At 57.7% G+C, this 279,140-nt stretch overlaps 4 protein-coding genes, 1 long non-coding RNA gene and 1 other non-coding gene across 15 annotated transcripts in view; 2 read left to right on the forward strand and 4 right to left on the reverse strand.

The window, feature by feature from the left end:
* Positions 1-19,946: 19,946 nt before the first annotated feature.
* Positions 19,947-20,031, reverse strand: TRNAG-UCC (transfer RNA glycine (anticodon UCC)). Its single transcript is given in 2 exon segments — positions 19,947-19,981; positions 19,995-20,031. It is a non-coding gene; the product is annotated as a tRNA-Gly (tRNA).
* A 9,377-nt stretch (positions 20,032-29,408) lies between these two features.
* Positions 29,409-188,736, reverse strand: ARHGEF10L (Rho guanine nucleotide exchange factor 10 like). 9 transcript variants are annotated; one of them, XM_058718904.1, is made up of 29 exons: positions 188,616-188,736; positions 137,543-137,622; positions 131,673-131,858; positions 130,830-130,881; positions 117,583-117,674; positions 115,509-115,592; positions 111,621-111,790; positions 106,360-106,476; positions 103,382-103,490; positions 100,749-100,855; positions 98,552-98,629; positions 97,333-97,512; positions 96,211-96,327; positions 95,732-95,824; positions 94,963-95,136; positions 91,008-91,153; positions 89,399-89,413; positions 88,989-89,170; positions 85,707-85,822; positions 85,055-85,182; positions 83,545-83,645; positions 75,244-75,365; positions 69,695-69,781; positions 67,885-68,105; positions 67,058-67,212; positions 59,534-59,682; positions 38,737-38,911; positions 31,646-31,768; positions 29,409-30,461 (listed from the first exon to the last, which is right to left on the reverse strand). In XM_058718904.1, the coding sequence occupies exons 2-29, from the start codon at positions 137,577-137,579 to the stop codon at positions 29,929-29,931; spliced, it is 3,849 nt and encodes a 1,282-aa protein (XP_058574887.1). In that variant the 5' UTR covers positions 137,580-137,622; positions 188,616-188,736; the 3' UTR covers positions 29,409-29,928. The 9 variants fall into 9 exon arrangements, with proteins under 9 accessions (XP_058574887.1, XP_058574886.1, XP_058574889.1 ...); XM_058718903.1 differs by lacking the exon at positions 188,616-188,736 and adding an exon at positions 172,501-172,659; XM_058718906.1 differs by lacking the exons at positions 106,360-106,476; positions 188,616-188,736 and adding an exon at positions 172,501-172,658.
* LOC131505395 (uncharacterized) lies at positions 91,161-94,360 on the reverse strand. The gene is made up of 2 exons (XM_058718912.1): positions 92,867-94,360; positions 91,161-92,818 (listed from the first exon to the last, which is right to left on the reverse strand). Exons 1-2 carry the CDS (start codon positions 92,990-92,992, stop codon positions 91,898-91,900), a joined length of 1,047 nt encoding a protein of 348 aa, XP_058574895.1. The 5' UTR covers positions 92,993-94,360; the 3' UTR covers positions 91,161-91,897.
* On the forward strand, positions 103,489-108,142 carry LOC131505396 (uncharacterized). Its single transcript, XR_009258385.1, has 4 exons — positions 103,489-105,591; positions 105,937-106,140; positions 106,456-106,573; positions 107,105-108,142. It is a non-coding gene; the product is annotated as an uncharacterized LOC131505396 (long non-coding RNA).
* Positions 188,737-232,337: 43,601 nt separating the features above from the next.
* On the forward strand, positions 232,338-257,628 carry RCC2 (regulator of chromosome condensation 2). Of its 2 annotated transcripts, none has more exons than XM_058718914.1 (13): positions 232,338-232,430; positions 233,600-233,891; positions 239,484-239,577; positions 242,862-243,005; positions 245,329-245,460; positions 245,890-245,978; positions 247,220-247,334; positions 249,478-249,644; positions 251,331-251,511; positions 251,771-251,876; positions 252,763-252,835; positions 254,459-254,536; positions 255,198-257,628. In XM_058718914.1, the coding sequence occupies exons 2-13, from the start codon at positions 233,607-233,609 to the stop codon at positions 255,300-255,302; spliced, it is 1,569 nt and encodes a 522-aa protein (XP_058574897.1). In that variant the 5' UTR covers positions 232,338-232,430; positions 233,600-233,606; the 3' UTR covers positions 255,303-257,628. The 2 variants fall into 2 exon arrangements, with proteins under 2 accessions (XP_058574897.1, XP_058574896.1); XM_058718913.1 differs by having other exon boundaries at positions 232,370-232,540.
* Positions 257,629-258,731: 1,103 nt separating this feature from the next.
* Positions 258,732-279,140, reverse strand: part of PADI6 (peptidyl arginine deiminase 6) — a 21,137-nt gene continuing 728 nt past the window's right edge. The window contains exons 3-16 of the mRNA XM_058718915.1: positions 277,379-277,451; positions 274,729-274,796; positions 274,134-274,248; positions 272,992-273,117; positions 268,765-268,943; positions 268,398-268,501; positions 265,074-265,185; positions 263,841-263,948; positions 263,472-263,626; positions 262,675-262,831; positions 262,431-262,554; positions 261,288-261,358; positions 260,031-260,192; positions 258,732-259,187 (exon numbers count right to left, since the gene is read on the reverse strand). Of these exons, the coding sequence (XP_058574898.1) occupies positions 258,942-259,187; positions 260,031-260,192; positions 261,288-261,358; positions 262,431-262,554; positions 262,675-262,831; positions 263,472-263,626; positions 263,841-263,948; positions 265,074-265,185; positions 268,398-268,501; positions 268,765-268,943; positions 272,992-273,117; positions 274,134-274,248; positions 274,729-274,796; positions 277,379-277,451 (1,800 nt within the window). The 3' untranslated portion in view covers positions 258,732-258,941. The remainder of the gene's footprint in view (positions 259,188-260,030; positions 260,193-261,287; positions 261,359-262,430; positions 262,555-262,674; positions 262,832-263,471; positions 263,627-263,840; positions 263,949-265,073; positions 265,186-268,397; positions 268,502-268,764; positions 268,944-272,991; positions 273,118-274,133; positions 274,249-274,728; positions 274,797-277,378; positions 277,452-279,140) is intronic.

Below are 279,140 nucleotides of genomic sequence, written 5' to 3' on the forward strand. Positions count from 1 at the left end.
TGTGCCCAGCCCCGAGCCCACTACCTGGCCTGGCCCAGTCTTTACGTCCCATCACTTTGCCAGTTGTGCGCGTGAATAAAGAGACGCTCAGGTGCCCCGGGCGGCTTTGGACCACACTTCGCAACATCGGTGCTGTGAACTGGAACATGAGCTTCACGAAGGCAGGGATCTCGGTCTGTTCCATCCACAAGGGTATGTCCAGGGTCTAAGCAGTGCTCACAGTAGGTGCCAAATACATGTCTGTTGGATGTGGGTGGATGAATGAACAGACCCCATATCAGTGCCAGATCTAGGAGAATGAACAGCCCGGTAGCTCCAAGAGGAAGAAGGTCCCGGGGCTGCCTGGGCCCTGAGTCTGGGGCGGCCCCCAGTGGGAGCGGGGCCCAAGGCTCTCCCCCAAAGCCCCAGATGTGTCTTTGTCTCCCCCCTCTCAGAACAGCTGTGGATGCAGGCTGCTGCTTACTCCCCCCTCCCCCCATGCTCGGCTGAGATCAGCGGTTCTCAGCTCTCGACCGTATGCTGGAGCCCCATAGAGAACTTTTTCTATGCCCTGCCGCCTCCCAGATCAGTTAAGTCAGTTTCTCTGAGTGGGACCCCGGACCTCGGCAGCCGTTTGAAATCTCCGTAGGTGATTCCAAGAGGCAGCCAGGGTCCAGGACCTAGCACCCAAATTCGGGGACAGTGGTGTTCACGCAGTGCGATCCGTGGACCGGGGAGAGCAGTGTCGCCCGGGAACTTGTCAGAAAGGTAAATTCTTGGGCCTTGCCCCAGACATGCTGAGTCTGAAACTCCAGAGGGGGGCCCGGCTGTGTGCTCCAGGAAGCATTTCCGGTGATGACGCTGCAGCTTGGGTGGCAGGGTCGTGCTCTGGGAGTACGGTCTCCAAAGCCCCTCCAGGGAGGAGGTGACTCACAGGGACCCCCGCCGGGCCTGGATGAGCTCCCAGGAAAGTCAGGTTGCTGAGAGCCTGGGGGTGTCAAAGGGCTATTCCTGGGGTGCCAACAATACAGGGAATTAATACTCTGGGAGTCTCAACGCTTCCCGAATAATGGTATTCTTAGATGACTAAAATCATCACAGTCCCCAGAGACTGGGGTTCCGGTGATCCTTAAATATCAGTATTCCCAGGACACTAACTTTCTGGGGTATCAATAATCCAGTATCCACAGAAGGCCAGCAGGATTGGAACAGGCACCTCCTGGGATGGGCTTCCAGTCCCCCTTCCGTATCAGGTCTGGCGACGCCCGTCGCTTATGTCCAGGATACTTCTCTCTACTTCCTGTAGAGATCCCATCAGACGATCCCATCAAAACACTGGCTTCCTGGTGTGGGGGCAGGGTGTCCATCCCGATGACCTCTCGAAGGATTCTCACATGAAGATCAAATAAACTAACGAGCACAAACACACATACAACCACGCCTTTGGCCCAGGCCCGTGATGGGCACTTACACAGACGGACCCCAGTTCTCTCCTCTCCATCACCTCATGACGTATATTCAGCTGTCGGTTCACAGAGGAGGACGTGGGCTCAATGAAGTCAAATCCCTGGTCCCCACACACGGGCTTTAAGTGGCAGAGCCGGGGTGCCACAAGGTCCGTCTGACTCTGGACTCCACGCTCCGGACTGCATCGAGCCACCTGCGTGGGCCTGAGCCCGTGTTAACGTTTGGCTGCTTTTCTCCCTTTCGCATCAGGGCCAAGTGGGTTCCTTTCACAGTGGAAGGGGTCTCCCCCACCTCTCACTGCCGCGGACCCTGACGGCCACCACGGCAGGAGGGAAAAGGAACCAGCCACCAGAGAGGATCCTGGGCGGTCCCGCTTTTCCCTTCACTCACGTCCCGCACCAGGTCCACCACAGGCCCCGGTCTCTGCGGGCGCGAGCTCACAGTCTGGCAGTGGGCCTTGCCCCATCTCACAACCGCCACCCTACACACGGCCAGACAGAGGGCCATCCCTTCCAAGGCAACACGGTCAGTCCCTGCACTCGGGGACAGGGGACTGCACCCAATGACCCCTGCGGCCGATCCAGCCCTGAGATCTCAGACCAGCAACTCACGGGAGGTTTCTGAAGAGAAGGCCCAGGCTTGGGGGAAATCCCCGACAGTGGTCAGGCCCCGGCGGCGGCGGCAGCTGGGGACAGAGCTGGGAAGCGGCCAGCGGGTGAGATCACTGTGCCCTCTCGTCTAGGAGGAAACATCTGAAGGCTGCCCGCAGCCTGATAAAGAAGGCTTCTCTCGCCCGGGCCCAGAGGTGCCGTGGCCCCAGAGTTGGCTGGAGTGCGATAAGGTTATTAATTAGCCACTTGAGCCTTATTCAGTGGTTCTTATCCTTAATTGCAATCAGGCGGGCAGGAGGCCGCATGAAGCAGAGCAGGGAGGGACACCCACAGCACCCGAACTGGCCCCCGTGAAGCAGGCAGCACAGCACAGAGGGCTTTGAGGGTGTCTCCTGACCCTTAGTGGGTGTGGGGAAGGTAGGTGAGCTCGTGGCCAAGCTGGGTCCTGTCCCCATTGTGCAAACACATCCACCATCAGATAAACGGGGTCCCAGTCCCAGCTCTGCCCCCCCCCCCCCGGTCGAGCGGCCACATCAGCCTAAGCTGCCATGCCTTCACCCAAAAGGGGATCATAATAACCCCTCTCCGAGGGTCGTGGAGAGATTAAATGAGATAATCCATCGGACTCACCAGGCGCAGCTCTGCCCTGGGCCCAGGGTCAACAGGCGAGAGCCTGCCATATTTCTGAGTCAAGAACAAAATGAAGGGTGCTGTATTTTTAAATAACCACCTCCACAAAATGCCCATTTGATGGCTCTGAAGGGAGGCTGGTGCCTTTAAGACAGGAATCGATCCAGCCCTTGGCCAGGCCAAGAAAGAATATCAATCCTTGGGCGCATTAGGAGTGGGATTGATGGGGAGCTCAGAGGTGTGATGAACGGAGGCCAGAGGGACCCGGCCCTGACCCCGGCTGGGCCCCCAAGGACTATTCTCTGCAGGAGGCTCCGGAGAGAAACCTATGGGACCATCGGATCTGAACTATGACTCCTGGGCCTTTTCCCAAAGAAGCAGCTGGGATGCAACACCCTTACACACACACACACACACACACACACACACACACCTGCACACTTACACACTCACACACCCATGCCCATGGACAGGTGCAGGCTGGGGGACAGCACCTCCCAAAGCCAGTGGGGTTACATTAGTATTTTCAGAGCACCTGCTGTGTGCCAGGCTCTGGAGCCACGGAAGTGAACGCACCCCCAGAGGCTCACCATCCGGTCTGGGAGACAGGGAATAGAGAATCACTGCCCGGGCGACGAGAGCTCTGAGAGAAGCCAGTCCAGGGCCTGCAGGAGCCCAGAGGAGGGGCACGCACCCAGGCTAAGGCCAGGCTGAGCCCTGGAGGCAGGCATTAGGCAGGGAGGGAAGGAAACGTTCCAAAGGGAGCGGCACGAGAAAGGGCCGGCAGGAAGGAACAGGGCGTGTGTGCAGGGACCAGCAGCCGCCCTTTAGGGACAAGAGGGACCCCCACCCCCCACCATGTTCTCCTGTGAACAGTCAGGAAGCGCTGAGGGTACTTTAAATCCGTTCTAGACCTTCTGTCTGGAATGGGTCCCAGAAGGGAGAGCAGGTAAGGCGGGCTCCAGGGCAACACTGATGAATGCCAGGTTCTCTGGGGCCCCGGGGCCCAGCCCTCGGGAAGCCGCGTGACCTCTGCTGGAAACCCACAGTGCGGAGCACCACCCTGGACCCCCAACACTGTCTCCACAGCTGACCCTCGTCCACAGGACTTGTGTATATGAAAGGGAGGCTCGGCAGAACCCGACTCCTACCCAGGGCAGCTGTGTGACCCAGAGGCTCCCTCTACCCCATGAGTCTTTTGCTCTCATCAGGTAAATCCCCCTCCCTTCGGCTTGACTTTGGCTACAGAAAGGAGGAAGGAGGGGGGAGGGAGAGAGTGAAGGAAATGGACTTACATCCACAAGGTGCCAACTACGGGCCAAGACCCACGCTTCCTTTCTCTGTTGATTCCTAGCAATCTCACTGCCGAACTGGCCGCGTGACCTGGGGCAAGTCACGTCCCCCATCGGGGAATCTATTTCCCCACTTTGCCCCACATGGCCCCAACATTGCCGTGGTTGGTACCGCTTGCCTTCAAGAGTTCACCCAGTGCTCGCGATTTGGGGCGTATAAGGCACCCGCTTCCTGGCTCCTGACTTCCTGGGCTGTGTGACCTCAGGCAAGTCCCCCAACCCCTCTGGGCTCCCCGTGCTTCTGCAGAAGGAGGACAGTAACTCTCCCCAGGCCGCAAGTGGTGGACGTGGAATGAGACAGCGGATGCAAAGCACCCAGCCGGTCCTGGGCACACAGAGGTACCCCCCCCCCCCCCACGACAGTACCTGCCGTTGGTTCTGCCCTGGCCGGGAGGGGGAGCCAAAGCCGCAGCAAAGACCGGGGCGGCAGGAACGCACCCAGGCACCAGCTGTTTGTTCAGCCATTCCGTTTGGAATGAATCTCCTTTCATCCCTGCGAGTGAAGTCTCCAGTGCCGGGCCGCTCGTCCGGCCCCCATTTATCACGCGGCGTTTGATGGAATATTCCTCCTCGAGGAATTGCGCTCCCGGACACTATTCACGCTCGGCCGGGGTCTTTGAAACCGAACAGCAGGTTCTTTAAAGGGACAGGAGAGGCGCGCTGCATCCCGATATGCGGCTTTTGAACACGTCAACATTAATAGAGGTCACTGTTCCAGGGGACGCGGGGCCCTTCCCGAGAATAAATCAACAGCTGGTGCCGCCGGCCAATCGTCCCGTTTTGCTCTCGTTTCCTCTTTGATCTTCGGCTGCTGCTGGACGTTAGGGGGGTGGGGGAGGCAGTCATGTCTGCACACCCGCTTTACCGGGCCTTGCGGGGAGAATCCTGTCTGAACGAGGCCCAGAGAGGTCATCCGTCACCCTGTCCCTTCCCCGGCTGCCAGGATCTCGGAGTTTGACGCAGGATGGCAATGAGCTTTCCAGGGTGGGGGTTTACCAGGAGTCAGGCGTCGGGCTCAGGGGTCTCTGTGCCTCAACTACCTACTACTGCTGGTCGGAAGGGCTTTGGGGTCAGAAATGCAATTCACGGGGAATTCCTGACCTGCAGACCCACTGGTTGCGGTCCCTCGTGGCCTCCTTTTATTTGAGGGAGGAGAGGCAGAAGGCTGGTCCGGCCTTCGGCCCTGGTCCAGCCTCCTCGAGAAAGGCTGCTACAGTATAAAGCCCAGAGGCAGCTTGGCTCCTGAAGTACCCCCTGGGCTTTGCAACCAGTCATGGTTCAAATCTCTGCTCTGTCATGTCCCAGCTGTGTGGCCTTGAGCAAGTGACTTGACCTCTCTGAGCCTCAGTATGAAAACGCAGTCCCTCCAGCAAGGCGTCTGCACAGTCGTGGGAAGGGGGCTAGCGTCTGTGTGACGGTCACCCCTCCCCTTGCCCCAGGACCCCCTGCCTCCTTTTCCCAACACTTCACTGTCTGCGATAAGGCAGGCACAGAGCGGCTTGCCCCGGTGCTGGTCCTGCCACACTTAAAACTCTTAACAAACGCTCAGATGTATGATGTTTTATGTTTCTGTCGTTTCTTGGTTACTGATTGCTTTATCAATACTGCTGCTCATGTGAGTTCCGTGATTTATCTGGTTCTGCCCCCCACCTCCCTGTGTGGCCCTGGGTGAGCCATTCATCCTCCTGGGTCACAGCGCACGGGAGCTGGAGGGAGGGACCTCAGAGGTCATCAATTCAGGCCTTTCACCGGATCCGTAAGAATCGCAGGAATGACCCAAACCACCTCCGAGCCCGTGGTAGACTAGTGCACCCATCCCCCCCCCCCCAACACCACGGCTCTGCTTATTCCGGGTTAGGCCACGTGACTCCTTTTGGCCAGCGGGACGTGAACAAGCATGAGCAAGCCGAAACTCTCTCTACAGGTGCTGGCTCTTTGGGGCTTTTCTCTCGGGACACCCCCTCTTGGAAGGCCACCTTGAGACCCCCCAGGCTGAAAGGAAGCCCGGGCCATGGAGAAGAACCTAGAAACCCCAGCAGAGAACCCCAACTGAGCTCCCAGCCCCCCGCCGGCACCCACTGCCAACCATGTGAGTGAAGCCATCCCGGGCGCCCCAGGTAGGACGTCAAGCCCACTGCCGCCGGCCGCGGCTGCGTGAGTGATACGGGCGGCAGCACTGAGCAGCTCATCTCAGCTCGCCCGCCCGGGACCTTCTGGGTTTCAGCGCAGAGAAGTCCCCCTCCCGGGAACACGTCCCCTGCCTCCCCCACCCTACCAGAAACAGATGGAAAAAAACCCAAAAACCCGGCCTATCAACGCACAGTGTCAAGAGACACAGCAAACAATTACTTTAACCTCTAAGTTGGGGTGTTTGGTAAAGTGGCAACAGACAACTGAAGCAGGGCCCTCGTGTGTGCCAGCCCCCAACGTGAGTTCAGTCTTTGATGAGAGTCCTAATCTTCACAAAAGCCCTTTTGAGACGGTCTCCCAGAAAGAATCTGAGGAACAGATAGGTCAAGGGCAGGTTCAAGATCAGGGGTTAAGAAAGCAGAGTAGTGAAGAATCCTGTGATGAAAAACAATGCAAAGATTTTCAAAGGAAGGGGCTCTGAGAAAAGGGAGGGGATGGGAGGGGAGGAGAGGGAAGGGAAGAGAGAAGGAAGGGGAGGGGAGGGAAGGGGAAGGAAGGGGAGGGGAGGGGAGGGAAGAGCAAAGGGAGGGGAGGGGAGGGAAGGGAAGAGAAAAAGAGTAGGGGAGGGAGGGGAGAGAAGAGGGAGGGGAGAGAAGAGGAGGGGAGGGGAGGGAAGGGAAGAGGGAGGGGAGGGAAGGGGAGGGGAGGGGAGGGAAGGGGAAGGAAGGGGAGGGAAGGGGAGGGAAGAGAAAAGGGAGGGGAGGGGAGGGAAGGGAAGAGAAAAAGAGTAAGGGAGGGAGGGGAGAGAAGAGGGAGGGGAGAGAAGAGGAGGGGAGGGGAGGGAAGGGAAGAGGGAGGGGAGGGAAGAGGGAGGGAAGGGAAGGGGAAGGGAGGAGAAGGGAGGGAAGGGGAGGGGAGGGGAGATAGGGCTTAAACCTCAGTCTAAACCTAAACCTAAGTCCAACATCTAAGCCACAGTTGTCCCCACAAAAGCCCTGATGTCTTTGCTGCCATCTAGCAAACAGGAATGCACAGTTCCGGAAGATGCGACTTCCCCAAAGCCACACCGCAAGCGGGTCCACAGGGCTACCTGTGACATTCTGGGTAAATCACACAAATACCTGCATCACTGACACCTAGTGCCACGGTGCTGCTGCGTGACAAACCACCCCCAAACTCAGCGGCCTAAAACAAACGTTTATTGAGCTCATGAGTCTGTGGGACAGTCGAGAGGCTCTGGGCCGGGCCGGGCTCCCGTGTCTGGGGTTGGCTGGCTGCGGGCCGAGCCAGCGGGGCAGCTCAGCCCCTCTCTGTATGTCTCCCATCCTCGGGCAGCCTAGTCGGGGGGTGGGGGCAGGGGCGAATGCTCTCGCGACAAAGGCAGAAGCGTGGGAGTAACGCACAAGACCTAGACTTGGGACAGGTGCGGTGTCGCCCCCATTTGGCCAAAGCGGATCCCAAAGCCAGACCAGGAACAAGGGAGGGGGTCCAGACCCTGCCTGTTGAGGCAGCTGCAAGGTCTCCTTGCAAAACACGTAGGTACAAGAGAGACTGAAAACTCAGAGTTGTTCATGCGATCGATTTATCACAACAGCCTTCACCATGTCTCAGGTGACGCGCTGAATATTTTACTCTTATTTATTTCTTGAACCATTCTGATCATTTAATCAGGCACGATTCTCAGCCCCCCCCCCCCCCGATCCGGTTAGGGAAGCCAAGTCCTACAGGATGAAGCGGCTAGCCCGAGGCCACACGGCAAGTAAACGGTAGAGCCGGAATCCAAGGCCAGGTCTGCTTTGCTCCCCAACCCTTGCCCTTATCCACTGAGCCACGCAAACACGCCAGCTGCCTGCAGCCGGCCCCAGCCTTGATTTCCCAGAGGACAAGAGGCCGGGGTCCCCGATGCCTCCCGTCGGGGCAGGAGCCAGTTTCGTCCCCGGCCAGAGGTTTCCGCCAGGGCCTCACGTCGCCTGGTCCTCACGTCTCCAAGGGAAAGTCAGGTCTTGGGGCGTCTGGGGCCCGCTGAGCTATTTCCGTGTCTTTTCTTCAAGGAGACTCGGCCGAACACGGTGCTGATCAGCAAACCCCATTTATTACCTCCGCTGCTCCTGGAGCTCCGTTCTCTGAGACAGATAATGCCCCTTATCTCAGCCTGGAGAGCTGGGTGGGGGGAAGGCCCAGAATGACGATCCCTGCTTTAGCGATAAGGATTTGGAAGCGCCAGCCTCCGCAGCCTTGAGCAAACACAGCACCAGGGGCACGCGTGGCATTTGCATAGGGCATTTTACAGAGTGCAGCTGGGGGAGGCTCTGCGGGGGCCCCGGCAGCGTAGAGGGCGCAGAGGACACACAGCGCGGACGCCGTGCAGTCCAGGCCTTGCCTCAGCCACTGCCTCCCCGGGTGACCTTGAGCAAGTCAGGTGACTTCCTGGGCCTCCTTCCCCCCATCTGCTCAAGAAGGGTATGGTTGAGATTAGGGGTTTTCGAAGTGTATTCCTTGGGACCCCAAAGTTCCCCGGAATGGCATCACGGGCATTACTGAAGTGGGGGGAAGGGGGGAGGAGGTGGAGCCGTGACCCTGACCCCCAGCTGCCACCAGACCACTCGCTTTTGTCATCCGCTCGATGAGCTGGAGTCCATGGAGGATGTCATTTCAACAAAGGGCTTCACTCGTTCCAAGGAATCCGTTGAAAGCCTAGACTAGATGAGCCATGAAGCCCCTTCTAGGAGCCTAAGGGGCGAGGGCGGGGGACGGGGAGACGGGATTGAGGGCTGCATGACGGGGAGGGCGTCGGGACTAAGACAGGGTGTGGCCCCCCCTGGCAGCTTCTGGTGTCCACCCACGTCTCCTCCTTCCAGCCCGGTGTCTCCCCCATGGCTTTCTCCCTCGAAAAATCTAGCACCTGCCTGCCACGGAGCAGTCTGGCCCAGCCACAGGGAGGATGGGGACCGGGGAGGAAAGTGGACCCAGAAGGCTGAGCTGCAGGGACAGGGAGTGTGAGCCAGCCGATGGATGGAGGCAACAGCAAAGAGGTCCGGCTGCCAACCCTGACCCCACTCTTCCCGGCTGTGTGATCTGGGGCACGTGCCTTCACCTCTCTAAGCCTCTGTTTCCTCCCCTGTAAAATTGGGGGGGTGGTTTATAATGCCTCCCCCATAGAATTATGAGGACCAAATAAAACGCTCAAATACTTAGCATGGAGCCTGGAACAGAACAGGTGCACATGAAGAGCCACAAAACAATGGAAGCCCAGCTGTGGTCTTGGACTCCCGGCCATTGGCAGAGCAGAGCACCCCTGGGTGCCCCTGGGCCCAGTGAGAGGACAGGGGATGACAAGGCGGGGCAGAGACGGCAGTCCAGAACACCTCTGCAGGGCCTCTGCAGACCCTCCAAGGCCCCTACCCCCAGCCCTTCCAGCAGCTTCGCGCAGGGGCCGCTTCACAGCACTGAGGACGCTGCCCTCTTCTCGCCCCTTCTCTGAGGCTATAGTAGGACTCACATGTCACAAGTGTGGGGGAGCTGACGCCCCTGGGAATAGAGTCTGGCACACAGTAAGTGCTCGATACGTGTTGGCTGTCCTCATTTGGGATTCTAACCAAGGTTCCCCCAGGTCATGCACCAGCACCTGCCCAAACCCCACATCTGGTCCAGGCGACTGTGCTAACTGCCTGGGCTTCTGACATAAGGCTGACGATGTGGAAGCAAGCGGGAGGGGGAAATGCGGGAGGGTCCCCACCAGCTGAGGAGTCTCTGAGCTAAGCACAAGAGTCAGGGAGGCAAGAAGACGCTTAGATTCCGCTGGATCCTCCATAAAAGTATGGGGACCTGAGACAGAGAGGACCGGCTGCCACTCCCAAGGAGGCAAAGAGACTCCAGGTTTGCCACATGGACACAGAACGAGAGCAGGAGAGATGTCTGGCTGCAGGGTCCAGGCAGGAAGCCTGAGCTTACTGTCTACCGGTTCCCTCATCCCCGAGGGAGAATGTTCCCCACGCATCATGGCCACGGGGCTGGGAGAGCCTGTAGGATCAGGCATGGGGGTGGGGTGGGGAGGGGACAGGCAGTGACCAAATGGACCACGAACCAACCACGACACAAGGCCAAGGACACGCCAACGGGGGAAAGAGGCCTGAGCCAATAGACATTAGGCTTCTGCCCCTGGTCGGAAATAGAAACTTGAGATAGAAATTAAGCTCAGTTTTAGAACAATAGAGAGGGCTGCATTTTTTGCACGCTGCCATTGGCATGCAAGGTGTCTACCAAACAAAGACGGATAGGTATAAAAATTTGAGATTACGGTCTTACCGGGTCTCCCCTGCTGCCTGAAACCAGGCCGGGGACAGCTTCCCGTATCGAGGTTGAAGGGTCCTGTCTCCCGTCACGTACGGTTGGGTCCCTGGAAGGAAAACTGCTACGAGTCAAAACACGGACGCACTCTCTTCCAGAAAGCTCGTACCTGTCGCTACTCCACCAGCCAGGGATAAACAGCCTGCCTCACTCCTCACTCCCCAGCTTCGAGGAGCATCATTTGGCCCACCTTTGCCAATGTGATGGGCCAAAACCGAGAGTCTTGCTGTCTCCATTTGCACTCTTCAATTAGCAGAGTGAGGTGCTCCGGTGCGCTTTGGGAAAGCCAGGGTGTTAGGGTTACGTGACCCTTGTTAAGCACGTGCGTGTGCACAGGGTTTTTGATGTAAGACACCCTGGGGACACTCCCTCCCTGGTCAGAGAGCGCCTTCCTGTAGCTGGGCCGCTCTGATCCTCAGTTTCTGCATCCATTAAATGGGGAGAATGATATCTGTCCTGTAGGAAGGAGTAGTGGCCATTTATTTGTCATTTGCTTCCTCGGCAGTCTCTCTCCTCTCCCCTCTCCCACCCACTGCCCTAATTTCCTGGCCGCATGGTTTGGTCACAGGAAGGCTTGACTGACTTAGACCAATCTGTCTTAGACCAATCCTCCTTAGACTTAGACCAATCCTCCTGGCCACAGTGACTGATGCAGGAGTGGGCACATGACCCAAGTGCCCACAGGCCAAATTCTGGGATTTGGATTGAGCTGTAGGGTGATGTGGCCTCTCATTTACTCACAGGTGTGAAGGAGGAAGCGGCTGGTGGCCATCCCAGAGGCAGAAGGGAGGGGCCTGCTGTGAATGGTGCAACACCGAGGACATAGAACCGAGTGGAACGTGCATTGGTGCTATGCCTACCAGAGTACTGAGGCTGGATCAACCCTTGCCTGAAGCAGACATGATCTCTTTTTTAATTCTATAAGCCAGTGAGTTCGCTTTATTTTTTCAGCTCCTTTGAGCCAGGTTTTCTGTCACCTGCAATGCAAATGACAGTACTGAAGATATGCTTCCCTGCAGGGACAGTGCCTGGGTTGGCACACAGAGGGCACTCAGGAGATCACAGCCTTGGGCACAGAAGCTGGCACCCAGACGCGTAGAACAGACCCACAAGGTTTCAAACACAGCTCTGCTTCCTCCGAGCTCTGCTGTGTGACCCAAGCACCTTCACCTCTCTGAGGGCGATAACATCTGCCTTCTCAGGTTGTTGTGAGAATTCAAATAAAGTCCACGAACACGCTTCACAGTTCCCAGCCCATCATTATTATTTGTTAACGGTATTGCCGTAAAGGAAATGTTTATTCCTACCTGTCTCCCAGGCTTGACGCGAGCTCCTTGGGGATAAGGCCGAGTTTGGTCGGCGTCTTAGTTCGACAACCCAACCCATCACTCACGTGTTGATCACCTGTTGCATTTTGCCTCCTGGGGCCTGGTGGCGAGTTCCCTGCAAACAGGGGCTGGGACCCACCTCTGTGCTCCGCGGAGGGTGGACGGACGGGTAAGTCGCGTGTCCCAAATCCCTTGTTGGTGCATAAGAGAATCATGAGACCTGCCGTGTCGAAGGGTTACAACACCTACCAGGAGGTCCTGCCCACGGTGCGCTTTGGGCGGATGATAAGCCGAGGCCGGCCGTGGTGATGGGGAGGCCGAAGGCTCCAGGGCCATGGTGGCAGTGGCAGAACCAGCATTTGAACTTGGATCTGTCTGACTCCTGAACCTGTAGTTGGTGAGACGCACCCTTGGGCCTGTGACACGCCCCGATGGGTAAAGTGGCAAAAGGCCGCCCCGGAGCAGACAGGACTATGGCGTAGAGGCAAACGGTAACACGGAATTCATCAAGGCTGCTCTCGGTGGGTCACATATATAGTGCTAGGTGGTTGTCACAGCTTGAGGAAGAAAACAGAGAAGGCAATGGCCAAGAGTGTTAGCGGGGAGGGGGCTCAGGCAGGCAAGACACAGGGAGCGAGGGCTCAAGGCCTCTTGGTCGGGGGCTCCGGGTCTCTGGCTCCTGGGGAGCAGGGCAGGAGGGTGAGGCCCCTGTGCCCGGGACCTCACTGCCCCCCTTCGAGGCAGCTCCTTCACCCTAACTCTTGGGCAGACACTGTGAAGATGCGGGGTGGGGGAGGGGCTAGGAGGAGACCGAGGGGGACCTGGGAAGTTCCAGAAATGAGACACTGGGGAGGTTCCCTACTGGGACACCAGGAAACAGGCGTCACAACAGCCCTGGCGGCCAAGCACCTATGTCAGAGAAACTGAGGTTCAGAGAGGTCTCGCAGCTGGGCCGTGCCACCCATTAGACAGAGCCGTGCCCACTGCCGACCCCAGGAGCCTCCCTCTCGGGGCCCCTGGTCAGAACCAGAAAACATGGGTAGGCAGGGCCCCACCTCCTCGCTGTCCCTCACGGGCCCTGCCCAGGGGCGCCTGCACCTGTCAGCCCACGTCTGGTTCCCACATCTGTCCCCGAGGCCCGAGACAGGAGATTCTGCCCCCTCGGCAAGGCTGGAGCAGGCCTGAGGGGCCTAAGATGCCCACTGCACAGAGGAGGACACTGAGGCTCAGAGAAGACCACAACTATCCCGGCCACCCAGCGGGCAGGATGCAGCACACATGTTAGAACCCAGTCTGTCCCTGCCCCTGGTCCCTCCTGGGGGACCCCACTCTCTGCCCTCCCCCTGCAAAGGGGAGACAGCGGGCACCTCCCCACAAGGCCTGAGTGTCTGACAAGGTGGTGGGGGCAGGGCGAGCTTCCCTAGATATGGAGGCACCAGAGAGGTAGGCGTGGGGGGGGAGTGAGGCCAGATACTCCCCTTCTTACAACCACCGGGGACACGGGGGACCATCCCTGCAGACACTCAACGTCTCTAAAAGCAATTTGCCTTTACGCCCCTTCCCCTCTCAGGCTTCCTCCGCCTCGTCACAGCCATGGATTCACCCCAGTGCCCTCTGCTCTCCTGGGCAGGACGTCCATCTCTCAGAACGGCTCCCTCATCCGGAACCACAGACGACAAAGCGACACCCACGAGACCGTGGCGAGGACGATTCCCAGCAACAACAACAACAACAACAACAACAAAGCGGCCAAAGGCTCAGGCTCCCCTCCACACAGCAAACCTGTGAGTCCCTCCCCGTCCTCAAGGCGAGGCCCCAGGGACATCCTCGCTGCCCCTTGGCCTCCTGTCCCCCTCGCCCCGCCACCCTCCCAGAACCCAGAGTCAGGGAGGCCCCTTTCCTGGCGGGGGGGGGGGGGGGGGTTAGTCAGGGCTCCAAACGCTCTGCTCAGGTGTCCACTGGGTTAAGAGCGGGACCCGGCCTGTTCGCTGATCTCGGAAGAGTTGTTGACTGACTGACTGACCAACCGGGAAAACCAGGGTCCAGGAGGGAATTGCTCCCCAGAACCCCCTCTCCCCGGAGGATTTCTCTGACCCTCCGCCCAGGCTGAGTTAAGGGCTCCTCACAGGAGCTCCCTCGAAGCCCGGAAACATCCAAGACACGAAAAGGTGTAGGTTCTGCGGTTCAAGCCTCGGCTCTGCACGGACTAGCTGTTTGCCTCCGGGCAAGTGGCCTAACCTCCCCGCAGTTCCCTGTCCTCACCCGTAAAATGAGGGTAGCAGTGTCTGCCGTGGAGAATGTTTGCGAGGCGTCACGAGGCAGGCAGCAACGCAGCATGGCACCCGGGAGGTCCCGAGCTCCCCCAGACCACCACGAGGATCTCGCCATAACGTCTAGGTCACTGATCTTTCGCCACCTGCCTGTGAACTCATCAACACCCGTAGGGACGCCTGTCGGGCATTTTCCCAGAATCCCACAGGGACCTCCTACTGCTTCCTCGAGCCCGCCAACGTCCACACCCGCAGGTCTTACGCAGAGGTGGGGGGCCCCTTAGCCCATGTCTACAGGGAGCCGGGCTGTCCGGGAGTCCCCAACCCCAAGGCTGGCCGTTGGCCAGCGACAGACAGGTCCCCAGCAGGGCCAACTCTGAAGTTAACTTCTAGTCCAGAGTCCCCGTGAGATGCGGCTGAGGCCACCTTCTGTGGGATTTTGCTCGAAGTCATACCCCAGCGTGGCTGCACCGCCCCCCCGCCCCGGGCCCTCCCTCACCCTGCCCTGCACCTGAATCCTCCTCTCCAGCAGCCACAGTGGCAGATGTCACGCTTACCTCTACCCCCCACGCTTAACACAGTGCCCAGACACGGGCCGCTTGGTCCATATGGGTAACTGCTGAACTGAGTGACATGGTCAAGAAAAGGATTGAGGGAGGGGCACCTGGGGTGGCTCAGTCGGCGAAGCGTCCAACTCTGAATCCGGCTCAGGTCACGATCTCACGGTTCCTGAGTTCGAGCCCGGGGTGGGGCTCTGAGCTGACAGCACAGAGCCTGCTTGGGATTCTCTCTCTCCCTCTCTCTGCCCCTCCCCTGCTCCTACGCACAGGTGCTCTCTCTCTGTCCTCCCTAAAATATAGAGAGAAACTTTCAAAAAGAAACAGAAAAAGACTTAACCAAGGCATGACTTCTGAGAGGGAGAATGAGACTGAGAGCCGGCAGGGCTCCCCCAAACCCCCAGCTGCCTCCCTTGCCCACGCTGAGAGCCATTTGCAGCTATAAATGTTCAGTGGAACATGTGGTCTTTAATGCACGGGCTTGAGCTGCGCAAACAAGGTTATAAAATGTCAAGGCAAATCAAGCCGGGATCCCGGGGCGGCCCCCCTGACGTCATAGCTGGGGGCGGGGCTTGCCCGGAACAGGCAGGAGGAGGCTCAGAGCGCACAGAGTGTGGGATGGAAAGAAGGGGCGATCTGGCCCCCACTGATGATTGCTTCGGTTGTTTTGTTGGTAATCCTTTGCTCTGACATGATCAAAGATGGGCAAGCAGGCCCACATCTAGAACGTACCACGGTCAAGGAGCGGGGGGGGGGGGGGGCGGTGTTTCCCCCTCTTTTCCTCCTCCTCTGTGCAGGTACACAAGGGACCCGGCACTCGAAGGTGCTCGATGAGACCCTTGCCCTCCTGGAGATTACATTCTAGAGGGAGAAAAAAAAAGTCAACCAGGAAGGCGTGACAATTTTAGATACTCACCGATGCTATGAAAATCAGTGGGAAGGAAGCCTGCGGTGGCTGGGGGGAGTCCAGTGGGATGATGCCCCAACAGTATCTGTATGAGGACGTGGCAGCAGCCCAGGGCTGGGGCTCCAGCAGCAGGTGGCCCCGGCCGTCTTCCCCTCCCCCCCCTTCCCTCCACTGCAGACCAGGCATCGTTTTGCAGACCACCGTCCTGCTGCCCAGCCTCAGCCGTGGGGATCCCTCACGGGATCCGGGCAAGGGGGTACAGGGAGCCCAGTGGGGCCGCACCACCTCACTCAAGACATGCCACAGAGGGGCTGTGCGTGGCACCCAGGGTGTTCTGGGGGTGTTCAGGCACGCCTGGTGGAAGTTACCACAATTTGTAAGATGAGGGAGAGAGAGAGGGGTCTGAATCCTGGCCTCGGCCACTTAGGGGCGGCGTCACAAAACTGGGCGCTCCCGAAGCCTCAGTGGCACCATCTGTAAAACGAGGCCAAGCCTGGACTCCACCTGTCAGGGCGGCTGCAAGGATTGGATGAGATCCTGGCACAAAGTCAGCCCTCGTTTCGTGGCAGTTGAAATTACAGTGAAGAGTCTCTGATTTTAAGGTTCAATCTTGAACCCCTGGCTCAAGATTTAAAGATTCTGTTCACAAAGTAAAGACTAGACGTTGCTAGAACGTCAGCTCTGGGAGAACGGGGATCTGGTCTGTTTGGTTCATGATTTTATCCCCAGTCACCTGGCACCCAGGGCCTGGCATATAGGTTAGCAATTTGTGTATGTGTGGAATTGTGCGTGTGTGTGCGTGTGTGTGTGTGTGTGTTGGATGAATGAGTGAATGAACGAATGAATGAATGGCCAGGCTGACCGCTCTGTCCAGTTGCCCGAACCAGAATCTAGGATGTGTCCCTGCCCCCCCCCCCCAGGCATCCCGCCTCCTGACCAGCAGCTCTCGGTCAGCCCCTGCAGACAGCCCCTCGCTCACCTAGAGTGACAGCCTCCGAATGGGTTTCTCCTCCCCTCCCATCTCAAAAATCTCATTTCCAGAAAGAAAAGAAGTTCATTAACCAAACCCCGGGCATTCTGCCGCAGGGCTGACCCATCATCAGGCACAAAGGAAAGTCTTAGTCACTTACAAAATTAACCACCAGGAACTTGGGCCCCACAGGCCACAGCACACCCTCCTTCCCAAGGAGCAGGGGGATGCACGGCGGGACCGCTGGTAGTCACCCACAGCCCTGGACTGTGGCGGAGCAGGAACCTCACAGCGGTCAGGTCACACTCGGACACCTCCTCCCCTCCTCACCCAGGACACTGTGAACCTGAGCCCAGCCACTCCTGCCTCATTAAGCAGCCGGCACAGGGCCCTGGGAAACGTCTTAATTAGGTGGCCACACTGGCTTGTGTAAATTAATTTGATAAAGATAATGAAGTTCAGCAGAGCAGAGCTGACCATGTTTCTGAGAGCAGCTGCCCTGAGGCCTGAGCTCTAGGAACCAGGATCTGGGGAGGGGTGGAGGGGTTTGCGGGGCGGCGCCTCCCAGGCTCGCTGCCCCTCCCCTGCCCTCCCACACACACCCCCACACCCCTGCCCAAGCAGTTCAGCCTCTGGAGGCTGAAGGACCCAGGCTGTGGAGGGGGCAGGGCGATATCCTTCTCCACGTGCCACAGGAATCAAATCACCTGACCTCTGAGAGCCTCAGTTTTCTCAGCTATAAAATGGGTATGACAATCCTGCCTCCTAGCGCTGATTAAATGAGGTAGAATATGCAAAGCGATTGGCCCACGCCTGGAGTTTATGGTGGGTCCCCAGTAAATCGTAGCAGTTATTTATATTACCGAAATAAAATAATGGAAGCCGCCCCCCTCCCTGTCCTTGTGTGTCCATGGGGAAAATGGTTCTTTGGGATAAATTATTAAGCCCTGATTTTCCTGAGCCCCTTCTCATTCTGGACTTCCTGCTCCCTTTGGGGTTCAGAGGGCTGAAGAATTTGGTCAAGGTCACACAGCCGGTAAGTGGTAGGTGCAAGATTCAAACCCCGTTTTCCTGGCCCCAAAGCAAAGGAAGGACAGCTGTGTAGACTTACGAGTCTGCAGATAAGTGGGCTGGACTGGTGCCCGAATACATCCGATGCCTCTGTGTTCCCTCTGAGCCGGCTCTGCTTGCCAGTGTAGGCGGCTGCACAGGAGACTTAAACAACACTGAGCACACACTGGCCGTTGGTGGCGGGTGGAAGGACTGTGACATCGGGGAAGGATGTGACCTGGGGCTCAGGCACAGCTCTGCCAAACTATCTATGGCACCTTAGCCAAGTCACGCCCCTTTGGAGACCCTTTCCCCATCAGTAAAGGAGAAGGAAAGTGTCTGACTCGGGACACTTTTCCAGCCCCAGTCATTCCCCAGATCCTCCCCTGAGTCACCTGCTGTTTGGTCTGAGGATGCCTGAAATTTCTCCCCACGCCTTCTGCCTCCTGGCATAGTGCCACCTCACGGGGGGGCTGAGCACACGGAACCACCTGCACCCCATCCCTCCCGAGAGCGGCAAGAAGGACTAAGTATGGACAGCAGGGTTCCCGGACTCTCCACAAGGAAGTATCACGGGGACACGGGATCCTGAACGCAGAAGTTCTCCTCGAGATGCAAAATCCCCAAGCTGGGCTACATGATAACCTCTGATCAGCAAAGAAGAAGGACGATGATAGTGTGAAGGATTTTTTTTTTCCTTTGCTGTAAACGAGAGAGACGCATTGGGCGTCTAATTAGCAAAATATTAGGTAATTGGTGTAATCTGGGACCATTCCCTTTTTGACAGACAGCCTCTACTGTGCTGGCCCATTTCAAGCCTGAGCTGCCGGTAACATCAGCTGATAATTGTAATACTGAAAATGAAAAATCAAATCAGAGTCATCGGAGGCTCCCATTAAATTGATTTAGGACTGGAAAAATTAATGGGATTTCCCCTGCCTCCCCCCCACCCTCCCCCCCACCGCCTTGCCTCCTCCCTGCCTGGTCTCTGCCTCGCTCTGCCGCACAGAGAGAGAGAGGGAGAGAGGCTCGAGGGTGGTTGGGGCTCTGCCGCTCCGCCTCTCACCTGCTGTCTCCCTGCAAGATGGCCAGGAACCACCCCCCTGAAAGCCAGCTGTGGGAGGTCAGTAAGAGAATGGAGGGACGTACGCAGCCTCAGACAGAGCAGGTGCACTTTTCTTCCCCTTTCCCAGGAGCACCGAGCCCCTAAGATGAGGCACAGAGCAGCCTCTGCTATTTCTAAGTTTGATGAAGCAAGGAAATAGAGTCAGTCTGATGTGTGTCCCATCAGTTCCAGTGACAGAAATCAACCCAAACCAGCTTAAAGGGAAGAGAACACGCATTGGCTCATGAAACCGGGAAGTCCGGCGGGAGAGCTTGCCCGGAGACGCCGAGAACCCAAAGGTGTCGCCCCACCTCTTCTGTCCCTGCCTCCCCTCCTCCCCTCCCACCGCGGCTAGGATCGTTCCACACTGAGCTAGTGTAGGGATGGGTGTGTGGAACGTGGCCACAGACAGCTTCCAGGCTTACGTTCTCCCGGGTTAGCAACCCCGGAAGAAACAGAGCTGTCCTCCCCCAGCATCCGCACATAAAGCCCAGGGAAGGGTCCCATTGGTCTTTCTAGAGACACGCACCCTTCTCTGCCCAATCACTGTTGCCCAGGGTGGGGAGGAGACATTATACTGACCGGACCTGGGTCCCAACCCACCCCTGTGACTGAAGGGACAGGGTCTGATCGTGACCTTGCACCCCACGGCGGGAGCAGATGAGGCAGCATCCCCAACAGCATGCTTTGACTACTGGAAGAGGAGGAAGTGTGTGGTCAGGAAACGAACCGCCCCCAAACTTAGCATCTTAAAGCTTTGCTCCGATCTCTCGTGATTCTGCGGGTCGCTGGGAGCGGGTGGTTCTCCTGTAGGACAAGACCGGGTCTGGATCTGTACCTACCTGGGGACTCGACCAGGCGGCGTGTCCAAGATGGATCCACAGCCTGCGTGGCGCCCCCGTGGCCAGGGCTCTCTCTCAGGCCCTGTCTCCACACGTGTGTCCTGTGGTCTCTCCATCAGGGCAGCTGGACCGCTCCCATGGCAACCCAGGGGCTCCCAGAAGCACAAAAGCAGATGCCATCAGGCTGACGGGCAGGGTCACTTTCATCATATTCCCTCGTTAAAGCATAAAGGCCAACCGAGACTCAAGAGGAAGGTACTAAACTCCGCTTCTCCATGGGGGAAGGGACAAAGAGTCTTCACTGTCTTTTGTTGTTCTTTATTTTTTGAGGGGGGGAGGGGCAGAGAGAGAGGGAGACCCAGAATCCGAAGCGGGCTCCAGGCTCCGAGCTGTCAGCACAGAGCCCGACGTGGGGCTCGAACCCACGAACCCTGAGATTCTGACCTGAGCGGAAGTCGGACGCTCAACCGACTGAGCCACCCAGGCGCCCCTAGAAGCTTCACCATTTTTAACCACTCCCCCCGGGAGGGTGGGGCAAAGAGTGGCGAAGTGGGGATACCCATCCCATCTGTGAATGAACTCAGGAAGCGCTCACGGGGACCCTGCTCGGTGTTCGGTCTATGCCAGGGGCTGAAGTTCCTTCCCTCAAAGGGAGACGCATGGTTGTGGTACCTTTGTTGCTATGGGAACCAAGCCATTCTAGAGGCACAGGTGCCCTATGGCTTCCTCCTCAGGAGAAAGTCCACGGAAACACAGGAAAGAAAGAGGAGAGGGCTTCTGTCTGGCAGAGAGAGAGAGAGAGAGAGAGAGAGAGAGATGCTCTTGGAGCTGCCAAAGGCTGGGTTCCTCGCTCTGCCTAACCAGGGCTGGAAGGCTCTGGAAATAAACTGGCCTGTATCTGAGTCTCGGACCTCCAAAGACCAATCATGTGGCTTTGAGGGGGTCACCTCGCCTCTCCAACTTCCATTGCCTTATCTCTAAGAAGGGCGGGATAACAACCCACCTCGTCAGCGTCTAAAGAGAAAATGGGCCAAACTGTGCGAAAAGCCTAGCACGGTGCCCGGCGCAGAATAGGTCCTAAATCATGACAAGGCAGAGGGGTTTTCATCACTGCCCACTGTATGTACCTGTTCGAGGTGCTGCTCTGGGTGGTGGTGGACACTCCGTCCTTTGTACCCAGATGCCCGAAGTTCTCCTCCCCCACGTCAGTCCCGAGTATCCCTAGAGAGAGCTGGCGGGAGGCCCTCCCTGGTAGAACCATCTCCGGGAGACCGCCGGCCCTCTGAGCACCTTCGTCCCAGCCTGTGGGCTTCAGGCCGGCTCGGGGGGAGTCGGGCTCAACATACGTATTTCATTTTACACGCGTTGAGTTTGGGCCCCTTGAATCTCACATCCGGAGAAACATGCAAATGAATGCAAATGATGCCCTGAGTTATGCAAAACAGTATGCAAATGCATGTCCCCGGATTCGCCACACAAGAGGACCCGGTCACCTAATTTAGCTGAAACAGCAGGGGAAGAAGATCGTGTCTGTCCATCGTGTCTTAGTTAGGTTCGGGCTGCAAAGAACTCAGGAGACCTTCTGGAATGGAGCTCAGGGGTCTCCGGCCACACCTGGGCCACCGGCACCCAATCTCTAGGACCAGGAGCCCTCGGGCCCAGTTCTGCCCGCAGACACTGGCTTCGCAGTGTTTGTAAAGCTGGACCTTCCGACCCCCTGACCTTCAGAGGGGAGGGCACTCGTTTTAGGGGCAGTCGTTGGGGCGGGGTGTATGAAGGTCTTAGCTCTCTGACCTTCCGCAGCTCCCTCTGATCCAGGTAGAGGGACCGACATGGCCAGGCTACCGAGGGTAATTGCCGCAGGGCAGTGGCTGGTATCGTGCAGGCCCAGCAATACCCGTGGCAAGGTGACTTTCTCCAGCCGCTCCTGAGCCCAGTGCTCCGTGTAGGCCTCCAGGTGACACCACCCCGCTCCCCCTGCAGCAGAGGACCCTGAGTCTCCCTTCCCTCCAGGCGGGCCCTGAACAGGGTGCTCCCGGCCGCCCCCACCCACATACAGCCACCTGCTCGCTGCTGGTCAGGCCCGACACTGACATCCTTACACTGAGTGAGCAGGCCCCGGGGGCTGAGCACTGCATACACATGGGCTCCTTGACCCGGGATGTCCCATGACCCTGGGACAAGGGCCTCCAAGAACCTCATCTTTTCAAACTTTTGTTGCCCGTTCCGTTGGCCGTGAGGCTGGGGGCTCAGCCCCGGGAAGCCAGGGACCGCGTGGCCTCCTTGGCTGCCCAGGCGCCGGGCCCCGGGGGGAAACTGGCTCGCAGCGGCCAGCAGGAGACGCTTGCGGACGGGCTGAAATCTACTCCGAGGCCGTGCGCGCTCAGACTGAGGCCCCTTTTCTGCAAACGTACACGGTCTCTTTTCCGGACCCATTAAACAGCCCACGACAGGATGTCGACTTATCGGTATGGTGGTTACCGCTCTTCGCCATTGTTTGCCCAAAAAGCTCGATGAGCAGCTCCAGCATTGGGGCCCCCCAAGCCAGCAGAGCTGACAGAAGTTTCTGCACAAACTGCTGTGCTCTTCAAGCCGGCTGGAGCAGAGCTGTGCCTCTCTTTAGAAGGTACTGGAGGCGCCCAGCAGGCCCGGGCATTTACCACTCTAAGGAGGAGCATCTAGGATACAGACACCTGGCAGGGCTCCGGTGTGTGATGATAATGATCAAGTTGATGAGGGCTTCCCATGGGCCAGGAGCTGCTCTGAGTATCCTACGTAAATTAACTCGTTTTATCCTCCAAACCGCCATGCACACAATGCTGTTAAAGTCCCCCACGTGCTAGAAAGAAAGACCAAGGCTAAGGGTTTGCAAACATTCCATGGCTCGGATCGGCACTTGCGCCCCTGTTCTCATCCAGGGTCCTCAGGCGGCAGAGCGGAGGGGTGGGGCCAGGGAATGGGCCCCAATTTACCACCAAGGTTGGGGGGTGGGTAGGGCCGGGTCAAGGGTGTGGGCCTTAAGGCCGTAGCCCTGGGGTCCCCTCCTGTGCTGTGCGACCCTTGGCAAGTGACTTCACCTTCCCGAGCGGCCGTCTTCTCATCCGTAAAGCGGGGGGTTGAGGAAAGAAACCCTCTGGGAGTATTGGTGGTGATCCTGTGTGAGAGAGGGGACAATGCACTTGACACGGCGCCTGGACCCGGAAGAAAGTTTGGCACGCCTGGACTAGTATCGGGCAGGACTTGAGCGCCCAGAGGTGCAGGGACCCGGGAATCCCACGCAAACCAGCGACAGGGCCAAACCTCAAGCCGCGTCTCCTGACTCGAGGCCCGCAGCGCCCTCTCCGCCACGCACCCCGATGCACCTGTCGGGCCTGGCTTACAGGTGCCCCGCGCACCTGTAAGAACCTGTTCCCCGCGGAGGGGGAGGCAGCTGTCGGCCTCGCTGCTCACCGGGAAAGGTTTGTGGTTTCTGTTGATATGAAGGGAAGACAAGAAATAGCTTGGGTAATTATATTAATTTTCCTCAATTTACACATTCTTGCTATTTGCCATTTCCCCAGGAATGTGCAAATGAGGAGTTTAAGTGGTTCAGCAGCGCCGTAATTGGGTCGGCATTGTTGAAAAAAAGTTTCTGTTGTGTGTCTCATCATTAGCTGTCTTCACGGTTGAGGGTCCTGTCTCCCCTCTCGGACTGGGAGCGCTCCGGCCCGGGAGCCTCCACCATCTGACCGGAGAACCTTCCGAGGACAGAAATGTATCTCCCCCGTCAGACGAGGGTCTCCTGCGCAGAAACTCTATCTTTCCCAACAAACTGGCAGGTCCCTGAGGGTGGGGCTGGGTCTCCCCCCTCAGACTAGCAGCTTCCTTATCAACCTAGGTGATAGGGGGCTTTGAGTCCTCCATCAGACTGGGAGTGCCCTGAGAACGAGGACCTCCCTCCCCCATCAGTGGCTCTGTCTCCCCCATCAGGCTAGTAGGGTCAGTGCTGTTAATGTCCCCACAGTGTGTGGCTGAAACTCAGATTCCACCCTTGTGTGACCACTGCCCACGTGAACACACATGCCCATGCTTTGCAATCCAAAGAAAGCACATATCGGGCCCCCAGGAGGCAGGTTTCAGAGGCTGTCGCCCCCACAGAACAAGGGGACAGTCCCTTCTCGTGTATGTGGTGTATTGGGCTTCCACAGGGCTAGGGGCCCGGCAGGGGTCCACAAATCACATCGGTGGCAGGAAGACTGGTCCCTCTTAGGACAAGAAGCCTGTACCCAGTACATCGGTCTGGCCCCAGGGAGGGACAGCCGGGGTCTCCTCTGGCTTCTTTCCAAAGCCTGGACTCCAGAGGGACCCCTGTCCCAGGACAGGGGCAATCTTATCTCCCCAGTGACTCTGGCCGAACGTCGAGCCAGCAAAGCTGGACGCCGTGGGGTGATCCGTTTGTGATAGAAACCTGGGGTTTATTTGCATCCTCTATAAATCTCGATGCGCTGATGGCTCCCTGGTCCCCACCCCACCGAACCGATGCCAGATAGCGTGCGTGTTATGGGCCGAATGTTCGTGCCCCGCCCCCGAGTTCATGTGTGGAAGCCCTAACCCCCGCTGTGATGGTATTCAGAAGTGAGGCCTTTGGGAGGTAATGAGGTCATGAGGGTGGGGCCCCAGGGTGGGATCAGCACCCCTGTAAGAACGGGAAGAGGGACCAGAGCCTCCTGTCTGCCAGCCAGGAAGAGGGCTCTCACCAGACACCAAAGCAGCCAGCACCTTGATCTTGGGACTCTCCGGCACCCAGAACCGGGAGAAACAGATTGTTTAGGCCACCCAGTCTGGGGTATTTCGTTACTGCACCCGGGGCTGACTGAGACAGGGAGGCACAAGCTCAAACAGACAACCAGCTTTGAGTTCCAAGTCTGATACTTCTGTGTCCATAGCAAGACCATCCCCTCGAAAGCCTGGCTTCGCTGGGGAAGAAAACATTTAAAATCATAAAAGCCGCTTCTCCCATACGTTCCCTCTGGCAGTACACACAGTCCTGGGGGTCTCAGGATTCTCTCTCTCTGGCTGGCCTGGAGCGCCAGGAACTAATGCCTCTGGCTGAAGCCTCAGCTGGGGACACCCTGATGGCAGTGGGGGGGGGACAGATGGTGGCCGGGGTGACTCTGAGGCTTGCTCTGTGCTGTCCCCAGAGCCCCCGCTGCAGCTCACCTGATCAGTACTGCACCCTGTTCTGGCTCCCTTCCCTTCCCTGTCCCACACATGTCCCCTCCTGCTGGTCCTTGGCCTCACCTCCCTAATAAAGGATTCGAATCAAAATCCTCGTCTCAGGCTCTGCTTCTGGGGGAAACGCCGAAGCAAGAGCAAAGCTCTGGGAGCACAGAGATACCCACAAGCCACTGAGGCACTCTTCCCCAGCCAGAAATCCCATTTTAGGCAGCAAGTCAGAAACAGGACAGACTGGAGGGGAGAAGCTCGAGCTTGGCCCCACACCTGAGGCCTCACAAGTCCAGGAGGAAGTCAGGAAGCCTGAAGGGAGCCTGGGCACCACGGGCAGGGGGCTGCGTCTCCAATATGCCCACCAGGTGGGAGAGCGGCAGGGACAGCAGGACAGGGGAGGGTCCAGGCCTCCAAGTCCAAGATGGCCCAGCTGGTGAGAGTCCCGCGGATAGGGGTGCAGAAAGGCGGCAGGAGGGGGTGGCAGGCTGGGTTACCCACAGGTGGCGGGGTGGGGGGAGCAAGCGACCTGTCCTCAGCCTGAAATTCCCAACCAGCGGCTGCGCGGATCCCAGCTGGGAGGTGGGTCCGGTGCACCTGCCTCCTGACAACTAGCCCCCACCTGTGCCTGCTCGTCAGGGGTGAAGTAACAGCACTTCTCCTTCTAGGGCAAGGGCAGGGGACAAAGGTGTGCGGCCCACCTGGGCCCCAGACCCCACCCAGGCCCCCTGCTGCCCTCATGCCCAGACCAGTCGGTTCTTTGCCTCCTGTTCCATCTTGAACCCACTGCCATCTGGCTGGTCCCCCACGGCTCGGCCCCCTTCCTCTTGTCAAGGTCACCGATGGCCCCTCTGGGCCTAAATGCAAGGTCACTTCTCTCCACGGCACTGGACACAGAAGATGGCTCCCTCTTCCTTCTGACACTCTCCACACAGCTTCCAGGACGGCAAGCCTTCCTGGTTCTCCGCCTCCCCCGGCTCCCTGGCCCCTCCTGTCCACATCTCAAGCCTCCAACCCTGGCCTCTTCCCCGTGCTCAGGCCCCCACACCTCCCCGCCCTCCTCTGCGCCCTGGAGATCTCCCCGCTCACCCCTGTCTCTCATGCGGACCTCTCCCTAGAGCTCCAAACTCCCAGTCACTGTCCTGCCTGCCCAAGATGCTCGGTGACAACTCAGTGTAACGCCCCAAACCCCCTTCCCAGTCTTCCCGGGAAAAGCCCGCCCCTCCCACACCTTCTGGCAACTCTTTCGAGCATCCCTGATGCCCCTTCTGTCCCCACCCACCCAGCTGCACACCGCGCAGGATCTGACACCTCCTCGCGCCTCCACCGTGGCCACTGGGTCACCGCCACGGCCCCCTCTGTGTGTGCTCTCTGGACTCCCACACTTCTGCCCTTGCCCTCGACGGATCATCCTCAACCTAGCAGCCAAAAGTGATCGTTTGAAAGCACATGACAGATGGTGTCACTCTTCTTCTCCAAACCCTCCCACGACCTCCCGTGTCACAGAGGAAAAGGCCAAGTCCCTCCGTGATCTGACCTGGTAACGCGTGACCATCCCCCCGCGCCCCCCCCCCCACGGCCGCCCGCTCCCTCCACCCCAGCCACCAGCCACACTCCTGCCTCAGCTCCTGGCACTTGCTGTGCCCTCTGCCCAGAATGTTCTATGGCCTGATGTCTGCTGCTCCTTCAGGTCTTGGCCCAGATGTCACCTCCTCGGTGTGGCCTCCCCAGACAACCCTGCTTTTGACATCACAAGCCCCCTCTGCAGCCTTTCTACCTCCCGGCATCTGTGTTCTCTCTCCAGAGCACAAACACCACGTGACGTGTTGTCCTTACTTACTGTCAGTGCCCTCTGTGCCCATCAGCAAAATGGGGGCCGGGCCGTGTGCAGAGTTCACCACACTCTACCCAAGTGCCTACCTGGATCCGGGTCCTGGCACACAGTAGGCTTTCCGTAAATGTGCAATGACTGACAATTCAATTCCCCTGGCCTGGACTGTTCCTATCTCCTCTCTGAGGCACAGAGAGGTTAAGGTGCTCGCCTGACATCACACAGCTGGTGAGCGGGGAAAGCATCGTTGGAACTCTGGTCTGTCTCCAGTTTTTACTCTTGGAGGCAGGGTGGTCTGGGGGCAGGAGTCCGGCCCTGATGCTGCCTTGGGGGAATTACTTCCTGAGCCTCGAGTCCCTCACCAGCGGAGCGGCCACGAGGACACGTGAGTGCTCCCCGAACGCTACGGTTATTGTTACTCTGATCAGCCCCTTAAAGCGAGGGCCTCTCTCCCTCCCATGCCAGGCACGTCCTCGACGTGTTTCCACATCTCTGGAGCTGCCAGACGCCCCCAGCCCACCCTCGCTCTGTTGTCAGAGACTCTGGAGAAGGGCTGTTGACTGATATGATAATTTCGCCGTGGAGCTAAGTCAGTCACTGAGGATCTCCCGGGTCCCCTTCAGCTGAGCGTTCTGTAGGGCTAGGATCTAACAGACCCGCAGAGCTCCCAGACGCCCACTCCTGCACAGAAGGGGGACTTCTTAATAAGACAGTCTGCCTCAAATCGTTTGGAACAAGGCAGGCTGCGGTGATGTAAGGGATAATCGCAACGCTGCTGTTGGAGGATGTCCCGGGTGCTTTCCACGGACTCGTTACCGCTTGTCCTCGGCAATTCCCTGAAGCGTCGCCCCCGGTTTAGAGGTGAGGATTCTGAGGCCTGGAGGCGAAGGGACGGGCTTAAGGACACGCGACAGGCCTTTCATGGAGCGGGACTGGAACACAGGCCTGCCAGATCCTAGCCCCCAGGCTTGGTCACCGGCCCAAGCGGCCGCAACTTACCGGTCGATCGCTGTCCTAGGAAACGTCTCAACCAGCATTTGACTAACGGGATCAAGGCCCCCCCCATGGGAGCCCCACCCGGACGGCATTCAGTAAGCAGCTGAGGCGCAGTGCACCTGATTTCCTCTCCCACCAGCAGGGGACAGGACAGTGGTGAGTCTCCCTTGGATACTAAATGGGAAACTGAGGCTGAGAGAAGATGGGCCTCGTCTGGAACGGAACGTCCGGCGTCCTGAATGGCCAGCGTCCACGGCCACGCTTCCTGCAGACACGGCTCCCCTCTCCCCCTCCTGGGGACCCACACCGGACCGCTTGCCCGTGGGAACAAGCCGACCTCTGCACGCCCACCCTCTGCGCAGGCTGTCCCCTCTTGGAGCCCCCCCCCCCTTTCGCTGCAGCACCCTCGACCTCCCCTACGCCCTCGGCCGCTGGCACTTACGCTTGCCCCCCACCCAACTGCGCACTGCCTGCGGGCGGAGGTGGCTGAGGCTTGCTCACCTCCGCGGCCCCAGCAACTAACACGGTGCCCGAGGATCTAACAGGAGCTCAAGGGGTTTGCGGAAAGGGGTGAGCGAGTGAGTGGCTCCTCCAGTGGGCGAGAGCCCTCCAGGTGGTTAGGGCCCGGCTGCCGTGGCCTCTCCGTGGTGGCTCTTGTCCCCCCGCTTCCCGGGGCGTCCGTGAAAGCCATCGAGCTGCACAGCTGGGTCTGGTTGACAGGTCCGCCTCCCGCCCCCGCTGATCTCTGCTTCCCTCCTCCCCGCCGCCTGGTGCCTGGTGCCGCGAGGCCGGGAAGTGTGAAAGGGAGGACGCACAGGTGGGCGGGTGGTGGGTGGACAGACAGGTGGACAGATGCCAGTGAGGTGGTGGGTGGGGAGACGGAGAAAACACCTCCCTTTCGGGTGGGGGGGATTGGTTTTGTGGCCTTGCCTGCAGGCAGCTCCAGCCATCTGAGGTTGGAGACTGAGCCAGGAGAAGGAAGCCGGGGCCCCAGGCAGCCCCGCCCGCCAGTCGCGCCCCACAGCCTGGGCTCTGCTACCAGCATCTGGAACTCACCCCTTCCTCCCTCGGCCCCCTCCCTGCCTCGCCCCTTGCCCACAGCAATAGCCCCAGACCCCTATCCCGCACGCGGTGAAGCCCTTCGCCTCCCTTCCCTCCCGGGTCGGCAGTGACAGGTGCCAAGGCCGCCTGCCTCCATACCATTCCGGAGCAGGGACGGCAGCCTTGTCTTCAAAAACTGTTCGGAGGGGCCTGGGTGGCTCAGCCGCTTAAGCGTCTGACTTCGGCTCAGGTCACGATCTCGCGGTTCGTGAGTTGGAGCCCCGCGCCGGGCTCTCTGCCGTCAGCACGGAACCCACGTCAGATCCTCTGCCCCCCGCCCCCCGCCCTTCCCCCTGCTCGCTCGCTCTCGCTCAAAATAAATAAATAAACTTTAAAAAGAAACTATTCAGGAAAGAAGCTCCCAAGAGCCCCTTCTCGAGCAAAAGAGAACTTTCCGGGATGATGGAAATAGCTGGACCTGTAGTGCCCAGCGCGGGAGGCACACACCCCGTGGGGCTCTCCAAGACGCTTCTCCAAGACGCCCCACCCCGTGGGGCTTCTCCAAGAAACGTGGCTATGGGACTCAGGACCTGGATTTGTGATTTCATTTCATTTTAATTAATTACACGAATAAAAAGCGACACGTGGCCAATGGCGAGTGCACCGGACGGCTCACTCTAGGGCCTGTGCCACGGCGGGCCCCCCCCACCCCACCCGGTTCCGGAACAGCCCTACCTCCTGCCCTCGTGCCTCCGTCACACCTCAAAAAACAAAAAGTCAGCCCAAGCGCTCACATTCTTCTTGCCTTTTATTCCAGCATCTCCCAGAGCTCCAATATGTACAGACTTCATTTATACACATAATATACACCATATATACGCATTTATATATATATTCACACACCAGCCCACACGCTCTCATACACTCACACGCACACGCCCGTCCAGGAGAGGCGCGTGGCCGTCTCTGAGCCCCGCTCGGCCCAGACAAGAGGTGCTGGGTTTGCCAGGCAGTTGTGAGGTTTTGTGTTTGTTTTTTGCTTTTAAAAAGAAGGCCATTTCCTCCAGAGGTATCCTCTCCCTGCACCCAAACCCCTCCCCCAAAACTCTGAAATATTTTCTTTTTCTTTCTTTCTTTCTTTCCTTCTTTCTTTCTTTTTTAAAAGGAAGAGGTTCTCCTCTGCTCGGCCAAGGTAGTTCCGGGAGACCCAGGCCCATCCCCACGGCCCCTGGAAGGCGATCCGTGCTCCCGGGAGGACCCCGCATGACTGTCGGTCGCCGCGCCCGCGGCTGCGCGCCCCGGGGTGGCGGCTATAGCGTCAAGGGCACCTGCCAGATGAGGAGGGCGCTGTCCGTCTCCCCGCAAGGGGCTGGCCTCCCGCTGCCGCCCGAGGCGCTGCCGAAGTTGCGGTAGCCTTGCCCCCCGGAGATGATGGCCACTGAGCAGATCTCCTTGCGGTGGGCGTCCCGGGCGCAGGGCCGGCCGCGCACCCAGACATCCGGGTCATCGGCCATCTCGTAGATGGAGCCGTCCTCCTCACTGTGCTCCAGGGCCGAGCCGTCGGCGGGCGCGGGCTCCCGCACGGACAGCAGCGGGCCCGGGAGGTGGGCCGTGGAGCGCAGGCGGTACTGAAGGAGGATGCCCTTCTTGCGGGTCAGCTCTCGGCCCACGCGGCTCGCGGGCGGGGGCTCGTGAGCCTGCCCGTCAGGCTTGTCCTCCTCCGCCCGCGGCCCTTCGGCCTCCTCCTGGTCGCTCCGCAGGATGTCGGGGGCCAAGACGCTGGTAGCCACGGCCAGGAAGGCCACGGGCCCGCAGTGACCGTTGAGCGACACCATGCCTTTCCCTGCAAGAGTGGGGCAGGGAGAAGGGGCCCAGAGGCCCAGCTTTAGAGGAGGCACCCAGACCTCTCTTGGAGAACGTTCTGGGTGGTGTTTTGGTTTTACTAACTGCTGTGGATGGTGGAGCCTCCGGGGGAGGGGCTCTCCCACAGCCTAGGGCTATTTTCTGTGGAGGAGCGGGACAGGGGACAGCAGCGACCTTATCAACCACTTGGGGGGGGGGGCATCAGCGTGAAAGCGCCAGCCACACGTCTCCGAGCCGTTGGCTCTGCCCAGAGAACCTTCCCCACCCACCTGCCGCTCCGCCCCATCCCCTAAAGCCCAGCTCGAGCCCCTCCGCAGCACCTCCTTCTTGACCCACCCACAGATTGCTGAGCGCCCGCGTCTCTGTGCCCCGCGGGCCCGGAACACCTGCCGGCATAGCACCCGCCACCCCAGACCTCAGCTGCCTCCACCAGACTGTCAGCGCTGGGGGGCAGGGTCTCTGCCCGATACGTCCTGGCAAACCCAAGGACTGACACCGGGGGGAGCAAAATGATCTCTGTGATGGAAACAGGAGATCTTGGATTTAGGAAGAGACTCTTCCTTAGCAGGGAGGGCGGCTCAAGATCCGGCTGGGCTGGTCTACCCTCAGGGCTTCCCCCCTCCCCCTCCCCACCTCAGCCCTCCGGCAGCAGCTGGAGACTGCTCTGCCACGACTCTCTCGGAGGCCAAGAGGGGCCCGGGGCTCTGGGGTCCTCCCTGACCCCGCCCTTGTTCTCCTGGCCTCGGTGCCACAGGTCCCGGCAGACCTCCCGCTGCTCCACAGGAACACATTTGCACACGGACCCCATCCCCAGAGGCCCTCAGTTATTTCGGTCTCTGGAGCCTGGACATGTTGAAGCTTCTATGGGGAGGGAGCAGGAAGGGGCCCGGCCACTATTCAGGGGTCCCCACGAATCCTGAAGGCACTGGACCAAGACACGCTATTGTGCCCACTGGCCGGATTAGGAAACTGAGACTAACTCAGAAAGCAGGTGGGAGACAGAGAGGGAGGGGAGGACATAATTCCGCCGTGCCACAGCGCCACCTGTGGTGACAGAGGACATTGGAGAATGACGCCTAAACACCTGGGCACGAGACACGCCCTCCCCGGCCACCTGCAGCTGACTGTCCCAGGCCCTGCCCAGACGGGCTCCCAGAGCCTCACCTGTGATCTTGGGGATGCCTTCCAGCCGAGGCACAGGCAGCAGGACGATAACACCCTGGTCGGTGCCCACCCAGAGCAGACCCTGGCAGATCAGGAGGCTGGTGACACACAGGTGCTTTTGGCCTGCGGAGAGAGAAGCCAGCGTGAGCCGCACAGCCTCCCCCGGGGACGGCAGTGGGTTCTGGGGGCTTCGAGGTGAGGAAACGGCTCCTCCTGTGAGACCGGCAGGAAGCTGGATGGAGCTGTGGTCAGGACATGGGCTTGGGAGGCTGACCTGGCTGGATCCCCCAGCTGAGTGCCCCTCTACCCAGCCTGTTTCCACCCGGGGAAAGTGGGACTGCCCGAGGAGGCAAGGGGGTTGAGCCACTGGCCACGGAGCTGGCCCGTGGGGGCCCTCCGTGGCCAGGTGGGGAGCAAAGACAGGGTTTGAGGGCGACGCGGATGTTGGCGTACATGGGATGCCTCGGAAGGGAGCCGGCGTGGACGCAGAAGCGAGGCGAGTCGGCAGTCTGCCGCAGTCCCTCGGTCTCCAGCCCAGGCCTGTCCTTCCGCCCACGCGGGCCCTTCCCCGGGGGGAAGGCACAGCGCACCTGGCAGCCCCTGGCCCGACGTGCCAGGAACCAGCACGTTACTGATGGCGGTCCAGATTAGCGCTTGACCGTCCCCCTGGTGCCGTCTCTTCGTTTCATCAAGAATGCGGTAGCAGGGACAGTGCGGGGGTCCCTCTGCCCTTTACAGGCAGGAAGCGCAGCATGAGCCACGCCCCACAGCGGCCCAGAGCAGGGTCTCCAAGGCCAGGCGCTGGGCTCAAACCCGGGCTCTGCCCCTTCCCAGCTACGTGACCCAGGCCGGTCCCTAAACCCCTCTGTGCCGTGGCTCCCTCACCCGCAAGAGGGGACAATGACGATATTCCACAGCCTCGTCCTGAGGATGAAACGAGTCAACGACTGAGCGGAAATCACCTAACCCAGTGCCCGGCACACGGCACACACAGAAAGGTGCCTTCGGACGCTATTGCTGTTGCCCTGTTGACGACTACGGTCGCCGGAAAAGGGCACGAGGGACAGGCGGCACCGACGCCCCCCTGCCTTCCTAAAGGGCCATCTTGCTTCTTGCCCGACTCATCCTGCCCCCCTGAGAGGGGCCAGCTCTTCCCTAAAAGGAAATTCGAACTCATGCCATGTGCCATGGTGACAACAGTGCCACGCGGTGTGTGAAATGACGCTCAGAGCGCCAGTTCGCGGCCTGGGCGTGTCTCAGCACCAACAGCAGGGCCAGGAGGCCCCCAACTGCATTTCTGGCAAGTACCCGGGTGCCACTGGTGCGTGCTGGTCCAGGGACCGCACTCTGGAGTTTCTAAAGCACACAGAAACCCGGTCTGGTCGGACGTAAGCCTTGCAGCGGCCTGGGACACGTGTGAGACACGGATGTTATGCCTGTTTTCCAGATGAGGACAGGAAGGCCCAACGAGGTCACCCAGCTGGTGAGTGCGGGGCAGGGGCAGGGCTCAGGTCTGCTGGTTGCAGTCTGTGCCTCTGTTGCCTCTCCGCTCTTGAGCACATTACTGCGGTTCCACGCGGGTAAGGGTATGAGCTTCCTGTGCACGGCAAACAGCCTCCGAGCCGAACGGGGTGGCTCCCCAGGGTTACCCTGTCGGGGTTCACGCGGCACCGTCTAACACAATGGACTCTACCATCACTGACCCACTCACTCGGCACTCCAGGACACCCCAAGCACCTACTACGCGCAGGACTCTGCACTCAGTGCTGGAGGCACAGTGGGAGCCACACACGCAAAGTTCTGCTCTTGAGGAGCAAACACTCTAGGACTTTCTGTGATGATGCAAATGTTATGGATCACGCTGTTCGATGCGGCAGCCACTAGCCACAGGTGGCTCGTGGACGCGGGCTATGTAGCTGGTGGGATTAAGGCACTGGATTTTTCATTTCATCCGGTTTTCATCGTCATAGCGGCTACCGTATTCGCACTGTCTAGAGAGCGGAAAGAGGAAGTGAAGACATAAACCAGGAACATAAATACGAGGCAGGGGATTCAGATGGGAGCATGGGGCAGGGAGAGAGTGGGCAGGAAGGTTCCTGAGCTTCCTGATTTACCCCCACATTCTGGAAGGATAGGGAAGCAGGCATGGGGACGTGAGTTTCGAAGGACAAGGAGGAGGCAGCCACCCCGAGCCCCGAGCTAAGGCCTGGGGCACAGCATATGCAAAGGCCCCGTGGCAAGAATAAGAGGGTGGCAGGAGCAGACTACAGCCAGCGCAGCTCGGGGATCGGGGGCGGGGGGGTGGAGCTCAAGACAAGCAGAGAGTGGGTAGGCCAGGGTAAGAGCGGTGACTGTTCATTCTGAAGCTACATTCTGGAAGCTACTGGAAGGTCTGGGCAGAGGCGTGGGTGGCCTGGCTTGGAGGAGCGAGTGCTTTGGCCTCAGTGTGGTGGAGGGCAGGGAGGGAGCAAGCAGACCAGCCAGGCAGAGATGTGGTGGCGAGACGCTGTGGTGGCCTGGAGGACGACAAGAAGCCAGCACGTTCGAGATCCGGTCCGAAGTCGAATGGCAACCCTCTGGCAGACTAGAGCGGGTTGGGAGAGCGGACAGGCGTCGAGGGCAACTCCGAGGTGTTTGGTCTCGAGCAGCCGGGCGCCTGGCAGTGCCTGGGACGCCGACGGGAGGGCGGGCCTGGGGTGGAAGGCCACGCTGCCTCCCGGATACGCGGACGCACGTGGTGGGCCTGGCCACGCGACGCGAATTGAGTCCCACTCGCGGTGCTGATTCAACGCGGGAACGCACACCCCGGGAAGAAGAGCCGGGCCCGTGTCTGGACAATAAGGGCCATTTCACAAACAGGTCTGGGTGTGTGCAAAGCTGGGGCTCCTGCCCACGCCCGCGTCAGCTCAAAACGTGCAGATGCCAACCAGGAGGACGGGCTCCCGGCCGGCGGCGGGTGCTCCCAGCCCCTCCTCACCACCTGGCCCCAGCTCGGCCCTGGTCAGGGTCTCCATCGCCCCATCTCTCTCTCTCTCTCTCTTGCCGCTTGCTTTCGCAGATGGAAGCCTCGTGAGGGCAGCAGCTTATCTGCACACTCAGAGTTGAGTTGATTCCCCAGCTCGCGGCTCAAGTGCCCTCGGCTCGTGAACAAATGAACGAGTGAGAGCAGAATAGCAAAAAAGGACACGGGTGTGGGTGTCACGCGCGGGGCGTGCGAACTGACAAGTCATTTTCTTTCCCTTCTCTATCAGTGAGTATTATAAACCTGCCTCGCTCAGTTTTATGATTATTGGAAATACACGTGTGTCTGTATAATACACACACACAGTTGGGTGCAGCTCTTAGCCCAGAGTGTACAATCAATAAAAGGAGGCCATTAGGATAACGTCTGTGATTATTAAAAGGACCTAGACTCGTGGCTCAAGATCAGCTCCATCAGAGCCATAAACCCACAAAAATAATTAAGCCCAGAGAGCGAGCAGTGGCAAATTTTTCATCTTGCTGCCTCACCTCCTGTTCCAGGGAACCCTGGGGCCGTGAGCCCAGCAAGAGACGGCTCCCCGATGCCCCCGCATCCTCCCGGCCCCCACTGGACAGCTGAGACCCAGCCGACGAGAGGAGGGCAGCAGGAAACCCAAAGAAGTACCACCAGCATTGAGAAATGACTTCATCTGCAGACCTCATTCTAGGGCCCTTCCTCCTCCCCGTCTGCCTCGAGGAAAAGATCAAGACACTTCACAAACAGTCCGAAAGGAAAAAAAAAAAAAATTCTAATGGTGGATAAATATTTTATCACAGAGACTTAATGCAGCAGTGTTCGACTCACCCAAGCCATCTATCTGGAGATATACAACTTTAAAAGGCTCAGGCTCTTGGAGAACATTTTATTAATGACCTGTCTAGTTAGGAGGAGGGGGGGAGTTTAGGTTCAAAAAATGCATTAATACCAGCCGGGTACATGAGAGGAAGAAAGGGGTCGGGGGAAGGAAGCGTGATAAATTTTTAACACGCCCTTAAAAAAGTCCACACTTAGAGGAGGAACAAATTTATTACTAATTATGCAATTATTTCATTTGGTGGTGTGGGGGAAGAAAAAAAATACTTAAAAGCCTTTTAAAAATATTTCTAATAAAGAATTTACGAATCCTGCTCTGTTGTTCTTCCGCCAGGGGCACAGTGTGAAACGGGTCTGAAGCCGCCCTCTCCCTGGGGCAGCTCCGGCCCGACTCTTCTGGGGTTTGGGGGGTCCTGGCCCCAGCCCCAGGCTCCACGGTGTCGCTGACTAGGAACGGCCCAGCAGAGGAGGCCCAGGGCACTAACCCCTGGGGAAACTAAGCCTCCCCCACCGCCCAGATGTCCCAGGGCCCAGCCCCAGGGAGGTCTGGCCAGCGAGAGGTGGCTTCTGTCTGCCGGATGTAGCAGGTGCAGCCGGAAGGACATGGGCTGGAGAGTGGGGACCGAGCAGGGAGGCACCCTGGGAGATGTGCAGCCCACAGGGCGGGTACGGCGAGGGGCAGGGATGGCCACGAAGATGAGAACAAAGGTGATGCCAGTGAATGACGCTGCCGTGGACCAGGACTCACTCCAGCCAGAGACTATGGGGTGCTGTCCCTGCCCTGCCTCAGGCAAGGCCCAACCTCCCTGGGAGGCAGGGACCGGGGATCCCAGGGGTTCCCCACCCGCCCCAGGTCACGGGGCTGGACGGCAGCAGAGCCAGCCTGACTCCAGCTCTGGTCTGCCCTGTGCCCCATGGCCAGGCTCCGACTCAGATCTCGGCCCCTCCGTGTATAGATGGGGCAACTGAGGCCTGGGAATGGGGACGCTGCCCAGTAAGTCTCGGAGAGGCTGCAGTTAGGGGCCTGGCTCCGGCCTCCTGGGCGTGTGACCTTCCAGGAAATCATTTAGGCTCTGGGGCCTCCATTTACCTGGCCCTGACATAATCATAAGATAGCGAACGCCCTTCCTTCTTCAAAGGGTAACTGCAGAGAACAAGTGAGCCAGTGGGCGTGCAGATGCATTTTGAGCTCATGTGGTAAAGCCACAGTTGTGCCCGAGGGGGCTGCGGCTGTCCACCTGCATCCGGGCCTGCCCGCCAGTCCCGCCTCGGACGGCCTGACGGGCTGATTCTTTCTCTCCCCTCCTCTGCCCCCAGATGAAGCTGAGGAGATTTAAAAGGCCCACTTAACTTTCTTGTTCCACTAACTTGAAGTAATTTAGCTATCAGCATAAATGTGGAAATATTTTTGTGATATAGAGAAGTTTCTATCATAGGTAAAATAGATTTACCTTGTATAATGGCTAAATACTGTGAAATGCAATGAAACTGAAGAAGGAGGGAAGGAAGGGGAGGGAGGAAGGAAAGGGAGGAAGGAAAGGGAGGAAGGAAGGAAGGAAGGAAGGAAGGGAGGAAGGAAGGGAAATCAGGGATGAAGGAGGGAGGGAAGGAGGGAAGAACAGGAAAAGAGCCATACCCCAGGTCCCACAGGGCCCACACAGCACACCCTGGGAAGTGTATTATGGCCCTATTTATTCTCCTCACACACCTACCATGCTCCAAGCCCGTGCAAGGTGTCTTCCCATGCCTGAAGGCATTTATCTGGAGCCAGGAAGCCCTCTGTCTAGTCCCACAGACGGACCACAGACCAACAGGCAGAGAGACCTGCCCAAGCCCCACAGTGGCCAAGCCAGGGCTCTGGCCACCTCTGAAACCATGTCTTCCCCGTTATGCACCGTGGGACTCTCCCATAGACTCCCGGCCCTGCCTCTGGCCTGCCGCGTGACCACGGACAAGCCCCTTCATGGGGTTACGGTGAAACGCGACCCTGTACGTAAAACGCTTGGAACCCAGCTCACTGCAGGGCTTGTGGCAGGCTACTGCCACTGCTGAACGTGGAGCAAGCAACCACCACTCCCTGTCGCCACCAGGCCAGACTCAGGGACCATTGTTGTGCCTGGCCGGGAGGAAGCAGGATCTCTGGGGGTGATCTCTGGGTCCCCTGGCTGGAGTCAGGGACCAGGCCTCTGTGGTAAAACAGAGGCCCCCACGCAGCCCCTTACGTTTTGGCTAACGTGCTTGTCCTTGGCCCAGCCTCACAGGACGGGGAGATCAGTCCCTCAGCTCAGCACACAGCCACTTCTGGCCTCCACACGGCCCATCTGCTGAGTCCTTGTAACAATTAGCTCCCCACCTGCCATGCCGGGCCCGTGTCCCTGGTCCCAGGGCCCCTCGGCTCTCCCAGCTGCCAAACCTAGCCCAGTTTGGACAGGATGGAGCCTCTACATCCTCCCAGACCAGTCTATTTGTCTCCTGGGGGCTGGGCCAAGCTCTAAAGCCAGCCCGGGGGTAGGAACGGGCCCTGAGCAGGTGTCTGCCCTGGTTCCCTCCGGCACAGCCTGCAGGGTCTGGGCAGCACCTTGGACAGCAGACGGTAAGGGCGCTGCCCGGAGCCGATTCCACAGAGGCAGATGCGGGAGGAGCAGGGTATTAGGTGAGCTCCAACCTTACTCCTCTCCACTGAGCATCACCAGTAGCTCTGCAGGAGGAAGCAGGGCCCCAAGGGGATGACGTCCAAGCCCTTCGCCCTCCCCCTGCCCCCAAAGCCCAACCAGCAAACTAAGAGAGACAGCTGCCTTTCTTAGAAAAACCTCTAAAGAAATAAACCCCTGTCAGCCTTCTCTCTTGCCCCTCGCCTCATGTTCCGAACGTGATGGGAGGCAGAACTGGGTGTCTGGTCAACCTGAGGGGCGGCAGGTGTAGACGGGCCTGGGTTCCCACCCAGTATGGCTTTTTGGCAGCTTCCTGATCTGGAAGTCTGCTGAATTTGGAGCCTCATTTCCCACGAGGGGTGAGAGGGAAGAGCGACGACAGCAAGAGAGGTTTTGGAACGATGCCCTGAGTTCGAATCCCGACCCTGCTGTCTCCCCTCTCGAAGGCCCAGTTTTTGAGGCCGGCCAAACACTCCTATGTGGGTTAACAACATGGGCTGACCAGGAGGCACCTCCGCCTGGCCATGGAAGATGCTGCACGGATTCCAGCACGTTCCCCGCACAGGCCCAGGACAGCAGGGCGCGATGCCCAACAGCAGCCTCACCCGGCAGGAGGAAGGTGGTCCTGGTGGCGATGTTGATCTCCTGCAGATGCTCCAGTGTCTCAGTGTGGAAGAGGCGGATGGAGGAACCAGAGGAGAAGGCCATCCAGACGCCGCTACCCGCCTTCACCATGTGCGTCACACTCACGGCCTCGTCCTGATGCGCCTCGAAGCTTTGCTGCGGCACAGAGAGAAGGGTGTTGGTGCTGGGCTGGGCCTGCCAGCTGAGCCTCGGGAGGCCAAGCTAGCTAACCCAGCCTCTGCCTGAACCAGACTCAGGGCTAGAAGGGACCCTCAGAAGCCTAGCAGCGAGTAGTGTGCTGGAAAGTGTTTAACTACTGGTGGAGAATCCTGGTTTGCCCTGTCTGCCGATTCCCATGGTGTAAATATTTCCAACATGGGCCGTCTCAAGCTACCCACATGACATCAATGAACCAGGAACTAGGAAAGGGATAACAGACCAAGCTCTAGCGTGCCCCTGTGACACAAGGGAAAGTCAGGGCCAAAAGGCGACACAAGAGGAAGTGGCACCTGATGAATATTATCTAGAGTTACAAAGGCAACAAACGGAACAATCGGGGAAGGGAGGTGGGTCCTGTGAGTCAAATCCTAATCCTTTACATCTCTGCATCCAAATCTTCGCATCTGTGGGGATGCAACACATAATGTCCAAAAACTGATGAGAAACAGCAGGGAGCGGGGTTCAAAATGGTGAAGCAGCAAGATCCTGACCTCACCTCCTCCCACGGACACAATTATCTACACATACGCGTGGAATAATTCCCTCTGAAAGGAACCTGGAAACTGAATGAACTGAGCCTCCACAAGAAATATAAAAGGATGGTGTCGAGACCAGATGAGAGGCAGAGACACCGACGCACCAGAGGGAAAAACCCAGCCGTGGCGGGTCACAATCAAGAGGGATATCAAAGGTAGAGAACTTCCCTGAGGAATGAGGAATTCAAGCTCTACATCAGGCACCCCAACCCTTGGACCCTGCACGGGAGAGATGAGCCCCCCAAACACCAGGCTTTGCAAATCAATGGGGATTATATTCAGAGACTCTAGAAAACCGGAAGGAACAGGAAACTTGCTCCTAAGGGGCTTGCACACACTCACTCAACCTGGAAACCAGTTGAAAACGCCAATTTGAAAAAAGCATACACCACTGATAAAGAAGATCCATTTACTACAAACCTTAGAGGGTCTGCCAGAGTGGCAGAAAACAGCAGGGGCTCTGCCCATGCACTGAGATGCTGGTAGGAGCCCTTTTGTCCATCTCAGTCTATCTTACTAACAATGGTACTGGTGGGCGCCATTTTGGAATTCTCCCTGTAACCTACGTGTGCCAGCGGGTGTACTCCACTGAGAACCTTGTCCACCAATGTGCCCCAGTAGACATGGCCCACAGCCAGGCCAGGAGCCAGCCCCACCTACCAATGTGTCGCAGCCACAGTCCCACCACAACAGGAGGGCACACACAGCCCACAGAGGGGACAGCCCTTGAGCACCTGGCTCTGGAGACCAAGAAGTTTCCACTTCTGGGTCCCATACATCCTCCCCTACATAAGGCCATTCATTTGAGACTGGGAGAGGTCAGTGATTTACCTAAATAAATACAGAAAAACACAGAGTAAGGCAAAATGAAGAGACAGAGGAATATGTTCCAAATTAAAAAAAAAAAAGACAAAACCTTAAAGAAAGAACTAAATGAAACGGAGATAAGCAATCTACTTGATAAAGAGTTCAAAGTGATGGTCATAAAGATGCTCCCTAAATTCAGGAGAAGGATGGATGAATACAGGGAGAACTTCAACACAGAGGGAGAAAAATAAAAGAAAATACCAAACGGAAATTATAACTGAACTGAAAAATACATGAGAGCGGTCCAACAGCAGACTGGATGAAATACAACAAATCAGCAAGCTGGAAAATAAAGCAATGAAAAACACCCAGGCAGAGCAGCAAAAGGAAAAAAGAATTAAGTGAAGACACCTGAAGCGACCTTTGGGACAACATCAAGTGGAATGACATTCACATTATGGGGATCCCAGAAGGCGAAGGGAGAGGGAAAGAGCCAGAAAAAAAAGAAATAATGACTGAAAACTCCCCTAACCTGGGGAGGGAATCAGACATCTGGATCCAAGAAACCCGGAGAGTTCTAAACCACATGAACTCGAAGAGAACCACACCAAGATACACTGTAACTAAGACGGTAAAAGTTAAAGGAAGAGTCCTGAAAGCAGCAAAGGAAAAACTTGTCAAGTACAAGGAAAACCCCACAAGGCTATCAGCAGATTTCTCAACAGAAACTTTCCAGGTCAGAAACGAGTGGCCTGACACACTTAAAGTGCTGAAAGGAAAAATCTCCCAACCAAGAACTCTCTAACCCAACAAGGTTACCATTCAGAATTGAAGGAGACATTAAGAGCTTTTCAGATAAGCAAATGCTAAAGGAGTTCTTCACTACCAAACCAGTTCTACAAATACTGCTAAAGGGACTCCTTTAAGCTTAAAAGAAATGGCACTAATCGATAATAAGAAAACATACAAAAGTAAAAATCTCACTGGAATAGGTAAATGTACAGCAAAGGTAATGAGCCAATCACTTATACAGCAAGCATAAAGATGAAAAAATGTAGGGCCGCCTGAGTGGCTCAGTCGGTTAAGCGTCCAACTTCGGCTCAGGTCACGATCTCGTGGTCCGTGAGTTCGAGCCCCGCATCAGGCTCTGGGCTGACAGCTCGGAGCCTGGAGGCTGCTTCCGATTCTGTGTCTCCCTCTCTCAGCCCCTCCCTTGCTCACGCTCTGTCTCTGTCTCTCAAAAATAAGTAAAAGTGTTTGAAAAAAAATTTTTTTAAAGATGAAAAGATGGAAGTACTAAAATTAACTAAAATCACAATAATTCATTGAGGGAAAAGCATAAAACAAAAAAATGTAAAATGTGTCATCAAACATAAAACATCAAGGGTGGGGAGTAAAAAGGTAAAGCCTTAGAATCTGTTTAAAATTACACTGTTATCAACTTAAAACAGACTGGTATTGCCATAGGAGATTTTACATGAACCTCAAGGTAAGCACAAGGAAAAACTTATAGTAAATACCCAAAAGAAAATGAGAAAGGAACCTAAACATAACAGGAGAAAACCATCAAACCACAAGGGAAGAGAGCAAAAGAAGAAAGGGACAGAACGGGAACTACAAAAACAGCCAGAACACAATTAACAAAATGGCAGTAAGTATACACTTATCAATAATTACTTCAAATGTAAATGGACTGAAAGCTCCAATCAAAAGCCAGAGAGCGGCTGAATGGATACACAGCAAGACCCATCTCTACACTCCCTACGAAGGACTCACTTTGAAGTAAGGACACACACAGACTGAGAGCAAAAGGATGGAAAAAGATATTCCGTGCACAGGGGAATGAAAAGAAAGCTGGGGTAGCAATACTTACACAAAGTAGAGTTGCAAACCAAGCCTGTAATAGACGACAAAGAGGGGCACTACACAAATGATAAAGAGGTCAATCCCGAAGGAGATGTAATTTTTATTAATATATATGCATCCAACAAGGAGCATCAAAATATAGAAAGCAAATCTTAACGGACCTAAACGGAGAAATAATAGTCAGAGACTTTACTACTCCACTTTCCTCAGCGGACAGATCATCCAAACAAAACAAAAAAATCAATAAGGAAACATCGGCCTTAAATGACACATTAGACCAGATGGACTTAACAGGTATATAGAGAACTTTTCGCCCCAAAGCAGCAGAATACACATTCTTCTTCGCAAGGGCACAGGGAACATTGTCCAGGGTAGATCACATGCTGGGCACAAAAGAAGTCTCAGTAGATTCAAGAAAATTGACATTTTATCAAGCATCTTTTCTAGCCACAGTGGTATAAAACCACAAATTAATTATAAGAAGAAAATGAGAAAAACCACAAGTTAGGAAGACCAAAAAACTATGCTACTGAACAATCAACAGGTCAAAAAAGAAATCAAAGAGGAAATTTTAAAGAATACCTAGAACACTTTTCCAAAGAAGACACCCAGATGGCCAAGAGACACATGAAACGATGCTCAACGTCGCTCATCATCAGGGAAATATAAACCAGAGCCACAATGAGATACCACCTCACACCAGTCAGAGTGGCTAAAATGAACAAATCAGGAAACTACAGATGCTGGCGAGGATGTGGAGAAAGGGGAACCCTCTTGCACAGTTGGTGGGAATGCACACTGGTGCAGCCACTCTGGAAAACAGTGTGGAGGTTCCTCAAAAAATTAAAAATAGACCTACCCTATGACCCAGCAATAGCACTGCTAGGAATTTACCCAAGGGATACAGGAGTGCTGATGCAGAGGGGCACTTGTACCCCTATGGTTTTTTTTTCAATTTTTTTAATGTTTATTTATTTTTGAGAAAGAGAGACACAGAGCATGAGCAGGGGAGGGGCAGAGAGAGGTGGGGAGCAGACTCCAGGCTCTGAGCTGTCAGCACAGAGCCCGACACGGGGCTCGAACCCACGAACCGCGAGATCATCATCTGAGCCGAAGTTGGTTGCCTCACCAACTGAGCCACCCAGGTGCCCCACTAGAAAGGAGATTTGAACAGCAATCAAAAACCTCCCAACAAACAAAAGCCCAGGACCAGGAGGCTTCCCTGATGAGTTCTACCAACATTCAAAGAAGACTTAATACCTACCTTTCCCAAATTCCTCCAAACACTTAAAGGGAAGAAAGCATCCAAACATATTTTACAAGGCCAGCATCACCCCTGATACCAAAACCAGACATGGACAGGACACCACACAAAAAAAGAAAATTACAGGCCAATGTCCTCGATGAACGTAGATGCAAAAATCCTCAACAAAATATTAGCAAGCTGAATCCGACAGTACATTAAAAGAGCCATACACCATGACCAAGTAGAATTTACTCCAGGCATACAAGGATGTTCAACATCTGCCAATCAATTCATGTGATACAGCACATTAGCAAAACGAAAGGTCAAAATCATATGATCATCTCAATAGATGCAGAAGCATTTGGCAAAACGCAACATCCATTTATGATGTTGAAAAACTCTCAAAACAAGGTGGGTACCAGGGAATGTACCTCAACCTTTAACAAAGGCCGTATATGTGACAGTCCTACAGCTGATAGCATCCTCAATGGAGAAAAGCTAAAAGCTTTTCCTCTAAGAGCAGGAACAAGAGAAGGATGTCCATTCTCACCACTGTTATTCGACATAGTACTAGAAATCCTAGCCACAGCGATGAGGCAAGAAAAGAAATAAATGGCATCCAAATCAGAAAGGAAGAAGTTAAAACTGTCACTATTTGCAGATGACATGATATTGTATGTAGAAAACCTTAAAGACTCCACCCAAAACCCATTACACCTAATAAATGAATCTAGTAAAGCTGCAAGAATAAAAAATCAATATACAGACATCAATGGACTATTTACTACTCATACAAGTCAATCACAGCTTATCAGAAAGAGAAGATAGGACAACAACCCCATTTCCAATTGTTACCAAAAAGAATAAAACACCTAGGGATAAATTTAGCCAAGGAGGGGAAAGACCCGTACATTGAAAACTCTAAGACATTAATTAAATAAACTGAAGAAGACACGAATAAATGGAAAGATACTCCATGCTCATGGATGGGAAGAATTAATATTATAAAAATGTCCATTCCAGGGTGCCTGGGTGGCTCGGTCAGTTAAGCATCCGACTCCTGGTTTCAGCTCAGGTCATGATCTCATGGTTTGTGGGTTCAAGCCCCACATCGGGCTCTGCATTGGCAGCACGGAGCCTGCTTGGAATTCTCTCTCCCTCTCTCTCTGTCCCTCCCCCACCGCCTCTCTGTCTAAATAAGCTTTCAAAAAATGTTTAATGTCCATACTACCCAAAGCAATCTACAGATTCAATGCAATCCGTATCCAAATTCCAATGCGTACTTCACAGGACTACAACAGAAAATTCTCAAATTTGCATGGAACCACAAAAGATCCCCAATAGCAAAAGCAATCCTGAGAAAGAGACGTAAAACTGGAGGTATCATACTCTCTGATTTCAAACTACACTACAAAGCTATAATACTCAAAACAGTATTGTTTTTGCATCGGTACAAAAACAGACCCAGGTCAATGGGACAGAACTGAGAGCCTAGAAGTAAACCTGAATAAATAGAACCCATACAAGTCAACAACAAAAGCCCCAAACAACCCGATTTAAAAATGGCAGAGGACCTGAATAGGCAAGTCTCCAAAGAAGACTTACAGATGGCCAACAGACACATGAGAAGATTCTCAAGGTCACCAATTATCAGGGAAACGCAAATCAAAACCACAATGAGGCCTCACCTCACACCCGTCAGAATGGCCCCCAGCAAAAAACACAAGGAACAACAGTGTTGGTGAGGATGTTCAGACAAAAGAGCCCTCATGCACTGTTGGTGGGAATGTGCACTGGTGTCACCACCGCAGAAAACAGGATGGAGCTTCCTTGAAAAATTAAGAATAAAAATATCGCATGACCTACTTCTGGGTATTTATCCAAAGAATACAAAAACACTAATTCAAAAAGATACTATGCTCACTATGCTCACTAAAGTTGTATTTACAATAGCCAAGAACATGGTAACAGCCTTAAGTGTCCATCGGGAGATGAACGGATAAAGAAGATGTGGTGTGTTTACACAATGGACTATTTACTACTCAGCCATCAAAAGAATGAAATATGCCATTTGCGACAACATGCATGGACCTAGAAGGTATTATGTTAAGTGAAATAAGTCAGACAGGGAAAGCCATCCTGCAGAATTCCACTCATATGTGGAATCTGAAAAACCAACACCAAAACAAATGAAATGAAACAAAACCAAACTCACAGATGCTGAGAACAGATGAGCGGTTACCAGAGGGAAAGGGGGGTCGGGGACGGGCAAAATGTGTGAGAGGTCAACCGTATGGTGACGGAGGGTGAGGCGACTTTGTAGTGTGCACAGTGCCAAACTATAAGGCTGTGCTCCTGAAACTTACGGAATAAAAACAGTTATGGGATGTCAGGCACTTACTATGTTGAGGGCCTCTAACTCTGACTTTGGGTTGGAATTCAAGAAAAGGAAAAAGAAATCGCAGAGCAGACAGATTAGAGCCGGAGGGAAGTCCCTGGCGATTAGAAACAGAACAGGTGCATTTTGTCCCAGGGAGCAGGGCCGGGGTGGGGAGCGGGGAGGCCCCTCAGGAATGAGTGTGCGTGTCAGGGTGCAGCCCGTGGTTAGATGGAGGGGAGAGGTGGGCAGGCACCGGATCACCCCGGGGCCACTGCCATCCCGTTAGGTGCGGGAGGGGCTAGGCTGGGAAGTGACAGGGTCAGGTTTAGCCCCGAAGGACGTTTGCTTCGCCAGTGAACGTGGCGCTAACACTGCTCGGTTTCTCTGGCCGCAGCCCCGACTCCACCCGGCTCCGATCACCAAGACCTTCAAGCGTTTTCCCCGTTGAGATAAGGAAGCTAAAGGTGGAGGGGAGCCAAGCCAGGGAGGGCAAGCCTGTGAGAAGGCCAACGAAATTGCTTTTCCGAGCCAGTCCCCGGCGGCTGAGCTCTGCACAGGGCTGAGGGTGGCCTAACAGGTTGGGGGGGTGGGTACAGGAAACTCCAGGGCCCCAGGTTAGGGGAGGAGAGCGGCAGAGCGTCGTGCTCCTTTCCCCGTGTGCCAGGCCGCCCTCGAGGGGCACGGTTCTATGGCACAGCTCGCCCCTGACTGGGGGCACCCGGAGAGCAGAAGCTGAAGAGGCAGTAGAAATTTCAGAGCCAGGCCCAGTCCACGCCGTGCAAGGGGAGAGGAGGCTCTTTGATCCCTCTGGCCCTCACCCCCAAGTGCTGGCTTTCAGTACTCCTTTTCTCCTTCAGAGAAACCCCGAGCAGCCTGCTGTCCTGAACAGACAATGTTCCAGAAGGCCCAGCCCCGGGCACAGCACCAGGTTCAATAGGACACTTCCCGAGGGGCCTTGCTGGGAAGGGCCAGCCGAGGACTCACCGACCCCCATCACAGCCAAGCCGCTGAGGCTGGACCCGACTGCCCACAGTGCCCACCACCAACGAGCAGACAGACGGACGGACGGGGAGGCGGGGTGGGAGGGGCCCCCAACAGGCTCTGGCTGCAGTCTTTTTTCCAAAAACAGCACGCACCCATTTGCACACGAGCGCACACACGCACGCGTGCTGCACAGGAAAGCGTGGGCATGCTCGCCCCTGTGTGCAGCAGGGCTCCTGCCCAGCTCCTAAGAAAGGGCCGGAAGCGTTTCCTGCCTCCCAGAAAGCCAGGCTGCGCTGGAACCGAGAGGCCTAGGGCTGTGGAAAGCCATACCTGAGTCTGCAGCCACTCAGCCCCCCATGCTGTTGTCGGAATCCAATTAAGAGAGAAGTCAGCAGCGGAAATCCGGGCTCATTTCTCCAGAGGCGTGACAAGTCTGCCCCCCAGGCCCGAACGACTTTACACAAGGCCTGCGCCAACCCGCAAAGCCCAGCGGTCGGGCGGGTGGGGGAAAGGGCAGGATGTATGACCAACGACACGGAAGCCCAGCCCCTCACCCCTCGGTGATCTCCGGACTCCCTGAGACCCCTCCCCACTCCAGGAGCCCGCCATGGAGCCAAGTCCTGGGAGTCCTGGCCGAGCCTCCTGGGCACACAGGCGGACTAGGTGGCATCCCGCAGCATGGGTCCCACTACCCCTGGGTGGGGGCAGGTGGCGGGAGGCCCGGTCCTCGCTGCCCGTTGGGCTCGGTGCTGGCATCCCACTTGTCACCTCTGGACCCCTCCTCTATCCCTAGCTGGTCTTGGAGCCCAGGAGTTGGGGTGGGGGCACCCTCTCTCTAAGAGGACTCTATCCCCCTTGTCTTTGAAGAAGGCCCCCGGCCCAGCTGCCACCAGCACAGCCATGCCCCTGCCTCTGAGCTCTGGGAGGCTCCGTGCTTCCTGCCCACTTGACCCCCATGGTCCAGGCATGGCGATTTGCCAGCTGCTTATCCTGAACCAGGAACTGCTCCGTTGGGACGATAATTCTGGACCAGTGGTCTGCAAACAGTGGCCCTCAGACTATACCAGCCTGCCACCTGTTTGGGGAAATTAAGTTTTCTTGCAACATGGTCACAGCCACATAGAAAAGAATCCATTCCAGTGGCTTGGGAACTCAGCACTCTGACCATACACCCCAGGTCCTTAAGGACAAAAAGATCTGCAAAGAAATCCTGAACTTTACTCAGTAGCCTTGGTGTGGGTGGTGGGACAGGCAGAGTGATCCAGAAACTGGTGTGGCTGAAGCTCACTGATGTTGGGGGGTGGAGGTCCGTCATCTGGGATCTGAATTGGAGCTGTCCATATGAACCCTGGCCCTGTGCACCGAAAGGGTCTGGAGCAATGACCCCCAGCAGTGGAGGGCGCACCAGGTCTCGATTTCCAGACACCGTTCCCCACAAAAGGGAACCAGCCTAGGCACCCCAGAGAAATGGCCGATTAGGGCAGGGGAGGTAACAGGGGAGCTTAAAAGTCCCGATGCAGAAAAGCAAGGAGGTGCCCAACGAACGTCGGAGAAGGTGCCCAAAGGACCCAGGAGCCAACACAAACAGCTCCTGGTGGCCACATCGGAGACAATTTGAGTATTAAAAATAATAATGATGGTCTTGGATTACAGTACACTGGGTTTAAAAAAGAATCTAGGGGCACGCGGGCGGCTCAGTCGGTCAGGCATCCGACTCTTGATCTCAGCTCAGGTCACGATCTCAAGGTTCATGAGATCAAATCCTGCATCGGGCTCTGTGCTGACATCGGAGAGCCTCGACATTCTCTCTCTCTCTCTCTCTCTCTCTGCTCGTCCCGTGCTTATACTCGTGCACGTTCTCTCTCAAAATAAATAAAAACTTTGAAAGTTAAATCAACATAAAAAAGAATCTATAAACATGTAGAGGTGGTACAGGAAGGGGGGGAGGGCTGAGTCCGGGTAAGGAAACCCCTCTGTAAATAATGAAAGTTCAGGATGAAAGTTTGCTGAGGAACAGGATGTTCACACGTTCCGGAAGAATCACCTGCAAGTGACCAAGGAATTAATTACACAGGGAAACCAGTCCCTTTAGGATGGGGACACCTGAAGGACCCGCCTTCACCAAGTGACAGAGGATGAGGACGGGCCAGCCTGCGTGTCCTGCCCCCTCGTGTGACGCAGCGAGAAGTGCACAGCTTCCCCACGCAGGATCTGGCCGAACACCCCAAGCCCATCTGGGGGAACACCAAGCAATTCCTGCTTGTGAATGTTTTATGAGACCCTGGCTTGGATTTCTCAAAAAAGTCAGGATCGTGGAGACCAAAAAAATAAATAAATAAATAAATAAGGCAGAGAGATTATTCTAGATTAAAAGGAGACTAAAGAGGCCTGAAAAACAAAAGCGAGGTTCAATCCCAGCTGGAGGGTTCGGGAGAGAAGCTATGAAAGATACTTGGGCACAGCTGGGAAATGCCACTCTGCTGATGTTAAATTCCCGGGCACGATAACGCTGTAGAAGTTACGCAGGAGAGCCACGCAGCCCTTCGCTCTTGAGGGGTTAAGGCTCATGATGTCTGCAACGGACTTTTAAATGGTTTAGCCAAAAAAGGGAGCGTACATATAAAGTGCGGAAAGAATTATGGCAAAATGATAACAGTTGGTTAACTAGCTAAAGAATATCTGCGTGGTTTTGTACTATTCTTTCAACTTTACTGTTGAAATTTTAAAAATAAAAAGTTTGGGGGGGGAGGGGGTGACGCCTGGGTGGCTCAGGTGGTTAAGCACCGACTTCGACCCAGGGCATGATCTCACAGTTCGTGAGTTCGAGCCCTGCGTCGGGCTCTGTGCTGACAGCTCGGAGTCCGGAGCCTGCTTCATATTGTGTGTGTGTGTGTGTGTGTGTGTGTGTGTGTGTGTGTGTGTGTGTGTCTGCCCCTTTCCTTCTCATGCTCTGTTTCGGCCTCTCTCTCTCAAATATAAAAAATAAACATTAAAAATGTTAAAAATAAATAAAAAGTTTGGGGAGGGGGGAATTTATTTAAAAAAAAAAAAAAAAAAAAAGCTGGCAGCCAGAGGGAAGGGGCCGGGTCGGAGCCCGGGCTTCTAGCTCATCTCCGTCCAGGTAACTGGCTCTCCTCGCACACCCGTCAACGGAGCCTGGAGGAGAAGCTGCCGTTTGGGGTCCCAGAAGGCTCCACGGGGAGGGCAGGGCGGGCCTCCGTGAGGAGCTGGTCAGGGAGCTGGGAAGAAACCAGGTGGCCTCACCGGCCCACGGCGGCCCGCCTTCCCTCGCCCCGCGGCAGGGTTGCACACAGAGGGTTTCAGGTGACTGACATTGCTCCGAATAGTGCTGACACAGCCCAGCCTCCATCCTACAATATTTATGTGCCTCCAGGTGCTGCTTCTGTGCTTGGTTTCTATAAATCGCCAGGGTGAGCAGCTCAGCACTCAAAGTCATTAGAGCTGAGAAGGTGCCACACGGCCAGGCAGGAGCGCTAGGGTGGTCGGGGCTGGCCGGGGGCTGCCGAGGAAATGGCAGAAGGCTGGCGCATCTACGGCCCGTGGGCACCTACTGTGTGCCAGGCCCTTCCCGTGCTGTAGGACTGCATCCTTGCAGAGACCTTTACGAGAGAAGAGGGACCACCCGGAAAGGGGAACATGAGCACAGGTGACCCCATGGGGCAGGGGCTGGGGCAGGGGCGCAGCTGGACTCCCAGCTCGGGACTCACCCCCAGACATCTCTGACCAAACGACCCAGCAGAATGGAGGCATACGCGGGGCCCTCCTCCCCACCCCCTGCTTGGTCCCCAGGGCGGGCTGCCCGGCAGGCACAGTCATGGGCCCCTCCAGAGATCACCCACGGAGCACTCGCCAGCCCCTTGGCCAACCCTGCCTCCGCGTAACGCCCCAGCCACCTGGGATGAGGGCCCCTCCCTGCCGTCCCCATCTAACAGGCAGGACACGGAGGCTTCGAGAAATCAATGGTGTGGGGTCACTCCACCAGCCTGGGGCCGGGCGGGGAACGGAGACGCAGGGGTCCCGCTCTGATCCGCTGCTCTGGGTAAGGCACCATCTGTGGTTTAAAGGCAATCGGCATGACGACTCCCGTCCCTTTCTTTATCTGTCTTATTCTTATCAACGCGTCACAGCTGAGAAAACAGAGAGGCTGAATGACACTCACAAAGTCACGGCACAGGAAACGGTGGGGGGGAGGCGGTGGCCAGGATTCCAGCTCAGGGTGACCAACCGCCCCGGTCTGCCTGGGGAGGCACCTCTGTAGCACCAGAAGTCCAGCGCCCTGTCCTGGGCAAGCTGGGACGGTTGGTCACCCCAGAGGGACCCCACAGGCCACACCTGGTCTCCCGGCCACGCACAGACACCTTTGTGCCTCCACACACCTCCTCCAGAGTCCCACCTGCTCACGGCCAAGGGATCACGTGCCAGAAGCAGAGGGGTCCTTCCGGCGCATTTCTCAGGGGGGCCCAGGACGTGACACCCGCTTCCCCCTCTCACCAGCAAGTCGGTCAGCACCCCTGGGGCTCGGCCGACTCATCTCTAAACTGGGGGTGAGGTCGTGTCTGGCTAACGAGAGACCTGACCTGGTGCTGGGCTCTTCCAGCTCAGGGCCACCCCGGGAACCGAAAAGGGAAGGACGGACGGGTGGAGGTCCCCGCACAGCTCCAAGACTGCCAGCCTGTCCCGAACTTTCAACAACCCCGTTTTGGAATCAACTGTGAAAGACTTGGCATCCCTGGTGCATTTTTTCCAGAAAGACGGTCAACTGCTTAGTCTGCAAACCACCTTTGCCCTTTGTGCCTCTAAAAACTAAACTAAACTAAAATCCATTGGTGCAGCAGCTACTCTGGAGGGAGTGGAATATGAAAAGCACCTCCGAGCGTGGGCCACTGAGAGTCCCCTCGTTAGTTCCTATTTAATTTCCTTCTGTTGTCCTGGGTTACGTGAGGCGGCAGGCAGTTCCTCTCCACCTGAGGGGGGACGCCGGGCTGTGGGCCACCCGGGGCCACCCAGCACCTTCAGAGGGAGTCTGGCCCTAGCACGTGCCCCAGCCCTGCCCTGCCCTGTGCAAGCAGTGCCCCGGCTGAGCCTGCGGTTCTGCCTCTGCCCCAGCCACCGCGGGGGCCCCAGCAAGACAGGGCAGACACAGGACACGCACCTACAGCAGCCACAGCACCCGAGCACGTCTGGGCCCCGCTCACCGCAGCTCAGCTCAGCTCACGGAGTCCCCGCAATCCCCTCCAAGGGGTAGGACCACTGAGCATCTGGGCAGACAGGGGAACTGAGGCTCGGAGGGGGCGTGACCTGCCTGGCTGCTTCCTGCTCAGAAGAGGCAGTGAGGTCATGGGCTCCGGGCCAGACTGTCAGGGGCAGCTCCCCGACTTCCTGCCTCTACCTCCCCGACTTTGGGGTGATAAGGCGAATGCCACATAGGGCTGCTGTAAAGATGCCAGGAGTCGCGACTGGCAAAGGCCTTGGAACAGCCACTGGGACAAGGGAGTTTCAATGAGCGTCCACCCCACGGCCCCACCCCCACCACCGCACCCACGCCAAAGGAGCGGGTGCACGAGACCAGGGTGGCCCAGTGCAGGGACCAAAGTGCCAGTCAGTGCCCAGCCCTGCGCCCGAGGGCTGGGGGAGGCGGGAAAGTGTGTGATGGGAGCTTTGTTCGGGAAAGATCCTCCAGCAGCCCGGCCTCAGAAACAGTTCCGGGTGCCCGCTACGGTTGCAGCCTTCTCTGCTTTGCTTCCCTGCGGGCCCCACCTGACTGAGCCTGAGCGATGCCAATCCAGGCACGTCACCTCACCGGGTGTCCCGAGAGGTCCTGACCGAGCCCTTCCGGTCACCGTACGACAGCCGTGACACTTGGTGTTTCACATACATTGAGCCGCCGGTCCTGGGCTCCGTTCTGTAATTATCCCCATTTTACAGGTGGGGATGTGGAGGCACTCAGCGGTGGAACCCAGGGCTGAAGCCAGTCAGCCCAGCTCCCCAGCCCACACGGACCGCGATGCGAGCTCGCCCAGACACGGAAGCAGGACTGCCTCCTTGGAGCTTCCAGCCCAGCACACCCTCCCCCAGCCGGCTGCCAGGCTTGAGATGACCATTTGAATGTGCGAGGCACCGGCCTGAACCCCTTCCTGTGTGATCTCACTCAATCTGTGATTACACAGAGTCTGGTTCTGGGCTTAGGCTCCCAGCCTCCGCTGCATCAAGGCCCAGCCTGGGGCCCGGCATTCAGGGGTCCGCCCGCGGCTCTGTGTGTCTTTGCCAGGTTCTGGGGGGCTGGGCAGCTGGTCCAGTGATGTCTGTCCTACAGGACTCAGAGCGGAGGGTAACCGCAGAGGGGGCATGAGGGGGGCACATGGGAGAGCCAGATAGACCGGAGGACAGACTGACAGCCAGAGACGCTGGGGGCAGGGGCTCAGACACAGAGGACTGCCACCTGCCGCCATCGTCTGCCCCCTCCCTCACCTGCAGCCCCCAGCTGTTCTCTCCGTAATAACCTCTTCTATCTGTCTTCCCTTCACCACCTCCCTCCTCTCTTCCATGGCTTCACAGAACCTGCTCCCTGAGCCGACAGCTTCTTGGGTTCAGCCAAACAACTTGTTTTTAAACCATGAAGTCCTTTACCAACCTAAATCTTCTAGGACGGGGGAGACCAACTATGAGATACAAGAAAGATCTGAGCTCTTCCCGGTGAGGAGACAGGGGGCCTGGAGCCCTGCCCCTCAACCATCCCCAGGCCCGTAGGACATCCCTGGAGATCCCTCCTCGCAACCCCCCGATGCCCGGAGCAGGGTCAGCCCTGAGCTATGCCTAACCCCTCGACGCATCCCCCGGGGGGGGGGGGCCCAGGATCCCCAAACCCACCCCCACCCCCTACCCTTCACAAGCTCCCTGAAAGGAAGTTCTTCTAAAAGTCTAACCTCCATTCTTCCTACTGTTGGAAAACGCTCGCTATCCTTGCTACTGTCTGAGCCTCCTGGGAAGTCTCTGGTCTTTAGAAAATCAGTGTCTCAAGTTTCACCAGCCAATTTTTAATTTAAAAAATAAATAACAGGCGGACAATAATAATGATGTGTGCTCTTAAAAACTAAGACAAAACCGTGGAACAGAGAGGACTCAATGCAGTGACATGAGCCCTGCCCCGCACACTCAGGGGGCCCCCAGCACCCCGAGGACTGGGTGAATCTTTCCGCCCTCATGCCAATTTGCATAGCATTACCCAGGAAACCCTGCGCCTAGACTTCGCTTTTGCAAATTCCCACCCGTTTCGTGTCATAAATAAGACGGGAGACAGAAAACTAATACAGCCCGGGGATGCATTATTCATACCACATCACACTGTTATGATAGATTTACAACAGCTAATACATGCAAACTAAGTTTGGGCACTAAACGTGAAAATTAAGGGTGGGGAAGGTGGGTGTATGCGGGGGTGGGCAGGGGGACATCTGGGGGCTGTCGGTGTCCAGGAATCCAGAGAAGTTTCTTCTCGGGCATGCTTGGCGACAAAAAGCATCAGTGCCTGTATCGGAGGCCAGCGCCTGGGTGCCGGGGGGGGCGTGGCAGCCGCAGGAAGTTCGGGAGCCAGTGCGAGGTGGGAAGCACCTTTCATGGGCTCGGTGCTGAGCTCTGAAGCAGGCTAACATCACACCCCCTGTTCTGCACATCCCCTGCCCAGATCTGCCCTCCTCGCTGAGTGGGCCCGCCACACTCCGAGCCCATTCCCCGAAGGGGCATGCCCAAGGCCTTCACGGCCCTTCGTTGAGCACCTGCTATGCGTCAGCCTGGTCTCTGCAATGGGAGCCAACCAGGCGTGCTCCTGCCCTCACTCAGCCTCGGTCTGGTTAACTGTCCCCAAAACATCAACACGCGGCCGTGGCCAGTGCTACGAAGGAGAATGGCCTGGTGTCACGGCAGCGGGTCACAGGGGTATGACCCAGTGCACGTGGAGGAGGGGAGGTGGTCCAGACAGGCTTCTCCGCGGGTGGGAATGGGGGAGCCAGGGTCTAATGAGAGCGACGCTGCCCCCATTAACCCTCTCAACAGCCCTGCGGGACAGGCGCCAGGCCCGGTCCCCAAACACAGACACAACCTGCCCCGTGTCCCAGCACTCTCCGGGCAACCTGTCCCCAGTAAGGTTTTTTTTGTTGTTGTTGTTGTTTTTTTTTTAATTAAGATGCAACAATCATCCCACAGCCGGCTTCCCCTCCAGCGATCGGTTAAAATGAAGTCCATACGACTGGATTAGACTTTGAAGGTGCCGATCTAGATAATGAACAGGAGGACGCGGTGTTGACACAGGCCCTGGTGAGCTACATGATTATTTAACAGGCCTCGCCGCTGTTCCGCTGGGATCAAGGAGCTGAACAAGCAGTTGGTGGACGAGCGTCAAGCCGAGAGACAGACTGTGGGCACCGGCCCCGCGGGGGACAGGCTCAGTGAGGTCAGGGGCGGCTGACGGGGGCACAAGCAGGCCTAAACGGAGACGGCTGCAGGGGGCGGGGGCGCAGCTCAGGGGCCTGGTCCCGGGGAGCCCTCCGAACTGTGTCTGCGCACCATCGGGCTGACTCCTGCCCGGCTCACGGTGCCTCCCCTGCTCCAGCATCAACCCCGCCTCCTCCCTTCCTGCCCTCATCACAGACACGTGCCTGCCCGGCCAGGCTCAGGGGTCTTGACCTCCAGGAACCTCGCCTGCTCCTGTCCCTCCTCTGGCTGCATCTGGCACCCCTCGTGGCTCCCTTGGGTTCCCGCTGGGCCTGGGCCTGCCCCCTCCCGGTCTCCCCACCCTGGGTTGACACCGACTACCCCAGGTCTGCTCCCCACACCGGACTCTGAGCTCCCCGAGAGCTGAGAGCAGGTGCTACTCGTGTCCGTCGATCCCTGCAGCACCCCACACAGAGGGCCTGGAAATCAGGACACCCCCCTGTCCGTCCACCATGACTATTTACTCAGATCACTGCTATGTAAGCTGGACACCGGGGAAATGAAAATGAACAGGCAGCAATCCTTAGCCTGGGAGACGTGCTGGCGGAGAAAGCAAGTATATAAACGAATGACAGTTCCCAGGAGCTACGTGTAACAGGACAGAAACTGCAGGGGACAAATGCAGCCCAAAGGAGACAGCCTTCCATCTACCCAGGCGGCCAACACAGAGGTCAAGAGCAGACTCAGGAGTCACATGCCTGTGCTCAGAACCCAACTCCGCCTCCTTCTAGCTGTGTGACCTTGGGCAAGTCACTTAACCTCTCTGTGCCTCTGTTTCCTCATCCGTGAAGTGGGAGGATTAAACAAGTTAATTCATGCAAAATACTTAAAACCCATACCTGATCCACACCAAGTACTCAAGATGTTTCGGTTATTATTATTTTCTGGGGGTGGGAGAAAACCAGGCAAAGCCTCTCAGAGTCGACACGAGGCCGACGTTAACTCACTGTGTCTTCACATCTGGCCCAGAGCCCCGCTCACCACACCTGCAGCCACCAACGCACTCCGGGGCCTTCTGGCTTGGAGCACCGAGCAGTTGCAAGTATCTCAAATCCCCATCGAGGGTTTTCTCAGGCCTGGGGCACAGGTGCGCGCCGGGCCCTAGGCGGCTGTGCGAGAGCACGGCAGCCCGGACGGCAGCCGGGTCTCCAGGCTGCTCCCCCAGGCCTGGCTGACCGTGTGCTGGGCACCAACGAGAGCGTCACTAGCCACGGCCGGACGGAGCTTGCTTCCAGAGCCCCGGCGCTGAGGTGGGCAGGCTTCCTCTATTCCAAGCGGCAGCGGAGTGCAGCTTTATTAAAAATGCACAGCGATCACCTCATCGCTGGAGGGTTGTGGGGACCGCATGGCACAGCGCGCGAGCTTTCCGGTCTCCCTGGCCGCAGAGGGGGCGCGTGCTCCCTCTGACCCGCCACCCCTTCTTCCGTCCAGCCTCCTGCACCCGACGCCCCCCCTGACACCCCCTGTGGCGTGCAAAGCAGGTGAAAGGCCATATTGATCCCCTTCTTGAGAGCAGCTGATCCACAACTAATCTTGAATCATCACGGCCTTGAGCTGCAGCACGGTGGCCACGTGGCCCCAGGGCCGGTCGGGCCAGAGCGGGGCTCCTGGGCCTGGGTAGGACTGTGCTGCGGCTGGCGGGCGGCAAGATCGGGTGAGAGATGGCCGGGGCCCGGCCTTGCCCGTGTCCTGCCCTCCGTCCAACCATCCCACCCTCCCAGGACCGCCGTCGGCAGGAGGCGAGGCCCCTGCCAGTGACCCAAGACGATGGCGCGCCCGGGGTGCAGACACGTGCAACACCGACCCAAAGGGAGCTGGATTCTCCAAATAAGCCACATATGCCGTAACGAGGATTTAGGTTAGGGACCTGATTACAGGGATGACTCGTGCTCACTGAACACCTGCCGTGTGCCAGGCCCCGGGGTGAAATAACCGTTTTCCATAAATGTTCTCACTCGACCCTCTAGAAGTACTGTTAACATCTCACTTCACGGATGAAGCGACTGAGGCCCAGGAAGGCTCGGTGCCTGGTCCAAGGGTGCACAGCTTGGCCGGACAGAGCAGGGCCACCCAGCTGGCCGGCCAGCTCCACACCTCCAAGGGCTTGGGACGCCCAGAGAACCCGGCGCGCGGGGCGGGGGGGGGATGGCCAGGACAGAGATGGGGCCGCTGCCTTTGGTGAAGGCCCCCATTCCCTCTCCAGGAAGTCTCAGGGCCCAGGGGAGGGGGGTGGAGAGGGGAGGGGAAGAGATACGTTCTGCTGTGCCGCTCAGGCCCCACTGCCCACACCTTCTCCCCAGCAACCAACAGCCACTGACCCCCCCAGGCCTGTGCTTTCTGGGTCCTCGGGACCCTTCCTCAGACAATTCTTCTTCTGAAACACCTCTTCGTTCACATCCTGCCTCCCAATGTCCTCAGCTGCCTCCTCTCCCCCACCCCTGCCCCATTTCCCCTGTTGGCATGAGGAGCAGGTCCTCTGGCCAACAGGGGACTCGAAGAGCCTACACCTGCTCATCTCATCCTCTCTCTGCTCTTGGCTTCTTCATATCTCTGGGCTCACTTTTCCCACGTAGAGAACAAGGTTGTGTCTCCCCCATCGGACTGGAGGCCCTCAAGGGCAGGGCTGGGCCTTCCCCCATCAGACTGGAGGCCCTCGAGGGAGGGGCTGTGTCTCCCCCATCAGTCTGGAGGCCACCGTGTGCAAGACTGGGACCCCTCCTCCCTTCCCCAGCTGCCCTCAACCAGGCCCCAGTGCTCAGCTGCCGGCCAAGGGCACCTCACCACTCTCCTCCGAGGGTCAGAACCTGCACAGGGTTCGAGCAGGGGAGAGCAGAGGCGGCACCTGGGCCTGCTGTGAGGACAGTGCAGGGACACTGGGGGAGGGGCTGCAGGAGGTGAGCCAAAGGGTCCAAGACGGGCCTCATCCTTCCTCCTGCCTGGGGGCCTGAGACCCAGGAGTTTAGGGGACCCCAAAGGCCCTGGGGAGCCAAGTCTCCCTGCTCTCCTTCCTCTCAGAAGGGGGAGGAGGTGAGAGGCCCCCAGAGCAAATCAGGCGCTGGGAAGGGGGCCTGTGGCTACAACGGCTCAGGGCTCCCCTCCCCGCTCTGGCTTCCCCCCCAGGAAAAGGAAAAAGAACAACAAGAAATCCAGAGCGGGAGGTAGCAGACTCCTTCCTGCTCACGCCTCCCTGGCCCCTCCCTGGAGTGTCCCTCCCCCTGCGTCCACCCTGCCCCTGGCCAGGCCCAGCTGCACCAGTGAGGTCACAGGTCCTCAGGCTCTGTCCCCAGAGCGGAACCCAGGAGTCACCTTCAGCCCCCAACCCCCTTCTCCTCTAAAGGACAATTAGAGCTCCAAGCCTCGCCCACAGCTCCCTGGGCCTCAGTCTACCCCCCTGACCCGGCTCCCATCGCCTGCGATCTTACGACGGCAAGACTCCCGTAGTGCTCTCGCCTGCCTGTCGAGTAGCCAATTTACAGCCGGTCTGCAGAGATGACTGACCAGGCGAGCAAACGGTAATGGCCCCCCCTCACAGAAGCTCGCCCGGGGCGTCGGTCTGTTCCGACCCTGAGCCTGAACCCAGACCTCTCTTCTGGGCCCGGTCATCAAGGCCTCATTCCACGCTGATAATCCAGACAAATCACATGATGGCAAATGTCACCGAAATACCACCGGGGAGCCACACCCAAGTCTCACGCCTGCCCCGTGAGGGGCCCGGATGGGCCCCGGGGTGTGGAGAGACGGGGTGAGCAATGCTGTTGGGAGGCGACAGGCACGGGCCCAGCCTGAGTCCAGACAGAGGCCCCGCGTGGAGGCCCTCATCCCAGGGGCCAAGGCGCAGGCCGTGCTCCGCCCGCAACGGAGCAGGGAGCACCCAGCAGCCTCCAGGTCCACACTATTTAAAGAGCCCAGCCCCCAGGACAGCTGCATCCACACTGGCCTCCCCTCAGCACAGCCAGGCCCCAGGTACAGTGCAAGGCAAGGACCCCAGTTCCAGCCCCACAGGCAGCAGGAGAGCACGGCCCAGTGGTCGTGACCCTTCCCCTCCAGGCAGCCCAGGGATGATGCGGGGGCAGAGGGCAAGGCCCGGCAGTGATTTGGGGGCCCCTCTGCTTCTCAGCAAACCCTCACTGATCCCTGAGACACAGCTGGAACCATGAGAAGGGTCTGCAGGGCTCTGCCCAGCAAGATGGCCCCGCGGGCCGGCGGCCTCGAGCCACAGGTAGGGCCAGTACCTGAGTCTGCAAGCTAGTGGCATCTAACACAGTGACCCGAGGCCCACAGCTGGCCCACACGGCATCCTCCAGGCTCAGCAGGGTGCGGACAGGTCCTGGCCCCACAGTCAGGCACACGGGAGGGCTCTCCAGGTCCCAGGGGACACCACCTGCAGGGAGAGGAAAAAAACAGGTCAGGAGGGGGGAGGGGCACTCTTCAACCCTTGGGAACGGATGGGAACCCTCCGCAGAGGGCCCAGGAGGGCCCCATCAGCACCTGCTCGACCCTCTCTGTGGCCCTTCTCCCTCCTCCAGAGGGTCGGGGCTGTTCGTACCTGCCTCCGTTGTGTCCCACCCCCTCTGGGGGCTGAACCCCCCAATTCACCCTCCTGCTCCCCTCCTTTATCTTTCCCGCTTTCATTCCCTCCCTCTCTCCCTTTCCCTCTCTCTTCTGTTCATCCCACGCACACTTAGTGAGCACCAACTCCGTGCCAGGCCACGTGCTGCGCCCTGGGAAGAGCGCAGACCCTGCCCTCAAAGAACCCCCCTGCTGGCTGGAGAAGCCAAGGAGCTGGCTAATCAGCAGTCCCCATACAAGGTGACAAGCACAAGTGACCGGGCACGCACAGCGGGCCTTGAGGACTTCGAGACAAAGGGGAAAATTCGGCACAGGGGAAATCCCAGGAGGTTTCCCAGGATCGGCAGCATCCGCACAGTCCTGCCAAGAAGGCCGCACAGCATGGTGGGAAGTGCCTTGACCTGGTTCTGCTGGAAAGTCAATCAGGACTTGGAGCACATCTTTCCCCCCTCTCAGGGCCTCAGTTTCCCTATCTGTAAAATGGGGCAACCACCAACGTGGTCTCCGAGGACTTTTTCTACACGTTTCTGGCCGACTCTTGCCATCTCAGAGACTCCAGGACACTCTTGTCACCTGTACCAAGAGCTCTGATGGCCTTCCTCCTCCAGAGATGCCTCCATCTCTGGGTACAGAAGAGGAAGTCTGAGGGGCAATTAGTCCACAGTCCACCACCCCTGAAGACGGAACAGAACAAGAGACCTGACCCGGCTCTGGACACGATTCTCCCCTGCCCACCCCAGGGGTGCGCGGCCGACCCGAGAACATGCCCGGAATATCCCCGGGCGTGTGAGACAGGCGTTTCTCTGAGGTCACACTCAAAGCCACACAGAACCCCCGGGGCCACCCTGTCTTGCCAGCATACCCGGTGAGAAGTGGGGGGCGTTGAGAGGGAATCTGGGGCACACAATGGAGACAGGCGGCAGTGGCTGGGGCCTGGGAAGAGGGCAGAGGCCGCTGCTGGCGTGCCAGTGCCCGGCCGCCCTCACAGCCCCCCCACCGGGCCCCTGTCATAGCCCTTCCCTCCGAGCCAGCTGCTGGGGGCCAGGGCGGGGCATGACGGGGCACAGCTGTCTGCAGGGCTGGGGGGGCCACCGGGGCACCCGGTGGAAGTCGCCGCTTGGGTGCATTGGGAGGAGCCCTCGGAGGACAGACCAGATGCCCTCCCACCCCCGACCCCCAGCTTTCCCTCTTCCTCTACCCCTCCCCCACCCGTAAAACGGGGTCTCCTCTCGCCCTCCTGTCCCACTGACAGCTGGCAGGCTCCCGGGTCAGGTAGGAGGTGGGGGATAGGGTCTTTCCAGCCCATGAACATGAACACACGGGGAGTAGGCTGGGCCAGAACCCTGGCCGCAGCCCCCAACCTTCTGCAAGACCTTGGACAGGGGACTTCACCTCTCGGGGCCTCATCTGTAAAATGGGCGTGACAGGCGCGCCTGCACGTCGCAGAATCAGAGGAGACACGCAGAACACAGCACGGGGGTGGCACCCAGTCAGGAACTCTGACAGCTTTGACCTGCCAGGTCGGCACTGCCAGGCGCTTTGCTCGTGAGTCGTTTCCTGAACTCCTGGCAAGCCGGTGTGGAAGGCGCTATTCTTATCCCGGTTTTACGCCGAGAAAACAGACACAGAGAATTTAAATAACTGGCCCCAGCGACGCGGCCAGAAACCCTGCAGTTGCCCGTTAGCGCTTGTCGGGTGTCATTTGCTACAAAACAGCAGTGTGCAGAAGCAGGTGTGGACTCCCCCTGACTGACGTGACAGCAGAGACCCGGACAGCTGAGAGGTTGTGCAGAGCCACCCGAAGGGTGACGGGCCAAGCAGGGCTTGAACTCCGCTCACTGATCCTGGCCTCCTTCCCCAACCCTGGCGCCCTCTCGGCTTCCCAGAGTTTCCGACGGGCTCTGGGATCAGGACTGGGGTCTACGATGGTGAGTGACCACACGGTGGCCGGGCCTCCACAAGGGATGCTGACCCCCTGCCCAGACACCGGAACCACAAACTGCAAGGCTTCTGGCGCCCCCCAGTGGCCAAAGGTGAGGAGTGCGTGTGTGTGGCAGAACGACTATGGCTCGGGTGGGGCTGTGACCTCTTGGGGGGGGGGAGGGGTTGGTGAGCAGGCGGGGAGCAGCTGGGGATGCTGGGACCACATGTGAAAACAAGGGAGTGGGGGCTCTGCCCCGTGGGCACACTGGTGAACTGTCTACCCTGTACTTTTCTAGCACAGAGCACAGTCATGACTGCCTGGGGTGGGGGGTGGGGTCTGAGCCCTGAGGACCACATCACTCTGACCCCTCCTCCAGAAACCCCCCAAGGCCTGACTCCAGGACAAAATGATAAACTGTGGCAAAATTTAATAAGATGTTTGTCTATCAAAAAGGGCACCGGACAGGCTCCAACAGGCTCTAACGAGCTGAGCCTCAGTTTCCCCAAGTGCACCACAAGAGGCCAGAGCTCAAGGGCTCCTCCCAGCCCTCTGGAGCCACAACCTTAGGATTTTAAATGCAGTCACTGTGAGCTCGGGGCAGGGCTGACCCCGGCCCCCTCCGTGCCCCGTAGCGGCTCTGGGTAAGCCCGCACACGTCCTGGCACACACGTGCACACTCACATGCACACGCCAGCCCCGAGTGATAGCCTATCCGTCTGGGCCCAGGACCGGCTCTCATGCCAGATGAAGGGAGATGTCTCAGCAAGGCACCTTCAGAAGGCAGGAGCCCCTCCACCCCCGCTGGTCTCCCTCAGGGACGCTCACCCAGCCGGAGTCACGGGTCAGGACACAGAGGGAACGTCCTCGGGGCCGAGAAAGGCCCAAAGGGCAGCCTGAGCCCAGCAATAACGACAGTGACGACGATGGTGACAGGAACTAACAGGTGCCCGTCCCGATACTTCCCGGGCTCCATCTGGGCACCTGACTCATCACATGGGGCCTTCACATCCACTCTGTGTGCAGCTGCCTTCACACCCATTTTACAGGTGGGGAAATCGCGGCTCAGAGAAGGGAGGCAATAGGCCCAATCTCTCACAGCTGGGACTCCATCCCAGGCAGCCTGACTCCTCAGTCCATCCCCTTACACATTCCATCATCTGCCTCCTCGAGGGGGTGGGCCTGGCCCTCGTCCCCAGCACCTAACCAGGGACAGCTCCATACCCATACCCCTCCTCTGCCTGCTCAGAGATGGGGTGACAGAGGGTACCTGGAGGTAGCTCTGCTCAAACACAGGACTGGGCAGGGACAGCAGCCACCTGAGTCATCTCTGGGTCCCCGTGCCCTGCTCAGGGCCTCGCACCTCATGGGCACTGAACACGTACTTGTTGAGTGAATGGAAGAACGAATGAATGAACGAATGAATGAATGTGTGAGTGAACGAATGAATGAACGAATGAATGAGTGAGTGAATGAATGCACACAGGTATGCAGAGGCTCCCGGGGAGCAGCAGAATGACTGCCGTGACCACGCTGCTCTTGGCCTTGGACTCCAAGGCCCCTCCCGCTCTACCGTTACGGAACTCCGTGTGGCCTGGCGGCCTTGGAACCCTGTCATGTCTCGGCCGCTGCTTCCGCAGGTCCCAGGACTTGGGCCAGTCCCCTGTTGGCTCTGCACGTCTTCCTTAATATTTCTGGGCCTTCCCTTCTGCAATGAGCCAGATCACGGGCCGGAAATGCCCGTTTTACCAGGTCTTGGTCTCAGCCAAACCCAGGCAGGACGGTAAGCCTGAGTACAAACACGAATATTCCATCCAGCACTGGCTCCGAGCCCATGAAGGGTCTGTGTCCAAATTTCCCCCTTTTATAAAGACACCCTTGCACTGGATCAGGAGCCCACTCTACTCTACTGTGATCTCATCCTAGCTAATCACATCTGCACCAACCCTACCTCCCAGCAAGGTCACGGTCTCAGGTTCCAGGGACTAGGACATGAGCCTCTGAATTTGGGGAGGATATAACTCAACCTATGCTAGAAGATGTGGGTCTAACTATTGGCTTTCAGCCCAGAGCTGAACCAGAAAGGCTCCACACCCGGGGCGCCCGGGTGGCTCGGTCGGTTAAGCGTCCAGCGTCGGCTCAGGTCGTGATCTCATAGTTGGTGAGTTCAAGCCCCACATCGGGCTCCATGCTGGCAGCTCGGAGCCTGGAGCCTCTTCGGATTCCGTGTCTCCCTCTCTCTCTGCCCCTCCCCTGCTTGCACTCTCTCTCTCTCTCTCTCAAAAATAAACCAAATTAAAACAATTAAAAAAAGAAAAAGAAAGGCTCCAAACCCTCATTTTTTCTAGGTGGGAAGGGACTTCCCAAAGGCCCGTGGGTGAGCCAAGCATGAACCTAGGTGTCCTCAAGTGGATTATTCACAATTCCCAGACTCTCCAGGCCACCAGGAGCACCAGAGGGGGCTCCACCAGCACAGGGCTGCAGAGATTGGCCCAGGAGCTCTGGGGCTGGGACGGGGTATAGGTATCTGAGGCCTGAGTGAGTCTGGAGGGGGCCCCACAGCTAGGTCATGGGCCAGGATGATGATTCCAGACCCTGCCACATGCAGCCGAAGTGAAAGGTCATGGGGGGGACCCTCCCCCACCCTACACCGTGAGGCAGGTCCTGAGAGCCCCTCCCCCCGCCCCCCGCCTTCCTGCCTGGACCACCTCTGGAGGATAGCACAGAAAGAATGGGGGAAGGGGGAGGCCGGGAGAGACAAGGCCTCTCCCAGAGGCCTCCCTGGCCAAAGCCAAACCGAAGCCCCAGAGGGTGGGCTCCAGAGAGAAAGAGCGAGCCCAGGCCCACTTGGCCAGCCGGGTGTGACGGCCTCCCAGCCAGCCTCCCTGCCTCCTCTCCCGTCCGCCGGCCACAGGGCAGAGTGCTCAGCCTCTTTCAACATTCTATTTCCCATCGACTGAGACAAACCCAAGGCCCACCCTATCAGCCGTCTGCTCCCAGACCCTGCCCCCTGCCACTGCCCCCCTGGTTACTGCCCAGCTTCAGCATCCCGTGCCTCGGAGAGGCCTTTGCCCACCAGCCCACCCCATGCCCGGGGGTCAGGCCCTCACGTGCCACCCTGTTTCCCCCCAACGCCCCTCAGCGTGATGTATAACCATAAGCTCCCTACCTGTCCACTTGACTGATTCTGTCTCCCGCTACAGGCTATATACATTCTTCAGGGCAGGGTCACACCTGTTTTGCCGGCCGCCATATCTATGGCACATAGCACGTGCTCAGTAAATACCTGGTGACAAGCGTCTGCAAGGCAGCAAAGCTGGGAGAGCGGCTAGCGGATCTCAGCCCCTCCTCCCGGCCCGATGGCCTCCAGCTCTGCTCGGGGAAACCCAAACCCCCTTACGTCTGGAGAGGGCCCTGGCCCTCGCAAGAGGACTTGGGCTCGGGCTCACCCACGGCACTTTGGGAAGCCCTCTCCCACCTGGAAAATGAGGGCGTGGAGTCCAGCGGTCCCCAGTGGCCTTTCTGGTTCTAACAAAGCACCAGGCTCTAACCCTGGGCTGAAAGCCAACGGTTAGACCCCAGGCCCCCGTTATGGGTGTTACGTCCCCTGCAAATTCGTAAGTTCACATCCTAAACCCCAGGACTTCAGAATGTGACCTTATTTAGAAGTAGGGGTGTCGTGGATATAACTGATTAAGATGAGGTCACACTGGAGTAGGGTGGGCCCCTAATCCAATAGGACACAGGGGAGGCAGCCATGGGAGGGCTGCCAGAAACCAAGGAAGCACCGGAAGCTGGGACAGGGACCTGGAACAGACCCTTCCCTCCCGGCCCTCGGAAGGAATCGACCCTGCCAGCACACTGGTCTTGGACTTCTGGCCCCCAGAGCAGGAGGTGGAACAGTTTGTGGTGTCTCGTTAAGGTGGCCCCAGCGATCTCACCGCCCCCCCCCACCTCCTCCCACCCCCATGCCCAAACTGGTAAGTCAGGAACCAGGAGGCAAAGGGCCAAGGGCAGCCCCTAGTGGGGACCCGGGCGGCCAGGGCAGGGCAGGGCAGGGCTCGCGGGATTCAGCAGGAGCCACAGGGTACAGGTCCGCTTGGAACCCCCCGTTTAGATCTCCAAAAATCAGAGTCCACGTTTACCCTCTCACACATGCAATGTTGTCGGTGAGAGGGATTTTTTTCCCTCCCTCTTCCCCCTTTAATTAAAAACTATAAATGCCTTATCAAAAGCTAATTAAAAATACCAACACAGTGCCAAGTGGCAAAAAAATAGCTCAGTGCAAATATCCGTTTATATCCCTGCAACAGGCAGTGATGACGCAGCAATTAGAGGGCTCTCTCAGGAGGGAGGGGAGGGAGGAGGAGAGAGGGAGGGGGAGAGAGGGCAGGGGAGGAGAGGGGAGGGGGAGGGGAGAGAAGAGGGAGGGAGGGGAGGGGAGGAGAGAGGAAAGGGGAGGAGAGAGGGGAGGGAAGGGAGAGGAGGGGGAAGAGAGAGAGGAAGAGGGAGGGAGGGGAGGGGAGGAGGGGGAGAGGTCTATGACTGCTGAGCTTCAGACCCATCAGCCCTCTCTGGGCGCCCTGAGGGTGGCTGCCCTCCCACCCCCAGCACATATCTTGGAACCGGGAGCCGAACGAGCCACAAGGGCACAGGGGCCACGGCCTTCTGTGTGGCTGTGCACAACCCACACCCCCTCCCGGACTCCCGGGAGGCTCGTCGAGAGAATTCAGGTGATGCGCACAAATCAAACGCTTCTCCCGTTCCTGGTGCACAGCGGCTCAGACCTGTTAGCCTTGCCCTCCAGACAGCATCTGTGCTATCCGTAGCCTGATAACGTGATAGACGTTCGAATGCTTGACTCCACTGAAGCACTCCCCGTGCCAGGCCCTGGGCTTCCCCTCCTCCGGGTTGTTTAACCCGCCGGGACCCGTGCACAGCGGGTACAGACATATGCCCATTTCACAGATGAGGAGACCCAGGTGCAAAGAGAAGACGATTGCCAGCGGACACAGCCATCGACAGGGCAGTGAAGTGACCCCAGACCCCGGGGTCTTTGTGACCCAGAGTCCCTGCTCTTCCCAGAGCCTCCTGCTAACGGGGTGAGCTGCCTGCACGGTAGTGAGCGTCCCGTTCCCGCGGGGACCCCCGTGGGCACCAGGAATCTCTAACTACCCCCAGACTCCCCGATGTGTGTCTGAGCTGCCTCCTTGGCCTGCCTCCCGCGACGGCTCGCAGGCAGTGCCCCCGGGGCCGCCGTCCTCACCACTGGTCCGAGGGTAGGCGGCGACGGTCCCATCCTGCAAACCAGCGAACAGGTGGAAGGGGCTATGCCGCAGGCAGAGCACAGGCTGCAGGCCTGGGCTCCTGGAGGTCGCTAGGCACTGGGTGCCCGTGTCCACGCTGCCATAAACCAGGATGCTGTGGGGAGAGGCCTGAGTGACTCACGGAGCCCCCTCCCCCCACCGCCCCGCAGGCCCTCCCGCGGAGAGGGGCCTGGGGGCTCCCCAGCTCAGCCAGGCCTCCCTGCCATGGCAACGGGCCGTTGTCCCCCTCTTTGGGAGCCTGCACTTGGCCGTGGGTGGTTCTTTGGAGGACGGCACGCTCCCCACCCCTGGTGCCAGGGAGAACTAGGTGGGAATCTCGAGAGGCGGCATGATCAAGGTGCTGAGAAGACTGTTTTCAGGGGGCACCTGGGGGGCTCAGTTGGTTAAGCGACCGACTGCGGCTCAGGTCATGATCGTGCGGTTCGCGGGTTCGAGCCCCACGTGGGGCTCCGTGCTGATAGCTCGGAGCCCGGAGCCTGCTTCCGATTCTGTGTCTCCCTCGCTCTCTGCCCCTCCCCCACTCACACCCTGTCTCTCTCTCTCTCTTTTTCAAAAATAAATAAACATTTTAAAAATTTTTAAAAAGAAAAAAAAGTGTTTTCAGGACCCCACAGACCCAAGTGGGAATCCAGACATGCTGCCTTCCAGCGGACTGACCCCAGGCTGTTGCGCCTCAGTTTCCCCCATGAAATGGGGCAACAATGCCGGCTTCACGGCCAAAAAGGAAATGAGGCCGTGACACGCGCCTCCTCCCCAGGCCCCTCACCTGCCATCCTGGAGCCCGAGGCAGATGGTCGGATGCACTGCAGCTGAGGGCTCAGCGGCCACGTGGCTCTCGTCTCCGCTCTCCCCCTCCTCCGGCTCGGGAATGTACTCCATGCAGAGCACAGGGGCTGCCAGCGGGAAGGACTTGACCGTGCGCGGCGAGGGCCGGTTCAAGGAGAAGATCTCAACCTGGCCCCCTGCACCTTCCTGCCCGCCCCCGACCTGTGGCAGAGACCCGGAGAGGCCGTCAGGCACAATCGCCAGAGCAGGGACAGAGCTGGGCCCCCGCCCTCCCAGTGACGTGCCCCAAACTTCAACTTGTACTGAGGTTAGGCATCAGGAGGAGCATTCCACCCCCCTCCTGCCCCCGCACATCCTGCTGTCACTGGAGGTCATGCTTCCCCAGTTGCCATAGCAACAAGTTAGTCCAAACGAAATCAGTTAAGAAGCTAAGGTAGACTAAACACCAAGTCAGCTCTATTTCCCCATCTTTAGGGTGAATTTCAACCAACAAATAGTGAACATACATGTGCTCCTTCAAAATGTTCTTCTCTGTCTTGTTTACCATTCTACTTCTGTGTCACGTACAGTAGGCACTTAATACATACTTGCTGAATGGATGGACAGATGAATAAACGGATGGAAGCAAGGGATAGAAAAGTGGGTAGATAGATGAGCAGATGGATGGATAACTGTATGGATGAGTGGGTGGATGGATGGATGATTACACGGATAAGTGGATGGATAGATGGGTGGATGAGTATATGGCTGGCTGGCTGGTTGGATAGTTAGATGGTTGGTTAGATCGATGGATGGATGGACGGACGGATGGATGGATGATTGGCTGGATGGTTGGATGGTTGGATGGCTGGATGGTTGGATGGATGGATGGTTGGATGGTTGGATGGTTGGATGGGTGGTTGGATGATTGGTTGGATGGTTGGATGGTTCGATGGCTGGCCGGCTGGCTGGCTGGCTGGCTGGAAGGAAGGAAGGAAGGATGGATGGATGGATGGATGGATGGATGGATGGATGGATGGATGGATGGATGGACAGCTGGATGGAGGGATGGATGGATGGATGGAAAGATGGATGGATGGATGGATGGATGGATGGATGGATGGATGGATGGAAAGATGGATGGATGGATGGATGGATGGATGGATGGATGGATGGATGGATGCTTGGATGAATATACCACATGCTAGAAACTGGGGAAACAGTGAGAAACAAATCACCCTCAGAGGACACTTGGGTTGGACTCTCAAGAGTGAGCCAGTGTTCCTGCCTGAGTGCCTAGATACAAGAATAAGCAGGAACTGGAAAGTGGCCAAAGGGGTGGGGAGGTGGAACCCCAGGCAGCCTATGGGAGAGCACAGGCTGCATCACAAGGAGCGTAAGGGGACCTATTTGAATTGAGAGAGGCTTTGCCAGGAATCCCAGGGGAAAAGAGGTGGGTGGGGATCTCTGCCAGAGATGAGCAACATCCAGCCCTGCTTCCTGACCCCCAGGGTAAAAGACCCTGACATCCAGGTACTCGGCACAGCTTTGTTCGTTTCCTTCGTGGCACATGGCCATTTGCAACAGCCATGCTCACTTCTTCGTCACTTGGTTTTCTGTCGTCCCTGGTGAAGTCGCATGTGCCAACTCTGAGCCCAGCACAGAGGTTCCCAGGAAGACCCTCCTGGCTGAAGACGGACCTAACGGGGGCCAGCAGGCAGGCAGCACCCTCCAGCACCCCCTTCACGTCGCCACCCTCCCTGCTTCTGTCCTGAGGCCAGAATCCCTGGCTGGGTTCAGGAGTGACTTACCCAGAGGTAGCCCTGTGGAAGGGACGTGCTCACCGCCGAGAAACCCAGCAGGGGACAGCTGACAGGACTGTGGACCAGGGCCCCAAGCTGTGAAGACACACAAGGCACAGACATCTGGCAGCAGGATCTCTGTCTGAACCACCACCTGTGGGGTTGTTAAGCCTGCAGATTCCCGGGCCCCATCAGGCCCCAAATGTGAATCCCTGAGGAGGATGGGGCCGGGAAAGCCCCATAGGATCTCCAGGCAGTTCCTATCCACTCACGTTTGACCAGCGCTCTTCTAGAACCTTCTGGCTAGGAGGCGCCCGAATGATGCTCTGGGGCAGCCACGGATTTCTCAGACTAAGCAACGTCCAGATAAGATTTGATGGCAACCACTGACGCCCGCCACCCCCCAATTTCACAGATGGGGAACTGAGGCCCACAGAGGACACATGATTGCCCTAGGCCACGAGAAGATGAGTGCCAGGGCCCGGCCTGCGCCAGCCGCCCTCCTAGGTCTTCCTGAATCCTTCCAGAAAAGCACAGTGGAGGAGGGAAGGGGTGCTAGACATCTGATACTGCCCCACTCAACATCAGAACCCCTGTGCAGACGAGCTAGAACCGGCCAGTCCGTCTGTCCGGCCAGGGCAGCAGGGTGAGGAGATGGCCTGGCCCTGTCGTGGACGCTGCTGGAACCCGGGGCCAGCGGGAGGGGAAGGAGGCCAAGAAGGGACAGTTCAAGGGTCCCCACCTGCAACGCAGCCACCATGGGACCTTTGCTGGGCAAGTGCTGCCCTCTGCTGGTGGTGAAGGCCCTGGCCCGCCCCGGCCCTGTTGGGATGTTCGAACAAGATGTCCCATGGTTCAAGGTGAGGAAGCCCAAAGAGGTCGCCTCATCCAGTCCCCTCATTCAGAAGTCAGCACACTGAAGCTCAGGGGGTGGGCATGGGAGGCACATGACTGGCTCAAGGTCACATGGCACATTAGCAGCAGAGTCAGGGCTGGAATTCAGAGTTCCAGCTCCCTGCCCAATGCCCTTCGCACTCTGGTTAATTCTACCCAGAGGCCAGGCCGCCCTACTGGAGGCCTGGGCAGTCGCCAGCTCCCACCTCTGCATAGCTGGGAGCTCTAGAGGCTTCCCTTGCCCCAGCCCCCGGGGCCCCAGGCCCCCTCAGGCCCCTGCTCCCCAGTCATTTTGCTTCATGGTAGGCCACACCCAGCTGAGGCCGCCCAGCACCCCCCTGCCAGGCTGCTGCTCCCGTCCTCACAGACGGGCACGGGGCAACCACAGCCCAGGCTCAGACGTTTCCATGGCAACTCCAGGGGGCCCAGAAGTCAGCCAAATAGAGTCCAGGTCCAAAGTGATGGCAAAAACTCAAATGGCTCGTTGGACGGGCAAGGCCCGGGACCCAGAAATCCCACCTGTGCCAAGAAGCCAGCTCTCCCAAACCACGGTGCCCCGCGCAGCGCAGTGGAGAGCGGCTCGGGGCTGGGGAAGGAGACGGGCCATGGAGGCAGCCAGCCTGGGCTCTGGTCCCAGCTCAGCCGCTACCAGCTGGTGACCCCACAGGCCAGTTCGTCACGCTCACGGAGGCCCTGACATCTCATCAGGATGGTCGTGGGGACTGGAGAGGCAGACAAAAAAGCAGCGGCCGCTGCTGCTTACCAACAACCTCCTGTGTATCACCTTACCTCACGGGCAGGCGCAGGCCAGGAGGGGAGGGCTGTGGCAGGGCTGGGAGGCAGGGGAGTCCTGCCTAACGATGGCCAGGACAGAGGCTCTCGGCCAGCACGCTGAGGCCTAAGCGAGACTGGAACAGACCCTCTGCAGGTCGGGGCCACAGCCCCAGCCCCCCCGAGGGGCTACGTCCTGGAGCACCTCAGTGCAGGGGGGCACCCCCACCCCTCTCCCGACGGTGGGGACACCTTTGCACTGAACCCTCCAGGGACAGGCCCCCAGCCTGGATGGGTGCCGCCGGGGTGACCCCGCGGCCGTGACGCCTTCGGAAACCCTCCAGAACAGACGCCCGTGGGGCCCTAAATGTCCTTGGATCTTTGCTTCCATCTCTTGAACTCTGCACACACGCCCCGTGACAGGCCTGCCAGTGCTCGGCGTGAAGCACGCTGCCGGCCAAGGTGGCATTCCCAGCATCACTCGGCTGGAGCTCAGGCCCAGGGACGGCTGTGCCCCAATGATGTCCCCTCGAGGAAGGTCTTGGTGTGGCCCAGCCTGGGCCCCAGCCACCCGTCGGCACTGAGAGGAGAAACGCTCCTTCCTTCAGCCCCCATGTCCCTGCTCCTTTGACGGGAAGAACCCCACGCACGCCCTCATCCAGCTGGCAGGACATAGCACGGACCTCGTCCACACTGGGAGGGGGCTGGGGCCAGAGAGCGTTTTCCCGGAAGGCAGACTGAGTCCTGGGCTCCCAGGAGGCCAGCCGCAGAGCCCGAATCCTGGAGAGAGGCGGCGGGCCAGGAGGCCCAGACAGCGGCCAACACGCTCACATCTGTTGCCATGCTGGTTGGACAAGGCCCTGGCACTCCGGGCCCCTAATTCATCTGGCCGCCTGCACAGAGCTGATGGGGCGCATCTGCCCGGTCCGGGGTGGGAGGCAGGTGCAGGCGGAGCGGGAGGGTGTCTCGGGACCCAGCAGATGGGCACACCAGGTTCTGGTATGTCCCTCAGGAGCTCCACAGGCTCACCGCCCCCGGAGATTCACTGGGGGTTCTCTTCGCTCCCACAGGGGGCTCCTCAGGAGGTGGCGGGGGGGGGGGGGCTTGGAGGGGGCTAAGGATGCTCCCCAGCCTACACACCCCCAGGCCCTGAGGGCTCCACATAAGGAGTATGAGGCGGATGATGGCTCCCCAGACAGGTGGGGGTTTCTTTCAGGGAGGCCCTGGGAGCCGCAGCTTGTCTCAGACTTTACTACCCATGAATAGCCTGAGCCCTGGCAGTTGGGGAAAGGGGAAGGGGGGTTGGAAGGCACCCCAGATCAGCCTTCTCCACAGGAGTCCTAGGACCAGATGAGCCACGGGCAGGGTGGACCCTGAACAGCCTGCACTCCATGGACTCTGCCCTTCTACCCCACCCCTGCCTGGCCCGAAAGGTACGTGAGAACGCCCGCCATGCTGGGAAAGAGCTCACAAGACTCAGCAGGGCCTCCCCATGAATCAATAAATAATCAATCAATAAATAAAGGCCTACAAAGGCCGACCTCCCCAATCCCTATAGAAATGAACATCATCTGTCCTTCCCCCCCGCCCCCCGCCAGAAATGTTTGGTGGGGGGACCGACGCCAGGGAAAACATCAGCCAAGGCTGTGAGAGGCAGGAAAAGCAGGATGGGGCATGAGTCAAGAAAACTCTCCTTCCCCAGTGGGCGTGGGCAAGCCCTGCCTCTGAGGGCAGCTGGGGCGATCAGAGTTAGCCGAGGAGAAGTGCCTCGAACAGAGCCGGGCACAGATGCCTCGCGAAAGGGCTTGTCACCATATTGTCGCTGCCGCTGCCCCAGCTGCTGCCCCCCCAGCAGCGCTGGGAAGCTCACCCGTCTCTCTCACTGCGCCCCTAAATCAGGCTGTGGCACGGGGAACGCACCCCCATCACCTGACACCACTTGCGGGTACACAAGCCCAAGACCCGTCACGTCCCTCCTGCCCCCCCGGCCGCCCTCTAAACCCTCATCAGATCAGCCAGCCCTATGCCGGCACACTCCCCAAATGTGTCCCCGTGTCCCCTGCCCACTGCCTCCTCTGGGACCAGGACAAGAGGGAGGAGAGTGGGGCCGACACACTCCCACGTCGAAGGGAATATTATATAAAACACAGTTTTGGGCAATAAAAATTAATGCCAAAAAACCCACGGTGAACAATCAGTGAGATTGAAATAAAGACAGCAACGGTCTCTGCCCTGGCACGACTGTGCCTCACCCTAATCCCCGCCTGTCACTCACCCAATAAATGAAGCCAAGCCAAGGTCACAATTTGCTGATTTGACTTTGTAAGTATTACCTTGAGAATTAGGATCAGGTGAGTTCTCGCTCCCCTTGCCCTAGTCCGGCCCTAGCCACAGCTTGGCGGGACAACCCCCCCCCCAGCCACCAAGGTCCATATCGGTCTGTCTCTTGCCCCCTTCAGGAGCCACAGCTCACAACAGCCAGAGGAACCAGACGATCTTTCCAAAATGTACATCAGATCGTGCCACTCCCCTGTGTGGAGCCATCCTTGGGGTTTCACTGTCCTGAGAACGAAACCCAAACCCGACGAGCCGGGGAAGCTGGCTGGCCCACTGTGCCCACATCAGACTTCATCGACGGCCTCTCTGCCCGGCTCCCCGAGCTGCAGCGGCCCAGACTATTCCTCTGAGCTGCCCTGTCGGTTTGGAATATTGTTCCCCTGGGCCCTCAAGGGACTGCAGCCTGCTTGCCGTTCAGGTCTCAGTTTAAAAGCCACCTCCTCCATGAGACCCTCCCTGCCCCCTCGTCATGGGGCCCCACCTCTGTATCCATCACAGCTGACTTATTTTCTCTATAACACACATCACTCTTCTGCGTTTCCCTGTGTTAGCCGGGGTGCCGCTGTCTGTCTCCAGGTTAAAAGCCACAGGAGGGTGGGGCCCTTGTATGTTTTGGTCACCACCATATACCGAGCGTCCAGCACAGGGCCTGGCACACAGTAGGTGCTCAAAAATTACGTACAGAACAGACAAAAGAATGAGTGAATGAGTGAATGAATGAACGGACATCTCAAGGGCATGTATGCTTCGTGCCCCAGTCTACACCCCAGTGAGCTTGTCTCTTGGGGCTTAGGTATCTGGGCCTAGGTCCCAAGCCTGCTCCCGCTCCCCAAAGCTCACATGACCCCCTCGCCCAGGGAGGAGGACGGGCAGGGATCACTCCAGATGGAGGGGCCAGGACATCGGGGACGGAAGCCAGTGGAGCAAGCATCCGGGTGGTTAAGGACACGGGGGCTGGAATCAGGTGAAGCGAGTTTCCAATTCCTGCACCCATCACTACTGGCTGTGTTTTTAGAAACTCGCACCGCCTATCTGTGCCTTAGTTTCCTAACCCGTGAAACTAATCTAGAAACATCTATGCATGGGGTTCTTATAAATATTAAAACAAGAGAGTGGTGGCAAAGCGGGGGGGGGGGGGGGGGGCGCGGAATACAGTAGGTGCTTGACAAATGGAGGCGTGGGGGCTGCAGCCAGAAACCAGCTCCCGGCTGGCGGCCTCATAAAGGGTCCAACCCACGGTCTGGCAGAGCCCCTTGGGCATATTCCAGCCTATCTTCTTAGCTGGAGTCGCACCATCAACTGATGAGATCACTGCTATTTGTTAGCTCAAAACCATGGAATTTTTCCATTCACTTGACCCACAGAAGGCGTCCATCCTCTTTGGTGGGAAAGCGGGCTCCTAGAGCAACAAAAGGTCTTGACCGACTCCGTCAGCAAGAGGTGGGGAAGCCGGGAGTGCAGCCGGGCCCTCTCCAGCGGTGGGCACACCCTGGAAACTCTGGTTCCCCCAGGAGCCACCTTCGTGGTGGGCTCGGCGACATCCATTCCACACTCACCTGCAGGCTGAGGCCCCGGGGGGAGAAGGCAGGAATGCAGCAGACCAGGATGGGGCACCAGAACGGGGCTCTGCTTTTCTTGTCCTCGTCCGGACACAGCCAGCCCGGCTGGTTCTCCTCCCCTACAGCAAGAGGAAGGAGGTGGGTCAAGCCAGTCAGGGCCCCGCAAAGCCCAGGGGGCTGCCCCCAGCCCCACGCCTGCCCAGCCAAGAGGAAAGGTGACCTCACTCCATGGTCATGGCTGTGGGTCCCGAGCAGCGACTCGGGGAACCTAAAGCTTGGGTCCTGGAGATGAGAAAGGGTTTCAAAAAGCGTGTGACGCTGAGCACAGTCCCCAGGTCCTGCTGCCTTCACTGAGAGCTTCTGGACATGCTTCTAGAAGTGGGAGACGACCCCCCAAACAGGCTGAAAGATGGTGCAGCCATGCCGCTCTCCGCCTGACTCTGAGGATGACGGTCAAGAGGATGACTCCCTCCTGCTTCCTTTGAGACCTACCCTGAGTCCCGGGTGGTCATCTGCCTCCAAGTCCCCAGGCCAGCTGGACACTGAGGCCCCGACCCTGGACTCACATCCGGACACCACTGCACTCACATCTGCCAAACTACACCCTGCCACGTCTCCTCCCCATGGGTCAGGGCTCCCTCACACGGCACCACCTCCAAGAAGTCCTCCCTGACTACCCTGCCTACGATGGCCCCCTCTCTCGGAAACCGGTTCTAAAGACCACATCTTATTTCCCGCATCGCCTCACCTCAATCTAAAATCATTTTGTCTGTTTCCTGGTTTATGGTCTGTCTCCTTAGGTCTCTGGAACGTGACCTCGAGGCAGCAAGACCTGGTCTGTCTTGTTTGCCACGGTCTCCCTGGCACCCAGCGCGCTGGAATGCTCCGCGAGCACGGACGGATGGGGTGAATGAAAAGCGGGGGCGGCGGGGGCGGGGTGGGGCGTGAGCCAGCAGGTGGAACTCTCCCTGCACAGGAGCGCAGCCTTCTTTGCACCCCACGTAGGGACAGCAGGGGCACGGTGCTACAGACACGTTCCCAGGCCTCGCTTTCACAACAATCGAGCACAATCAGGATCACGATGTTCGCTTTAAGGGCAACGGCGCCGAGAGCGACCCTTGGGGATTAGGTAACGGGCTAGGTCACGTGCATGGCCTGGTGGCAGAGTCCAGGTGGGGATCTGGGTCTGAACGACACAAATGCCATCTCCCAGCAACCAGCCCCCCGCTGAGGCCCATGGGTATCCCCGACCCTGGACAGCCAGGAGGTAGCTCTGCCCTAGAGAGGGAGAGCCAGAGGCACAGGACAGGGTGCCCCAGGGGACAGGGGCCACTGAACGCAACGCCAGCAGGCTGAGCTTCGGGCCTGGGAGGAGAGGTCTTCCGCAGAAGGGTTGTGACGGCGGCCATCCCCACCCACGAGTCCACTCAGCGGCAAGGAGGAAGCTGGAACCCGGGCCCACCCTGGACCGGCCAAGCAAGGGTCAGCTCAGCCCCACAGGGCCCACCAGCCAGGCGGGTTTCCCGTGCTCACTGCTGTCCCCTACAGTCGTCCCCCCCCCCAACCCACCCACAACAGCCAGAGCCATCCCACTGAACTTCCACTGGACCTCGCCATTCCCGCATGCATCGAGTCCCATCCACTTGGAGTAAAATCCAGCCCTTCCAGAACTGTGGGGACACTCCTTCCCTCCCAGCCTCCTCCCTCCGTCACAGGCTCCACTGCCCTAGGCTCTCCTCAGCAACTCAGACAGGCCCAGGATGTTCCCTCCACCTGGAAAGCTGTCCTCTGCCCTCCAGGCCTGGCTCCTCCCCTCCTGTCACCTTCTGGGAGCAGCCCTAAGTGACCATCACCGTCCCCTGCCCCTCCATCAAACTGCCGTCTCAGCCCCTGGTCTGTCGTGGCCCTTAACACAGTTTCTGGTGCTTTTACTGACTTGCCTCTTTTTTCCTCTGTGTGCATAAAAGTGTGTGCATGCGTGTGTGCACGTGTGTGTGCATGCGTGTGTACCTCCGTAGGTGTGGGTGTGCGTGTGTGAGTGTACCTATGTAAGTGTGTGGGCGGAAGTGTGTGTACAGGAGTGTGTGTGTGCATGAGTGTGTGTGCGCGGGAGTGTGTGTGTGCGGGAGCATGTGCATGAGTGTGTGCGGGAGTGTGTGTGTGCATGAGTGTGTGCACAAGTCTGTGCGCATGCGTGTGTACCTGCGTAAGTGTAGGTGTGCGTGTGCATGCACGTGTGTGCGTGAGTGTGTACCTACATAAGTGTGTGTGAGTGGGTGTGCGTGCATGAGTGTGTACCTACATAAGTGTGTGCGCGGGAGTGTGTGTGGGAGTGTGTGTGTGTGCATGCATGTGTGCACGTGTGTGCGCATGCGTGTGTACCTCCATAAGTGTGGGTGTGCGTGCGTGTGTGCATGCGTGTGTACCTACATAAGTGTGTGCGCGGGAGTGTGTGTGGGAGTGTGTGTGTGCATGCGTGTGTGCATGAGTGTGTGCACAAGTCTGTGTGCATGCGTGTGTACCTCCGTAGGTGTGGGTGTGCGTGCGTGTGTGCATGTGTGAGTGTACCTATGTAAGTGTGTGGGCGGAAGTGTGTGTACAGGAGTGTGTGTGTGCATGAGTGTGTGTGCGCGGGAGTGTGTGCGTGCGGGAGCATGTGCATGAGTGTGTGCGGGAGTGTGTGTGTGCATGAGTGTGTGCACAAGTCTGTGCGCATGCGTGTGTACCTGCGTAAGTGTAGGTGTGCGTGTGCGTGTGCATGCACGTGTGTGCGTGTGTACCTACATAAGTGTGTGTGAGTGGGTGTGCGTGTATGAGTGTGTGCGTGTTTGTGCACATGTGTGCCCACGGGCTCCCCAACTACGCCTGTGTTCTGTGTGAGGTATGTCAGTCGTACCTCAATAAAGTGGCTTTTAAAAATGCCACCGCCACCACAGAAAGGTGGCGTCTCTGTGTGGGTCACGGCGAGAGCAGCTGGGACGAGGTGGCAGGTGACGATGCTCGTCCAAGACATCCGTAAATGTCGGGCATCACCACGTGTGCAACCTGCTTCGCCAGAGGCGCCAGCCCTCCGCCCCACTGGCTCCTGGAGGCGGAGTCCAACGAAGCCGGATCCCGTCACTGAGGAGACGAGGCCACCACGGAAAGGCCAACTACGGCACGGCCCAGGCACCCTCACAACAGTGCCGACGTGCACCACACGGCACGGTTTACAAGGCTCTGCCCCGCGTGAGGCTTCGTTTCGTCCTTGGGGCCGCCAGGAGCGGTCGGTGATCGCGTCCCCCTCCTACCCCGGAGGGGACCGGAGGCCAGGAGGAGAAGCCCAACGCTGGGCCCAGGAGGCAGGGGACCGACCGGCGGGGGCACCCTGCCTGGGCCCGCAGCACGGGGTGTGACAGCCCAGACGGCCCGCCCTGCGGGGCAGCCGCCTCCGCCCCGGCAGGGGACATCACCACACAGCGTCCTGGACAAGCCCCCGGCAGGCGACCAACGAAGATAGATGGGACTCGAGTCCGCCCTGCTCTCAAGGAGCTTACGGTCATGCAGCCCCCCACCCAGGCCCCACAAGAGCCCTGCAGGCCGCTCAAACTGACCACCCCCCCCCCTCCCAGAGCTCTAGCTCCTTCCGGGAGCTCAGCCTGTGAACATCAACCCTTCCCCCCACGCCCACGGCCCACCGAGTCCCGGCGATTTATTATTATATATTTTTTTAATGATCTGACCTTCTCCTTCCAGATGGTGCCTTCCCTGCCTGCGATCGCGAACGTTAAAAGAAAATGGAGTTGTTGCTCCCCATCTGCCACTGCCATTGTTCCTGTCACAAAACCAGAGCGGCTGAGACCAAATTAGAAGGCTGTTGCGGTCGAAAATTGAGAGCCCGCTCGGGATAAGTGACATCGGCAAGGCCTCGAGTTCCAACCGACATTAAGTGGGGGCTTATTTAGAGCCCAGCTCTGTTCGTCGGCACCCAGCGAACACGAGAGCACCCCAGGGGGCAGCGGGGGGGAGCTCCGGGGCTGGAGGCCACGTCCCTTTCCACTCCCCCCACCTCACAACCCCGCCCTCCGCCGGAGGCCGACTCTGCCAGGAAGCCCCTGGCAGATCCCCCAGCCGCCTCCAGCTCGCTGTGCGACACAGAGCAGACACTTAACCTCTCTGAGTCTGTGGCCTCATCTGGAGGACGGGGGAAATGCCTCCAGCCATTCAGTGTCATCGTGAGCGCTGGGAAGAAAGGATTTGATGCCTGGCATGTGCCAGGCCCGCAGGAAACGAAGCTCACGGGGATCACCGTCCCCGAGGGGAGGAGTCTACGGGTATGCTCGAGGGCGGCCACCCCGCCTCCACCATGCTGAGCCCCCGGCCCCGCCCTGCTTCTCTACCCCAACCTGCCCCCAAAGCCTTCCTGCGCTCATTCCCAGCGCTGTGCCTATCCTGCCACCACTAGCCCCAGGGGGACAGGCCGGACCACCCTTCTCTACCTTCCAAATCCGAGGCTGCCCTCAAGGCCCTCTCATGCCCTCGAGGCCCTCTCATGCCACGGAGATGCCGCTGGCCGCAGTCACGGACGTGGGGGCCGGTGGGACCTCAGCACCCCTCTTTTCCCAATACCCCCCATCGTGGAGACGGAGAGACACTGGTGCCCCGAGAGACCAGGTGAATGGCCGTGGTCGGCCAGCTGGGCTAATACCCCTCCAGAGGGCAGACCCGAGGGCTGGGGCAGGTCCCGGCGCCCGCCTCTGCACTGGTTGAGGGTTAGTGGAGATGAGAGTTCAGCACGCGGCCTGGGCCACGCTCAGGATCCTTCACTGGCTCGCAGTCAGGTGGAACAGAGGCCGGGTAGAAACCAGATCAGGATGTTGTCCAGCTCTCACTGCCACGAGGAACAGCCGCCCGTCCCATCCAGAGTTTAAGCTCCACGCACCTGGCCCTGGTGTTCTGGAAATGCGGCCCATTCTTCCACCTGCCTGCTTCTCTCCCCATCAGTCATCAGCTCTGGTCACCACAGGACCTTTGCACTTGCTCTTCAGAAGCCTAGACTGCTTCGGCTTCGGACGTCACCTCCTCAGAGGGCCTCCCTGACGGCAGCCCTGGCCCCCAGGCTCGGTGACCGTCGTGCCGCCCAGCTGTGTCCCCTAAACAGCACCGCCTCCCCCTGTTGATTTGCCCCTCGTGTAATATCTGTCTGCCCCTCATAAATTACAGGTTCTGTCCGCGAGGACGAGGGCTGGAAAATTAACCAAGTCAGACGCAGCGAGGAGTGGGGGCCCAGGCCGTGCCTTCGAGGATGTACCCTGAGAACCTGGCGGCAGCCGGCAGCCTGCCCAGCCCGGGTCTGGGAAGGGGAGAATAAGGGCTGTGGTAGGAGAGGCCCCAGGGGTCCGTGGGGTGGAAAAGCCAGGAATACAGCACTTGGAGGGCTTCAGGTGAGGGGACCCTCCTCTGGGGGAAAGAGGTCCCAGCTCTGAGCCTCCACGAACAGGAAACTAATTGGCAGAGGGTGGGAAGGTGTCCCACCCCCGTTCTGTGCTGAATCGTATGCGACCTCAGCCCAGTCACTTCCCCGTCTAGGCGACGCGGGTGCCCCCCGTCCTCAGAGTTTCTTCCACGTGCCAGGTGCTGGCCTCCCCGAATACGCACAAGAGCCCCGTGAGGGCACTGGCTTTATCCCCCCTTTCTGGTGGAGACAGGCCTCTGAAGGCTCAATCATCGGGCCAGGATCGCAGAGCTGGTAAAGGGACAGAACTGGGAAATGAAAGCCAGGCAGCCCAGATCCATTTCACAAGGCCCGAAGATCCCAAAATGTAAGAGGGGACAGGACCACGGGAGCTCTAGTCCAAGTTACCAGGAGGGAGCCTGCCTTTCCCCAGAGCGCACGGCACAGTGGGGGCCCCACTGGGATGTGAAACGGGTCCCCAGATGCCCCGGGGCACCCTGGCCTTTCCTCCCAAGGGGCAGAACTGACCCCCGCCCCCCCCCCCCCCGCCCACACTGAATCCCAGGCACCCCCATTCCGGTCCTCTCCTTTCTCAACGTGCAGTGGAGTGTGATCTCCCTACGTGGTAGTCAGGAAAAGAGGAAGACGGGGGAAAAAATTAAAGGAATCACATCCTTGGTGAATAAATGTTTTTAACATATTCTATTACTAACAGGCTCGTATTATCCCCCACCCCACCCAACCAGGCACTGCAGATAAAAAAAAAAAAAAAAAAAAAAAAAACTGGCAAAATAAAAGGAACAAATTATTCAAGCCCCAGGGGAACCCAGGCATTCAAATAAGATTTCAAATGACTCTCCTTCCATTAAAACTTTTGCTGCAGTGAAACCGCGTGGAGATAAAGCGGCTGAGCGTCACAGGCAGCCGAGACAGGAGAGGCTCACCCCGTTCACCCGTCTCCCTCCAACGCCAAGCCCAAGCCCCACTCAGCAAAGCAGCAGGAGACTGACCCGCCTTTAGAGCAGGTGTAAAATCGACCGAAGTGCTCCGCGGGCCTGCGGGGGAGTCACGTCAGCCTTCCTGGGGTGAGTGTTCCCACAGCGGGGCTGGCTCTGCTTGAAATCCTCTCTCCTCCCTCCGCAGCCCTGCTGGTCACCCAGAAACATCCAGCGGAGGCCTGTGCCGCGTCAGCAACAGATCCAAGAAGGGACTGGCTCCCCCAGAGCAACCATCTCCTCCCCATTCCCTCCCGCCTCCACATGCCCTCTGGGCCCAGCAGGCAGAGTGATCCACTCAAGTGGAACCCAGTTCAGGGGGCTGTCCAGCTCTCACTGCCACGAGGAACAGCGCCCGTCCCATCCAGAGTTTAAGCTCCACGCACCTGGCCCTGGTGTTCTGGAAATGCGGCCCGTTCTTCCACCTGCCTGCTTCTCTCCCCATCAGTCATCAGCTCTGGTCACCACAGGACCTTTGCACTTGCTCTTCAGAAGCCTAGACTGCTTCGGCTTCGGACGTCACCTCCTCAGAGGCCCTCCCTGACGGCAGCCCTGGCCCCCAGGCTCAGTGACAGTCATGCCGCCCAGCTGTGTCCCCTAAACAGCACCGCCTCCCCCTGTTGATTTGCCCCTCGTGTAATATCTGTCTGCCCCTCATAAATTATAGTTTCCTTGACAGCAGAGATCTTTCAGTTTTCGTCACCGCTCTTTCCCCCCAGGCCTAAACTCACAGTAAAGACTCACTCAATATTTTTGAATTGATGAAAGCCAGTGACAAAGGCCCTAACCTCTTCCCAGAAATGTTTCAAAGCCTAGAAAAAGATCACTAGAAACGACAACCAACAATGAGAAAGCAAACAACAACAACAAAAACGTCCCTGCTACCGGCCGGAAGCAGCAAATAGGAATCCAGTGCGTCACAAGATATAGTAGTGCTGAATGACAAGGACCCAGGCCTTTTGTCAATTCAAAACGAGGACAAAGAAAGTAATGACAACTTAACAGATGGGTTTTGCACACAGAAACTCTCCAACGTGAGAAGGCAGAGAGACAACGGTCCAGACTGGGCTCTGGGGGCCGAGGGCCCAGGGTCTGAACCCCAGCTCGGCCCCTTCCTTCTAGGCGAGCCCGGGCAAGTCCCTGGCCCTCTCTGGGCCTCAGAACCCTCTCCGGTAAAAGGGGGATCACGACAGACCTGCCTCCTAGGGTCATCGTCAGTGTGAAATGAAAGAGTTGTGTGTAAAATGCGCAGAAAAATGCCCCAGAGGAAACGCTGTCCACACGTGTCTGGTATTTACCTACGTGATCATCGCAGGGGGAGTAGGAGAAAGAGATCACAAGGAGGTCCTGCTTGAGCATCAGCTTAATCTCACCTGCACCGTGCGGCGTTTTTCTTTTGGTAGCAGCTTTACCGCGACAGAAGGGGGTGACCACGAAACCGCCCTTCTCTAGTGTTGACGTCACTGGTTTCTAGCACGTTCGGAGTGGAGCGACCATCACCACTACCTACTTCTACAACATTGTCGTCACCCCCCCTCCACCAAAAGAAACCCCCTCAGCAGCCACGCTCCAACCGCCCTCCCCCAGGTCATTTATATGGTGAACTGCCATCACTTGATAGATGGGGAAACTGAGGCTCAGAGAGGAGCAGTGGCTTGTCCAGGGTTACGAGGCAAAGCCTCAGCGCTCAGAACTGGCTCCGGTATTTCTCCACCGCACGACCTCCCTCCAACTCAGAAGCCCCCCACCCCCACATGCACGACGCGCGCACACACACACACACACACACACACACACACACACACACACCCAGGCCTCCCGGCTCCGCATTCCTGTCTCCTGCGGCCCTCTCCCCAGGCCTTTACTCACGGAGTCCAATCTTGGCCAGGTGCAACCTGTTGACCCAGGAGATCTTGCTCAGGGGGTTGGGGGTGATGAAGACCACCATGAAGCTGATGGGGCGGCCAGATCTGCGGCAAGAGGGTGACGAGCGTGAGTGAGTGTCCACAGCGAACACCCAGCTCTTCCCTCGACCACGCGCACTCGCAGTGGCACTGACTCTGCCCGGAGCACCGAAGCGTGGCCAGAAAGGCTGGCGGCTGGCAAAGCCAAGGTCTCCTGGGGGAGGGGTCCCTCCACCCACTGTGGCCCCGGAATGGAGGTCCCTCCCCAAAGCGATCAGGCCGCGTTCCGCAGCCCAGCCTCCAGCACCTGCCCTGCCCGGGCTCCCCGGTCAGCTCTCCACGGGCCTGTCAGACACACGAGCACGTCCGACCGGGAGCCCGTGCAGGCAGGAAAGGGCCCTCTCGGACTCCCAGGACCGGGCACAGTGTGGGTATCCGGCAGACATTTGTGGAATGGATGCACGAGTGAATGAAGCCGTGAATGAATGAGGTTGTGCCCAGGCTTGGGCAGCTAGGGGCCTCTGTTGTCACAACACTGTCCCCTCACCTTGGAGCCGTGCCCTCAGAGTCCTCTGGGGCAGGCTCTCCGCCAGGAGCCATCCCGGGAGGCAGGCAAGGCTAGTGTCACCAACTCTCCCACGGAGAAAGGGGTGCGGGGGCAGGAAGGGGCTGCGAGAGGCCACTCAGCAGGGGTGTGGCAGATTGGGATTACGGCTCAGGGCCCTGCCTCTCTGCCTCTGAGACCCTAGCCTGGAGCCTCGTCTCCTGGGCTCCTGGGCTGGTGGTCCTGCCTCGGACGACAGTGCTCCCTCCAATCTCCCTCTTCATGCAGCCAGTGTGCTTGGAACCCTCTGTCCCCCACCGTCCCCTCATCCTCGAGGTCAAACGCAGGCCATGGGCCCCTCATTGTGCCAGCCCAGGCTTCAGAGCCAGAGCCCGTCGGAGCCCGGCTCGACCGCCTACTCTGCGGCCATGGGGCGATGTGACAGCTCTTTGGGCCTCGCCACCCTCCTCTGCAAAATGGGGTCAGATACCTTTCCTCACCTCTGCTAGATCTGTCATCAATTCCACAAACATCAGCGGAGGGTCTAGGGAGTCCCAGCGCCTGTGTGGGCATCTGGGGGGAGGCCGGAGACCCAGCCTCGGTCCAAGAGGAGACCCAGGGCCCGGTCCCGGGGCTCTGCACAGTCTGAAGTGAGTGACAAGGTCACAGCACGAACAGAGCCAACCGACAGCAGAGGGTCTGAGTCCTCAGTCTCCTAGCAGAGGACGGGCCCAAGTACGAATCCGACATTCATTCGTTCGTGCATGCGTTCATTCCACAAGGAGCACCCACTGCGCGCCAATTGCCGTGCCGGGCAGGGCCCACGTCGTGCACACACCCGTCACCCGTCACCACCCCGATGAGCAGATCGGCTCCAGGTGCCGCCTCTCGGGAGCACCCCCCTTTCAGCGCTGTCCACTCCCCATCTCACTTGTCAGGTTTTCCAGGAAGCAGGAGCCTGAGACGGCACTTGTTGGCCGAGTGGATCTCCTCCTCCTTCACCCGCATTAGCCTCTGCAGGGCCAGGCACCAGTCTTGAGCCACGGTCATGTTCAGGTTCTAGGGTTGAGGAGGCCAGTGAGGTCACCACACAGCCGGCCGGCTCCCCGAAGGCCACACAGGACCCTGCAGCATTCGGGGTGCCCAGAGGGACAGGAGCCGGGAGGTCCGAGAGCTCGACAGGGGCCGCCCGCTCAGCCATAGCGGGTGACCGGCTCCCCGCTGCAGACCCCGAGTAAGCTCCCCCAGCCCTGGGTTCAGACCCCACCTGGCGCCCCTCCTTTGAGAGGGACACAACCTCCCAGCCGGGGCTGAGGCCCAGGAAGGGGCTGCAAGGTCGACTGGTCATCGCGCAGAGGAGAAAAACATCACCGTGCAGCCAGCCCCCACTCAATCCGAATCAGAACCTCCACCCAAACCAGAGGCCGCACGCCAGACCTCCAGGGAGCCACGGGGAGCTCTGGCCGCTCGTGCTGCCTGTGGGAATTCAGAAGCCGGGAGCATGCCTGGGGCCTGGGCTAAGACGGGAGCTGTCCCCACTTTGCCTGCCCAGAGCCCAACAAAGCCGGGCCAGTGCTGTGTACCTGGTAGGTGCCGTGCAGCGTGCTGATGAGGAAGGTTATCTGCTCTATGACAGCCAGGTCCTTCTGCAGATCCTGCAGCTCCTGGAAGAGGCGCGGGGGGCCGAAATACACCTTACCTGGACGGAGAAGAGACCCAACTCAACTTCAGGGGTGGAGAAGGGGCCAAGAAGGAGCCAAGCGTCCACTCACTGCACGGGAGAAGACCTGTCGCCCCGGAGATGCGGCGCTACAGACACAGAAGGAAGCATTACCAGGCTCTGGCCCCGGTGGAGTCCCGAGGCTACTAGGGGGACAGATGTCACCACAGGTGGTTTAGCACCTAGGGTCCGGGCCACACTCAAAGGGTCACAGGAGGCCAGAAGATCGAGACCCAACCGTGCCCGCAAGCAGTGAGGAACCTTCACGGGGCTGGGGATGCGACGGGCACGGCCAGAAAGGAGAACGGCACGTACAAAGGCACTGTGGCTGGAGGAAACCCAGAAAGGGCAAGTTGTTCAAAGACGTGCCGGGGACCTACTGCGTGCCAGGTTCTCTTGCAGGTGTTGGTGACGTAGCTGCAAAGCAGACAGATAGGGTCCCTGCTCTCGTGGAGCTTATGAACCAAGTGACGGGGGACAGGGGCAGCAGCCAACTAACAGCAATTAAGAACAATGATGGAAGGCACTAGGGAGAAAGACATCAGGGCGCTGGGACAGTGAGGGTGTCCAGACCTCTGGTGATCACAGACACGTAGTAAGTACTGGGGCCACGCGGGGAAATCCGTGAACGCGGAGACAGGGAATGTGGGCTGTAGCCTCTAGGCCATGGTTCCTCAAGCTGAGGTCTTATGGAATCCCAGGGGAGGGCTTATCTGGGGGTTTAGATGACTATCTAGAAAACAGATGCACATCCATGGGGCGCGTGGGTGGCTCAGTCGGTTAAGCGCCCGGCTCTTGCTTTCAGCCCAGGTCACGATCTCACGGTTCGTGGGTTCGAGCCCCGCATCAGGCTCTGCGCTGACAGCATGGGGCCTGCTCGCTCGCTCTCTCTCTCTCCCACTCTCTCTCAAAATCAATAAATAAACACATTTTTAAAAATTTAAAAAAAAAAAAAAAAAGACCAGATCCACATCCTGAGTCACCCGGATACCGTGACTTTCAAGCCGCATTTTGCTGCGTGGGGTCAGGGCTCCTGTGGACTCTGGTAGTGAGTGGTCAGGCAGGGACGGAGCGGAAGCGAGGTGTGCAGGGGAGGGAGGTAACGCGCTCACGCCAAAAGAGAGGCAAGAACAGACTCGCCAGCAGCCCGGACGGGTGAGCCGGTGGGGAGGGCGGGTCACCGTTCACTTGCCCTGTGGCGCGTGCAGGTGTGGACAAACCCAAAAGAACCTGGCCCAGAAGAGGGCCACGTCCACGGCGTGAGCGATTTGGTTCCAGCAAAACAACATCATCCATCACGTTCACGCTGTTAATTTGAATTTCATTGTTTTGAGGCTTCATTTTTATTCCATTTGTGATTGTTTTGGCTTTATGGTTGTTCAAGGGACATACGAGCACAAGGAGCTTATTAGAGCTAGCCTTATATGTGCACCTATTTGAATAGCAACGTAATAAAAGAAAATCAGTCGAGGCCGATGAGGCTTCAGCAAGAATTCTCCGCCCCCCCCACCCCTTCAGGGAGTCTGGCCGTGGATGACTCTAGTTTGAGAAATGTGGCCACGGACAAAACAGTCACCGAAGGGGGGGCCCCAGAGCAGTAGCGGTAAGGTAGAGTCAAGCTGGGGTAAAGGCACCTCAGAGGAAGACAAATGGGGCCGATGAGCCCCTCGCCGGGGGCTTCTGTGAACCGCAAAACAGCCTTCCTGCTCACAAAACCCAGGGGAAGAGGCACAAATCTGGGAGCAGGCGCGACTCTGCAGCCCAGCCCTCCTAGGGCAAGAGTGCATGATGCAATCACTCCCTCAAAGTTTCCAGAATTGCTGGCAGCCCAGTGAGGCCACCTCCGGGGTCAGGCGTGGGACAGAGTCGGGCCAAGCAGCCTCCTGCCTGTGGAAGGTGCCTCAGGCACAGCTCCTCTCTACCAGCCCTGCAGCGAGGCCCCCTTCACTCATTCGACAAACATCCCTTAACCCCCATCGCACACCAGGCTCTGGGGCGAGGGCTGCAGCAGAACCGTCACCAGTGATGGTGACCATAAAACCGGGCCCCAAGAGGGGCGCCTGGGCGGCTCAGTCGGCTCTGGTCATCATCTCACAGTTTGTGAGTTCGAGCCCCGCATCAGGCTCTGTGCTGACAGCTTGGAGCCTGGAGCCCGCTTCGGACTCTGTCTCCCTCTCTCTCTGTTCCTCCCCACAAGCTCTCTCTCTTTCTCTCTCTCTCTCTCTCAAAAACAAATAAACATTTTAAAAAATTAAAAAAAAAAAATTAACAGGCCCTGGGAGCGGGGGACAGGGGCACCCGCCCATCCGAGGGAATCAGAAAAGGCTTCTCTGCAGAGGTGCTATCTGAGCTAAGAGGAGGAAGGGCAAACTAGGCCAAAATACAACAGCAGAAGCTTCTGCAGGCGGAGCCTGGGAGAAGGCCCTGCGGCCAGAGGGGTCTCTGCCCCTCAGGAACCCAGAGGCCCGGTGTGGCCGGCCCAGGGAGGGCGGGGTGGACAGGCGTCCAAAGGAGGGGTGCGCGGAGCCCGCGAGGACCTGGGACTTTACCCTGAGAGCAATGACAAGCCACGGGTGGGTTGGGAGCAGAGGGGGACACACACAGATCGGATCTGCATCGCAAGAGCCAGCTCCGGGGGGTGGGTGGAGGACGGACAGGAAGGGCACAGAGGTGCAGGGAGGGACGGCAGCCACCATGGAGACGGCTGGGGGCGCGGGGCTGGGAGGCTGCCGGCCACACTCCGCGTTCTCGATCTCCTTGGGCCCCGAGCCTGTCCCTGAGGATGTAGGGGCCTCAGTGAGTGTCGCCTGGGCCCTTCCCCGCACAGAGGGGCAAACTGAGGCACAGAGAGGAGGGACAGCCGCCGAGGTCCCGGAGGAGGCAGGCAGCGGCCGGGTAGTGGTAGAAGTCCCGCCGGGCACGGCGCACTTGTGCTCGGATGGGCACAGACGTGCTGGAGGGGGTAGGGGCGGGGCGGGCGTGCCATCCCTCGCGGGGCAGGACGTGCCTGCAGGACGCGCGTGCGCAGGTGGGTCGTGGGTATGCGGCGTGCAAAGCAGCACGGGCCTCTTGGCCGAGTGGCCCGTCGTTCTGGGGTCCCCAGACAGGGCCCCCAGGCCTGGGCGGCAGCGGGGCGGGTACTCACTCTGGGCCTGGCCTGCGGCAGAGGCCTTCTTGGTGCCAGCGTGCTGGATGAGCACGTTGTCCTTGTCGTAGGAGCCGCCATCCTGGCCCACCTCCACCACCTGCACCTGGGGCAGTGCTGTGTTCCACTTGACCACGTACTTGGGCCCCAGGGGCACCAGGCTGCTGATCTCCAGCTGGCCCCTGCCGGGACACAGAGGAAGCCCTGCAGGGCCCGCGGCACCCCAGGCCCAGGGCCAGCCCAGGGCACACCAGCTCAGCCAGGCACCTCGCGACAAGCGTAAGACCTCAGGCCAGAACCAAGCGAGGCAGAGCAGGGACCCGCCGATGAGGCCAAAGCACCGGGGTGCCCAGGCCCCAGCCCAGATCCAGAATCACATGCCCCGAGGCCCCGAGCCCCCAAACCCCTACCTGTGGTTGGCAGGCCTGAGGAAAAAGACAAGACAGAAGGGAAGGTCATTACCGTTAGTGAGTGACTTCTAGGGGACTGAGACAGCGGGGCCGGGTGTGGGCATCGGGGGTCACGGGGGGGCCTTCTCCCTGAGCTGGGCACCAGCTTCTAGTCACCCGTGATTGCCACAGCAGCCCTGCTGGAAGCTTGTATTATTCCAGACAAGGACACTGACGCTCAGAGAGGTCATGTGGCTCACGCCGAATCCCCCCCACACGCTCCCTGCCACAATGGGCCACCAGCATCCCCATCACAGCTCATACCAGGCTAGTCCCTGAGCCACAGGAGGGCAGAGCAGGTGTTCATCGGCTATGGTGCCTTAAAAATCACAGGGCTTGAGTGAGTGAGGGAGAGCGGGAGGGAGGGAATGCATGAGGCAGCCGTAAGCACCCCCCACACTGATCTAGAACAGAAGCTTCTCTGTCCAAGTCCGCTCTCCTCCAGACCCGTGAACTGGCATAAAGCAAGGACCCAGGAAGTATCTGGTGGATTAACGGATGGATGGATGGGTGGCTGGAGGGTGATGGGAGGGCCAGGACAGCCCCACTTGCTCCCGTTCCAGGGCACGTGAGCCCCAAGCATGGGGACCGTCCCCAAACAGAGCCTACGTGAGTCCCCTCAGGCGTCCCCCACCCCACGTACGCTCCAGCGGGCGGGCAATAAGAGAGTGAGGCCGGGATTCACATTGGAGTACAGGCGATTTCCCTCTGGACCTCAGTCATCGTTGCCATGCTGGTGTTTCCCTGATGTTGGTCAAAGTGTTATAAAATATTGAGAGCAAAGAGCCTCCTCTGCTTGAGTGGATAAGAGTCACAGCTGGATGGGTCACACAGCTGGAGCTCACTCCGTCACAATCCCTGACACGTACAGGGCCAAGCAGGGGACACAAGTGAGTAAAGTGGGCCAGGTAGGGACTCCTCCCCAGGAAGGGGGCCACGTGGCCCAGCTCCAGGCCCCAGTGGCCCGGGCAGTGTAGGCCCAGAATGCTGGAGCCTCAACTTTTCCAGAGAAGTCAAATGTCTCAGTCTTTGTGCGAACTCCCGGTGCGAGCCTAATAAGAGATTTCTGGAGGTCTAACGCAACCCACGGGGCACAATTGCCCTCACCCTGTCCAGGCTCTGATTCTTTCCGGCACAGTCTGGAAGCCCCGCTCTGGGCATTTCCACCACCTCTGACTCAGAACGAGGCAGCCAGGCTCTGTAGGGGAGACTATGCCCTGGGCAGCAGGGGGTGGGGGCCGGGGGCGGGGGGGGGATTTCTTGAATTGCAACATGGCTGAAACTCAGGAGCCTGTTCAGTTACCAACAGCCGAGTTCCAGAAGACACCAGTCCGTACAAATGGACAGCTGTTGGCCCAAGGGCCAGGGGTTGACCCAGATGACCCCTCCATACGCTCCCCAGCTCCGGGGACCGGGGACAGAGCAGGCCGAGAGGGCTGGGAGAGGAAGCTGGAATATCTGAGACCTAAGCCGAGCCCAGAGGGCACCCCATCACAGACAGGCCGGTCCGGGAACTGGGACACAGCAGGAGGGGCTCCCTAGAGAGTGGCCACGGCCCAGACCCACTTACTTGAAGTTGATGTTGGCACAGACCAGCATGTCATTGAGTAGGAACACCCTACGCTCCTTGGACTTGATCAGCTGCCCACGGTCACCGTACACGGTCTCTGTCAGCGTCTCACATAGGAGCAGCTGCCGCTGACCCGAGGTCAGTAGCTGCGGGAGAGGGACAGAGCAAAGTCAATACCCACAACACACACCGGCTGTGACAGGGACGCCAATGCACCAGCAGGCCAGGGTCCCCTCGCTGTGCACAAAGGGGACCGGGGCGGGGGGCACCGGGGAGGAGGCCAGGGTCCCCTCGCTGTGCACGAAGGGGACCGGGGCGGGGGGCGCCAGGGAGGAGGCCAGGGTCCCCTCGCTGTGCACGAAGGGGACCAGGGCGGGGGGCACCGGGGAGGAGGCCAGGGGACCACCCGCTGGGTTCTCTGACCGCCCGCCTTGCCCACAGCCAGCACCCCTTCTCGGGGGTGACCGGTCCTGGCAGCCCCCGCCCCGTGAGGAGGTGTGGCCTCCCTCAGGGAAGACTCCCAGCCTGGAAGAGGTCTCAGCCCTGCACCCTGAACCGAACGGCCTGGACCAGCTTTGCCTCACGAGGGGGTTGGCACAGATCTGTCGTCCAACGAGGCGACCCTCTGAGGAGGCCGGAGATCTTCGAGCCTCAAGCACCTCAGCAGGCCTTTGCCAATCTCAGGCTGGGCACCAAGAACCCCCTGCCCGCACCAGGACCACCGTCCTGCCCAGGGACCCACCGGGAAAACATCTTTTTACTGACAAGGATTTTTTTTTTTTTCCCCAGAGAGAAGGAGAGTATTCAGCAAAATTCATTCCCAAAACCCATGACTCCGATGACAAGAGTCATCCTCCCTTCCCTCCTCACCCCTGCTGGGAAAGGGCAGATCACCCAAAGCCTCCCCGCCCCCCCGGAGAGAACAGCCTGTCATTCTCCACAGAACCATGTTTTCCGATCAATGCCAAAGCCTGAACGGCACCAATGCCCTTTGCGTGTTGGGCACTGCACGTGGCCCTAAGTCTCCCACTTCCTGTTTCACGGGCTCCGCAGCCCCTGAGGCCATCCCCGTCCCCAAAGGAGGAAGCCATCCCCAGCCTGGGCAGCGCTGGGTGCGACAGTGGGGAGGCCCCACCGCGCGTAACACAAAAGGGACTCAGGGGTCCCTCGGGAGTCCCCGCGTAACGGCTAAGGCTGGGCTCCCCTGTGTCACTACCGCCTCCATCAAGCTGCCGCCAGCACATGGAAACAAGACTGGAAGCCCGAGGACAGCAGGCCCCCCAGAAGGTTGCCAAGAGTGCCACGATCCGAACCTTGGAAGGAAAGTCCCCTGGGCTTCTGGCCACCACGCCCCTGCCCCTCAGGCAGATGAAAAGAAAAAAAGAAGAGCGGATGTTGCACAAACCCCCCTCCGTAGGGTCCTGAGCAGGCACATTTTGAAATAGCCGGCAGGGTTCCGTTTGGGGCGCGCCCAGTTTCAATTCCGCTTTTCCCCAGGGGATGGATGGCAAGAGGAAAATCACCGGACTGGTCTCAGAACTGGCTGAGATTGTCCAAGGTGGGGCGGGGGTGGGGGGGGTCCCTAGGTCGAGGCAGGCGCCGTGCGTGGCCACCACACCGCCACCACATCCCACACGTCTCAAAAATGCCCCCACTTGACAGGTAGAGAAACTGAGGTTCAGAGCCTTCTGTTCCTTGTCCAACACCAAACAGGTCTTCCCGACCTCCAGCCAGTGACCCTGGCTCCTTACTGCCTGGGTCCCATCGGGGACAGAGCTGAAGAGAACAGTGATGCTGAAGAGAGGGATTTCCTCCTGCCCAGCCAGCTCTCCTCGCAACCCCCCCCCCCACAGGTGCACAGGTGAGCGAGCAAGAGAAACCCCTTGGTTACAGACAAGGGGGCCAAAGGAGGGGACAGGAGAAGACCCCTCCCAAGTGCAGAGCAGGTGCCAGGGCTGGCCTGAAGCCTGTTTTTCAAGAGACATCCTGAAACAGAAAGCTGGTGTGGGGCAGGTTAGGGAGGCCTGCCTGGAGGCGGGGACAGACTAGGGACTGCGGGGGCAGCCACTACTCAGGTGACCTTCCTGGCAGGAAGGCGGGCCAATGTGCCAGCTCTTCCAGCCCCTCAAGCAGACCTACAAGTCTGGACTTTCTGGGACATCCTTCCATTTTTGAATGATGGCAACCGATTCCACCTTCTTGAAAATACTATGTGGGCCTAAAAGCATGCGTACGGCCTGAATTTGGCCTGAGGAGGGAGAGTCTTAAGAGGTGGGACCTCTGATGCCTAGAACTGCAAGGAACCCCACAGGCTACCTCGCCCGGGTTTCCGGGCTTATGGTGAAGATCAAAGGCGACAGTGTAAGTTAGTATCATATACTGGGAAGGGCAGTCCGCCTGGAAAGGGCTGTTGGCCATCTGGCAAGAATTCCTGTGCTCTCAGAAAGTTCCACCCCATGTGGCTGAAACCTCATTGGCCTTAGTCACTAGCCTTACTTCCGCTTTCGGGACCCACAGAGCCAGGAGGCTCCCAGTCCTGCCCCAAAAGACCTGAACACCTCCTGTGATGACCTCGTACAAGGTCTCTGCCCCAAAGAACAGCCACTGTCCTTGCCTATGTCCCCTGACGTGGGGGTCACCCCACTCTGAGCCATCCCCACCAACCTCTGCCCTCCAGTGGGAGAAAGAAGGTGGGGCCCAGGGGGCAGGGCCTCCCAGATCTAGGTGCGGCTTTGAGCCGCTCATGTCACGCGCACCAACAGGTGACTCTAGGGGACTCCAGTTTTTTGTGCTGGCTTTTCGTGTCGAAAACAAGGTTCTCTACAGACTCGTTTGAAAGTTTTCCAAGGTTTTGGGGGGTTTTTTGTTTTGTTGTTTTTACTAGAATGTTCCTGAGTTACGGTCCCAAACCATGGCCTGAATTTCTCATCTTTCTTCTTTAAAAATAACACCAGGGGCGGAGCGCCTGGGTGGCTCAGTCGGTTGAGTGTCCCGCTTTGGCTCAGGTCATGATCTCACGATACGTGGGTTCGAGCCCTGGTCAGGCTCTGTGCTGACAGCTCGGAGCCTGGAGCCTGCTTCGGATTCTTTGTCTCCCTCTCTCTCTGCCCCTCTCCTGCTCGCACTCTGTCTCTCTCTCTCTCTCTCTCTCAAAAATAAATGAACATTAAAAAAAATTTTTTTTTTTAATAATAACACTAGGAGCGCCTGGCTGGCTCAATTGCTTAAGTGTCCAACTCTTGATTTCGGCTCAGCTCACTATTCCAGGGTTGTAGGATCAAGCCTGATGTCCCTGCTTGGGATTCTTTTTCTTTCCCTCCCTCTCTCTCTCTCTCTATCTCTCTCTCAATCTCTCTCTCTCTGCCCCGCCTCCCCTTCTCTCAAAAAATAAACATATAAATAAATTAATTAATTAATTAATAAAGAAAACACTAACAATGACAACAGCCACCTTGTATTAAGAACTCTGGGTCTGCTGCTTTGCCGACGCCTCCGTTTGCCTCATGGCAGCCCTGGGGTCAGGCCCCACGGAGTTCTCCTCGTTTCAGAGGAAGCAAGTGAGGTTCAGAGAGGTTGGGTGACTCCCCTGAGGCCACACAGTGAGCACCACTGGCGAAGTCTGGATTCAAACCCAGACTCTTGACTCCAGAGCCTACTTGTGTCAAGCACGATGCCAGACTCTCATTTCTGGTGTCTTTCCTGGCAATGACACTGGTGGACAAAATCGGCTTTTACCCTAAAAGAACGTGAATGGTAATGAATGGGGAGGAGGCGGTCAAGACCCCAATCCTCGGGGTTAGGTCTGCGGGGCTCAGAGGGGAGCCAGGAATCCCTCCCTCGGAGAACACTGCCATCTAGTGGGTGGCCGAGGGGAGGAGGCAGAGTGACAGGTGATAGAGGCTGCAGAGCAGGTAAAGGTGAGAAGGTGGGGGGGAGGGGGGACCCTGGCAGTCACCTTGTTGAGGCTGCTGCGGTCACTGACGCTCTTGGTCAGCTGTTGGATCTCGGCCACCTGGTCGGCCAGCCGCTTCTGCTCGTTGAGCTTCTCGGCCAGTGTCTCCAGCTCCGTGAGGGCAAGCTGCAGGGACAGCCTGTCCGGGTGGCCCCTGGGGGTGTTCTTCAGCATGTCCTGCCAGGACCCGGAGAGAGCCGGGAATGAGAACCGCACGCCGGCAGACCCTCCTCCCCTGGCCTGGGGTCAAGGCCTCGCCCTCCCACCTCCTGCAGAGACCCGATCTGAAGGTCCCCAGCTTTCGGCCAGGACGGATGGTACCGAACATGGAGTAAGGCCTCCAGAAATAGCTAATGAGCGGAAAAATAAAATAAATCTCTGGATCAATCCCTAATTCACTGATCACCAGTTTCCTGAGATGAGAGCTCCCTCCTTCAGCTGGAAGCTCTGAGGACAGAGAAGAAAGTGCTGGGGCGGCCCTCGGCCTGGCGACCCCCCCCCCCCCGCCCCGCCAAGCCCGGCAGTGACGACTCACCCCAACTAAGGGCCCTGGGCGATCAGGGGAGGGGGGGTTCCGAGCTCCGGGAGCCCTACGTGGGGACCAACGCTCCCTCTGGAAGCCTGACGTGGCCAAAGCCAGCTGACTGAGCAACTCCCCACTGCCGGGACCCCTCAGGCCCCGGGAGGCCACAGGCTCTCACTCCCTTCCGGTCGCCTGGGCTCCTGCCCCCGCACCCTGCAGGTCTGTGGCAGCCCAAACCCCGCACGGTACCTGAAGCAGGAGGATGAACTGCGGGAACCTCTGGATGGGCTTCACCATCAGCCCGTAGAGCGTGACGCGGTCGGGGCTGCATACCTGCCGACGCTGTTGGAGAAGGGGCGGAACCATCTGTCAGGGGCCAGCCACAGCTCGAAGCCCCACCCGAGCCAAGCCCGACGGAGGAGCACGGCCCCAACAGGGCCAGGTCCGCCCCCCCCACAACGGACCCGCCCGTCACCTCGCCCATCCGAGAGAGGCCGCTGGCCTCCTGTTCCACCTGACAAAGCTCCAGATTCCCAGGCCGCTTACAGATCTGTCCACCTCGTCATCACCCTCCTCTTGGGGGGCAAGAGGGACCGATCCTCTCCCCCCAGGACGGGGGATGTCCCAAAGGAAAGGGGGGGTGGCATCCAGGCCAGAGCAATGATGTGACACCCGAAGCCGGGCCGCAGGGCCCTCGCCCTCCTGAGAAACCCGTGAGAGGGGCCCACCTTGAGGAACTCGAGGAAGGCAGGCTTGGTGAGACAGGCCTTCTTGATGATGGACATGGCGTTGGTGAAGTTGTTCACATAGTCGCTGTAGACGTCTAGCACCATGGACTTGGAGAACTGAGATGGGCACGGGGGCAGGGAGGGAGGGTCACTGTGACGCGAGGGGAAGGGCGGGCGGCACCCCTGCCCTCGGTGCCAGGTACCCGGAGGCTCGCAACCAGCCCTGTGCTTGGGAGACCTGTCACCCCACTGAGGGGACGAAACCAGGCTCCGAGGGGTGGAGAGATGCCCACGGTCCAGGGAGGGAGGGGCGGTGCTAAGGAGAGACCAGGGACCTTCCTCCTCTCCCAGCAGGGTGACCCAGGAAGGCGAGGGGAGAAGGGACAGAGGTGGGGACAGCCACGATGCCCCTTTTTGCATTTCCTCACCACCCCCAGGAAGTAAAATGCCCTGGGCCTCCAGCCCCGAGGACAGCACTCCTGACCCCAGGTCCTTGTCCACACTGACCAGGATATCAGATCTATTGAATGCTGGGGTTTGCAAAACCATATATATTCTTTCCTTTTAGCAGAACCCAATGATCTAAAACAGATCCACTGACTTGAGGCACCCACCCCCCACAAATCTCTTTGGGGCCCACAGACTGCAGTTTGAAAAACCAAGAGTTCCCCCTCAGATGGGGGGCCTGAGCCCCGAGAGGGCCCTGGAGCTGGCCAAGGTTACAAAACTGAGCTGGGACCCAGCCGGGCCTCCTGGAGAGCAAGCCAGTGCACCTGCCCCTTGCCCTGTAGCATAGAGTCCTCTGGGGGCCAAGGCCATGGGATGCGAAAGCATCTCATATGGTGAGCACCCTGTGGGTACTCAGACCAGCCGCCCCAGCAGGGCCAGAACAGTGAGCTGGCTTCCCCAGCACCCTGCCCGCAGACATCTCCAAGGACCCACTAGAAGCTGTCGTGTGCACCCCAGCTTGGGCCAGGCAGACTCAGGCCCTGCTTCCCCCCGACCCTGCCGGCTTGGACAGGTGACCAGGTGGAGGCAGGAGGCTGGCCCGGATGACTTCCGGGTCAGGGCTGCGGTGTTCACCTTGGTGGGGGCCGGGGAAAGAGAGTCTGGGATACCTACTGAAGCCACGAAGAGGTCCCCAATCTTCTCGGTCGAGTCCCACTCGGCCACCCGGGAGGACAGGGCTATCTGGAACATGGAGTGGCAGTGTAGGATCTCCTTCACGCGGAAGAACACCACCTGGCACTTGCGGGCGCTCAGCACCTTGGGTTCCATCTCCATCAGGGGGTTGCGGTAATCCTGCAGGGTTGGGGGGGGGGGGGCGGGCAGCGGGGTGAGCACCCCAGGGCCAGGCCACAGCCCCTCCCACCCAGTTGCCCTGCCAATCAGAACTCAGCAGGCCATGTGTGGACCTTCCCGGAGGCAGGAGGTGGGAGGGCACGTATCCCTCACTCCTCACCTGTCCTTTGGGAAGGGTCTCCATGAATGTAACACTCCTGGACCCTCTTTGCCCACCCACAACCCACCCCCGTGACTTAGGTATCAAGCTGGGCTGGGGGAAGAGGCCGCCTGCAAACAGCCCCGTGGAGGCAGGCCCTAAGGCCCAGGCCGGCCCTGGGCAGCTCTGCCCGTGACTGAGCCCGCGTGTCGAATGGAATGGTGGCGGCAATGCCCCCCTGGCAAGTCCCCTGGCCCCCAGCCCTAGAGCCACACCCCCACCAGCCATCAGGAACACGGTGATATTGTCACCTCTCCCTGCCTGCCGCCCGGGCTGCCCTTGTGTGGCTCCGAACTCAGGAGGGGCAAGAGGACGGTGTCATCGACACCCCACGACCCCCAACAATTCCCTTCCCCACTGGCCTGTCTTGGAGTCACAGCACCCCCAGAGGAGTCACCCCTTCAGGAGTGCAGACGACAGACCGGGGCGGCAGGGTTACTCCAGTCACACGAGCACTGACAGAGCACGAGGGGGTGCATCCACTCCAACCTCGGGTGGCAGGGGGGGGGCCCAGGATGATCCCAGATGATGGGAGACGTGGCCCCTGGCCCGGGGCTCCCGGACTGGTGAGGAGAGCACGATCCCTTCCAGGCACAGAAGGGCCCACACGCCCTCTACTCTAGAGGGCACATCTCACTTCACAGACCCGCGACCCTGGTTCAGAAATGCAGTCTTCCTGCCAACTCCCAGGCATCAGGAACTCTTGCTGTCCCCATAAAAGCGCTGGCCTGTGGCCCCTTCCCCTTAAAACTGCCCATAACCTCCCTACAAACCCTCCTTACAAAGTGTCCCTCTGGGGTCCTCCCTGCTGTCTCCCCCCAGAGGCCCCCGGAGTCGTACCTGGAGTACCCGCTTCAAAGACTCCACGTAGCTGCCTTCACTCTGCACGATGGAGCCCAGGATGTGCCTCCGGACCACCTGCCCGGGCCGGAAAACACAGTCAGTGGCCGCACCCACCATAGCACAGAGGGAGCACCCGATGTGTGCAGAGGCCCCAGCTGGCCGATAAGGAGTCCTGGTGCCAGAAGAGCTGAGGGGCTGCAGGACGGAAGGGACTCGTCCCTCCCAGAGCCCGCTCCTGGGACCGCCAGGGGCCCGCAGGCCAGCATTGCCCTCCAGAGCCCCGCCTACAGATGGGGGGTGTTGGGTGCTGGGCCCGAGGCCCCCGCCAGGCCGCTCCTCGCGTACATCCAGGGATGGGGAGTCACCACCCCTCCTCCAAGGGGTCAGGTGGCCTCCCACATCCTGGGACAAATGGGGGAGAAAATTCTTTCTCGGACGGAACAGAGATCTCAGCTCCCACCCCTCGTAGCTCCAACCCCTTAACCAACCCCCCTCCCGCAGACGGGATCCCTCCACCCCACCGGGTGAGCTCCACCGCAGGCCAAACAGCCCAGCCCCCCTCTCACTGGCCCCTTCTCTCCTCGGCCCACATCAACACACCCCTCAGGTGCAGCCTGGCCGGCAAGAGGCTGGGAGCCCTCGCCTGGGTCCAGCAGCACAGAGGGGGCAGGTGCAAACCCCGCTGCACAGTGGAATCACATGGGCGTCTTTAAAATACTGTCACCTAGCTGCCTCCCCAGACATTCCGACTGAGTCGGTATAGGGCACTACCTGGGTATGGGCGGGGCGGGGGGGAGGGGGTGGTGAGAGCATCCCAGGTGATTCCACTGTGCCCCCACAGCCGTCCTGGGCATCGATCCAGCCACTGCCATCTCCCCCTGCCCCTCTGGACACCTCCTTCCCGCCTAGCACACCTCTGTCAGCAATCCCCACGGTCCCGCCTGGGACCCAGGCCTGCCTATGGCCCGCACAGCCCCAGGGCCGCAGGATGGGCCAGGCCCACTGTCCTTCAGGCTGCCCCACAGCCAGGTGCACTGTCACGGCCACCGATCCCCAGGTGCCCAAGCCGTTCCCAGAGCAGAGTTCTCGACCACAGCACATTGGCACTGGGGGCCGGGTGACTCTTGTGTGTCGGGGACCGTCCTGTGCACTGTAGGACATTCAGCAGCATCCCTGGCCCCCGCCCACTAGATTCCAGGAGCACCTCTAGTTGTCACAACTACAAACGTCACCAGACACGGCCAAACACCCCTGGAGGGTAAAATCACCTCGGCTGAGAGCCACTGGCCCAAAGTAACTCATATTGCCTGACCGGGAAACACAAGAGGCTCCGGAGGAGAGAGACGCGGCCAATGCCAGCAGGAGCAGCCCGGACTGTGAGCCGGAAGCCCTGGCTCGCGCCTGGCTCTGACGGGGACTCGCTGCGCGTGGGCAGGGGGTCACCACCTCAGTGCTGGGGGCAGGGGGGTCCAGGCAGGTAACAGAAAAGAAGGAAGCAGGCGGACGGACTCACGTCCTGAGACGTGAGGTGTGGCCACCACATCTCCTCTCCCTGGTTTTCAAAAGAGGCCAAGCATCTCCTCTGCCAGCCAAAAGAGGGGCGAATCCTTTTTCGCACCTGCTGCCCCAACGTGACTCGCTCAGTGTCCCCACAACCAGGGGAAGGCAGGGATCTCCCCCCCCCCCCCCCCCATTTCATGTCTCATGGCAACAAGCCTGTGCCTGAGGCCCGGAGCAAAGCCTCCGGGTCCTGGTCCCATGTGACACTTTGGGGGAGGGGAGGCATCGCCCAAAGACCCCCGGCGCCTGGGAGAAGCCCGGAGATGGAGGGTGGGCTGGCCCCTCCGTAGTCTCCCAAGTTGGAATAGCTCAATGCTTTCCAACCCTTCCGTCACTGTGGTCTTCCCTGCAAATGATATCTCCCGTGTGAAATGATTAAGCAGGAGCTGCTCTCATCACCCTGGGGGTGGGAAGAAAAGTCTCTGAATGCTGGCCCCCCGTCCCCACCCCGGGACAACGGCATGGGACCTGCCGGGCCCAATCTGGAAGTCTGCGCAGCAGGGGAGGAGAGAACGAGCTGAGGCTCGGCCAGGAGGCCTCGCTCACCCCTTCCCCTTCAAGACCCAGACCCGCGGGGTCCCCAACCACCCCTTTTGCCCCCAAAGACCCCCGGCACCCCACTCTACCCACAGACCTGCTGAGGGCTCAGGCCATCTGGCATGGGGCCCAGCTCCGGGGCCGGGGGCTTGATGTCCGTAACGCTGACCTCCAGGAGTCCCATGTCCTCCTCCTCCGAGTCACCTGCAAAGTCAGATGGGCTGGTGACACACGCAGGCGAGGATGACCTAGATTGCTCAGCCCCCCAGGAGTTGGGAAGCACCCTGGGCCAGGGTCCTGGGGCCGCACAGGGTCAGAGCCCACAAGCTGCACTCACTGCTGTGCTCTGCTAGATCGGTCGGTCCGTGAATTAACGGGAACGAGCAAGGGGCCACAGAGCAGCACGTCCGGGGCCTCCAGCTCGCCCGATCAGCTCTGCCAGAGTCCCTGTCCCTGCTCAGACCCGCCCACTCCTGGCCCAGAGGAAGCCAGGCCGCCCGTGTCTCCATCACTATGCACTAAAAATAGTTTTCTTCTGGATGCCCAAAAGGGGGAAGAAAGTAAGCCCCAAGAAGAATGGGGCTCTTTGGCTGTGCGTTTTCAAGTTTTCATCACAACTAATGCAGACAGACCCAAAGGGAAAAAGTTCAACTGGGCGATGCAGACCCGAGTGGAGGCAGCTCTCAGACAGAGAGCAGGAGACAGGCCAAGGATCAGGCAGAGAGAGAGAGGGAGGGAGGGAGAGAGGGAGGGAGAGAGAGAGAGAGAGAGAGAGAGAGAGAGAGAGAGAGAGAGGTCAGGCAGAGTGTAGGGACCTGGCTTTGGACGGTTCTGCCCCCACAAGAGAGACACAGGCACAGGGAGATGGGACCCTAGCTGCTCAGGACTCTGACACCCAGTGGGGGTGGCCGTGGGGAAGCTGAGCAGAAAGAAGGGGCAGCGACCCCTGAGCAGGGAGCCAAGGGAGCAGGGACACCCGGGCGGGCCCTTACCTGAACAGGAGACAGAAGAGGAGGAGGAGGAGGGACAGCGGACGACAGTGTGGGGGTGGGGGTGGTGAAGGCCCTCCTGCCTGGCCCACATGGTACCCCGGGCATCACTCCGCACCCACCCCAGCCGCCGGCCCCGCGGCTTCCTCTTCCCCCATGCGCCACCGGGCAACATTCTTGGCCAGTGATCCGAGCCCTGTCGTGGCTATTAATAACACCCGGGTGGGAGGGTCACTTTGGGGAAGGCTCTGGGCCGGCGGGCGGGGCGGGGGAGGGCCGAGGGAGAGCCCGCTGGCAGCCTGGCCAGTCTGGGGGTGGGGAGGGTGACCAGGGACCGCTCGCGGCCAACCGGCCTGTCACCCTGTCCACCCTCCAGGCCACCCCACCGAGTCTGAGAGGACCCCTCCGCCCATCCGCTCCCCGGTCGGGGGCCGGGGCTCTCCCAAAGGTTCAGGGTTGTGCCAAGTTCACGCAGTGCTGGAGTAATAAACCTATTTCACAGATGAGGAACCTGCCGCCCTGAGAGGGGCGGAAGCCTACACAAGGTCTCGCAGCCAGGCGGCCGGGGAGCCGGGATCGGAAGCCAGCCCAGAGAGCTGCCACCCACCCACACAGCTCCACTGAGTGACTGCCCACGGAGAATTACACCTGCCACACAGGAGCCAGGAGCCGTGCCGGGCTCGTTCCACGCACTGCCTCGCTCACCCTCACCCCGGCCCCTGAGGCAGATGCCGCAGCAGCCCCGTTGCACAGATGAGGAAACTGAGGCACAGAGAAGGAAAAGCACGTAACTTTTCAAGAGGGCACAGAGTCTCGAGGCCTCCCTGGCCTGAACGCCTGTGCCGACCTGGCCCCCGTCTCTCACTGGTCTCCCGGACCCTCACTCCAGCCACATGAAGCCTCTGCTTTATCCTTTCTGTCCCTGTGTGTCCCCAGGCAAGTCACTGAGCCACTCTGTGCCTGTTCGCTCGTCTCCAGATGAACACAGGACAGCCCTGCGTACCGTCCGGTGTTGATGAGGATTGAGCAAGGAACCACAAAGACCGTAAGAGACTGCCTCGCGCACAGTAAGTCCCCGATACGTGTGGACAATCGCGACAATCATTTCTCGAATGTCTCCTACTTCCCCACTCCCGGGCCTTTGCACACGCTTGCTCCTGTTCCCTGCCTCACCCACCCCCCCCCACCCTGCTACCTAACTGACCCGCGTCCTCCTGCTCCCAGCCCTTCCCTGACCGCTCATTCGCACTGCACTCCTCCCTGCTCCTGCCACGTTTCCCCGCCACTGCTTGTCCGCCTCTGACCGTCACTTCCTGTTTATATTCCTGGAAGAAATGCTGCTTCGTTCATCTTGGTGGCCCCGCACCCGGCACGGGGTGCGGCTCTCAGTGGGTGTTCAGTAAATATCGGCTGCCGGGCCGATGGGTGACGGATAAAGGAAAAAGGGTGGGAGCGTCCAAAGAGGAGGCCGGGTAAGCTGCACAGCATAAGAGGCGGGGGGCCCAGACGGCCAGGACAGAGACCAAGGGCAGGGCCGCTGGGCCCCAGACCAAGGGAGAGGCCCCAGGGCCCCCAAAACGAGGTAGACCATACCTGCCAGAGGGTGGGAAACTAACTGGGACCAGCCAGAGAGGACTCCGACCACCGAAGGAGCCCAGAGCCCGAGTGACTTCACCCACCGTCCCCGCTGTCACACGGCCGAGTCCTGACCCTCCCGCCAGCCAGGCCCACGGCGCCTCACCGAGGACGTCCTTCCTGTGCAGAAAGGACACTTTGCGCATGACGGCCATCCTTGTCTTCTCCAGCCCGTCCCTGGTCCCGCTCTTCGCAGCCTTCATGAGCTGGGTCATCTGAGCAAAGGCAGAGGGGCTCATCAGAGAAGCCGAAGGAGCGCCCAGGACGCCTGCCACCAAGGGCCACGCCGCCCCACGCAGGCCTCCCAGCCGGGGCCGCGCACATCATGACCCCAGGGCCCGTTCACTCCTAGGGACGTGGCGGCAGAGGCCAAGGGGGACAGCCAGGCAACACCGCCCAACGCATCCCAGGAAGGGGTGAGAAGGGGCATCTGTGCCCTGGAGATCACCCCGGAGGGACCCTGTTTACTGGCAAAAGGAGGTCTTAACCCGATGTCTCCCTTCGGGACAAAGTGCACGGGTAGGCGTCAAATGAAGGGAGTGGCATGACACGGGAAAGACCCGAAGCCTGGAGCGCCAGGCCTGGGTTCAAATCCCAGCCGCGCCTCTCGGGACAAGTCACTTAGCCTCACTGAGCCTCAGTTTCCTCACTGAGATGTGCCAGGGTCTATGAGGACTAACGGGGGCCAGGGAAGCACGCTGGACAGTAAGATGATCCGCGCAAACGGCAGCGGTTACTTTGGGGGCAAGCAGAAGGAAGTGAGTTCACACCCCCACCCCATCTGCCAAACCCAAGTGAGGCCCCCGTCCCTTGCCCCCTAAAGCAGCCAAGTTTCTGACTGCACCGAGGCCCGGGAAAGGGAGGGAAGGCCGGAGCTGCCACGGAGCCGAGCACAGCTTCCCCAGCGTGGGGACAGACCGCGGCCACCACACCTCGCGGCAGGCAAAGCAGGATGTGAGGCGGGAGAGAACGCGCGCCCAGGAGGGGGAAGCCGCGAGCTGAGCACTGGGGGAGCCTGGGGCCCGCAAACAGAGCCGCTGTCCCAGAAGTTATCCCTGCACCGCCCCCCCAGCCCCCAGCCCTGGCATCTTCCCCGACACACAGTCAGCCCTATCCCACAGAACTTTTTTCACTGATGGAAATGCTGACTCTCGGCATGCCCACAGGGGGTCCACCAGCCACCAGTAACTCCTGGGCCACCTGAAAAGCGGCTCTTGTCACTAAGGACCTGAAGTCCCGGTTATATTTAATTGTAACTGATTTAAACGTAAAGAACCACATGACTATCATAATGGGCAGTGCAGTTCTAGAACACTCTTTCCTTCCTGAAACTCTCTGCTGAAGGCGGAGAGCACTTCCCTGGGGGGCTCTGGTCCCTGCTATCACCTTCCTCCAAGCAAACCCCCTGGTCCCCAGTGGAAGGGCCTGGAGCAGCGGGCTTGCCAAAAACCCATTGGGCGTGAGGCCTGGGCACAGGGTGGTGGTGGCTTTTCAGGAACAATGCTGACTTCTGGAAACACCCCTCGCCCCCCCACACCCCGCAAGAGGAAGGGGAAGTCCCCTGGGGCCTCCCTGCATGGAAATGGTAAAATTCTTCAGTAGTGGTTCTTGGCTTCTAGGAGTGGGGCTCGGGGGTCAGAAACACCTGTGATAATCTAAGGAGAAGCACGGACGTCCGACCCCAGAAACTACACAGAGATGCTCGTCCTCCTCTGGGGGTTGGGAGGGGTCACAAGCCCCAGATTGGAAACCTCTGCTCTGAGAGCCCAGTTCCTTCCCGGAAGAAAGCTGGGGCAGGCGGCTATCCTACAAACTCCTACTTCTCTTGCCGTTTTCCTGGGCAAAGAAGAGCAGCAAATGAACACCCCAGAAGTGTCCGCACCATCAACCGTGGTGCAGAGGCCGGACCAGGCATCTGATTCCAGGGTCACAGCCAGGGCAAGAACAGTGGTCATAAGAATCTTCCCTTCAAGGCTCCCGCTCCTCTCTGGGCCTTCGCCTTCTGAGAAGTTAAACCTGTCCCCCTCAGGCCACTGGCCCCCCCAAGGCGTGTTTATATGAACTATAAAGTGCCTCCCCTCCCCCGCCACCTCCTCCTCCTCCTCCTCCCCCTCCCCCTCCCCCTCCGGGGAGGCCTCGGGTTCTCATGAAACAGGACGTGGCACAGGATGGACAGCAGACCCAGGTTTGAATCCCGGCTCTGCCACTGACCAGCGCTGTGACCATCAGCCAGTTACTTCTCTCCAGCCTCACTGATGCTAAATGACAGCAGTAAGACAGCTGCCTCCCCGGATGCCCTGGGGACAAAACAGTCAGGTGTGTAAGTAATAATGGCCACCACCCACTGAGCTCTTAGGTCACACCAAGCACAGCACTGAGCACCTTATAGATCTGAGCTCACCTAATCTTTACATCTACCAGGGGGCTGGTACTGTTAATGCCCCCATTTCACAGGTGAGGAAACCGAGGCTCAGAGAGGTCAAGAGACCTGCCCGGGATCACAAAGAGAGGAAGTGGTGGGACGGGGATTCAGAGCCAGGCCTGCAGGCCTCCACAGCACATAGTAGGTGCTCAACTAAGAGAAGTTCCTGCTGTCGGTGTCATCGTTATCCAGAAGTCTGGGTCTCATCTAAGACCAAGGTGTTGTGATTTCTCCTACAGACTTCCTTACCCTGGATCTCTCTGAACGGTTCAGGGCGGGAGGAACGTTCAGCATCACTCACTAAGGCTCACATCTCTCCAGGCATCACCCAAACCCACCGCCACAGTTACCAAATTTGCAGATTCCTGGGCCTCGGTCCAGACCTACAGAATCAGCATCTCTGGGGGTGCAGCCCAGGAATCTGCATTCTCCAAAGCACCCAGGTGATTCTGAGGACCCCAGAGTTTGCAGACCGCCCCAGCCCAGCCCAGCCCACCCCCCAGGAATTCTGGCACAGTGACAGTTTCACTCGGAGAGAGAGGCGAGAACGTGGAAAGGAGCGGGTGCCGGCACCACCGGTCCCGGCACAGGTGCGAGAGGCGGCCAGGCTCCAGCATCGGGGCGGGCCCCTGCCAGGCCGCCGGGGGACAGACAGACAGTACCTTACAGTCGTACTTGTGCTTCAGCGCCTGCACGTCTCTCCCCCCGGCTCTTAAAGCCAAGATGTCTCTCTTAGTCCTGGCGTATCTCTCCTTTAGCCTAGTCAGGTCTGGAGAAAGCTGGAGCCCCCAAGCAGCCAGGCAGAAGGAGAGCAGGTGCGAGGAGCAGGCGGGACGGGAGGACACAGACAGGACAACAGAGGAGAAAGGAGACCAGGTGAGGTGGGACGTGGGGCCTGGGGATGGCTCCCGCCGGGGATCGGCTCCAGCAGCGTCCCACCCCAACGCGCAGGCAGCGGGAGCTGGGAGTCCTGGCTGCTGGGGGGCCAGGGGCAGGGGACCAGCCGGCCCCGCTCAGAGAAGGGGAACAGTGCCTAGAGGACAAGGACTGTGTCTCAGGCATCCCCCCATATGCCAGGGGCCAGCGAGGGGCTGGTGACACAGGAGGTCCTTGGCAAGTTTGTGAGATGGATGGATGGGCAGGTGCGTGGGCAAATGCACAGGAAGACGGGTGAATGGACAGAGAGCTGGTTGGACAGATGGATGGACTATAAACAGAGGGATGAGTGGTTGGATGGACAGACAGAAAAATGGCTGGATGAGCAAATGGATAAACTTGGCTGGAGGACTGCAGATCTGGGTAAATGGACGGACAGATGAACAAGAAGATGGATTAAAAACCCGGGGGGACCAGGGGACGGATGGAAGCAGTGCCGTGCCGGCAAATATTTAACACGCGCCTCTCCAGGAAATAGACCCCCGCTTTATTGGCTTTCCACGATGTCACTACGCCACCGTGGCAAATTTCAAACCACTAGTGTGACGTCGCTGAATGCGGAGTCGGAAAGAGCGTGCAATTGGTTCCTAGTTCTCGTGAGCTAGGAAGAGCGGACTCTGGCACACCGCTGCAGGAAGGAGTGGGCAAACAGAGCAAGGGACGGACGGACGGACGGACGGACGGAGGGCCGGTGGGCATCTGGATGGAAGGAGGGGTGGCTGACTAGCTTACACGCCACCTGGGAAGACGGATGGATGGAGAGACAAACACAGACATTCAAACGCGTGAGCTGTGTGAGCAACACTGACATCCGGTGAAGCATTCAGAACGCCAAGAAGGTACTACTTCCAGAGTAGACCAGGAAACGGACCATGAGCAGGAGCGCTGGAGGCAGGCGGGCCTGGGTTTAAGTCGCCACCCCCGGCTCACTAGCTGGAATAGTGTCTTCACCTCTCGGAGGGACACCTTCCTCACTGGGAAAGTGGCCCGGATGATAACCACTTCACAGAGTTACTGAGAAGATGGAATGGGAAATACATGTAGACCCCAAGACTTAGCAAGCGCTCAAAACATGGAAGCTAGTATTACACTATCTTTCAGATTATAAGTGCTCAATATTTGTTGAATGGGTGGATAGTTGGTAGGATGGATGGATGGATGGAAGGATGGATGGATGGATGGATGGATGGATGGATGGATGGATGGATGGAAGGATGGATGGATGGATGGATGGATGGATGGATGGATGGATGGAAGGATGGATGGACGGATGAACGGATGGATGGATGGATGGTTGGATGGAGGGAGAAATGCAGGGATGGATGGATGGATGGATGGATGGATGGATGGATGGATGGATGGATGGATGGTTGGATGGAGGGAGAAATGCAGGGATGGATGGATGGATGGATGGATGGATGGATGGATGGATGGATGAACGGATGGATGGATGGATGGTTGGATGGAGGGAGAAATGCAGGGATGGATGGATGGATGGATGGATGGATGGATGGATGGTTGGATGGAGGGAGGATAGAAGGAAGGATGCTTGGATGGATGAATAGATGGGTGCATGGATGCATGGACAGAAGGACGATGTGTGTTCTTTCAAATCTTGTGTGATGTTGAGTTGTATACCACTTACTGGCTGCGTGACCCTAACCATATCATTTAGCCTCTCTACACTTCTGTGTTAGGGTCTCTGATCAATACCATGAGACTCTTAATCCAAATAACACCAACCACTTTAGGGTATCAGGAAAATCACAGGAAACCGCTTTGTAAACTGTACCACACTATGCAGAGGCTCTCTATTGTCAATGCAAAGAAATCGCAGGACAGGGGGCACCTGGGTGGCTCAGTCGGTTAAGCGTCCGACTCGGCTCAGGTCATGATCTCACGGTCCGTGAGTTCGAGTCCCGCGTCGGGCTCTGTGCTAACAGCTCAGAGCCTGGAGGCTGCTTCGGATTCTGTGTCTCCCTCTCTCTCTCTGCCCCTCCCCTGCTCATGCTCTGTCTCTCTCTGTCTCTCAAAAATAAATAAATGTTTAAAAATTTTTAAAGAAAAAAAAGAAAGAAATCGCAGGACAGGGATCCTTCTGAGAGTTACTCAGACTCCCCACAACTGGAGAGAGGCTGGGGTTTGTCCTGAGCCCTGGTTCACCTGTAAATTGACACAATAAAATCATAAAGCCCCTGGTTTTGCACTTCCCCTCTGCCTCTCTCAGGATTAGAAGAACCCAGATCAGAGATCAATTGCAGACTGATCCAATCTGAGCAGGGGAGTGAGCAAGGCTGAGGTCAGAGGTCAGAGGTCAGAGCTGGCGTTTCTGCCCAGTGCCCTGGCCAGCTGGATCATGGTAACCTTAATTATGAAGAGGTCACAGTCAGGAAAAGGAAAAATCCAATGCAGCCCAATCCACAACTGGTTAGGAAAAAAAAAAAAAATCCCAAGGACCATGGGTGGCCATCAGCAGGTACTTATTAACATAATGGGATCAGGCCCCTGCTTACATCTGGGTCAGGTGCTTCTGAGGGGGTCCCTCTGCAGACCCCGCGGTCACTTTCTTTGGCAAAAATCCACCTGCTGAGGGCTGGCCTTCTAAGACACCTGAAGCAGGGACAGCTTGCAGCTGGACGGGAAGCTAGGCCCCCGTGAGACTCCAAGGACAGGGCAAAACACCACCAGATCTCTGCGGCCCCATGCCCCACAGCACACACAAGACACGGCCAAGCAGCGGTGGCCCCAGAACGGCCCCAGAACGTTCAGCCACGGCGGTGCCAGGCACGGAAACAGGTGGGCCCCAAGCGGCCCAGGAGGGCAAAGCGCAGCAGGCAAGGTGCCAAAGGAAAGGTCCCTCCACAACCCTCACCTCCCTGGGGGCCTGCTGTCTGGGGAACAGGCAGGCCGTGGCCCGCAGCCAGACAAAAAGTCCTCCCGGTTAGAAATTCCAAGAACTCTGCCACACTGTTTGTCTGCTGACGAAGGGTCCAAAGCCCCTCGCTTGAGGGTCTGAGGGACAAGAGCTAATGCTCGGCCCCCAGAGACTCCTCCCCTGGGGCCCGGCCATGGTGAGGGCCAGCCCAGGGAGGGGGCGCCTGGGTGGCTCGATCGGCTGAGCGCGAGACTTCCGCTCAGGTCACGATCTCACAGTTTGTGGGTTTGAGTCTCACGTGGGGCTCTGTGCTGACGGCTCGGAGCCTGGAGCCTGCTTCGGATTCTGTGTCTCCCTCTCTCTCTCTGCCCCTCCCCTGCTTGCGCTCTGTCTCTCTCTCTCTCCCTCTCTCTCAAAAAGCAAATAAACATTTTTTAAAAATTTAAAAAAATAATAAATAAATAATTAATTAATAAAAAATAAACTTAAAAAAAAAAAAAGGCAAATTGCCAGGCTTCCCCCCACCCCCAAACCATGAGCCGGAGTCCCTGGGAGTGAGGCCCTGGCATCTGCGATTTCAATCAGCTCCCCTCGTGGTCCCGATGCTTATATAAGACTGAGCACCAGCACCGGGAAGCCCAAACTCAGCATCTCCACACCCCCTGCCCTCTGAGAAATGTGTGGCAGGGGCCTGGGAAAGTGGCCCAGGGGGATCAGGAGGGACAGCCAGAGGCTGAGAACAAGGGCTGGCCCAGGCCTCGAGCTCCCCCTGCCTGCACCCTGAGAAACGACTGGGCACAGGGTAGGTATCATAGACGCTTAACTTTATCCTAGCGAGATACCAAGGCCATCTTCCGTGGCCCGGCCCACGGAGGCCCGGCCACAAGACCACATTCGAGAGAGACCTGCTCCGCCCCCAGGCCCCTCGAGGACTCGTAGGCGTGGGTGCCGCTCTGGCCGGCAGCCTTCCCCCAGAGGGGTTCCTCAAACTCCGAAAGGGGCAGGATGCACTAGGAAAGACATGGGGTGCCATAACCCCAGCCTAGTCCTGGGGCCCCTGCCTTCTCCCTGCACCACCTTTGGGTATCTGTCATGTGCGACTTTTCACAAAGAGGCTGAGAGGGACCCAGTCACCTCCGGTTGGGCAGGGCCTGCCTCTAAGAAGTGGTTCCCATTAAACCCCAAATCTCAGCATGGCTAGAATCTGCTTTCTGCTGGCTTCTGTAGAACAAATGGGAGAAGCAGTCTGTCTCAGGAGGAAGCAGTCCGTCCTCCTCTCGGCTTCCGGCTCCTTCCACGAAGCCAGCAGAATGAACCCTGTTCCAGGCAGAAACCAACGCACGGATGGCATCTCAAAAGACCTCGGAGGGGCTCAGTAGGTTGAGTGTCTGACTTGATTTCGGCTCAGGTCATGATCTCACAGTCGGGGGACTGAGGCCTGCGTGGGACTCCACACTGGTGGCACGGAGCCTGCTTGGGATTTTCTCTCTCTCTCTCTCTCTCTCTCTCTCTCTCTGTCCCTCCCCCACACTCTCTCACGATAAATAAATAAGCTTTTAAAAAAAAGATTTATAGTACATAAATTAAATAAATCAATAAAAGACCTTGGAAAGAGCCACACAGCACCCACCCCCCTGCCCCTCCGACCTTGCTCACTTCCCCAGGGCAGAGGAAGGCACGGGTCTAGGACGGCTCTGAGAATTGCATCCAGTGGGGCAGGGAGACCAAAAGGATCTGATCTAAGTACCAACTCTAATCAGCCGGCGGGGCTGCCTGGAACCTGTGTTGAGGAGGCTTCTGAAGTCTGATGTGAGCCCAAGAACATGGTGGTCCTTGCCAGGGTCTGCCGTAGGAAAGGGGTGTGGAAGCACCCGTGCCAGGTGCTAACCACACCCAAGCTGGGTTCAGGGCTCTCCATAGTCAAACGGCAATGCCGGGGGGTCGCTTCCTATGCTTGGGGTACCCGGGCCACCGCCCCTCTCACTGTACATTCCTGGGGGCGGGGGGGTTCCCTAACAGGATACGAGTCTGAGGCCAACCCTTCCCACCCTCCTCACCCCCTCCCCAGGGGGTCCCGGAGTCCTGGCCGGGTGAGAGGTGCCCACCCCTTACCTTGGGCTGAAAGGACACTCGGTGCTTGGCGGGCTCGGCCTCTGGCTTGGCCTCCTCCCCCGAGTCCTCACTGTAGCTCTCAAACTCACTGGAGCTCCAGCCTAGGTCCTCGGGCTCCCTGGGCGCTCCGTCCCGATGCACATCCTCGTAGAGCAGGCTCCTCTCCGCCCCTGCAGGCCAGGGAACAGGGCTGGTGAGGGGAGGCCCCGGCACCAAGGCCACCAGACCCGATTTCTGACCCAGGCAGGCAGGTGGGGCTCCGCCCCCACTTCCCGGTCCACAGAGCAGGGGTGAGGACCACACAACATCCACCTGGTAAGCGAGAAGGACACGAGAAAGACCGGAGAGGCACAAGAAACGAGTCGGGAACGCAACAGTCTCCTTAACCCCCTCCCCCCACGCCTCAGTATTGCTCTTCTGGGATCTGAGTGCTCATCCTGGGCCTCGGGGCATGTTTCAGTGGGAAAGACAAGACCTAGAACCAAGTCCTGAATCGGGCCTTCAGCTCCAGCCCCAGCATCCTGGGGGGGGGGGGGGGGGGGGGGGGGGGGCAAAATGGAAATTGTTGGGAAATCTGAGTTTCCCGTGCAGGTCCAGAATGGCCCAGTAGGGGGCGCGCCAGGCCCAGCATCCAGGAGTGTTCCCTTGTCTTCCAAAGCCCCACTGGAGAAGTGGGGGACAAAGAGCTGAGAGTCCACCGGCCAGGAGAAACAAGTCCCCTCAGGGGCCTGGGTACTCCCAGGGTCCCTGTCAAATCCGGAGTGAGATGCTCAGCTTTGAGGCTGAGGTGGGAGAGCTGCTGTCCAGGTAACCCCAGCTCTCCCATCCCGAGACCTTGGCCTTCGCTCCCACCCCTCTGGGCTGCACTTCCTGGCCTGCCACCTGAGGGAGAACCGAACTGCAGGCCTCACCGAGGCCAGACCCCCAAAAAGCACACCAATATGAAAATGCCTTTGTCAACGCACAAGAAATACAGCACTGGGAAGGGTTTTTTCAAAAAATCTGCTCAGAACAGGGAGCTTTGGTTATCGCAGACCTCTCTGCAAAAATGGCGACAACAATAAGCCAGAAAAGGTCGAGTAAATAAAATATGAACCAAAAGGTCTAGCAAAGAGTGTAGCACATGGCAGGCGCTCAGCAAAGAGCAGCTGATCCTTCCTTGGGGGGGGGGGGGGGGAGGGAGTGTCTTCGTGGGCCCGGGAATCATCCCACTGACCCCAGAGCCCCTACCGGAAAGCTGGGGAGTGTGGGGTCTGGGAGACTGTCACCCAAAGAACAGACACACTGAGGCTTAGCGGGGGGCTCAGGTCTCAGGATGAGGAGGGAGCGTGAGGTTATTTTTAAGCAAAAGATAATAGTAACTAACGTCTCCAGGGACAGGAGCAGCTGGTAACCAGGCTATGACCTTTACAAGACTGGGTCGACTGTCTTATTACCGCAGCGGAGGCCCGATGACCGGGGAGTAAAGGGGCAGAGCCCAGTTCTTGGGACTCCCTCTGAGGAAGAACCCAGGCAGCATCTCGAAGGCCCACCTCCCCACGCTTCCATGAGCCCCGGCCTCCCACCCGCCTACATCCTCGGTGACAGCCACCTCTCTTGCTGGATTCTCCCGCAGCCCTAAGGTCGGCGGGGTACAAATAATCACCACCTCATTAGAAACACAAGAAAACAGGGGCCTGGAGAAGACAAGTGGCTTGTCCAAGGTCAGACAGTGCAGAGAGAAGGAGCTGCAGACTCAGGCTCCCTCCACTCACCACGCTGCCTTCTATGAGGCCGGCTAACCTGACCACCTCCTGGGCTCATTTAGAAATATTCTCTCCAGTGGAGACAGTGCCACCAGAGTCCTGAGCCTGGGCCAAAGCCTCAGCCTTCAGGGGCCTCACAGGGGTCCTGGCTCCCACCCTCCGCTTCCCGGGGCCTCGGGCTTCACGAACGGCTTCCCTCTGCAAAGCACGGACCACCACCGGCTCAGTGCTCTGTGTCAATTACCTCACGGCAAACTCACAAGCCCAGGATGCAGCTGTTACTGTCCCAAATTTACAGATGCGTCAACTGAGGTCCAGAGATAGGAAGCGGTTCTCTGATGTGACACTCCCCAGAGCTTCAGAATGACAGTCCATGAGGTCAGGATGATATTCTGATGTCATATGAAGAAGCCAAGGCCCGAAGGCACGGAGCTCTGTGCCCTAATTGGCGGCAGAGCTGGGATTTGAACCAAGGGCTGCGTGTGCGGCCTGCTGCTCAGCTGACAGCCTCCTCTCCCGTGCCCACTGAGCCCACATGGGTCCGTGAAGGTCAGTGCTGGGCCCTGGCAGACGTGGTAACGACAGCACCATCGTTTGTGCAGTGCACCTACCGAGGGCCAGCCCTGAGCTGACCCCCCGCTGAGGGCCAGCCACAGCCTCCTGGGACTCACCCTCCCGAAGCCGTGAGGGTGGGGGCCCTCGGATGGGTCTCACGGTCCCCCACTCGAAGGCTCAGGAGCTAATTCCCAGGCTGCCTGCTTGTAACCACCTCGGGGTCAAATGCAGGATGGCGTATCAGTGATCCCTGTTCAGTGAAGATCCCTGTTCAGCCAAGTAATGTGTTGCTTGATTTGATTCAGGCGGGAAGACAGCCCAACAGGGCTAAACAACGGACTGCGGCCACTCAGGACCTTCGGCAAGACCCCACTGCCTCCCAATACAGCGTGCCCTTCCCCCTCCTCTCCCTGGATTCAAAGTCCAAGCACCTCCGGGACTTGCTAAAGGGATGTGCATACCATCAGCCCACCTGCCCCTGCCCCTGGAACAGGAGTCAGGAGGATGGCTGTAGGCGCCCTGGGGCCTTGTAGTGCTACCCGCGTGTCTCCCCCATTGGACTACGCACAGCCCAAGATGGTGACGGCCACCCCTATCAGACTAGAAGCCCCTCAAACACGGGCTGTGTGATCTGGAGCCGGTGTCTTAACCTCTCAGATGCAACTGTCCCCGGGAGCCACTGGGCCTGCCTTGCTGACCTCAAGGGGTTGACAGACCGGTGGGAGCAAATGTGCGTCATCGGTCATAAGAGGCCACCCAAATCCTCCCGGGGCAGGGAACAGAGCAGCGGACTTGGAGGCAGAATAACCAGGTTCAAATCCCAGCTCTGCCTGTAGTTTCCTCGTCTGTACATTGAGGCCACGATACCCCAAATCAAAGTTTCTAAGCAGATTCCAGGAAACCAAACACAAAGAGTCGCTACCCCGATGTGTTTGGGCAAAGACGGCTCTGACCGTGAAGTTACTAACCATTCCTCCTCCCTGGATCTGAGTGATGCTCTCTCCTGCTGGGTGACTGACTCTATGCTGGGGAGTGGTTGGGGGGGGGGGGCGGGCAGCTGGGGCAGACTTACCCCCACCCCACCCTGCTTCCTCTCTACAGCCATAATCCCACCCCACCCCCCCACCCCACCCCCTGGCCTCCCTGGGCCCAGAGCAAGCAAGGCACAGGCTTTCTAGAGCCCTCTCTGCCTCAGCGGTCAGGTTTAACGAGCTGCCCTTCTCCCCAGCAGCCCTGGGAAGCCCAGGACTATACCACCCCGTTCTCCCGAGGCAGGAATGGAGGCTTGGGGAGGTGAAATGCCAGGTCGGGCCTCGCCGCCAGGGGGTCCCAGCAGCCAGCCGGGGGGGGGGGGGGGGGGGGGGGGGTCCCTGCCCCCGAAGCCCAACCCCGCCCAGCCCCGGCCTGGCCACGCCCCCAGCCGGCACCATCCCCTCCCAGGACGACCGGAGGTTGGTGAAAGCTGGAGGCAGCGGCCAGGGCCGGGTGGGGTGGGGAGCCAAACAGAAGACGACCCTTCCCAGGCCCTGCCCCCCCCCCCCCCCCGGCCCGTCCCCGAAGGCGGCACGGAAGCGGGGAGGAGGCCTACCGGGTTGATGGGCATCCAGGTTCTCGCAGGGCACGTCGTCGTAAATCACATCTTCTTCCAGGGCGGGGAAAGTGAATCGGTCGACTGGGAGCGAAGGGAGAGGACAAGAGCACGCTAGGGGCGGAGGTGGCTGCCGGGCTGCCAGCGGGACTGCGCCAGCCGGCGGCTCCCTCCCGCCGCCCCGCAGCCCTACGGCTGGGCCCGGCCAGCAGCCCTCGGCCCAGCCCCTGGGGAGCCCCTGCCGGCTGCTCTCCTCTCCGAGGACGCGCTTGCGCTGCTTCTCCGGGCCCTCCCCCGCAAGGCACCCTCCTGGCGAGCACGGCAGACCCCCACTTGCCTCCCTGCCACCCACAGGCCTGCCCATCTGGCTGACGCCGCAGCCGCTCGCGGCACCTGCAGGAAGCATGAAGCCGACCCTGCGCCTGTGCCCTGGGGCCCCGGGGACATCTTCAGGGGCCCAGAAGCCCTCACGGGACTTACCCGAAAGGAACTACCTCCCACCCAGAGGTGGCCGGGCAAAGCAGCCCTACTGAGGACAGGGAATGGGGGGAGGGGAGTGGATTTGGAGAGTGGGGTTAAGGAGAGGCCCCCCCAAAACTCAGCCAGCAGGATCCTGACTGCTGAAGAATTCAGCAAACGAACACATCCCTCTGCTAGTATTTTGCTGGGCTGGAAGGGGACAGGGCAGGCGCGCACTCTGCCCCTGTTAGCAGCTACCAGGATGGACACATTAAGGAGGTCTCCCCTCAGGGCGCCTGGGCGGCTCAGTCGGTTAAGGTTAATAAGCCCCTGACTTCGGCTCAGGTCACGATCTCACAGTTCTTGAGTTTGAGCCCCATGCCGGGCTCTGTGCCGACAGCTCAGAGCCCGGAGCCTGCTTCGGATTCTGTGTCTCCCTCTCTCTCTGCCCCTCCCCTGCTCGCACTGTGTCTCTCTCTGTCTCTCAAAAATAAACATTAAAAAAAAAAGGAGGTCTTCCCTCAAAACTGTGTGCCCAACCTCTGCCCTCTTTAGGGGTGTGCCCCCCTCCACAGAGCCAGGGTTTGGAAAACCAGAACCCACCCTGATGGGAGCCTGTCTTCGCCCCATCGCCCTTCGCAGAAGACACAGGACCAGATGGGCTCTGAAATCCCCACGGTCCTAACTGCAGTGCTTCTGGCTGTCCCGGGGCCCCCAGGGCCCCCGGGGCCCCCAGAGCCTGGTCAAGCCTCACCCTCAACCCCCTCCTCCACCCCCATACGGACTCTGTTTCCCACATGGCTCTGAGACCTGCTCACCTCTCTTCAGGTCCCTAGTTCTGGCCATCAGCCTCCCCACTGGGCTGCAGGCACCCCACCCTGTCTTATGGCTTTGCCCCCACCCCACAGCATCTCCGGCTCCCCTCTCGGGGTTCCCTGTTGCCTTCGGAAAAGCACGGCTGGACGGCCCCAGAAGGAGCTGGGGACATGCAGCCTCACCTCGCCCCAATCACCCCTTGGATGCTACCCTCCGTAACACCAAGGCCGTTGCTTCCCAGGGTGCCAGATGTCCCCCCTCCACCCTGGGGCTGGGGGGGACTGGGGCTCCTGCACAGGTGGACCCTGCCTGGATGCTCTCTCCCTGAGCCCTGCTCCCGCCTCTCTGCCTTCAGGACTCTCAGGTTCTCCTCACTCCCGCCTCCCCCTCCTGGCACCTTGCCCTCTGCAAGGTGACCTCCTGCCTACCTGGTGGCTTCTGCTCCCGAGAGGGACCTCGTCTTGGGCAGCAGGGCACCCCACTGCCAGCCCATCCGCCCTGCTGTAGGAGCTTCTGGGTATGTTGGGGAACAGATAAGCGGTCAAACACACGATCTACTCCTGGACCATGGCTCCCATCGGACAGGAGACGGGGGCAACTCCCAGGCATGGGCAGCGGCCGGCCCCCCTCAGAGCTGCCACCAAGCCTGCGGCAGCCCACCCAGTGAGGATGCCCCCGTGGCACGGGGGAGCCCACATCAGCCCTCTGGGCCTGAGGAAGGGACTCTAAGGTTATCACGGTACCACCTTCCTGAGCTAAGATGAGGTTTGGGGGGGGAGGGGGGGAGGGGGGCACTTACTCCGGCGAGAGCTCTTCCGCTTCCAGCTGGAGCGCCGGACCCCGGAGAGAGCAGCACCCACAGCATCCCCGTTGCTCACCACCGGTGGTACCCTGCGGGCCAAGAAACAGAGTCAGGGAGCCAGCGGGGACAGGGACAGTGCCGCTGAGCAGGGAGGGATGGGACGGCCGGCTCCTCGAAGCCTCTGGTAGCCCCTCACCAGGACAGCAGGGTGCATGAGGTGCAGGGGCGGGGCGCCGAAGCCCAGGAGCCCCTGGCCCCCAAAGCCGTGAGTCAGGAGAGCGGGGGAGGCCGCCGCTGGGCTGGCCTTGAACAAGCCCCTCCCCCTCTCAGTTTCCCCATCTTTGGAAAGCACCCTAAGACCCCAGTGCTGAGGGTCAGGTGCCTGGATGCAAGGGCACCCGTCTTTCTTCCGGGGCAGACTCAGTGGGCTGGCCATCGCCCATTCTCCTCTGGGCAAGATGGGGGCTGGGGTCGGGGGACCCCTGCCTCCGTGGGAAACGAGGTCTTGGAAAGCTTCACAAAACCAGGCACGGGACGCAGAACTTCATCTCCCACGACGTGAGGATGGGCCGGACCCGGAGGCCAGCTTCCCGGCCGCAGACACTCAGAGGGAAAACTAGCCGGGCAGCGAATGCCAGCTCAACCAAGAGGCTGAGTGAACATCTCCCACGACATCACGCGTGACGCCGTGTACCCCGACGGGATGCGACGAGAAGCCGTCTGTCCTCTGCAGCACTGTAACCCCACGCCCGTAGCCCCAGTCTGATCGCAGGAAGAGCGCCAGACAAACCCAGGCATTCTACAAACCCCTCCCCAACACTCCCAAGATCGTGGAAAGCAAGGGAAGAAAGACTACGAAACTGTCACAGACTGGGCTAAACATACAACGAGTACGTGCACAACATGGGAGCCTGGACGGCATCCCGGAACAGAAAAGGGTGTAAGAAGAAAACCTGGAGAGACTCAGATAAAGCCTGGAGTGCAGTGAATGGTCGTGTGCCCGCACTGCCTTCTCACTTTCAAGAAATGTTCCGTGGTCGGGGAGGCTGGGTGGCTCAGCCGGTTAAGCATCTGACTTCGGCTCAGTTCATGATCTCAGGGTTCATGAGTTCGAACCCCACGTCGGGCTCTGTGCTGACAGCTCAGAGCCTGGAGCCTGCTTCGGATTCTGTGTCTCCCTCTTTTTTCTGACCCTCCCCCACTCACACCCTGTGTGTGTGTGTCTCTCTCTCAAAAATAAACAAACGTTAAGAAAAGGAAAGGAAAAGAAAAGAAAAGAAAAGAAAAGAAAAGAAAAGAAAAGAAAAGAAAAGAAAAGAAAAGAAAAGAAAAGAAAGGAAAAGGAAAGGAAAGAAAAGAAAGGAAAGGAAAGAAAAGGAAAGGAAAGGAAAGGAAAGGAAAGGAAAGGAAAGGAAAAGAAAAGAAAAGAAAAGAAATGAAAAGAAAAGAAAAGAAAAGAAAAGAAAAGAAAAGAAAAGAAAAGAAAAGAAAAGAAAGGAAAGGAAAGGAAAGGAAAGGAAAAGAAAAGAAAGGAAAAGAAAAGGAAAGAAAAGGAAAGAAAACGTTCCATGGTCGTGTAAGATATTAACCACAGGGAAAACGGGCTGTTGGGTATACCCAACTCTGTATGCTACCCTTGCAACTTTTCTATAAATCTAAAACTATTCCAGGAAGAATGTTGGGGGTTTTTTTAATTTATTTTTTAAGTCCAGCCTCAAAAAACTAAAGGCCACACCTGCCGATCCAGAGGGACCTGAAATGGTCCAAGACAGTAGCCACGGTTGCCAAGAATTGACTGGAATGTCCCCCCCACAAGAGCCCTGGGAGGAGGAGGGGAGGCACACATCAGGAGAGTGCAGGAGGAGGGGAGGGAGGAGGCAGCGGAAGGGGTGGGGGGGGAGGAGAAGGAAGAGGGGGAGGGAGCACTTCCCAGGAGCAGCCAAGAGGTGAATCCTGCACCCACCTGTGGGCGCTGGGCCCACGGGGGAATCTGGCCACGGTCCCACTGCCCGAGTGGCAGAGCCAGACGTGCCGGCGAGGGCTCCTACCCCTGCGGCTCAGGTACGAGAGCACGGACGGCTGTGATGCTGTTAATGTTCTGTCTGTGCCGTCCGGCGAGCCACGCTGCCGGGTGCTTGGAATGTGATGAGTGGAACTTCATTCCTGGAGCTAAGGGGACTAAAGGACTTCACTTTTAGTTCTGTTTCACGGCAAGTAATTTAATTTTAAACAGCCACCCGTGGCTGGTGGCCGCGTACAGGACAGTGCAGGTCTAGGTGACGGGCAGCCCTGGAGAAGCAAATCTTGGCTCACGTTTTGTGGCCAGAAGTCAGCAGTGTCACCCCGGGGTGAGGAAGATGGCATATTTCAGTCCAGGGTAGCACTTTCCACGGGCCAGCGAGGGACAGGGCTGGGCTAGACCAGGACGGGGTGCTGGGCTGACGGGAGCCACCTTCCCTTCCCTGACACCTTCCCTTCCCTGCGCCCCCCACCTCCTCAACCCAGAGACATCCTGCAGGTGCTCGGACGGGACCAAACCCGTTCCAGCCCCCGTCCACGCCAGCTTGGCGATTTGGCTCAAAAGTGGCCCAACCACAGACTCTCTCTGCTTCGATATGTTGACCACGGCAGGCGGTGACCATTACAAAGCACCTGTTGCGCGCTTCCCGGTTTGCTTTGTATTTCCCGATTTCACTTCGCAAGAACGCAGGCGAGGCAGGCTCTGTAATCCTCATTCTGCACATGGAGACGCAGACTCGCAAAGACTCCATTTCACTCACCCAAAGCCGCTCAGTGCATCCACGGGAGCTGGCATCCACAGCCCAGCCCGTCTGCCTACGAAGTTTTATCTTCTTTCAACCAGACCACTTGGAAGTAGATAAGCGGCATTTAGATATTCAACTACATCACATATTTGCTGTGTCATAACGCCACTGAGCCTAGCTTGAGTGTGCAGACTTTTTAAAAGGAAGGAAAGTGGGGGTGCCTGGGTGGCTCGGTCGGTTAAGCGTCCGACTTCAGCTCAGGTCACGATCTCGCGGTCTGTGAGTTCGAGCCCCGCATCGGGCTCTGTGCTGACAGCTCAGAGCCTGGAGCCTGTTTCAGATTCTGTGTCTCTCTCTCTCTGACCCTCTCCCGTTCATGCTCTGTCTCTCTCTGTCTCAAAAATAAATAAACGTTAAAAAAAATTTAAAAGGAAGGAGAGTGGGGCGCCTGGGTGGCTCAGTCGGCTGAGCGTCCGACTTCGGCTCAGGTCACGATCTCACGGTCCGCAGGTCCGAGCCCCGCGTCGGGCTCCGTGCCGACAGCTCGGAGCCCAGAGCCTGCTTCGGATTCTGTGTCTCCCTCTCTCTCTCTGCCCCTCCCCTGCTCATGCTCTGTCTCTCTCTGTCTCAAAAATAAATAAAAACATTTGAAAAAAATGTTTAAAGGAAGGAGAGAAAGAGCACTGGGCCTATGCAAGTTCAAGTCTCTGTCCAAGAGAAATCCTAACAGCCAGCCCCAAGGCTGCATTGCGATTCAGCCAGAGAACACCGAGGAGGCCCTGGGTGAACTCTGAAGGTGACATCAAAAGGCAGTGGGTATTTTTGGGTGAGGTCAGGCAGCTTTAGGAGGGCTCTGGAAATAATACATGACGTACTAAAAGCCGGGAGTGGCTGAAATAACGAGCCTCCGGGCTAAGCATCACCGAAACACAGCGAACTTAAGTTTTCATTTTATTTCATTCTACGTCATTTCATTCTAAAGAGCCACACGTGGCTAATGGCCACTGTACAGGACAGTGCAGGTCCAAGCCACCTCCACCACCAGAGAAGCTAGTCTGTGCCCCTGGGCTTGGGAGTGGGGATCTTCCAGCAGAGAGAAATCACCTTCGTGCCCACCCCTGCTGCCTCCCCGGCTCAGGCAAGCAGAGCGACTGGGAGCCCCAAGGGAGGGAAAAGGCCAGTGCCTTTGGGTGTACACGTCTTCCTAGGCTGAGCTGGAGACAATCACCCACCCCCTGCCCTGCACTTGGCTGGTGCCTATGCCGTACCCCATGCTGTGTTGAGCGCTTGAGACCCCTTGAGCACAAGTGTATGTCTCATCACGACCGTTTTATAGATGAGGAAACTGAGGTTCAGAATGAACCTCCCCCCAAGTCACCTGGTCAGCAAGGCTGAGCTGCAATCTGCCTGCGAAGCCTCGCAGGGGAAAGTACCTCCCGGGCAAGGGAAGCGGAGGACATGGCAGGAAATGAGGCTGAGGGTACCCGCTCTGCAGTCACCCAGAGGACAGCCTCTCCCAGCTTCTGCCTGGCCACAATTCTCCGTGGGAGCAAACCCTCCCTTGGGGGCCTCCCCAACACTTCAAGATAACCAAAGAGCCATAAAAGTCAACGAGAGGCCACTGTCTCACGCTTATCTGAGCTTCCGGCACTTTCGACGCCTCTCAGCTTGCACCTGAGAAACAGGCCGGCCGCTAACAGGACTCCAGTCTCACGAGGTGACCCCACTGCCACCAGAATGCAGAGGGAAGGAGCCCGGTTCGCGGACAGGAGCGGAGAACAAGGAGCTCGATGGAAACGAGGGGGCAGGAGACAGAAGAAAGGACACCTCCTTGGTCCCCCAACTCCGGTGTCCATTCTCCACCAGACTTAGGCCACCACGCAGCTCCAAGCACCCTCTGTGCCCATCTCCTCGCTATCCAGGGAAAAGCCAGAGATGAGAGGGAAGTGAGTGCCCCGGGACAGCAGGGACCTGCTCTGTCCTGGCCGCCCCATTCCGTCAGCCCCAGCACACAGGGGGCACGATCGATGCGGACGGGTGCCCTCCCCGGCCTGTTTTCGATCAAAGCTCCACTCCAGACGATGGCAGTGGCCTCACCCCTGCAGCTGCTGGTCTAGCCCCCAGTTTCTCAGTGAATCTTCAGGCACAGCTGATTCCACAGGGTCCCTTCCCCAGGGGCTACGCGGTGTGGAACACCACCCAAACCCTAACGGCCCGAGGATTCCCGCGGGCTGGGTTTGCGCCCTGTGCCCACACACACATACACCCCACGTGCACACACGGGGCATTCCAGGGCCTTTTCCAGGGCAAAGTATGAAAAACGCAAAGGAGGGAAGAATCCCCCCTTGGGGAATAGAAAGGACCGGAATACCGACTGCCTTATCAGGCCTTGACAAGAGGGCTTGCCCGGGACGGTCCTACTCAGGGCATCACCCCTCCAGAGGGTCACCACTGCCACCATCCCTACAACCAAGAGACACAAAAGAATGACAAAAACATTAAGTCCAGATTAACCCTGCTACCAGATTTCCCTTCAGCGCTGGCCACTTTCCAGTTTATATAACACATTAAAGCTGGAAGGGCCTTAAAGATCATCTGGTCAGATGACTCACAGCAGTGGCCCTCGCAGTTGCCCGGGGAGCCCCCAGCAGGTACCGGCCAGGGCCCCGGCCCAGCAGCCCTGACCTGGTGGTCCGGAGGAGGCCAGGCATCGGCGATTCTAAACCGCCCGCTGCTTCCCCTGGGCAGCCGGGGTCGGGAACCGGGCTCACGGGCTTGTCGGCGTGTCCTGGGCGGCCAGGACAGTCGACATGTCCTACAGCTACTGTGGAATGGGCCGAATAACGGTTTCTGCTTCCTGTAGCAAGGATTAACGAGACAACCTATCTGCGAGATGGGGCCATGGATACCTCCCCGGCAGGGTTCTGGTAAGGAGTAAGCAAAGCGAGCACTTAAAACACTTAGCAGGGGGGCTGGCGCTTGATAAATCCTGCCAGTGTGCTACCTCCCTTCCCCACGTTCCCCTCCGTCCCTCCTCCAGTTACAGGGTCCTGGGCTGTGGGTCCCAGAGCAATGCCTCCAACCTGCAGGCACGTGCCTCTTTGCAGCCACAGCCGGGCCGTCCCTCTCCTACAGAAGGGATCGGGGACCCAGTCTGTCTGTCCTCTGCCACCCCCTGAGAGATGAGAAGACGCCAGGGGGAAGTCTGGGGGGAAAGAGAACCCCTGACTTGCTATCCATAGCACAGCTCTCACTGGGGACAGAATGCCAAGGCCCCCGGGGACACCCTCCACAGCCACGGATGCTGACACGGTCCCCCCTTACGTTCCGTGTCGCACGCACCCCTCTGACATCTGGAGGGCCCTGGGCTCGGGGTCAGATCACGGCAGGCACTGTACCCCCCAGCAATAACTTATCAAGAGCCATGTGGGGTGCTGAACAAGAATACAGGCTCTCACAGGAAAACGCTCACAATATGCAATTAGGACAAAGAATGAGCCATGAAACAGCATGTGCAATAAAACCACAGTTCTATAAAAAAAAAATATTATGAATACTTGCATATCTGCATAGCAAAGAAGCTGGACAGAAACACACGGTGGTGGAATTAAAGCTCGCTTTAGTCTGTCATTTTCTGTACTTTCTAATTTTTCTACGGTAAACATGTATGCCTATTATAAGAAAGCAAAAGTGGAAGGAGGCGCATCTCTGGAAATGCTAAGCAGCCCATTGGCCAGCACGGGTCCCTCATGCCCTGGGGTCAGCCCCAGACAGACCATCACCCTGTGGGGACAGTGACAAAGAGCTGGCTTGCTGGCCTGGCTGAGCATCCGATCCCTGCATCTCATTTCATCCCCACCACACACACACACACACACACACACACACACACACACACACACGGCTCCAGCAGCCGGAGGCTTAAGCAGATAAGGCAACCCACGGGTCCCGGGTCACGGAGCTCATGCGTAGGGCGGGCAGGATCCAAACCGGATCCGGGTGGGAGACCTCGGCAGGTTAAACCCCGGTTCTGGAAGCTGACTGGCCTCAGCCCCGGCTCTGCCTCATGTCAGCTCTGGGCTGACATTAGGCTGACGCCATGTCCCCTCGGCATCTGGTTCCACATCCGTAAGATGGGGATTATAACAGTGCCCACCTCCGAAGGGGTCATGAGGATTAATGAGATAAGGCAGGTAAAACTCTTAAAACAGAGCCTGGCATGTGAAAATAATACAGCCTGGCACAGAACGCCAGCGCCCCCTCCCCCCGAGGGCAGGGACTGTCGGCCTGGGTCACGGCAGCGCCGGGCACATCACAGGCATGCCACAAAGACGTGCGAGCTGGAGGCATGGGGGTGAGGAGCGGGGGGTGCCCAGCCAGCCCGCCAGCCAGCAGAATACTGGCCACCTGCACCCCAGCACTGTCCTGCACAGGCAGGGAGGGCTGCAGGGTGGGGTGGGGGGGGGGGAAGGGGGAATCTGTTCCCTCGGCTTTTCCAGGCCTCTGGAAGCACAGTCTGTATCCCTTGGCCCGAGGCCCCTCCTCCATGTTCCACGCCAACAGCGTGGCATATTTTCTTTAAAAAGATTTTTTAATGTTTATTTATTTTTGAGAGAGGAAGACAGAGCATGAGCAGGGGACGGGCAGAGAGAGAGGGAGACACAGAATCCGAAGCAGGCTCCAGGCTCCGAGCCGTCAGCACAGAGCCCGACGCGGGGCTTGAACTCACGAGCCATGAGATCGTGACCTGAGCCGAAGTTGGACACTTAACCGACTGAGCCACCCGGGCGCCCCCAACATGGCATCTTTCAGTCTCTCTCTGACTGGGGTCCCTCCTGCCTGTCTCATAAGGACCCTTGTGGCTCCACAGGGCCCACCTGAATAATCCAGGAGGATCTGCCCCCTCTCAGGTCCTTAACTTACACCTGCCAAGTCCTCTGTCATAGACAGTAACATGCTCACGGGTGCTGGGGATTAAGACGTGGCACTCTTTGTGGGGAGTGGGGGGCATTATTCTGCCTGCCACAGCTAGGAGATGCGTGGAACGGACCACATAAAGTCCGTGCACACGTAAACTATTGGTGTTGCACCTACGCCAGGCACCAGGGATGAGAGAGAAAGAAGGCAGCGTCCTGTGGCTGCAGGGATCCAGGGATGGGCTTCACCAGATTCCTGAAAGGGGTACTCAGTGCAATGAATGGGGGTACGTGGGGACCTTTCTTCAGGAGAGACCGTGTGGCTCTTATGCTGGGTACTTTTGTGCTGGTACTTTTATGCGGGGATCCAAAGGCTATAGGTTTCCGGATGTGGAAACCCCTCGTAACCAGAGGTGGGGAGGAGGAAAAACAAAAACAAAAAAAAAAATACAGCTTTTCCACTTCGGGACTGGCAAGGAGCCAGAGAGAGGTCTCTAATGGAAAAGGGGCCTGGTCCCCATAACCCTGTCACGAGGACATCTTCCTCTGAGGGGCAGTGACCTCTGCCAGGGCTCAGGTTTCACACAGAGCCCTCGGAACAGGACGCGGGAGGCTGAGAATGCCCCAGATTTGTAGAAACAGTGAGTTTGAGGGCAAGCCCGGGAGCGTAAACAACCCCAGACTAGGGCTGTAGCCAGTCTATAAAGCCTTGAGTGATAAGCCGGTGACTGACTTCCGCCAGGGAGAAACTCCTCCGGGGCTGGGGGCACTCCAGCTTTGTCCAGCCGTCCCTCCCAAGACCCCCGTACTCCCCACATCCATGAGCCTCAGAAGCCACAGGCCGCCGCCAGGCCCTCCAGTGCCCTGGTTCCACCCATTCTGTTCAAATGCCGCTTCCCTGTGCCCGGCCGGATCCTCCCAGCACCGGAGGTGTCCAGGGAGGACGGGGCTCCCTGGCACCTCCGGGAATCCAGCTGCCCAACTGCTTCCCTGGCGTCCAGGCCCAGGTGAGAGCCTCTGACCAGTCCATCTCGTCTGGATACCCAGGAAGGGGCAGGACAGGTGCATCCAGGGAGCCAGTAAGCATCCCTGCAGCCCGGACAGGAGCCAAAAGCCTGACCCAGCAGGAAATACTAAGGCTGCAGGGGGCCCTGTTGGGATGGCAGCAAAACCGGGCAGGAAAAGCAAACAACCCCAGAGGGGGCCGGTGCCCTCAGAGGTAAGAGGCCCGGGCCTGAGTCCAGGGAAAACACAGGAAGCCAGCGACCCACACGCCCTTGTTTCTAGCAGGCACTGGTGTTCCGGGCTGCTTCGTCAGCCGGACTCCCCCGGCGAGAGCTCGGGGTGCTTGAGTGCATGGGCCTCAAAGTCCACCAGGAAAGGCCAATCCCACAGGCTCCAGCAACAGACAGCTAAGCCGCTTCAACTCTAGCCTCCGTTCCTCATCTAAAAAGTGGGCAAGATCAATCATCCCATCTCCCGCGGCTGCGGTGCTGGGAGAGATCAGTTGCAAGATGATGTTAGCTCGCGGTATTAGCTCACCACCACCACCAGCATCAGTGGGACCAGCCACCCAGCCACGGAGAGCCTGCCTCCCACCGGCCTCCGTCAGTGCCAGAGTCGAAGCCCGGGCTCCAAATTCCCATTCTCGTCTTCATGGAGACACGGAAAGTTGCCTTTCCGTGTCCAGCCACCTAGCCACGGAGAGCCTGCCTCCCACCGGCCTCCGTCAGTGCCAGAGGCTCGGGACAGAGCCCGGGCTCCAAATTCCCATTCTCGTCTTCATGGAGACACGGAAAGTTGCCTTTCAGACCCCACTGGTCCTTCTGTCCGCCCGCGCCCACAATTCACTCCACACGATGCCTTCAGGACTCCCCTAGGCCGGGCAGTGTGCTAAGCCAAGAGGACCCGACAGCAAATACAACGCGTGCCTCCCCCACCCAAACCACCAAGCGCCCAGGGGAGCCAACGTGCAGGCGGGAAGACATGCCTCCACACCCTTCTACCAGAGGGGAGGAGGCCGCTGGTACTCTGCTCCCCTTTACAGGAAGGGACCTCAGCCAGAATCACGTACAGGCAGTGCCGAGGCCACCCTGCTTGGCCCCCCAAGAGCCGACCGCTCGCAAACTGCTCTCTAAGAACTCAGAGGCAAAGTTAAATCCCCTAGCAGGCAAAATCCTCACCCCAATTAAACACACGCACAATCGGCTCATCCATATGGAACTGGCCACAACCCCCACCATGACCCGAAGCCTGAGGTTCTGGGTCTGCACCTGGAGTCCCCAGCGCATCCCTGGAGGACAGCCTGGGTCCAATGCCCAGCCTCTGGTTGGAGAGGCCCAAGGTCCTAGTCTCTGGGCTGAACGAACACGTACCATCTCCGTGTGACCCTGGCCGCCTAACTTCCCTGAGCCTCAGTTTCCCCACCTGTGCCATAGGTAAGGACAGGGTCTACTTCCTGCAGATGGGAGGCATCGGCGGGAGTGGGCACTTAGCTCAGTGTGCCTGGTACACAGTAAACACAATCATCATCACTGCCGTTAACTTTGCCGCTGTTATTGTGGTTGTTTTCCAGCAACAGATATGTCTCGTGCCACAAGCAAAAGTGTCACCAACGCCGAGCACTTCGAAGGTGGCTCTTGACCAGCAGCAAGGACGGACGAGACCCCGGTTGTTCTCACTCCTTGCGACTGTTGGGCAGGGTGGCCTGACCCTCAAATCACCCCAGGGGCCTCGGCACCGTGCACCCAGAAACACCAGCAGCTCTGTTTACCCCGTAGACGCCTGGCTACCCCCCTCCGGCCAAGCCGCTGAAGGGACCAGGAAGTCCATAGGCCTCAAAGTCAGACACGGACCCAGTGCCCCCGCCAGGGTACCCGCACTGCCAGTCAGCCTCAGCCAGCCTCGCCACCGCCCACCCCGCAAGTACGATTCTCCTCCCCGCACAGACTGGGAGAGCTGGGGTAGCTGGTTGCTGAGAGCCCAGTCAAACCCAGGTCGGTCTGACTCCCAGGGTACGGAGCCCAGCCGGCTCCCTCGACAACCAAATCTCAGCCAGGACCCAGAATAACAACAGCAAACACATCCGGGGCGGCCGGCGCATGCCAGCCAGACTGAGCACGGGATCAAGGTTACATGCGCCTCGTGCAAGTCCTGCAAGAGAGTAGATTTATGATCCCCATCTTACCCCTGGGAAGTGAGGCTCGGGACAGGAAGCCACTTGCACAATGACGCACAGCTAAGCGCAGAGCAGGACTCGAAGCCAGCTCCGCGTGGCTCAGGGCCCAGGCTGCCGGGTGATTCAGGACCCGGACGCCAGCCCTCACTTTACCCACCTCGCTCCTGCCTGGCAGCTGGCCGGCGGGGACGAGGACTGGCCCGCTTCTCTCCCCCGCTGGGGACGAGGGCCCGGATGGGAGTGCGGTGGCTCTGAGGCTGCAGCAACTCCAGGACCTGGGCGGTGACCCCAACTCTGTTGTCAGGAGCCTCCCGAGGCCAGGTAGGCAGAGGGACCATTCCCAGACCCGCAGGCAGGGGCCGTGGAGGAAATGCAAGGAGGACTGGTGAAAATGTCCTCCGCTCGGCCGTCTGCTTTTTCAAAGCAGCGTCTGCTGAGAGACTACCGTGAGGAAAGTCTAAAGACAAAAAAAAAGGACAGCAAACTTTTTTTCCTCTTTCCCTTAGATAAAAAGGAGGACAGTGATCTGAAAGGATTCTTCTCCCAGAGGACTCCAAAGTAGAAAATCACCCCCCAGGCAAGGAGCTGGAAGTGAAGTAAACAGAGACCCGGAAGGGAGGGGTGCCACTGGGAGCAGACAGAGAGCACTGGACGAGGAGTCCAAGGCTGCCGGAGTCTCACCGCATGACCTTGGACAATTCCTGCCCCCCAATCTCTCCATCCAGGAAACTAAGGGCAGGAAGAGAGGCCCCTGAGGACTCCGGCCAGGACCGGGGCTCTGCAGAGGGCTTTGCCCAGTCAGGGAACTCAAAGGTGACATTTATTCAAGCCAAGTGTTGGCAAGACTCACCGGGCAACCCAGGCCCAGCCCCAGAGGCTGAGGCACTGAGCGCACAGTCTCCGTCCCTCGGGCCCCATCACTGGGAACACCCAGACAGGAGGCGGAGTAGAAGCAAACGTTTACAAGGTGCATATTTAGTGCGTTCTTCCACCAGCCTCTCCTATTCCACGATGCTCCTAGATGGGTATTACTTCCGCCTTACAGATGGGGAAAGTGGGGCTCAGAGAGGTTCACGGGCAGCCCAAAACCACCCATTTGGAGAAGAGCTGAGTGGGGATTTGAACCTTCGAGAGCTCACGCCCTGGCGCCACCAGGAGATGGTGTTCAAGGGGGCTAGGGCTGCTCCAGGGCGAGTCCCAGGACAGGTAAGGGTGCTGCAGAGGGGCGGGCGGTGGGTCAAGGCCGAGGCTGGGCCCCTGTGCCTGAAACACTCTCTGAGCTACCTGCCCAGTGGGACTGATGGAAACAACATGGTAATTAATGGCAGCAGCTCTCAGGCCACTGGGTCCCCGCCTCGGCACGGCGCCAGCACTGGCCAGACACCCAATCCGGCCTCCGGGACCCACAGAGAGAAGGCGGGCAGGGACAGTCCCGAGTGGGCAACGGGGTTCTCCTGGAGGGTGGTCTGAGGGAAGCAAGAGCACCAGACCTTGAGGGGAGCGGTGCACTAGCTCATGGCCGGCTCCCCTTCCCACCCCCCTGCCTCAGCCAGTAGCTTCCTCCAGTAAACTCTCTTCCCCCGACCCTCCCCTCTCCCTGAGCTCTCCTCCTGGGCCCCCTCCCATCGGTGTCCCAGTTCCCTGTGCATCCTTCTCTGGGCCGCTCTCCTGTGTCTGCATCCCCGACTAGACTGCCTTTCTGGCCAGCTTCCTTCCTGGCCCACCCTGGAGGGCTCTAACCCCTGGGAGAGCAGAACTCCCCGCGCGGGTGCAGGGCTGCTGATTCAGTTCAGATCCTCCGCCAGGGAGGAGAGGCCGCCCGTACCTCTGGCCCAGCAGAAACCCTCCCAGGGCCCACCCACTCCAGATGGCAAATGCAGGGACATTTGCACTTGAATCCAGGGCTGCCTTGGCTCCAGGGGGCCCAAGGCAGCAAAATGCATCTCTGAGACAGCCAGCCTGGAGACACCTGCCTGAGTCTCAGTCCCCCTGGTTCCCCACACCAGGAAGACAAAAGGAGACTCAAATACCCCTCCCCCCCAACCAGGGTGGCCAGGATTTAAAGCCCCGGCCCCAGGCCCTCAATCCACCACTCAGAATTCCTTTAGAGGAGTGCTCTCTAAGGTCCCCGAAGCCAGGCAGCAAGCAGCAGTGAGCCAAACCCTGAGAACCCGCTGCTTGTAAGACTCCCAAGCCCCAAATGTGAAGCCCGCCCCAGAGTTGGCTGGGGAGGCCACAGAGGGGATGGCTGACGGATCTTGAATGCGTCCCTCCTTAGCCAAAGACCCATCCAAGCCCTCCTGGGCACAGCGCCACCCTCTCTCACACCTCCTGCCTGGTGTCTCTTCCTCCAACCGCCAAAGCAAAGGAACAAGGCTCACTTACTGTGTCTGGGGTGGTGAGGCTACCGGGTCTGGGTCTGGGTCTGGGTCTGGGTCTGGGGGAAGAGAGCAGAGGAGAGCCTGTAAGGCCCGAGGCTGGTCTCTACCGACTGGGCCCATCCCCGCCCCCTTTCCCGGGTGCCTCCTGGGCTCCTGCCTCCCCTCCCCCAGCCACTGCACCGGCTGTCATTAAGCTCCCCAACCTGTCCTACCTGCACCACCCCCACTCCCACCCCCATGGCCCATATCCCAACTCCGACCAGAACCAGCCTCCCTACCTGCACTGGGCCTGGCCCTCCCCCGCCACCACCACCCCCCCCCCCCCCGCCACCCCCAGCTCCTCAAGGAGCCCCTTGTCCCCAAGCCTGCAGGAGGTTCCTGCTAGTCCGGTCCCCAGTCTCTCCCAGATGACACAATACGAGAGCCCAGAAGCTGCCATTTAACACCAGGCTTATCAGGGCACTCCCACCCCTAGAGCCACCCTCCGGGGACTTCTGGGAGCCTCCTTCTCTGGTTGGTGTGATTCCCTGGGAGCAGCTGCTGAGGAAGAGGGGCTCGGGAGACACAGCCCTGGGCACCCGCTGTGTCCAAAGCACAACCCCGGGGCCAAAACCACTTTCATTATGATGTGTCAAAGTTCACCAGATGCTGCAGGAATGCCTGGAATCTCCAGTCCCCAAGGGAAGCGGTGGAATGCAACTTCTTCTCAATGGTTTTTCCCTTCCTGCTTCTGGGGACCGTGGTGGGGCCTGGGAGGCATCACTGGGAGCCTGGATCTTCCACTGGCTCTCTGTAGCCCCAGCGGACCGGAAATGGGAGGCCCCAAGGCTCCCCCAAAACACCTTACCAGCGATGGGGGCGGCGTCCCAGTGGATCAGTGGGGCATCGATGTCCTTCTCGGGAGCAATGCCCGGGACGGCCAGGCCAGCGCTGGTGTCCTCGTCATCGTCACTGTCGTCAAACTCGAAAGCCTCTCCAGGGTCGTCCTCCGCCTCAGGGGAGGGGCCAGGGCCTCCAGGAACCAGCTGATCTCCTGGAAAGGAGGAGGAGTCAGCGGCCGCGGGGTCAGCAGCCGGGGGTCAGAGGCCACAGGGCCTGGGGTTTGGGCAACGGGGGTATCTGCAGCGGGTGAGCGGCTGGGGTCTGAGCGAGGGCAGTTCCCAGAGACTAGAGTAAACCCCTGCCCGGGGCCAGCCGGCCCTCCTGTGCTCCGGAAATGACCTGTGGTTCGGTGAGGGCTCAAAGCAGGTGGGCAGCGGACAGAGGGGAGGGAGAAAGTTTTCACGGAGAACGCGAGCACATCCACACTCAGACGCACGTCTTTCGTGCCCTTGTTCCCTATTTCCCCATTTTGTAAGCAAGGGGGGCCTTTTAAATGCATCTGCTCGCGTGCGGCTGGGTACACACCGTCGTGCGTATCTCCATGTGTGTACCCATGTGCTTTTCATACGTGTGAGTGAGCACACACACGCTTGGCCTGCACACCGCAGCGGCATAAAACACGGCCGGCCGCCTGCAAGTGTTTGGAGCCATGCCCCCTGCCATCCATCAAAGCTCCAGTGAAGCAGAGCCCTGCCCCCACCACACCCCCTCCTCGACTCAGCCCTGTTTTCTCCATTCCTGGATGACCTGCAGTGATGTGACTTGTGCTCGTTTGTATTCCCAGACGGACCTCAGATCCCTGAGAGCCCCTTTTACCGTCCCCTTGAAGGGGACAGGTCCTGGCCTGGCCTGGGGTAGAAACCCAGAAACTTCTGTTAAACAAGAAAAGGAACGGATCGTCTCTCCCAAAGAGCTGACCAGGCACTCACCTCTCCACCTACATCACTGAGCTGAGGTTCTCAGTCTTCCTCGAGGGCTCCCTTCCTAGAACCTGGGGCTGGACAGCGCCTCAGGCTTTCACTTCGCCCTCCCCTCCGGCCTCTTGCAAACCCGCTCCAAAACCGAAGGGCAGTGACCACCCCTCCTCCGGCCGCCCTGAGCAGTCCCGCTGTATCCAGCTCACACCGTATGATTTAGAGCATGACCTTCGGTCCTGCCTGGGACCCCGACGTGCTGTGTGGTTCCGAGCAAGCCACTTCACCTCTCGGAACCCTGACGCCTCCCTCTGTAAACTGGGGAATAAAAACACCCCATGAGGCCAAGAACGTGAACTGAGAAGCAGGTCCGGGTCTGTCAGCCTCACTGCTACTGACTTTGGGGTCACAGGGTCCTTGTGGTGGGGGCGCTGGAGGAGGACGTATGGCCGCAGCCCCGGCCTCCACCAATTAGAAGCAAGTACTGCCCTCCGGCTGTGACAGCCAGAAACGTCTGCAGACATTGCCCAACGTCCCCTGGGGAACAAAATCACCCCAGGTTGAGAACAGACAGGGTAGATGGAGCACCCGGGCACCTGTTGTAGGTACGGCCCCTCCCAGCCTGAGATCCTTGAAGACAGGATCGCCTGGTCTGTGGACTCGGCCCCAGCAGGTGCTCGGGGCGGGGAAGGATTAGTAAGAAGGCAGGGAGGTGCATGGAGCAGAGAGACAGCTGGATGGAACAGCAGACAGACTGATGGGCATATCCAGTTCCAGCAGTCTGTTGGACTAGAAAACTCCAACCCTTCCCCCCGCGACCTGGGAGTTTGCAGAGCAGAACATTCCAGGTGCAAATGTACCAAATCCAAGAAGTCCCCTCGTCAGCTGCATTCCAGCTCATCCTCCCTCCCCCACCCCCAGCCGGAGACCACTGAGGCGGGGGGCCCACTTCTCCTCCTGGGAGCTTAGGGGGCCCCTTGGGCCAAAGTCAGCAGGATGGACCCTTCCAGGCCATGATGTGGCCAGGGGCGCAAGCTGCTCCCCCAGGTCAGGGAACCAAACCCTGGTGGCGAGCCCGAAATGTGCCCCCTGCAGTTCCCTGCGTAAGCCTCACGACCACCCCCACTGGACTCAGGCCACGGAGGTTCGAGCGGCAGAGGGATGTACCTACAGTCATATAGCTGGTAAGCGGGGAGCCGGATCTGAGCCCCGTTCTGTCTTAGCTTCCATCCTACATGCTCCACTGAGCCCTGCTGCCCCCTTGGATGCTGGGTGGGCCCTGAGATGATGAACTGACATGAGAAATCCCGGGGCTGACTCAGAAGCCAGGTTAGTAGCTTTCATGTTCTGGCTCTCAACCCACTGGTGAGTCACAAAATCAATTAGGGGATTCCCCGGGCAGCCTTTTGTTTCATTTTTGAAATGCTTATTTGAGATATTTTTAAATATTTTAGCTTTATAAAGTCACACTTGGGATTACTCTCGATATTGCTTTTGACAGTTCTGTTCCAGGGTATATACACACACACACGTACAGGTGGTCTAGAACCCTCTACCGCTCTCCCCTTGCTCGCCCCACACAGCCACACTGGTCTCCTTGCTACACCGTGAACGTGCCAGATGTGCTCCTGCCTCAGGACCTTTGCACTTTCAGTCCTGGGGTCCGGAATGCTCTTCCCCAGGCATCTTCTCCTGCTCTCACCTCCTTCAGGTGTTTACTACAGGTCACCTGCAGGTGAGGCTGCTGTGAGCGAACCTGCCCACAGAGACACCCCGGGACTCCCCATTTGACTCGCCTGCTTTACTTTGCCCTACGGCCCTCGTCAGCAACGAGGTTTGATGCTTTTATTTTACCGGGCCCTCACTAGAACATACGTGAGCTCATAAGGAATTCTGGTCTGTTTTGTCCACTGTCACATATATCCCCAGCATCTGGTACAGTGCCAGCACACAGTAGGTGCACAGCAAGCATCTGTTGAACACACACGCGCACACATACGTGCACACACACACTCCTGTTGCCATGTCTATGGGTTGTGGTATTAAAAGTTTGAGGGGCGCCTGGGTGGCGCAGTCGGTTAAGCGTCCGACTTCAGCCAGGTCACGATCTCGCGGTCCGTGAGTTCGAGCCCCGCGTCGGGCTCTGGGCTGATGGCTCGGAGCCTGGAGCCTGTTTCCGATTCTGTGTCTCCCTCTCTCTCTGCCCCTCCCCCGTTCATGCTCTGTCTCTCTCTGTCCCAAAAATAAATAAAAATCGTTGAAAAAAAAAATTAAAAAAAAAAAAAAGTTTGAAAACACCACAGGGCTCCTGGGTGGCTCAGTCGGTTGAGCGTCCGACTTCAGCTCAAGTCATGATCTCACGGTTCATGGGTTCGAGCCCCGCATCGGGCTCTGTGCTGACAGCTCGGAGCCTGGAGCCTGTTTCGGATTCTGTGTCTCCCTCTCTCTCTGCCCCTCCCTGGCTTACTCTCTCTCTCTCTCTCTCTCTCTCTCTCTCTCTCTTGGTGCCCTTGGCCCCTGCCCACTTGAATCTGCCTGAGAGGCGGCAGGGATACCGTGTGCATGACCAGTGTCACAGGGTGACTAGGTGACTAGGGTGTCACAGCCAGACCACTGGGCTCCAACCCCAGCTCTCCTAGATGCTGCCTGAGCATCAGGTCATTTTATCCGTACAGGCGGCGGCTTCCTGACCCATAAGGAGGACAGTGACAGTGACTACCTCACAGGCGAGCAGAGGGGGCGGGGTGAGGACGGGAGGGCGGAATGAACTGACACACGTAAAGCACCCGGTGTGAGGTACGTGCTCACTGACATTAGCTCTTCTGATAATAATGGTCCCACTCATTGTCCTGTGTCATTGCATCCTTACCATTATCTTCGTTGTTGTTATTATTATTATTATTATTATTATTATTATTCAGTCAGAGCCCAGCCCCAGGCCCTAGGGGAGATGGGCAGGCCTTCCCAATCACAGGCCTGGCCCTCTGAGCCACCGGCCCACAGGCTGTGTGCAGGGACATCCGTCAATACAGTCACGCCTGCATCCCGAGGACTGTTCCCAGCAGCCCCTGGGCCAGTAAGACGGGACCCCTCACGTCAAGGAGCTCACTGCAGGTGAGGCGGGCAGGCAAATATGGCAAGAGATGGCCATAGCACACAAGGGACTGAGCCAGTGCCCAGCGACAGCAGAGGGGGGCTCAGGCTGGCCGGGGCTGCCCCTTCACAGGGCCTTGCAGGACGAGTGAAGGTCCGACAGGCTCGTATCGAGCTGGTGCTCCAGAGGCTGCGGCCACGGCCGGAGCGGGGAACAAACGGCCCGTGAGCCAGTGGGGGCGCAGACGCGGGCGAGGAGGAGGGCAGCGATGGGACACTGCAGAGGTGTTTCGGGGGATTTGAGTTTCATTTAGTAAGACAACAGGAAGTTCTCAGAGAAGAGCCTGTCTCCACCAGGTGGCACTGGCCCGAGTTTCAGATGCAGCCAGAACAAGGAAATGCCTGTCAAATGTTTGCTGAATGGGACCGAATGGGTTTAATCGTAAAATCATTGTGTTCCTCATTGTTGCTGGGCAGGAGAAAGGGTGCAAAATGCCCACGGCAGCAGGAGGCAGGGCAGGGGGCATCCTGGGATCAAAGCCACAGTCGGGCATCAGAAGATGCCCTGGTCCCCACAGCCCTGTTCCCATGCTCCTGAGACCCAAGGCAACCAGACGTGGCTCCTTATCAGAAGCAAAAATCAGAAGGCCCCTCCCTGGATAATGAGAGCTGAACTGAGCCCTTCCCACCCATCCCGACAGGTGGCAGGACCAGAACCGGCCACATATGCCTTTGATGTTCCTGGACGCACTCCCGTCCTCGGGAGAGCCAACCCCGGCAAGGCCGGGGGAGGCAGGACGCCTGAGCAGCCACCCTGCACCGTGAAGGTGGGTTCACTGTGCTGGTCCCCACCCTTCGGAGAAGAACACGAGGGCTCAGGGAGGAAGGGACCTCTCCTTGGTCTCGGCCCGGGGTTCAGAGCCCGGCACACTTGGCCTTGCCCCGCAACACCCCATGGTGATAATAGCTTCTGTTCATTGAGCGATTGATTACCACACACCCGGGCTTTACATATATTTAAACCTTGCAACAGCACCGGAGAGGGTGTCATTACCAACCCCACGTTTCTGGCTGATGAAACAGCCACGGGGTCACCAAGTCGTTCAGCCAAGCCCACGGTGTCAGTGGCAGGGCTGGGCTGCTGAAAAAAGCCCTCAGGCGGGACCTGCGTCCCCCAAAGGAGGATGAACGGACAGGAATCTGGGCCCAGTGGGACAAGGGTGTCCAGCTCCTCCAGGGTTCTGGATTCTGCCTACGGTGTCCGAGGCCCCACTGCCAGGCTTTGCCAGATAAACTACAGGACATCGAACTGGATCTCAGATTAACGACAAATAATTTGTTAGCATAAGCATGGATTTTTCTTCTTCTTCGTCTTCTTCTTCTTCTTCTTCTTTTCGATAACTCTGGTGACCCTGCCGCTGCTAGACGACCTGACCTCGGGACCTTGGCAGATGGAGGCGGGCGGCCCCAACGCCTTCCCCTCCAACCTGGGGTCGCTGCCCTCAACTCATAAGCCTCACTCCCCTCCGCCCCCCAAGCACACGACACGGCTGCGGTCACGTCTGAGGGTTGTGGCCTTCAAAGTTTAAAGTCTCCGGGGCATCTTAGGTAAAGACTCGAGCCTCGTCTGGAGCCTACTCTGTGTGACAAGGAAATTATGATTTCCCTGTTGCAGGCGAGGAAACTGAGGCACAGGGGTGAAGTCACTTGCCCAAGAGCGCACAGCCAACCACCAGCAGGGCAGGATTCACGCCCAGGGCCGGTGGCCCTCGGCCAGCCCCGGGGCCGGTTCAGAGGGGGGTCGGGCGGGAAGCCTGGGGTACCTTACCTATGGCAGCCTGTGGAGGAGGGTTGGAGGAAGCCATCAGACAAGGTCCAGCTCAAACCAGCACCGTCCCAGCCGCTCGCCTGTGGGGAAAAAAAAGGCCAGAAATCTAATTAGCTGGCGTTTAAGGGCAAAGTTTCGTCAACAGAAAGGGGTCACTGGCTCACGGCCGGGTGCTCCAGCCCGCCAGCTCTCCGGCTCCTTCCCCAGCGGCTCCGGGAGCACAGGACAGCCCCAGAAAGGGCCCAGCCCCCACCCACCATAAATCATTAACCCAGAACACCAGCAGCTGCAGAGCCGTAACCCCATCTTCCCAGAAAACCCTGGCCACCCCAGACCAGAGACCCGGGGCAGCCGAGTGGGTCCGGCTAGACAACCCCTCTCATCCCTTCTGGCTTGCAGGCAAACTCCAGCCCCAGAGGCCAGGATCACACTCAGGCCCCTGTGTTCCAGAAGCTGGATCGTGCCTGCACGGTCATGGATGTGACTGGACACTTCCTCCTCCCGCTGCCCACTGACCACAGTTCCCTGGAGGCCGGCCCCTCGCACCAGCCCCGCCTGCAGCCCCACTGAAGGCCGTTCACTCTTTCTTTGTCTCTCCCCGTCCTGCCCCACAGGGTTGGCCAGCTGGCGAGGGGCCACTGGCCTTGGCACACGGGTATAAGGGAAGTAAAAGGCTGCAGAGAGGCAGATGGCCAGAGACAGGGGTAGAATCCCAAATGCTTGGAGCCGGGAGCGCAACCTCAAAGCGGGGGCTCTGCTGGGCTTCCCGGGCCCTGCAGCCAACCTTGCCAGAAGTCCCGCGGTGAGAGAAAGAGCTCTCCCCGCTCCCCACCGGCACTCCCCCGATTCCGAGCTAAGGGCTGTCCTTCTAGACCTTTCTGTAGAGGACAGAATCAGTCCTGGAGGGAAAGCACGAGCCCTCCAACCCAATCAGCCCCTGCCACAAACTGGCTGTGTGCCTGTTTTTTTCCTCTCCCGTCCTAAAGCCTTTATTTTCATTAACTGCCCTTCCTAAATAAACATAGGACACATGTAAATAGCAATTAATTGATAACAGCAAACATTCCCATGGTGCCTGCTACGTCTCAGATGCTATTCTAAGCACTTTACAAACATTAACATCTGTTAACCCAAACTATGAGAAAAACGAAGCCCAGAGTGGTTAAGTAAGTTGCCCAGCATCACACATGTACTAAGCGCCAGAGCCGGGGTTTGAACCCAGGCCATAGACCACCCCCCCCACCCCAGCCCCGGTCCACACTCATTAAGTAGCCACCACACTCTAGTGCCTCTCAAAACCCAAGCAGTATAAAGGGTGCACAGCAAAAAGTAAGTCTCCCTTCCCCCAGCCACCCCGCCCCCCCCCAAAGTGACCGCTGTCCTTAGGAGTCCCTCTAAATGTCCCATGTGTGTGCCAGCTTATACCTGTCCCGTATACGCATCGTTTCATGCGGGAGGGAGCCCACCGCACCCACTGTGCTGTACCCGCCTTTTTTTAAAGCTTAAGAAGCTTGGGGGCGCCTGGGTGGCTCAGTCGGTTAAGCATCCGACTTCAGCTCAGGCCGTGATCTCGCGGTTCGTGGGTTCGAGCCCCGCGTCGGGCTCTGTGCGGACGGCTCGGAGCCTGGAGCCTGCTTCGGATTCTGTGTCTCCCTCTCTCTCTGCCCCTCCCCTGCTCGTGCTCTGTCTCTGTCTCTCTCTCTCTTTCTCAAAAATAAACATTAAAAAAATTTTTTTAGTAAGTAAAAATAAATATAGAAAAGCTTAAGAAGCTTGGCAACCATTTCAGAACGGTACAGACATCAGTCTCCCTCTGCTTAATGGCCACAGAGTTTGGGGATTTTTTTTTTTTTTTTTGGATGGATCATAATCGATGGGATCTCTATCGTTGGACACTGAGGTGTTCCCGGGGTTTGGGCATCATGAACAACACAGCCTCCATGTGGAGGGGTTTGTGGAAATGGACGTGAACCCACAGGGCACCTGCCAGGTCGAGGGGGAGAACGGCAGTTTCCATTTCGGTTGAACGCAAACTGCTCTCCACCAAGTGGGTAGCTGTGCCTTCTAACCACGCGCTCAAGACTGTCCGGACTAAAATTTTATCTTCAGCAAAGGGTTTGGGGAAAGGACCTCAAATGTCTGCAAATTCCCTTGCGAGTCAAGAGATCAAACAACAGCCAGAGAACCTTCGTCATGCAGGTCCGTCCTTCCGGAGCAGGGAGACTGACGCCCATTACACAGGAGGACAAAGGGAGGCTCTAACCCAGGCTCTCGTGCAAACTGCTGCTTAAATATGATTTTTTTCATGTCGCAGAAACCCAGGGTCATTTCCCTCCAGGCCAGAAAGCCCCCTGTCCTCCCTTTTCCCCTCACCCTCAGGGTTGATTCACACCCTGCCCTCCCCCCTGAGCCCAAGGCCTTCCCCAGGAAGGGAGGGAGACACCAGCATTTACAGATGAGGAAACCAAGGCACAGAGAAGTGGGGATCTGCCTGAGATCACAGAGGCAAGGGAACGGGTGACAACACCAGGGTTCAATGGGGGCCTTGGCCCCTAGCCGTCCTCTCCCTCCTTGAACCACAAGGAGTGGTGGTTCTTGAACCCCAGACTTCGAGCCTGGAATCTGGGGGGGTGTCTGCTATAGGTTAATCTGACGGGGGGGGGGGCACCTGCTACAGGCTAATCTGGGGGGCACTTGCTATAAACTAATCTGGGGGGGGGGGCGTCTGCTACAGGCAAGGACCCGGACCCGCAGCCCCATGCACACCCATAGCCTGTGGCCATTGGCACACATGCGCCCCTTGTCTCAGAAGGGTGCATGTATGTGAAGGAGCAGCCATTGCCACCACTAGAGACCCTCATGGAACAACAGTTAGGAAGAAGTTCAGGCTACCTGACTGGGTCCCGCCACTCAGTAGCCATGACACGTTGGATGAGTCCCTTAGCCCCCATCTCAGGGCCTCATTTACTCATCTGCAAAATGGGGACTAAAAAATAGCCAGCTCACCAGGTTATTAAGACAATTAAGAGTAAATTCGAGGGCACCTGGGTGGCTCACTGGGTTAAGTGTCCGACTCTTGATCTCGGCTCAGGTCATGATCTCAGGGCTCGAGGGTTCAAGTCCCACATTGGGCTCTGCGTTGATGGTATAGAGCCTGCCCGGGATCCTGTCTCTCCTTCTCTCTGCCCCTCACCTGCTTACCTGCTTGAGCTCTCGCTCTCGCTCTCAAAATAAATAAATAAACTTTAAAAAAAAAAAAGAGTAACTTCATGTAAAGCTCTTGGAAGGGTCCCCGGGGGACACTGGTAGATGGCTCTCATTAACACACATAACAGGCTGTGGTGAGCACAGCTCTACCTTGGGAGCTGGGGACCCAGGCCAGAGTCTCATCTCCACTGGCAGGTGAGCTGAGCCTCAGTATCCTTATCTGTAAAATGGGGTCCCACTGCCTGCCCCACGGGACTCCCAGCAGCATACACGAGGTCAACCACAAAACCCTGGGAGGCTCAGTCAACATCAAGATGCCCATCCTCGAAGCTGTCACCACCAAAAAGGGAGACAGCAAACGGGACCCTGTGTCTGGATTCTATACCCCCGGAGTGTCAGGGCCCCTGGGGGAGGCCCACAGAAGGACTTCGCACTAGGGGAGTCTGGGACAACTGGATCCACCTGCAGGCTGGGCTCGGGTCCTTCCTCAGCCTCTCGGAGCCTTGGGCTGCCCTTTTATAAAGTGGGCAAGACCGCCCCTATCCAGACTATCTCCCGGGCTCCTACGAGCAAGGAGCCAGGCTGCGGGAGTGAACTTGCTAAGCAAACAGGTCGAGTGGCTTGGCTATTTCCTTTTCTTCTTCTTCTTCTTTTTTTTTTTTTTAAGTCTTCCTTGAGCTATGCGTGGTCTGGGAGCTCTGGGGGGGGGGGGGGGGGGGCCTGAGCCAGAAGAAATATGTCGTGATGACCCCGACACGAGTCTCTCTCTGAAAAGGGCTCCAGAACCTTCTTGCCATGACAGTCTCTGGCAAAAGGGGCAGTCCAGCTGGTGAAAGAGAGCGGGTGGGGAACCGCAAGCGGCCCAGCGGAGTAGAGGACTGTGCTTGAAAAGCGCACGGAGGAAAAGGCCCACGAGGAAACCCAGGCAGGTAGTTAGGATGTTTTCGGTTCGGGTGAGTGTTAAAATAAGGAAAAACAAAAATAAACACTCCCGTTTCTTAAAAAAAAAAAAAAAAAAAAAGATCAAGGCAAAAAAAATATCCTAGCAGGTCAGAACCAGAACCAGAAAGCACGGACACTGACTACGACCTTGCTCTGGCTTTTCAGATGTGGAAACCGCGTCACGCAGGGAAGGGGCCCTGTGCGGCAGCACTCCTGTGCCGCAGGGACAGAGACACAAGGGCCACGGTTAAAAGGGTGAGATCCGGTGTCAGCTCTGAGTTCCAGTCCCCCGGCTCTGCTGCTTCCCCGCAGCGCGGCTGACGCCTTCCTCACGAGGACCTGCCACGTACGGGTCCTGCATCAGTGAGACGAGACGCGCAGAGCAAGCTCTCTGGAAACGCCGGTCGCTGCTATCCCTGTCACGTTCACTGTGCTGAGCTCGGCAGGTGGGTCCTAGACTTCTTCCTCTTCGGGGGGGGGGGGGTCATCTCTTTGGAAACACCTGTCAAGACTGGACAGGCGGGCAGGCCCCCTCAACAGTGCCGTTTCCCGCTACAGGGTGCAGAATGGCTAGCCGGGGGCTGTGTGACAGAGAGAGGAGCCGAGGAGGAAGCCCCAGCTTTTGGGCGGCAGGGGGACCCGGCAGGGTGAGCCCATGACGGGGACCACCCAAGAGCAGCCAGCATGAGCACCTCCCTCCACCGGCAGCCACCCTGCTCACCAGAGCAGGTACCTTCCGGGTCTAATTTAATCAAAGAGCTTATCACTTCCTCCTTCCCTCTAGAGTTCAAGGTCCATCCGGCCCTGAGGCCCGGTAGGAGACCGCCCTCCAGCCTGCACCCGCCTCCCCCTCATTAGCTCGTGAGGCTCACCCCAGTCGGAGCCACCTCCCACCCCCAATCCCTGAGCGGCCCCATCCCTCTTTCCTACAGCAGGCCTGGAGAAGACCCCTGGAGGGGCTCCGCAAAGTCAGGGAGGCTGCACAGGCTGGGCCAGGCGTTTGAGGACAGGGGACGCTGGCCTCTGGGGAGAGAGGCCAGAGGACAGGGGAGGGGAGAGTGGCAGGGGGTCCAGACAGGCAGGAAGTCAGTCCCAGAAGCTGGGGAAGCAGCAGATGCTGGCGGCCTTGCTCCGCGACGGGGACCCGCCACCCAGTTTTGCTTGGAGGGAAACAAGAAAAAGGTTCTAGCCCCCCCCAGCCATCTCAAACCTGGTCTCAGAGGCACCTGTGTCTGTCTCCTGGAAGCCAGGAGAAACGTGTGGGACAGGCCAGCAAGGCCAGGCGCTTGGGCCGGGCAGGACCAGGGCTGCTCCACGCAACTGCACCCTTCCAGAGGTTTCTGTGACTTTTGGCCTTTTGTCAGACATACACTTGGCTGACCTGCCCCGACCCTCAGCTGCCAGTGACCAATTCCACAACACATACCCTCAGGCTCTTCCTTTCGCCTCCAGAATGAAGTCCAGGACCCAAGCGAGGCCCTCGGGGACCCACCCCTCACCCTTCTCCATTGACCTCTCTCGGGCCTCAGCAGCTCCCATGCTCAGCCCTCATAAGGGTCGTCAGGCCCCTGTCCCTGCCAACCTGGTTTATACTTCTGGGCCTTTTGCTCAGGCTGTTTACGCCCTCCAGCTAGAACGCCCTCTCACAGCCAGCGAGCAAACTCCTACTTAACCTTCAAAACCCACTGATTTCATGACATGGTTCCCAAGGCTGGTTGTGAAACTCAAAAAAAAAAAAAAAATACATGTGTCCCAAGTCCATGATTCTGACAGCTCAGGGATGCAGCCAAGGAAAGTCTAGTCTATTTTCAAAGGGCACAAGTGATTCTGGGACACACACACACACACACACACACCCATTATAACTGTCTCCCTCAGTGGACTGTGACTTCTTGTCATCTCAGTGTCTGGAACACTAGACAACATGCTAGACAACAGCCGCTCAACTGCACCGAATTAAGCCCAGGGGCTGCGAACCCGAGAGCCTGAGAACCTTCACCTGCCTGGGATCTACTCACTGTGGACCCCGTGCGGCCGGCGTGTCCCTGGGCCTGGGGCAGCTGTGGGTGTTGGGCTTCCTGCCAGATGGAAAGAAGGGCATGACCCAGGGGGGAACCTCAGACCCCTCGGGTATCCTCGGCCCTGTCCGGAAAGACCGGAGCCGGGAGGGGGAGGCGGGGATGCCAGCTGGGCAGTTGTGGGGGGGACCCGCAGCTACTGCGGGGAAGCAGGGCGCCCACAGCTCTGCCCTCACCCCTGGAGAGACACGGCACCTCGTCCAAGAAGACGCCGCAGGAGCCACAGCAAGGGGCACACGTCCGGAACTCAGAGCCCCGGAAAGAGACCTACGGGAAGGAAGGACTCAGATGCTAAAGCTGCTTCTCTCCGGCCGCCAGACCTCAGGAGGTTAATCCTCTGGTGCCTCCTGCCCTTGACTCTCAGATGCAGGTATAAACGCCATGGCACCTGATCACGCCGGTGGGTGGGTTCGTAACGCGTGCTAGTTCCCTGCCTGGAGTCCCTGCTGCTCTCTGGGGACGGACAGCCGTCCCAAGGACAGACAGCCATCCCACTCTGCAGACTGCTCAACGAAGCCCAGACCGACTGCCCACCAGACTCCTGGCCCCGTCCTTTTTTATTTTTAAATTCTTTTTTAATGTGTATTTATTTTTGAGAGGCAGAGAGAGACAGAGGAGGAGCAGGGGAGGGGCAAAGAGAAGGAGACACGGACTCTGAAGCGGGCTCCAGGCTCGGAGCTGTCAGCACAGAGCCCGACGCAGGGCGCGAACTCACGAGCAGGGAGACCATGACCTGAGCCGAGGTCAGTCGTTTAACAGACTGAGCCACCCAGGCATCCCTGACCCTGTCCTTTGTGACCCTCATCACTCTTGAGATCACGAAATGACAGCTGACACGGCTGTGCACCAAGCTGCACGCTGGACACTTGAGTTAATTTCATTCCCCTGACAGATGAGGCCGATGAGGCTGAGAGATGTGTCCCAGGCCACGCAATCCTGAGCAGGGAGTCTCCGGGCTGTGGGCGGGGAGAGCCAAGGCAGGCCCCTCAGGCTGGTTCTAAGCAAAATCCCCAGCAAGGAGCAGGAGGCGGGTAACAAGTGAGGGCACTGGGGGGGGGCGCTTCCCTGCCCCTCACAAGCCTCCAAATGCCAGAGGGACAAGGAGGCCGGCTCTCTCACCCACTAGGTGTCAGGCCACTCAATGGGCTTTCCTCGAGGGATGGGGGAGGAAGGCTCTGAGAGGAGCTCCCTCCAGGCAGCGGGCAGGAGCGAGGCTTGGTCAATGGCTGAAGCCTCATACAATGGAGGCTCTGTCCCTGCCCAGAGTAGGCACCCCCAGCCCCCAGCCTTCCTCCCCCGGGGACTTCCTAGGCATGTCCCTGGTCAATGATCCCCAGGCAGGACAGGTGGGGAGGAGCCCCCAGGAGGAGGACCCTGGGCAGACTCAGCACCCCTCAGGGCAGGGGTTGGGGGGGGGGATCCCTGGGAGCTGCCGCCTGGGAAATGAGAGCCAAACCAGCCGGGAGCAGCTAGTGGATCATGTATATAAACAGGGCTGCCCCAGGCTGGTCCCCGGTGCCCCCCTCCTCTCTCAGCCCCTAGCGCATTACCTCCTCTGTCTGCAGGAATCCAGCCCAGGCAAGAGGCTCCAGGCTGAAGGACCCGGGGAAAAGCCTCCTACTATGGGCTGAACCGACCTGCCCTCATCTCCTGTCCTCCTCCCTAGAGGGTCCAGGCCCTTGGCCACGTCCTGGGTGGGCTGTGTGATGGGGCCCCACGGCCCACAGTCTGGAGGCGGGACAGGGGCAGCGTTGACTTTTTGCCTCCCCTTCACCCTTCTGAGCCTCAGTTTCCCCGGAAGCACCACACACACACACACACACACACACACCCCGCTGGGTAATGTTAGTGCCGGCATGGCTGCAGTCGCTCAGCAAACCTGAGAGGTGGGCTTCTTTCCCTGTCTTTGAGAGACGGGAAACTGAGGCTCAGATCGGCAAAGCCTTTGCCTGAAGTCAGCGGGGAGCACGAGGCGGGACCAGGAAAGGAAGGTGTGCCTGACTCCACCCAAGTTGACAAAGCTGATGTAGGGGAAGGATGGACTGTCCGGCTGCAGAAATACCCCAGGCCTCCAGAGAGGCTGGGGGAGCTGGGGCTTCCAGGGAAGGGCCCCTCCATGGGAAATGGGGTGAGCCCGCCGGTGAAAGCGGGGGCGGGGAGGGTCAGGCTCACCTCCAGCAACTTTCCCAGTGACAGTGCCGGTGTTCGCCCATTCCCCACTCAACAAACATTTCACTGGTCACCTATTGCCTGCCAGGGAAGGGGGGGGGGGGGACTGGGGACAAAGGAACAAAGGAGAGGCCCAAGTTCCCGTCCTCAGGCAGCAAACCCCAGGAGCTCTGTACCTGCACCTACAGGGCAGGAGGCTCCCTGAGCACGGAAGTAGGGGTGCCGAGCCCGCATTTCCCACCAGGCAGTGATCCCACAGAAGCCCAGCGGATTCCGGGCCCACGTTTCATTCCAGATCAGAGCCTGGGGCAGGGGTTCTGGGGTCAGACTGATTGCGATCCTGGCTACAGTACTTGCCAGAACTTGCTTAGCTGCGTATGCACTACGGGGAGGGGGGCATCTCGGATTAAGATGAGCCACGAACAAGGTAGCGAACGTTGCAACGCGGCGTGGCGCGCGCAGGAACTCGCCAGAAGGTGCGACTCGTTACCACACGACAGACAGCCCCCAGGAGACTCGGCGCCCGGCTCCCCAAACACCACAGACGGGAGCCGGCCCACGGCTCCGGCCCCCTCCACACCGGCAGCCCGGCTCTCAGCCCCGACCTCCCAGCCCGAGGGGCTGGAGTTGAGGGCGGCGTCCTGGTTCCTGACCTGTACCCAGCGGGCATCCCCCCTCTGGTGCCCGGCATGCCGCCCCCCTCCCTCGGGATGCAGGGGACTGACTTCCCCAAGCAGGGAAGTCGGGGTTCGGTCAGGGAGATGGTTTCACACGGCTGGATTCCAGCAGAGCTGCGGACCGGCCGTGTGCCTCCTGCTTCCCGCCCTTCCGCGAGGAGGGCAGTGGCCCTTCCCCTGGCCTGTCCCACCCCGGGTGCTCACAGACCCACGGGCCTCCCAATGGGGGAACCCCGGCACCCTCCTCATGTCGACCCCACTTAGACAACAAGACCCTGGACCCTGAGCTGAGGCCAGAAGGGGAGGAACTTGGGGGCTGGGGGAGGGAGGAGGGGGAGGGAGGGTTTGTGAGGAGGGAGGTGGTCCCTCTGGGGAGAAGATGACACAGCCAGGAGAACCTCAGCTCCTCTCTCCTGGGTCACGCCCCGCCACCATAAAGATGCTGTGCGACCACCCTTCTTAAAAATTAAAACGCGGGGGCGCCTGGGTGGCTCAGTCGGTTAAGCGTCCGAGTCTTGATCTCGGCTCAGGTCATGATCTCACGGTTTGTGGGTCTGAACCCTCGTCGGGCTCCGTGCTTGCAGGGAGGGGCCTGCTTGGGATTCCCCCTCCCCTGCCCCTCACCCTCTAAATAAACAAACAGGCACTAAGAGGGGCGCCCGGGTGGCTCCGTCCATTAAATGGCCAACTCTGGATTTCGGCCCAGGTCACGATCTCGCGGGTTTGTTGAGTTCAAGCCCCGCATCGGCCTCTGTGCCGTCCATGCGGAACCTGCTTAGAATTCTCTCGCGCACTCCCTGTCTGCACCTCCCTCACTCGTTTCCTCTCTAAATAAATAAATAAATAAATAAATAAATAAATAAATAAATAAATAAAATAAACCTCCCTGATCTCCTCCACCCACCACCAGCTTCCCCTGCTCCCCTTGTGCAAGCATTGCCTGCAACCCCTGTCCGGGACCCGCTCCCTTTCTCTGCGGAACCAGGTGGGTGGGAGGAGGGGTATCTGTCCCCACCGCTCCGAGGTGCCCAAGCCAGTGGAGCCCATCTCTCCCTTCTTGCAACCCTCTCTCTGCTCTCCTCCCTCTCCGGGGCTCCTCTCCCAGCCCCCTTTCCTCCCACGGGACCACTGGGCTACCGCCGGGCTCATGACTCGGGCCTGACTCGAAGATGCCTCCCTGGGCGACCGCGCCTGTTTCTCGGTTTTGGAGACCGTGTCTGCAGTGACACCTCCAGCCTGACCTTCTCCCCACCGGCCTGCTCCACGGACAGCGGGGCATCCTGAAGTTAACATCCGTCCCAGCTCCCGACGGCCACCCGACTCCTCCTCGGCCGCCCACCTCACCCGATGGCGGCGCCAGCTTGCCGGGGGGCTGGAGCTCAAGCCTCCGCCTCGCCTTGACCCCTTCCCTCTCCCACAGCCACATCCCAACGCCTCAGCAAACCTTGTTGGCTCTGCCTTCTAAACGCATCCAGACTCCGATGACTTCTCGCCATCTCCTCTGCCGCCACGCTGGGCCAAACTGTCACCGCCTCTCACCTGGACCATTAAAACAGCCCCAGACCGGTCCTGTTTCCACTTTCACCCCCCCGCCCCACGCACTTTGTTCACGACACGGCGGCCCAGGCACACCGCTGTTCGAACCCTCCAGTGCTTTCCTACCTCGTTCAGAATGGAAGCCAGGGTCCCCACAAGGCCCTACCTGGTGTGCCCCCCGACCCCAAACTGCAGCTCCTACCCATCTCCACACGGCTTACTCTACCGCAGTCACAAGGACTGTCGTGCAGTTCCTCAGACGCCTCACGCACGTTCCTACCTCAGGACCTTTGCACTTGCTGTTTCCGTTGCCTGGAACGCTCTTCCCCCAGACATACACATGGATGGCTCTGTCATCTGCTCCAGGGCTCTGCTCATAGAGAGGCCTTCGCCATCCATCCTCTTTAAAATAGTACACACACATCCCCCTCACGCCGCTGCCCTGCCTTCATGCATTTAACACCTCTGGACATCTGAACGTTTCGGTTGCTTCTATGAGTTTCCTCGACAGAGGCAGGAGAATTAGCGTTTTGTTCACTGCTCCATCCACAGCCCCAGGGCAGTGCCTGGCCCCCAGCACGCCTCAACACACACCTGCTAAGTCAATGAAGGGATCCCTGGTCCCACGCCGGCCCCGGGGTCAGGCCCACCGCCACCATCAGGGGAGGGGAGACGGGGGCCAAGGCCCCCGGGACACCTGCTCCTAGGACTGTGCCTCCCTCTCTGAAGTCTGCGCGTGGCCGGGACGGCTCCTCCCAGGAGAGCTTCCCAATCGAACCCGCTGCCAAGCTGTACAAGAGGCGGTTCCCCAAAACCAGTGTGGAAAGAGGTCTGGGGCCAACGCCAGGGTGTGATCACAAGAGGGGTAGGGCAGGGCAGGAGGGAGGACTTGGACTATTTTTAAAAACTCACTCCCAAAAAGACCACGTTCTTGTTCTGATGAGTCAGAGGCATGTGACCAGGAGAGGGGACAGGACCCCAGGGCGCCAAGGGCCGCCCCCCCCCCCCTCAGCCACTCCGGCAGCCAGGTGCACACCGGCCCTTCCCACGCAGGCAGGTGGGAGACCCTGGAACGCGTGCAGCTTTCCAAGGAAGGGGCAGGCAGCTTCCGGCGTGGCTGCAGGGGCACAGCCCAGCGCTGCAGCATAGGCTGGCAGGCCGTGGACACTGGGGGAGGCCTCCCTTTCAAAGCCCACTAGAGTCCACTCTGGCTCCAGCCCCTTCCCTTCAGGCCCAAGCTCTGCCTCTCTCGGGGAGCAGGCTGTCTGTTTTGTCCCACAAGAGAAGTCTGGGCAGGAAGAAAAAAAAAAACCTTTGCAAACTCAGAGCTAAAAATACTCAGTCCACCCAACCAAGGCAGGGCGAGCTGGCCGGCAGCATCTGAAGCCTCCTGAAACACAAGCCCTACACGAGTCCCAAGGGATCCAGAGGCCTCGGTGACATGGCCCAGGATAGCTCTGGCTGAGCTCTCAAAGCAGCCAGCACATAGATCCAAACCCCCCCACCCCCCCTCCCCCACCCCCCCACCTCCCCCACCCCACCCCCACCCCCGTGACAATGTGCCACCTTCCCCAAGCAAGATGCGCATTTCCCAGCGGCTCTCTGTTCTCCCCACCTGAGAGGGCGGGACAGAAATTCAGGTCTTCCTACCAGCCCCACAAGGGGGCAGACCATCCCACGAGTCGGTGGGATCGGCCCCATTTTCCAGACGAGGAAACTGAGGCTGAAGAGAGGGAGAGAGATTTGTCCAAGGTCCAGAAGCTCCAGGATTAGACTGAGGTGTGTCCGGATCTTTCCCCTGGGGCAGGCTGCCTCTCCCTCATCAGGCCAGGGGGTCCATCCCACCCCCTCGTAATTAACTTCACATTTCGGAGAAGGCACTGCCTGGGACTGGGGGAAGGGGAACAGAGAGGCTGGGCTGGAAGCGGCGGGTGGGGGGGGGGGGACTCTGGTGGCAGGGAGACTGAGGGGTGATGTCAACCACAAAACGGCTTTGCCCTGAACCCCGGACCCAGGACACTGACCCACACAGGGAGCTGCTTCCAATCACCCATCCTCCTTCATGGCCAACTTTAACAAGGTCCTAACTGGGGCTCACCAACCCAGTAATGGGGCTCTCAGGAACAGGTAACTGATGCGGCCCACAGCCAGGCCCTACAGAGAAGTCCCCAACTCCCTCCCGTCACTGCTTCTGCCCTTGGCACTGAAAACGCACGGGGCGCCCTGAGCGGAGAGCTCACCCCTGCCCCCATCCCGCTCCCAGAGTGGTGGCCACTTGGCCCGTGGAAAATGGGGGGCCTGCTGCGCTCAGGGCTGCACCTGTTCTAAAGCGGTCTCTGGCTCCGTGGTGGTGGCCGGGGGTCCTCAGGTGCCCCTTTTTGCCACCATCATACCCCAGGTGTTGCTCTGAGGAGAGTTCTGAGGCCACCTCTGTGGCCAAACCTGGCTGGGTTTACCCTCTGTGACAGTAACGTTTATTCTACTGCTCTGTCCCTGGGCTCCTCTTCCGGAGGAGAACCACAAGAATCCCTACCCCGTAGGTTATTGTAAGGGTTAAATGAGATAATAGCACATAGAGTGCCTCACTGACAGCCAGGAACACAATAGGAGCTCAAGAAATGTTTGCTGGGTGCCCGGGTGGCTCAGTCGGTCGAGCGTCCGACTCCTGATTTCGGCTCAGGTCGTGATCTCTGTGAGACAGAGCCCCGCGTCGGGCTCTGCGCGGACAGCACGGGGCCTGCTTAGGATCCTCTCTCTCCCACCCTCTCTCTCTGTTCCTCCCCTGCGCGCTCTCTATTTCTCTCTCAAAATAAATGAATACAACGTTTTTTAAAACGTGTTTGTTGAATGAATTAATGAACAACTAAGTGCCTCCTTCAACGTGGACCGGTGGTGTCCCAGGTCCCGCGGTTAAGGGGGGGGGGGGGGGCCTCTCCTGCGGTGTCTGACCATGCCACACCCTCCACTGGGTGCCCAGTGCCGTGCTCCGGGGACCGCCAGCAGCTTGCCTGACCCTGAGGCTGACCCTCAGCTATACAAGCTCCCCAAAGCCTCCACCCATCTCGTGCCGCTTTCAAAGTGAAGGTTCCAGGAAAGGGGGTCACAGTCAGGAAAGGGGAGGATCCCAAAGCCAGACAGCAACGCTAAGTTCCCTTAGTTGGTGCGAAACACGGAAACGACCGAAGCTCGGCCCGTGGCGTCAGGGAGACCTTGCGATTCCCTGAATTCGTGCAGTCAGGCAGAGGCAGGGCTGGGGAGCCGGCTGCAAATGTGGACCCCTCTCCGTAAAGCACCCAGGCTGGAGAATCGGCTCTGGGAAGAGCTGCGATTCGCTTGCTCGATCTCAAACATACTCTGCTGAACTCGGGGACGGAAGTCCCCCCTCCAGGCCACAAAGTTACAGGGACCCCCGGCGTGCCCAGGGCTCTCACTGGACACAGCACCAGGAGTATCCTCAAGTGACCTACAGACTGGAAGGATGGAGTCCGGGGCTCCGTTCCCTGCTCGCAGTCGGAACTCCAAGCAGGTGCTCCCTGCTGGCCGGAGGACGCATGCCGGGACACCTGGCCACTCCTTGCCAAGACCGAGCCTTTGGCCAGGCTCATCCAAGGTCTGTGCTGCGGCCAGGGTGTTGGGCAGAGGACAAGGACCCCACCTCCTTCCAGATCCGGCTACAAACCAAGAAGCGAGTGATGGAGTTCACACACCTATGCGTATCCCATCTGTGTGAGAACCGAGGTCTCCGGGGCCTATTCCCTCCCTCCGGGAGACCAGACAGATCAAGACAGAAAAGCCAGGCTTCATCTCTCTGGATCCCCCGGCCATCCAAACACACCCTTGAATCATCCTACAGACATTTACCGCGCACTCTGTATACCAGGGACCATGGAAAGTTCCGGAAATTTGCCGATGAGCAAGGCAGCCTTGATGCCTGCCCTCCCGAAGGCCACAGTCCCACAGGGAGACGTGTACTTACAGCACACAAATCCGTACATCCCTATGAACCACGGTACGTGCTCTGAGGGCAGGGAGAAGGATCAGTGGACGGCCACCCACTCTGACTCTCCCAGGACCGACGCCCGTCCCGTGTACCCCACGGGGTCATTCGATGGCCTGCCCTACATCATGACCACACAGAGCAGGGCACACAAAAACCTGGCAACGGCCGGGTCACTTCTGTCAGGGGCTCCGCGTCCTGGTGGCCTGGGCCAAGGCACACAGCTGTCCGGCCACCGAGAGCCTTCCCACCTCCCAATGGATGTTTGCGCTTTGTGCCAAACCGGATGGCTTAGGCATCCAAGGAATACAGGATGTTGTGGGCTCTTTTTTCTCTCTTTTGCTTTTTTTTTTTTCTTCTTTTAACGTGTGGGGGAGGCAGTATTGGATTTCAAAATTCCCATCCCACCTTGAATTAGGCAATTAGTTGGACCGACCCATCTAAGGCAACCGCTCCCAACTGGGGGTGGTTTTGTCCCCCCTCCCCCCCGCCGCCCCCCGCCCCCCACCCAGGGAGTTTGGGCAATGTCCGGAGACATTTTGGTTGTCACAACTTGGCGGGGGAGGGGGGCTGCTACTGACATCTAGTGGGTAGAGGCCGGGACCCTGCTGAACACACCCAAGGACGGCCCAGGACGGCCCCTACGAGAGAATGACCCGGCCCAGGTGTCAACAGCGCTAAGGTGGAAGTCCCAGGGCATCTGGTCGAGTCCTCTGAGGATCTAGAACAGATACTGGCCTGTCAACGTGCCAGTCATTACTCACGGGGACACAAAGACCAGAGTTGTTGCCACCGGTCTCCATGGTAGATGATGCCAGGCTACGAGCCTAAAAGAAATCGCATTTCGCTGTGTTTACCCGCCTCTGTGGCTCTCCCACACCAGGCTGTGCTTCTCTGTGCGTCCCCACCACCTGGTCCGGCCTCTGGAACACAGAAGGCGGGAGGCAGGGAGGGGGCAGACTGTGACCTCTTGGGGCACAGGCCACACCTCGTGCCTCTCTCAGCACCATTCCGGCCCCGAGCAGCCGTCTTAGGTTAAGGAATAAACAAGCAGACTGTGAGCTCTCTGAGGCCAGGGGTTATGCCCCACTCCCCCGATGTGTTCCCAAGCCTAGCCTAGCGCATGGCTCAACACTAGGACCCATCTACTCATTGGTCCCTGCTCCTTGGAGCTCACAGTCTGGCAGGAGGAGAACGGAACAGGTACCACAAATAAACACCGAAAGTGTTTCTGTGGGGGAGGTCTGGGGGGCTGTAGGAGCTCCTGAAGAGGGGCCTGAACCTAGATGGGGGTGGGGGGGCCCTATCCATCAGTTGATGCCCCTTAAACAATGAGCACAAGCACAGGACACACAGCAATGGGCACAGGAGAGCAAGAGAGAGGGAGGGAAGAAGGTAGGAAGGGGGCATCCAATGGGAGTCAAGGGCATCGCTTCTCTGTCCCCGACGACCAGGCCCAGGCACTCATTCACTCAGGACAAGCAGGACTGCGCCCAGGCACCGGGCACAGACAAGAGGCAACGGCTCCTTGGGTTGCCCCCCCCGCCACCGAGGAGTGCCCACATCAGGGTCGAAACACCTCACACTTATTAATTGGTTGCTAAGCGCCCAGGCTGATTCCAGGCCCTTTACTCATATAATTACTTAATCTTCACAACAACCCTCGGAGAGAGGAACCAGTAACATCCTCGTTTACAGATAAGGAAACAGAGGCACCAAAATGGCAAGAAAACTGCTCCAGGTTCCGTGCTAGATGGGAGGGGTGGGATTCGAACCCAGACCATCTGGCAATGGGGCTGGGACAGCCAGTCACGGGCCAGCAGGGGGCCACCCTGGTGAGCAGGGTGGGGCCACAAGGACCCTGGGGAGTGGGTGGCAGAGGGCTCCCGTAGGGCAGCATATCCGCAGGTCCTGGGGGACTAGCAGACTGTGCTCTGACCCAGGGCCCTTGGAGACGGTCCTAGCTGCCCTGCGCCCCCTCTCTCCGGGTGCCAGCCCCGGGTCCCCGGAGTAGCTGGATGTGAAGGCGTTAAGTCTCACTGGGCATTCTGGTCTGGAACCACCTGGGGGCTGAGGGCAGGGACATGTTCCGGTGAACAGCCGGGATTCGCCCAGACAGAGACACCCGGACGGGGACAGCCTATGCCAACCGGTGTGGGCACGGTACGTGGCCCCCGACCCTGCACTGTGGCTGAGGACGCCCGTGATGTCGGACCACACCTAGAAGGACCCCGAGAACTGGCGGCATCGATTGCCCTCCTAATCTGGGTCCTTAAAAGAGCGCCCACTGGTCCAAGCCGGGGTTACCCTCAGGGACCGACGGCACGAACCCACTATTGTTCCTCCATCGAGCATTCTGTATTTTCCCACCCTCTGCACTGTCAGAAGAGGGGTCTTTGAGAGGGTGAAATGCACAAGAATTCCCTCCTGAGGACCCTACTCTAAAGACTCAGCACGAGCTCTCCGATCAGGCAGCCCAGGGGCGCATGGGTGACTCGGCCGGTTGAGCCTCCGACTCTCGGTTTCAGCTCAGGTCCTGATGTCACATTCATGAGATGCAGCCCCAAGGAGGGCTCTGCGCTGACAACGTGAAGACTGCTTGGGGTTCTCTCTCTTTGCCCCACCCCTGCTCATGCGCACGCTCTCTCTGTCTCTGAAAATAAACATTTAAAATAAATAAATAAATAAATAAATAAAATTAATAAATAATTTAAATTAAATAAATAAATAGAAAAGAATCAGGCAGCCCAGACTCCAAATCCCGACCCAACGTGAGCAGTCACAGCAGCTGTATGACTTGACCTCTCTACACCTCAGTTTATTCATCTGCAAACTGGGTCTAATGACACTGCTGGGACCCAGCTAAATAATACACGCGTTCATTCATTCAACCCGTATTTATAAGGCACCTCCGTGAGCCAAGTATTGTTCCAGGTGTTTGGGATACATGAGCGGACAAAAAAGGAAAAGCCCCCCACTCCGGGTCTCGCCCTGATGGGGCTCACAGAGCCTAGCCCTGTGCCTGGCACGGAGCGGGTATTCCATAAGCACCTGTGCCTACCCTCAGCCTGAGTCACTGTCCCACATCACACTCCCCTATTTGGGTCCTCCCTTGCCCCACCCTGGAAGGGTCTAAAACCTGCGCTCGGTCTGCCGTCTGGAGTGGCTCAGAAAAAGGCTCCTCCCTCCTACCTAGGACACCCTCCTGTGCCAGCTGTCCCTCCCTCCCCACATCAACCACACCCCCCACTAGGATGTGCTCCCGATGCCACCGCCCCACTTGTTAGTTGAACCAACACCTCTCGGGTGCCCGCCACGTGTCGGGGGCGGGGGGGGTGGTGGTGGTGGACCGCCCTCGGACGCCACCCGGGTTGCGTTTCCTCCTTGCAAAGGTCGGGGCACACACGGGAACACGGCAGCCTGGGCTGACAGCCGGGCACACTGGCTCACGTCAGCAGCGGACACAGAAAATCAACGCCGTGTCTCTAGAAGCAGCCTCCCCGCGTCGCGGCTAGGAAGCGTGAAATCCCACGGCAGTCATTCACCTGAAGTCCCAGCCGGGCCGCTCTCACCATCCTGGCGTGGTTTCCATTCAAAAAAACGGAGCCCTGCGTGGTGGTTCACGTGCAACTTGAGGAGATCCCCCAAGCTTCCAGGTACAGAGCCAGGCCCCCAGGTAAGTCTCCCACTCAATCCGGAGGCCTCAAGCCCCAGAGTCTGTTCACGGCTCTGCCTGAAACGTCCAGCGTCATACCTGGCATCTCACAGGCCTGAACGAATGCTGGTTGGATTGAATGAAGGAAACACGCTCAGAGAGGCAAAGCGACTTGCTCAAGATCACACAGCTGGAGAGCAGGCCAGCCAGGTCTGCGAGGCTCCGATGCCTCTATCTGGCCTCCCCTTGAACTTTCCCACATTTGGGCCTTTGCAGCCCGGCAGCTGTGGCCAGAGCTGTGCTGGGACAGCCTTCCCCAGGCAAAGCCACAGCCTCTCCAGGCCTCAAGAGAGCTGAGACAGCCACATGAGACCTTATTAGGGAAAAGTAAAAGAAAGGAAAGCGAAAAGTCTCTTGGCAGAGGAAAGGCCAGTCTTGTGAATCGTGGGACACAGAATATTCTGTTCATAGCTGGCCCCGGGGCAGGCCAGGGAGGTCAGGGAGCCCCGCAGCCCCCAGGGACCTACCCCAGCCCGTTGAAAACACAGCATCAGGATCGGGTGGGCCTCGGGCTGAGGGTCAGCCCGGCTCTGTCACCAGCTCCCGCCAACGCTGGGCACGTCACTTCCCCTCCCGGGGTTCAGATTCTCCCTGACGGTGAAAACAGCCAAAGGCCACGCTAGGGCTGCCTCTGCCTACAGGGCTGGGGGCAGGGAAGGGGAGGTAGGACGTGAAAGCCAACGCGTCCCTCTCTCCCCAGCCGAGCTCAGCCCCACATCCCGCCCATCCCGTGGCGGAGCTGATGCCCCGTTCTGCCCTGTCGCCAGCTGCCCACAGAACCACCCATGCTGTTCCGGCTGCTGGCGTCGTGGGGGAGGCAGCCTCCACTCACCCTGCAGACCTGCTGGTCACTGCCAGCCTTAGACTAGCACATGAGGACCTTACTGAGCACCTACTATGTGCCAGGGGCTCTGCAAATACCGTATCGCTTCATCCTCACGATGGCCCAAGGAAGCAGGAGCTGGAATTCCCATCTTCCCGAGGGAGCCACTGACGGAGGCCCTGCCCGAGATCACACAGCTAATCAGACACAGGATCCTGATCCAGGTCCTGAAGTCTCCAATCTGTGTCCTCACTCTTACTGGTGTGACAACTCCAGGAGGGCAGAAACGGTGGCTGGGCCCTGGCTGTCCCCACAGTGCCTCGTGCATCGTCTTCAAGAGAAGGCTTATTTGGTTGGTAGTGAGGTTACGACTCCCAAGCCCCAGCCCAGGCCCCAGGAGAGCTTCACATGCCGCGAGCGGAGAGAGCACCCTGTGCTCCTGCCTGCAGCACCACGGCCCTCGGCTGTCCTGGGCTTGGTCCTGCCTGCCGGGGACCCCAAACAGCCTGTCCCCACTTTGCAAAGGGGGAGTCTGAGGCCTGGGTTCAGAGAAGCCAGAGAGCAAACCTACGGGACACCAGCATCCTAGCGTGCGTGGTCCTAACGGCAGCAAGGAGGGGAAAACCGGGGGCCGGGGGGAAGCACGGGCTTTGCAGGCAGACCCCTCCCCAGCTCCCACACCAGGCCCACCCCATTGGCTGTGTAAAGTGGCCTCAGTTTCCCCCTCACTATAAACCAGACATGGCAGCCCCCGACCACTGGACGGTAATGGCAATTGAATGCAGCTACCTCGCTTAGGGCAGGTGCCTTTTCTTCCCCCAGGGGTGCCCACTTATCCCGGCCATCAGCTGGGGCGGGGGACTCAGACCCCGGTAGCCCCCCAGGCAGCCAGCCCAAACGGGTTCACATTCAGATCTAGATTTACCTGTTTGAGACCCAGATCTTCCGGGGCCCCAGCATGACCGACCGAGTCGCTGGGCCCTGGGAATTCAAATCCAGCAAGAACGGGAGGTGGGAGAGCAGGGGTGCTGAGCCCCTGACAGGGAGCAGAAACCCTGGTCTCCAGGGTGCCTGGGGGGCGGGGGGGGCCGGTTGATTAAGCATCCGACTTCGGCTCGCAAAGTTCGAGGTTAGTCGGTTCAAGCCCCACATCTGGCTCTCTGCTGTCAGCATGGAGCCTACTTGGAATCCTCTGTCTCCCTCTCTCTCTGCCCCTCCCCTGCTCATGTACTCCCCCCGCCCTCTCTCTCTCTCAAAAAGAAATAAAACATTAAAAAGAAAAAAAGAAAAGAAACCACCCTGGTCTCTCCAGGGCACCCAGATCTAGCCTGGCTGGGGGAAGACAGTCCCTGCCCCCAGCGCCCCTGCGGACCACGTCCAACCCGCTGCCCCGTGCCACCTTCCTCTGAACACCCAGAGCCCCAGTCACTGAATGATCCATTTCCACAGGATCCCAGAAACCACGGAGGGCATACCAAGAGGAAGGCCACGGCCGAGAGGTCGCACAACAGAGCCAAGACTGACCCCCCAGAGCCTGTGGGCTGGGGAGGCCACTTGTCCACACCACTCTCATCAGGTGGAGCCTTCTCTTCTATCTACCTAGACCCAGGATTTCTGACCACAGCAATAGGCCCCACGCAGGAAACGGGCCTTCGGACTCCGGGCTCCTGCCAAACCCCACGGGGCATCAATCCCTAGTTCACAGATGAGAAAAATCCGAGCTCAGAGCCTGAGTCAACTTGGCCAGGATCTCTGCAGGTAGTCGGGAGGTAGAGGTGGGATGCGAACCAGATCTTCTGGCTCCTAGAAGAATCCATACGCAGCCACCCAAGCCACCCAGCACAACTGTCTGCAAAGCTCCACCTTTCAGCTAACATTCATTAGTGTGCCAGGCACTGTCCTGAGCGCTTGACATGGGACAATTCTCTGAATCGGCCCAAGGACCAGGTTGGGAAACAACTGAACGGCAGGGATACACAGGACACACAGAGAATAAGAGGCAGCAGTGGGGATCAAAACCAAAAGCCAAGGCTCCTAGCTGCCATCGCATCTACTTACGTTCCCACCCACCCCCCAACATTTTGCTGTCCTCTCACCACTACCCCCAACAGAAAAGCAGAGCCCTTGACCTACGGCAGAGACCCCGCTGTTGGAAAGCAGTCATGGGCTCGCCAAGATTTCAGGAGCACCACGGCTCTGACTTGCACGAGGAGACAGCTGAAGGCTGAGGCCAAGGAAGGGTGGGAGCTGGGGAGGCCCCTCCATACCCCCTCCCCATTCTCCCCTGCCCAGCAGAGGGAGCCCGTGTGAGGGTGTCACTCCCCTGCCTGCACTCTGTCCACAGCCCCAGAGCCACAAGCTCCTCAGCGCGCCGCATTCACCAAAGACCAATGTTTGCTGAGCACCTACTATGGACCCAGCCTCACGGGGAAACAAACAGGGAAAACAAAAGACAGCCTGAGCTCCAGGAGCAGAGGCTCCCCCCAGCTGCCCCAGCCACAGTGACCTGCCTTCCCAAGGGTAAGACCCTTCCTTGGCCCGGAAGCCATGCCCCACCTCATCTGCCTGGGACACTCTCACCTTCATTTTGAGCCTTAACACAAACCGACTTCAGGGAAATCTTCCATGGCGCCCACTGGGAGAGCTGGACACCTAACGCTGGGCTAGAATCATTTGCTTTGTTTTCTGACTCCCCCACCAGACTGTGAGTTCCTTGAGGGCAGAAACAATGCTTTTCATTTGTGTCCCTCCAGTACCCAGCATAGCATTCAGCATATGGTAAGAGATTCAAGAGATGTTGGATGGATGGGTGGGTGGGTGGGTAAGTGAATGAGTGAATGGATGGGTGGATGAGTGGGTAGATGGGCGGGTTAATGGGTAGATGGGTGAATGGGTGAGTTAATGAGTGGACAGTGGATGATGGATGGATAGGTGGATTATGGATAAATGGGTGGGTGGATGGGTTGTGGATGGTGGATGAATGGGTGGGTGGATGGGTGGGTGAATGATAATAAATGGGTGAGTGGATGGATGGGTGAGTGGGTGGATGGGTAGATAGATGGATAGATGGGTGAGTGGATGCATGGGTGGACAAATGATGGATAAACAGGTTGGTGGATGGATGGATGGATGGATGGATGGATGGATGGATGGGTAGATGGAAGGATGGATGGGCAGATGGGTAAATAAATAAAATGAGTAAGTGATGAGCAAACGACAGGAGTCCATAGGTAGTGACCAGAGGCCACTGGGCTTAGGGCTTCTACTTCAATCTGGAATTTACTGGAGTTCAGCTACCCAGGGATCCCAGCTTTGCCCCAGGTATTTAGTCCAACCCAACCATTTTCTAGACACATGTTTCCCTATCCTGGCCGAGCACTCCTACGTCATCGCAGTCTCGCTCCTTCACCAGGCTGCAGCATAAGTAACATAACGTCCAAGACTGTGTCTGGCTTAACAATCACGTCCTCGATGCCCTCTCTTGGGCCAGGCCACTGCAAGCCTTGACAGATATTTGTTGAATGAATGACAAACAAATGAACAAAAGACCTAGGGAGCTTTCTAAACATAGAGATCTCTGGGTCTCAGCTGAGATCTAACTTGTGTAGAATCTCCAAGGGTGAGACTCAAGAATTCGTATTTTGTTCAAAGGCTTCCTGGCAACTCCAGTAAGCAGCCAGGCTTGGGGAACACTAGCTGATGGGGAAGAGAGGTCACCGGCGACTGAAGGCTGTGACCACGGATGAGGGCATCTCTGAACAGAGCCAGAGGCACCACCAATCCCAGCAGGTCATTCTCTGAAGCATGTTTTCATTCAAAGAGAGTCTAACAGCCTTTTTCAAAGTGTGGCCCTTGAGCTACTGACTTCAGAACCACTTGCGAGAGGAGGCTTTTTTTTTTTTTTTTTTTTTTAAGTAGGCTTCACATCCAGCGAGGAGCCCAACACGGGGCTCAGACTCACAACCGTGAGATCAAGACCTGAGCCAAGATCAAGAGTCAGACACTTAACCGACAGCCGCCCAGGTGCCCTGGGTGAGGAGGCTTTTTCAAAAAGGTCGATTCTAAGGTCCAACCCCAATCCACAAACTTAAGAGACTCTTGGGGTGAGGCCCAAGAATCTGCATTCTTAGTCTGGGCGAGCCTACAATACACAGATGTACGAGAATTCCTGGCTCGTGGGGTCCCCGGGGCACTGAGACCACCTGATGTGCACCTGCGCACACACCTTGCCTCCGGGGAGGGTGACAACTTCAGTGACACCAAGAAACCCCACAAACGACAGGAAGAGGTCAGAGGTACCGAATGTGCCCATTCCTCAGAACGTCAGCCTTGAAAGGAACCAACAGATCACCGAGCCAGGCCTCTCATCTTACAGATGAGGAAACTGAGGCCCAGAGAGGGCTGCGACTTGCCCCAGGTCAGACAAGAGTGAGGGCCAGAGCCAGGATAGAAGGCAGGTGGCGGGGTCCCAGGCTCACTCCATGGTCCCAGGCTGCCCTGGCCGGCGGAGGAGGCTCTGCTCCTCCCTGACATCCGCTCTCAGGTGAGCCAGGCATCCTGGGAAGCACCTTCAGCCGAGCACTGGTGGCCAGCCCTGGGCATCTCGGCCCGTCTCGCTGCCCCAGGAAGACACGCCAGCTTCTTGAGTTTAAACGTTTAAAACGGTCCCGAGTAGGAGCACCTGGGTAGTTCGGTCGGTTCAGCGTCGGACTCTCGGTTTCGGCTCAGGTCATGATCCCCCAGTTCGCGAGTTTGAGCCCTGTGTTGGGCTTCGCGCTGACAGTGTGGAGCCTGCTTGGGGATTCTCTCTCCCCACCTCTCCCTCTCCGCCCCTCCGCAGCTCGCTCACTCGTGCACTCTCTCTCTCTAAATAAATGAACTTTAAAAAAAAAAAAACAGTCCTGAGGAACCACCAACATCGGGGTTTCTCAGTCTGCATATTCAAGGGAACACTGATATTGTCTGGAAATATGCTAACAGGGACTCACGGAAGAAAAGAGGTGTTCAGTGGCCCAAAACTACAGAAGAACCAGAGTAGGACTCTCCCCCCTGGACATCAACAATACTCAACATGTTAAAGGCACTGAAAAGTCCTGCGATTTCAGAATCTGCTTAAATCATGGTACACACGAAGCAAGTTGTCAGTGATGAGGAGGAACGTGCCTTGCCCAAAGTCACAGGGCCCGGAGATGGGGGCAGTGGGACTTGAGCAAGACAGCCAGCCCCGAGTCCTTTCCAGCGACCATTCGCTGAGCTTTCAGCGACATGATCCCCTTTGCTGATCACTATAGTGTCTGTGTTTATTCCAATGGGAAGGAGAGGGGGTGGGCAGGACCTGGCAGGAAGTCACACCCACGAAAAGCGGCCAGGAGGTGAGGCTGGTGATCCAGCTTCCCGAATCTCCTTCTGTTCCGGGGTCTGCCCTCACTGGCTGTGCAACCTGAGGCAAGTCACAGCCCGTCTCCAGACTAAGACGTCTCCGTGCATAAAGTCAGGAGCCCGGACTACGTGATCCCGGAAGGGCCTTCCGGTTCTAAACGAGTCTCTGCCTCCATCATCCCACCTTCGCTCCTGTTTCCCATTCCTCTCCCTGGTCCCAAGTCCCCTTCTCTGTAAACAGCCAAGACCACTGTCCGGCCGAGCTGCCAGGCGGGGCTGAGCTCTCTGCCCAGTGGTGGACGCAGCCCTGTCTTTGCTCTCCCTGCCACTGTCGCTTCGCTGGGCTTCCTGGTGACTCACGGAAGTTTCCCCACGGGCCCCTCAAGGCCATTTCTCAAGCGTGGATGGACGCTTGGGGTGGATTTTCCCACCTGGGGCCCCAAAGAGATGGTTTTGCAGAGAGCTCCGTGCGAGGGGACGTGGCGGAGGAAGCGTCTCGCACACAGGGAACCGTCACTGGACCCTCGGGAAAGTTCGCCAGTCTCTGCACCTCACTCCGCACCCGCCTCTCTGCTGGGCGCACGGTGGCGCACAACCCACACTCTATCATCGGCTGCTCTCCGTCGGGCTCTCACAGTTGTTTCTTCACTTTAGTCTCCCCTGGCTCCCCAGGCGACGGAGGCCGGGAAGCAGGGAAAGTGGCAAATGTCTGACTCACGGATTCCTAGGAACCTGGATCCTAGATTCGTGGGTTACCAGGACTGGTGGAGACTCCAGGTTCTCGACCTGCCCATTTTGCAGAAGAGGACATCAAGGCTCCGAGCAGAGTCGGGGACGGGATGAGTTGGACTAGATCGGGAGCCCCAAGGCGGGGTGGACAGAACGCTGGGGTCCCCACAAGATTCCATCAGGTGATGTGCCAGGGAAGGGCCCGGCTGAACAGTCTGACAGGGACCGGAGGGGTTGCAAAGGAGGGCTCCAGAGTCAGGCGGATCAGGGGTCCAGTTCTGCCATTCACCAGCTGTGTGGTTTGGGGCAAACTGCTTACCCTCTCTGTTCCTCAGCTGCTCCGCCTAGAACATGGAGATAATCACTACGTACGCCTCGCAAAACTGCCACCAAGAACAGAAAGATTAATACGTCGTGCCTGGCGGCTCTGGGCCCTCAGCAAACACTGGTTATTTTTTCCGTCCTTTGCAATCACATTTCATACCATCCCTGCTTCATGGATGAGGTCACCAAGACTCCAGGGAGGGAAGACACCTACCCGCCCAGAGTGTCAGGGCCCACAAGGGGCAGGGCTCTGCTCCCCATCTCTCCCGACCCTCCCCCCGACCCGAGGATGAGGCCTCTACCCCGCGCATGTGAAATACAGAGGCCCTCCCCAGCAGGGACGCCCTCCCTCGCCGGCCACGCGTGACCTAGCCTAGCCCCAGAGGGTTTTCCACTCACTCACTGGGGAGGAAGCCAGTGCCCAGGAAACTGCTAATACAGCCCGTGGGGCTCTGGCTCCGAAGGCCAACTCCCAGTTCCCGGCAAGAGCCCAGCTCCTCCCTCCCACAGACACCGCCCATTCTCTGCAAGAGAGCCCCGGGTGAGGGGATGTTGCAAAAGGGCAACATCCAGAGGGACGCTAGGGGATGACAACATTCAACTAAAGCCTCCAGTGGGCCCCTCCCAGGGGTTACTCACCACCGGCTTCTACCCTTGAGGCTCAGCCTGGATGCCCGGTTATGCTGGGTGACCTCAGGCAAGTTGCTCAAACTCTCTGAGCCTCGGGAACCTTTTTAGGAAAGGGAGATGAGCTGAGTTTGGGAAGCACTAAAGAAGCAGCAGGGTCGGGGCACCCGGCTGGCTCAGTCGGCCGCGCGTGTGACACTCGATCTTGGGGTCGTGAGTTCGAGCCCCACGTAGGGCGAAGTTACTTAAAAACAAAATCTTTGGGAAAAGAAAAAAAGGCAGCAGCAGGGTTCACAGAATGATCTAGGAATCAGAGAGCCTGTAATCTCTTCCAAAGGTCTCCCTGGTGTCTCCTGTCCCTTCCAACGCAGTCTCCACCCAGAACAAAACGTTCTGGTCATGTCCCTCCCTCGCCCCAAACCCTTGAATGGCTCCCTCCAGTGCTCAAGATAAAGGGCGAGCGCCTAGTGAGACGTAAAGAGCAACTTAGGGGCATCGGCCAGAGCTCCCTCCCTGGCGGGACAGGCCCTACTATGTGCTCATCCCCAGCCTTGGCACACACCCGGAAGCCTTTTCCCCTCCCTGAACTGCCTCTTGGCTGCTTGGCTCAGACTCTGCCCTGGGAAACCCCTGGGAGCCCCCACGCCTGGGTTGGGCGCTCTCCCCTCATTCCATCGGCTACCTGTCTGCCTTCCCCATCAGAAAGAGGGTGAACCATACTTCATCCCACGAGCCCAGTGCCCGGCTCCCGGCAGGTGCTCCATAAACGTGGGACAGGAAGTCAGAAACGCCAAGGACAGACCAGTGAAAACACATTCGCTGATCCGCTTTGGCGGCCTCCTCTGCGGAACGGGAATGTTGTAGGGGGAGCCGCGGGTGGCCTGGGTGTGGACCCGGGCTTGCTGGCAGGCGTCTCTCTCTCTCTCCTTCTGTGACAGGAGGGCAACGCGGGAACCTGTGTCGCCCTCGCTGGGGGACTCAATGAGCTCCTCCTCCCGGGTCCCCTCTTCCCTCCAACCGAGACGCCTTTCCCGGCCCCCCCTCACCTACCCAGCATCTCAAAAGCCAGCCACACGTGCTGGCGTCTTGTCTGCCAATGCCACTTGGGACCCCAGCCCCATCACTCCCCCAAAGCTGCTCTTAAAGAAGGTCCCAGCTGCCTTCGTGTTGCCAAAGCCAGCGGCCCCTTTCTGTGCCATCTCACGTGGACTGTCGGTGGCCTGCGGCCCCGTTGACCACGAGCTCTTTTCCGAAACGGTCCCCTGCGCCGGCTTCCCAGCCGCCCCACTCTCCCTTCTCCTCCCAGCTACCCTTCTCAGCCCCTCTCCTGGCTCCCCACCATCCACAAGGTCCCACCTGCCCCCGATGACGCGCTAATGGCACCCCAGTCCGAACCTCAGCCCGGGGGCTCCCCACTAGGACTTCTGAGCAGCCTCTTCACAGAAACGTGACCTGGACCGGACTCTTGATTCTCGAAAATCCATGCTTCCCGCCCTCCCCTCACCACCTTGCTTCATGACACCGCCCACATACTCATAAGAAGATTCCAGGACATGTCGGATTCCTCTTCTTTCCCTCACCCGCTGTGAACCATCCACCAGCGATTCCAGCCGGTGTCTCTCTGACAGATAACCTGAATCCAGCTGTCCAACTGCACTGCCACAATTCAAATGCGTACCCTCAGTCGGTTAAGCGTCCGACTTCGGCTCAGGTCACGATCTCCCGGTCCGTGAGTTCGAGTCCCGCGTGGGGCTCTGTGCTGACAGACAGCTCAGAGCCTGGAGCCTGCTTCGGATTCTGGGTCTCCCTCTCTCTCTGCCCCTCCCCCCATTCATGCTCTGTCTCTGTCTCAAAAATAAACGTTAAAAAAAAAAACAAACAATTCAAATGCGTTCCACCCGTACCCTTTCTCCGGGCCCAGCCCGCCCCGGCCGGTGCGTCCGGTCCTCCCCACCGCCACCCTCGTGTGGCCAGAGCATCCTGCCCAAAGCGGAGCCTACAAGGCTCCCGTGGGATGCGGTGGGTCAGAGAGCTGGGACGCAGGCCCCGTGGGCCACCGGCAGGCGAGGCCTCACCTTCCGGGTCTTTGTGACTGTCCCTCGGCCCACAGCGCCTACTCAAGTACCGCCAGGTAACAGGCACTCAGTAAATCATCCTTGAATAAATTCTCTGGGGGAAGGTAAATTTCCTAACAGAGCTATTGACAGCTGGAATCCTGGGGTTGTATTTCACTAACGAAGGTATGTATGTGAAATGAACTGAACCAAACTTCCAAGGGCTTCCAGCTGCATCTAGATTAACCGTCCTCGCTGCCCTCCTCGATCTGTTTTGTTGTCCACAGCCACTTCCTGTACTGCCCTCTTCCCCTTGCCCGCTGCAGGCTCTAGACTGTCTGCTGCTTAAACAGGCCAAGATCATTCTGGCCTCAGGGCCTTTGCATTTGCTATAGCCCTGCCTAGAATACTTTCCCCTCAGTTTGTTTTTTTTTTGGGGGGGGGGTGTGGAGTGTGGCGCTCTTTCTTGTCATTTAGGTCTCCGTTTAAATGTCTCTCTTCAGAGAGGCCCCCCTGGACCACCTCCAGCTAACAAACTCTGCACTACCCCCCCCCCCGGGGACATACACCGCCCCCCCAACTACCAACCTGACCCCCCACTCACTCCCATCACATCAGATCTGGTTGTTCCTTTCACAGGACTTATCACATGACACGTAGTTACTTCATTCATTTGTTTGATGTGTTTGGGATTCGTCTCTTCCCCATCACGAAAGGCCCTCAAGGGCAAAGCTACTGCCCGGTCACGAGCGTGACAAGCCACCAGCACGGCTAAGCTCCTCAGGGACCGGGCGCTGTCCCCAGCAGCCCGCCTGCACTTTCCCACACCCGGGGACACAGCTGCCAGGTTATCCCCATTTTACAGATGAGGAAGTTGAAATAAAAAGGGACCCAGTGAGTCGCCCAACGTCTGGCACAGAAAGAGGGGCGGCAGGAGCAGCAAATCCGTCTACTCCCCCCCACACACACACCCCTGCCGCGCCCAACACTGGCCTGACCCTTCAGAAACAGGGGCCCGCCGAACGAGCAAACCAGTCGCCGGATGAATGCCCCATGTGCCCCACGATGTGGAGAGAGGCCGTCTTCGGGTGATGGAATAAAGGGTGATTTTCATTTCCTTCCCTCTGTGTTTTCCAAGTTTTCTTCAATGGTCATGCAATATGGGCATAATTTAAAGTAAAATAAACCCGTGCTTTAAGAGAAACTCAAAGGTTCCGGGCCATGTCTGGGCTCAGGACTATTTTTCTTCAATATCCAGAGACTTTTATTCTTCCATTTCGTTTAGACCATTGTTTTTCTAGGGAAATTGAATAAAAAGGCCACATTTTTAAAGCTCCTTCCAAGTCTGCCCACTTCAAACAATGAAGACAGGGAAGGAATGGGAGCTGGTTCCCGCCTTGTGTGCTAATGGCCAGAGTTCAGGGACGCATACCAATCAGGCAGCCACTGGAAGGGGGGTTCTGCCCAGAGGCCAGGCTCTCCAGGAGAAAGAGGGGGCCAGACCCAGAAATGTCGCCTCGCCTAGGGTCCCACACACAGTCACCGGTAGGGGCCACCCCCCCCACCCGCCCTGCCCTGGACTGGGGGTGCACCTGCAAACAAGTAGGGGGAGGGGTCTAGATCAAGACCACCCTCTCGACAGAAAGATCGGTGGGGAGATAAATCCCCTGGCGGCGGGAGCTCAGCACCAGGCTCTAACGAAGAGGGGGGCACAACCCGCGCTTCCGGCCAAGTGGTCAGCTCCGCTCCCCTATCTCCCACAGCGTGTGGGTACCACTTCCAGGGGACATCAAAGGCACGGCCAGGCCAGGCCCGGACGCTGGGGTGGAGAGCTGGGGCTCCGGGACAAGCAGAATGAGGTTAACTAGTGCTGACCCTCAGGCAGGCGGGGCCCTGGGCCTCCACATCACTGGGAGCAAAAGCGACAGGATGACACAAGCTACCTCGCGGGAGGGCCGGGGACCGAACGAGCTCCGGTGAGCCACATCCTGCCACTCCATAGATACAAGAGCTATCGGTACCAGCTCTCTCCATAAACATAAGCCATTATTATTAGCCCCTTCCCGAGACCAGGCCCAGGGGGCCCATCGGGGCATGTGGTTCTGTTCTCAGCCTTGACCCCAAGCCACAAAGTGAGGAACCCAGCTACGTGGGTTAAAAAAACACACAAGTAACTTCAAACAAAGACTAGTAGAGTGTGTTGAGATTGCCGACCCGTGGTGAGTTCTCTCCCTCCCGTCCTCAAAGGGAAGCAGAAAACAGAAGAGAGGAGGAAATCGACTGGAGAAGGATCTCAGGGCCTCACGGGCTCGAATCCTGCCGTTTACAGACACTGTGTCCTTGGGGAAGCCGCACAACCTAAGACTCCGTTTCCTCATCTGTAAGGTGGGATGGTCGTAGCTACCTGCAGGGTCAGTATGGGAATTGAACAAACATGCATGAAAAGTGTCGGGCAGGTTTCGACGTAAAGTAAACACGGCTTGTCTTTAAGCACAGAAGCTCTCAACCGGCTGCCTATCTAAAGGGTAGGTATAGCAGAGGCAACCAAAAATACTGGGTCACTTAAATATCAGTTACTTTCATCTTTGGCTTTTCTGGTATTAGTGAGGGGTGGGGAGAGCCCCGCAGGCTCACCTTCTCCATTCTGTTTTGTTTGGCCTGATATTAAAATGAAAATCTTTCTTTTCCTTTTAATTTTTTTTTTTAACGTTTATTTATTTTTGAGACAGAAAGAGACAGAGCATGAACAGGGGAGGGTCAGAGAGAGGGAGACACAGAATCTGAAACAGGCTCCAGGCTCCCAGCTGTCAGCACGGAGTCTAACGCGGGGCTCGAACTCACGGACTGCGAGATCGTGACCTGGGCCGAAGTCGGATGCTCAGACTCCACCGGCCACACAGATAACCGGGCTGGAGCAGCAGCAGGGTGAGGGGACGACAAGAAGGTGCGAGAAACCTTAAAGCTCTGCAGGGGAGGGGGTGACCCACAGAGCACAGCGCCCCTGTCATCTGAGCTGGTTGCCAGATGACGCAGAGCCTTCCGCCTTGAGACCTTGGCACTTGCCGCGCTCTGCCACAAGCCCTGCAGACTTCTGGCTCACCTGACACCTGATCCCCCAACAGCCCACGCCTCTGAGCCTTTGCAGCTGCTATTCCTTCTATCCGGACCCTTTTCCTCTCCCCACCCCATTCTGCTGCACTCCCCTGCAGGTTAAGTGTGAGCGTGTCCATTTCCCGCCCGGGGCTCTCAGATTATCCGGGGGCCACATGCAGCCTGTCCACTCAATAGTCTGACTCTGTCTCTCACGCTGTCCCCGAACCCCTAGGGATGGGTCACGCCCGCCGTTGTCTAAGCCAGACCCAGACAGCTCTAGCCACCCGTGTCCTGGATGTCACATCTTCACCAGCCCCGAGCTGTCTGACTTGTCCACAGTCCTCAGGCCCCACCGCCACTTTGCCTCCCAAATGCCTGGGCCACCGTGAGTGGTTATTCAATCAACGGCAAAGCGGGCCCTCGATTAATTGCACCTCCTCATCCCATTTCCCCCTCCCTCAACCCACTGGGATAGAACAACTCCTTTCTGGACCGGAGAGCTCGTGTGAGGGCGACTTATGACCCCTAACGTGGCAGTGGGCCCAGCTCGGCGCCTGCCCCTCTCACTTTGAATCCGTGAGGACTCTAAGCCAGCCCTAGGGAAGTGTCACACGAGAGTGCAAGCCTCAGGGAGGGGCAGAGCCCGAGGTGTTCACTGCCAGATCCCCGTGGTGTGCTGGTAAATGTCTTGGGGGGGGGGGGGGGAACCTCCGATTCACAGTACGCTGATTTCTCCCTGTGGCCAATTTCAAGCTAGGGTGACATCGCCGAACAGAGAGTTGGGAAGGGGAGGGCCAGAGCACACCCGTGTGCTGGGAAGCAGGACCCCAAAGGAAGGTGGCTTTGAGGCCGTGCAGCAAGGCCAAGAAGCTGAGCTGGGGCCCAGGAGGCACAGCGGGATGGAAAGAGAACACGGGCCCACCCTGCTCCCCCGTTTATAACTGATTCTTGTTTCTGGACTTCAGACCCCTTGAGGGTAAGGACAGTGGCTCCTTCACCACTGTCAAGCCAGGTAACAAGAATTCAAAGGCACCAACGACAAGCTCACAGAAGAAAGCAAGGACTGGGCCGTCAAGGAGACTGAGGCTTGAGTCCTTCACTGACTGTGACCTTAGGCAGTCGCTTAAATACTACGCTTCACCTGTTCATCTGTAAAATGGGCGTGAACCCGTCCTCCCTGCCTAATTATCAGGGCTGTCTAGAAACAAAGAGATAGTGGATGCGAAAGAACAATACACTATTACCACAATTATATGCAATATGCATATATATTTATATACGAGACACTTATATTATACATTTATGTAACCTCACCTACTTTATTTTTTCAAAGTTGGTCCAAGAAGATTGTATTCTTTCCACTCTGCTCTTTTCCACGGTTTAAGAGATCACATTGGCGAAGAACTAGCCCAACATCTATCTGGCACTTACCAGATACAAATATGTTAATTAATCTATAGTTTATCTAATTAACAATAGGCGTCCCCCTTACACTAACCTGGTACCCGGGCCCTGAGGAGTTCGCTGGCTTTCCCTCCTCCCCAGACTCCTCCAAAGTGAAAACTTGAAACAGCAGAACTTCCGAACCGTTAGTTGCCGGACCCACTCAAGTGACAACTATTTATAGACTACCTACGGTGTGTCAGGCACCGTTCTAGGCTGGCTGATCAAGGACGGACATGGTCCCTGCTCTCAAAGGCTTGCTGTCCTCGGGGGGAGTAGAAACAAGCCGTCCCCACCAGAATGATCAGGAACCAGAATTCTCTCTTTTATTTTTAAAGCAGGCTCCACAGGGCTTGAACTCATGACCCGGAGATCATGCCCCACCCCATGAATGAGAATTCTTCAGCCAACCTGGCTGACCAAAGAAGAGACTCCTGAACGAGGAATAAAGAAGTGAAGGATGGGGGCCAACTTAGCAGACAGAGAGAGAGAAGAGCGAGTGGAAGGCTCTCTGGCAGAAAAGGAGGGGGACAGGGGATGTCAGGAAGGTAAGCGTGATGGGGCAGAGAGAGCAGCAAACAGGGGCACAAAGCGGGGCCCTCACAAGCCACGAGGAGGGCTCTGAGCTTCACCCTGAGACCTTGACGAAGGAGGAGAGCCCCCAACCCACAGTGACAGGGAGCCCCGAGATCTCCAGACTGTGCCCTCCTTTCTAGACCACGTGCCTGAGGCCTGGACACTGTGGGGAGGCCGCGCCAGGCGGATGGACGGATGGAGGCTGCACCTGATGGCCATTCGGGCAGGGCCGCAGGGAAAGGGCTGAGTATTTTAATGAGGGAGCACAGCCTGTCTTCTCCCCACCCCCCCCCCCCAGCATCTGTGGGGGAACAGATGGGGCTCCAGGCAGGCAGGGCATGTCTTTCCCCGGCTGAATCCCTCGGGAAGGCCAAGGACTTTGAGGTGATGTCTCAGCTCCAGAGCCAGTGGAGGAGTACAGCCCACCCCCCACCCCCTCCCTGCTGTGGCTGGAGACAGGGTCCTCAGGCTACTGAAGCTAAAAGAAGATTCCTGACCCCCGCCCCAGGACCACTCCCCCCGTCCCCCAGGCACCCTAGTAGAGAGAGGAAGAACTGACCCCATACTCTCCCACATCAGGCCTGGGCTCCCCCTAGGAGACCACCCCTGGCTAGCCTTCACCCTCAGCAGGGCCCACCCCGGCCACACTCCCCGGCCTCCAGGAGCGTCCAGGCCTGAGCAGGTTCCCCCCCCTCCCCCATGGCCTTCCGGCTGACCAGGGCATCCTCTCCTCCCACACACACTCCCTCCTTTGTGAGGCTGCCCCTGTTCCACCTCTGGGCAGGGGTCCAGGGTGGGAGAGGCCAGCCAGGAGCATTCCCTGACTCCCCACCACCCCAGAACCCCCCAAGGGCAGCACAGGGAGAAGTGGAACCCAGCGGCAGCAGGAGCTGAAGGCCCTGGGAATCCCCTGGAAAATGAGGCACAGGCTGTCTCTCGCTGTCTCTCTCTCTCTCTCTCTCTCTCTCTCTCTCTCTCTCTCACTGATGCACAAAGAGCAGTCAGGAGTCATGCAGAGGGACGGGACATCCAAGGGACACAGAGGCTGGGAAGGTGGGGGGGGGCGGTAGGGAGTACACACGCAAGACGTACACACACACACACACACACACACACACACACACACACTCAAATGACACAAGGAGAGACCCACACACGGAGACAAGACCCAGGCTCCGGGGCCTCTCACACACCCAGGGACACGGCCGCGCCACGCAGGCTCCGGGACGAACGGACAGAGAAGACGCCGCTCCTGGAGCGAGGGACACCCACTCCCACCAGGGCCACGGGGAAGGCCCAGGCTCCGGGCTCGCACACCCCGAGGCACAGCGGGACGCACTCGCAGCCACGCCCGGGACCCCGGAGCCGCCGGGGCCCCCAGAGACCCCCGCCGGCCAGCGGGGACGCGCGGACGGGCCCGGCCATCGCGGGCGGCGGGGACCGAACCCCCTTCCCCCCACCCCACTCGGCCCCGCGGCGACGCCCGCTCGGGGCCACACGGCCGGCCCGCCTCGCGCAGTGCGCGGCCCGCGACCCCCGCCCGGTCCCCCGTCCGCCCGACCACCCCCGCCCCCGCGGGCCGCACTCACCGGCTCCGGCCGCCCGGCCGCGCCTTTGTTGTCCGCGCCGCTCACAAAGCGCCGGCGGCCGCTCCGCGCGTCAGCTGCCCCGGGGGCCGCGGGCGCCCAGGGCCGGGCGGCCCCAGCCCCGCGCCCCAGCCGCCGCCGCCGCCGCCGCCGCCGCCGCCGCGCGCGCCGCCCGCGAGGTCGCGGCCCGGCCGGGAGTGCGCCCGCCGCCGCCGAGCGGCCTGGTCCCGCCGCCGCGCACGGCGCGACGCGGCGCCGCCCCCGCCCGCCCGGTCCCCGCTCGCCGCGGCTGAAGTCACCGCTTAACCCCTGGCGGCCGGGCCCGGCGCGGGGCGGCCCCGCCCGCCCGGGCCGCCCGCGGCGCAGGTGGGGAAACCGAGGCCCGCGGGGGGCGGGGCCTCGCCGCGCGCCCCTTCCGCCCGCGGCGGCCGCTCCCGCCTCGCCGGGTCCCGCCCGAGGCCGCCCCTCGCCGTCCCGCTTCCCCGGCGTCCCCCTCCGAAAGGTCGCGCGCGCACGCTGGCCGCTGGCTTCTCCTCTCTCGCTTCCAGGAGTTTTCCAGGGCTTCCCTGGGGAGCGGGGGGGGGGGGGGGGGGGGGTGAGGTCCCCGCCCAGTCCCAGCCGGCGCCCCTCGGTGGCCTGGCCCCCCGGGCTCTGGTGACCCTAGCAGCTTGGGGCGGGGATGGGAGGCGGGGGAGGGGGGAATTTGAGACCATCCCCCCCCACCCCCGAACTGGCGACGAGCCGCCCGCCCTGGAGCCCCACCTTCCTGACGAGACCACTGAGGCTCAGACCCGCAACCCGCCAAAGCTCGCGGAGCAAGGAAGTGGCCAAACGGAGATCCCAGCCCTCCCCTCCCTTCCAGCCCCCCAGGCTGCCAAACACTAGTTGTTCCCTCCCAGAATCCCAGAGGGGGCCTCCGGATGTGATGCAATTAATTATAGTTATCAGGCCATTAATTAAGATTATCCCTGTTGTCATTAAACAGTGCCCTGCAACCTCTCTGTTTGCAACGAAACTCACACTCCGGCTTATCAGCAATTACTCCTGGGTTGATAATAATGAGTTCTGCAGCCTCCAAAGGGCACAGGTGTATGTATACGGGCATCTTTGTCAGCCTGTGTTGGTTCATGCAACACAGCCAGAGAAAATGTTTTTCTGAACTACTCCCTCTCTGCCAGGCACCAGCCTTAGGGGCTGGGAATGAAACGAGGAACCAGAGAGACCCCAGCCCTGCCCCCTTGGCTCTGGCAGGCTAGGAGGAGGAGACACAAATAGACAGGCCTCTACAGTGCCCTGAGACAAACCACACTCAGGCCCCGCTCTCTGAAATCATCTTATTCGTTGATTTGCTTGCTTGTTTATTGTCTGTCGACGTACGCTCCATAGAGCCTGTCCTAAGAGTCGTTCATAGAGCCCCACTTAGGCACATTGGTCTTTTTTTTAATTTTTTTTAACATGTATTTATTTTTGAGAGAGAGAGAGAGAGCATGAGCAGGGGAGGGGCAGAGAGAGAGGGAGACACAGAATCTGAAACAGGCTCCAGGCTCCGAGCTGTCAGCACAGAGCCCAATGCGGGGCTCGAACTCATGAACCGTGAGAGCGTGACCTCAGCCAAAGTCGGACGCTTAACCCACTGAGCCACCCAGGCGCCCCACCACCAAATTAACTTTTCTCTGTCCTGCCAATTCCTCACGGTCTTTGTTTGTTTTTGTTCTGTTTGTCTCTTTACCTGAGAAGGGTAAAAAGTGCCTGCATTAGACATTTTTTAGGTCTCAATTTCATTATTGAGCCTCGGTGTGCACGTAAGAAAACTTAAGGTTTGGGGCACCTGGCTGGTGACCCTTGATGTTGGGGCCAGAAGTTCGAGCCCCGTGTTGAGCAGAAAGACCACTTTAAAAAAGTTTTTTTTTAAACTTTGGGTTTTTTCCTCCTGTTAATCTGTCTCATGTAAATTTAATTCTTAGTCCAGGAGGAAACACAGCAGAAGAATGTTTCCTCCCCTGCACCGGCAAAGCAGCTAGAACGTCTTCAGATGTCCAGTGAGTGACATAACATTAAGCCTCAGGCCAGAACGTAGATGCTTGGGTCCTGCTGGCATATGCAGAGGCAAGTACAAGTTCCTGGACCTGCATTCATAGCTTTTCAGATCCGCTCCAACCTCCCTCCTTGGCTATTTTATTTCCTTCCTGGGCCTCAGCCCCCCTGAGTCCTCCAGTCTGGAATGCCTGCCCCGTCTTTGGCTGCACTAAGGTTTACCTTCCCTCCCAGAACCCTCAGAAGGCCCAGAATCCCTGGGAAACCTCCCCACGTGGCCCCTGTTCCCTGACCACCCCTCCTCTGAGCTCTACGGCACTTTGGGCTTTGGCTGGTTCCTCGTGTTAGAGCCTTTGTTGGTTTTGTTAGCTCTGGACATGTATACTAATTAGCACTGTCTTCAGCTTGATGGACGCTGTGATCCAGGCTTGAGGGCGGGGGCCATACCCCAGGGCCCTTATCAGACCCCCAGAGCCCAGCACAGGTAAGGGGCGCACTCAACATCAGAGGATCATAACAGATTCTCAGTGGGCACCCTCAAACGTTCCTCACATAGACCCTCTGGGTCCCAGGTGACAAGCCACCAGCTCATAGAACCAGTGGAGTCTACAGAACCATTGTGTTTGGCCCCCAGTGGTGGCTCACGGGTCACCAACATTTAACACTCGGGAGATTTTGCAGTAAGAAAACAGACTGTTGGCTTCTCAGCAAACCTGGAGATCTGGTAATGCCGGGCCCTCCTCTCCCCCCACCCCCACCCCAGGGACCACACGTCCTCCTACATTCTTGCTCTCTCCGCCATCATGCATCCTGAGGACACACACCCCCCCCTCGCCTCTCGCCTCCCCGAGGTCACATTCTGAGCTCCACAGCACAATTCAATGTCAAAGGCGCTTTATTGGCCTTTGCCCATTCATTACTGCTCCTTCTGCCTGGAACGCCATTACCACTCCATCCTCCTGCCCAGGCACGTTGGCTAATGCCTCCTGAGGCTCTCAACAGAGAACACCTTCTCAAGGTCAAGGATCCCTTCTCCAGGGCCCCCACACTGGACTCCGGGCCTCCCACGGTGTCCTATGGTCCCCTCAGGCCATCCATCCTACCGAGTTGCGTGGTGTACATTGACCCTTAAAAAACACAGGTTTAGGGGCGCCTGGGTGGCTCAGTCGGTTAAGCGGCCGACTTCGGCTCAGGTCACGATCTCGCGGTCCATGAGTTCGAGCCCCGCGTCGGGCTCTGGGCTGATGGCTCAGAGCCTGGAGCCTGCTTCCGATTCTGTGTCTCCCTCTCTCTCTGCCCCTCCCCCGTTCATGCTCTGTCTCTGTCTCAAAAATAAATAAAACGTTAAAAAAATTAAAAAAAAAAAAAACACAGGTTTAGGGGCGCCTGGGTGGCTCAGTCGGTTGAGCGTCCGACTTCGGCTCAGGTCATGACCTCGACGTTCGTGGGTTCGAGCCCCGCGTCGGGCTCTGTGCTGACAGCTCGGAGCCTGGAGCCTGCTTCGGATTCTGTGTGTGTGTCTTTCTCTCTGCCCCTCCCCTGTCTGCACTCTGTCTCTCTCTCTCCCTTTCTCTCAAAAATAAATAAACATTAAAAAATTAAAAAAAAAAAAAAACAGGTTTGAATTGGGCAGGTTTCTACGTGGATTTTTTTCAATAAAAATGTATTTTCTCTTCCTTATGATTTTCTTAATAATATTTTCTTTTCTCGAGCTTATGCAATTATAAGCATACATTATATAATACATATGATATACAGAAGACATTAATTGACTGTTTATGTTATTGGTAAAGGCTTCTTCGTGGTCGACAGTAGACTATCAGCAATTACATTCTGGGGGAGTCAAAAGCTGTACCGCGTAAGGGGTTGGTGCCCCTAGCCCCTGCGGTGTTCAAGGGCCCCCTGCGTTTGCCCACGTCTCCTCCTGGGCTGTGAGCCCTTGCGGGCTGGGCCTCCGCTGTCTCATTCACAGCGCCTCCCCGCCACCTGGGACAGAGCCCGGTAGATCACAGGCACGAGACAAATATTTGCTAAATAGATGAATGAATGGTTTTCAATGACCACAAAAGGAACACAAAGGATTTCTGGGGATGTTTCCATGTCCCAGAACATTCAATTAACCAGAATTTTCCACCCACTGAACACGCTGGTGAGTGCAGGGCTTACTGTGGATGCATAGCCGTCAAGGGTACATCTGGCTGGGAAAAGGGTTCTGTTCTCCCTGGTCTCCACCGCCGACCTGGAGAAGAGGGAGGCAGGGAGGACAGGGGTGGCATTTTTCCACTGGCCAGTGAGGCGAAGTGACTTGCCCATGTTGCCTAGCAAGCTGGCGGCAAAGTCAGGATGGGAACCCAGGGCTCCTGCCTCTGCCTTCCAGCCCAGTCTCCCTTCCGCTGGCCGAACCACATAGTGGGTCAAAAAGGAAGTGGGTGGCTGGGAAAGTGGACTCTGTGGCCCAGATACCACGCTCACACGGGCAGTGTGAACGGAGAGCAAGCAGGAAGCAGTCAGGCCCTGACATTTACTATACCATTAAACCAACCGTGACCAGGCTATTTATTACCTAAAAGAGGCTGGATCGCATTTTGATTACGAAAGAAGACGATATGACACTCTCTTCCCATAACACTCCTGCCTCTGTTTGGTAGGACCGGCATTTTGAGGGGGGCTGCGATACTCTCAGCAACCACCCCTGCTTCGAGCCTTCCAGATGCCCCCCCAACCCAAGACCTGCATTTGTGGGGAAGCAAGCTGAGCTCAAGGGCACAGCCACAGGCACAGGGGGTCCTGGGAGCTCAGGTGACGAAGGAAACTTGACTTCTCTGAGCTATCACTTTATGGACCTGGGTGTCAGGGACAGACCAGTCTGAGCAGCTCCTTCCTTATCTTGGGGATGTGGTCTCGAAGTTCACCCAAAACACCCACAAGGGGGGGTGGACACTCATGTCCAGTGGGACAAGGATACGACACAGTGCTCTGCTACCCCACGATCTCTGTAGCACCCTGAAAACAGCCCTCAACCTCTTTTACTCTGTCTCACTGCCTGTCAAGTGGGAACAGTAATCCTGTTGCCCTCTTCTCTCTTCACAGAAGGTCGCAGGATCAAGTTAATATAGCCTAACAGAGATCTCTCCACTTCCCACTGACAAAATTAGATCAATATGCTACTTGATGCTGTATTATTATAAATATTCTAACTGTTATTAGTGAGAGGCAACCTAGTATAGCAGAGGTCAACAGCTTGAACTCTTGGGGTTCTCCCTGTTGGAGAAGAGAATTACAGATACGGAAAGGGAGAAAAGTAGAACAATCTCCCAGCTGTAGGCTGGAATCGGAAGCGATGGTGTGAGCTCCTAGCTCTGTCCACCGCGAGGGCCTGGGAACAGGGACACCCAATAGCAGTGAGCACACTTAGCAGCCGGATCGTGGTTCCCCAATACCCTTCTCTACTCAAGGGATCCAGAGGTCCCTGGGGAAACGGCTGATTCCAGAGGAAGGACAATTTGAGCCTATAATATAGTGCTGGGCCACAAACTGATAAACTGCTCAAGAAGTGACAAAATTGCCCTGTGTCATAGCAAAAGGACATAGAAACCAGCTCACAGAGGCTCCCACTAATCAAACTGAGGGCAATCTGACATCAGAATAAATCATGATTGGATTTATATCCCATTGAATACAGTAAGAAACCAAGAGTCCATTCTGATAAGTAAATAAGCAAATGAGTACATCGAAGGCCAGGAAATGACTGTTTACACAGTCTCAAAGCACCTCCCCACAAAATACTTCTTAACCAGAAAGGGGAAGAGAGCAACGTCACAGACAAGCTCTCCACCCAAGTGGTCAAACTGGGGACGTGACCAGCAGGGGGACATTTGGACACCCCAAGTGTCCCGATGGGATGCTCGGAGAAGGTCCCGGCCATACCTCACCGTGTTCCCGCCAGAGATGCACAGCTCCCATGATCCTGAGCAAACATCACACAAACCTGAACTGAGAGTCTTCCAAAACGCCAAGGTCACAAAAGTCAAAGAGAGACCGGGGAACTTTGTCAGATTGAAGGAAACCAGAGACTGGACAACTAAATGCCACATGTGATCCTCACTTGATCCTTTCCATACAAAGGCCACTACTGGGACCTCTGGTAAGACTCCAGAGGGGCGGCGGCTGAGATGGTGGGAATGCGTCACACGTGTTTCCAGCTTTTGATGGTTGTACTATGATTTCGAAGGAACGGGTCCGTGTTTCTTGCAAACACACACTAAACATCCAGAGAAAAGGATCAAGTCGATAGTTTCCTCTCGAAATGCCGCAGAGGGAAATGCTGTGGACTCGCAGCTTTGCCGTCAGTTTAAAGACATTTCTAGGGGCGCCTGGGTGACTCTGCCGACTTGATTTCAGCTCGGGTCACGATCCCAGGGTCATGGAATCGAGACCCGTGTCAGGCTCTGCACGGAGCACGGAGCCTGCTTGGGATTCTCTCTCTCTCTCTGCCTCTGCCCCTCTCTCTCTCTAAAAAAAAAAAAAATTTTTTTTTAATTAAAAAAATAAAGTTGTGTCTGAAGTCAGATGGCCTGTGCTAATCTCTAGCACATCATGGAATTCTTAGAGCTGTCTGTGTAGTAATTCTTCACCGTCTGTGTAGTGGGGATGGAAGTGATGATTCCTACCTCACGGTTGTTTAGAGAAATAAATGAGATCATAGTTGTGGATATTTGGCACAAAACTGGGTTCATACACGTATTCCAAAATGTTGAATAGCTAGCCAATTCTTCTTCTTCTTTGCGCAATTCCCATTTCCAGGCTGTAGAGTGAGGTGGCGAGGTAGGGGGTGACAGTGGAAGAAGCAGGCTGGATGCGCCCGGACAGCGATGAGCAAGTTTCAAGACTAGGGACACCACGGGGAAAGGTTGGGGGGTCCCTCAGGGCCTGGAAAGCACACGCCCCCCCCCCGTTGGAGCAGATGCTATGCGTCTACAATCGATACCCCCAGCGCCTTCTTTCTTTTCCCCCAAGAGAAGCCAGAAGTCCAGAGTTCTGTACGAAATCCCCCGATTTTTAAAACTGACAACGATTTCAAATTGCAAATGGGCCAAGTTACTCGTGAGCCAGACAGGCTCCAAGCGTCGGCAGGCAGCCGCAGTTCTGAAAGCTTGTCCTGATCACTTGGAAGCGCCCCTGGGAACGCCCCCTGGGGGTTGGCAGGAAAAAAAAAAAGCACCAAGCCACTGTGGGCAGTACTTTCCCCATCTGATAGAGCCTCTGAACAGGCTGGGGTTGACATGCCAGGATGTGCCTCCCTACACCCTCCCGCCCGTGGGCGGGGCAGCCCGCTCCTCGCCAGCACAGCTGATTGGGGGAGAGGGTGAACATCTGACGGCAAGCTGGCCAATCAGCTCGTTTCTCCCAGGAATTTGGACCCGCGGAGGTGAGAGACGAGTCAAGTGACCGTGGACGCCAAGCCAGCCTTCACGCAGCCACACACCCGGCCACGTTCCAACCGATCCTTCCAGCAACCTTACAAAGCAGGTACTTTCCCTCCCGTTTTAGGGAGGAGGAAACTGAGGCACGAAGACGTTCTGTGCTAGCCTGGAATGTCCGTCGGAGCGGCCTGTTGGGTTCCTCCAGATCCCCCTCACGTGCACGTGCCCGAGCAGATTTTTTTATTCCTTGAAAGCCCAGAAGCCTCGGAGGGATTGCTAACCAGGCAGCGCCCGCTGCCCATGGCTGCTGTCTCGCCGCAGGGTGAAGGGATTCTGGGACCAGTTAGGGCACAAGGGATCCCCGACATGCTGCTCTGGCCTTCTTGTACCTCCCAAAGTAGAAAAGGTGAGAGGGGAGGGGGAGTCACAGTCTGGGCTGAACGGCCAGGGGCATCCACAGCAGGCGTGACCGCACCCAGGTCTCCTCCCCACAGGCCCTGCCTACGGTAGGACGCCAGCCTCACCCCCTCCTCGGGACTCCTGCAGCCCCTACCCGGGGATAAACAGACAGAGAGCTTGGGCCTGTCTGCCGAGCCAAGGGGAAGTTGGATTTCTCCGTCTGGGGCCTGGCCAAGGAGCCAGAAAGGACAAGGGGACAAGGTCTCAGCTTCCTGGCATCAGGTTACTGCCCTTACCCAAGGCTCGAGTGCCAGGCAAGGCCTCCAGGCCTGAAGTTGCTAGTCAGCTGACAGTGAATGCAGGGCCCAAGGCCTGTTCTGGAAGGATCTTCATCCATAAGCATGAAAAAGATACAGCACTGGCTGCCGGGGAAGGGGGAGCAGGGAGGGAACCCCGGGGGACACAGTGAGCCTCCAGCCTTTTGCCAAGCAGACCTGGCCTGGCTGGACAGAGGATCTCCAGGAGGGAAGGTCCCGGGCCTGGGGAAAGGGAGGCCCTGCTGTGCAGCCCCCGCCAGCTACCCTGGCTGTAGCGAGAGGGCCTGGCCGTGGCCGCCGCCTGGCACCAGCCCCAGAAACCTCCAGCGTCCTCCAGTTCCCCCGCCCAGGGCTGGGAGGTCCCATCAGTTCCCTGGTCTCCCAGATGAAAGACGCTTTCTAAGAGTCATAAAACCGTCCCTGCTCAGAACAATGGGCCCTTATCCCACTGTGTCCTTCACATAAACTCCCATTAGTAACGCACCAGAAGCTGCAGGCAGGAGTTTTAGAGACTGGATTTTTGGACCAGCCCCAGCGTTCATTAACGTCTACTGGGATTTAAACCTGAAGTCCGTGTTCCTTCCCCCTACTGAATAGCCCCCAGTTACGATCACTCAAGCCCCGCCCCCATGGAACTTAAGAGGTTAAGCCAAATGGTTTCCCTGGGTTCTCTCCTGGAAACAAGCACCTTCTGAGACCCACCCACGTGTCAGCAGAGACACAGTGCAGTGGGTCACTTCCAAGGGAAGCCCCGGCGTCTCAGAAGGGGGGACCAGGGCCCCTTCCCTTGGCAAGGATAGCTCCCCTTTACTGAACATGTATAACATGCCAAGCCCCAAGCTCTTCGTGCACAGTCCCATTTACTCTCGCAAGAACTCTATAGAACAGCTGCTTTCAAGATCCCCTTTTGGACAGGTGGAACAGAGGAGGCACAGGGAGGGAGTAGCTTACCTAAGGTCACACAGCAAGTAAGCAATAGATTCCGGGTCTATCTGACTCTATCCCGTCACCCCTCCCCCAAACTTCAAATGTGGGGGTTCAGCAGATACTCTGTCCGCACCAGCCCAATCCCCCAGTCCTGGCTCGAAACTCTGGGTGTCACCCCAGAAACATGGATGATGACAGCAGACTCGCTTTTTACTGGGTACCTTCAAAGCCCTTCACCATCTCCCATCTACACAACAGCCCTCAGTATCGACCGCAATTCCTATTTTGCAGATGAGGAAACCGAGGCTCAGAAAGGGCAAGTGTCTTATCCACGGTCCCCCAGAGCTGGTAGGTGGTGAGGTCAGGCTATGAACGCTTCTCCCTCTGGTTCCAGAACCACTGTGTCTCCCAGGTGAGCCGGCCTGATAGTTACATCAGACCATCCCAGTGGAGCCTCAGCACCCGTTCAACAAACACTCCCAGATACTCCCCGGAGAAGTGTCTGAGATGTGCCTGGCACCATTCTAGGAGCTGGAGGCACAGTGGCAAGGGACACGGACATGCCCCCGCCCCGATCAGCCCCAGGGACCAGGGACCCCCTAGCCACTTTTGGCTGCTCCCCCAGAGCTCCAGCTCCAGCCGTCTCCCCCGAGCCCCCAGCACAGAGGCTCGTCCCCACCTCTGCTGCCTTCCTTCACTTCTGGCAGCTTCCAGACAGCCTACCCCAGCCCCTGCGAAGGCAGTCTGCAGCTCCTGGTGTCATGGCTTATTCTGCCCTGAGAAGATTCACAACCAAATCCGAACTGGCTAAACCAGCCAGGCAGCTATGTTGGCTCCGGCTCCCCCAAGAAGCCCTCAGACCCTGCCTCCAGATGGCACGTCCAGCACACATGCCCCATCCTGAGAAGCTGGCACGGGGCCTGCCCTCACCATTCCCCTGTTACCTTCTGCTGCTGTTGAGAAAGCCTGTCTGCCCACTACGGCTCAGGGACACGTATGGTTGCTTGGTTAGTGCCAGGCGCTGATTCAGATGACCGTAAACTTCATCATCATCTTCATCATGATCATGGTCCTCATCCTCATCACAGCTCAAATTCATTGAGCACTTACTACATGCCAGGGACGGGGCCAACACTTTACCTGTACTGTCTCATCACATCTTCACCATAATCCCGTGTAACAGGTACTGCCATCATCCCATGCAACACATAAGAAAACCGATAAACTGGGGCGCCTGGGTGGCGCAGTCGGTTAAGCGTCCGACTTCAGCCAGGTCACGATCTTGCGGTCTGTGAATTCGAGCCCCGCGTCGGGCTCTGGGCTGATGGCTCGGAGCCTGTTTCTGATTCTGTGTCTCCCTCTCTCTCTGACCCTCCCCCGCTCATGCTCTGTCTCTCTCTGTCCCAAAAATAAATTAAAAACGTTGAAAAAAAAAATTAGAAAACCGATAAACAGAGGCGGTAAGTCTGGAGCACAAAGTACTGTTTTTCTTACAAAATTTTCTGTTGCTCCTGCTGTCCTCTAATCTGCCTGAGGGCAGGCTCATTTCTGTTTTGCACAGAGCTGTTACCTCCAGGATACAGTGCCTGGCACATAGTGGACACTCGATAAACAGTGTATAGGTAGATGAATGGATATATGGGTGGAAGACTGGATGGACAGACAAATGGATAGATGGATCATTGGATGATGGATGGATGGATGGATGGATGGACACACGAATAAATGGATAGACACATGGATAGATGAAGGATGAATGGATGGATGGATGGACGGATCACTGGGTGATGGATGGATGGATGGATGGACACATGAATAAATGGATAGACACATGAATAGATGAAGGATGGATGGATGGATAGATCATTGGATGATGAGTGGATGGATGATGGATAGATGGATGGATGGATCATTGGATGATGGATGGATGGATGGATGGATGGACACACGAATAAATGGATAGACACATGGATAGATGAAGGATGGATGGATGGATGGATGGACACACGAATAAATGGATAGACACATGGATAGATGAAGGATGGATGGATGGATGGATGGACACATGAATAAATGGATAGACACATGAATAGATGAAGGATGGATGGAAGGATGGATGGATCACTGGATGATGAGTGGATGGATAATGGATAGATGGATGGATGGCTGGATCACTGGATGATAGATGGATAGATGGATGGATGGATAGACACATGGACAGATGAATGATGGATGGATGGATGAATACAATTGAAAACCAAGCGAAAGGGGACTAGAGGACAATACTTCTCCCACTCAGTGAAGCAGAAGGAAGCTGGATGCAGATTCTCTGCTAAGTGCAAACTCCCCTGGTCAGGATTCCAGGGAAAGCAGGGAACAGTATCCTGATTTTTAGGGGAGGGAATAAAGAAGCACCATGTGGCTGATGAGCTTTGAGACAACTTAATAAAAGCAACAGCATGTAGGCTGATCAAGTCTGTTCTCTCTTCCCAGAAATCACCACTTTGCAGGGAATTTCATGTGCTCTATCCCAAACCACAGGTCTCTGAATTGGGGCCAACCACAAAATATACCCAGTGTAGTAAACTCCCTGACCAGTGGCTCCAGGACTGGGCCTGGGGACACAGCTGTGCCTGAGCCTGGTGTCTGGTCAGAGGCGACCCCAACCTATTCCCTGGGTGCTGTCTCAGAGTTCTGGAACGCCTGCCAGGAGCCTTGAGCTTTAGGGGTCTTACTCTGCAGTTAATTTGAGAGATCTCATGCTGACCCGCCAAATCCCATACTTTGTGAATTCTGATCAGTGGCTAGAGCCAGCCAGCTGGATTCTAGGGAAAGATCTGTGGGAAGCAGGCTCCTCTCCTCCCCGCTACTCTTTGGCCAGAGCATAGGGTTTCCCATTTCCTGTGAGCTAAGCAAGACTCAGGGATGAAGAACCCAGAAGTCTCAAGAGAGCGGCCACTGAGGCATGTGGCCCAGTTTTGTAGTTTCCAGAGGAATTGTGAGAAAGAGGAAGAGAAAAGACGGTCAAACATCATATCATCCCTAGCACACTTGGACACATCTGCTCATCTGCATGGAACATGGCATTAAGGTTCTGGGCAGCACAATGAGGCGTCCTGCCATTCTGGAGCCTTCTTTGTTTGCTGGGAATGGGAGGTTGGGATGGCACTGGGGCCAGGGACATGCCCTTCTTTTTACTGAGCACTTACTATGCACCAGGTCGAGCACTCTGCCTGGGATAACACATTCAGCAAGTTCAGTATTATCGTCTGCCATTTCAGATACGGAACCTAAGTTCACACACGAGAAGGGACAGAGCTGAGCTTTGAACTCAGTGCGACCCTGAAGTCCGTACTTCTTCCTCCCAACAACAAGGTGGAGGGCTCTCCCTGCAGCTGGGCAAACGTGGGCATCCTGGATATATTCCAGAATTGGCCAGGCTGAACAGGAACAGGTTTTTATGGTGGTCACTCCAGTCCTTGCCAGTCTGCCATGCATCAGAAGCAAACTCAAGCCTCCCCGCATTCCTGTGCTCCCGGGGCCTTGTGGTCACGTGGGAGGAGGGACGGCTGGCGAAGAGCCCAGAGGGCACCTTGGGGCTTTCCCTTTGAGCATTTCAGAGACTTTCAGAGCTTGAAAGGGCCCTTAGGAATGATCCGAGCCAACCTCCTCCATCCACAGAGGGGATAACTGAGGCCCTCAGAGGACAAGGGCTTTGCTTAAGGTCACACAGGGCATGAAGAATGGAACGAGAGCAGAGGCAGCCTCCTGGCTCCGGCCCAAGGTCCCCTCCTCACCCTCTGCCTGTCTGGAACCATGACATTGGAGGCCTTTATATCAGATAGAATGAATGGTCGTCAGATTTAATCACTACAATGCTCCAAAGAACCAGGGGATAGGGTACGATGGGGAAGAAGGAAGGGGGCAGGGCTGCTCCCCAGCCCTGTTGCCTCCCCTCCCTCTGCTGGGGCATCAGAAGTCTCTGTGCAGTGGCTGAGCTGGGTCTGGCTGGTCCAGCAGGCGGGGTCAGGGGTCAAGGTCACCTACAGAACAGGTCCCAACACCCAGGAGAGCTCCCTATTTTCCTGGTCCCCTTGGAACCAGAGGTGCCTCTGTCCTTGAGACAAGCAATGATGGGGAGGAGGCTCGCTCTCATTCCGCTGGAAGGCAAAGTGGGAGGAGGCTTGGACAGGGAAGCTAGGAATTCACTTCGTAGCAGCACCATCCCACCTACCTCGGACCCACCTGCTAAGCTCCTGGGGACCTGCTCCCATGAGTATCCCCACCGGGAACTCTCTTGCTGCTCTGGGGCTGGAAACCCTGAGCCCCCCGCCCCCATCCCCAGGGAGCCGTCTCCCATGAGGGCTGGTGGGGAGGGGGGGCGCTCACTTCTGGACACACACACACAGGCTGGGTTCGAATCCCCGCCTCCCCACCTCCTAGCCCTGTGACCTTGAGCGAGTTGCGAGTTGCTCCTCTGCTGAGCCCTAGCTTCCTCTGGCTGCGGAGCTCGGCACCAATTCCTTCATCCCCAGTAATTGTGGGGATTAAATGTCAAGGCTGTCCCAGGCACAGAGGGGACGGGAGACGCTGCTTGGGTAATTACTCTCTTCATGCCGGTTCCTTCCCTGCGCACCGTGTCAAGGTTTTACAGGCATCCCCAGCCGTGACTGTAATCCACAGCCCCTGGTTAGATCACAGGGAAGAAATGATCAGCCCCTCCACCCAGATGGGGTGACCCAGGCCCCAGGAGGGTGAGGGGCATGTCCAGAGTCCCATAGTATTTTAGAGGCAGAGCAACCAGAACCCACGGTTCTCGAGTCCCAGTGCTGCCCAGCCCGGCCCAGCGGCGCAGAGAGGGAAGAGCTCAAAAGCCGGAAGCAACCAAGCCAGTCGCCACTCTTGGCTGCACCAGGAACTCAGCACATGACTTTGGATGGTGACTTTGGGTGATGTGAGCTTTCGACTTTCTGAGTGATGGTTTCAGTGCCACGGGCCAGCCGTGTGACTCTGGGCCAATGACTTCACCCCTCGGTGCCTCAGCTTTCTCATCTGTGACATCTGGACTGGCAGGAGGGTTAGATGAGCTATGGCACCAGGACTCCTGACCTAGAGCTGAGCACGGGGTGAGTGCCCGATAAATGGCACAGTAGTCATGGTGGCAATGCTAGTAGTCAACGTCGCTGTTGTTGTTGTTGTTGTTGTTGTTGTTGATCACTAGGAGGAGAAGGAGGAGGGGACAGAACGGAATCAGCCTGGGGACTTCTCACCCATGAGACTGTTTTTGAGAGGAAGCCCTGGATGAACATATCAGGGATCCTTCTTGCCTTCTAGGTGGTAGGGATGTGAAGGGGCCGGACCAGTCACCCCCCTGAAGACCCCAAAGTCCCGCTAACGGAGGACGCCCAGCGGGAAAGTCTGCGGCCATTGCTCCCAGAGGAGCTCAGCCCTCGAAGGGACAGAGGAGAGTTGGTGGCCGGTCCCCAGCCAAGCCTCAGGAGACCCGGATTCGTTGGCCAAAAGCCGGGGAGGCAGCCTCGCCTTTAGAAACTTCTGGATCCTCCAGAGGAAAAACTGAGAGGAGAGGCCCGCTTAATGGCAGCACACGCTGTTAGGAGCCAGGAGAGAGAACCTAACACTCTGCCGTCTCTTAGCTGTGTGACCTCAGGCAGGTCACCTCACCTCTCTGAGCCTCTGTCCCTCAATTACAGGGATCTTCATTCCTGCCCTGCCCAGCACCCCAGGCTGGCGTGAGACCCATCGGGGACAACAGACGTGGCCCAGCTTTGTAAACGGTCGAGCACCTTAGGGTGAGGCGCTGCCCTTGTTAACCAGCAAAGGACCCTTCGTGGACAGACCAAGGCAGGTGTAGCATCGTGGAGGCCACCCTGGAAGGTCATTACCATTTGTGCTGGACTCTGCAGCTCGGGCACCACGTGAGACAGAGCGTGAGCTGCCACGAAGCCCAAGCGGGGGAGGGAGAAAAGCTTCAGCAGTAACACTTGTTTTCCTCGGACGTGGGGAGGCCAGAGGAACGCGCGATCCATCGAAACGCCCCTAACAAGCCCAGCCTGGCCGTGCCCCGCCAGCCCCCCACCCTGCTACGCCTCATCGACTCACGGCAGCAGAAAGGGAGGGGGCGGAGGGCTCCGTCAGGCCCCAGAACCAGACCTGTCTGGCCTCCCATCTCAGCTCCCCTTTTCCAAGCTGCGAAACCTTAAGTAAGTTACTCAACCTCTCTGGGTCCGTTTCCTCGGCTGTGAACGAGAACGGCGACAACACCACTGGCCTCACAGGGGTGTGGGGAGGACCGAAAGAGCTAACGCGCGGGGCGTGCTTCGTTAGCAAGGTGCCAGGCACGAAGTAAGCGCCCCGCAGGCCCTGTGTCCTCACCGCCGGCCACCGGCCACGCAGACGCAAGAGGCTGCCTCCAAAAGCAGCGAGCTCACCACCACCGGAGAGATTCAAGCTGTGGCTAAACAGCCACCTGTCGGGGACTCACAGCCAGGACCCAGGGTGACCGCAGGGAGCCGGCTTCCAGGCCCGGCTCTGCCGCTAAGTCACCGCGTGACCTTGAGATACTCCCTGTCCTCCCGAGCCTCCTTTTTCCCAGCTCTGAAATAATGCCGTTGACCTAGGTGTCCCGGAAGGGCCATATCAGGCTCCAACCATCAAACTCTGTGACCCCGAGAAGGGAATCAGGGAAGGTTCCCGAGGCACCCACGCCTCTGCCAGGCTCCCTCTGCATTCCTCGCCCCCACGTTGCCCTGACCTGCCCCCACAGGTGGCCACCAGGGTCAGGGCCATGTCCCCGAGGCTCCCAGCAGAGTCCTCCTTGTAGAGCCTGGCACAAGGCGTCCCCAAGCCCCATCACCGACTGGGAGGGAGCAGGGTGTCCCTGGGCCCGGTGCCCAAGGGTGTCAACGACGGCAGAAAGCCCACACACGCCCCGTGACCTCCAAAGGACCCTCCTCCAACTCGGCGAGGGACAGAGATGTTTACAAGCCCCAAAGCTGACCTGGATTCCGTGCAGTCCAATTCTGGCCCTCGGGGAAATGGGTGCAGGTGGCACAGGGGCAGGCGCCACGGGCGGGGAAGGGTCCTGTCCGTCACAGCCGCTGGCAGGGCAGGCAGGAGCCCAGGGGTCAGGCGCACTGGCTCCCCACGCTTCGTGTGCAGAGGACCAGGAATGTGAGTCATTCACCTGCCAGACCTGCCAGGCGGGCAGGCAGGAGCGCAGGAGGCGGCCCCTAGCAGCCGACAAGGAAGGGCTAGACTGGGTCAGGCCCATGGGCAGGGCCGGGCCGGGCCGGGCCAGGCAATCTGTCATCCCAGGCAATCTGGGAAGACCAGGAAGTAGCCAGGGTGGGGAAAGGGAGGAGCAGCGTGAACACAAAGGTGGGGGCCTCTAAGGGGGGGGCGAAGGCAGAAGGTTTAGCCACTGACAGCTGCCCACCGGCCCAGAAAGAAGCACAGGACATGGGCACAAGGGAGGGCTCGAGGTTCATCCACAGACCGGGAGTCTTTTAACCGGAAGAGGTGGAAAAGCACAAGCTCTGAAGTTGGAATTTCAAGTTTGAATCCCTGCCCTTTCCAGCTGCGTGACCTCATCTCCCGGAGCCTCGGTTTCCCCTTGTCCCACCAGGATAACAACAATCGTCCTGATATGACAGGGTTCTCGTGAAGATTAAATGAGACCATAGGGAAAGGGCTCTGGAGTCCAGCTCCCGGGGGATAGACAATAATGATGGCTCTGATTCCAAGGACACCTTTTTTTCTTTTCTTTTTTTTGGAGAACGACAGAGAGAGAGGGCAAGCTCCAGAATGAAGGAGGGGCAGACAGAGAGAGAGAATCCCAGGCAGTCTCCATACCCACCGAGGATCCCAACGTGGGGCTCGATCTCATGACCATGAGATCATGACCTGAGCCGAAATGGTCGCCAGAAAGTCATTTACCCACAAATACTCGCTCTGCCCTCACCATGTGCCCCTGAGAACCCAGGATGGGGTCTCAAAGGTAGATCCTCCCCTGCCCTCAAAACACTCAGATGGTTGTTTGCACGTGGACACTTGCATTTCACATCAAACCTGGCCCAGGCCCTGTTCTGCTTTTTGCTACCGGGCAATGGGAGTCAAGCCTCAGGCCTCAGATCCGGACATCAGCAAACCATAGCCCTCAGGCCAAATCGGGCCCATCCCCTGTGTTTGTAAATAAAGTTTTATTGAAACACAGCCACACCCATTTGCTTACTGTCCGTGGCCGCTTCGAAGAGACGATAGAATTTAATACCAACAGACTGTAGGGGCTACAAAGCCTAAAAGATTTGCCGTCTGGTCTCATAGCAAAAGTTTGCTGACCCCTGATGATGATGATGATGATGATGATGTTGGAGACGATCCCGGGTTTGGGCTCGCACATGTTTTATCCACTAAAAACTCTCCCCTTCATCTGAGCATCACAACAAGGTTTCCCCCCATTTTGCAAAGAGGGAAACAGGTTTCTGAGAGAGAAGTAAGTTGCCCGAGGTCACGCCGAGGGCGTACAAAATCGTGGCTATTTTGAGTTCGGGGCTGAAGGAAACCAAAGCCTCTGGTTCCACTAGTTACCCAAGCGAGCCCGGGGCGCAAAGGGTTCAGCAAGCCCTGGTGGGACCGAAGGTTCTGCACCACTGGAGAGAATCAACATACGCCTGACTCACTGGATTCCCTCCCGGGAGGCTGGAGGCCAAGAGCCAGCTGGGAGGTGCACAGCAGTGTGGGAGAATTAAATGAGATGGAAAGCACCAGAACAGCACCACTGACGCTGGCAGGAAGCCCTTGTCATCGTTAGAGCTTCGTCGTCTTTATTATTTGGGGCTTAAGGTATGAGTGAAGAGGCAGGTGGAGACGTGGCCCCTCCACCTGTGGACATAGCGATGGGGAGAGCGCTTCCTTTAAGAGGCCCTGGCCAGAGTCAGGAAGGCGGGTTCCTGGTTCTGGAGGCCCTGCGAGGAGAAAAGCTGTCCACTACGGAAGGAAGCTGTGCCTTCCTTCCAGCACCTTCCCTCAGCCCTGGTCAGGGGACAGGCTGCAGTCTCGTTCCCTTTGCCCGACGGCAGAGGGCCACCGTCTTTCCCGCCTCACCCACCCAGAAGGCCTGGCCCGGGCTCTCTGCTCCCAGAGAAAGCTGCCCCCCAAGGTCAGGGAAGGAGCACACGAGAGGCCAGAATCTTCCTCCATGTTTCTCTTTGGCAACCTGAACCTGCCCCCACCCCCACCCCCGGCCCCCATCCTCTGGAGGGTATAAAGGCCTCTGGAATTTCCTCTCCTGCTCTCTAGAGTCTTGTCTTTCCTGCCCCCCCTTCCCCCACCCACCCCCAAAGCCCAGGTGGCAGAGGGGGCAAACACTCCCTGAGCAGAAGCCACGAGTTCAGAAAAACCTCGATAAACCCGCCTCCGCTCCTTTCTCCCCAAACCACCGGTCACTCTGGGAGGCCAGGGTAGCCTGTTTCTCCCCCATCCACTCGATAACCGGCCGCCTGAGCCACACTCTGTTGGGTGAGTTTCCGCCAGCATTCTGGAAGCACCTGTCGGCCAACAGAGGCTGTTCGCCAAGAGCCCCCACGCGTCACACTTTGCCAGCGGAGTCTGCTCGGCCACGAGTAGGGCATGACCACGGCCACGTGCTGGGCTTTCCGCCAGCTGAAGCTACGCTTTGATGTAGAAACAGTATGGAAGTGTCCACCATACGCCAGACCCTCTGCCGTAGGACCGGGTCCTTTCCGCCTTGTGTCCCTACCAACCCCCTGCCGTTCCCCGCAGGCAACACCGAAAGATGCACAGGAAAGATGCGCAGAAGGAATGATTCTCCCAGGCTGCCCCGGACCAGCCTGTCTCCCCTGGGTGTTACTGATACTCTGGACCAGACCACCCTGGTGGTGGGGGCGTCCTGGACCCTGCAGCCCATGTGGCGTCATCCCTGGCCTGCGCCCTCTAATGTCAGCAGCACCGACCCTTCCCAGCTGGGTCAACCAAAAATGACTCCAGACATTGCCACTTGTCCCTCTTTGGGGGGGGGGGGGGGGGGCAAGTGGTCCCCGGTTGAGAATCCCTGCTCTGCAGTCATCAGCTTCATGTGGCCTCCTCGCCAATGTACCAAAGAAAGCACGGTGCGTGTTAGCAGCCATTTTGTCAGTAAGAAACTGAGCCTGGGTAAAATCGAGAGACAGAAGTTGGAGAAGAACGAGTGAGGGCACCGGGGCAGAGGCGGGGCTGGACCAGGCCCCCCCGGGTCCCGAGAGTCTGAGGCAGCCTCTGGCTGACTGGCCCCCAGAGCAAACAGGCCCCCCGCACCAGGGCAAGATGGCGGCCTAACCAGGGCCCGACTCGTAGAGGCCCCCCACTTCCACCCGCCACCCTGTAAGCCAGAAGGCACAAAGCACGCAGATATGTTGAAATTAAAATAGCATCTTTCCGGGGGAAGGGGGCGGGGGGGAAACGGGCCGACTGGGCGAAGGAGAGAAGGAGGGACGGGTTTCCAGTCACGGGATGAGTAAGTCACAAGAATAAAGGCACAGTACAGGGGACACAGTCAACGGCACCGTGATAGCGTCGTATGGTGACAGATGGCAGCTACACGCGGTGGGCACAGCGTAACGCACAGAGAAGCCGATCACTATGTTGTACGCACGAAACCCACATACGAAAACATTTTCTTTAATTTTTTTTAATGTTTTTTATTTACTTTTGAGACAGAGAGAGACAGAGCATGAACGGGGGAAGGGCAGAGAGAGGGGGAGACACGGAATCGGAAGCAGGCTCCAGGCTCCGAGCCGTCAGCCCAGAGCCCGACGCGGGGCTCGAACTCACGGACCGCGAGATCGTGACCTGAGCCGAAGTCGGACGCTCCACCGACGGAGCCACCCAGGCGCCCCACAAAAACATTTTTAATAAAGATGTAAAATTCAACAAAAGCATCTTTCTGAGTCTCCTAACCGACACATTCCAGAGAGGTCCATCGGAATGAAAATATTTCCATCTAGGGATGACCCGGCTTGGTTTCTTACGTAGGGACAGGCTTCTCAGTCGCCAACGGCTCCCATTTCCTTTCTGAGAATCACCCCCTCGCCTCCCAAGAGCGGGTCGCGGCCGCCATGTTGTCGATACCCATGTGGCCCAGGGCCAACGTGTGCTCACAGGACGGTCACCGTCTCTGCCTCAGAAGTTTGGAACCGGGACTTGGCTGGTGGCTGGAACTGAGTGCTTGCAACTCAAAAGCCGCAGGGTGACCACCCTCGGCCGCATGCCCAGAGATGGGAGAGTGGACCAACAAGACGTGCCACAACCACACCGTGGCGCTCGGCCTGAAGAAGGAACGACAGCAGGAGCACCTGGGTGGCTCAGTCGGTTGAGCGTCCGACTTCAGCTCAGGTCATGATCTCGCGGTCCGTGAGTTTGAGCCCCGCGTCGGGCTCTGTGCTGACGGCTCGGAGCCTGGAGCCTGTTTCAGATTCTGTGTCTCCCTCTCTCTGACCCTCCCCCGTTCATGCTCTGTCTCTCTCTCTCTGTCTCAAAAATAAATAAACGTTTAAAAAAAAAAAAAAAAAACGAAAATCAGAGAAAGAACGTTCGTGGGTCCTACTTTGTTTTGCAGACTCTTTCCATCAGTTGGGGGAGGTGCAGACACCCCGAGTTCCTGGAAGAATAGGGTTTGGCTTTATGCTCATCGACCCTCACTATATGATCATCCGGGAACTGGGGGAAACACTGTAATGTATCATCTTATTTATCCTCCAGGATCGGAGAAGCAGATTTGATCACGCCCGTCTGGAACGTGAGGCCACTGAGGCTCAGAGAAGTAAGCAACTTGCCAAAAGTCACACCGCTCGAAGGTGGGAAAGCTGGAATTTGTGTTCAGGTCTTTTAATTTCTAGAGCCCGGGCTCTCACCCACGAGGACACTAGGACTGTGGTACCGGGGCAGGAAGTCCAGAATCTGAGCGCGGGGCTCCCGACCTCCTCAGCCACCTGCCTGCAGCCCTGAAAGTGGGAACAGTCAAGGCCATGAGACATGCTGGCCCTCAGGTGCTACGTGGAGACAGAGGTGGGGACCCCATCCACACCCCATCGCCTCCTTTTAGCTTCGGCATTAGCTCCTCCAGCCCCGGGTCTCCTGGACCCCACCCTCCACCCCCTTTTCCAGCTCAGATCGGGGGGCCTCATTCCCAGGGGGTCCCCCCAGCCCTCCAGCCACCGGCTTTAGGAACTCCCTGCCCGGGCTTACCGACAAGACAAATACGGCAGCAGGAGCCGGGCCACGAGGCTCGGACAAGGTCTGTAATTACAGCAGGCAGGGATCAAACAAACCCAAGCTCAAATCTGGCTTCATTAGCAAGCTACGTGACCTCGGGCAAATCACTTGACCCCCTGACCTCTGTGTGCTCCTCTGTAAGATGGAGATAGTGACACTCGGCCACGAGGACTTCTGTAAAGAGCGAAAGAGCTCATTTCCATGAGGCGCTCATGGACATATTACAGTCTTAGCAGGCCCTTGCCAGTGTCCGGTTATTTTCATTATGGGATCCTAGAAAAACCTCACATTCCACGGGCTTGGCTGAAACTTACCTTTGTATCCCTGAAGCTTTAATAAGCAAATGAGTTTGTTTCCTCCAAAGCATTTAGGCAATTTGTAATTGTGTAATCTCCCCGCGTGTTTACTTGGATTTCATCTGTGCCCGCAAGTGTGCCTAAACTCCAGCGACGGGCAACCTGCCTGCCTGATTCACCCGCCTCCTCCGGACCTAACCCAGTGCCCGGCACATAGTACGCTTTTCACTAACATTTACTGAACGAATAAATAAACGTAAAAAAAATTTAAGAAAACAAAAGCGGGGCCCCTGGGTGGCTCAGTAGGTTGAACGTCCGATGCTTGATTTCAGCTCAGGGCATGATCCCAGGGTCGTGGGATCGAGTCCCACATCAGGCTCGGCGCTGAGCACGGCATCTGCCTAGGATTCTCCCTCCCTCTGCCCTTCTCCCCTACTCGTAGGCACGCACGCTCTCCCTCTCTCTCTCTCTCTAATAAAAACTGGGGGCTCCTGGGTGGCTCAGTCGGTTAAGCCTCTGACTTTCACTCAGGTCATGATCTCATGGCTTCGAGCCCCGCGTCAGGCTCTGTGCTGACAGCTCGGAGCCCGGAGCCTGCTTCCGATTCCGTGTCTCCCTCTCTCTGCCCCTCCCCAGCTCACGCTCTGTCTGTCTCTCAAAAATAAATAAACATTAAAAAGAAGAAGAAGAAGGATTTGAGAGGCATGCCTGTGACCACACAGAAGCAGAGCTGGGATTTGGAGCTTCTGTCTTGTTCTAGTGTGGGGCCCATTTGGGCAAATGTCAGCCCATCAGAGGTCCATCCCAGGCTGGGGTGCCAACAGCCGTGTCCGGGTGGAGGCGTTAGTCAGTGTTAGGGGCTGGTGGCACTGGGACTTGGGGCCATCGGTCAGCTGCCTGGACCCAGGAAGGAGGATCCAGCCCCTCTCTGCTACAAGAGACGACCAGGGAATCGAGGCCTAGCCCAGAGAAGCTAAGGCAGGCACTCAGGTGCACTGGACAGTTAAGGCAAGGGGGGCCTGGAGGTTCCTTCCTCCGGGTCATTGGAAGACAGAGGCTGCCAACCCCTGCACGGGCCAGACCAGCACTGACAGGTCACCAGCTGCGGCTGCCACAGTGCACAACTTAAGGGCCGCCCCCACCTGTAACCTGTCTGCATGGTGCCCCTGGGGTCACGCAGCGCCTGGCCCACGTGCCCAAACGTGGTGGCCCTGACATCAGGCACTCTGGCTGCACCAAAGGCAAGGCTCGCCGGCATCCTGGAAAGCCTAGAGGCTGATTCACCGAAACAGAAGTCCTGCTCCCCGAGGCCCCCACTCTCCCCTCACCCCTGCCCTCTGAACCCTGTGTGTCCCGATGGCCGCGGCAAGCTGTGCCTTCAACAGGTAATGTTGCTTCTCCAAAGACTTCCAGTCAGGCCCCAGGATCACAGATCAAGCCTGAGAGGAAGGAATGTTCAAGAAGGACAAGTGATTTCTATTGCCAAGGAAGTTCCTTGGTCGGGGCCCCGGGACATTCTACCCACCCCCCACCACCCTCTAGACAAATCTCAGCCGGTCTTCGAGGCCACCTCCATGTTCCTGGGGGCTGCGCCCACCGTGATGTGGCAGTGAGGAGGCTGAGGCAGGGTGGAAGGAGAGAGGAGGGTGAGTAAGGCTGGCCTGGTGGGGTCCCCGCTGGGGCATGGGGAGGGAAGTGAGGGGGCAAGGCAGGCGTTGTCACAGCTCCTGTGTGGCCAAGCAGTGAGGAGCAGAGAGGACAACGGGAAGGGCGGTGTAACCCCAATTATCCTCCTTCCGAGACCAGATGGCAGTGCCCCTCCCACATGGACACAATTATGATCCAACATGGCGCCCACAGAGCAAACAGGGAGCCTCGGGCAGAGGCCTCAGTCGAGTGGGGCGTCTCGTAACGACAAGGGGGCTTTTCAGAAACCTCACGTCGTAGCCATACGAGGACAGTCCCGGGAGGCCTGTTCTGGAGACTGCATCCAGCAGCTGTGATGGGTTGCCCTCAACCACCCACACTCTCCCCAAGCCCCCAGGAGACCCCAGGGGACAAGCTCCCCGGGCTCAGGGAGCACCCGCAGCAAAGCAAGCGGCTGTGGCTGACCACCTACTAAGGTGCCAGGTGCTTGGCAACGCCCAAAGACGCCCCGACACAGACACTGTCGGCGTGCCCACTTTCCGGATGAGAGACTGAGGCCCCGCGTGGCACAGTGCCTCGCCCGGAGTCAAGAAGGCATAGCCTGCCCTCAAGGAGCTTGCAGTCAGCCTTGGGAGATGGGGTTTCCACCTGAGAAGAAATTCAGTGGTGTTCTGGAAACTTGGGGATCCTGTGGCCCAGCCCCCTTGCTCTCGCGTCTGGAAAACCCTAAGTCCAGGCGGGGGATTTGCTCGGTCTCACAATCCAGCCGGCCGCAAAACCAGCGCCGGACCCCCTGCCCACGGTGCTCCCCGAGGGGGTGCTGAAGGGCTGGCACAGCTGGTGGAGAGCCGGAAAGCCATCAACAGGGTGTCGCGGAGACTGCGGGGAGGGACCGACGCGGTGTGGACACAGCTGGGGCCCCCTCCAGGGCTCCTTGCTGGGCGACTGTGTCCAGAGAGGCTACCGGGGTCGTCCTCCCTCGTCCCCTCCTAACCCACCGAGGACAAGGGCATTGGGCGCCCCCTGCTGGCCGCCAGGAGCGTGTTCTCCAGAACGAGGACAGGAAGCTCACAGACCGCAGACACCCCGAGTTTGGCCACGAGGTGGTGATGGGACGCTGGGGGCCAGGGCTCATCAGAGCCTCCAGCCCAAGCCCACTGGAGCTCCACATTCTCCGTCCCAGCTTTTCATGGCCCCCGGGCTGGCCTTGATGGTTTGTAACCACGTCCACAAATTCTGGCCATGGAGGGACAGGGTCCAGGCCTGAATCTGGGCAGGCTGGTGGCTGGTCCGAAGCCGACAGGATGCCGTGGCACCAGCGATGCCGGGTCAGAACAGGCCGCCTGACCTCCACCTTGTCGGCTGGGACACTCACCTGTGGAGCCACGACGTGAGGCACCGCCGACCCCGAGGCCACCAGGGCCACGAGAAGGGGTCGTGTGCCAGCGCTCTGGTCAACAGCCCGACCGAGTCTGGCACCCACTGCCAGACAGGGAAGAAGGGAACGGCTGTTGAGTCACCCCCAGCTTTTACTCTTTCAGCCTCTGGGGCCCCGGATATGACAGAGCAGAGACGAGCTGCCCCGCTGTACCCCGTCCGACTCCAGAGTCTATTATTAGCCCCACGAAATGGTTGTCTCCTGCCATGAAGTTTCGGGGCGGTTCGTTACACAGCAACAGCTGATCGGAACACCACCGTCCACACCGCGTTCTCCCCGAGCCCCCAGGTGTGGAAAGGGCACCGTTCTCGACACCAGGCGATCCGTCCTACAACCCTGAACGTGTCCCTAGGCTTCAGATCCCACACTTGGAGAGTTGGAGTAGGAAGTCCAACCTGCCCATCTCTCAGGGGGTGGTGTTGGGGTGTGTGTGTGTGTGTGTGTGTGCACGCGCCCACGCACGCGTGTGTTTCGGGGAAGCTCAGACAAGCCCCAGGATGTGAAAGCCCTTTATAGCACAGAGGTTAACGGTGAACACCCGGGGCCAGCCAGTCCCGGTTCTTTCACCAGCCGCGTGACCTTGGACGGGACACTGAGCTTGTCTGTGCACCTGTTCCCACTTGTGTAAAAAGGGGATGATGACAGAGGGCTGCGGAGAGGTTTCCGTAAGAAATGCTCACACAGCTCTAGGGTATGTGGGTGCATTCACTCTAGTGAGAGTGCAGGTGATGGTGGTGAGGGTTGCAAATGGCTCTGCAGGGGCGCCTGGGTGGCTCAGTCGGTTGAGCGACCGACTTCGGCTCAGGCCGTGATCTCACGCTTTATGAGTTCGAGCCCCGCGTCGGGCTCCGTGCTGACAGCTCGGAGCCTGGACCCCGCTTCGGGTTCCGTGTCTCCCTCTCTCTCTGCCCCTCGCCCGCTCACACTCTGTCTCTCCCTCAAGAACAAACATTAAAAAAACCTTAATTAAAAAGAAAGGAAATCGAGGCTCAGCGAGGGTGAGCAATTTGACCATGATCATTGAACTACACATGGCTGTCTCAACAAATGCTTGCCGCATAATAAAAGAAAAAATTTAATGGCTGAAGATGATAAGCCTGTACCGTAGCTCACGGTCAGCCGTGCGGTTCCTCCGGCCGGGACTACGCAGAGTTGATCTCAGCCGGACTTGGCTTGCTCACAAGGCTGCCGTCTGCTGGTTTCAGAAGCGCGTGCTCGGGATCCTGTCCTCCACGTGGTCCTCATGGGCCACAGGCTCGTGTCACGTGATGGTCACAAGGGTCCGAGAAGGAACGTGCAAGCGGGCAGAACCTCCTGACCCCCTGACTTAGAAGTCACTTGTCCTTCTGTCTACCGTGTTCTTTCGGTTGAGGCAAGGAGTAGCAAAAACTGACTCCACGACGCCGGGAGAAACGGAGCGTGGCGGGTGTTTTGGTCACTTATACGGTGGTTGGGCCAGGATTTGAACGCAGGCCTGTCGCTTCACTGTTACTGCCTCCTACTCTCTCGCCCGCCCCCCGCCGAATCACCCACACTTGCTCAGTATTCAACTTGAGCCTCTGTCCTTTCCAGCTCAGGCCTCTAAGGTGGAGGCGCCTCACCGAGAACCCTAGAGGCACAGCTTATTTCCGTCGATTTTCCCCGCCACCCATGGATGTGTTAGATTCCTACTGGCCCTGCCTTCTGCCAAGTTCAGGGTCATCCTGAGAATGAAATTCACAGCCCAAACAGCTGGGGCGCACCCCAGACATGGCAGAAACAGAAAGCAAGTTGGAAGGGGTGCTGAAGCCAACGGCTTGGAGGGGGGCCCGGTTCCCAAGAGACATATGCCATAAGCATAATTGGTCATTACCAGCCGCAGTGCTGTCCCCACAGAACTGTCCTCACAGAAATCGGTAGTCAGACGCAGCTGCGGCTCTGCTGGGGGCCGGGGAGCAGCAGGAGGGTTCTGCAATGCGCACGGCGCCCCCTGGCGTTGTGCACTGAGCAGCACGCCAGGATGGCAGTCAGGGTCAAGGGCGAGACTTGGTTCCTATTCTTGTGCCCCCTCCTCCACCCCAGAGGCAGCTGCCGAACCCCCTGGTCTTACAGATGTGGCTCTTGAGCAAGTCATTCCACCTCCTGGGGCCTCAGTTTTCTTCCCTACCAATGGGCATGATGATGCTACCTCTCACCGTTGCTATGTGGCATTGCCAAAGTCACAACCGTAAAGGGCCAGTGTTCTGAGCGGCCTCCCCTTCGTCCCGAGGGCGGTAGCCCCACCTCTCGACTCAGAGACAGGAGCACATGAAGCTCGGGGTCAGGCCCGCAGCTCGTGGCGAGAATCTACCCGGGATCCTTGAACAACGTGGGTTTGAACTGCACGGATTTGGAACTTCCATGTAGATTTCTTTTCTCAATAGATACAGTACAGCACTATAAATGTATCCTTTCCTCTGTCGGGGAGCAAGAACTCCCGTCCCCCTTCCGGAGTCCTTCCGGCTGGACCAAGAATCAAATTGACTTGAGACAGATTAATGGGAGAAGATAAATTTTAATAGAGTGCGTACGGGGAATCCACACAGACACGGAGATTCCAGAGACAGTCGGGCCGCTGAGATACGCACATCCTTCTGAGCTAAAGAGAAGGGGGCAGGGGGCAGGGACTTCGGAGGAAAGAAATGCACCTCACAGGGCGATAAGAGGAGATGTTTGGTAATTAGATGTCTCTCCTGCCATATAGATGGGTCACTCAGATAAAATGTGTCTCTGATAATAGCCCTGCTTCTGGGAAAGACCCCAATTTACATGCTTCTATGTAGTTAAGGGAGGGACAAATATTTCTCTCGAGGCCTCAGGGTCTCAATTGCCATCGGCTCAAAATAACCTTCGTGCCAGGGGCGCCTGGGTGGCTCAGTCCGTTAAGCGTCCGACTCTTGATTTCGGCTCAGGTCACGATCTCAACGGTTTGTAGGTTCAAGCCCCGCATCGGGCTCTACAGCACACAGCCTGCTTAGGATTCTCTCTCTCCCTCTGTGTCCCTCCCCTGCTCGCTCTGTCTCTCAAAATAAATAAACTTTAAAAAGTTAAAAAAATAATCTTCATGCCAAAGTGGACCATCTTGGGGCCGTCTGCCCTCGGCCCTCCACACTCCCATATGATTTAACATTTTCTTTTCTCTGGCTTGCTTTATCGTAAGAATACAGTGTATAATACATACAACACACGAAATAACGTGTTAATCGACAGCTTGGGTTATCAGTAAGGCTTCTGGTTAACAGGAGACTAGAAAGAGTTAAAGTTTGGGGGGATCAAAAGTTGTACGCAGATTTTCCACGATGCGGGGTGTCTGTGCCCCTAACCCCCACGTTGTTCAAGGGTCAACTCTAATCTTGTGTTGTTTAACTGAAGACAACACAGAATCTCGAAAGCAATGGCAAAACACACACCTACAACATGTGTTGCACGTTTTTGACCTTCCCTGCATCACTATGAGGAAACTGAGGTTCAGAGAGGTTCGTTCGCGTGCCCGATATCACACAGCTGGTAGGAAGTAAAGTCAGGGTTCAAAGCCAGACCATCAGGCTCCAAAATGTGGACTTTTGTCCTTGATGGAGATGTTTCTCTACCAACCTGCCCGGAGAGGGAAAGAGAAGACAAGGATTTTTTATTTATTTTTTTTTTTGGTCTCCTTTAGGTAGATGGAGGCAGCATACAGTTCAGCCCGCCCCCATCCCCCAGTTTGGCTGGAAGGCTGACCTGGCCCCCAGCCTCCCTGCTGCCCGCTGCCTCCCCCTCCCAACCCCGGGAGCAGGGCTCATCCGGGGATCGGGGCAGTCTCGGTTTCAGGGTGGGGTAGGCATGGGGGCATCCCGGGGGCACCCCAGGCTCCCGCTCCTGCCGTGAGCAGCAGCCTGACTCAGGGGAGCCAAGTTTCCAGACGCACTGGCACCCCAGCTCAGGCCAAAAGCCTTGACCGACCCTTCCCAGGAGAAGCTGGGACACAGACCGTGACCCCACCAGGAGCATTAGGTCTGGGGGAGCAGGGAGAGCGTAGGAAGGCAGGGAGGAGTTGCCTTTCCTCTGGAGCCACAATCAGCTGGAACGTGAACCCGGACCTTGAGTATGATCATCATCACCAGGTAATAATAACAATAAAGGGAAATTATAATATAGCAGAACCACATGCCCCGCACTGTTCTTGGGTGTTTTACATGTATCGTCTCAATTTTCACAACTGCCCTATGGAAGGGGTGGTTAAAATTATCCCCATACCACAGATGAGAAAACTGAGGCACAGAGAGGTGAAGTCACGAGTTCGTGGCCACCAAGCTAGTCGGTGGCGGACTCACGAATCCTGAGCCAGGCGGGGCTAAGGGTTTCACATGATCATTTTGTTAAATACAAAATCCTTAGGGGCGTTATTATAGCCAATTTGTAGAAGAGAAAAATTGAGTGTCCGAGGGGCAAATCGCCAGGCCCAAGATCACACAGTTAGGAATGTATGGGCCAAGTCCTGGGCTCTTAACCACAGGTGACCTGGTTTCCAAACAGCAAGGGAAGCCCCTCACCTTTGTCCAGATGCCTCCTGAGGGCAGGGGCAGAATCGTGGAGCTGAGGCGCCCTCTGCTGGCCTCGGCGAAAAGGACACCAAGAGGACAAGGGATGCTGAGCCCATTAAGGGCTTGATCCCTTCCCTGATGGGCGCGCAGTCCCCTCACGGGAAATGGACCGTTTAAGAGAGGGGTAAGCACAGGACTCGGGAGCAATACCCGACCAAGACTGGGTGGTCTGGAAAGGCTTCCTGGAGGAGGTGTCCTACATTGAGAGATGGGTAGCCTGATTCAGAAATGCAATTCACTGAGGCCAAAACCGTTTAGGTTCGAGCGGCCAGAGCCACCGGCAAGGGCCACCCTGAAAAGCTGGACTCCTGGTTTCAGCTCAGGTCATGGTCCCAAGGTTCGTGAGTTCCAGCCCTTCATCAGGCTCCTCGAGCCTGAGGACAGAAGAGGAAATCCCGGTCGGGTGGGGGAGGTGGAGGAAGGCACTGCACGGGCAGAGCAGGCAGAAACGGGAACCACAATTTGGAGGGAGCCTCGGTCAGCAAAGGCAGAGAGAGACAAGTAGGAGCTGGGCCTCGAGCTCGGCTGATGGTTGGCGGCACCTGGCCGCCTGGGAACTTGTTGGAAACGCAGATAATCGACCCCCAGATGCAGCTCAGAGGACCACCGCTCTGAGCCATCCCTGAGAGTCCTGCTCCGATCCGGACTCCCCCAAACCAATTCCCTGCTAGTTCCCTTCACAAACCAGGTGAGGGGCGCCTGGGTGACTCAGTAGGTTAAGCGTCCGACTTGATTTCGGCTCGGGCCACCATCTCACAGTTTGTGAGTTCGAGCCCCGCGTTGGGCTCTGCGCTGACAGTGCGGAGCCTGCTGGGGATTCTCCCTCTCCCTCTCTCTGTGCCCCCTCCCCCCCCCCCACCAAAATAAATAAATAAACTTAAAAAAAAAAAAAGCAGGTGAGCTCGCGAGCACACAGGCTGGCCTGCATTCTGAGAACCGTGTGGCCCTATATCACGATTTTGTGGGTTCCTAGTAACATGCTGACATTCGCTGCAGGGTCGCCCCGCTGGACCGTTCTCCATCCTCCCACAAAGCACCAGCAAGGGGCGCACCTGCGCTCCAGACCCGGAGACAGGGACTCCCCGAGCTGGAGGAACTTGGCCCAGGCTCCCAGAGCAAGGACTCAGCCCGGCAGCAGCAGGTTCTGGAACACAGGTGTCCCCACTCCTTCCCGCTGCCTGGCCCTGAGCTGGACCCACTGCATGGGGGTGACGAGCTCTTCTCTCCCCCCCACCGCCTTGGTTTCCTCGTCCTTGCAACGATGGGGTGCCAAAAAGATCGTAAGCTCATTTCCCGTTCTAAAACCAGCGGCAGTCTTACTGCCGGGGACCCAGCAGTCACGCCTTCCTTCTGGCCACAACCGTGCAGAGCGGGAGACAGGCTCCTGCGGGTTAGGAGGAAGTACAGAATGTGCCAGTAAGTGCTGGGGACAGGGAGACAGCAGAGAAGGGGACAGGCGTGGGTGGCGCTTTTGTTTCGGCTGCCTGGAGGAGGTGACATCTGAGCGGAGACCGAGGGCGATGAGGGCCTGGAGGAACTCAGGGGTATGTGGGAGCAGCACATTCCAGCCAGATGGGACAGCAAGGGCAACATCTCTGAGGCAGGAGCTTAGCCTGTCCAAGGGGCAGAAGGAGGCCGGGCGGCTGGACCAGAGAGAGCAGGGGTAAAGCGAAGCGGGAAGACGATAAGGAGTGTAAGGAAAAATCACGAAAGACCGAAATGTCATGAGAGTCTCGACTAGCTGCCTGCCTACCCGTTTCTGGCCTCTATGGTAACTTGGGACTCGACCCGATAGTGACACACATCTCGTGCATTAAAATGTAAATTGTGTCCTGGGCATGCGATTGATTTAAAGGTTCACCTGCATAGAGATTGGGTAGGTTGTACTGAACTAGTTGGGGGCAGGAAGGGTTTGCCTGGATAATACCATTGGATGGACGGACAGAAGGAAAGGAGGGAGATGGGAGGGAAGGAGGGAGAGAAGGAAGGAGGGAGGGAGGGAGGGAGGGAGGGAAGAAAGGGAGGGAAGGAAGGAAGAAGGGAGGGGAGGAAGAAAGGGAGGGAGGGAGGGAGGGAAGGAAGGAAGGAAGGAAGGAAGAAGGGAGGGAGGGAAGGAAGGGGGGAAGGAAGGGAGGGAAGGAAGGAAAGAAGGAGGGAGGGAAGGAAGGAAGGAGGGAGGGAGGGAGGGGAGGAAGGAAGGAAGAAGGGAGGGGAGGAAGGAAGGAAGAAGGGAGGGGAGGAAGAAAGGGAGGGAAGGAGGGAAGGAAGGAAGGAAAGAAGGTAGGAAGGAAGGAAGGAAGTGGGGAGGGAGGAGGGAAGGAAGGGTTTGGCTTTTCAGCTCTTCAAATCCAGGAGCTTTCAGAACAAACTAGAACCTTGGGCCCTTTATCAGAACCCAAAGGAGAAGAGACCTCACACAGACCAGCCCTGGGGGCTAATTATTTGGTGTGTCCGACTCACGTCTCTCAATCCATACGAGTCAAGTTGCGGTCTAACCTGTTCTCTCCCTGGTGCTTGTTCAAAGCAACGTGCGCTCTTCCTACGTCCACGGTGCCACCTGCAGACGCCCCCACCCCCACCCCCGAGAGTGGTGTTTTAGGGGTTTGCGGAGGCCCCCGGGGGCACAACGCGCTGTAAGTAACGAAGGCAGAATTGAGCAGACGAGCCTCTTCCTTCGCAGCCACGGCGCGTGCGTTCATGCTCGCTCGTGCGCGTGCTTCTTTAATCTTCCCCAGACATTTGCAAGAAAACGTCAAACTTTGGAGGAACACTGGAGCGGGTCCGGCACCAAGCAAGAAGTCAACAGAGGACGTCTCCGGATCCCGGCCCTTTGCTCCTTCCTCCTTCCTGGCTCTCAGTGCTGCCCGCACAGCATAACCACCCGACGTGAATTCGCCCTCACACCTGCGTGGGGGGAATGACCTTGACGTTTGGTTTTGTCTCTGCAGAGTTCAACATCATGAGGCCATTAGGCGGCCAGGCTCGGCATCGCCATTCGGAGCTAAAACGGAGAGTTAGCCTCTACTGGGCCAGCCGACGACGGGCCACACGCGCACTGCCTTCTGGGCACCTCCCATCCCTGGGTGCCTCGGAACCTCAGGGCTCAGAGAGGCTAACGGCGAGCTGGAGGTCACACGGCCATCTTCTGCCGGGCCAGGATCGGATGCCAGACTCGCCCTCCTTCCCCTTCCCTGGGGAGATTTGGATCCGTCTTCATCAACCGCGACATCGCTCTCTGGTCGGCCCCTTCAACGGTATAGGGGGAGCCAGGTAAGTCTCTTGGGGCCCCCCGTCCCCCACTGAGAGTTTATAACAGTGAAAAAAAAAAAAGCTGTCTCTGGAAAAAAAAACCCTCTAGATAGGAAACACGTGCCCATAAAGTGGGTTTCAGGGTAGCGATCAAAGCTACACATCTGGTTCTGGTCACCTCCCCCGTCGGGGCCCCACTCCAGCCCCCCCTTCCTGCTGCCTCAGATGAAAATAATCCCGAACAGTAACTCCGTGGTGCTCAGCTGCGGGGGGAGGCGATCGTGCTCCCAGGGAACATCTGGCAGGTGTCTGGAGCCGTTTGGGGGTCAGGTGGGAGAGGCAGATGTTACCGGCACCTAGCGGGTGGGGGTCAGGGAGGCTGTGCCACGTAGCACGATGGCCCCCACGAAGAAGACCCACCCGGCCCCCAATGTCAGGAGGGCCTGAACACTCTGCACTGCGAGGGCTGTTTGCACACCCAGGGGCCATTTTCAGGAGCTAAGTGGGGAGGAAGGATCCTTGGCGAAGAGAACGGTTCCGAGTGAAGACAAGTTTCTCTGGGTTTATCCACAAGAGGCAAAGATCCCCACCCTCACACCCATTTCTTGGCCTTCAGCTCGGAGAAAACCACTGGACGTCTCCTCCTTGACCTCCGGCCTTAGATGTGTCATCCCAAAGTCAAGACTGTGGGGCATGAGATCCGACCGGTCAGGGCCACCCGCCCGCCGCCTTCCAAACCCTCCCGCGTCACCCCCAAAGAGTAACCCCCAAAGAGGTTACTTCTTCCCTCAAGGAGAGACATACCCCCTACAAGGCGGTTTCTTCTGTAAAAGAAAAAAAATTCGTCATGGCACTTGTCAAAGAGCAGCAAGGCAGGCTTGACTCGGGGGCACTACGGCCCTGAACGGAGGGTTCCATTGCAGGGGACTCTGCAGGAGGGGACAGAGACTGGGCTCAAGCAAGGGACCCAGCGAGGGAAGGTGGGCAGGCAAAGACAAGGAGCAGGGTGGGTGTGGATGGATGGAGAGTTTCCAAGAGGAAACATCGGGGTGGGGGTGGCGGGGGGCGGCGGGGGTGGGGGGGAGCGGGATTCTGGCTTAGGCAACAATGAAGGAAGAGGGCACACTTGTCTTCCTTCCGAACACTTCTGAGCTCGGGGCACCAAACGTGTGGGAGACACCAGCCACGCGTCCTGCGATGTACCTCGTTCCGACGCTATCTACCTGGATGGCATCAGATCCCAGCCGGGCAGGGCTCCGTCCTAAAAGACTGCCCCCGCTTCAGAAGCCAACCGCGGGCCAGGTTGTCACCTGCACCCCCGGCCCGGCTGGCTGCAGGTTGGAGGTTCCCCACCCCCTCCTCGGGTTGGGTTAATTTGCTCACAGAACTCACAGAACGTGACGTACTCGATCGCTGAGTGATCACAGGATGTAGCTTGGGAACAGCAGGATAGGAGGGAGGGGGCACGGGGCAGGGTGTACGGGAAGGGGAGGAGCTTCTGAGCCCACCCTCCCCCCCCAGGGGCCATCCCTCCCCCACCCCAGCACCTCCACACCCACCAACCCAGAAGCTCTCTGAATCTCAGGACCCTGAGCCCTGTCCTTTGGGGGTTTAATGGAGGCTTCATTACATTGGGATGGATGAAAACATTGGCCATAGGTCATTGAACGCCTTCTCCAGCCCCTCTCCCCACCCCGAGGTCCTGGGGGCAGGGCGGAACGAAGCTTGTTAGTTTCTCCCAGCACCCAGCCCCCATCTCAGGGCCTTTCCAAAACTCACGTCAGTAACATAAACTCAGGGGTGGCTGAAAGGCACCTGTCACAGGTAACAGAAGACCAAGCCATTTCAGGAACTGAGGACAGAAGTAAATATCACCACAAAAGATGCCCCTGCCGATGGCTCTTCTATAGGAAATTGCAAGGGTTTCAGGGTCTCTGGGTCAGAACCGGAGGAAGACCAAATGCATTTCTTATTCTAAATCGCCCTATCACACACCCACCTAGTTGGAGTCCCACTGAAGGCAGGCCAGGGTGACCAGACGTCCCCAGGGCGGTGGCGGGGCGTGAGGAACCCCACCAGACATGGGGGGTGATCAGACGTGGCGAATGAGGGCTCCTGGCTGAGCCGGTTCAGCGGGGTTCTTGCAGAGGACGCAGGACAGGGCAGAGACGCTGGAACGTGGAAACCCAGAGGTCAGCACCTCATGGGGAAGGATTCAGAGGAAGCTGAGCAGGATCTGGGCAAGGAGAGGCTCGCTGTCACCGCCAGCTGCTGACCCCTGGGCGATGGGACACAAAGTGGCAAAGACCCAGAGCCCGGAGTCTGGTGACATGGGCAGAAGACAAATGAAGGTCCAGGTGACGCAGGCTTGAGACAATGGCTTCCTGGAGGAGGCGGCATAGATGGGACTGGGGAGCGAGGAGCAGAAGTCCTAATGCCCTCGATGGCCACGTGGCGGGGGGAGGCCATCCCCGCTCTCTGGCGACCTCATGGTCAAGATGACAAAGGATTAGAGCCCCGTGAGCCTTACTCATCACAAAAAGGCACTAAGAGGGGCGCCTGAGCGGCTCAGTCGGTTAAGCGTCCTACTCTTGATTTCAGCTCAGGTCACGATCTTGCGGTTCGTGGGATCGAGCCCCACCTCGGGCTCCATGCTGACAGTGTGGAGCCTGCTTGGGATTCTCTCTCTCCCGCTCTCTCTGCCCCTCCCCTGCTCTCTCTTTCAAAAATAAGGAAATAAACATTTAAACAAACAAACAAAAAAAGGCACTCAGAAGCTGGATGCAGGAAAGGACGCCGACCTTGGCAACCGGAGAATCAAAGTCTTATTCCTAATTCTGCCATCAGCTGGCTGTGCAGCCTTGGACCAGAACCCTCCCCTCTCTGGACCTCACTTTTTCTCCTGTGAAATGTGAGCCCTGAGCTGGCGAAGCTGCGAGCAGCTGTCTAGACACCATCTGAGCTGCTGTTCCCTCGGAGATCCTATGTGGTTTCGAGGCTCTGATGATGCGCCTGCGCTGAAGCGAACGACTCGCGTGACTCCGCGTCCAGGCCAGACCTCTTCCCAACTCCGCCCTGGGGGCCAGCGGCCTGCTCCCGTCTCCACGTGGACGTCCCGTGGCATCGCAGGTCAACGTGTCCCAAACTGAGCTCCCCGGGGGTCCCCGTGGGTCTCCCCTCTCCTCTGATGACAGTGACTCCGTGCTTAGGCTGAAAATTATAGTCACCTTTGTGTTTTGCTCCCGCACCCCGCCATCAATGAATCCAGAGGCCCCACCTTCAGAGCACATCTGAAAACAAACATTTCTTGCCACCTTCTCCATGCTCGTGGCCCGCTTGGATTGTCACACGGGAATCCCAACTGATTTCCCTGCTGTGTCTCTTGGCTCCTTCTCGACACAGAGAGAGCAAAGTAGTCCATTCTTAAAAAGAAGAATCAGGTCCCCTATCTACTCAGTGCCCTCAGGTCTCCAGCTGAGGCCCTATATGAACTCCCCTAAACCCCTGACCTCCTCACCTCATTTCCTCACCTCTCTCCCTCCACTCTGGCCACACCAGCCTCCTTGCCCACAGATCCTTGATACAGTCGGCATTTACCTACCTCAGGGCCCTTGCACCTGCTTTTCTCTCTGCCCAGTGTTTCCCCCGCCCGCCCCCTGTCCCCCCGGTAGCCTCCTGTCTCCCAGCTAGCTCCCTAGCCAGAATGCCTCCTTCCCAGTGAAAGCTCCCCTGCCCACCCCGTCTGTAAGTGTAAATTTTCCAGCTGGCACACTCTCTCCCCTTCCCTGCTCTATGGGACCCTCCTCCTTTAACAGACATCACAACTCACCTCCTTGCCTTGCTGGATGTCTGTCTCCCTTCGATCGAATAGAAGCCCCAGAAGGGCAGGGTCTTTGTCTGCAACTGGTCCCTGCTCTATCCCCAGTGGCAGGAATGGTGACGGTTCAGTCAGTGCTCAGAAAATATTGGTAAAAGGAAAACTCAAAGGGTAGCTCAAGCATCTAAAGGAAAGCAAGATCAAATGAATGCAGAGACAGTCACCTTCACCCTGAATAAGAACCTTTGGATTTTGCCCTTCTCCTTGCCCCTCCCCCCCCCATCGTTGCCTCCCAGCCTTCCCCCCCAAAACTAATTTACAAATGGGGTCACCCCGTCCCCTGAAAACGTGCTAGGTCTGTCTCCCCGATCTGGGTCTCAGGCAAATACATGCCCTGAGTAAATCAGGGAAGCCTCCCCCTCCTGGCAGGGGCACTGATAAAGAAACGCTCTTCAGGGGGCACCTGGGTGGCTCAGTCGGTCGAGCATCTGACTTCGGCTCAGGTCATGATCTCGCAGTTCGTGAGTTCGAGCCCCGCGTCGGGCTCTATACTAACAGTTTGGAGCCTACTTGGGATTCTCTCTCCCTCTCTGCCCCTCCTCCACTCACTCTCTCTCTCGCAAAAATAAACATTAAAAAAAAATGTAAAGAGGGGCACCTGAGTGGCTCAGTTGGTTAAGCGTCTGACTTTAGCTCAGGTCATGATCTCACAGTTCGTGAGTTCAAGCCCCGCGTCGGGCTCTGTGCTGACAGCTCGGAGCCTGGAGCCCGCTTTGGATTCTGTGTCTCCCTCTCCCTCTGCCCCTCCCCTGCTCACGCTCTGTCTCTCTCGGTCTTAAAAATGAATAAAACATTAAAAAAAATGTTTTTAAACACTGTTCGGGCCCCTCGATCTGCTTCTTGGCTGTGGGTCCGCAGCTGCCTGTGGGGTATTCAGAGCTCGCTCGCATGTCTCTGTATTATTGTAAGAGTCCCCGGCCGCCGTCATCTCAGATCACAAGTGTCCGGTGTCATTTTCGCTTCTTCAGCAGCGCACATTGTCGCGGTTGGGCTTCGCAAACACAGACACACACACACAGACACACACACTCCTGAAGAGCTAGGCTCGGGTCCTCCTCGACCGCATCTCCCATCGCTGGAAAGGCCCCCCGCTGGCCACTCCCATCTCTCACGGGGTCCCCACCCTGAGAAACGACCTATTCTCTCACTGCTCTTACCCAGCTGACGCTATGGAGGCCAAGAGGGGGTGTCCCTCTTCCCCAGGGTCCCTGGAGACACAGGTGCCTGACTAACCCAAGGGCCAGGCAGTGAGCTGCGGGGCTGCTGTGATTTAGCTCAGACTTTCATTGTATGCAAATTATACCTCAATAAAAAGAGGAGTCTTAAGGAAAAACAGATGGGGGGGGGGGGCTCGGGGACAAAGGAAAGATTCCATTTTGTTATTATGGTTTTAATGTTTATTTATTTTTGAGAGAGAGAGAGCGAGAAGAGGAGGGGCAGAGAGAGAGAGAGACAGACAGACACACACACACACACACACACACACACAGCATCCGAAGCAAGCTCCAGGCTGCGAGCTGTCAGCACAGAGCCCGAGGCGGGGGCTCAGACTCACCAACTGTGAGATCACGCCCTGAGCCGAAGTCGACGCTTAACTGACTGAGCCACCCAGGCGCCCCGAAAAGATTCCATTTTAAAAAGAGGGATGCGTAGAGCAAAGGGTTAACTTCACAGCCAGCCTGGAAGGTACAAAAAGCTGTTTCCAAAAAAAAAGGAGCTAAAACTTCTCTTAATGAGAAAGCAGACATAAAATTCCCATATGGGGGCCTGTGTTTTCACCAGTCCCGAGCAGAGATTGTGGCCAAACTTGCAAATGCCTGTGAACTAAACGCACACAGTCTCTCAGATTCTGCCAAAGATAACGTGTCACCCGGGAAGGGGGGGGGGAGGGGGGAGGGGCGGGGGCCGGTGCCACTTTCATTTCTCGGGAGAGGTGGCGTGGTCTGCGGGGATAGCGGACAAACCCCACGGGCCCTCTGTCCCAGCCCCTGCCTGCGACCTGATGGGATCATTTCAAACCCCGGCTCCCAAGTCTGCCCGTAAAGCAATTGCTAACGTCGTCCATGGACGCGGGGGCTGTGAATCAGTAAGCCAGTGAGAGGTCAGGGGGCAGGGTGGGCTGAAGGTTAACGATGGGTGGTGTGGAAGACCCCGGTTCGAGTCCTGGCTCCCCCACGGTCTAGGTAGCCTGCTGTGAGAGACTGTTCCTCAGTTTGACAATGGTAAAAATAGCCACCTCATAGCGCTCTAAGGAGAATTTCATAAAATTATAGACAGAGTACATGAATCTTTGCCCGCACCTAGTAAGTGCTCAATGCATGCTAGCTATAATAATAGTAACAATAATAGTTACAAATGGGCATTATCTAGGCTTTCCCGCAGATCAACTGTGTGAGCTGAAGCTAATCCACTCACCTCTGAACTTCCCTCGGCGGGAAGGAACAAGGCCTGCTCCCAAGAAGGAATAAAATAACGTGTGTGAGGGGCGCCTGGGTGACTCCGTCGGTTAAGTGTCCGACCTTGGCTCAGGTCATGATCTCGCGGTCCGTGAGTTCGAGCCCCGCGTCGGGCTCTGTGCTGACCGCTCGGAGCCTGGAACCGGCTTCAAGTTCTGTGTCTCCTTCTCGCTCTGCCCCTCCCCTGCTCAGGCTCTGTCTCTCTGTTTCTCTTAAAAACAAATAAATATTTTTTAAAAAATCTTAAAAAAAAATGAGTGCGTGTTAAGTACCCAATTGTCCCTAGAAAAGAACCAAGAGAAATAGTAGCTTTAATTATGATGATTTTCTCAAAGCTGGTCTTTGTTTGCCAGTTTTCTTTTGGGGAAAAAAAAAAACAAAAAAAACAAAAAAAAACCGGCCTGTGATTAGCATTTAGATTCCTTGGGGGCAGGAATTCAATTGTTTCCCAAGGGCCCAGACGCAGCGCTCTGGTCCCTTGGGTATAGCCAGCTGCTCCTTGATCCCTGAGGATATAACCCCCTCTCCCCCCAAAAAAACCCCAGAATCCACCAAAATGGTAGCTGGTTGTGTTAAAAATAAATAAATAAAGGCCATCAGAGGAAAAACAAAACTACCTGGCTGATTGCTAGCTGACGAGGCCAGGGAAGGCAGGGCAGAGGAGAAACACGCCCATGGGTTCCCAAGGACAGAGTCAGCGGCCTTCTGTGGTGGAAAGGGATTCGCCAAGTTGCGCCCACGGCACCTGGAAACCCGGCTCTGGGAGCCGCGCGGGGAGGCCCCAGGTCTGTACTCGGCTGGTTAACACCAGGCCCACTGTTCACTGGTCAGGAAAATGCCTTCACTTAGGTCTAGTTAGCGTCCGGGTCCTGGCCGGCCAGGTTCCTGATGACCTTTTATCAGCTTTTTCTCTCTGGAGCCCCTGGGGGTGAAACACAGCAGCTGGCTTGGATGGTTCCCAAAAGCTCTGCTATAAATGGGAAAAAAAAGAAATTTTATTTATTTATTTATTTATTTATTTATTTATTTATTTATTTTACAAAGTCGTGGGTCATCGGCTGGCCTTTCCCCTCCTTTCCTGTACTTTCCTACTTTTCCTTCGCCGATGCTCTGTATTGTTTTCATATCTAAAAAAAGACGATCAAGAAACATCACCACGGGGCGTCTGGGTGGCTCAGTCAGCTGAGCGTCCAACTTCGGCTCAGGTCATGATCTCGCGGTTCGAGAGTTCGAGCACCGCGTCGGGCTCTGTGCGGACAGCTCGGAGCCTGGAGCCTGCTTCGGATTCTGTGTGTGTGTCTCTCTCTCTGCCCCTCCCCTGCTCCTGCTCTCTCTCTGTCTTAAAAATGAATAAACATAAAATAAAACTGGTTTAAGTGGTATATTTTATGTTAGGCGTATTTTCCCACAATTTAAACATTTTACTTTTTTTGTTTGTTTATTTAAGCAATCTCTACACCCAACGTGGAGCTCGAACTCGGGGCCCTGAGATCAAGAGGCACACGCTCCTCTGAGCCAGCGAGGTGGCCCTAAGACTTTTCTTAAAGTGTTTATTTGCATATCTATTTTTAAAGTTTCATTTGTATTTATTTTGTGAGAAAGAGAGAGAGAGAGACATTGAGCACGGGGGGAGGGGCAGAGAGACAGGTCGAGAGAGAATGCCAAGCAGGTTTCGGGTGTCGGCATAGAGCCCGACACGGGGCTCGAACCCACAAACCGTGAGATCGTGACCTGAGCTGAAATCAAGAGTCGGGTGCTTAACAGACAGAGACACCCAGGCACCCTGGCCCTAAAACTCTTAATTTAAAAAAAAAAAAAAAAAAGAAAAGAAAAGAAAAGAAAAGGGGGCGCCAGGGTGCCTCAGTCGGTTAAGCATCCGACTTCAGCTCAGATCATGATCCCACTGCTCGTGGGCTCGAGCCCCGCGTCGGGCTCTGTGCTGACAGTTCACAGCTCAGAGCCCAGAGCCTGCTTCAGATTTTGTCTCCACCCCTCTGGCCCTCCCCCACTCCAGAGTGCGCTCTCTCTCTGTCTCTCTAAATATAAATTAACATGAAAAACAATTAAAGAAGGAGAAGAAGAGGCGGCAGCAGCAGCCAGCAAGGTGGTTTAGCTGAGTACCTGGTACAATTGTATCAGCCCGCATCGTGAACAACCGTACAATGGACAGAACAGCCTAAGCCATGGTTTTCAGACATTGAACCCCAAGCAGCAGAAGCCTGTGGTCCCCAAGACCCAGGGAGAGACCGGGACAGGGTGAGTCCGCCCTTTGCCACCGCCCACCTTTTCCCTGGGGACGGCCCCCCAAATGCCAGCAAAGCCCTGAGGTCCTGCTGAGCGGAGGTCAGCCTTCGGGGGCAGCAGAAACGGCTGGAGGCGGCGTGGCAGGGACTCCCCCCACCCCCCACCCCCGACCCAGCCTCTCCTCGCCCGGGCCTCAGTTTCCTCATCTGTAGAGGGGGATAACCACACTACCCACCTCATAGCATCATTACGGGAGTTCAAGAAGTTAAAATACGCAAAGCAAAGCATCAAAACCTTTATGTGGCACATGCTGAGAGCCACGTATCTTCCGTTCGGGTCAATAAAGACGTGCCGAGCGTAGTTAGACGCTGGGTGTTTGGTGTTAGGGGCCCGAAATGCATCTGCCACAGCCAGGACCTGGGTAGGGTCGTGCTGTGCATGCTCCCGGCGGGGTCCACGGCGTCTTTATGCTTCCGGTGCGGTGTGCACCCACAGCCTCAAAGCGGTCCTGCCCTTTGCCTCGGTAATTCTGCTAATGGCAAAGTAGCCTGAACAAGATACTCCTCATTGCAAAAAGTTCCTTGATAGGTTTAGTCATTGATTCAGAAATTTGGGGGTTTTTAAAAATATTTTTTAAATGTTTTATTTATTTTTGAGAGAGAGAGGGAGGCAGAGTGTGAGTAGGGGAGGGTCAGAGAGAGAGGGAGACCCAGAATCCGAAGCAGGCCCCGGGCTCTGAGCCGTCAGCACAGAGCCCGACGCGGGGCTCGAACTCACGAGCTCCAAGACCACGACCTGAGCCGAAGTCGGAGGCTTAACCGACTGAGCCACCCAGGCGCCCCAGAAACTGTTCTTCTCAACGTTTTTTTTTGTTTGTTTTTTTTTTGGGGGGGGGACAGAGAGAGACAGAGCATGAACGGGGGAGGGGCAGAGAGAGAGGGAGACACAGAATCGGAAACAGGCTCCAGGCTCCGAGCCGTCAGCCCAGAGCCCGACGCGGGGCTCGAACTCACGGACCGCGAGATCGTGACCTGGCTGAAGTCGGACGCTTAACCGACTGTGCCACCCAGGCGCCCCCCAGAAACTCTTCTTAACACATGAGTGAAACGGTTTGGAAAGGAGCCATTCTCTTACGCAAGGTGTAGCAAGGATTCAGGGCCAGACTGAAGGAGGTGGGTGCTTCACGTTGTGGTTCGTGGTTGCAAGATGAACGCCGGGACAGAGAGATTTTCCAGTCTCTCTGAGCAGAGCGGCTGGCCGGAAGAAGAGCTCTCGTGTCCCCACCCCCTGGTGCACGCCCGTCACTTGCCACGTGAAGGAGCCTGGGAAGCCCGGCTCTCTCATGCGGGGGTTCTGCCTGAGGCACCCTGCTCGGTCCTTGGCATGGCCAGGCTGGCAGCTGGAAAGCTGGGGCCGCCCACTGAGGGTCATGCCGGGCAAAGCAGGTTTGAACTTGGTGCCTCTCCAAAGGCCCTTCCCTTTGATTCTGAAGCCGTGGCCCACGGCCCGCACAACTCTCAGGGGCCGGGACCCACAGGTCCTGGGCCGAGCTGGGCGGGAGGGAGGGAGGTGGGGCTCCCGGAAAGCTGACCGGCTGCAGAGGACGCGGTAACCCCAGAAGCCACCTTGCGGATGGTGGGGGACTCCAGGAAGCACGTTACACTGGAGGACTCTCCCGGGGAGGTCTGCGGGGTCCCCAGAAGAAGCTGCGACATGAAGCGGGGAGGACACGGGCCTCTGGGATCTTGCAAGTCTGGGTTGACCCGGCTCTGTCGTCTACGTGATGTGTGTGGCATCCGAGAATTTTGCTCCCCTCTCTGAGCACCAAAGACGCTGCGACGGCGACAGTGAAAACACCTGCCCCTCGGATTGCTGTGAGGATTACGTGACATGTAATTTGTGAAGCGTCTGGTAGGGATTTGAAACTTTCAACCACAAGGGCAGGAAAGGACCCATTCTTACTCTGGACGCAGCAGAGTGTGGGGCTGAGATTGCAGACTGTGAAGTCAGGGGCAACCGAGCTCCAATACGGCCTCACTAGCTGTTCGACCTCGGGCCGCTTACTTCGCCTCTCTGGGCTTTAGCTTCCTCATCTGTCAGCTGAGGTCGGTAACAAGAGCCCCTGCTTGCTCAAAAGGGCTGTCGTGCAGATTAAATGCAAAAATACATGACAGAGGGGCGCCCGGGGGGCTCAGTCGTAAGCGTCTGACTCCTGATCTCAGCTCAGGTCTTGATCTCGGGGTCATGCATTTAAGCCCTGCGTCGGGCTCTGTGCTGGGCGGAAAGCCTACTTAAAAAAAAAAAAAAAAAAAGACGTGGAAAACACAGGGTCTGCTTCATCACAGCCTCCACCACCATCATCATCGGTGTACCGGAGAATGCTTTGGGGAAGAGGTGACCTTGGAAAGGGCCTTGAAGGCTGAAGAGGAGTTTGAAGGACTCAGCGTGTGACGCTGGGCCCAGGGCAGGCACCTAAGGAGTATTTGCGGTTGCAAAACAGAGCAGAGCAAGTTCTGCAGGCTGGGGGGGTGCCTTCTAGAGACCCCCAGGTGTCGGGGAGAGAGGCTGGGCTTGGGTGGTGGTCAGCCCTGGGTGAGAGTCTGTACGAGGTTCTCCAGAGAGACAGGAGCCCGAGGCTATACTGAGATATATGTACCGAGGTACGTCTGTTCATATGAGCAGATACAGAAAGAGATCTATTGTGAAGGGCTGGCTCACAGGATCACGGAGCCTGAGAAGCACCATGAGGCACCGTCTGCGTACGGTGCCAGTCCAAACCCAAAGGCCGAGAACTCCGGGACCAGCCGTGTGAGTCCCGGTCCGGGTCCGAAGCCCGAGAACCAGGAGCGCTGATGCCCCAGGATGCGGGATCCGTGTCCCGGCTCAGACAGAGAGCAATCCGCCCTTCCTCTGCCTTTCGCTCCGTGCAGACCCTCTGGGGTCTGGATGATGCCCGCCGAACTGGGGAGGGTCCATCTGGTTCACTCAGCCGCCCTATTCAGATGCTGATCTCGCCCAGAACTCTCTCACAGCACGGCCAGCATTAACGTCTTACCGGCTCTCTGGGCATCCCTCCGCCGGGTCACGCTCACGCGTGAAATTAACCACAACAGAGTCCCAGCTCTGCCCCCTACTGGCTGAGAGAACCTCCCCGACCTCGGGTTTCTTCATAGGAAAGCAGGACGGGAGGGACGCTTGCCTTGCCTGTCTGGTGTCCTGCAAAGCCCCCTCGCCCCCAGCGCGTGATGGGTACTTTATAAATGGCAGTCACCGTTTCGGGTCTCTGGGAACGTAGCAGCCTCCTCTCGGCGACACCAGCCTCCTCTGCCCGGGGACACAGATCTGTCACCCACGTCCTTACCGTTTCATCTGGGTGCCCTGTCATCACCCCCAACCCTTGCAGTAGAGCTCAAATTTCCCTCCCTCTAGCGCTGGGGTCGGCCAAGCTTCCTCTGTAAAGGCCCAGACAGCAAATATCTCAGGCCCTGGGAGCCAAGAGGCACCCTAGCAGGTGACCCGGGGCTACTTACATAACAAGGATAAAATGAACGTTCCCAAATGCCTCCTTACTTGTGATCAAATCCCAAAATTATAATCCAGGAGAATTTTTTTGTAACATGGGTCGACCAGCGAGCAGAATGAAATTCTTTCGGGGAGAGGAAGACAGTTTGTTTAACTGAGGTTCACGTGGAAAAACTGTTCTTTTTTTTTTTTAAGTTTATTTATTTAAAGAGAGAGAGAGAGAATGTGTGTGGAGGAGGGGCAGAGAGAGAGGGAGAGAGAGAGAATCTCGAGCAGGCTCTGTACTGTCAGCACAGAGCCCAGTGCGGGGCTCGAACCCACGAACCGTGAGAACTTGACCTGATTCGAAGTCAAGAGTCGGAGGCTTAACCGAATGAGCCACCCACGTGGCCCCCGTAAGAGCCATTCTTCACTCACGGGCTGGCTGTGACCTCTTGGTGCCTCTCACTTTTCGGAAGGTCTCGGACCATTCACCTGTCGTTTGTTGTTATTTGCTGGATCTCGTTGCGAGAACTGACCCACCGGGACTGTTCGCCTAAGCCCCCCTACAAGTTGCTGCGCTCACGTGCAGAGTATTTACTGGGCGACTGCTGGGTTCTGGAAGCTATTCGTAGAGCTGGGAGTGAGGCAGTAAACAAGCAAGCCATCCCTCTAAGCTTCCAGCCTAGTGGAAGGAGACGGAAAAGTGAAAAGACAAGCCCCTTGACCTTCCTGAGCCCCAGGCTTCCCTGCTATAATGTGGGCATAATCATCTGTGACCGTGGCTTCAGCAGGTGGTCGGGAGGCCCGAGGAAGCAGACAGCACGCTTCGCTAACCTAAAGCACCCTACTGACGTGAGCCCGGCACCTGAGGCATGCTGCTATTTTTAGCTGGTTACTTCTTGTCTCAAACCAGAGATTTTGACAAGCGACCTTCAGGTCTCATTGCAGTTGGGAGGGATGGCAGAGAGAAGAGAGAGACATCGGTTCATCGAGGAGACGGGGCCGTTGCCAGCGCGAGATGAATCCTGGTGCAGGTACGTGTTGGGGGTGGGGGGTGCGGGGTCCGGTGGGGGGGGGGCACGTTCCTCGTGCCCTTGAGCCCTCTGCGGGTCCTCCCAGGGCATCTGGGGGAATTCTCTCCCGGCATCCCATGGCGGTGGGTAGAAGCAAGCATCTCAATTTGCATCATGAAGCCACCCTTCCAAGTCCTCAGAGCGGGTCTCGCCTGGTGCATTCTTTCCCCCCCACCCCCCCGGCACGTCCACCCCCTCGTCCACGTGGCCAGCTCATCATTGCTCCTCACGAGGGGGCTGCCTGCCTCCCCGCAGGCTCATGCACCTGCCCAGGGGTGTCCTCTGTCCCACTAATGAGCCTCCCATCAAAGGAGGGCTCCTTTCTATGCCGAGAGGCCCCATCTGGGGAGGAGGCCCCACATGGTAAGAGGGGGCCCAGGAGGGGCCCGCTGCTGAGGCGGAAACCCAGGAGTCCCTTGTCTGGGGGACTTTGAAGCCAGCCGCTGAGCTCCATGCGTCACCCCAGGGCTTGGAGCTAATAAGGTATGAGAGCCAGGAGAACGTCCGCATCATCTCGTTCAACAGTTTTCAAACTATTTTAGCGGCGACATTTTTTCTTCAAACAAAATCCTGCAGGGAACACGAACTCACAAAGTGTTGAGGTGGCCAGGTGTCCTGGTTACAAGTCCGGGTTTGAAAGAGGAAAAGGATGGGCTTTTGAACAAATGACGGGGAGCGACTGGATATCCACAGGCTACAACATGAACTTGACTTCAGCCTCCCATCTCATATAAAAATGAACTCCAAACGGATCATGGACTTAAAACACACAACTATAAAACATTCCGAAGAAAACATAGAAGAATGTCTTTAGGACCTAGGGCTAGGGTTGATTTCCTCCCCTCCTCCTCCTCCTCTTCTTCCTCTTTTTCCCAGATCATTGGCTGGTGGTAAAAAGATATAACTCAGGAACAGACAGACGGAAGAGACCCACAAGGCAAGGGTTGGGGGAAGGGCGAGGGCCTTCCCTGCCCTCTCTCAGAGCTCCCTTTCCCCCCACATCTCCACTTTTTCACCCACCCAGAAGCTCCAGGCTAGGAACATGATGCCAAAGCACAGTCCATAAGAGAAAAAAAAATTCATAAACTGGACTTCATCAAAATCAGGAAATTTTGCTCTATGGGAAACCCTGTTAAGAGGACAGAAAGCCCTTGGGGCGCCTGGGTGGCGCAGTCGGTTAAGCGTCCGACTTCAGCCAGGTCACGATCTCGCGCTCCGTGAGTTCGAGCCCTGCGTCAGGCTCTGGGCTGATGGCTCGGAGCCTGGAGCCTGTTTCCGATTCTGTGTCTCCCTCTCTCTCTGCCCCTCCCCCGTTCATGCTCTGTCTCTCTCTGTCCCAAAAATAAATAAAAAATGTTGAAAAAAAAAAAAATTTTAAAAAAGAGGACAGAAAGCCCAGCTACAAACCGGGAGAAAATACTTTGAACCCACATGTCTGACAAAGGACTCATATTGAAAATATATACGGTCGCCTGGGTGGCTCAGTCGGCTGAGCAGCCGACTTCAGCTCAGGTTATGATCTCACGGTTTGTGGGTTTGAGACCCTCATCGGGCTCTGTGCTGACGGCTCGGGGCCTGGAGCCTGCTTCGGATTCTGTGTCTCCCTCTCTCTCTCTCTGCCCCTCCCCTGCTCACGCTCTGTCTCTCTCTGTCTCAAAAATGAATAAACATTAAAAACAATTTTTTAAAAAGATACTTAAAAAAAAGAAAATATAGAAAGAACTCTCAAAACTCAACAGTAAAAAAAAAAAAAAATGCAATTAGAAAAACCGGGAGAGGGGCGCCTGGGTGGCACAGTCGGTTAAGCGTCTGACTTCAGCCAGGTCACGATCTCGCGGTCCGTGAGTTCGAGCCCCGCGTCAGGCTCTGGGCTGATGGCTCGGAGCCCGGAGCCTGTTTCCGATTCTGCGTCTCCCTCTCTCTCTGCCCCTCCCCCGTTCATGCTCTGTCTCTCTCTGTCCCAAAAATAAATTAAAAAACGTTGAAAAAAAAATTAAAAAAAAAAAAAGAAAAACCAGGAGACATGTCACTGAAGAGGGTTTACAGATACCGATTAGGGGCGTGAAAAGATGTTCAGCATCACCAGCCAGAAGGGAAATGCAAATCAAGACCCCAGCGAGACATCGCGACGCGACGTACCTGTGAGAACAGTTAGAGTGAAAAAGCGGCAAAACCAGACGCTGGCGAGCATGTGGAGAAGCCGGCTCTCTCGCACGCGGCCAGTGGGGACGTAAAATGCGACAGCCACTCTCGAAAATACTTTGGTGGTTTCTTCGGGGCGCCTGGGTGGCGCAGTCGGTTAAGCGTCCGACTTCAGCCAGGTCACGATCTCGCGCTCCGTGAGTTCGAGCCCCGCGTCGGGCTCTGGGCCGATGGCTCGGAGCCTGGAGCCTGCTTCCGATTCTGCGTCTCCCTCTCTCTCTGCCCCTCCCCCGTTCATGCTCTGTCTCTCTCTGTCCCAAAAATAAATAAAAAAACATTAAAAAAAATTTAAAAAAAAAAAAAAAAAGAAAATACTTTGGTGGTTTCTTTAACGAAACAAAATACACACTTAGCCTCTGACCCAGCGATTACACACTCGGGGCACTGATCCCGGAGAAACAAAAACTCAAGTCGACACTAAAACCGATCTACAAGTGTTCCCAGCAACTTTGTTTGCAACAGCCAAACTCTGGAAACAAACAAGATGTCCTCTCATTGGACAAATGGTTAAGCAGGCAGCGATAGGTCATACCGAGGAACACAACGCGATAAGAGAGAGGAACAAACCACTGATGCACACAACAGTTTGCACAGACCTCAAGGGATTAGGCCGAGTGTGAACACTCAGCCTGAGAAGGGTCTGATTCCAGGGGCGCCTGGGTGGCTCAGTGGGTGAAGATTCTGGCTGCCCATCTCGGCTCAGGTCATGATCTCATAGCTCATGAGTTCGAGTCCCACCCTGGGCTCTTTGCTGATGGAGCAGAGCCTGCTTGGGATTGTCTCTCCTTTTGTCTCTGCCCCTCCCCCACTTGTGCATGCACGCACTTTCTCTCTCTCTCTCTCTCTCTCTCTCTCTCTCTCTCTCTCTCAAAATAAGTAAATAAGCTTCAAAAGAAGTGGACGATTCCATTTACAAAACATTCTCGAAAGGACAAAGTCACAGAGATGGAGAACAGACTGGTGGTTGCCAAGGTTTAGGGACTCCAGGTGGGAGGGAGGGGGCTGTGACTACGAAGGACAGCCCCAGGGAGATCTCTGCCGTCAAAGAGCAGCTCTGTGTCTTCACTGGGGTGGTGGCCACACAACCCTACACAGGTGACACAAGGTGGCAGAGGAGGATCCATCGCACGAATGTCAATTTCCCGATTTGGGAATGGTACCACAGTTGTGCGAACGCAACTATTACGGGAAACGGGGCAAAGGGTACGTGTAAGGGCCTCTCTGTACTATGTATGCGGTTGCCTGTGAATCCATTATTTCAAAATTAAAGGAGAAACAAGTGAAAAAATAAAAAAGTTCAGGCTCTGAAGTCACTCGGAATCGGGTTCAAATCCCAGGTCCCCACGGTTGGCTTGCTGTGTGACCTTAGGCAGATTGCATCACCTCTCTGTGCTTCCTGTCCCCTTCTGTTACCCGTGACCACCTCGGGAGTTTGTAAGGGTTGACTGATAGAGTGCACACGTGCCTATAAAGTATCTGGTAGGTGGTCAGGGCCCAACAGATGTGTGTTATCATTTTGAAAATCTGATAGAACTGGGCTGGGGGACCTTGGGCACGGGTACCTCCGAGGAAGCTTCGCCGGAAGGCCACTGATGAGGTTGTGCCTCTTTGTGTGGCCCTGGAAGCTGGAGGGACCCGGCCCAGGGGTCCCATCCAGCACCTGCCGCACGGGGAGACTGAGACCCTGTGCTCCTGGCTCCTCACCCTGGGTCTCTTGCTCCTCAGCTGCCCCCTCCCCACCCACGTGGTCACGGGCACTCGTTCCCGTGGGTCGATCCTGGGCGGTCCTTGTACGAGCCCCACAAGATCCCAGTGATACGTGGACGAGGGCTCCTTCCGGCCCAGACTCGGGGTTCGTGCCCTTGGCTCTTTTTAACAATCCCAGCAGGTAAGGTCCATCCCCACCCTGACTTTACACATCAGATGACGAAGTCCAGAGGAACGCAGGAAGCGACCCGAGGCTCTGGCGTGAGTCCAGTAGTGGCTGTGGTCTGACCTGGGTCTGTGGGTCCAGGGGCTCCCCTCCTAAGGTCTAGGAGAAGAGCACCCAACTCAGACCCCAACTCAACACGCTGAGTACCATTCCGAGACTAGCTCACTTGGGCCACAGAATGAGGCTCTGAAGTAGATTTTATTGTTAAAATTTCCACTTGCAGAGGAGGGAAGTGAGGCACAGAGAGGCTCTTGAACTTGTCCAAGATCACACAGCAAGCGACAGAGCCGGAAGGAGTCTCCATCTCCCTCCCTCACTGTCTCTCACATGGGTCCACCCTTTCCTGCCTTTCCAGAAGGGCCCTGCCTGCATTCCTGGGGTCACCTGTACTCTCCTCGGCCCCGTGAGTCATCTGGAGACCCCCCCTCCTGGTCAGACTGGCTGCCCAGAGATCCCCGGCACCCTGTATTGGACACAGAGCATTAGGTCACGGTGTGGGCGGAGAAGGCTTCAGAGTCCAGCCAGATTCCTTCCTTCCCTCCAAGGCAGGGAAGGGGAACCAGCCCAAGACACAAGCGATTTAATGAGGTTTGGTAATAAACAAACTCTTTGGGCGGGAGGGGGGGGGGGGAAGTGTGTATAATAATAGTTATTTAAACCATCCAGAAGATAAAAAGTAATGAGTAGTTTACTTGTCAAGGTGGCTTCTGGCCCAGTGGTAGGGAGTCAACACGTGGCCCTCCTCCTTTTGGCTCAGAGCGGGAGACAGCTCCCCTTCTCTGGCTTTTAGTTTTCGCATCCCTCAAAGGAGGGGACTGGGTTCCGGCTAGAAAATAATCCTTTCCGGAGCAACCTAATAGACCCAGAAATGACTATATTTCACACATACACGCTAGATACTTCGGGCCAAGATCAGGTTCCCACCTGCAAGGCTCAGGTTCTCGGCTGCCAGCTTCCGGCTTCCTGAGCCCCATAATCAGGCCGGTGTTTGATGATGGGTTGCACACACCTGGTCACACAGGCAAAGCCAAGAAGTCTTCCGTGGATCAGGTCCAGACCTGCGTGATTCAATGTGTACCTTTCAACAGGCTTGCTTTCTCGTTCACTACCTGACTTCCGTTCGCGGTGCATTTTGTTTTAAGTTTTTATTTCTTTATTTTTGAGGGGGGTGGCAGAGAGAGAGGGAAAGAGAGACAGAGAATCCCAAGCAGGCTCAAGATGCAGAGCCAGATGCGGGGCTCGAACCCACGAACCACGAGATCATGACCTGAGCCCCAATCCAGAGTCAGACACTCGATCGACAGGGCCACTCAGGCGCCCCATGGTGGATTTTTCTAGATCATCAGAGTCCGTGGCTCATCACAGACCAAAGAACATCAGAGCTGGGAGAGCTGTCTGAGAGCAGTGAATCCTGCTCTCTCAAAACGAAGTCGTTTCTGAACCACTTTATTTTTGTAAGATCTATGTAACACCTGATGAGTATCTTGCTTTAAATAAACACCTACTTTGGGGAGCCTGGGTGGCTCAGTCGGTGAAGCGTCCGACTTCGGCTCAGGTCATGATCTCGCGGTCCGTGAGTTCAAGCCCCGCATCAGGCTCTGTGCTGACAGCTCAGAGCCTGGAGCCTGCTTTGGATTCTGTGTCTCCCTCTCTCTCTCTGACCCTCCCCCGTTCATGCTCTGTCTCTGTCTCAAAAATAAAGAAACGTTAAAAAAAATTTAAATAAACACCTACTTTAAGTTGAAGTAAATAATTTTTATTTTTTCCTTTTTTAAAGTTTATTTATTTTGAGAGAGAGGGAGAGAGTGTGTGTGTGCAAGTGAGGAAGCGGCAGAGACAGAGAGAAAGAGAGAGAGAGAACCCCAAGCAGGCTCAGCTCTGTCAGTGTATAGCCAGATATGGGGCTCGAACTCTACAAACCTCGAGATCATGACCTGGCCCGAAATCGAGAGTCAGTTGCTTAACCGACTGAGCCACCCAGGCACCCCTGAAATGAACAATTTTTAAAAGGACACTCTATATCGTACATTATTGAAAACACGGATTTGGTTGCTAATGACACACACACACACACACACACACACACGTTATTTCTAATATAGTCTGAAATGAATTTGCAGCAATTGGAATTAAAAACAATTTTTTTAATGTTTATTCATTTTTGAGAGAGAGAGAGAGAGACAGAGTGTGAGCAGGGGAGGGGCAGAGAGAGAGGGAGACACAGAATCCGAAGCAGGCTCCAGGCTCCGAGCTGTCAGCACGGAGCCCGCCGTGGGGCTCGAACCCACGAATCGTGAGATCATGACCTGAGCCGAAGTCGGACGCTTCACCGACTGAGCCCCCCCAGGCGCCCCTCAATTGGAATCTTCTAAATATTCATCTGTGTGCCAGCCTCAACCTCCAGGTGCACAACTGTGCTGCATTTCCATGGCGTGTGCCCACGAAGCGTGTCTCTAACGTATTTCCACCGAGCACACCCACACAGCGTGCCATTGGTGCGTGTCCACAGTGCCCATCCGTGGTACCTGTCTATGGTGCACATCCCTGGAGCACATCCACAGAGCACATCCCTGGAGCATGTCCATGGGGCATGCCCAAGGGGCACTTCCGTGGAGCACTGACCTATCCCTTTCATTTTGCGGTGAGGATGCCTGGGGCCCAGGCGGGGTTGCCCACAGCCTACACCTAATATTGCCGAGGCATATTCTGAGAAGGGGCCCAGGTCTCAGGGTTGAGCAGCAGGGAGGGGTGGCAAAAAGACTGTGGGTTTCCCAATCACAGAGCCCGAATCACCACCTTGGAACGCACCAGTTGAACCACCTCTCCGAGCCTCAGTTTCCCCATTAGAAAATGCACCGCTGTACCTACACCGAGCCCACCTCACAGGGCTGGCACCTTACTAGCACTTGGTCTGTTAGTCACCGCCTTCTTCCTTCTCCACTTCGCCCAAAACAACAGAACGCATTCTCACCTTGGGGCCTTTGCACATGCTGTTCCTACTGCCTGGACGCCTGGACGAAGAGAGGCAGCTTGTGAACCGCAGGGCTCTGTGCTGACTGTGGTCTAGGAGCCCAACCTAAGGCCGTGATGTGGCCGCTGTGACATGCCTGGCTTTGGGAGGGTTCTGCCCCCGGCAGGGGACTTGCCAGACCACGTGGTCCGCTCCCAGAAGAGCACAGACCTGGAGCAGAAGCTGGGCCCTGGCACTATCCAGCTCCCAGCCCAGCGTTCCTGTCGCCCACAGCGGACATCGTATTTGAAAATGGTGCCTTGGGGCGCCTGGGTGGCGCAGTCGGTTAAGCGTCCGACTTCAGCCAGGTCATGATCTCGCGGTCCTTGAGTTCGAGCCCCGCGTCAGGCTCTGGGCTGATGGCTCGGAGCCTGGAGCCTGTTTCCGATTCTGTGTCTCCCTCTCTCTCTGCCCCTCCCCCGTTCATGCTCTGTCTCTCTCTGTCCCAAAAATAAATTAAAAATGTTGAAAAAAAAAAAAAAAAAAAAGATGGTGCCTCTTCTGGGGACACAGCCAGAAGAACCACTTGCACGAATGCTGTAATCCACCCGCTGCCTCCAGCTTCAGGGCGGAGCCAGGACTCCGATAGGCATAGCGAGGTAAGGAATGAAAAGATGGGGCCCTGGGAAAAGGGGGGATTTCAGAAAGTGAAGGGGGGCACGGACGGGGGTGCGTAGCAAGGAGAGGGCTGACGGGTGACCGTGGAGAAAGTATCGGAACGGCTGGTTGAAATCAGGAACTATACATTTTAGTCTCTGCCACTAGGCAAGAGTTAGGCAAAGAGCGTATCATTATTCCTTATATTTTATCATCCCGTTGTTATGTCCCATGTTCAACCCTCGTGAGCAGGAAACACTAAAGCCGTCGTCCACTCGCTAATAGGCACTGAGTTGCGGTGTTCTCGCGATCGCACGACAGGGAAACTGAGGCACGACCAGGAGGGCTCTGCCGGGCTCAGTGGCCCCTGTTGCGTGGACATTTGGGCCCACGCCCTGGAGAGGGCAGCGCAGAGGGGGACAGCATGGACCCCACCGCACACGTTCCGCATGCCAGGGAGCGTGCTGCCTGCTGGGCCACAGCCTGTCCCCTTCTGCAGGGTGGCTGTCCCCGCCTCCATTTTACCTTTGTGGGGCCTGAGGGGCGCCTGGGGGGCTCAGCCGGTTAAGCAACTGAATTTCGGCTCAGGTCATGATCTCACGGTTCGTGGGTTCGAGCCCCGCGTCGGGCTCTGTGCTGATGCCTCGGAGCCTGGAGCCTGCTTCCGATTCTGTGTCTCCTCCTCTCTCTGCTCCTCCCATGCTCATGCTCTGTCTCTCTCTTTCTCTAAAATAAATAAACATTTTTTTAAAAAGGGGTTTTTTTATTTAAAAAGTAGGAACCGTGGGACCAGTAGGGGGGAAATTGTGAAGGGGCTGCTTGTTTTGTTTTGTTTTGTTAATTTATTTTTTAATTTACATCCAAGTCAGTTAGCATATAGTGCAACAACGATTTCAGGACTAGATTCCAGTGATTCATCCCCTCTGTATAACACCCAGTGCCCATCCCAACAAGTGTCTTCCTTAATGCCCCCTGCCCGTTTAGCCCATCCCCCCTCCCACAACCCCTCCAGCAACCCTCTGTTTGTTCTCTATATTTGAGAGTCTCTTCTGTTTTGTCCCCCTCCCTGTTTTTATATTATTTTTGCTTCCCTTCCCTTATGTTCATCTGTTCTGTGTCTTAAAGTCCTCAAATGAGTGAAGTCATGTGATGTTTGTCTTTCTCTAATTTCACGTAGCATAATACCCTCCAGTTCCATCCACGTAGTTGCAAATGGCAAGATTTCATTCTTTTTGATTGCCGAGTAATACTCCATTGTATGTATATCCCACATCGTCTTTATCCATTCATCCATCGATGGACATTCGGGCTCTTTCCATACTTTGGCTATTGTCGATAGTGCTGCTATCAACATGGGGGTGCATGCGAGGGGCTGCTTGTTCTTGAGGTGCAGGTGATGGGGCTACAAACGTAAGCCCCTCAAACCCTCAGGAAGAGAAGCAGGGGCATCGGCTCCAGGGACGTGGCAAAGCAGAGGTTCGGTAAGTATTTGTTGAATCTCCTTAAATCTTGGTCTTCACCATCCAGCACGTGAGGCTGGGCATCCAGCATCTTAGAGCTTCTCTCCCTGGACTTAGGCAGAGACAAAGTCCCACAGGGCATAGAGAGTAAGGCTTCCCTTGAGAAATGGGGTATGACTTTCCACACTTTGAGATACGTAGAAATCATCTGTGGGACCTTGATAAAAATGCAGATTCAGATTCAACAGATCTGGGGCCCAGCCTGAAATTCTGCTTCTTTTTTTTTTTATGTTTATTTATTTTTGAGAGAGAGAGAGAGAGAGAGAGAGAGAGAGACCGAGCGTCAGCAGGGGAGGGGCAGAGAGCGAGGGGGACACAGAATCCCAAGCAGGCACCAGGCTCCGAGCTGTCAGCACAGAGCCTGACACGGGGCTCGAACCCACGAACCCGGAGATCATGACCTAAACCAAAGTCGGACACTTAACTGACTGAGCCACCCAGGCGCCCCATGTTTATTTATTTCAAGAGAGAGAGGGAGTGCTTGTATAAGCGAACGAGCGGGAGGGACGGGGAGAGAGGGAGAGAGGGAGACAAAGAATCCCAAGCAGGCTCACGCTGTCAGCGCAGAGCCTGACGCGGGGCTCGATCTCACGCACCATGAAATCATGACCTGAGCCAAAGTCAGACACTTAACCGACTGAGCCACCCAGGCGCCCCTGAAATTCTGTGTTTCTAACACACACCAAAATGATGCAGCTGCGGCTGGTCCGGGGACCACGCCAAGGGTTTCCTGAACTGGCTTACTTACTGGCCACTGTGTGGCCGATTCTGTGGCCTCAGGTGGTTTCAGAGCTTCTCTGGATTTCCCTTCCTCCTCTGGGAAGCATATAGGTCAACAAAGCTACACTGAAAGCATGCTCCTGTCAGCCTGCCCTGGGTGCTTGCTGGAAAAACAAAGGTGAATAAAACCACAGGCCTGGGAGGGCCCTGCAGACAGGGCGGCTTAAAAGTCCAATGATAATATTTAAAGATCCTTTGGATTCAACAAAGCTGGAGGAGTTTCCTCTCCGGGAAAACACCTTTCCAAACACTAGGACAAGGATCCCCATCACCTACTGTTCTCAGGACCAGGGGATCTTCCTCCACAAGTAACCCTAAAAGAAGTTTAGTGCAAGCTCCAGCTTGCCATTTAACAGACGGGAAAACTCGGGGGAGTGTTGGGTCCAGAGCAAGTTACTGGTTTTCCAGCTGTGCTTTCAAAGGTAGTGTCGTCCAATAGAAATAAAGCGTGAACCACACAGCATTTTAACGAAGCAATTTTAAATTTTGTGGTCGCCACTTCGGAAAGAGTAAAACGGAACAGGTGATGTTCATTTTAATACTCCATTAACCTGATGCCAAAAAGATTATCATTTCAGCGCGTCGGTTCGCCTACAGCACGGCTTAATTTGCATTAGCCACATTTCCAGGGCTCAGTAGCCCGTGTGTAGCCAATGGCTACCATGTTGGATGGTGAATATCCAAATGATGTCATCCTCCCCTAACCCAACTGTACAAACACAGCCCATCGGGACCAATTTCCCATTGGTCACTAGCATCTTTCTCATGATCAGTGGTCATTTTTTGTAGACACTGGCATTGTAGCTTTCCGGGGTCAAGTTGAATAGCATTCCATTTCTGGGAGGGACTTTCAGCGCAGCCAAATCTTTTTTTTTTTTTTTTTTTAATGTTTATTTTTGAGAGAGTGAGAGAGCTCTAGCGGCGGGGTGGGGCAGAGAGAGAGGGAGACACGGAATCTGTCAGCACAGAGCCCGATACGGGGCTCGAACTCACGAACCGTGAGATCATGACCCGAGCTGAAGTCAGACACTTAACCGACTGAGCCACCCAGGCGCCCCCAGCACAGCCCAATCTAACTTGACATACGCCTTTATCGAACACCAGAAGGGGCCAAACAGCCTGCTGTGGGGCCCCGCGATGGCAGGCTGGCAGTCGGAACCCACGCCTCCACAGCTCCTTGCTGTCCTGCTTGTAACCCGGTGCCGGCCACCTAGGAAGTGCCTGGAGAACCTTCTTCGTTCCTCCTCTTCGAGTTTTGCACCAAACCGGCCTGTCCCCAGAGCACCGGCTCCATTAAAGTGAGATACGATGCAGAGCACATCTGGGAGGAGGAAGTGTCACTTCCAGCTTGCCTGGCGGGTGCACCTCCCTGGGTCACAATCATTACATAAGCGGTGGGTCCAGCCCGGAAAGCCAGCTTTCCCGGCTTTCCCCAGGAGAGTGGTGTGGAACCGAGGCATGTGCGTGCAGAAATGACTTTTGCCATCCGACGAGTCGGGCCAGTTCTCGGGTGTCATCCCCAAAGTGCTTTTCTAGCGCAGCGCGACCTCAAGAAAAACCAGTTTCACCCACACCACACCTAGGATCACATGACGCAACCCGATCTCAGCGTCTGGTTGCATCAGTGTTTTCTGACGCCTCTGTCTTCTGCGCTGGCAAAAAGCTTTATAATGGGGAAGGAGAAAAAAAAAAGAAAAAAAGAAAAAGGCTCGCGGGCTGAAATCTAAAAGTACTATGAGTATTTCTCCTAATTGGCCACACAGGGTGCTTGGAGAATAAACACCCAACCGACCACGGAGGCCTGGCAAGCATCAGCACGCCATTTCCTGAAGGGGACTTGATGGCATATTTAGGCAAAATGCTTTTCTGGTTCGTTCTACTCCTGTTTTATATGAAAGCATCGAGGTGGAATCTCCGAAATCTTTTCTTAATGCGGGTCTATTAAGAAGAGGCTTTCAAAGGGTGTTTGTGTTCCCTGTCTTGACCTATCTGAAAAATCTCTGGAAAGTACCAGTTGGTTTCTCATTCCTAAAGTCGTTTCACAAAAGCGCTCCTGGCTCCCCGGACATGGAGACTTTTGACGGATCAAACACCTTAGATTTGGGCCCCTTGGTTTCTCTGCTTTGCTTTAGACATTTGTTGCCTCCTGAATCCTGCTTCTTGCTCTGAGGATTAAAGAATGAATTAATTGCAAAAATCCTAGAACTCTTACCCGTCTTTGGGAAGTGGTCTAAAGATGAAACTTCCCGGTAACAGTCTCTGCCTAAGACAAAAGGAAGCAGTTGAAAATCTTCGGTAGGAGACCCTGTGCTATTCAGATCATATCATAGGAGGGGAGACTAGGACATCACCCCAAAAATCAACCCTTAGTATGGCTCACCAGGTGCTACAAAATCTAGCTCTTGCCTACTTCCTCCGCTCTGGCTACACTGCTTTTCTCGTCCAGCCCCACTGTCCCTCCACATGGTCTCTCAAGGTCCCCGGACTTTTGTCTATACTGTTCCTCCTCGTGCCCTGGTCTTCGCATCACTGTTCGTCTGGCGAATCTTACCCACCCTCAAAGTCACTCGGCTTAACCTTCTAAAGGAGGCTTTCCCTGAACTCAGAAGAGGATGAATTTCCTTGCCATAAAGTTCCCACACGGGTGTTACTCTGCAATGCTTACGTTGGAGAGGAGAGAGCTTTCCTCGACCTTCTTTAGGGTTCTAGGCTGGGTCCGAAAATCATGCCGACAAAGGCAGCTTCACGGGAGACAAGCATACGAGTTTATTTTTGCTTTGAGTTTATTGAAGTCATCTCTGCACCTAATGTGGGGCTCGAACCCACCATCCCAAGATGAAGAGTCGCACGCTCTACCGACTGAGCCAGTCGGGTACCCCGTGAGTTTACGTTTTATGTGACACGAGAGCCTTCATGAGGATATGAAGACCGAGAGAAACAGACCCGTGCATTTCCCGTCATGTTTGATGGCGAGTGGACAGTGTTGGAGGACCAGCGTAGGTCAAAGAGTATGACGCACGTGTAGGTGACTGGGGACACTAAGCAAAGGTCACTTATTGGGACTCTCCCTGGCGTTCTTTTGTCTTCAGAGAGGCTGTTCCTTTCCTTCTGGGATGTGGAGGGCACTTCTCACCTGAGGGCTTTCTGACCTGTTTTAGGCAAGAGGGGTTTGGGAGGGAGGGGGTTGGTGGGGGGTAGGTGGGGGTTCTCAGTGACTTTCTGGCTTCTGCAGGTTTTCTTAAAACTCCTTTAGCTGACAATATTCAACACACCGAGGTACCATGTTTCGGGGTAGCGTGTCCTAAACGCCATCACTTATCACACATATGATTCCTTGTTTAATGGTCTATGTGTCCCGTTAGACACCGTGTTTCGCTAGGACAGGACTCTTGTCTTCTAGCTTTATATCCCCAGCACCTAGCACCGTGTGCCTTACGTGTCCCGGGGACTTAGCAAATATTTATGAAAAATTTCCATGAACACTAGCGTCCTTGGCCTGCATACCAATCACTGGCTAATTCACTCACAGGGCAAGTCTTCACGTAACCCTACCTGGTAACGGCAGCTTGCTACATACTGGGGACGCATCCGTAGGCAGCCAAAGCGCAGCTTCTCTCTGCACAAGAGATTATTCAAATTGTATTCATCCTTCATTCCAATCACTCAATTAGGGCACGTCCCTTGTTGGCTGATGCGTGAGCAAAGTAACTATTTTCCAGCGAGTGTCCTCAGGTGACCCGTCTAGACGTGCTCGGGGAAAAACAATCTAACATGTTCCTAAACCCCAAGGAAACCTCTGGCGCGCAGAGGACGAGCCGCGGACAGGGCCCGGGGCCCGCGGCGCGGCCTGCGAAAGGCGCAGGACCCGAGCGGGTGAAGGGTGGCCGCGTGGCGCCCGGCGCAGGCTCGGGTGGGCCGGCAGTCCCCCGGGCGCGGGCGCGGGCGGGGGCGGAACCGGGCCGCCGCGGGGTCCGCCGGCCGGCAGGGGGCGCGCGCGCCCCGGGCCCCGCGCCGCCCGCTCGGTCGCGCGCTCGCTTGCCGCCCGGCAGCACATGTGTTTCTGTTTTGTGTTGTAGCATTTGTTCTGGAAGCTCGTATTTACATTTTAAGTGTATCTGGTGAGTGGGCTGGAGCCCTGATCAGGGCCGGGGGGGAAAAAAAAGCCCTCCGGTACGTCTTTTAGTGCTCCTCTTCCGTTTTCTCTCCGGTTTCTCATCACTCCAACCAGGTAGGGACTGAAAATCAAAATCGACAACGTTCAGTTTGCGGGATCTGGGAAAGTTTTCCCCCCTCCCATCCCCCCCCCTTTTTTTTTTAAAGGAGAAAAGGTAAAAAAAAAAAAAAAACCTGAGAAGGGGGGTTGGGGGGTTGAATGAATAAAAAGGGGAAGGAAGGCGGATCCACGTGGTTTAATCGGAGACAGACAGAGATCCCATTGTTCAAAATCAATAAAAAAAAAAAAAAAAAAAAAGGCAGACAGGGCGAAAGCGCAGGGACGCTGGGGGAAAGTAGCGGCGGAGCGGGGCACTTTGCAGCCGGGATCGGAGGGACCGGCTGGGCCGCACGGTCGGGGAGGGGCCGGGAGAGTTGAGCACCATTAAAGTTTTTATTTTTCGTGTCTGTGCGAGCAGGTGTTTGGGGCTGGGGGCTGGCTTTATTCGCCCCCCTTTCGCCGGGGGCAGCCCACCCCGGGGGATTAGGCTAATTAGAGCCAGAGGTCGGAACCCCCGGGCTGGCGCGGAACTGGGGGCTCGGGCGGGGGAGGGGGACGGCAGAGAGAATTGCATTTAATTGAGTGGGCTTGGGGAGGGGGGCGCGGAGACAAAAGCAGCAGGTGGGGCGGCCAGGGAGGGGGGGGAGAGCGCTTTCAAAGGGGGGATCTTTGAAGTATCCCGGAGCCTTCTCTAATTAGAACGTAGAGGATCGGAGGCTCCTTTTTCTTTCCCTTTACTTTTTCGGGGACCAGGCTGCAATTGTGATGCGTTGTAGGCAAACCTAACTTGAGGATGGGCCGGGGTGGGGGGGGGGGGGGGCTCCATTTTTTTTCTTTCCTACGCGGAATGCAGTCGGAGACCTGGGCTCCCGTGCGGGATTCCCCGGAGGAGGCGCGCCGGGGCCCGGGAGGGGCGCGATTTCCTCCCGGCTCGCCCCCTCTCCGCCCACCCCGCGGCCGCCACTTTGGGGAGGGCAGGGGAGGAAGTGGAGGCCGGTGGCTCGGCTGCGCTCCCCTCCCCCCGCGCAGTTTATAACCCGTCCATTGTGCGCCGCTGCCCCGTGTCTCCTCCAGCGCGACCATGCCCAGGAAGAAGGCGGCGGCGGCGGCGGCCTGGGAGGAGCCGAGCTCGGGCAACGGCACGGCCCGCGCCGGGCCCAGGAAGCGCGGCGGCCCGGCCGGCAGGAAGCGCGAGCGGCCCGAGCGCTGCAGCAGCAGCAGCGGCGGCGGCAGCAGCGGCGACGAGGACGGCCTGGAGCTCGACGGGGCCCCCGGCGGGGGCAAGCGCGCGGCGCGGCCGGCGGCGGCCAAGGCGGGCGGCGCGGCCGTGATCATCACCGAGCCCGAGCACACCAAGGAGCGCGTCGTGAGTGCGGGGCCGGGGGGTCCGGGGGGCCGCGGCGCGTCACCGCGCGTCCTGGCCGGGGGCGGCGGGGCCGGCGCAGGCCGCGGGCTGAATCATCGCCGCCGCCGCCGCACAACAAAAGGGCGCGGGCCGGGGGCGGGCGCGGGCCGCGGCCTAGCCGACCCCGCCGCCCCCGCCCGCGCGGCAGTTGGCCGTTGGGGCGCGCGCCCCCGGGCCCCCGCCGGGGGAGGGGCGGCCGGAGCCCGCGCCCGCCCGCCCGCCCGCGCGAGGGGGTCATGGCCCCGCCCCCGGCGCCGCGCGAGCCGACTCCCTCCGCCTCCCCTCCCCCTCCCGCCCCGGGAAGGGAGACTTTTGCAAGTTGTCTCGGGCCGGAGGAGGGGACGCGCGCGCGCGCCGGGTGCGGCCCGCGACGCCGCGGGCCCTCGCCGCTCCCAGCCCCCTCTCCCCCCACCGCGGCTGCCGCTCGGCCGGGGCGCCGCCGCGGGAGGGGGCCGCCGGGGCGCTGCGGGGAGCGGCGGTTTGCGCCGGGGCTTTGAGGTTCCCGCCGCCTCGGCTCCGGCGCTCCGGGGGGGCGGGGCCTGGCGGCCGCCGCGCATGCCTCGTGCGGCCCTGCGCCGTCTCGCGCCGCCGGGGAGGCGGGGGCGGTCGGCGCCGGGGCGGGGTGCGAGGGCGCATGCTCGGGAGAGCCCCCCCCCCCCCCCCCCCGGTTGGGGTCGGGAAGCCCCCGGGGCTGAGAGGTGTTTGGGCTTTGTTCGCCGCTCGCAGTCCGAGGGCGCGGGGGCTCCGGGTGGCGCTCCCCCTTCCCCCGGGAGGAAGCATCTCCCGTGCCCTGAGCGGGGCTGAATTCGCTGGTTAGAGTGGGGCCTGTAGATCTTAGTTGAGGTCGTGACCAACTCAACTCCTGCGCCTGCAAGACCCTGCGGAGCCGGAGATCTCAGCCCGGGGCCCGCGATCCTCGAAACCCACAGGCTTCTTGTGGGACGCGTGTTTGGGAGAGTCTCAGAGCTGACACCGGATTTCAGATAACCTCCAAAGAGTCGGAACTTCCGCTTAGGGTGTAGACGCTCTGGAGAGGCCTTTCGATGTCCCCAAAGGGCGTGTAAGGGTTAACCGTACCGGAGTGCTTTCCCCCAAAGGCGCTCAGTGTTTAAACGGTTAAAAATGATGCATTTCTTCATCCACTTAACTGATGAGGAAACTGGGGCGCAGAGTTTCAAAGAGCCTATCCCAGCATCACACGGAGGTGGATTTCCACATGGGCTCAGGTGTTTTGTGATGGCATCCTTAACCCCTGTGCAAAGGGGTCCCGTGAAAATGTTTTATGACTGCCCTCTCATTGAAAGGGTCAGCCCATCAGGTGGTAGAGGAGAGCCCATGTCAGTGGAATGTCTCACCTGGCGTCTGGGACCGGGCCGGTGCCAGGAACTAGCCACAGCATTGAGAAACTGGGGCGCAGGAACGGCTTTCCCTTGACAGATCTCATTCTCTGTGTGGGACTGTAGCCATTGGCCGCTCCAGTCCTGGTGTATTAGGAGGAGACTGAACAAAAAGGCCAGCTGAGCTCTGCCTCTGCTGCGTTCTCTGTGCGTGAGTTCCTTCAGCTGCAGGGCTCCGCTCCGCCTGCCTGAGCGTGAGCTTTCTGGTCCTGAAGGAAGAGATTCTGACCCCAACACCAAGGTTCGCCCAAGAGTGTGGTCCCAGAGGCTCAGTCTTCAGTGGCTCAGTCGGTCAAGGGTCTGACTTCCCCTCGGGTTGTGATCTCTTGGTTCATGAGTTTGAGCCCCGTGTGGGGCTCCGGCTGGGCTAACAGCTCGGAGCCTGGAGCCTGCTTCGTGTTCTGTGTCTCCCGCTCTGTCTCTCTCTTTCTCAAAAATCAATAAACATTAAACAAACAGAAAAAGAGTGTAGTTCCAGGGAGAGTGTGTGCAAGGCACACATGACTCTCCACCAGCACTGTGCGTGGCTGGCTTGTCTGGTGGGAACGGCACTTTCTCAGTGTCACTGAGCGATTCCTTTGATCCCTGGGGGTAGACAGACCGGGCAGTCCCCCGCAGCTTGCTTTTCCTTTGTATTCACATCTCTAGGATCTTTCAGATTCTTGGTTCTTCTGTACAGATCTACGCGTACCTTCCCCCACCCCCTTAAAAAACAAGGGGCCTGTTGAGCATTAGAGCAGTTTCCTTTGGACCAGTCTGCACCCTCCTAGGCTCAGCGCATCTAGGATACTGAGGGTTCAGATGCCTCATGGAAAGTGAGTACGCCGAGGTTTAAGTTCTTGTTAGCATCTTTTGGGTTGGGTCCGGAGTCCAGGCCAGGCCCTGGTGGGTCTCCTGCTTGGCCCCAGGTTCCTGGGTTCCAGGGGAAGCATAAGGTCGCCGTCTGCTAAGCTGTCCCGCCCCAGGCTGCCAGCAGCCCCTAGCTTGTTTCAGAGAAGGTTTTCAACCGCTGTTGAGGGCTTCCTGAAGGAGGTGTGTGTGAGAGCGGCTGCCAGGAGTGGTCTGGAACCGTAAGCTGCATAAGTTGGACTCCTGAACGGTGAACCCAGATGCTTGTGTGGTCGAGGGGCAAGGTTGCCGTGAGTAAGTAAAGGTGTTGTATGTTTGTAAAACATTTCATAGGATTTCAGTGTCAGGAAGTGCTCCCTTCGGGGTTTATGTGCAGTGCTGTGAGGGGAGCGTTTTATGATGGTCTAGGGTCGATGGCTTGTGAGCTCCATAAGCCTGTAGGCGACGCAAACGGCCTTGGCAGAATCCTGGAAAACAAGTGAGTGTCCCAAGCCGTCCGGGTCTTTGTAGTTCCTTCAGTGTTGGTTTGCTGAGGTTTTGTAGACCCTGAGACAGGTGTGCTCCATCTGAAAGGGCCTGATCAATACGACTGAAAAGCGAGCTTGAAGTCTGTTTCAGTTGATAGCCCGTTAGGAAATTTGTCATTGCTGCCATTTCTCTGAACCATCTTCTCTCTGCCAAGGGTAGCGCTTTTTCAGAAGGATGTATGTTAAAAGGTTGACTCTCAGCCTCATGAACATGCTCCTTGCACTTGGGCAGTAATTCGAAAATCGCTTTGAACCGGAAACCCCATTTTGTTGATCGGAGAAACTGTGCATTTTGCTGCCATGGCCATTCATCTCGGCCCAGCTCACGGGAGGCAGCAAGGTGAAGTGAAATTCACTCATCCTGTTGGGGAGACTGTTTGACCGGCTTCGTAGCCACCTGGCCTTTAGGCGCAAAAAGCAATCTCTTGGCCCATCAGGGAAGGTTGGATCATACCTTGCAGGGTCACCTAGCCTCCGGCTCGCAGCCCTGACAGCCATGGGGGGGGGGGTCCTCTGGCTGGGAGCCAGCAGGCTTTGGGGTCTTTCCTACCTGATGGCCTGGCTCAGGTCTGTGACCAGGAGGGACATCACAGGTCTGTGATCTACAGGGCGTTAGGAGTTGTCATTTTAATTTTTTCTTTCGTAGAAGGTAAAGGGGAGAATTAAATTATGGACAAAGTCGGTGACGGATGGCAAACAACTGTGTGGATAATAGCAGTGAAATCAAGTCTGTTACTTTGACCTCATGTGTGAGGACGTAAGGCTTGTGATGTAAAAACCTGAGTAAGATAACAGTTTCTCTGTAGGAATCAGACCACAGAGACTGGAGTAGACTCCACTGACTGAGGCTTTGCACACACCTCGTATCGGGAAGGTGGGAGTTTTGTGGGAGCACGTAGCTGGCTCGATGAGCCAGTATCCACGGGCACCTGCTCATCCGTGCAGCTGCTGGCAGGCGCGGGTCACAGAGGAAACCCGTCCCTTCCCCGGGCCAGGGCAGAAGGTCCGGCCATCTGATGGAGTGGCAGAGGTCCGCAGGGGCCACCTGCGAGCTATTGCTCTAGCAAATGCCTGTCGATGTCACGGGTTGATGGTCACATTGCCCCCCCCCCGGGCTCCTCTGCCCGCCTGGCCCGGCAGCTCGTCCCACCATGCTTTAGTGCCCTCCTTGGTCTCTGCTCCCCTCTCCACGCACACCTGAGAAGTGGTGCGGAGCTGGCCGGTGACCTGGGCAGAGACCCAGGGCCGCCCCTTCCTTGGGGAGCTTGACGAAACCCACTGGCTGCTGCTCATCCTCTGCTGTTGTAGATCTGTAGAATGTTCCAGCCAGGCCCGCCAGCTGAACAAAGAAGGGGAGATAACCAAGGGAAACTAGGCTCCCGTTCAAGTAATCCGAGTCTGTGGGTGCCGTGGGGTGGGACTGCCCTGCGATTAAGGTCGTTCTCTAAATAATTGAAGCCTGGTGAAGCCCTTCTCCATTCATGGCTGCCCGCAGGACATGTCCTGTAGACGGACTGGCTTTCTCCAGCCCCGTAAACGTGGGTGAGCATGGCGGGGTCTGTTCTGTGGCGTGTCCGAGGCCTCGGGTTTGGGTCACGCTGAGTCCCCGCGAAGGTGCGTTCCTCTTAAAAACGCATGCGTGTGGCCAAATGTCCCGCCAGGGCCACCACCGCCTGGACGTTAGGATGACTGGAACTGGGTGGCTTTTTTTCATCAGGCCTTCCAAGAACAGCTCTGTAAATAGGAAGAAACTGTTCTCTTCAATGTTCTGGGCTTGGTGCGGTAGGGGATGAGAGGGACGTCCCCTTCCCCGGCCCGTAAGGAACCTACCGGTGCGTGGTTCAGAAGTGAGTCTTTACCTGACTGCTGTTTGAAAATGTGCAGCAGACTGCTGAGGATATTCTAATGAGGGCCACCCCAAACTGGATAGTGGCCTTTTTTTTTTTTTTAATTTTTTTTCAACGTTTTTTATTTATTTCTTGGGACAGAGAGAGACAGAGCATGAACGGGGGTACTGAGGATATTCTAATGAGGGCCACCCCAAACTGGATAGTGGCCTTTTAAAGCAGTGCATATTCCCATCGACGGCTCAAGGGCCCCACATGCTCTGTGTTGGGCAGCTGAGGGTCTGGACCGGAGTACCAGGGTCTGGAACCCTCCCTGTCCCACTCACTGCCGCTCCCCAGGCTCCCAGGCCAGCAGTGGGGACGAGCCCAGCCCCATCGAAGCCAGGTTCTCCCATGTCACACGGTGCTCTGATGATTTCCCCACAGAAAGGCGCCTGGCACCGCGGGGCAGCACCCGGAGGGAGGGTCCAACATCACCGGTGACTCGGGGCTCCCAAGGCTTGGAGTCACGTGCAACACCATGTTGGCCGTGGGCAAAGCAGACCTAGCCCCAAGGTCATCCGTTGTAATTCTTCCTGTGTGCCACCATGGGCCTCCTGGGAATGCCATTTGGTTGATTTTTTTTTTTTTTTTTTTTTTTTTTTTAATTTACGTTTTTTGCGAAAGATCATTCTCAAGAGAAGTCAAAGGGTAACAGTGAGCCTGGGCATAAGGAACGAGCTGCTGTGGGCAGGTTTGGGGTTATGCACACTGATGAGGCAGTGACCACCTCAAGCCTCCATTCGCTGTGTGAGCTGCGGGGGGGGGGGGGGGGGGGCATGAGAATAACGAATTCCTATTTTTTTCTTTTGTTTCTGGCTGTCATTGGACAGACTTAGAAAGCTAGAAGCCACGTTGCAAGCTAATACTTTTTCTCTCTCCCTGTCTCCGTAGAAACTCGAAGGGTCTAAGTGCAAAGGGCAGCTTTTGATTTTTGGGGCAACCAACTGGGACTTGATTGGTCGAAAAGAAGTGCCTAAGCAACAAGGTAGGCGGCGTGGTTTCCGAGTTCTCCCGCGTGACTCTGTGATTCTGGGTGATTCTGGCGGGCGTCCGCCAGGTGGGTCTCCTCTTCATTTACAGAAGCGACCAGAGAGGCCGAGCAACCTGCCCGAGGCCACAGAACCCCCCCCCCCCCCCCCCCCCCGGGGGCTCCCAGAGAACCCTGGTCTCCCACTTCGCAATTCTGTGCTAACAAACCCGATTGCATTTAGGATTAAACGGGAAGATTATAAATAGCCACCAATAACATTGACCGCTTCTTTCCATTCTCCTTCTCACGTCAGTTATTTTCATGAAAACAGAGAGGCTGGTCAGACATCCAAGACATTTGTCACGTACCGCATGTCAGACTCCTTAGACGTTACAGAACTGAGTTCAGTTCTTTGTTAGCCGTCAAATTATTGCAGGAACTGGTCGGACAGAGCAAGTGACGGTGTGTGGAGTGGAGGAGCAGAGGAGTCCCAAGAAAGCAGCTTTTGGTCCCCGGTGGCTTTTAGTGAGTTGGTATCTTTCCTCAGGCAGCTACTGGCCCGTCGTGAAGCTGGCACATCGCCACATTTTATGGCTTCTTGATTTCATTTGGAAAGATTCCCAAAGTGCTTCCCAGCATCGCCCAGTGAACAAATATTTGCACACTGACACTCCCTGGTGCCTCAGGACGGGCAGAGAAGGTCGTCTTATTCCGTGAAAACGGCAGGGGTTCCCGACGGGCAGGGCCCGCTTCCACCCCGCGGCTGGGGGGCCAGGAAGCCCCTCCTGAGGGGTAGCTGATGCCTCTGCAGCCCTGCCAGTGGGCCACGTCCCTTCGCAGTGCTCTTCCGGCCGGTGGCCCGCTCACGGTTCCACATCGGGCCCAGGGAGGGAGGGGAAGTAGCCGCCAGAGGAGAGCAGAGCTTGGGCTGTCATGTGGGGCGGGATTGCCGGGCCCGGCTCGACTCCCCGCACCCCTGTGAGGCAGAGAAGGTAGGGAAACCAGCCTGTGGTTAGAGATCTGCTTTCACGGCCTGGTTCAAGGCACTCTGGGCCTGTTTTTAGGCGTGCCTTTGTGTCCTTTCCCTTTCCGGCTTTTGCTTCCCTGATCGGTCTCCCTTTAAATGGAGTTTTATGTAATTAGATTGACCTGTGTCAGACCTTTGTAAGTATCTTAAAATACCCCTTGGCCCTCCGTGACCTTGCCGGGGCACTAAATGCAAGGGCAGGGGGTTTGTTTTACCATTGGTGCAAAAGCCGAAGGAAGGAGGGCCTCCCTTCTGTGTCTCCTGGCCTCCTCGGAAGGCGAGCTCGCCAACCCCCGTGTGCAGACTGCCCCAGATCCCGTTGGATCGGCACGACGCCCACTTCATTTACAGATTGACACGGCGACTTGTGCTCCCTCTCCTGACCGCCAGCCTGGCCGAAGAGCCGGGACTGCGGCGGGGCACTGACTGTGGCTTGGATCGCCCTCCCAGGCTTCCCCGGAGGCTGGGCCCCCCGGCGTCTTGGGCACGGGTTGCCCCGCAGCTGCCGTAGGAAAGATGCTTTGGCGAACCCGAGCCATCTGGCTGCCTGTAAGGCAGGTCCACTCAGCGACGCCGGGGCAGCTGCTGCACCGCTCACCTCCGCGGTGTCCCCGCGCGCTGTGTCCTGTTCCCAGAGATGACACACGTCAGTCGTGCCCCCAATTCATTTTGCCTTCACGATAGACAGACTTGAACATAACCGGCGAAGGCTGTCATTTTCGGTCTGCTCTGTCGCAGAGAATTGTTGGGTTTTCTTCCTTTCCCCTTTGGGTAGCGAGGAGTGTCTCAGGGCGGAGAAGCTCAGGGACTTTGCTGTGTGCCTTGATGACCCCAGGGCCCGCTGCCTGTTGGGGGAGGGACTTCAGCGTCCCTTGGCCAGGGCGGCCTCTGCAGCTCATGAGGATACGCTTGGCGCCCTCTGCTGGTGGGGCACGGGCAGCGTAGGTTCGCAGATGCTTTTCCTCCGGTGCCTGATAACTGATCAGCCTCCTAATCAGCTCGGACATCGAGATGAGTGTGACGGTTGACGTGGCAGCGGCTAGCGTTTCATCATGGCCCCCACGGGCCTCGAAACGTGTTCATGTCTCTGTCCTTGAGAACCCCAAATTAAAAATACTAAGCACAAAATTGGCCACACCCTGTCTGTCAAAAGGGAAAAGAGAGGGTTTTGAAGGAGGCAGCTGTTTTCTCCTGCCCACACACCCTCCAGTGTTCCTGGGTGTTCCCTGGGTGCCAGGCACTGGTGAGGCCCTCAGGTTGCTAGGACCGTGGAAGGCACGTGAGTGCAGTAGGCTGAGTGCTGTGATAGGCCTCACGGTTCTCGGGGAACCACAAACTGTAGGGGGATGTGGTCAGGGAGGGCTTCCCAGAGGAGAGGGTGCTTGATATGAGGTTTTAAAGAACAAGGTGGGGGGGGGGGAAGGCGCCTGGGTGGCTCAGTTGGTGAACGTCCGACTTTGGCTCAAGTCATGATCTCGTGATTTGTGAGTTTGAGCCCCACATCGGGCTCTGTGCTGGCAGCTTGGAGCATGGAGCCCGCTTCAGATTCTGTGTCTCCCTCTCTCTGCCCCTCCCCCACTCACACTCTGTCTCTGTCTCTCTCAAAAATAAATAAGCATTAAAAAATTCTTTTTATTTTAAATTAAAAAAAAATAATAAAGCACAAGCAGGGGACAGGGAAGGGCATTCTGTGGGAGGGAGTACACGGGCAAAGGCAGGGGGCCATGACCTGGCCACTGCGGTGGGACCCCTGAGACAGGAAGCCACGTAGGGGGAGGGGTGTCAGCCGTTCCCCCTGCACAGAGCCTGGTAGGTGTGCGAGGAGGGCAGGTTGTTCTGGGGAGGATGGGGATACTCAGACCCCCAAAAGGAGCCTCTGGCTGCAGGGGGGGAGGCTGAGGTGGAGAGCAGACGAGGGAGGGTGACGTTGGGCATAGTGGGGAGGAGACCGGGGGTCCACCGCCAGCTTTCCTGGGTTGGGCTCCCAACAGGAGGGAGAACACCGCGCCTTTCTGGTCAGTTGCACGTGGACGTGCTCGGTAGCCGGTGCGCGAGGGTCTGAGGTCCCTGTGGTTTGGGGACCCAGACGCAGGTGGAGCAGGTTGGAGTTGCAAACTTTCTCCTTGAGCGGCCTCCCGGCGCCGGGGGGATGCCGCACCCCCAGGGTTCTGTGTCCCAGGAGACCGAGCCCCTGGTGGCTGGCGACGTTTCTCGGGGTGCTTTCCGCCAGCCAGTCCCCGCGGGCGTCTGATTTGCCTTCCTCCCTTTGCAGCTGCCTACCGCAATCTCGGTCAGAATTTGTGGGGGCCCCATAGATACGGCTGCCTGTCGGGGGTCCGGGTGCGGACTGTGGTGTCGGGTTCGTGTGCTGCCCATAGTCTCCTCATCACCACGGAAGGGACGCTGTGGAGCTGGGGTAAGTCCGGGCAGGGGCGGGGGCGGGTCAGGGTGGCTCATGGAGGCGGCCCCCCACGGGGCTGACTTCCTCCCCCTCCGTCTGGTCTGCCTGGAAGGGTGGCCTTCTTGCAGCCCTATTTGCTCCGTCTGATTTCCAGCTGGTCCGTCCTGTTTCCCGCCAGCGCATCCCCTTCCTCCACTGCCCTGTCATGCTCTTGTACGCGGCCACCTAATTCTCTGAATCCTCTTTTTTAAGCAACCTTTTCCTGAATGTTCTGGCTGAATCTGGATCTTTCTGATCTTGAGGCACCTAGAATTGAATTCCTATTTTAGGCACGTCGTCCCCTGGGCAGACAGCCCCCCCTCCCCCCCCTTGCTTTGTGGCTCAGTGTTGACGTAAGACCTGTGTTCTTGCCACTTGAAATGCCATGGGCCGCGTCACGGCATCGGCCACTGTGTCCCTGCAGTCCTGTGCCTCTGTTTCCGGGGATCACAGGCCCACAGGCTGGGTTGCTCGGTGCCTGTTTCTTACTGGATTTCCCGACAGCTGAGAGCGCTTTTTCTCAGCCGGGCCGATTTCCGGCTGCTGGACCCCCTCGTGTGCGCCCCCCGGCGGTGGTGTCCTTGCCGTCCTCCGGTGTCCCCTCGGGAAGGCTTCCACGCGCTGCCGCCCCTTTCCTCTTCCAGATTGTTGATCCAGGTACTGACTAAGGCTCAGTTTAGCCCCACGCCCTGTGGTAGTTCCTGGAGTCTTCTTCCAGCTGGGTGTGTTGGCAGTGGTCCCCACCCTTTGTTTCTGGTCCTTTGGCTAGCTTCTAGTCCATATGACTCCTTTTTTATTTCGGTCTGTTTGAACGATTTTTTGCAATTTTGTGAGCTGCTGTACCAAAGTCCAAATATATTAACATCTGTTGTCTTCGCTGCACTCTGCTAATTTTGTGATTCTGTTGGGGAAAAAAAAAAAAACCAGCTAACAAGGGTGTCTGGCCCAAATTTAAACTTTAGTCTCTGGATGCCATGCTGACACGGCCGCGGTGTTCATTTTCTCCGACTGGCACAGCGGCATGTGTTCCCCCCCCCCCCACCCCCCCCCCCCCCGAGGACCCCTCCTGCCTGGTGTTCTGACACCGAACACAGCAGTCTGTCAGAGTTCCGAACTTGAAATAGCGGATTTCTGATCTCTTCACCGAATTTCACTTACGTGGTGCTTCTAAAACTGTCCCCTGTGCTGACCCTGCGGGTAGGGCATGATGCTGGAGGGTGGCCACTTAACTTGGTCCCAGAGCAAAGACCCGTGTCCCCGTGAGCAGACTTGGTTGCCGAGGGTGAGGGGCCGGGGAGGGGGGGTGGGGGTGGGGCAACCGGTTCTGCAGTCAGCCACAGCCAAAGGCACGGGGCGTTGTCCGGTGTCTGTAAGTGTCAGGGCTCAGCCCATCGCTCTCGAGGGGTCCACGCCTGCCAGCCCCCCAAGCGTCTCGGGTGGCCGAGAAGCTGCACCCAGCACCCATGCTGGGTAGAGTGCCCTTCCCGGTGAACTTGGACCGCTCCCGGTAGAAGCGGGGTTCTGCCGCTCCTGCTGGTCGGGGGGGGGGGGGGGGGGTGGTGCTGGGATCTGTGCGGGTTTGAGGGTGGAGTTTCTCATAGCCGGCCATTAACTTCCTTCTCAGGCCCTTAGGAGGCTTGGGCCTCACCTTCGTGGCTCTGCTCTCCGTGTTTCCTGTGACGGTCACGTTCATCGTCAGGGACGGTGTGAACTGCCCCTCCCTCCCAGTGCCCTGACTCTCTGGCCCCGTAAAATCTCCCCAATATGTGGCTCCCACCGTATGGTTCTCTTAGCCAGGGGGACCCGTGAGGGGCCCGTAGGGTTGTTTGACTTGGAAGCTGTCGTAGCCCGTGTTGGAAACGAGGGCAGGTGTAGGGGCCGGAGCGGAAGAGCTTTGGAGCCGAAGAGCCTTGCCAGGGGCTAGTGTCTCGTGGAAGGTTCTGGCAGGGGCCGGGGCGAACCGAGCAGCAGAGCCTCAGAAAGTGCTGCGGGGGGCGGGGGGGGGGGGCGGCAGCTGCCGTCACAGGAAAGGGGGTCAGAGAAGGTGAAGTAGATGTAGCGGCCCGAGGAGAGGTCTCTGGGGAAGGCACCGGGGACCTTCCCCCGGTCACCCGGCCCCATCCGAGCGGGTCTCGAAAGGCTGGCCGTTGACAGAGGAGCCGGACCCGGACCTTTTCTCTGCCTCGATCTCCGCCACTGAGTGGAGGGCACCTTCTAGGGGACCCACACGTGCCTGCCTCTTCCGTGACGCTGCTCTGGCCACCCTCTCTTCCCTCTGCGTCTCGCTCTTGATCTGCAGGTCGAAATGAGAAGGGGCAGCTGGGCCACGGTGACACCAAGAGGGTTGAGGCCCCCAAACTTATTGAGGGTCTCAGCCACGAAGTGATTGTGTCTGCGGCATGTGGGCGGAACCACACCCTGGCGTTGACGGGTAAGGGACGGCGGGTTCCTTCTACCTTTGGCACAAGGCCACAGGATCCACCTTGGGCACGGGGACAGAGCTGCCTCTGTGGCTCTCGGTCAGGATCAGAAAAGTGCCCAGAGTGCCCCAGGGGTGGGCCTCTTGAAGCCGCTGGCAGCCTCAGCTGCCTGCCTGCCTGCCTGCCTGCCTGCCGGTGTAGGAAGCCCGTCCGGGAGGCGGAGGCCGGGGCCGTGCCCTGTGTGCCTCTGCACTCTCATCCCCGGCTGTGCGGGGGTTTTGCTCCAAGCTCGTCCGCTCCACCCGCTCAGGACACCGTCTCATTGTGTGCTCTTCCTGGCAGAGGAGCTCTTTTTATTGTTTTGGAGCCCTTGATTCCAAATCCAGTTCAAAACCTTCAGTGTTCTTTGTCCCTTTTGTGATACTGTTCTCTCCTTCCAGAAACAGGCTCCGTGTTTGCATTTGGAGAGAACAAGATGGGGCAGCTAGGCCTCGGCAACCAGACAGATGCTGTTCCAAGCCCGGCACAGGTACCCGCTCCGGTCTTGCGGCCTCTCTCTTTGCTGTTGTGCAGAAATTTCTGGGGTGGGACCAAATACCTCTCCCTGCAGTGTAACTGATGTCTCGTAGAAACAGAGCCTAGAGTCTTTGAGTGGAATGCGCACGTTACAGGCTTTAGAGCAGATTTAATATATGCTCACGGTTGAAACACACACCGAGAACGATTTTTCTCTCTCACGGAGAGAATTTGTTACAGAGGCCTTGTTCTTCAGCCTGTACTATTCCAAAGAAGGTGAGAGATGTTCTAGGGATGGGATTTGTCAGTATCTGCAAAGACTTGTTGAGTTTTGACCTTGTGTGAAGTCCCCTGCCAGGTGCCTAGAACACAGACTGGAGTCCGTCTTTTCTTCCTCAGGAACGGAGGGTTACGCTGGGGAGGGAGGACTCGCACCTAAAACGTGACTATGAACATAAAACAGCCAAGTGCTAGTGAGTGTCTGGTTTAATGATGAAGGCAGGAACTCAGATCACTCGTCTCTTAAAAAGAGACCGGGGGCAAACTTAACCTGCGGTTTCAACGATTTGTGGAACGTCTCCGTTTCGTCTGCCACCCGCTCCGAGGAGGAACAGTTTCTAAAGGAAGCCAGGACCGACGGGCAGGGCCCAGGGCTCACGCTTCTTGGCGAGGGCTCTCCCTGACTGATGAGTGCAGTAACACAGTTTCCAAGTACTGTCTTAGATGTGTTTCCCGAGCCCACGCTAAGTTCCTCGGGGCCTTGGCTGTCTTCGTATTGGCTGTCTTTGAGCCATTTTATGTCTCATCCACACCTTCGGTGGAGACCAGTCAGGCCATTATCTCTGCGGAGGGTGACGGAAGCGCGAGAAAGTTCCTCTCGAAAGTTGAGGCTGAGCTGCTAGTGAGTAGGTGAGGTCTGGGGGTCACATGTGGGTAAGTTTCTGTCGCTTTCACCCTCCTGCCCGTGCTGGCCGGCTGAGGAGTGAGTGCGTTGACTGGGCACAGTGTTGGGCATCTGGAGGGATACAGGGATCGGGGCACGATCAACCCTGTCTTGGGATTCAACTCTGCTGGGAAGGTGGGGGTCACAAGGGTGTTTCTTAACCTGCGTCCTAAGCTTTCGCCTTCAGAATTGCTGAGTCCATTAAATTTCCTTTGTAATCTAGTAATTGTTTCACACTGACCTACGAGAGGTGGAGGCTTTTTATCAGTCTTTTAGGAAATGTCTGAGAGTCTCCTGTCTTGTCTTTTCAGATAATGTACAACGGCCAGCCAATTACCAAAATGGCCTGTGGGGCTGAATTCAGTATGATAATGGACTGCAAAGGGAACCTCTATTCCTTTGGGTGCCCTGAATATGGTCAGCTGGGTATGGAAACATTTTTTTAAAAGCTCTGTAATCTAACTGCGTATCTGGAGCCAGAAGTCGGTGTGGGCCTGCACACACATGTTGGAAATGTGGGTAATTGATCGCAGATAATAGCCTTGATCCATTAAGCGGATCTCCCATTTACTGGGACAGCATGTCCTAACTCACAGGGTTGTGGAGCATCACGGTGGCTTGGCCTTAATGAGTAAGTCAGGCTCAGTCTGACAAAGGATTCTTTTTTCTGATAATGGGAATTCATTTATATGTAAAAGGATTTCAGAGTTGTAAAAAAAAAAAAAGGCGCCTTCATTCGGTTTCATATTTTAAAGATTTGCCTTTATTGAAAGTGAGAAAGTTACACGAGATTAAGTCTGCTCTGCAAACCCTGGTCTGGGCGATTCTTTCAGGTACACGCATGAGCCCCATTCCGTGTAAAGTGCCAGGGATCCCTCCTGTTTTCGTCCCTAAACAGAACGTACTCCTCCAGAAACACATTCACTTCTATCTCATTGAGTAGAAAGGGAGAACTCAGAAAGCGGTTCTCAGTAAGTGGAAAATGTCTCTCGATCCTGATTTTACAAGGTCTCCATTTTCTTTTCCCATCTGACACCAAAGGGTTTTTTTCCTCCTGGCGCCTTCCCACACCCCAGCCCTTTGCGAGTAGGAGGTGAGGAGTGGGCGCCCTCTGCTGGCTCCCTAGCTGCATGCCACCCCGGATCCGCCGCGGCCCCCGGATCTGGGTTGCTGGGTCCCCACGTCATTAAAAGCAGGCAGATGGAAGAAGGTATAAACAGAACAAGGAGCATCTCGCTGGCCTTAGACTTTAGGGAACAGTGACTTTGTGAAACTAAATATACCTCAAGTCAGAAGTGAATAAGAAAGAACAGCCCCTTACGCACATTCAGTGTTGGTTGCCAGGGAGTTGCCAGAGGCTGTTGGAGAAACCGTTTCCATGGCCACAGGCCCCGGTGCCATCCCCAGCCCCGGGCAAAACACCGGAAGTGCGGTTCCATTCGGCTTCCGGAAATGTGTCTGCTCCCCTGCTGCCTCTGGCTGCCCCGGATCTGCAAGCAAGCCGGTGGATTTTCCTTCAGGGAGAGCCACATGATCTCGGTGACCATGATAATGGCTGATCGCTGAGCAGTTGCTGTGGGCAGGCCGCTCTTGGAGCACTTTGTACGGACTCCCCTTTCCCTGGGACATCCTTCTTCGAAACTAGTTTGAGATACTGGCTTTACGTGTATCTGTGGAACCCGCTATACTTCTCAGCTTTCTTTGAAGCCTGCTTTGAATCTCCTTGTCCAAATCCAGAGAGATCCCTTTTAGAATTAGAACATACGATGTAACCTTGGAGAAGTGGATCCCGGCACATCCGCTCGCCCCCACCCCCTCTCTCTCGTGACGCGTTTACTGGGTCAGGCAAGGCGAAGACGAGAACCCGCCATTAACTACGTTGTAACATCGTAGTGCTAGGTCTGGGTTCCTAGTAAGTCATAGAACCTCAAGTCTCAGGTTGTGTGTTGAACTTTTTCTGTCCGTCCCGCCCCCCCCGCCCCGGGGCCAAGTGGGGCACAGACCATACTCAGTAGACCATTCCTTCGAATCGGGAGCTTCTGACTTTGACCACAGCTGACATTAAGGTCTGTGTTACAGCCCCTTCACGTTAGAGCACGAACAAAGAACTTTTACAAAACAACATCCTTGTGTTGACAGTGTCCTTGGGTGTTCCCTATTCTGTCCTATTCATTTTTTTTTTTTTAACATTTATTTTTGACACAGAGACAGAGCATGAACGGGGGAGGGCCAGAGAGAGAGGGAGACACAGAATCCGAGGCAGGCTCCAGGCTCTGAGCGGTCAGCACAGAGCCCAACGCGGGGCTCGAACTCACAGACCGCGAGATCGTGACCTGGGCTGAAATCGGACGCTTAACCGACGGAGCCCCCCAGGCACCCCTCTGTCCTGTTCATTTTTAAAAACTAATTGGTTTCAACCCCTTAGAATCGATTTCATGACACTGAGTGGGTTGTGCCCCGGATGGAAAAGCATTACCTTGGTGGGCAGACTTGTCCCGCGAGGCCCCCCTGCCGGGTTGGGGCGGGGTGCCGCCAACTGCTGCTTGACCCCTGGCTCTGGTCGCCCCAGGACACAACTCGGACGGGAAGTTCATCGCCAGGGCGCAGCGGATAGAGTACGACTGCGAGCTGGTGCCCCGGCGGGTGGCCATCTTCATCGAGAAGACGAAAGATGGGCAGATTCTGCCAGTCCCAAACGTGGTTGTACGAGATGTGGCCTGTGGCGCTAACCACACGGTAAGACTTGGGGGTTTCTGGCTTTTCCTCTGCTTCCCGAGCCTCACCTCCGTGGGGAGGCTGTGTGTGTGCTGCGGTGTCCCAGCGCTTGGCTTCGGCTGGGACTTACTTCATCCTGGGAGTCCGAGACCTCCCGCCCTTCTCCCCGGGCTTTGTACCACTCAGGTGGCTCCGGGGCGGATTTTCCTTTTTTCTTTTTTTCTTTTTTTTAAATTGGTTTTGAGAGAGAGAGCATGAGCGGGGAAGGGTCTGAGACAGAGAGAGAGAGAATCCCAAGCAGACTCTGCGCTGTCAGCACAGTGGGGCTCAAAGTCACGAACCCTGAGATCACGACCTGAGCCGAAATCGATTCAGACGCCCAGCCGACTGAGCCACCCAGGCACCCCCCCCCCACCCCCCCACCCCTCATGGGGTGTAGATCTTCTGTTCATAGTCTCTCGGTAACTTCTGTAGACGTAGTTAAAGGACAGACTTTTTGGTTGGACTCATGGTGTCTTTCTGGTTTTGGCCTTTGTCTGACAGCTTCACAGACTTCTTTTTCTGATCCCCCGTACGGACAGTGTTGAGTGGTTTTAACTGTGGGGGCTGTGTCCTTGCAGATCACTTGGGATAGATGGCGATACAGTTTTTGGATATGCGTCTTTCTATCCGTATTGCCTTCTCGCGGTGGTTTTGTCCAAGGATGCCTGCAAGTCAAAAGTTGGCTCCTCTGTTGAGAGAGCACTGGGCTGGGAGTCCAGAGACCAAGCTGGTCTCCTGCTGTGTGTGGCTGACTGGCGAGTGACCCTCGGGCACGGCCTCTGGGATGCTTTGTCTGGTGCTCAGTGATGTGGACCGGGAGATTTCGGTCCCCTGGAGTCGAAAATCCGTGGTTCTCTTCTGCCCAGTGTCGTCTGGGGAAGCAAAGGTGGGTCCCGTGCTGGCCTCTTCCGTCAAATGGTTTTGATGGGCTGTCCGTTTTGAACGTTGAAAATGCCGCGAAGGAAAGAAGATCAGCCTTAAGTTGTTTCAATGAAATTAAGTGCATGTGGTCCCGGCACCAGTGACCAGATGGAGACCACCTGCGAACGGGGCATCCAAACCAGAGTCCCTGCAGGCAGGCAGGCCTTGCCTCTCGGTTTTTGTGCGGTTCTGTCTCCACCGTGGAAGGAAACAAGCCTGCTCTCTGGAGACCCACCCACCCTTTTGCTTTTGATGAGGCGTGAAGGGGACTTGAGGCTTAAAGTAGTAATAATTAAGGACGGAAAGGGGCGCCTGGGTGGCGCAGTCGGTTAAGCGTCCGACTTCAGCCAGGTCACGATCTCGTGGTCCGTGAGTTCGAGCCCCGCGTCAGGCTCTGGGCTGATGGCTCGGAGCCTGGAGCCTGTTTCCCATTCTGTGTCTCCCTCTCTCTCTGCCCCTCCCCCGTTCATGCTCTGTCTCTCTCTGTCCCAAAAATAAATAAAAAATGTTGAAAAAAAAAAAAAAAAATAATTAAGGACGGAAAGCCGCGTCCCCAGCCGAGAAAAAGAGCAAATGCCCTGTTGCCTCCGCCCCCTCTCCGCCCCCACCGTGGGCGCAGCTTCAGATTATCCTGCCTCTTACACCACCAGCCGCAGCAACAGGCTCTCTGGAACGGAGTGATGCCCCCTCGTCCCCTCGGGTTAGGAGGCCCGCTCCAAGCCTGCGTTTTCTCTCCACCCGCAGCTGGTCCTGGACTCTCAGAAGCGCGTCTTCTCCTGGGGCTTCGGCGGCTACGGCCGGCTGGGCCACGCGGAACAGAAGGACGAGATGGTGCCGCGCCTGGTGAAGCTGTTCGACTTCCCCGGGCGCGGGGCGGCCCAGATCTACGCCGGCTACACCTGTTCCTTTGCCGTCAGCGAAGTGGGTGAGTGACCTCCCCCCCCCCCCCCCCCCCGCCCTGTTCCCCCATCGGGGCCTCGGGAGGAGAGTGTCTGGAACCAAGTCACGGCTTTCCGTGGCGTGGCGGGTGGGGAGCCCCGTAGCCCTTGGCACGTTCCCGGGCCGAAACCCCCGCGTTCTTCTGGCCTGAACGCCCCTCTGTTGCCGGTGGCGTGCAGCGCTCTTGCCTTGCTGATGTCGCTGCAGAGGGGAGTTCAGTTCTTGGCACGTGTGCCTCTCCCCAGGCGGCCTGTTCTTCTGGGGGGCCACCAACACGTCCCGTGAATCCACCATGTACCCGAAGGCCGTGCAGGACCTGTGCGGCTGGAGAATCCGGAGCCTGGCTTGTGGGTACGTGGCAGTGTCTGGTGAGCGGGACGTGTGTCCCCTTCCTGGGCCCGGAGGACACAGTGGGGAGGGCGCCTCTTCCCTTGAGCCCCCCGTCCCCCAATCAGGGCATCAGACGCACCAGGGTTCGGGGCGGGAGGGGCTATTTCAGGCTCCGGGAGTTGGTAGGTCCTAGAACAGAGGCTTTGTCTTGCCGCATCCACAAAAAGTTCCCTCGTAGGGTTTTTTACTCCTCAGAGGCTTGGTGTGCTTCGCTCGTCTGTGCAGGTTAACGGGATTTTAGCTGGACATAGTGGTAGGATTTTGGTTACCCCGACGCACGGAGAAGAAACCGTCTTTTAAGCCCGTGCTTTTCGGTTTATTTTGAGGACACCTCAGACGCCGTTGAGTGAGGTAGCGCTTCTTGGTGAGGAGTCCGATTATGTTAATCAGCTGCCGGGTCGTTGGAGGGGAGCCGTGTCTCTCGGGGCAGGGGCTATGGCTTTAATCTGCCCGGATGTCTAGCCCCGCCCACGTCAGTTTTTGTGGCGTTCTACCCGCTTTAGAGTCAGCTCTCTGCCCTGATCTGATGACCTCTTTTCCCGGTGTGTTTTCCCCGCCCCAGCCCTCAAACCAGACCGAGGTGAGGTGGGGGGAAGGCCTGGGGCCCCGGTTCCTGGCACCCTCTCGGGGCTTTGCTCTGGGGCCCGCACGGGACGCTCTGGAGAGCCTAGAAGCCCGTTGGCCTGGCACGTGTTGCCGGGAAATGAGTACCTCTCGGTGTTTAATGGGGGTACTGGACTCTGATGCTCACGAGCCACAGCCTGCTGTTGGGCGGGCAGCCTGCAGGGAGGGTTCGTGGCGGCTGGGGCTGCCGGCCGCGCTGGCCACATCCTCTCCCTTTTCGCAGGAAGAGCAGCATCATCGTGGCCGCCGACGAGAGCACCATCAGCTGGGGCCCGTCGCCGACCTTCGGGGAGCTGGTAAGCCGGGGGATCCGGTCTGGGCTCTCTGGGGCTGCCTCCCGCAAACACGCGAGAGGAAAACGGGCATCCGCGTGAAAGGCCGAGACGCTCCCTAGTCTTTGGTCACATCGGCTTTCAGAGATCCTTCGGTGCCTCTCAAGTGATTGTGAAAGTCTTTCACATCCCCGTCGTAAATCTGGAAATAGGGAAGTTTCGGGTCTCATTTCCCCCTCGGTTTTGCAAGCCGTGGTTGCATATGCCGGTGATGGGGGAGAGGGGTGGTTTCTCTCATTCCCTCCAGGAGGGCTTAAGTCAGCAGGCTCAGCGGGTCGTTGGGCCCCACGCGGGCGGTGGTGAGCAGGCGTCCTGTCTTCCTGGTTTTCTCCTGCAGCCACGGGGCCGGCCTCGCAGGTCATTTGGGGACGTTCTTCTCTCGTTTTTCCTAAAAAAGTCAAAGTCTGTGTTGCCTGCTTTTAATCTCCGTTGCCTGCCTGATGAGAACTGATAGCCCTCGGTTTCTCACACGTACTTGGCCTTCCCCAACCAACTGTCTGATTCTTAGGTTCTGGTGCCTGATGAGTCTTTAACTTTTAATTTCTTCATCGGGAACAGCTTGGCTGTGGAGCTCGGCTGGCGGTCTGCCCGTTCTAGCTGCGATTTGATCCTCAGCCTGACTCTTTGTTATTTCCTGCGGGGAAGGCGGTCTGTTTCCCTTCCCGCCTCGCTCGTGGGAGGGAGAGGAGGGAAGGCAGGGCTCCTTGGTCCCTAAAGCCATCTCCGGGGCTCGGTGGCCTGGTCCTCGGTGTTCTGCACCTACTTTGGGTCTGGGGCTCCCTGGGGGCCCCTGTGCAGCTGCCCCTCAGAGTCAGCCCCAGGTAGAGCCTCGAAATCAGGACACTGAACCTGGCCCGGGTTTCATGGCTCATTCTCAGAACAGGACAGATGTCTCTAGGGCCTGTCAGAGATGGAACCCGTATACCGATTCAGCCACCAGAGGGGACTGAGGGGGACTTTGGGGCAGCTTCTCGGGGTTGAGGAGGTGGCCTGGCATCTCGGAGGCAAAAGCCTTCACTGTACGGGAAGGTGTGAGAGGGAGTCTGGTGGCAGAGACGCAGCTGGGAAGGGAGGCCCTTCATCCCCAGCCCCGTCAGCCTCTCGGTTTGACCTGAGGGGTCTGCTTGGCCCTTAAAGGCCCCCGTGTCCACGCTCTCTGCGTGACGCCCTCTGCGTGGTCCTCAGGCAGAGCCTTCTGTCTCTGGTGTCCTGGAGTCTGGCGGCGGGTGGGGGTGATTCAGTCTCCAGTCTGCGGGGCGAGGGTGGGGACGGCCAGTGTTGTTGTGACCTCATAGCCTGAGGGCCACAGCAGCCGACTCTTCGTGTGCTCGTGACGGTGCTGTCTCCTCAGTGACAACCCCCAGAAGGTGCTCACGATAGCATAAACCCCCAGAGGTTGTCAGGGTCCTCAAGTGGGGAATCAGCCCCCTGTGCACAGCACTCGTGTGCACTCTCGTGGGTAGCTGTCCTCCCCTCGTGTCACGCGTGGTGGGGCTCTGGTGCGGGGTCCCCAGCAAGGTCGCCGTCGTCCCCTTTGTGGACCGTGCCGCAGCGAGCCCAGTCCTGTGTCTCTGTCCGCTTTGCCAGGGCTACGGGGACCACAAGCCCAAGTCCTCCACCGCGGCTCAGGAGGTGAAGACGCTGGACGGCATTTTCACGGAGCAGGTGAGCACGCACTCCCGGGCCAGGGGGACGCGAAAGGCGCCCGTGGAGAAAGTGCCGCCGGCCGGCACCCGACTTTCCTGCTCCCGGTCTCGTTAGCCTGGCCGAGGCTGGTCTGATGGCTCCTCGAGCGGCTTTTCTGCTGCTTTGTGCTAGAGGCCAGCAGTAGGAGGCACGGGGGCGTGCCAGCCGGGCTCAGTGGCTGTTCTCGCCCTGAATGACTCTGGCCACAGGCCAGGCCCGGCAGACTTGTTCCGGGGACGAGGGCATCGCTCACGTCTGCTTTGTACCTTCGGCGGAGCCTGCGCCCCATCGGGCCTTAGGGCAGATGGCGGGGCAAGGCCCCTGCTGTTCCATCCACCGGCCTGCCCGCCCTTGTCCGCCGATACACAGATGGGGCGGGTGCCCTCACACAAGGCGGGATTGTGGTCCAGAGAGGCCCGGGAGCAAGATCCCCGTGTCCCCGCCAGTCTCTGCTGACCGCGTTGAATCCCTGCCTGGTGGCAGGCTGGAAGGCTTTGGTTTTGGCCAGGGCTCTTTAGCAAAGGGCTTTTGTGCGGCCCAGGGTGGCCAGCCCAGCTTGCGGACGGCCTGTCGTCCGCTCCCCCCTCCATGACGGGCCGGCGGGCTCCGCTTACACCCCAGCCCCGATCTGTTCCCCCAGGTGGCCATGGGCTACGCCCACTCCCTGGTGATAGCACGAGACGAAAGCGAGGCCGAGAAAGACAAGATCAAGAAACTGCCAGAGTACAACCCCCGGACCCTCTGATCGTCCCGGAGCCTTCTGCAGCCCCACACCTCTTGCGGCAGCTGTCGGTTCCACGTGCACTGGGACTGGACGTCGAACAAGGAATTTTCAGAAAGCAAAAGTTGACCGAAGGTGCATTTTTGTTAGACTCCCTGCGGTTCCGTTTTATAAGCGATTCAACGTCAACTACCTTTTCTGTATGCTTTCCAAAGTGGTTTTTTTTTTTTTTTCCTTTTCTTTTCATGTTGAATTAAAATATCTGCTCATAGTTGACTTACCATTCCTACAAAAGAGGCAGAAACTTTGAGCAATCTAGGGGTTTTGTTTTTGTTTTTGTTTTTCTTCCTCCCCTAAATCCACTTCTCAGAACACCCCTTTCCAGCTGTAACTAGCGTTGCGATCCGGGCGGGTGTTCCCTGAGAGGAGTCCCCGTGGACTCAAAGAAACGTCCCTTCTGGGAACCGGCGGCCGCAGCTGGGCATAGACAGTGCTGGTGGCGGATCTCCATCCAGAATCACGGCCGCCCGCTTCGGGAGCATCGGGGTCACCACTTCCTGCTTCTTGTAGACCGGCTGAGGCTGGCGTTCTGTTTCTCTCCTTGGCTGCTTGTAAGCCCCATCGCCTTTTGGCTGCAACATTAGTAGAATCTGCCGTTTCCCCCCTGGTGGGGGCTTTGGGGTCTGTGTTTAGCCATTTTTATCTACTTTAGCTGTAAAAGAAGTCCAAATGAAAATCAGGTGATTGTGGACCCAGTGGGGACTTGGGGGTCGGGGGGGGGGGGGCGTGGGTGGGCAGACGCGGGGACAACGTATCTGGTTCAAGGGCGGCTTCCAGGCTCCTTAGACGAGCCGGGGCCGCCTCGCCAGCACTCGCCATTAGAGATTGATCAGCCAGCAGTGAAAAGTGCATTCTGGAGTCCTTGCAAGGAAGGCTCAGCCCTTTATGTACCAGCCTTTACCACCTTCGTGCTTCTGTCTTTCTCCCCTGCCGGATCCTGCCGGAACGGGCCCCCGTTTCTGAGACTCGGGCTCCTGTTCCACTAACCCAGCTCTCTGGTCGCATTGCTTGGCCGTGGTACCAAATAGTTGGGATTCCTGAAGAAGTCCCCCTTCCCCGCGTGTCTGCGCAGATCTGTGACTGCCACCCCCGTTCCCGCCAAGTGCCCTCTGCCCGAGCTCGTCACCGGTGTTGCGCTGCTCTGCGTGAGTTACGAGGTGCCTTTCCCGGAACCCCTCCTCTCACTTGGACCCAGGAGAGGCGACAGCTCTGGCTGGGGCTCTTGTTTTCGAGAGGGTCTGGACTGGTTTGGGTGCTTTAAAATAGATTTTTTAGTTCCGTGGTGCTTCTGGGGGGAGATGGGGGTAGAACTTCAGTGTGAGACTTGGGTGGATGGGGAAAGTTACATATTGGTCTTTTTTTATTCTTTGCTTTGCCGTTGTTACCACTTGTCAGTGTCTCGATGTTAAAATGCCAAAAATGATCTAGTCGTCGTTGCTTTTTTCCCCTGCCCGTCCCCCGTCACGCCTTACGGCGGCCTCTGCCTTTTCCAGGGCGTGTGACAGGCTCTGTCCCGGCCGGTCCCACCGCCTCGCGCGAAGAGACCGGCCTGCATCTTCCTTAGTCTGACTTCACGCTCATCTTTGGCCTCCCGTGTCCGTAGTCCGGGGGAGAAGCTTCTGCACCCTCAGAGCTTTTGCCACGCTAACCTGCTTTGTCCAAATCACCCCAAAAGTACCATCTCTCTCGCTTCCGTGCGTAAACCCGTCCGTTTTCCTAAACACCGGTCTCCTTCCTGGAGTGGGGCTTAGGCGCCTGCGCCCCTGGTACCCGCATATCTGCCCCCTCCCCCGCCCCCGGGTCGGGTCGTGCGGTCCCTTTGCAGGAGCTGCCCTTGGCGAGGCAGGGCTCCGATCTTCCAGGGGACTAGTCTGAAACCTGCCACCAGCCTATTTAGGGCCCCCGGCCAGGGACAGAGCAGCATACACATACCTTCCAAGTGAAGACGGCCCCATTCTCTGCCACAATCACTCCTTTGGGCTTAGAATTTTAAAATGAACTTCCTACTGGCGGAAAAAATCATGACAAGTGCAAGGGGGTGTGGTCCTGCACCCCAAGAGAAAGAGGGGCCCGGTCTGGGCACGGACTCTGCACCAACCCCTCGGGCATCTGACCTGTCTTCCAGCTCAGGAAGGAGCCTTTGGGAGAAGGGGTTTAGGGCGAAGGGGGAGAACCTGAGAAGAGGTTGTGATTTGGTCGAAGGTGCCTGGTTTAGTGCTGTAATTGTCTTATTTTTTTTTTATATATATTTCTTGGAGTAAACATTTTAAATAAACGACATCATTGTTTACTCTGTTTTGGCTTTCGTGCTTCTTTTTCGGACACAGCAGCTCCGTTTTCCTCTGCTCCCTGCAGGTGCAGCCCCAAGGCTGAGGCGCGCACGAGAAAGATGGGCTTCGGGGGAGGTCGGGGTTGAAGGGGGAGCAGAGCTCCCCACTCTCCCTGGAAACCCGTGCCCTTCAGGGAGGGGTCCGCCCTGCACTTGCCCGACTCAACAATGGCATTTGTATGGGCCCCGCTCGAGCGTCGGGGAGGAGAGACCGGGCATGGAAAGCACCGGAACAGTGGTAGGTTTCATAGACCAAGAAACACGTGTTCTCCTTCCCCACCACCCGTTCCTAGGGGAGCCTGAGCCCTAGTGTCCCACAAGCCCTGGTTGAAAATGTGCCCCTCCGGGCCCCGCGTGGGCCCCTGGCTGGCAGCCAAGTGTCCACCAGGGGGCACTGAGGAGCCAGGCAGGTCTGCAGAGGCCCCAGGCACTTCCTGGTGTGCCCAGGCTGATCCCCTGTGTCCTGAGAGCAGCACCCCCAACACGCACACACATACAGGCATTGCCCCCTTTCCAGTGGAGCTTCCCGTCAGCCCGAGGAGGGGCAGGGTGGGAGCAGCAGTGGTTGGTAAAGTAAACACTCCTCTGAGGTTTAATGGCATCTTTGTGCCACCAACCCAGGGGGCTTTGGAGGCCAGGGTAGGCATTTTCTGTCTCCGGGACACTTCAGGCATCATGAGAGGTCCCCCAGGCCTGCCCCTGCTGTAGCCTGTCCCTCGGGCCCCAGCGATCCCCGCTGAAGCCAGCTGCCCACAAGGCCCAATCCCTCCCCGCACCCCACAGCTCCTCCTGCCAGACCTGCCGAGGAGCCCTCCTCCCTTCCCCGAGCCAGGAGACGCTCACGGCTCAAGCAGGTAGATTAGCTGGTCTGAGAAAACTCCCCAATAGTTTGCGTCCAGCCCTGGCCCACTGCAAAGACAGGGATGGGGGGGGGGGGAAGGGGCGGGGAGGAGGGAGAGGGCAGCCTTGTCCCTGCCACCCCCCCCCCCCCCAGGTGGGAGAGCCTGCCCCAGGAGTCCCTTCGCTGTTACCCCTTCCTCAAAACAAGGCAGCTGCTGCCAAAATGCATTCAGAACAGCTCGAACTTTAATGGGTTCTTAGCTGAAGACCGTTTTCTGAGGGGTTCAGGCTGGCAGTGTTGGCTGTCGCTCTGGATACTGCGGGACAGGGTGGACAGGTAAGGAAGGGGTGCGGTACCTCCCAAAGAGGCAGGGGATCCTGATGCTGGTGAACGGTGAGGCATGGGCCGTTCCCGCTGGGGCAGGGCTGGCACGCTAGGCCTGGGGCTCTGGTACCATCCTCCACCATTTGAAGGCAAAGGGCACCCGGCGGATGCTGGCACAGGCACAGAAGTCCCCGACTTCAGTCAGGTAGCAGTCAAAGTCATCAATGAAGGTGCACTGGAAGCCCAGGGGCTCTAGCAACTGGCAGATCTTTTTTTCCAGGCAGCAGGTACCCTTGATCTGGGGCCCAAAAGGCTTGGGGATGCCCAGATTTTTGCCCATCACCATCATCTGCAGCTGTCAGACAGGAGGGACAAGGCCTAGGTAGGGTGTCGGAGCCATGGAGGAAGGCCCCACCCCCTAACAGGGAAACGCAGCTGCCTCTGTGGTCAGGGCTAGACCTCCAGCAGCCCACACAGGGCACCTCGCTGTAGGCGCTGCCCCCTGCAGACATCACCAATCACCCTCCGCAAAATCCAACTCCCCTTTGCCTAGCCCTCCTACGGCCCAGCCGTGTTTCGGCGAAACCGAAACCCTGGCTCGCCAAGGCCTGCCTCTGCAGACCTCCCCGGTTCCTTCCTCTGTTGTATTTCTCTTACACCGGGCGTGAGGTCTCCTTCACACCGTAGTCTTGGTGCCTCTCCTGGAATGCCCTCCCCAACCGGCTCTGGCGGTTGACTTCTGTCCACTTCTCGTTTCCTCAATCGCAGCCTCTTTTCCCCAAAGGCACTCCCCCCCCCCCCAACCTTCACCCCTGCCTGCTCCCAGGAGCCTGTGTCATGCCCAGAGGGCCACACTGGTGGTGTGAAATTAAAAGCTACCCGTGTGTGACTGATGAATGCAGGGCCCGTGTCCCTAAGACTTGGGGGTGGGGGGGGTACACAACTCCCTTCTTCCAACTTTGGGGATGAGCCCAGGGCCTGGCCTATAGTCACTGCTTAGCCAGTCGCCCGGTCTGGGACCTGCTCACGTCAGGGGCGTTCCCTACCTGAGGAGGGAGAGAGGAGCTCCCACCTCCCTTCTTCTCAGGCACCGCTGTCTGCCGTGCCCGTGCCTCTGGTCCAGCACCACGGACGTCAGGAGACCAGCCAGAGTGGGCGGAACGGACCCCCTCCCCGGCCCACCCCCGACGCTCCTCACCAGGTCAGGGAAGTACGGCCTCGCGTAGAACTTCCCCGTCTGCTGGTCGGAGGGGACGTTCGTCAGCTGCTCCAGGCAGAAGAGCTGCGGGATGTCGATGATGTCCCTCTCGGCCAGGCCCAGCTCCTTCTTCACGATGTCACGGTTCAGGTTAATGCACTTCTGCGGGTCGGCAGAGGGCAGTTCGTGGGGAATTGAGGAGCCCGGGGTATTGGCCCGACTCTGCCGCCATCTTGTCTTCATCGCTCACCCCGTGCTGGGAGCCTTTCGTGGCCTGCCCGCCCCCTGATAACCGTGCACACGGTTCCCTTTCTGAGGGGCGGTGGGGCTCAGAGGAAAGGCCAGGATCCCACAGCTGGGCTGGGCTGGGCTGGGCGGGACAGCCACCGGTCCTAATTCTGTAGCATGAAGGCCAAAGGGCCCACAGTCCTGGCCAGAGTGGAGGCTCCGGGGAAGGTCAGGCAAAGAGGAAGTCCTGCCTTGGCAGGAACCCTGCTTCTTCCTTAAGGGATGTGAGCAGTTGCGCTGCCCCTGTCCTTGGGGGCACTTCCTCTCTCTGACCACCTGTTTCCCAGGTCTAGGCATAGGGTTTGTGACCTCCACCCTCAGGATAGGAGTCCCCAGGGCTGAGATGCGGTTCCCACCGTGCTGTACCAAGAGGCCTTCCCTGTTTAGCAAAGGTCGGCCCCCGCTGCACGGAGGCTCGGAATACCCCTCCACTAGGAGCCGTGAGGAGCCAGTGGGCAACGCTGTTTGGGCTGATCCTGTGACCTTGGGCAAGCCCGTGGCCTCCCCCAGGCCTCTGCTTCCCCCCGCCCCACCCAGACAGTTGGATGATCTCTTCTGGGAAACTCTTCTCCCCACAGCCAGGGGTTCACACCTTGAGACCCGAGGTGCTGAGTGACCCAGAACAGCACTCATGGGCCACTTGAAGCATGGAGATGGCCCTCAGTCCAAATCTCTTGAATTTGGAGCTAAATTCTTAGGGGATTCGGGGATGGGGTCTCCTTCATTTTCTGGTCAGACACGGGGCAACTTGAGTGGCAGAGAGAACAGGCCTTGGGATAAAATCCAGTCCCCCAACTCATGGCTTAGGTTTGCACCTGGCCTCTTACACCTCGCTCTCCTCAGTTGCTCGGTGATCTCCAGGATCATAGTGTCTTTCTTGATGCTTGGGCTATAGTAAGCTGCTCAGTTAGGACCTGGTCTACCTCCCCCCGCTTTTTGGAGAGGGGCCTTCACACCCTTGGCCCGTACCTCCACATATTCGTTCTGCTTTCTCATGTTTTCATCAGCTAGAAGTTGATGGATGGTATTGGCCTCCCTCCCTGTAGGAAAAAGGAGCGGGTGGGCAGGCTGTAGGCCAGGGAACGATGCCTTCAGGGACAGGCCGGCCTCCCGGGCCCAGCTAACTGGGTATATCGTTGCCCCGGTGACCATGACAGATGGCCCGGCCAGTCTCCGAAGACCAATCTAAGGCCACATGTCCCATCTGGGGACTGACATCAGGTCCATGAAAACCCAGGGAGGGCTTTCACTGCCACCAGCCCCTTGGGCCCTGGGGAGGCAGCCGGAGCAGGTGAGCAAGTGACTTGAGCCCCCACTCACCCCTCACCTGGGCAGCTCCATGCATCACTTGACCTGAACAACGCATGACCTTGACCAGATTATTTACTCTGCTCCCCCACGGCTTTGTCTTTAGGAAAGGGATGCCCAGTTCCAGTCCCCAGCTGAGGTAACACAAAGTCATTGCGTGTGGTGTGTGATTCGTGGTTCACACTTCCTGGATGTCACCTTCTAGAAGTGCTTCTAGGACCGTGTGATTCCTGGGCCCCACCCCAAAGGTTGATTCACCAGATCTGGGCGGGGGAGGGCGGAGCTGAAATTCTGCATTTCTAGAACAAGTACCCCCGCCCGACACTGAAGCTGCACTTAGGGTAGCAAAGGTCTAGAGAACCTCCCAGCAACCCCCTCTCTGGATTCCCTCAGCATTTAGAACAGAAATGCTGTGCACCAGTGACGTTATCTCTGTCTGTCCACTGAGGTTTTCCACAGGGGTGACCAGGGGACCCCTGAACTCCCAACGCCCAGGCACCTAACTCCACATTCCCTGAGTGGATCCAGACAGGAGCGTTGGTAGTGCCTGGTTTTGCCTCCCCCTGCCGTCCCCCAGAGTCCTCTTTGCATATACTCCAGCCACCCCTCAGCCACCTTAGGACTTCTGGCTGCCTGGTCTGTATGCCCCGAGACAGAACCAGATGTTCCGTGGTACAGGTTAGGCTTTTACGCTTTCCTGAGGCTCTTTCAAGCAGGAGGAACAGAGGAAAATCGGCCCTCTGGGAAGGACCCCTGGGAGAGAAGGAGCTGGCCTCTGCCCCAGTGCCAAGGGGCTCTCCTTACCGTTGGAGAGGAGCTGATCCTCTCTGACCTCCTCAAACAGAGTCACGTCTCCGTAGCCCTCTCTCTGTTTCTCCTCAAACAGCCTGTAGCAGGAGCTGGGGCTGGCCAGGAGCAGCCGGAAGCCCTGGAAAGAGAACCAGGGTCAGATGCGAGCTAGCTTCCTCCCCAGAAGCTTCCAAGGGGCTTTAAAAGGTGGGAGGCCCCCCTCTCCACCCCTACACCCCCACCCCCACCCCCACCAGACCTTTTCGCCCTCACTCTTGTCCTGTGTGGGGATAAAGCACATGAACTCGTCTATGTGGCCGACCATCAGCCAATCCGAGAAGAGCTCCACCGGGGCCTGGACTTGCTGGGCGTAGAGGAAGTCCCGGAGGGCCTTGCTCATGTCTCGGCCCTCCTTGCTGAGGGGAAGACGGAAGGAACGGCCCCTGAGCCAACATGGTGTGGTTTAGGCCACCACCTACTCCCCTTGGGCTACAGCAGTGGCTCAGTTAGGACCTGGTCTACATCCCCCCCGCCCCCCCCCCCCCCACTTTTGGGAGAGGGGCCTTCACACCCTTGGCCCATACCTCTACATGGTCATTCTGCTTTCTCGGGTTCTCATCAGCCATCAGGCTCCCCTTCTGCTAACTGGCTGCTCTGACCCTTGGGCTCAAGTGACCGGTCCATAAACAATGGGCTAAGAATCTCTTACTCCGGCCCAACTCAGGACGGACGCCAGAGGATTCAAGCTCGAGAAATTCTGACCCCTGGGACACAAGTATCTCCTGGATGTCGATTAACGGCCACCAAGAAGTCCATACATCTTGTGGGAGGAAGCCCCTAGAGGTCACTAGGCCAACCAAATTCAGCATCCTTCTAATTTAAACCCTGGAATCAAAAGGATGAAGTTTGTCTGCTTTTTCTACCCGGGGTCTCCTAGGACAACCAAGGGCTCAAAAATCCTTTCTGGGCAGTGTTAAGAATGTCCCCGAGCAGATGATCTGCCGAGTCGTGTGGAAGTTCCCTTCCAAGAGGCCACCACCTGGCCTCGTGCCTCACCTGGGGTAAAAGCAGCTGCCAATGAGGATCCTGCCTAGGGGGTATTCTTTCCCTCCCACCTTGACAGGTGGGGACACCATCAGGTTCCCAATGGAATCCATGCTGGCCACCCTGTGGTCCTGGGTGCACTGGATCACGTAACCGACCCCTGGGCTCTGGAAGGAGACCCAGTGGGGCAGGGGTGTTAGGAAGGACGGGCTTTAGGCCCCAGTCTTGCCCCTAATCCAGACTTTCAGGTAGATTCCCACCTCCCCGCCCCTTCCCCAGGAGGCCACTTGGGACCTCCCCCTCGGCACCCCATCACTTCCAGGCAGCCGCCAGGTCCGACAGGTTGGACCGAGTTCAGATCAGCCAAACTGAGCCCCACACCAGTGAGTATTTCATGGGGAAATCTTCCAGCGTGAGGGCCCGAGGGGTGTCGAGGACAAAGGAGAGCGTCTTGTGGGGAGCCTGGGTGTAACAGAAGGCCATCTCGTCCTGGAGGAGACGGGAAAAGGAGTTGAGTTCTCCCTGCTCCCTCGGCCAGTTTTCCTGCCTGTGTTATTGGCCTGCCAGTCACAATGCTTCCCGCACCCAGGCCACCTCTAAGAAGGGGCGCAACGGGAACCCCTTCCGCCCACTCCTGCTCGGCCCTCGACACCCAGCTCAGGCATCCCCTTCTCTGGGGCTGGCCCAGACCCATTCTCCTACTCGTCACGTTTAAAGCCAGAGTCACCTCAGATCCCTCCTCCCACCTTCCGCACCCCGTCCACGAACAAGCCTCGTTTCATGTCATGTCGTGGGGACGGGGCGGGGAGGGGGAGCTCCTCTCTGGCACCGGTCAGGGGAAACCGCCACGTCCTCGCCCCCAAGTTACTGCAGTTGCCCTGCAGCCAGTTCTCTTTGGTTCTTGCCCCTTCCTAAGGCCAGTTCTGTATTTCTCAGCCAGAAGGGACTTTTCAAAACCTAAATCAGAACACTTCACTCTCGAGGCCCTCCCATCTCATTGTGAACTTGTTTCTGCCCCTTAACCTTGGCTTTAAAAAAAGGTCCCTAATATAGGATCTGGCTCTTCCCTACCTCGGACCTTGTCGCTTTGATCCAGCCCCCACCCCCCACCCCCCACCCCCCACCACCCCAGCCCTTCTGTTCTCCAAACCCTCCAAGTACATGTCCACGTTCGGACCTTCACATCAGCTGTGCCTCTGCCCAAAGAGCCCTGATGTCTAATCTAGCACCTACCCCCAATCTTTGTCTGGCCAGCTCAGTTTCCTGAATTTGAAGGTTTTCCCGACTGTCTAGAGACTCCCTATGGCATCATCTTCACAAGACTTAGAGAGTCCTGTGTCCTTGCTAGAGCCGGGCACGATCTGGCCCATTCTGCTTTATCTCCAGCACTCGGATCGATGCCCGGCCTAGGGTCATCACTCGGCTGCTCGTGGGGAGCAGAGCGCCGGACCTCGGGGTCCTGCCAGGTCGAGCTGGACGCTGAAGCGGGGAGCCCTGCTCTAACCGCCAACATGTGAACGTGCCAGACCCGTTAGCACCCGGGTGTTCTGTGCGTTCTCGAATGGGAAGAGAGTGGGTTGCCCCAGGGGCATGGGGGGGGGGGGCGGGGTTTACCTGGAGCCACCTGCCCAGGCGATTGGGGTCCTCGTAGACAGATGCCACTTGGCTGTTACTCTTCTCGCTCAGCTCCATCACCGTGTTCACAAAACCTTCGACCTGCAGCTCTCTGCCAGGGAGAGAAGCCAACCCTGGGGGAAGCCTTCAAGACTCCGGTCACGGCCTCGCTGCCCCAGGGCCGGGGGTGGGGCACCTCTTTCTGGTCAGGAGAGAGGACGCCTCCGGCCACAAGGTGAGCAGAGCGGCCCTCTCCTGCCTCCTGGAGCACCAGCCAGTGCTTACCGTGTCTCGCTTAGCAGCACTCGGCGCACGGCGGAGTCGGGTCAGGAAATGCCCGCGTCGGTCCCTGCTCTGGTTCCCTAGGACCCTGCTTTGTCCCCGCCCTGCAGTCACACCCCGCGCGTGCCTTCGACCCCTGCCCCAGGCTCTCTCACCTCAGTCTACCCAGAGGAGGCTGGATTTTTCTCCCAAGAAGCCAAGCAGCTCAGCGCCCCCTTGGGAGGGCCAACGAGGTGGTCACATTTGCATGGCGGGTGGGGGTGGGGGTAGACCCTGGGGTCTTAGCGCTGTCGTGCACAGCAGCAGGCTTACGGGACCATGACATTCCTCGTTGGAGACACACAGTAATGTCTGAGGCACGCATTAAGACCGCTCATTTTACAGACAGATCGTCAGGAGTTGAACGCCAGCAAGGTCATACTGTCGGAACTGGGCTAGAGTCTCAATTCTGACACTTCCCACGCCCAAGACCTGCTTTGTTCTTCCATGCTCCCCAAGAACCGATTTCTTAGGTCAACACAGACAAGGCTGCAGGGAGCTCAGAAACCCGACGGGCACCCCTGGCAAGGCCCGGAACAGTCTGCGGATGCGTGCTGGGGGAAGGAGGTGTAATCGCAGGCCGGCGGCTAAGCTGGGTCACGCTGTGCCTGCATACCTCCTCCGCGGGAGAGTGCTAGGAGACCAGGCTTTCAGCAGATGCCGCTTATGTAGTGAACGTCAATCTCCAAAGACAAAGTAGAAGGATCTGGGGTCTGGGGTCTGGGGATCTGTCGTCAGCAAAATCCCTTAAGCTCTTCCTTTTTTATTCTGAAAGGCATTCCTCTGGAGAGCCCTATTCCGTGGAAGCACCCCCACCCCCACAGAAAGCCTATTTCCATTCCGCCCCCTGGGCGCAGAGGAGGTAGAGATCCCCCTCGCCAGGAGGTACCACACGGGGGCACTTGCACCACCTCCAAGATCTCACTCCGGCATCCACCAGGTTTTGCCGCCTCCATTTCCGGCTCGCCCTCGCTGGGACCTCTGGTCCTCAGCTGCTGTCTGAGGTTCTTGACCTTTCTCCTCAGTTGGCTTGGAGTCTAGGATCGTCATCCTTAAACCCTCGCCCCTGTGCTTGGGGCTGACTCACGCAGCAGAACCCCACCCCCCACCCCCACCCCCAGTTAGCCCAGTTCCGTATTTTCTTCTTCCCTAGAACTCCAGTCACTGAAGACAGCTGGAGCAAAGCCCCTGGTGACAGCCGAACCTGGTCCTTAGCACTGGACGGCCATCCTGGGACATCCCCAGTCCCTTTGCTCTGTTCTCCCTCCTGGAGCTGTGGGCAAGCGGTCCTTGTACCAGACCCGTGGACACGTCCTGCCAGCTCGGTTCCTGGAGCGGCCTTTTCCCTCCTGGTAGATTCTTCTCTGCTGGATCATTCCAGCCGTATTGTTCTTGGTTTCCCACCTTAAAAAAAAATGGCCTTCCCTTGCCCCTCCCCGCCACCCCCCTTCTTGCTTTCCCCGTTCAGACCATTTCCTTTGGAGTTTTGCTAAGTCCAACCTTCCCGTCGTCCTTCAGTCCTTCCGCACCCACCGTTCAGGGTTTCTTGCTGCACAGCAGGTGCCCTGCATCTTGCCAAACCCGATGGCGTCTCCTCTCTTCCTCTTGGGGTTTCACCTGGTATCTCCGCCTCCCTTAACGCCTGGGTCTCCACCCTCCTGGTTTTTAATCGAGCTTCTCTTCCTTCGCGGTTGCCTTTGCTAGATTCTTGTCCAGAGCAAAGTGTTCGATCCCTCCAGAGCTCACTGCTCGGCCAGCTCTCCGGCGCGCACTTGCTCCTCAGCTGGGCGTGGCCAGGCCCGTGGCCTTGAACATCCTCCACCTGCCAGGCCCGCCCGGACTGGTCTCAAGCTTCCAAGACGGTCCCTTGAGCTCCAGAAGCTTAGAAACCCAACAGGTGCCTCCAGGTTCAAGTCACCAGAACCAAAGCACCCATTCCACCCCATGTCACAGCAAGGACACCACCATTCGCCTTACTGCAGACCCCAAACTCAGGGCACAGTCTCCTTTCTCTGTAGCCTGTGCATCAGCTAACCTGGTCGGGGCAGGGATGGGATGGGGTGGGGTGGGGTGGGGTGGGGAAGTCTACCTTCAGTACACCCCTGAGTCAACTGCTGTGCTCCCACCCGCTGGCCTGAGCCACTGCTGTGTCCTATGTCCGGCCTGTGCCATTGCAGTGGCTGTACTCGTCCCTGCCTTCTGCTGGGACCCCTGGTTTTCCATATGGCTGGAGCGATTGTACACACAGGACCGTTGATGGTTTCCCATCCGTTTTACCAGCCCGGGTCCTTGGCCCCCTTCTCCCTGTCCTGGCTTCCCCGTGGTCAGGCGCGGCCCTCTGCAGGCCAATGAGCACACGAGAAGCGGGTTAGGAGACTTCCAGGCCTCAGCAGCGACAAGTGACAGCTTTGCCTGGGCTTTGTCTCTTCTGCTCTCCTAGAGGATGGAGCTCGGAAGTGCCCGGCAGGCGGGGGAAGGTGTCACCGCAAGACTGAACAGAGCTGGGGCCCCTGAGAAACCGTGAGAACGATGTTGCCCTCCTACCCGTGGGCATCCGGGCGGGAGAAAGTGGACTTTAAACCACCACATTTGGGGTCTGTCACAGCCCAGGAGGCCCTGCTGCCGTGGCCGGGTCCTCTCCTACCTGCTCTCTCCCAGCCCTCCAGGTCCCCTGGCTGTCCCCGGAGCACACACCTGTCCTTACCTCTCTATGTCCTTCACCCTGCTTGCCAACCCAGGACGCCACCTGAAGTCGTGCCGCTGTCTCCCCAGGACGGGGGAGGGACTGTCACATCCACTACTCCGTCCCTAGCATCATGCACATTTAAACGGGACTTTTGGGGGGGAGGGGGGTCCTGGGGATAGGACTGGGCAGTTCAGGCAGAAGGATCTCACTTGGCCGGGGAGAAGTCTCTAGTCCTTTTTACCCCCGTCACCACGCAGACACAGAAAAGAGTACCACTTACGGAAAGCACAGGACACAGGCACCCAAGGGCCTCTTACCTGCACAGGTAGACCTCTAGAGGCATCTGCGTGCTGGGAATGAAGACACAAGGGGCCACCCGGAATACCACGGTGTCTTTGTATACCAGGGTCTCTGGAATGGACTGAAACATCAGACACGGTCCCGTCAGTGACCCTGTGCGGAATCCACCCTCCCCCAGCACCCCTGCACGCTGCCAGCCACCCAGCTCAACCCGCCTCCGGCCCTCACCCATCCCCCGCGGCCTTCTCCCAAAGGCGGCAGGAAACCCGCGCTCTCCCTTGCTGAGCCTGGCCTTCCCCTGCCCCTGCCCACCTTGAGGTGCAGGGGGCTACCTTCCCCCATAGTCCCCGGTGCGGGGGCTGCTGGTCTACTCGGGGGACGTACCGGGTCTGGAGATTCTTGCACCAGGGAGACCGAGTAGGAAATCAGGCCCGAGAAGTCGGCAGATGGGAATTCCGCAGCTTCGACGTAGAAGGTTTCCTTCAGGTGGTTCTCGAGGGGGGCAAAGGTGTAGGTGTGCTGGCCAGGCCCCAGCAGTACCTCAAAGGTGCTCGAGCTGTCTTCTGAGGAGGAGAGAAGGGACAGGCCAGCTGCTGACGTAGCCTAGTGCCGGTCTCCACATCCGACGGTCAGGGTACCGGCTCGTTCCTCTGGTCAGAGGGACAAGGCGCTCCCAGCCCCAGGAGAACGGGAGCCGAGCCGGCTTTTCTGTGCCCGCAGTTGTGGCGACCGTGCAGGAGGTCACAAACGAGCATTTGTTCGCGAACGAGGGCCCCCCAGACGCTGCTCTCAAAGCCCTGTCACACCTCGAGGGCTGGGGCTCAGAGGAGGACGGCTGTCTTCAAGGCGCTCGGTCCAAGGTAAAGGCTCACGGGAGGTGGTTCTCCCCTTTGACCCCCTTCGGGGAAGAGATCCTAAAAAGCCTTAAAGGGGCAAAGGTGAGCCTGGCAGCCTCGTCTGCAAAGTCGGACGGAAGCACTAGGAAGGCGTCCGTGAGAACGGCCTGTTGGCTGGGCTCCAAGGGCTTCCTGAGAAGCCAAGGAAAGTTCCCATCAGCTGTGTGGAGCCCACCTCCTTCCGGCTTCTCAGGTTGTGAAATAAAAGCCACGCACGGAAGAGAGAGAGAGAGAGAGAGAGAGAGAGAGAGAGAGAGAGAGAAGTTGACCGTACCCTGTGGTTGTCTCTGGTTAATCCGATCCCCGATCTGTTCGTTCTCCGTTTCCAGAGGTCCCCCTCCCTGACCGGAGGCCGCCAGGCTTCCCTACCTGACTTCCTCGCCACTATTCTCCTACTTCTGACCCCCTTCCCCCCTGTGACCGCCCCGCTCTGACGGCAGCTGCTCCTCCGTAGAGCCTCTCGACAGACCCCAGGCCCAGGGAATCCCACTCTAGGTTTACTGTGGCCACCGAGGCCCTGAACGACCCGGGCACCGCATCCCGTGCAGACCTCACGCACGGCAGGTGCCGGCTGCCTTGGCCTCCGGTTCCAACGTGCCAGCAGAGGGCCGCTGTGGCCACTGCCATCCCCCGGGGCACAGGCACGGCTCCAGCTCACTGGCCTCTCGCTCTGGGTCACGGCACTGCCGTGGCCTGCGTAGGGGCCGTGCTCCTCCAGACTACTGGTAGGTCTGCAAGAAAACCTTACGGGCACTGACCGCAGCTGCCGGCCCCGGGTGCTCCGGCTTCTCCTGCCGCCGGCCACTTACGGGCTGTGCCGGCCGGACAGCTCCGGCTGGGAACGCTCCCGGGGCCCCCTGCCTCTCTGGTCCAACCGAAGGCTCCTTCGCTGCCCCGGAGCCAGGCCTGGAGGCGGCCAGCCTAGACAGGGTGGGTGGGAGGGACCCCCGAAGCTGCCCAGCACAGCCCTTTTGACTGGATGCAGAGGTTCACAGCTGGTGTGCTCGAGCCCCACGGGGTTCCCAACCGCACACACCGGATTGTTCCGGCCACCACGTGGCACCCGACAGCCGCCTCTGCGGGCCCGGAACCTCCCGCTGCACCAGGGCCCTGGGCTCCCCATGGCCGCTGCACCCAAAGGGGACTCCCCACGGAGTGCTGGAGCGAGAGGGTCCATCCTGGGTGCCCATGGACGCCCACGCACCCTCCTACCCTTTGAGGCAGGTGCTGTGACCGCCACCCGCGTGAGCCGGGTGAGGAGGGAGGAAAAGGTGCCTCACGACCCAGACAGGTGCCTTCCTGCTCTGTTCGCACTCCGTTCTCCGCTCCACTACCCTTGACCTCAAGCCACCCCCCCCCCCCCCCGCCCCTGCTTGGCCTCTGGCTGTCTACCCCTAGCAGGCTTCGAGAGCAGGGAGCGAACGCGTCCTTCCAGAGCGAGAGCCCCAGCACGCAGAGTCAACGCTGATCTGAGCTGTGCTTGTTCTCCTACCTTCCGTGTACCACGGGGTCTGTTCTTCGAACCTTCCAGCCCACTTCTTCATCCCGTAAGAATCCTCGTCCCGTGGAAGGACACGCTCGCGGATGAGGACACCGGCTCCTTGCGTTCTGCGCCCGACTGCCCCCCTCAGCCTCCTCCGTGGACTATTTCAAGCACAGACTCGTCGCAAGGCTCTGTGCCGCCCCAGATGCCAATCTCCACGCTCACGGCCCGGACATCACCTCCGCACAGCTTGTTGGCACCTTCCTGTCTTTTTAGCTCACCTAGACCCCAACCTCTGCAATCCTTCAACCCGGTCCCCACCCTGCCTACTGCCGATTCCTCTTTTCATCCCCCCCCACACACACATTCCGGGAACCATGGCTAAACCCACTCCCTTGCACACGCCATCCACTCCCACACCAAGACCTCAACTCTGGTTAAGCCAGATCCATCAAGCTGTCTTGGGGGCGCCTGGGTGAGTCCGTCGGTTAAGCACCTGACTCTTGATTCCTGTGTCTCCCTCGCTCTCTGCCCCTCCCTCTGCTTGCACTCTTCTCGCGCTCAAAAATAAAGAGAAAAATAAAGCTCTCTTGCACCCACGCAGCCAGAGGAGCCACCATGCTGAAAAGACCCCCCTATTGGGAGAGGACCAAACCTCTCCCCTATTGGGAGAGGACCAAACCTGAGTCACCCTGGACACCACCCCACTAGACACTGGTGTCCCCCTCCCGTCCAGGAGGGCTCCCGATTCTCATAGTCTCATCCTTAGATGCGCTCCCTCCCCTCCGCTGGGTCAGTGCTACCCGCACGGGTGTGCTGCGTTCTGCTGTCTTCAGACATCCCCCCACCCCAGCCTCCCAGTCACTACCTCCACAAGGTCCCCTTTATGGCAGAGTCCTCGGCCGTAGACCCACGGCCTGCCCACTTTGCCGTGGCTCCTGGCCCCACGGCTCTTAGCAGATCGCGAATGATGGTCGTTTTGAAAACAGATTTTTTTGTACCATCGATTTGATCAGCGACACCATCAGCCATGGTGGATCATGGCCCCCACGCAAGGCTTCCTTCCCTTGGTTTCTAGAACTTCAGCTCTGGCTGTTGATTTTCTCCAGAAGTTCCTCCTCGGACTCCTTTGCTCTAGCTTATAGAGAGAGAGCCGTGGTTCTCCCACTGGAGCCTGCTGCAGAATCCCCTAAGGGTTCGTGAAAACGCCGCATGCTGGGTACCCCTGCCCGGTAGGTTTTAAATGCATTTTTAAAAAAACTGAGCTCCGCTCCCAGGGTGGGGCTCAGACTCGCAACCCCGCAATCACGAGTCACACGCTCCACTGACTGAGCCAGCCTCGCGCCCGGTTCCCCCTGGATTCGTGAAGGCTTTAAAAACAAAACAAAACGCCTTCATCTCTCCCCCCGACATGGGGCTCCAACGCCTGACCACAAGATCGAGGGTCGTAGGCTCTACCAACCTGGCCAGCCAGGCGTCCTTCGACAACCAAACAGAAACTTCAGTAAGACCCTGACAGCCTGACACAGAGGATGGAGTCCATGTTCAGCGGGCTACACGGATCACTGCCTCCGTCATCCACACTCGGCGGGCAGCCCCGGGCAGAGCAGTCCTCGTGGCCCAAACCAGGCTTACACCCACGGGTCTACGGCTCACTCCCAGCCCACGTGGGGAAGGACCGCGTACAACCGACATGGGCGGCCTTTCCCTATAGGACAGGGATGTGCCACCCGCCTTCCAGGCTGCAAGGGCTCCGGCTGGGTGGGGTGGGGCGTGGTGCCTGGGCAAACATGCTAGCACGTGCTACTCCGCTCCTTGGCCTCTGAGTTCTAGAGACTTCATACGGTGGGCTCTTGGAAGAGGAGGGAAGACAGACTCTTCTGGAAGAGGCAGCTGGCAGAAGAGCTTATCTGATCTGAGGACATGGGGCCAGTATGCATTGCTCCCCTCCAGCTGCGGAAACCCCATGGGGTGGGCACAATCGTCACCCCCACTGGGGGAAGGTGGCTTGGGGGCCACGTGGGTGACTCACCCATGTGTACAGACTTAGTCTTTGGAAGTGGCAGCCAGAGAGTCCCCGGGACACACGTGTGGCCACACCAGGCCCCGACCAGCAGCCCTAGGTCCCAGCAGCCCTAGGTCCCAGCAGGCCTGCTGAGAGCGACGTGGCCGCAGCTGCTCCCGGCACGATGGAAACATGGGCAAAGCCAGAGCTGGTGCCAGAACACTCACTTTGGGGCCGGTAGACTCTTGCCTTCTCTGCCTCTTCCTTGGAGGTGTGGAGAACCAGCCGGTATTTCTTTAAAGTGCAGCTGGGCCCTTGAACATTCAGGGTCATCTGGGACAGACTCTTGATCTCTGGGCAAAAGACAAGGTAAAAGGTGGAGGGGCCTCTGCAGGCCAGCGCTCCAGAGGTGGAGGGAGTAAGGCCCACGGTTGGGGCTCGTGGATCGGAGCGCCGGGGACCTCGGGGCTCCCGCTCTGGCCCGGCCCTGCCGTAGGTCTCGGCTACTTGCTCCCCGCGTGGCCACAGGCAACCGGCCAGCCTTGGGGTCCGCTTTGAGTTAGGACAGCATTCACCCCACGCGGTTGGGGGGAGTGCACGGCCCCCACAAACACCAAGAATAGGGCCTGGCACGGCCAGTTCCGTGTGGGTTCCCCTCCAGCCTTGGTGAGAACCAGGGCACCCCTTTATACCGCCAAGACCTAGAACGTTGGCCCCGACCTCAGGAGAGGACCAGATCCAAGACTGCTTTTGCCTAAGGCAGGCAGGGATCCTGCCCCAGGTCACGAGAGGGTTTTTAGGGAGATGCTCGCATACCCCTCGTGTGTGTTCACTTAGACTCAACTACTTTGTGAAGCCAGCTGTTTTACAGATAGGGAGAATGAGACCAGGGAAGTTAACACGCTCAAGTCTGTGGCCAGGAAATAGTTTGTTATCCAGTATCAAGGACCCACGGGGCCAGGTGGCTTCTTTCCTCCTCACTATAAACTTCAAGCCTCTGATAAGTCGAGACTTTAGGCGCAGGGCGTCTGGGTGGCTCAGTTAAGCATCCTGATGGGCTCAGGTCGCGATCTCCTGGTTCGTGAGTTCAAGCCCCGTGTCGGGCTCTACATGGCGATCTCAGGGCCTGGAGCCTGTTACAGATTCTGTGTCTCCCTCTCTCTCTCCGCCCCTTCCCTGCTTGTGCCCTCGCTCTCAAGAATAAACATTAAAAGAGAGACAGACAGACAGACACGGTTTAGGCTCAGAGGGGGACCTCAACCTAGAATCTGCGTTTGCTGAGGGCTGTGGCAATGAAATCCCAGGGAAAGCTCGGTGCCACGAAGCAAAGGTGGCAGGGGTCCCAGGACAGCGAGAGGCCAGTTCTTACCCTCGGGAAAGAACACCCTCGTGGTCTTCTTGTCCATGCTCTGGCCCTTGTCGGTAGGGCTGCAGTTCACAAGCAGGATGGCACCCCAGCCACTGGGTCCCCAGACCCAGTTTTTCTGCAAACGTAACAGGAATGCTGATTCAGGAGGAAGCCGGGTAAATCCTGCTTCCCAGACACCCCCCCACACACACATCAGGAGCAGAGCCAAGACTTTCTCCAGGGGGACAGGGACCTCTTTGCCAACACAAGTGCTTAATAGGAGAGGGTGAGGTCAGGGGAGCGAGTCGAGAGGGAGCGAGTCGAGAGGGAGGGAGGAAGCTGGATGTGGGTCACAGCTCCCTGCCTGGTCTCAGTGCCGGGGGAGCAGGGATACAGGCGGACGAGAGGAGACCCGTCCCGTGCAGAGGGGCCAGTCCCAGGTAACCACACAACCAGGCTAGGATGGGGGGCCAGCGTCCCCAGACGTTTTCGTTTTGGGGGCAGAGCTAGAAATGGACGGGATCAGCTCTGACTGTATTGCAGGAACGGGACTTCAGAGGCGTTAGCAAATCCAGAGAGAGTCTGTGGGCCCACGCCCTTCCCCGGGCAGCCTCACCTTAGCCTGCTTGTCACTGGCCACCTCGACTTGCCCGCTGCGGTAGATGTCCACGTCTAGGGAGACCACTGAAACGAGAGGGAAATTCACCACCACCACCTAGACCTGCCGGGTGGAGCCTCGAGGCGGTAGGTGATCCCAGCGCTGCCCGAAGCTGGGGCCAGGGATCAGCGATGCCCCACCTCCCGGGCATGCTGCCAGCTTCGAAGAAGAAAGCTCCTCAGAGGCCGACCGCCTCCCGTGAGCAAGCCTGGAGAGGACCGGTATCTGGGCGTCTCCCCCAACCTCCCGGCAACCCCCAGAACGATTCCACCGTGGTCCTGATGCGATCTCGTGCCACTTGGCCTCTACCCAGGTGACGCCTACCTAGAGGGCCCGCTCTCCAGCCTTCTGGAAAGCTCTTGGCACTCTCAGACTTAGGAAAGGCTCCATACGTGGCGATTCCAAGCCTCTCAGAACTTCAAGATCCAGGCTCTGCCCAAAGATCACCACCGAGGCTCCTCGTACAGTTTCTACATGCTCCACCTTGTACCCCTCCCGCCACCCACTGGCCACCGTGTGCCTTTACCCTGGCTGTTTTTATGCACAGCTCCCATCTGATGTGCTAGGTCCCGACCGGAACATCAGGGCCACGAAAACAGACCGCAATGGCCACATACACTTAGCACCTGGTATGGATGCTCAGGGACCAGATACTATGAACCTCGTCATCTTCAGTCTTAGGGAAGAGCGTGTGAGCGTGCGCATACACAACTCCCCCCCCCACCCCCCCCCGGCAAGGGTGAAGACGGAAGTAAAATGCACATCCTGCCCGATGGTAGAAATGCCATAGGAAACAGGGGAGCAGGTGGAGGGATAGGCTTTAGTTTTAGGTCATCAGAGGAGTCTCCCAAATTGAAACGTGAACAGAGGCCCGAAGGAGGCATAAAAGTGATCAGTGTCCATGTTTAGGGAAAAGCAATTAGAAGAGGAGGTGCCAAGCGGCAAGGTCAAAAGTCAAGCGGCCAGGGTGCCCTGGGCGCCCACAAAACCTGGGTGGCAGGGAGGCCAGCTCTGACCCGGGTACGCAGAAGCAACAGAAGGCTTTGATCCCCGGAGACCTTATCAGATAGCCTTCTGGAGACTCACCGCTCTGGGGGCCAGGTCAGGGGTGGACCTGTAGAATGGCAAGGATGAGACAGGGAACCCACGCAGGGACCCAAGCAAGAGGAGGGTGGCTTGGACCAGCCAACAACGTCCAAGTGGCCTGTGGCCGCATTCCAGCCAGCTTTGAGGAAACGGCAGCAAGGTACGGGGATTGACGTGGGCAGAGGGGAGAAGGAAGGGGGACATCCAGGGTTGGGGCCTGACCAGCTAGAAGCACGGACCATGGTCCACGGTGATGGGAAGACCGTCAGCAAGGGAGGCGCTGGAGGGAGAGAGAACGAGTTCAGTTTGGGTCCTCCTACTCCGCCACCTTCCCCGGAAGTAAAGCCAGTTCCATTTGGGATAGATTAAAAGTTGGAGACCTTGGTTAGACAGGAAGGAAGGAACACTGGGTCAGCAGATACAGGGGTCAAGTTGGCGGGAGATGCGTGGCCGGAAGAGTTTGGGGGGGGGGGATCCTCACTGCAGAGCCATGTGACCTGCTGCCTGAGCCTGAGGCACTCCCACCAGGCTGGGGTGGGCGGCTGGGTGATAAAGGATCCAGCAAAAAGGACCCGAGAAGGAACAGCCGGCTGGGTAGGAAGGAAACAGAGCGCAGGGTCCCCGAAAAGGTTTCAAGTAGAAAGTGTCAAAGGGTAACCGGTTGTATTAAGGCTGCTGTCAGGTCAAGGCAGGGGAAGACAGAGCAGACTACTGGGCTTAGTGAAGCAGAGGTCGTTCAGGTCCTTCCTAAGGGCAGCGGGGGGTCGGACTTGACAAAGACAGACAGACAGGGGGTGCAGAGCTAGGGGAGTGGAGCTCGAAGAGGACACAGAATCAGATCTCAGAGAGCACAGGTTAGTTACATCTTGTTCCTTAAGGAGAATAGGCATACAGCCTGCTCCCATTAAATGAATGGATGGGATGGCAGGGCGCCTGGGTGGCTCCGTCGGTTAAGCATCCGACTTCAGCTCAGGTCACGACCTTGAGGTTCAGGAGTTCGAGCCCCACCGTCGGGCTCTGTGCCGACAGCTCAGAGCCCGGAGCCTGCTTCGGATTCTGGGTCTCCCTCTTTCTTTGCCCCTCCCCTGCTGGTGCTCTGTCTCTCCCTCTCTCTCAAAAATAGATATTTTAAAAAAAAAAAAGGGGGGGGGTTAGGATAGCTTGTTCTGGAATGATCCAGCAGAGTGGAGAAAGGGGAGTGGCTTCCTATGGCAGCAAGTTGCTGAAGGAAGGTTCTGAATGAGAGGGGGAAGGATCGAATGGGAGCATGAACCAATCACCGGACCTACCAACAGTGGTACCCGGGGAGGCGGGAGGCAGGCGCCGGCCACGAGTAGGTATGGAAAACGAGGAAGCCCAGGGAAACCCCCAGGTCTGCTCTCCGAGAACAAGGCCAGCAGTGACTGAGCTCTGAGGGACCGTGTGAACAGGCATGTCGAGTGAACCCCTCCAGGACCCACGGGAGACACCCTGTTGCCGGGAGAGCCCCTCTGCTCCCTGTCTGGGGTGGGAACATACTCACCAATGCCAGTGAGGCAGAGCACAGCCGTGGCCACTGGGGCTTCCTCATCAGGCAGATAGTAGGAGACCAGAACCTGTGGAGACAGCAGCCAGAACCCACGGGAGGGGAGGGGACAGGAACAGGACTTCGGCTAAGTACCCAAGTTCAGCCACTCGACTTTGGTCTCCTCTTACAGCTTCCAACATCTGGGAGCTGGGGCAGGGTCACAGTCCCGTCTAAAACCTGCCACGACCCCACCAGGCACTTCCACACGGTGGCCCCACCACACCCCACGCAGGTGGGCTCTACCCCAAGGTCAGAGAGACCAAGGCACTCGGCCCTACAGCGCTCAACTAGGAAGTGGCAGCACAAGGTTGAAGTTCCAGGCCGCCTGGCTCCAGAGGTCAAGCATCCCCCAACCGTCAAACTACTCAAAAGGAAGCAGGACACCCAGGGTGGGGACTGGAATCGGAACTCGGTCTTTCCCACATCCTGCACCAGACTGTTTCCGGGGGGGTGGGGGTGGGGTGGGGGGGGCCTTTCTACTTTAGACGAAGACCTGCCCTTTGGCCACCGGTGGCCTGGACCACAGAGCTTCGTGACAAACCAGAGAACGAACCAGTAGCTGGGGCCATGCTTTCGTGCCTGTGACCCATCACCTGTTCCCAAATGGAAATTTAGGTCCTCCAAGGTCTAGCGTCTCCCCAGCGGGCCACTCCTGATGGTTCTGGAGGCTGAGCCCCCGGGCAGAGAACGCTGCTCAGGTCCTCCGGGCTCAGCCAGGATAGATCGCAGCCCTGGATGTCACCTGTGAGCCACGCTGCCCTCAAGCATGCCACCCACTTCCTAGGGAGTCGCCAGCCCTGGGCACAGAGCACGGAAGAGGGTGTGTACCACCCTCCTGTCATCGGTCAATTACCAGCGGACCCCTCCAGCAGGTTCTGCTGGCCGAGCGCCCTAGTCCTGAGCGGGCCTCACCTGTGTTCTCGCCCTCACCTCACATTGGAGTCACCTGGAGGGAACTGTGACCCACAGAAGCCAGGGGCTCGCCCCCAAAGGCTGACTTAATTGGCAGGGGGTGTGGTCTGGGTGCCATCAGCTGCCGTCCCAGACCCACGGCCAGTGCCAAATCCGTGAGGAGCCTGCCCTGCAAGGAACTGATCCCCCCCCTCCCACCCCGCTGACACCACTGGGGCATTAGGGAGACAGCATGCCCAGGAGAAAGAGCACGGTCTTGGGCTCACATTCGAGATCTGCCCCACTCGGGTTCTGTCATTTAGGTCGAGAGCAGTCCTTCTGTGCCTCAGTTTCCTCGTGTGGAAGAGGAGGGGCAGGCCGACCTCTCGAAACGTGACTCAAGATACCCATTACACATCATGCACTTAACACACATTAGCTCTTACGTCCCACTGAGATCTGCACACCCAGAAGAGCAGCCTTAGCCAGAAAGCCCACCTGAGTTTTGCTGCTAGAACCTTTGAGCCAGACTTTGAAAGCAGCTAGCTGGGAAGCTAGCCGGGTATCTGGTCAGGAGCACACAGGGTCAAGACAGACGTGCTTGAGCTTGAATCCCGGTTCTGCGGGTCACTGGCTTGGGCAGGGTGCTTCCTCACCCAGTGAGTCTGTTTGCCTGTCTGTATAATGGGGTCACCGAGGGCCCACCTCACAGGTTTGGCACAGGCATCGAAGGTCATACCGAACGCCTGCACTGCGTTTGTCACGGACTCCGGGCCCAGGAAACACCAGCTTTCAGGAGGGAGACCCCCCAGGGCGGGGGCTGTGT

This window comes from Neofelis nebulosa, chromosome 2 (genome assembly GCF_028018385.1).
Source record: "Neofelis nebulosa isolate mNeoNeb1 chromosome 2, mNeoNeb1.pri, whole genome shotgun sequence".
NCBI classification, from domain to species: Eukaryota; Metazoa; Chordata; class Mammalia; order Carnivora; family Felidae; genus Neofelis; species Neofelis nebulosa.

Excerpts from the sequence above, each read along its gene's own strand:
- LOC131505395 (XM_058718912.1), bottom strand. The coding sequence starts at position 92,992 with ATGTCTCTTGAAAAACAGGCTTCAGGCCAGCCCTGGCACCTGCTCTGC. Across the intron at positions 92,819-92,866 it reads TTTCTCTTGCTCGCTCACCT|GAAATCCCTCTCTTCAGCAT; the intron begins GTGCACCTGTGG and ends GCTGGGCAGGAG.
- ARHGEF10L (XM_058718904.1), bottom strand. The coding sequence starts at position 137,579 with ATGGCTTCCTCCAACCCTCCTCCACAGGCTGCCATAG. Across the intron at positions 95,825-96,210 it reads CCTTCCTCGAGTTCCTCAAG|CGTCGGCAGGTATGCAGCCC; the intron begins GTGGGCCCCTCT and ends CTTCTCCAACAG. Across the intron at positions 31,769-38,736 it reads GACCACCTTCCTCCTGCCGG|GCCAAAAGCACCTGTGTGTC; the intron begins GTGAGGCTGCTG and ends CTCTCTCCGCAG.
- RCC2 (XM_058718914.1), top strand. The coding sequence starts at position 233,607 with ATGCCCAGGAAGAAGGCGGCGGCGGCGGCGGCCTGGGAGGAGCCGAGC. Across the intron at positions 245,461-245,889 it reads CCACACCCTGGCGTTGACGG|AAACAGGCTCCGTGTTTGCA; the intron begins GTAAGGGACGGC and ends CTCTCCTTCCAG. Across the intron at positions 252,836-254,458 it reads CGCCGACCTTCGGGGAGCTG|GGCTACGGGGACCACAAGCC; the intron begins GTAAGCCGGGGG and ends CCGCTTTGCCAG.